At 45.1% G+C, this 272,098-nt stretch overlaps 8 protein-coding genes, 1 long non-coding RNA gene, 1 other non-coding gene and 3 pseudogenes across 58 annotated transcripts; 5 read left to right on the forward strand and 8 right to left on the reverse strand.

Moving 5' to 3' along the window:
• Positions 1-2,641: 2,641 nt before the first annotated feature.
• Positions 2,642-132,426, reverse strand: Nt5c2 (5'-nucleotidase, cytosolic II). 35 transcript variants are annotated; one of them, NR_165074.1, is made up of 20 exons: positions 131,950-132,426; positions 68,098-68,217; positions 41,514-41,587; positions 26,742-26,800; positions 22,227-22,344; positions 21,130-21,225; positions 16,055-16,146; positions 15,874-15,931; positions 15,580-15,773; positions 14,828-14,921; positions 13,760-13,813; positions 11,773-11,856; positions 10,771-10,812; positions 9,757-9,864; positions 9,487-9,553; positions 8,761-8,931; positions 7,498-7,549; positions 7,321-7,381; positions 7,022-7,198; positions 2,642-6,303 (listed from the first exon to the last, which is right to left on the reverse strand). NR_165074.1 is itself a non-coding variant. In XM_030251129.1 (20 exons), the coding sequence occupies exons 9-20, from the start codon at positions 15,750-15,752 to the stop codon at positions 6,070-6,072; spliced, it is 1,290 nt and encodes a 429-aa protein (XP_030106989.1). In that variant the 5' UTR covers positions 15,753-15,773; positions 15,874-15,931; positions 16,055-16,146; positions 21,130-21,225; positions 22,227-22,344; positions 26,742-26,800; positions 41,514-41,587; positions 68,098-68,217; positions 78,840-79,194; the 3' UTR covers positions 2,642-6,069. The 35 variants fall into 35 exon arrangements, 14 of the variants coding, with proteins under 14 accessions (XP_030106989.1, XP_030106995.1, XP_030106990.1 ...); NR_165073.1 differs by lacking the exon at positions 131,950-132,426 and adding an exon at positions 79,524-79,560 and having other exon boundaries at positions 15,607-15,773; NR_165075.1 differs by lacking the exon at positions 131,950-132,426 and adding an exon at positions 79,524-79,560.
• Positions 37,759-38,522, reverse strand: Gm18490 (predicted gene, 18490; annotated as a pseudogene).
• Gm18657 (predicted gene, 18657) lies at positions 113,542-114,448 on the forward strand (annotated as a pseudogene).
• On the forward strand, positions 131,933-142,579 carry Ina (internexin neuronal intermediate filament protein, alpha). Its single transcript, NM_146100.5, has 3 exons — positions 131,933-133,071; positions 139,085-139,209; positions 140,587-142,579. The coding sequence occupies exons 1-3, from the start codon at positions 132,007-132,009 to the stop codon at positions 140,900-140,902; spliced, it is 1,506 nt and encodes a 501-aa protein (NP_666212.3). The 5' UTR covers positions 131,933-132,006; the 3' UTR covers positions 140,903-142,579.
• Positions 142,580-150,868: 8,289 nt separating this feature from the next.
• Pcgf6 (polycomb group ring finger 6) lies at positions 150,869-168,191 on the reverse strand. 12 transcript variants are annotated; one of them, NR_153762.1, is made up of 11 exons: positions 167,703-168,158; positions 166,242-166,341; positions 166,052-166,148; positions 165,360-165,415; positions 165,199-165,281; positions 163,062-163,170; positions 160,018-160,045; positions 159,374-159,391; positions 157,296-157,394; positions 154,490-154,576; positions 150,869-151,937 (listed from the first exon to the last, which is right to left on the reverse strand). NR_153762.1 is itself a non-coding variant. In XM_006527338.4 (11 exons), the coding sequence occupies exons 1-10, from the start codon at positions 168,069-168,071 to the stop codon at positions 154,507-154,509; spliced, it is 1,002 nt and encodes a 333-aa protein (XP_006527401.1). In that variant the 5' UTR covers positions 168,072-168,191; the 3' UTR covers positions 150,869-151,937; positions 154,490-154,506. The 12 variants fall into 12 exon arrangements, 5 of the variants coding, with proteins under 5 accessions (XP_006527401.1, NP_001347561.1, XP_030106935.1 ...); XM_006527338.4 differs by having other exon boundaries at positions 154,490-154,572; positions 165,199-165,258; positions 167,703-168,191; NM_001360632.1 differs by having other exon boundaries at positions 165,199-165,258.
• A 7,222-nt stretch (positions 168,192-175,413) lies between these two features.
• On the forward strand, positions 175,414-175,520 carry Gm23140. Its single transcript, XR_003952957.1, has one exon. It is a non-coding gene; the product is annotated as a U6 spliceosomal RNA (small nuclear RNA).
• Positions 175,521-184,999: 9,479 nt separating this feature from the next.
• Positions 185,000-200,731, forward strand: Taf5 (TATA-box binding protein associated factor 5). Its single transcript, NM_177342.3, has 11 exons — positions 185,000-185,578; positions 188,233-188,470; positions 192,065-192,380; positions 192,988-193,151; positions 193,249-193,384; positions 194,526-194,646; positions 196,020-196,149; positions 197,793-197,957; positions 199,061-199,238; positions 199,396-199,573; positions 199,679-200,731. Exons 1-11 carry the CDS (start codon positions 185,017-185,019, stop codon positions 199,894-199,896), a joined length of 2,406 nt encoding a protein of 801 aa, NP_796316.2. The 5' UTR covers positions 185,000-185,016; the 3' UTR covers positions 199,897-200,731.
• Positions 200,723-207,899, reverse strand: Atp5md (ATP synthase membrane subunit DAPIT). The gene is made up of 4 exons (NM_023211.5): positions 207,825-207,899; positions 203,386-203,481; positions 203,207-203,299; positions 200,723-200,821 (listed from the first exon to the last, which is right to left on the reverse strand). The coding sequence occupies exons 2-3, from the start codon at positions 203,470-203,472 to the stop codon at positions 203,210-203,212; spliced, it is 177 nt and encodes a 58-aa protein (NP_075700.2). The 5' UTR covers positions 203,473-203,481; positions 207,825-207,899; the 3' UTR covers positions 200,723-200,821; positions 203,207-203,209.
• Positions 207,900-207,986: 87 nt separating this feature from the next.
• Positions 207,987-248,398, forward strand: Pdcd11 (programmed cell death 11). Of its 4 annotated transcripts, NM_011053.2 has the most exons (36): positions 208,018-208,119; positions 210,034-210,152; positions 211,003-211,134; positions 212,460-212,627; positions 214,107-214,268; positions 215,373-215,496; positions 215,943-216,124; positions 218,315-218,422; positions 219,819-220,025; positions 221,004-221,128; positions 221,285-221,345; positions 221,908-222,054; positions 223,549-223,800; positions 224,263-224,403; positions 224,806-225,000; positions 225,675-225,845; positions 226,806-227,025; positions 228,213-228,362; positions 229,290-229,405; positions 230,393-230,967; positions 231,807-231,869; positions 234,549-234,654; positions 236,788-236,877; positions 237,045-237,147; positions 237,499-237,676; positions 241,683-241,739; positions 242,297-242,419; positions 243,558-243,680; positions 244,127-244,361; positions 244,503-244,619; positions 245,198-245,344; positions 245,527-245,774; positions 246,394-246,562; positions 246,881-247,034; positions 247,200-247,365; positions 247,891-248,398. In NM_011053.2, exons 2-36 carry the CDS (start codon positions 210,051-210,053, stop codon positions 248,060-248,062), a joined length of 5,589 nt encoding a protein of 1,862 aa, NP_035183.2. In that variant the 5' UTR covers positions 208,018-208,119; positions 210,034-210,050; the 3' UTR covers positions 248,063-248,398. The 4 variants fall into 4 exon arrangements, 1 of the variants encoding a protein (NP_035183.2); XR_003952752.1 differs by lacking the exons at positions 243,558-243,680; positions 244,127-244,361; positions 244,503-244,619; ... (4 more) ...; positions 247,200-247,365; positions 247,891-248,398 and having other exon boundaries at positions 207,987-208,119; positions 230,393-230,974; positions 237,375-237,676; positions 242,297-242,317; XR_877666.2 differs by lacking the exons at positions 243,558-243,680; positions 244,127-244,361; positions 244,503-244,619; ... (4 more) ...; positions 247,200-247,365; positions 247,891-248,398 and having other exon boundaries at positions 207,987-208,119; positions 230,393-230,974; positions 242,297-242,317.
• LOC115489011 lies at positions 222,602-227,758 on the reverse strand. The gene is made up of 2 exons (XR_003952861.1): positions 227,527-227,758; positions 222,602-224,460 (listed from the first exon to the last, which is right to left on the reverse strand). It is a non-coding gene; the product is annotated as an uncharacterized LOC115489011 (long non-coding RNA).
• Positions 248,399-249,483: 1,085 nt separating the features above from the next.
• Positions 249,484-255,546, reverse strand: Calhm2 (calcium homeostasis modulator family member 2). Its single transcript, NM_133746.5, has 3 exons — positions 255,157-255,546; positions 252,601-253,317; positions 249,484-250,425 (listed from the first exon to the last, which is right to left on the reverse strand). The coding sequence occupies exons 2-3, from the start codon at positions 253,153-253,155 to the stop codon at positions 250,009-250,011; spliced, it is 972 nt and encodes a 323-aa protein (NP_598507.3). The 5' UTR covers positions 253,156-253,317; positions 255,157-255,546; the 3' UTR covers positions 249,484-250,008.
• A 2,740-nt stretch (positions 255,547-258,286) lies between these two features.
• Positions 258,287-261,426, reverse strand: Calhm1 (calcium homeostasis modulator 1). Its single transcript, NM_001081271.1, has 2 exons — positions 260,875-261,426; positions 258,287-258,781 (listed from the first exon to the last, which is right to left on the reverse strand). The coding sequence occupies exons 1-2, from the start codon at positions 261,424-261,426 to the stop codon at positions 258,287-258,289; spliced, it is 1,047 nt and encodes a 348-aa protein (NP_001074740.1).
• The window catches only part of Calhm3 (calcium homeostasis modulator 3), a 6,066-nt pseudogene continuing 2,918 nt past the window's right edge, over positions 268,951-272,098 (reverse strand).

A 272,098-nucleotide genomic window follows, 5' to 3' on the forward strand; every position in this document is an offset into this window, starting at 1 on the left:
CACTGTTTGGAAGCCCCTCATCCACTGAGCCTAGGGTTCTGTTGTCCCTTATTGGGTGAGAGGGTGGTGGTATTTTCTGTTTAAAAGGAAAAAAAAAACCATATTGCTGCTCTTACCCCAGCTTCTTTCATTGCCTTACCCCAGTCCATTCCTGCTGGCCAGTATCTGGGAGGTAGATGGGGCAGAACTTCTCACGTCTCCATGAGTTACTGCAGACGAGGTGTTTTGGTAACTGGGTCTCTTCGCTATGGCTGAGACCAGAGCCTCCTTCCTCATCCACACCCAAGCTAGATCAATGGCTTCTACCGCTCACTTGCATTGCAGGATCTATCTGTAGTGGAAGCTGCCCATCTAGGCTCTGACCATGCCTCTTCCTGGTATTAAGGCCCAGTTACCAGCATTGCCTTGGGCCAAACGTAAGCCCTGCTTTGTCTGATTTCCACCCTCCTCAGTCGTACCCACGGTATCATGGCGTACATTTCATGCATTTGAGCAGTGGCATCAAGAGAAAGCTAAACACAGGTCATATGCACAAGCTGTCATAACAGACGCGTTTATAATCCAAATGTTGTAGATTTACAATACCTATTTATTTGTACCAATTTATTTGTAAATCTTGTGATTGTTTTTAAAAGGTTTTGTTTATTTCTATTCTTCTATTTAGATAAATGATTTTCTGTTCACCCTTTTAGCAGCTGTGTGTTCCCTCTTTCCTCTGTGTGACACCAACCATTTTGTTTTCTTCAGCCGTGGTCCCGTACCGGTTTACATGGCTTTCCTTGTGGGAAAGGCAGACCGGTTCACATCAGGGCGTCTCCTCTGGACAGACACTGCAGGTTGAGTACCTGCATGTTACAGCCTGGTACACAGCTGGTTTGGGGGATGCTCTTCTGAGGAATGAGGTGCGCCCCCACCAGCTCTTCCCTAGGAAACGTACAAGTATCCATCTGACTTGCCTAGTGACACACTAGGTTTTCCTTGGCAGTAACAAAGGCTTCTTTGTACAGGCGTCTCAGTTGGCTCTTGAAGATAAAAATGGCTATTTAGCTCCTCTAAACCAGTGAGGAAAGTCAGTTCATGGGTGAGTCACCCTCAAGTGATACAAGGCCACAGGTGTGGAGGCATATTAGATGTTCTTCGGTAATTGAGAATGACCCTCATCTTCTGTTGTCACTTGGTGGATGAGAAGACCCACAACATCTGGATGAGTCTCAAGGTGCTAGGTGAATCCACTAACTGGCTGCCCCTTTCTGAAAGTCTTTATTTTACATCCCAAGCAAGTCCATGCACTAAGAAACAAGCTTCTAGTGGCTCAAGAGTCCCTACTGTATTTGACAATGACATCTCTTTTACTTAACACTTGTCCTGTGGGAACATTTCAGCGGCATATCGACAAGGCTGACTGTAAAACCTGTCTGTCTGTCTGTCTGATCACTGCCTAGGAGGAGAATGACTGCACCTGCATCCTGGTCCAGTGTCCAACTCCCTTTCCCTAGACACAGGGCACAGCTCAGGGCAGGAAGATGGCCACAGCACATGCCCTCTGCGCCAACTGCTGTGCTTGGGTCTTCATCTGGACAGCTCTTGAGATGGCTGAGCATTACAAACTGCCCAAGGAGCATGGAGGTAGTTGTGCTGTGAGGAGCCCTGTGCCACCCGTCACACTCCTGCGCCTGGACATTTCTGAGCTTCGTTGAGCTCAGTGCTTCATAGAAACAGATCCCAAGCAGAAGGAAGACGCTGTGCAGAGTGGCAGACTGAACTCTCCCTAGCCTGGCACTGACTTTTGGCAACTTGTACTTTGCTGGAGATCAAACCCTACACACGCCAGCCAAGTGTCTGACCACTGAGCTACAATGCCCTCCTAGTTCTACAATCTAATGACATATCCCTCACTAAAGTCCAACAAGTTTAGTTAGACTGCTGATGGCCCTTTTGCTGCGATTTCATTTCCCTTCAGAGGGCCTCATGTCTGTGAGGCCTCTGACTTCCAGGTAGAACGTTCCGTAAGTCCTTGGATAAAGGAATTGGTTATATGGCCCTTGTCTTAAGTTGGGCATGGCGTTTTTGTCCTGGCAGACGACCTGACGAGGAATAACTGCTGGGCTGGGCTGTGTGAAGTGCTTCCTGCTGCTGTTAGTGGCTCTGAGGTCCTGAGACTGAGCCCACTTCTACATCAGACTCTAGCAATCACATGCTTAAATTACATATCCTCAAATCCAAGGTTAACTTTGTTAAGAACCTCTCAGAGGTGGGCAGATCTGTGAGTTCAAGGCCAACCTGATCTACAAAGCGAGTCCAGGACAGCCAGGGCTTGGGCTTGTTACATAAAGAAACCTTATCTTTAACCCCCCCCTCTACCTGGAGGCAGGTAGGGCTAGCTCTCAGTAAGGAATGGCCATGGCCATTTAGTAAACTTTTCAATGCTGGGAAGGTCTACTTGTAAACTATCTGGTCTTGAGGCTTGAAGGATAGTCGCTATCTCCATGGAGACAATGTGTGCAGTACACAGGCTCCTGGCCTCGGGGTCTCATCTACAGGTCCCCTGGGAAGAGTTAAGTGTCAAACAGCTCCCTGCTCTTACTCTAGCCACAAGACGGAGTTTGGGCACTATACCCCGTGTAAAGAAACCTCAAGTGGCCAGGCTCAAAACTGGGAATTTTATTTAGTTGGAAAAATTCTGCTTACTTTCCATGTGGTGTCCAAGCCTGAGAGGTGAATCTGGTGCAGTTTCATGTTTTGGCTCTAAAAGGATCTTGGGAGCTGTGCATCATTTCACAGTGGGAATGTGTCATGAGGTGACCTCACGGGAACAGCAGGCATGAGTACTCACAAACCAGACAGCTGCACCTTATGGGGCCACCGTAATATGCATGGTCTGTTGCTGACTGACACATTGGTATGGCACATGGCAACATTTCACTTCTTGCCATTACTGTTTTGCTGGACACCATTACACTGTTGTCTCCATAGGTTGAGAAGCAGGGAAAAGCAATGAGGAGAAAAGTTTCGTGTTTCGTAACTGAATATTCTTTCTAGAGCTGCTTCTTGCTTCTTCTGGACAGCAGTGGGGAGCTTAGGTGCTGGTTCCCTGTTAGTGTGGCAGGCAATGTGGGCTGCAATCAGGCTCTGCTTTTTGACGTCACATGCATGTAGATCCTCTATGCATCTTACTATAGTGCATGCTTTTGTTTCATCTTTGGTAAGGACTCCAGACTTGGGCATCCCAAGTGTATGATTAGAAATCATTCCCTCTGAGGAAAAACTGCAAGAGAAGCTAATTCTAGTCACCAAGAAAGAATGCCATGAGAAACTAAGGATTGAGGGCCTAACTCTCAAACCACATGGGGAAGAAGGCGGCTGGCAGCACAGCAATAGATGGATCTTAGTAACCACTTTCCCACCGTCAGAAAGAGCTTAAATAGTTTCCATAACATGGAATGTGAGCGAAGTTCCTGTCCTAATACAGTCTTAAATATGCAGTTGTTTATCTCAGGCTATTTGTGGTGAATAAGCAGAGGATTTAAAAGTGCCCCAGAAGCCCTGGAAAACTTGCAGGACTTTAAAGTTGTTAAACAAACAAGTCTGATTTATAAATATCTAAACATGGGCAAGCTACTTTTAAATCTGACCTGTAACTGCCCATAGAATGTGACTTACAGATTTGTAGCTCATTTAGTTATTCTATTTCTACTTTAAACAAAATTTAAAGAGCAACTTGAAGGGCGCATAGCTTACTCCATGGATCTCTGCAGATCTATGCTTATGGTAAAGGAGAATCTTGGGTATAAAATAAACATTGAATTTTCTCTGCCCCAGATGTTTCTGAGACACTTGGGTGTTTGTTCTCCTGGCGCACCTCTGTGGCCGTGAGACCCAGTAGGACTGGGAACACCGGACTCCCTAGTGTCACACACTCCAGTCTTGGGAGCTCAGTCTAGCATGAAGAAAGGATTCCTAAATTCTGATGCTCTACAAAGCCTGAAAACTGAGTGTTTTCAGAACTCCTAGGAAAGGTTCTGAAGAGTGACGGAAGGGCGGGCTGCCATTTCTGTCCTCTAAATTATTCAGACTTAGGAAAACGGTGGAGAAGTTTACTGATGACAGACAATCCCTGTTTTCCATTCTGAAATGTCCAGTCACCTGCCCCAGACAGACCTCCCAGCACATCTGGGAACGTGTGGGAAATCACCAGCTGGTCTCTCACAAAGCTCCTTAGCAGCTCCTTCTGGTGACTTAACGTGGAGTTCTTGCAACTGCGTGCTTTTCACAGCCACTTGAAGTGCTTGCTCGCTCGCTAGCTCTCCTGGTGAGTCACCTGGCTGACAGTGTCATCTGGCCAGTAACAAACTGTTGTATCCACACAACACAGTAAAACATAGAAAGCAAACTGAGTGATATCCACCTCTGCTCTAAGGAATGAACTAATGCAAGGTGACTCTGCAGTTGTCACATGCCACGCAGAGGTGATCTGGGCTTGAGAAGGCTTAACACTGTCAAACTAGGCAATGTCCTCAATGACAATTTAAATGAGAATAGTAACTAGGGTGAATACGGTAGTCTCTAAATTTTAAAAACAGAGATGACAACTAATAGGCCACGTACATGTTCCAGAAATTTCAGTCCGAATGCACGTTACTTGAAATGACTTACTGTAAAGTCAGTGAGTGCTGGCAGCTGCAGCCTTGGCTCAGTGGCTGTGCTCCATACCTTCAATGATTACTTTAAAACAAGCCAGGCAAGGTGCTGCACGCCTTTAATCCCAGCACCCGGGAGGCAGAGACAGGCACACCTCTTTGAGTTCAAGGCCAGTCTGCTCTACATACTGAACATGTCCCAGGACAGCCAGGGCTACATAGAGAAAATTTGTCTTTTTAAAAAATGCCTAAAACCTCAGTGAAAAAAAATCCTTATACCCATGAAACACTGTACATATAAGCATGTTTTTAACTAAAAGTGATACAGATATGGTGAGCAATTTTGAAAATGTATTTCCCTTAAAAAGAACACCAACCCTAAAGCCATTTGAAGAGCAATAGCTGTGACGGCTAATAGTTGTACTACACAAGGGCCAATGTTAGCATTAGACATACATTTTACTGAGTTCTAGAATAGCCAGGACCCTAGTGACCAGGGCCAAGAATGGGAGAAAGCAAATCAAAGTTAAAGCAAGAATCTCTGACACTGCTCAAGTGCGGGACAGCTCCCTGCACTGGCAGGGCAGGCACAGCCTTCACGCTCTCCTCAGAACACAAGGTCGTTTCCTGTCACGGGAACTGACTGACTGTGGCGAGGAGGAGGGTGCACCTGCAGGCCACGATGCCGTGGCTGCTGCTCTGGGAACTTGCTCCTCTGTACTCTTCAGGTACATTCCCCAAAAGGATTGTTTTCATAGAATAAAAAGCATTTGTGCTACCAACTTTAAAAAATGTAGTAGGGATGGTAACTTCTGCCTCAAATTCCAATCCCCACAGTCAAGAATCACCTACAGCAAGGAAACTCACAAAGGCACCGAATGACACAGCAGCAGCCTTGCCAGAGCCACCGAGGAAACCCAAAAGCTAACGGAAGGAAACCTGACCTCAACAGACGGCTGACTACACTTGATAATGAAAGCATGTATTTCTCCACTGATTAGCAACACTGTGAAGCACTGGACAAGTGGGGTTTGAAGCAGCGGTACAGCCTGTATACAGCATTTGTGGATCTCCTCTTCCTACCAGTCCCGTGGCTCTGTTCTGAAACCCTTTTTTACTACCTTCGTACATCCAGATGACACGCTGACGATGACAGACACAGAAAATCATTACAAGCCATGTGGTGCGATCTGTGTGCACTCCACCTGCCTTTACCTGTTCTTCCTATACAGTTTCAAACCATCTGCAGAGAACAGATACACAAAACTGAAGTAGCTATGATTAGAATTATTTAAAGCCTTGAGAAACTTTCCAAACTTTCCAGGACTTCTGATGGAGTCCTCCCACCCTCCCTAACAGAATCCAAACAGGCCACCCCTCACCCCGTGAGTCTGACAGACTTGATGGGTGCTCCGGTTTCTAGTCTGCCTTCCTATTCTTCCTCTTCTTCCTCTTCATCATCATCTTCATCATGGCAGTGTGTGATCTCCTGGGGGGCCAGCGGGAAGAGGTTGGGGGGCTTGATCTCACTAATGGACCTTGTAAGCTGGTGTCGCTTATAGTCAGTGTCTTTGAAATCCACTGACGTGCGGTTCCGGGTGGCGAGAGGGGACTCCATCTCATTGATATCCACATGCGTGTGTTCCACCGTTGACTCGTGCGGCATCTAGAGCAAAGCAAACACTCAGGCTGTAGGCAGAGCGAAAGTGAGTACTGTGCTAACCACTCCGCTTCCCAAGCAGGAGTGCCTAAGCTCCGCTCCCTCCCTACAGCATGGAAATCCGTAAGAAACCTTACGGATGCTTTTATACTTCCTTAGCCAGCCCTGCCCTGCAACAGCAGTATCAGGACATACATATAAAAACAGTTATATTGCCAGGTGTGGTGGCGCACGCCTTTAATCCCAGCACTCGGGAGGCAGAGGCAGGCGGATTTCTGAGTTTGAGGCCAGCCTGGTCTACAAAATGAGTTCCAGGAAGCCAGGGCTACACAGAGAAACCCTGTCTCGAAAAACCAAAAAAAATTATTTCAATTAGCACTAACAAGTCTTTTTTGGGGGGTGGGGTAGGGCACCTCTCAATGTAACCCTAAATCAGAGATCAGTACCTCCCAGGCACTAGGATTAAAGGTATGCACCAATACACCCCGCATTTTTTTTTAAGATTTATTTATTTATTTTATGTATGTGAGTACACTGTCGCTGTCTTCAGACACACCAGAAGAGGATATCCAATCCCATTACAGATGGCTGTGAGCTACCATGTGGTTGCTGGGGATTGAACTCATGACCTCTGGAAGAGAAGCCAGTGCTCTTCACCACTGGGCCATCTCTCTAGCATCTCTATGGTCCATCTTAACTGTCAATCAAAAGTAACGGTACTCACCAGGACATGGGCAGCTCTGAAGAGGTAGCTGAATGGGTAGTACAGCAGGTTGATGAACGAGGCCGCATAGAGATCTGCATAGCGCATCACTTGGCTGGCAAAGAGTGTCTGCCGGGAGCCGCTGCGGAACAGGCTTCCCATCATCCCATAGCACATGTCCATGTCATGAGTTACTTTCTAAAAAAAAAAAAAAAAGGTCTCAGCTATGCAACTACATACAAGTCCCTGCATCAAATCAAACATGAAAATGACTCAGACAACTGACTTCCCACGTTTTTTCCCAAATCCCATCTGGATACCTTAATCCGTCTCTGGATGGAACTAATGTCCGGGCGCTCATTGCTACTGCTGTCCAGGTGCCTGGGAACAAGAGGAGAACGTGGTGAAGATCTCTAGGAGAGCACACCTCCCTATGTTAGTCACTCGTGGAGAGGTAGGTGGTCTTTGGCCATAAGTTGTGGAGTTGGGAAACTTACTTGTAGAGTTCAGCCAAGAAAATATCCAAGCTTTGAAGTTCTTCAAAGAGTGCTACAGTTAAAGTTTGGAAAGGAAAAGAAAATGTTTTACACAAATCAAGCAAAAGTACCTTTTAAATGATGTTCAAACTGCTGAAATCTCAGCTATGCGTGGATGTGTATGGGCTTGCACATGCCATGGGGTATGTGAAGTCAGAGGACAGTGTGTGGGCGACAGTTCTCACCATGCGGATTCTGGGGACTGAGCTCAGGTCAAGTTCAGCAGCAAGCACCCTTACTGAGCCTTGACTAAGAATTAGGTGACTTGTCTACCATCACTGTTCAACTTCATAGGTGGGAAGTGTAAAATGTGTGGGCAAGCCGGGCGTGGTGGCGCACGCCTTTAATCCCAGCACTCGGGAGGTAGAGGCAGGTAGATTTCTGAGTTCGAGGCCATCCTGGTCTACAGAGTGAGTTCCAGGACAGCCAGGGCTATACAGAGAAACCCTGTCTCGAAAAACAAAAACAAAAACAAAAAGAAACAAACAAAAAAGTGAACTCCTACCATCTTTACAGTCAAGAAGAGCCGTTCTGACTGTGTCGTCACTGAGAAGAACCACCACCGTTTCCCTTTTCTGTGTTTGTCCACTGCCTATCTCAGTAGAGCCCAGGTTGGAGCAGATACTACTGTTGCTCCCATTTTCATATAAGGGAGAACAGAACAAGGCCCAAGATGCATGCAGACTTTGAGAAGAGAAGCCAGAGTTCCCATCAGCACAGGCCACGCTGGCAGAACTGGTAAGTCTTAGCACAGTGACAGTGGTGCGCCGATATGCAGCCACCTGCAGCCCAGCTGAAGGGCGGGTACCACATAACGCTAGGTGGCTTGGCTTAAGAATGTAACTTGGCTTCTGTCTTCACGAATACCCGGTTATTAGCATTCAGAGCCATTGCTGCCCCAGAATCACAAACAGAGTGTTAGGAAGGAGGCTGCAGGCTATGGTTGGAGAAGTGTGGCCCACAGACCGAAGTGGATGTTGTAGTTCACAAACTGTTACTGTAATTCATCTCAGGGCAGAAACAGTTTACACTACCTCGAAGGACTGTGAAAATCTGCGAAGTACACACACACACACACACACACACACACACACACACGCACACACACATTCCATAGTTGTGTGAAATGACTGAGTAATGGTTTCTGTAAGAGAATCAAGTTCAAGCCGTCACGTAAGGTACAGACGTGAGGCGAAGGCCCGAGCTGAGAGGGACAGTCCTTACAACTCTTGTCCGTCCAGACGTGGAGCTCCTGCGCAAGCTCAGGAATCACCAAGAAAGTCCTCCACCCTTGCCGTTTCTTTGACTTCAGAATGTCTCCAAAAATGTGATCTCCAATATACAAAATGTCTTTGCCCTTAGCTCCCAACAGGTCACAGATTGTATCAGATGAACCTGCAAGGGATAAATGAGAAACGTTTCTCTGTTAAAGAAAGCGTCCAAAGCACCACAGCAACATATATGCTAAAGACATTTATAATTACAGGAAAGGAGCCTTTCTGAAAGACAAAGGTTAAGCTCTATCTCCCGTGTAAGAACCCCAGGAAGGCAGTATCAGAACCCCAGTATCAGTGCTTATGCAGCATGTGAGAGGCCTCGCTCGGGTCTGTCTTCAGAGCCACCAAAGGTACCATGACCAGTTCTCATCACACATTTAACATTAAGTTGGCTCTACTCAACTGCTTCTGACTCTTGACATTAAATGCAGCTACATGGCTTTAAGAAAAGAAAAATCCCAAAATGGTTTCAGAACTGAGACAAACCCTCAACAGAGGACAGAAGGATCTTTTCAGTAAAAGTTAACCCTCCTGGCTTTCCCTGCAGATGACTCGGAAGATGACATTTCTGGTCCTGTTATGTGGTACTCTGCTGAGAATTTTCACAGTGAAGCCAAAGATCACCATGCAGAGGTGCCCAGAACAAAGGGAGACAGACAGACAGTTCACTCACCCCCTGAGTAGACAATGCCGTGCTGCAGGGGGCCCGTGTAGGTGCCAATTTTCAGTTTTCCAGTTTTCTGGGTAGAGAGAATAAAGACTGAAATTTTGTGGCATTTGACCACGCTCTCTCCCAGGCCACCTGACCCAAGCACCCATTCTTCTTAAACTCTATTGGGCTAGGTCAGATCAGATCACACTCCCAACTTCAAGAGAGAAGTTACGGCCATGGAAAGGTGAGCATGAAGGAGCATGTCCTAGAACACACTGCCTTCTCACTTACAGTGTCCACCTGACGCAGCACTGTGCCTTCTCCAAAAAAGAGTGGTTTCCGAGCATCCACCAAAATCAGGTCAAAGTAGGACTGCCACGGCCGGTGGGAGCTCCCGGGCTGGGGACAGAGTCAGCACAGTCACATCACGAACCCCTCAGACTTAAGGAAGTCATCAACGACAAGGAAATTTAGAATAAGGTTTTGGGGAGCTGACAGTGTGAGTAATGATCGGCTTTGATAACTCCACAGTGTGAATTATTTATCTCTGAAGTATAGCAATTTATTTCACAGTGCTTTTAAACATGAAGTATGAGAAAAGCTAGGCAGATGAAAGCTACAATTCAAGGGACAAACTGGGGAGGTTCTATTTGTTCTCAGACCGACTGTTCTAGGTTGCCACTGGCCTCTCAGCTCATCCCAGAGATGGCATCTATGCCGACTAACACTCTTGGCATTCTGAGATGGAACTATGATGCTAACCTTTTCAAGCCAGCCTGAAGGGTACTACACAATGTAATTTTAGTATTTGCTGAAGCTTACTCATGGAAGCCAAGGATTAAAATTCTTAAGTGTATGACTAAGCTGCAGGCTTTGTTCTTTAGTCTAAGTGTGCTCATACCACAGAAAGACTTAAACACCAAAGTTAGCCTCTTTCTCGGTGCAACACTTAACAGTAACTATCTAGAAACTGTCAAGGATGTCCACATGACATCATGTTTCTGTTAAACTAGCATCACCCTCAACCTATGACTCCTCACAACACACACAACTCTGCTCTAAAACTTACTTTAATCCTATTCACTACAGACTACATAAACATTCATTTTATTTCTATCTAGTAAATATTTAGATTACTGGAGATTTTTAATTCTTCTAGTCCTGGATTACTTCTTTCAATGCTGATTAAACACTAGGCCTTCTAAAACTAGGATTTTCTAGGAGGATTAAATGGATTCATTATTAGTTAATACAAGGTATAGTAAATTAGTTTAAAAAATGACATATAATAAATTACTATAATACCTTGGGGCCATGCGGGAAATCAAACAGGTAAGTCATGATTTTCTGGGGAAAGAGAAAGGTGCACATGTGACTTCTGCTCAAGACAGACACAGGCTTTCTACATGTGAGATGGGCGGCATCCTTATCTTCTCCACAGCTCATGAAATCACGGCAGAGGAAGTTAAAAACTAATGCTTCATCAGGCAAAGGCACAGACACGAGTTCCCCACCTTCCCCAGACAGCTCTCCTGAAGTCACGTGTGGAGATAACAAACATGGGGCTCAGAGAAAAGCAATGACTCCCACAAGCTGGCGCACTGCATTTTATTTCAGTGCACGGGGGCAGGGGCAGAACTTTCTGCTAGGATTTTAGCCTACAATTGCATCAGCAAAAGTAAGGTGTTTGAATTTGGACTTTGTGTGGTTTGTTCCCCCCTTCTGTATCCTTTAACCATCATTTTTTTTTAATTTATTTATTTAATGTATATGAGTACACGGTCTCTATCTTCATGCACACCATAAGAGGGCATCAGATCTCATTACAGATGGTTGTGAGCCACCATGTGGTTGCTAGGAATTGAACTCAGGATCTCTGGAAGAGCAGTTGGTGCTTTTAACCACTGAGCCATCTCTCCAGCCCCCTTAGCCATCATTTTTTAAAATTTAAATATTAAGAGGTGGTAAGTTTTGATTTCTAAGATTCAAAAGATTGTTATCATCTTTCATTACAGGATTTCCAACAGCAAGAGGATGTAAAAGAAAGACTGTGATTTCTCAGATATACATAAATAATGCTCTTAAAAGGAAGAGAAGTCATTATATTAGCACAAAGCCTTTAAATAACTTTCCCAAATTAAAACTTTTAAATAGCCACTATAACAGTCAAAAAAAGGATGCTTAGGAAAAACTGCAGTAACTCCGCATGTCTGTGTCCTATGCACTGTTAGCCCTCCTCACTGGCTCCCCAGCCCTCTGGGTCAGCGCCCCGCCCTAGAAAAGCAGACACAGACACTAAGTACTTACATCTGTGTACTTATAGTCACTGTTAGTAGCCAGAAACACTTTCCCTACTTCCTTCATTCGGCTCAGAAGCAACGGCAACTTGCCCTGAAATGGTGAAACAGTGACAGAGGATGTCAGTGTCGGTCATCACAGACTCAAACTCTGACCGCAGAGGAACAGGGGAACAGCCTTTTTAAGGATTAGTTGGTTGATTTCAGAAATCTGCATTTAAAAATCTACATTATTAAGTTTTAAAAGTATTAACATATACAGTATGTACTTTACATAAATAAGTATATGGCCATTAGTACGAGATCTTTACCATCTTCATGTCTGTCTCAGAAAAGAGTTTAAATTACTTTGTGATTTACCTATGGGATTTACCTATACTGAAGTTCAGAACATGATTTTCAAACTGTACTAAAATTCTGTATGAAGATTATTAAATATTCTGCTACTGTACACACTGTGGCTTCATTAAACTTTGCAGAATATAACAATAGGTACAGGTGCTACCTAGAAATATCCACACTCAACTGAAGAAAAATAAGGAAATTCTAACAGCTCATGTGCCTAGAAACAAAAGCACCACTTTTCACAAGAAGGCTCCTTTGCACAAACTGGGTCCAACTGTTCAGTGGTCTTTCTTGAAGCAATAATGGAAAGGGAGTGGGGGTGGCGGGGAAGGCAGGTGGCAGTTTGACAGGAGGGGAAGGGATGGTGGCATAAACCCAGAGACATTATTACTGCATTCGTTTTTACTCTATAGAAAAGTACGTTACTATATCTTAGGATTCCATATGTGGATAAATGTCTTTTCTTATTATTTTTAGTTACCAATCTCTGTGGGGTGTGCACGTGCATGGAGGGGCCAGGTGGAGGTATCAGGTCACCCAGAGCTGGAAGCACACCAGCCCGTGACTTCGTGTTTTAAAAAACATAGCCTTACAGAAAAGTTGAGATTATACACACATATACATGCACATCTATACTTCCTATGTGCTCCACATACACTCCTTTAAAAGTAACATTAATACTGCATCATAACTATAAAAAATTTTTAAATTAGTAAAAAATATCATGAACTCCAGCTATTTAAGATACTCACTAGTCTTTAATGTATCTTAAAGCTGTGCTCATTATTTATTTTTTTGCTAACAGGGTAGAGACACTTAAGTCAGTCAGACCCGTGCACACTTTTTAATGGATCATCTGCAATGCTTAAGATTTGGGTGTGACAGCTGGGCGTGGTGACACACACCTTTAATCCCAGCACTCGGGAGGCAGAGGCAGGCGGATTTCTGAGTTCAAGGCCAGCCTGGTCTACAGAGTGAGTTCCAGGACAGCCAGGGCTACACAGAAAAACCCTGTCTCAAAAAACTAGAAAGAAAGAAAGAAAGAAAGAAAGAAAGAAAGAAAGAAAGAAAGAAAGAAAGAAAGAAAGAAAGGAGAGAAGAGAAGAGAAGAGAAGAGAAGGGAAGGGAAGGGAAGGGAAGGGAAGGGAAGGGAAGGGAAGGGAAGGGAAGGGAAGGGAAGGGAAGGGAAGGGAAGGGAAGGGAAGGGAAGGGAAGGGAAGGGAAGGGAAGGGAAGGGAAGGGAAGGGAAGAGAAGAGAAGAGATAAGATAAGATTTGGGTGTTAGTCTTGGCCAATGACTGACCTTCTAACTGTGTGACCTTCCACATGACATTTAAGCATTTCTTTAAAAAGTAACAGTAGCCTCTACCTCATAGTTGACGACAATTACATAGTATAAGGTATCAATCACTGCGTGGAGCTGTGCACACAGTACCGTCTAGCTGCAATAATTAGAGCTAAAACATTAAATACAAAGTCTTGTTTCTCAGAAAACAGGGAAAACAAGTGAAACTACATGCTGGCAGACATTTTTTGTGACTATGCTGCAAGTGACTTTTCTCATCTACGTCACGATAAACAGGCTTGGCCTTCTTATCTTTATAAGGCAAAAGGAGCCACCATGCAGACCTGTTTCCCTCTTCCATACTTACATCCTTGACGACATACTTCTCAAGATTTTCAACCGTCTTCTCCTTAAGGGAGCCCTGGGAGGAAGAGAAAGAAATAAGAAAAGAATAAAACCAGGGGGGTTGTTTCCTTTTTATTTTTTAAGTTATTGCTCTATAGCCCCAGCTGGCTCATCTTCCTGCCTTTGCCCCCTAAGTACTAAGATTACAGATTTAGGATATCATGTCCATCTCACAAATCAAGATTGATTGTCTGAGACAAAGCTTTACGTTGTAACCCAGGTTAGCCTTGAACCTGGATTGTGGAGTAGACCACCACACTTGACCTGTAAGTCTACTGTTAACTTTTACTAAAAAACTTGTACTGACTATCAAACAAATAAATATTCTGTTTACCAAAATGAAAAATGTTAGACAAAAAAAGATTTCAAATATAAAAGTATTCACATTTTAAATAGAAAATTAAAACTTTTCATAGTTTATTAAAGTTTATAGTAAATATAAATCCAATACTAACTAGTGGGAGTTATTTGAACAAAATTTAAATGGACCAACATACACAAGAGATGTAAGTATAATTTCATATACTAAAATTCTTCTAAATATTTTTCAGAAATGCAAACAATAAAATTTAAAAGCTGAGCCTCAAGGCTGAAGAACACTGTCAGTATGGTCGGACAAGAATAAACATAAGAGGCAAATTTCTCTTAACTCCTTTTAAAGGTGAAAAATAAAAGCATTTAAGAGTCTTTATTTTTCTGTTAATGTGTATGAGAGTAAATGTTTTGCCTGTTTCCATGTCTGTGTACCACATGAATGCCTGGTGCCCAGAGACACCACAAGAGGGCGTCAGAGCCCCTGGCACTGGAGTTTCAGATGGCTGTGAGCTGCTGTAGGGTGCTAGGAACTGAATCAAGGTTCTCTGCAAGAGCAGCCAGTGCTCTTAGTCTCTGAGACATCTCTCCAGGCCCTCTCCACGTTCTTTTTTAAAAGGAGCATTCTGCTCTCTGTGTACATGCCCACTTGCAAAGTTAGTATCAGAGCACAGATGCATGCTGGGGAGAGGAGGGTAAAGCAGCAGGCTCTAAATACCTTGTAATGGACCCAGTCCACTGCGTCTCTTACGTCCTGGAACATGCTACGGTAGGACATGAAGAGGTCCCCATCTTTAAATCCTGTGTCACAACTACAGAAAGATGAAAAGAACATGACAAACGGTGAATGAAATGACCAAGGGACCCAAAGGTTCCCATCACGTGGTACAGGCTGTGGTTAGCTAGGGAATCGCTCCCTAATCAAAATGCATTTGAGCATTAAAATGGCCAGAATATTGATATATGGAATATAATAACTGTGTGCAAACACAATGAGACAGGATAATTTACAGGATGGAATTAAAAGGCCAAGGTCCCATAATACCAAGTTCCTCACTTTAGAAGCAGGCCTCACTGCGCAGACATTTAGAAGCTAGGCTCTCCCTCCCTGACCTTCCTGCATTGTCCCTAGGTACAAAGGCACCGTTCAGTTCTATCTGGATTCCACTTTCCACCAAACTGCCCTCAAGTGGGTAAGGCCTCAGATATGAAGTTAGCAGACTCTAACACAGAGGCTGTTACACATCAAGCAATGGCCACACAGCTCCCCAGAAGGAAAGGCTAACCTGTGAAGACTTAGGCAAATTTTTGCTTTACAGAAAATAAACACTATTTTATTCCTTGGTGAGCTCTTGCTGGGCCTGGGAATGAAGCTACATGAGCATCCCGGGATGGCTCCTGGGCAGCTGCTGTGAAATGAGTCGGGGGTTTCAGTGCAACTCTGCTTGGACAGATAAGCATCACACAAACCTCCCACTCAGTTGTCACAATTAGCACCTCTGCTGGCCGTCTTCAATCCCAGTCACAAGTGGTCCCTTCCAAACATGGCTGCAGCACACTGGCAAGGAGAGGGGCCGTGTGGGAGGTGAGAGCCTGCATGGAGCTGCTGGCGCTGTCCATCTCTCAGGCTGGCAATGTGGCATCTCTCACTAGCACTAAATTCACTTTAGAAAAGCAGAAAAGACCTACAATGGCCAGTTCTCTAAAACCCTGTACATTAATTTAAAAATCAACTGGATGAAGAAAATTGTAATATAAACATACCTGGTGTATCTGGGACAATTAGTAAAAAAATCTACGAGGCAGGCCAACAGGTAGGTCTCTGAAAATGAAGAAAAGGTATGAATAAGCTGTAAGTACCATAATCAAGCTGATTTACTCAGCTTCCTGGAAGACATGGCCCTGGAACAAAGGGGCAGTGTGCAGAGTAAGCAGAGGTGTCTACCTGGGAGATTGAATAGTGTGTTCAGAATGTAAAACCGTTCAGTGTCATCTCGTTGGATAAATTTATTTGGATACTGCTCTCTAGTTTCTGGTCTGTAAGAAAATGTAAAAAAAAATTAATTGATATACAAAAAGTTAACAACTGTAGGAAATCATCACTATTCAATGCTTTATTAAAATATGTTGATGGCTATGTGAAAGACAAGAGTTCATATATTAAATGTGAGCAGCTGTGAACAGGCTCAGGGTGAGCCCTTCAACAGCTCTCTTCATAGACAGCACCCAGGGCTCTCCCTGTGCTAGGGAGGTAACTTAAGAACACACAACCCAACCTCTACAAGAAGGCCGTGGGGAACTCTTAAGACTGAAGGGGAACTACTGAGCTTCAAATGTTTAAGGAGACTAATGCATGAACAGGTGCTCACCCTGGAATCCCAGCGCTGGCAGCCAGGCCAGCCAGGGTGACACAGGGAAGCCTTGTCTCAAAACAAATAAATAAAATTTTAAGATAAAATAAGTCTAAAAGCAGAAGGAAGTGACTGCAAAGAGAGGCAAGGACAACCCAGAAAGGATTCCTGTCGGTGCTGGTGTGCTGGCTCTGCTGCAACACCTAAGTGGACACTTCCTCTCCTGGATGAAGTGTGGAACAAAGAGCAAGCCTTCCTTACCGTCTGAGCTGTGCTTTTCTCTGTTCCTCTTTACTGAAAGCGGGCCAACTTCTGACCTGACCTACTTAATTTGCAAGGCCAGCCCCTATCAGTAAAGTGCTTGCCATGCAGACACGAGGAGGAACTTTTGTTTAGAATCCCAATGCCCATGTAAGTGCCAAGCACTGCAGTGTGTGCCTGTAACCCTAGCCATGGGGAAGGAAGAAAGAAGGGTCGAGTGGAACTCTGCTCACCATTCAAGCAAAAGCAAGGACAGTATCTCAAATAAGCTGGAGAGTGACTGAGAACACACCTGCACATACATCCCCACAAAGACAAAGAAAACAAATATAAAGCTTATACACAGTGTAAGCTGGGTAAATTCCTACTTAAGTTACTTAACTTCAAATGGTATGGACTCTAGTCACGACCATAAAATCATAGTAGTTTCTTGGTTAGTAACCCCTTTCATCACCCTTATGAAACAAAGTTTCTAATCAATTCAAGACTAAGTAGAAAGCCATCTCTCTGGCTTTCTGGCAGAAGGGGGCAACACTAGCATGCCCTCCCTCCAGCCAGTGAGTGAAGGCTGGCTTAGACAATCACGGGTGCAGCTGCTGTGGCAATCACAACTCAGACTGACTGATAACTAGGTTAGTCATCGCATTCCCGGTCAGGGGAAGACAATGCATCATACATATCAGAAGAAAACAGTCTACTTGGAATTGGAAGGAACACTGGCATGTTTTGTGACCTGCAGCCCCAGGCTAACAAGGTGTGACAAAGGTAGATGGACGTTGACCTCCTTTTTAGCTCATTGCCACTGCACCTTAAAAACTGAAATGTCCCACCATGTTCATTCTCTCCCTAATATCTTTTCCTTTTGCACTAAGCGTAAATGAATCTACGTTTACCCACAAATGACTTATTTTTGAAATACTACCAAAAGTATTTCCAAAGAAGGTACACTGAAACTTTATGTATAGCAGGTTGATGTGGACTTAGTATTAGGTCTATCTTATACCATATAATTTACAAAATGATAATAGCTGTGTTCAATTTATATTTTGAGAGTCTTTTTTTTTTTATAATTAAACAGAAAGGGTGAAATGTTGCAGGATATTAGGGCAGTGGCAGGCTTGTGATTGGACAGGAAAAGGGAGGAGGAGCTAAGAGTTGTGGAGACAGAGAGGGAGGAGGGAGAAGAACCAGAATGGTGTTATCGAAAGGTTATAATAATTGAGTTAAAGTTTTATCAGTATCAATTAGCCCTGAAACTATTGTATTGGCATTTTTGTAAATTGTGATCTTTTTGTTATATAAATCTAACTGTATAATTAAGCTTTAAGAGTCATGTTTCTACTGGGGTAACTAGGTGTTGAGATGGCTGATGGTGGGGTGTGTGGGGCACTGTGTGGAAGCAAGATGAACTTGGGAGAGAATAGCTCAGTGGTGAGAACACGGCCGAGCAAGCGAGACCCCACCCAGACATAGTGTTGTGGCCTGCCAGTATCGGTACTACAGCAGGAACACAGGCCGGTGGGGCAGGAGAGATGGAGGGTTGACTTTTTAAATATTTCCTGCAACAGGTTGATAAGACCTTTTTTGTTGTTGTTTGATAAAGTCTCATGTAGTCTAGACTGGCCTATGTAGCCAGCGATGACATGACCTGAACTCCTTATGGACTCCTGCCAGGATTACAGAAGTGGACCACTACCCCTAGCTTAGGCCTGTGCATCTTGTATTCTAAGAGTGGTTATAAAATGAATTTAGTGACTTGCTTCTCATTTTTTCCCCTCTGCCTTCCTTTCAACTCATAGCCAGAACAATGAGATCCCTTCTCAGACACAAACAGAACCCTGGTTCATTTTCACCGGGCTCCTTCCCAGTGACAGTATCTGAACATGATGAGCTTAGGTCGGTGATACTGCATGTCATCATGTTCTGTCTACATCCTGCTTCCTGATACGAAAGCATCCTTTACAGCACCAGAAGGTGCATGTAGCCTTCCTGGCCTGCTCTGAGAGGTCAAGGTGATGTTCACTTTACTTCAACTGTACAACAGACATCCGAGACATCTCTGAGCCTGTGTTATGCAATAAGGCTTGCTCAACAGCACCGTGCAATTGCTTCAGTTCTAAGTGGGACACTGCTATGACCTCAGACTTAAAAGGATGTTCTGACACAATTTCAGTTAGTTTATGTCTCTTACAACAAGTGTTGCCAAAACCACTGTCTTTAATTATTTCAATGTGACTATTATGACTTTAGCAGTTTCCCATCAGGAATAAATAAATCAGGAAAATTACATGAATGCATAATATAAAATGTTTTCATTTCAAGTTGTAGTTATGACCCAAATGTCACATTCTATTTTTTTACTTTTCTTTGTTTTTAGATTACTATGTATGCATTGTTCTGCCTGCATTTATGTGTGTATATGCATCACGTGCATGCTGGGTGCTTGTGAAGGCCAGGAGGGCAGCAGATACCCTGGAGCTGGAGTTACAGATAGTTGTGAGCACCATGTGGGGGGCTAGAAATGGACCCAGGTTCTATGTAAGCACAGCATTTACTCACTGAACCATTTCTCCAACCCCCAAACTGTGTTTTTAAAAAGCAAAATAAAACAAAACAACCCTTAGATGTTTCACCAAAAAAAAGTAGATACTTATATATTTATAACTTATATTTTACTGCTTTCTAAAGAGGAAACTCCCAAATTAGCAAAGACAGTGAAGATATTATAAATGTAAGTTATCTGTTTTAAGACCACTCACTTCCTCTCCTTCCTCCTTACCCCTCCCTCCCTCCTTTCTTCCTTTTACAGTGCTGTAGATCAGACCCAGGCCCCTATATCTGAGTGTCTACTTCAACTGTCTTCTACCACCCCATCTTGCCTTTATCTATCTATCTATTGTCTATCTATCTATCTATCTATCTATCTATCTATCTATCTATCTATCTATCTATCTATTTATTTTGAGGAAGGGTCTCTATGTAGCCTTGGCTATCCTGGAATGAAGAGTAGGCTGGCCTTGAACATGCGGAGATCTGCCCACCTCTGCCTCACAGTGCTGATGTTAAAAGCATACACCACCAAACGAAACCTTTCTCCCCATCTTTTATGATTTCTGAGACGGGTCTCATTATATTACCCAGGCACTGGCACAGAGCTCCTGGATTCAAAGCTCCTCCTCTCAGCTTTCAGAGGAGTTTGGTATTACAGGCAGGAATGACTATGCCTAGCACTACCTTGTATTTAGGGTACATTATACTTTTAACCCTGTGTTTTAAGATGTTTTCATTATGGCCAGACAGTGGTGGTGCACACCTTTAATCCCAGCACTTGGGAGGCAGAGGCAGACAGATTTCTGAGTTCGAGGCTGAGGCCAGCTTGGTCTACAGAGTGAGTTCCAGGACAGCCAGGGCTACACAGAGAAGCCCTGTCTCAAAAAACCAAAACAAACAAAACAAAACAAAAAGATTCATTATACCAATGTCTGAAAATATTTACTCAAAGATCAAAATGTACTAGTTAATAAAAATTTCAATCATTTAAATTGCTATATACTTCAAAAGTTTTCAAATGACATTTATGTGTGTATTTCTTCTGTATTAAAAAGGAAAAATAAACCAGGCATCAGGACTTAATCCTAGCAGTTAGGAGACAGAAGCCTCCTTTGTGAGTTCAAAGCCAGCCTGGTCTACAAAATGAGTTACAGAACAGCCAGAAATCCCCTGAGAAATTGTCTCAGGGAAAACAAACAAACAAGTATCTTAGAACTTGAGTCTAAAACTAAGTCTAAAGTGTAATTTTTTAGCAAGGTTCAAAATTAGCTTTTTGGATGCTATATAACTAGAAGACAAAAACAAAATATAATTACTAATACCTTGGCTATGCTTATATAAAGGGATGACTCAATGATTAAAGGACCTGTGCAGACAGTATTATGTCATTTACCTACTAAGTTATTAGAGGGGCTACAGAGACAGTGACTGGTAAGGTGCTTGCCATATAAGGACCTGAGGCGAGTCTGAGAACCCCCGAGTTAAACCAGGCTATAGAGGCACATGCCTGCAATCCCAGCTCTGGGGAGGTAGAGGCTGCTCAATTCTCAGGCTCACTGACCATCCGGCCTAGCCAAATTGCCCGCATCCCCTGTGTCTCCGGCTCAAAAAACAAGGCAGCAAGGGCCACTGCAGGAATTCACTGTGCAAACCTGATGACTAAAGTCAATCCCTGGAAGGAAAGCACCAACTTCTAAAAACTGACCTGTGACCAGTGCACACTCCACATATATACACACAATAATAATAAAATAAGATGGAGCATTTCCGGGGCACATGAACATGTGCACACATATTCCCCAACCCCCACCCTTACCCCACCCCCACCCCCAAGAGGCTAAGGGTTCTCTGTACTCACCCTCTTATGAAGTTAAATCCATGTGCACACACCAAGAGGTTTCCATAGGCATCGACTTTCAAAAGATTTCCATAGAGCGTGTCAAAGACAAGTCCTCTACATGAAAGAGAGACAGTGACAGTGCACATCATGCAGCAACTGTGTGTGCTCAAACCACCATGCACGAGCTTCACCTAACTCAAGCTCTGTAGCACCTTAGCTGCAGTCCCCAAACAAAAGAACCGTGTACACTAAGTAAGTGTATGCACTGTACAAAATAAATCGCTGGACTGAAGACATAGCTCAGTTGTAGCGCGCCTGCATATTGTGTTTGAATCTCTAGGATCCATCCAGCACTTGTGGAGGCAGATGGAAGGTGGGGCAGGGAGGACTCGCGGTGCAACTAATAATATTTATTCCATGTATGTACTGTTCTAGAGTAATGGCGCCATCAAACAAGCACAGGTCATCCTGACTCTTAAGGAAGCTGCTATCTTTCTACTATAGTCTTTAAATTTCTTCGGACATTGAACTACTTGTATTTTCCAGTATTCAATGTTACATGTGGAGCAAATGTGACAGTATTTCAAACAAACATCTTTCATAATCTTAATTCTTCCCTATCAAATCCAGAAATGCAAAGTGCCAAAAGGCTCTTCCCACCAAGTTAAACATATGTAGCCGCCCTCCAGAAGCCAGGAGGGGCAGGTAAGACATCTGTGCGCATCCTTCAGCCTTAACACCCCTTTCTTGCCCACCAGTGGGTCTTCCTGACTCAGCTACTCAGGAGCACAGAGAGCTAAGCACTAGGTACTTGGGGTCTGATGCAGGAGGAGCAAGCTCCAGTCCAGCCTGGGATACATATACTGCTGAGAGAAGCAGGAGGAGGCTGGGAAAAGAGGAAAAAGGGAAGGGGGTGGGAAGAGGAGGGAGAAGATGGGCAGAGAACGGAGTGGGAACACAAAAGAAACTGGCAGATGACTAAGGAAATGTATGGAAAGTTCTGCTAATTTTACCATCAACACTAGCATTTATTGTTGCAGGGACAGGGATAATTGGAATTCATAATTTGGGGACAGGGAAAGTGGTTTTAATCCAAAAATATCTTGAAATGTTACCTGGTAGGGAATGTAGAATCATATGCAAAGCTGAGCAGCTCCTGAGGATAGCCAATGGAAACTAATCTCTCCACAGTAAGCTCAAAGCCAAGGGATTCATATTCTGGAGACTTGTACACTGCACAAAGAGGAGGCTCATTAGTCAGCAGGAAGAACAGCCCAGGAGAAGTGAGGCCAAATGAATGAGTCTCTCCTTTTCCCCAATCCCTCCTTTCTTCTTTTCCCTCAAACTTTGTATTCTGTATTATACAGCCCGTACTAAGGAAATTCAGTCATTGGCAGAAACAGGTCCTATCTGAACAGTTTTTAGCCTGTTGTCAACACTTTTCCTATATCTACTCTTTGACTTGCACAATTTAGTGTCGGGGGCAGAGGGACAATCTAACTCTATATATATAGCTATGATATTAACAGTGAGACTGAATAAGGAGCAAACTTGGTAAGAGAGGTGTATCTGTTGGAGGCTTTACTGTAACTGAAACAGCAATATTCAGAACAAGCTTGTCCCTCTTGTCTTTATACTTTAATTTTAGCTTTTTCTGGTAGATGCTCTGTGGTCTTCTAATCAGCTATCTGGTCTGTCTGTCAATGTTCTGCCTTGCAAATGCATCTTCTTATCAGCCCAAACAGCTGTTAGGCCTAACACTGTTACAACCTGCAAAATCATTCCTGATGAGTACCACTGCAAACAAACCATAAGAAAACACATCTAAGACAATGAGCAAAATCTATTTTGCAAACCAGAAATTAGGTATTAAAATCTGGCTCACCAGACATGGCCTTCACTATGGTCACATGCAAATGTGTGTGTAAAACTACGTATTTCTCCTAATCTGCTTCATAAACATACTGTTCACTAAAAGCTAAATGGCACAGGTTTCAGCTGTGCAGTTTCTCTTTACTATGTCTAAAATTTGACACAATGAAAGAGTTTAAGTGTTATCACTGCAGCTCAACAATAAAATGTCACTCCTTCAAATACACTTCTTCCAATTGGTACATTTAAAACCTTTCTTGTTTCCAGGAGCAGGAAAGTCAGTCACATTACAAAAATCAATAAAATTTCAGAAACCTGTTATTCCTAAACTCCAGCCTAGACAAAGATATCTGCTCCGTTCTCAGTCTCAACCCTGTTAGGTCATTACAGTTCTCCCATCTACTATTAACATCTTTAGCCCACAGTCGAACTGGACTTTGCCATCTGTCTGCCTATTTAAACTGGTACTGTTAGGTCTCAAATCCAGGACAAACTGCTAACTGTTGTGCTTAACATATCAAATCGACTCTGGGTGCCAGTCTCCCAGAGTCTCTACCTGTTAAGAGTCCTCCTGGCTGGCACACCCTGCCCCTGACCCCGACCTCACCAAGAACCCCTTCCTCCAGCTGCTGGTCTTCCCTAACATTAACTCTGGATATGTTCTTTTCTTTTTTGGTTTTTCAAGACAAGTTTTCTCTGTGTAGCCCTGGCTGTTCTGGAACTCACTCTGAAGACAAGACTGGCCTCAAACTCAAGGACAGCCGCCTGCCTATCCCTCCTGAGTACTGGGATTAAAGAAGTATGTCACCATTCTCAGCTACTCTGGATATTTTCAAAAGCAGCTAGACTTCTCCCCCCCCCCCCCATAACTTCTACTTTAGCCTCTCTACTTATACTATGATCCCTCAAAACAAAAAAATAAACCCTGAAGCCTTCAACACAGAATTCCAAGTCTGTCTGACGTGCCTGTGGCAAAGGTAAAGGTAGCACTGTGTGTTCACGTGTATCAGCAGAGTAAGAGCTGGTGACCAGTAAAGCATGGTACCCTGGTACAAAACTGATCTACACTGAAAAACAAAACCAAAAACTAGCATCCTTCATCTACCTTCCCCAGCCATGATGTCATGCCAATTGTAAAGCCACTATTGACAAAATTTCTAAAAACCCAAATTAACTTCCCCATAATAATCAAAAGTCCTATTTAATTCAAAAGTATACAAGAAAAAAATCCAGTACAGCTAACTTTTTTCTAAGATCTAGCTCATGTAAAATACTTGTCAATTGTTAATATTTCAAAAAGGATAATTTGCTGAATATGCCTTCAAAACAAAGATTAAAAACTAAACGTGGGGCTGGAAAGATGGCTCAGAGGTTAAGAGCACTGGCTGTTCTTCCTGATATCCTGAGTTCAAATCCCAGCAACCACATAGTGGCTCACAACCACCTGTAATGGGATCTGGTTCCCTCTTCTGGTGTGCAAACACGCATGCAGGGAGAACAATGTATACATAATAAATAATCAAATCTTTAAAAAGAAACAAACAAATTAGACCTATTCCCCCACCACTCTTAAACTTATGCCTAAATTGACAATTTTCTGTGGTTAATGAGTTATGATGAATTGGTCATTGAAAACTATGTCCATGAGATAATCTTAACTGAAGGTCTAATTAATTTAGCATTATTTTTCTTAATAAAGCTTTTAAATTATAATATAATAACATAAATTCTCCCTTTCTTGTCCTCCTCCAACCCTCTTGTGTTTTTTCCTACTTCCTCTAAAATTAATGGCCTCTTATTATTGTTGTTGCATATATACACACCAATGAATATATATGTATAAATATATAAATGTGACTGAGTCCAGTCAGTGTGGCTTGTATGAATATGATTTCAAGGCTGACTACTTTGTATTAAATAATCAATTAGGGGGCTATCCCGGGGAGAGGGTAATTCTCTAGCAGTAGTCATTAGTTGCCTGTAGGTCTCTAACTAATGTGGAATCTGTGAGATCTCTCACTTGTACATTAGCATGTCTAGTGATACAGTTACTGTTCACGTCATCCTCAGGCAGCTATGTTACTGAGGTGTTGTGGGTGTAGCTTCCTGGCATACCTAGGAAACAATCTCACCAGTGAAAAAATATACAAAAATAATTCTAAATCCTAAAGAAACAATGGTAAAACCAAAATACCACACCTACACTGTGTTCAGAGGGCAAAACTTCTCAAATATTTAATTATGGTGACTTTCTATAAATTCACCTTGGAAACACTAAGTCTCCTTTCTCTAAGGCAGTTCATGGTACTTCCCAGAAACGTAACGAGTCCTCTGCACTCGCTGGCCTGAGCTGGGGTCTGTAACTGTTGCTATGAACGTCCAGTTATTCAGGCCATCAAAGCTCAAGCTTGAATGCTGAAGCACACTGTACTCTTCTGATTTCTTCCAACTGGACCAGAATAGACTGCCCTGGTCTTGGGTGGGAATGGATTTATCACAGAGAGTCCAAGTACTTCTTTAACAACCCTATCTATTTCACCAAGCTCTATATTAATCAGCAAGATGGACAAGCTATTGACATCTCCTCGTAAGCCTCTCGGATAATCATTTCAGCGGTGCACACTCCCAGGTCACTAAATCATCTGTAGACCTACATCTAATACAGCCGCAGCTGAAGGAGCAGAACTGTCTTTCACAAAACAGGACTTTAGATGTTTCTTCCAAATGCCCCTGGGAAAAAAACAACACTTATTCTGACCCAGTTGCAAAATGTCATGAAGCTTATGCAGTGCTACCTTCTCCACGGATAAAGGTAAAAGAAGTACTCAGGGCAGAGGCAGGCACCCCTCCTTGTTCAAGGACAGCCCTACACAATGAGCTTCGGGCCACACAGGGCTGCTTAATGGCATCCTGTCTCAAAAAAAAAAAAAAAAGTTAAAAAATTAAAAAAAAAAAAAAAAAACAACATCTTTTTATTCCCCCATCAAGTGGGCCCTTTACCCTGGCTACAGACCCCTGCAGGACCAGCCTCTATCTCCTCAGGCTGCAGAGCTCTATGTCTTGCCACAGCTGCAAAAAACTCTAACTTCAGTTCTTCTCACAAAACTGGAAAGCGAATAATCCAAAGCTTCAAGCATTGCTCTCACAACTAACTTCCCAGGGTTCCAACCCTGGACAATGGTTTCTGAGTGCAGCAATCTCACATCAACTGCTTACTTATTCTCGGAGGAAATTCTGAGCCTAGCCCAATTTACCCAAAATCCAAAGACAAAGAAAGAAATTGTTTTAAGGGCCAAAGTCCAAAAGAAATAGGAAAAAAATAAAACAAAACAAAACACCACCCTGCTTTAGCCCCTAGGACAGCACACAGTGTTCTCAGGTTACGTAACAAGACTATAAAGAGAACAGCCAAAGCTTTGAAAGTTGAAGCTACAGAGCGCATTTAAAGATATTCTTTACTCAATAATCTGCAAGGAAAAACAGCTCTTCAAAAATAACTGCATGCTGTGGGGATGGAGCTGTGGGCTCTGCTCTGTGTGGAAGCTGCTCACCCAACCAAAGCAGAGCTGACATTAGCAGAGGGCGCTCCTTTGACTAAGGAAAGTTTCTGCCAGAAGCTTGGAGCGCTTATGCATCTTTACCATTGTCACCAAGACACACTGTGTGAGGAGGAGCTTACAGATTTTAGAAAAATAAAGGGCAAACCTCTACAGAGGTTGCAGCCTAGCAGAGCACTGCTGCCCAAAACGAGAACTCACATGAGGCAGATGCAGGTAGTGTGTGCCACTCCAGTCTTGAAGGAGTTACACTGGCTTTCCTGTTAAAACAAAAAACAAAAAAAACAAAGCAACAAAACAAAACAAAAACAAAAGCTGGTTTTAAACTGTTGTGATGAACTGGAAGGGAGAGACAACATTTGGAGATAGGTTTACAGGAGTTAACACTGCCCTCCAGTCTAGGAGCCTCCAACCATCACTGACACTAGTTCTAGCTGACTATAACAAAATATGAGCATTGAAAATAAGCCCAAGTATTGTGTATTATTTTCTTCTTCTGGCAATCTGGGTTAGGAATAAAAGCCAAGTCTGATAGTCTGATAATAAAATTTTAGGCCAAAAGAGTAAGAGAAGACTAAATTAGTCAGCTCCAGTGGCTTCCAGGGTCCTGCTGAGGACACTGGCTAGTAAATGGTGCTTACACTGTTACAGCTCAGAAGCCTGATTTAAGAAGAAAACAGAATACAAAGCAGCCCCATCTTGCTTTCAAGTATCTACTTATGCTGAACTTCCCTCTACCAGTCTACTATCCCTCAACACCTAGCTGTCATCCTTACATGTACCATATCAACTGTATGCTGCTATAAGCCTAATGAAATGTCTACATCTGTAATGAAAGGAAAGTTTAAAACTTTTCACTTTGTCAGTGGACATTTTTTTCTCAGTAAGAAGAATTAGAATACTAGATTTCATAGTTAAAACAAATATCCCAAAATAATTGAGTTGAATATACATGTGTATTCTTTAAACATATGGATAGTTTTAAGATATACATTATGTCTCACTTTATAGGTGAGGCTCCTTTAAGTCCTAGGTTGTGGCTTTCTGTTTGTTTTTATGTAAAAGGAAGATGGTAATCATAGGAATAGCAGAAATGGTTGGCTGCAGTATATAAAAAAGAAACCATCACTACCAGACAATATGAACAGCAGTGACAACAGTCCACCCACCCAAGAGGTCATTAGCCTTTAGGCTGTATATGAAATCAATATCAATGTTCTTTATATTTAATTATTAGGCTATGTGGTATTAGTCCTCTGTAATTATAACTTGAAAACACATTAATAAGCATTTTTGAAAGAGAAAATACTAATAAAACCTTCTTAGTTCCACATCAACTGTTACCAGGACTTTTTCTACTATAAATAACAGCCCAAAAAGTGTGATCCAGCAACTCACACAGGCAACTTTTCTCTAACCCAAGGGATTACAAATGATCGAAAAGTTTGGAAATCATGGGACACATTTAGTAATATTTTTAAACCCTCCAAGTTACTAAGTACCTAAGTAAAGTAAATGAGAGAGCCTTAAAATACTGCCAATGTTTCCATTCTTGAAAAACAAAATTCAATGGTAACTAAGAAACGTATTTGTTTAACAGTACCAAGGCAGAGCAGGAAAAGTGACCCAGGAGCTAAGAGCCTCCTGTTCATCCAGACAGCGCTAGCTGCGGTGAGGCCCCAGCACCTGTGTTACCTGACACTCTAGCTCCAGCTCCTCCACCTCCTACCTCTCTCCACTGTTACCCACAGACGAGGGGCTTACATTCGCTCAGGTACATGTGTACATGGTTTTTTGAAAAGTAGTAAGGCAGATATGATGCCATACGAATGTCTTCTAGCACTTAAGAAGCCAAAGCAGAACTGTCTTGAGTTCAAAGCCAGCCAAGTCTACACAGCCAAGTCTAGTACAGGCCAGGTAGATACATAATAAAACTCTAATAAACACATAGGCAAGCAAACAAATACAAATGGGAGTTTAAAAGAATGTTTAATATATAAACAACTCAAGAAATTAAACACCAACAACCCAAATAATCCAATTTAAAAGGGGGGTACAGAGCTAAACAGAATTCTCAACAGAGAAATCTTAATGGCCGAGAAGCACTTAAAGAAATGTTCAACCTATCAAGTCATCAGGGAAATGCAAATCAAAATGATTCCATCTTATACCTACCTGTCAGAATGGCTAAAATAAAAACTCAAGTGACAGCACAGGCTGGCGAGTATGTGGAAAAAGAGAAGCATTCCTCCATTGTCAGTGGGAGTGCAAACTTGTACAACCACTATGGAAATCAATTTGGCAGTTTCTCAGAAAACTGGGAATAGTTCTACCTCAGACCCAGCTATATAGCTCTCCACCATCCCACAAAGACGCTTGCTCAACTCTGCTCATATCAGCTTTATCTGTAATAGCCAGAAACTGGAAACAACTCAGATAACTCTCAACCGAAGAATGGATTTAAAAAAAAAAAAAAAAGAAGTGTTACATTTGCATAAAGGAATGCCACCAAGCTATTAAAATAAAAGCAAGGACATCATGAAATTTGCAGGCAAATGGATGGAACTAGAAAATATCCTGAGTGAGGTAACCCAGACCCAGAAAGACGTGTATGGCATGTACTCACTTGTAAGTGGTATTGGCCATAAAGTACAGAATAACCATGATACAATCCCAAAGAAACTAGGTAATAAGGAGGTCCCAAGGGAGGGTGTATGAATCCCACTCAAAGGGCAAATAAAATAGACATCAGAAGTGAATGGAGAGAGGGAACTGGGTGGGAGAGGGAGAGAGGGAGCGGGGAAGGGGATGAGGCAGGGATCGGGTGTGAAGAGAGCAGAGGACGGGGGATGAGAGAGCTGAAAATGAGAAGAGAAATTGGTAGGGGGGACATTTCTGGGACAAGCAAGAGACCTGGGAAGGGGGAGCTCCTGGGAGGATATGAAGCCTGATTTGACTAACATCTGTAGCTTCCAGTGGAGGGGGGGGGGGGGCACCAACCTACCCATAAAACCTTTGATCCAAAATCTGCCCTGCCTACAAGATGTGTAGGCATAAAGGTGGAGCAGAAATTGAGAAAATGGCCAACCAATGACCAACCCAACTTGAGACCCACCCAATGGGAGAGCGCCAACCCCTGACACTATTAATGCTACTCTGCTATGCTTGCAGACAGAAGCCTAGCACAACTGCCAACTGAGAGGCTTCAGCTAGCAGCTGATGGAAACAGATGCAGAGACCCAGAGCCAAACATTAGGTAGAGCTCAGGGACTCTTATGGGAAGAGTTGGTTGGTGGCTGAGGAAGCTGGAGGGGTCAAGGGCACCACAAGACCTAAAGAGCCAAATAACCTGGGCCCATGGGGGTTCATATAGACTGAAACACCAACCAAAGAGCAGTCATGGACTGGACCTAAGCCCCTATACAAATGCAGCATATGTGCAGCTCAGTCTCAATCGGAGCAGGGACTGTCTCTGGCTCGACTCTGTTGTCTGTCTTTGAATCCCTTTGCTGAGCTGGGGTGCCTTGTCTGGCCTCAGTGGAAGAAGATGCTATCATTCCTGATGAGACTTGATGTGCCAGGGCAGGTTGGTACCTGGGGTGGGAGGCCTCCTCTGAGAAGGGGAGAGGGAGAGGGAAGAGGACAGGGATGAGAGGAGAGGAAAAAGAAGGGCTTCGATCAAGATATAAAATGAATAGATAAATAAAAGAATGCTTACTGTAAAATAAAGGGAAAAATAATAACTTAATTGAAAAGTTTCCTCTGAGAATATCTACACACGTATCAGGGCTTTGTATCTTCAGTACTATTTAAGACAAAAACCCAACAAACCAACAAACAATCAAACAAAACCCAACTGAACATCAAAACTGAAACATTTCTGAGATATTTAAAAACCAATGCATTTTTCCAAAAAAACTAATAGCCTTTATCCTGAAGGCACTCACAGCTCATGCTATACCACAAGGACACAAAATTAGGTATTCTTAAGTTTCAGAAGATGACATAAGTTTAAAAGGTATAGATAGACTGGACAGAAAAGATGCCAATTACTTCGATCTAGGAACTGTCTGTCTAAATCTATGTATGCTTTAGTCAGGCTGATGCAGGCAACTGGTTTTGCTAATGCTTCCCAGACAACAGCCCTGGGATTCCGACTCTGTAACATCTCTACACACCTACTGTCATGGTCAGGAAACGTGGACTCAAGCATGTGAAGTTGTTAACGATGGACTTGAGTCTTGCCTGAATGAAAAAGTCACTATTCAACTACAGCTGACTTGCTTGACAGAATAAAGATCAACTATTGACAACCTAGATGTTTTTCTCTAACCTTTCAGTTTTAAAATGAAACCCAATTAATCAAGCATTAAAATATTCTTTGAGCCAGCCGCAGTCTGCCAGCTGAAGGAGGTCCATGCAGTGTACCTATAACTCTAAGCCACAACTTCTAAGCAAGGGTTTTGACTCGTCTGTGATTGAACTGGATGCGGGACTAGAAAACCCTGGCAGTACGTGAGGTTCTGAATGTCCAATGTACAAAAGTCAATTGCAGACCAACCGTGAGGACGCATCGGAAGTACTGTAGGCAGCGGTCATCCACACTGCATGCCAGGGCTTCCTACACACCTGTTATAAACACATGGCACTTTCCACGTGCATGTCACACCACACGACAGGCTTAAACATGAGACTATTATACACGATCTATGAGTTAGTGGTTTTATGGTATATAAAGTTTTCTGTTCTTTTAGAAATATAATGGTTTGATTACACAAATACTTAAAATATATCCATACCATAATTTCTTAGTATGCTCATATCAAATGCTAGATGGATACAGTTAGAATTTTTATTTTAAAAACTACTATTGCTGACTTGGTTCACCTTTAAAATGTTAAATGCAGGGCTGGAGAGATGGCTCAGCAGTTAAGAACACTGGCTGCTCTTCCAGAGGACTGGTGTTTAATTTAACCCAGAACCCACATGGTAGCTCACAACTGTCTATAACTCCAGTTCCATAGGATCCTACACTCTCACACAGACAGAAAGACGTATTTGTAGACAAAACCATCAATGCACATAAAAGCAAATAAATCTTAAAAACAGATATCTAGAGAGAAAGATAAAATGTTAGATGGATTTTGACTTGAGATTAGGAATTTCCAATTTCTGAAATTATCCTAAACATATTTCTGCCACTTTATACTATATATTTATATGAATCAGTGTTCTCAGCATGGATGACTATAAAATCAAACTATCCAATATTACTGTATATTACAGCATTAAATATTTGGCCAAGGCCAGATATGGCATATGCTTTTAACCACAGCAGGCAGATCTCTATGAATTTAAAGGCTAGCCTGGTCTATATAACAGGTTCCAGGCCAGCAAAGACAACAGTATGGGACTCCATAGACATTCTGCCAAGACTTAGTTCCTTTGTACAAAAGTTACAAACAAATATGTATCTCACTAGCTATACAAATTTGCCTGTCTTTAATAAATGTATACCAAAGAAGTATTTTAAACTAATTTTTATTATTTATTATCAGCAAACTATTTGTATTCCTATTTTATAGACCAGTGTAATCAAGACGTGAAAATTTTTTAGGTACAAAGAGGAAAAGTAAAGAGAACAAATACAAGCAGCTCTAGCTTCATAAAGTTACCTTTTTTTTTTTTAAAATGTTCTTATTTACCTCCTTCAAAGAGTCTTAAGTAACTAAAACTCGGGTACATAACAAGTTGGATATAAAGATGGAAGTAAGTTTAGAAACCATGAAATATCCCAGAAGCTTTAAGAAATAAAGAGCCATGGTGCAGTCCCCTGGATGGCATGACAATCATTTCCCCTGAATCTGATTCCTTCGTAAGACTGCCGGCACAAAACACTCTTGAGTGACAGAAAAGAACTTGCATCTCAGCACTGGCTAGAGGCAGGAGAGTCAGAAGGTCAAAGTCATCTGCCCTTGGCCACAGAAGGAGTGTGAGGCTAGCCTGCGGTACAGACCCTGTTTTGTCTCCCCACAACAACAAAGGTTAGAAGTACCAAGTTTTATGAATTAGCACCAGAAAGGGGAGAAAAGTACTGTGACTCGAGATGCATGGCAATTCTGCATAATTCTCCTTTAGATCGTTTGTTTTTTCTCCTCACTTGAAATGCCTCTACTGCAGTGAGTGTGGTGAGGATACACAACTGCTGACAGAAACTCTAGTCCAAGTTAACAAGCCACAAAAAAAAAAAAAAGTTCACCTAAATGTCAAGAAAGTTGGGTCCACTCCAGTAACAATAAAATGAAACCAGAGTGCATCTACTGAGTATTTATCCCAAGCCAATAACCAGAAGTCCTGAGATGCTCCGCTAGCAGCAGGACAGATGCTTCTCTTCATGCTTAGAGAAGTGCTTTAAAGTACTTAGGTTTGAGATAATTGGGCACAGAAACAGACCAGGGCAGTTTAAGTAGCTCAGATGTAGTATCTAGCGGTAGTCGGTAGTCGGTAGTCGAAAGAGAGCAGCCCCACAGGCTTACTTGTGAATGCTTGGTCACCAGGGAGGAGCACTATTAGAAGGGATTAGGAGGCGTGGCCTTGATGGAGGTCGTGTGTCACTGGGGGTGGGCTCAAGTTTCAAAAGCCCTTTCAGGCCCAGGCTCACTCTCTGCCTGTGGATCAGGATGTAGCTCTCAGCTACTGTTCCAGTGCCTGCCTGCGGGTTGCCAGGCTCCCTGTCATGATGATAATGGGCTGAAACTGTAAGCAAGCACTAACACACTATATATACACATACATACATATACATATATATATACACACACACACATATATATACACATATTACACACACATATACATACATACATACATACATACATGTACATATGTATGTATGTAAGTAAGTACACTGTAGCTGTCTTCAGACACTCCAGAAGAGGGTGTCAGATCTCGTCATGCATGGTTGTAAGCCACCATGTGGTTGCTGGGATTTGAATTCAGGACTTTTGGAAGAGCAGTCAGAGCTCTTACCCACTGAGCCATCTCTCCAGCCCCAAGGGTTTTTTAAATAACTTTATTTTTATTTCATGTGCATTAATGTTTTGCCTGAATGTATGTCTCTGTGAGAGTGTTTAATCGTTTGGAACTGGAGTTATAGACAGTCTTGAGCTGCCACGTGGGTACTGGGAATTGAACCCAGGATCTCTGGAAGAGCAACCAGTGCTCTTAACTACCAAGCCATCTCTCCAGCCCCTCCCTAAGATTTTTCTAATAGAGAAAACACACACAATTTAATCTTATAAGCTATATAGTAAGACTTTATTCCTTTACATTATTTCTAAAAATTAAGTTAGACTAAGGAGCCGCCATCCTAGCACACAAGAGTTGGCTAGCCCCTAACCTGAGAAGCTATTGACTGTTAATGGTCTCTAGGATAGAGGCATCAGTTTTTCTTTGGAAATCTAGAAGAGTTAGACATTATAGGGTGGCTATGATCAAAATTCAGAATATAAAATTCTCAAAGAGTGTGTGTGTGTGTGTGTGTGTGTGTGTGTGTGTTAAAGGAAGTTAAACTATTTGGGCTGATAATGTTCCCCACAAGAACCATAGAATAACAAACCCTCAATACCAGTTAGGACAAACTGTCCTTTTGAATTGTTGGTCTGGGTAGTCCCAAGTGATTTTCAAAGCAACAGAAGGTACTGATGCCTTGGCTGCTTCTCAGGGATTGAGGGTAGGTCTCTATTGCTGAAGATACCCACCACCAAGGACACAAGACTCAATGATTCACGTTGGATCTGACCTGAAAACCTTTTTCCACTGGTACCAGAAAAACAAACAGCAGCATGGCTAGGTATCTGTAAAGTCAGTAAGGGTCATTCACATATCAGTGGTAACCAACTGCTGACTAACTGGGCTTAAAGCCCACTCAACAGGAAGAAAAATCATACCTGATATGGAAAACCTAGCCAGCTTCCCAGGGCTAGTGAAGTCACGACATTAGAAAAGAATCTAATACCACCACTTTGATAGACTAGCATAATCCCTTACTATATTCTAAACGTTACCCTTATACCTAGAGATAAGTGTACCTACTCCATCATCAAAGAAGCCTCTCTCTATAACAAAGAAGACCATCAACAGAAAAACTACAACCAGATATAATGTAGAGATCAATGGGTCTCAAGACACCTAGGAGATGGATACATCTACATCACAGGGAACATTAAAGATGAGAGGGCAGAAAAACTCTTAAGTGCTAGAATAAGACAAAGTCTGCAGTCAGTTTTTTCTAGAAAGGTGGCAAAACAAGCCTAAACAGTGGCAATGTCAATGGGGATCTAATTTGCAAGGGGAAGTTGTTGGGGTCCCATCCTAGGCAAAGAACCACAGTGACTGCTAGAATAGCCTTAGTTGTCCAATGCAGAGCACTCAGTCCTGAAACCACAACTCATCAACACAGATTGTGCAGGTTACATTTATGTATTTGTGCATATATAAGTATATACTTCCTAATACAGTAATAAAGAAAAAAGAGGCAATCTACTTGGAAATAAGGGTTACACATGGGAGCAGTTTGGGGAGAGGTACTGGAGGGGGCAAAGTTATATAATTCTATTTTAATTAAAAACATTAAAAACAAAGGTGAACTAGGGTCATAGCTAAGGGGTGGAATGTTTATGCGACAGACACTAATCCCTGGGCTCACTCTCTAGCACTACAAATCTACACATACACCCTTAAGAGAAAGGAAACAACAAACAAACAAACAAACAAACTATAACACTAGCAACATGCTAAACAGAGAGCTACAATTCAAATGGTGAAGAAAAGGTATTTTTGTTTTAAGCAAGATTTTCATTTGGGGGGTTCCAATATCAAAACCCAGAAAACAAGGTTTACGGTTTGGTTGTTGTTGGGTTGTTTTGTTTTGTGTCTTTTTTTTTTTTTAAATTGGCTATTTTATTTATTTACATTTCAAATGTTATCCCCTTTCCCAGTTTCCCCTTTGCAAATCCCCTAGCCCACCCCTCCCTCCTCCTGCCTCTATGAGGGTACTCTCCTACCTACTTCCCCACTCCCCTCACCACCCTAGCACTCCCCTACACTGAGGCATCAAGCCTCCACAGGTTCAAGGGCCTCCCCTCCCACTGATGCCAGATAAATTGATATCTAGAAATTACTGGACAGTTTTTGTTGTCTTAAAAACTCAGATCATATTTTAAAAAAATTGAAACTGATCTAGGCTTAAATTCCATCTGTGAATTTTAAAACTCAGTTGTCAGACAGGTGTGGTGGTACAATCAGGAGGCTGAGGCAGGAGGACATCCAAGAATTCAAGGTTAGTCTGGGCACTACAGTAAGTACCAGGCCAGTAAAGGCTATGTAGCAAGTCTGTCTAAAAAGTTTCCTAAGCCCTGATTTACAAGTGAGCTCCCCGGTGAGGGGGAAGGGATGCCCTTCTCTCTGAAGAAGCAGGAAGGGTCTGAACACATCCTTGCCCAGCACACTTCCCCACCACTGTCGCTACTTTGCCACAAATCCAAGCATAAAAACAAATCCGATATTCATTCCCTTCTGGATTTTCATTTCCTTAGAAGGTCCCAATCACATAAAACAAAATAATGCTTTGTCCTTGCTAACCTGTCTTTTGTTAGATGAGGCCTTGGCCATGAACTTAAATGGGAAGTAAAGATAGTTCCTCTTCCTTTTATTATATATAAAAGTCTTATCTTTTGATTTGGCTTTCTTTGTAAATGTTAGTAGTGACCCCTAGCCCAGTGAGTTACTATGGTTAAAAGGTGCACTGCTCATAAAAGCCTATTTCCTATTTCCTATGGTTTACAAGTGTTAACTCTTGTCTGTGATGGGAAGTGAACACTAGCCACAGTGTCCGTCCGCTCTAATGGTGCAGGTAAGTTATCATTTATGCACACAGCTCAGAACCTAAGCCTAATGAAGCTGGGGATGCAGGTCTTCGGAGAGTGTAACTTCCTGTCAATCACAGAGCCTAAGCCTTAGAAGGTGACACCAAAACAAAACCAAGAAAACCTTCATACTTCCACATTGAAGAAAAAAAGAAAAGAAAATTTTAAAAATCAAGATGGCTTCCAAAATGGATCAAATTAGAAACAATAATTTCCATAGGTTTTGTTGTTGCTTGTCTTTTGGAGACAGGGCCTCACTGTGTAGGCTCTGCTTTCCTGGACCTCATTATATATAACTAAACTTTTAGATAAAATTAATAACTTTGTTTTTTTTCCTTTACTTCCTAATAGAAAATCAAATGTTTATTGATTGGGCAAGGTCATATAGAAAAGTATATTCTAAGTGCCAACAAAATCCAGAAGATGAAATTTTAAAATAATATCTGTGCTGGTATAACATGTCCTTATTCCCAGCACTTAGAAGGCAGAGACAGATAATTTCTATGAGTTTAAGATCAGCTAGGCCTACAGAGAGAGTTCTAGACTCAACAGCAAGGGCTGATACAGTAGTAGACCCTGTCTCAAAACAAAACAAATCAATAACAAAGTATATAAATGATCTACAATATTAAGAAATTTTACAAATTAGAAATATCATTATATCAAAAGTCACAAACCACAGGCTGGAGAGATGACTTAGAGGTTAAGAGCACTGGCCACTCCTGCAGAGTTCCCTGCACCACAACTACCTGTACCTCCAGCTTTAGGGGATCTGACATCCTTTTTTTATTTCTTGTTTAATTGTTATTATCGGGGGCACTTACCACTGCACATGCACATAATAGAGAAGATCTGTTCCCCTATCTCCACCCCAACCCCAAAGAGCTAGAGTTACACCTGATCTTTTAGAGCTGGAGTTACACCTGATCTTTTAGGTGGATCCTGGAGGTTCTATCTCAGGGGTGGGAGGCACTATCAAAGAATATAGTATTTATACTTATGTTGTAAACTACAAGTAGAATAGTAAGGTAAGCCGGGCATGGTGACACACACCTTTGATCCCAGCACTTGGGAGGCAGAGGTAGGTGGATTTCTGAGTTCGAGGCCAGCCTGGTCTACAGAGTGAGTTCCAGGACAGCCAGGACTACACAGAGAAACCCTGTCTCAAAAAACCCAAAAACAAAAACAAAAACAAAAACAAAAACAAAAACAGAATAGTAAGGTAAGATGTACGCATAGAAGCATTAAGGTTTTTAAAACATATCAATGCCAAGCACAAATTTTAATTTCCCAGTTTCAAGATCTTCATATTTCTGTAGGCAACACTCATAACATCTCTTTTCCCTCAACTGAAGTTGGACTGGGCTCTGCCATAGTCAGTGTCGTTCATCTCAATTCTAAGTTTAGCCTGCTTGCTTTGATGCTGGATGGTTTATCTCATCAAATAGACTGGTCTCTGGGTAGATAATTTATAGCAGGATACTGCTCAGTTGAAGGTCAAACAGACTGTAAGACTGGCTCACATCTGCAACTTTTAAAAAAGGATTTCTGAGTCATCCTGTTCTTGCCTTTTGTATTCTAACATCAGATCCTCCCGCCCCATCTCTCAAAAGTACCTGCGTGTGTGTAACACTTACTTACTCAACGTGGCATCTAATGCGTCAATGTGAAGAGTCTCCCTATAAGGCATCTGGTAACTGAAGCCTTACAGGAGCTTCCACAATGGCTAGGGCAAGGCTTCTACAGGCTACGCAGAGTCTACACTTGGTGCAGGAGAAAACTGACCCAATGTTTGTGCACTCTTTCCTTCTCTTTAGTTTGAAATAAGAAACTGGTATTTTTGCTGAGAGATTCACCTCTAACATCCTTTACTTTATGTCTTTTCATAGTTTTTCAGATATGGTGACAAAGGCAATTCTTTTGACTTTTATTTGGATTCTTCTGGCCTGTTATTGGATTCCAGAGATTTCAAAGATGGTCTGTTCTTTTCACTTTTATCCTGGATTCTACCTGGAAGAAGTGTTTTGCTGTGAATCTTCACAGCCTTGAGGTTCATCAAAGATGTTAGACATCTACACACAGGGTGCCACACTTACTTGCCATGAAAATAAGGCTCCAAGGACTACCTGCCAGCAACCTGGAACGTGGAGGGGCTGCATCTGTAGGCTGGCCCTGAGAGAGCAGCATGGTGCTCAAGAACCATCTACCTTGCTCTATATGACAAGATCTCAAATGGCCAGGAGCTATTCAGCAAGGCTGGATGACCAGTGAGCCCCATGGACCCAACAGTTATGTTCCACATTTTTTCGTGGGTCGTGGAGATGGAAGCTCAGGGCCTCAGGCTTGCACTGAACGCACTATACTGACTGAAGCCGTCCTCACAGCACTCTCTGTACTGGGGTGGCTTTCTTGTTGTTTGTGGTTTGATTTTCACTAATTCCTATAGTAACATAAAGGAGTCGACTTACTAGAAAGGTTGCAAAAAAGAACAGTTGAGGATTAAAACAGACTAAAAAGAACAGCGGTTCTCAACCTTCCCAATGCAGTTTAATACAGCTTTTCATGTTGTAGTGACCCCAACCATAGAATTATTTTGTTGCTACTTCATAACTGTAATTTTGCTGCTGTTATGAATCAAAATGTAAATGTGATATGCACGATATCTGACACGCAGCCTCCAAAGGGGTTGTGACCTACAGGTTGAGAACCATTGGACTAGAGGATTCTAACAGACTAGAACACATGCAGCCAAAGCTAATATTTATTTAGCAGCTACCATATAATATATTTTTAAACTAAGCATAGAATATAAATGAGAAAAAGAAAACTCTTGCTCTTGAAACATTGACAAGCCAAAGTAACAGGTTACCCAAAGCTACAAGCTAATGACTTCTCAATGTACTAAGGTGTAGGATATACAGTAAGAAACTGTCTAAAAGCAAACAAATGGCTCAGAGCCGATAGGTAGAGGTTAAGAGCACTTGCTGCTCTTCCAGAGACACCAGGTTGTATTTCTAGGGGCCATGTGGTAGCTCATAACAGTATGCTAACTCTAGTTTCAGGATACCCAACACCTTCTCCTAGCCTCCCTAGACACCAGGCACTCGTGTTGTGTAGAGACATATATGTAGGCAAAATACCCATACACATAAACAAGGAATTTAATGCTCTGAAGGGATTTGCCAGTGTCATAATTGTACAGGGAATGGTTCTTAAAGAATATAAACTCAGACCAAGTATGCCAGCATATACCTGTAACCCCAGCACTGAGAAGGCTGAGGGAAGACAATAAACTCAAGACCAGCCGAGACAGATAGTAAGACTCACCCGGTCTCAAAAATAAATAATAAATATGGACATACATACCAAGAGCATTTCTCCCACACACTCAAATCTTAAAGAAACATGAACACACTCCTCTTTATTTTATCACTGTATGGCAAAGCACATCTTGTAATGAAAAGTCTCCTAACTTCAAAGATGTGAGGTTTTTTTTTGTCTTGCTTTTGTGTGTTTTACAATGTCAAAAGTTACTCAGTTACTTTTCATGACAACCATTCAGGAAGCAACTTTTACATTTTAAAGTTTTGTGTATTTAACTTTTTTTTTAAAGGACCTGGCTATACCTGCCCAGGATGGTCTCAAACCTCTGGACAAACAATCCCTCAGTATCAGCTTCCTGAGTGCTGAGACTACAAGCTCACACTGCCACATGTAGGGAAAGACAACTTTTTAAAAGAATTTATGGAATCTTTTTCCAGAGTATTGTAACTGCAGCTGTATGTGTAACACATGTGCTCACCCTCATCACTCAAACCTACTACTCTTAAGCTACAGACCACCCTGCCAATGCTGCCAATGTTTTCAGTTCTGAAGCAGTGTGCTACAGACTGACACAACTGGCTATTTCAACTCTATCTCAGAGACAGAAGGGAAGAATGAGCACAATGCTGGGCTTTCAAGAAGTCTGTAACAAGGAGCAAAGCTAACACCTCTAGTCTAAAGAAAGCCTTTTGTATAGAAAATGAACACAGGTCCTATCAGTCCTCAAGTAAAGTACCCATGGGCTAGGGAGATAATTGAGCAGGTAAGAGCATGCACTGCTCTTTCAGACGGCCTGAATTCCATTCCCAGTGCCCATGCAGGAGTTTTACCACCATCACTAACTCCAGCTCTGGGGTCGGATGCCCTTTTCTGGTGGCCACCTACATTCATACACCCATACAGATAACACACACACACACACACACACACACACACACACACGTGTACACACAATTAAAAATAAAACAAATCTTCTTTTAGAAAAGAGTAAACCATTATGAAACTGGGGATATAGTTCAGTAGGAAAGCATGTGCCTGGCATGATCAAGGTTCAAGGCTTGACTCCTAGCACCACAAGTGAACAACCATGAAAATGTTTGGGGGTAAAAAAAAAAAAAAAAGTTGCTGAGTGTGGTGGCTGAGTGTGGTGGCTCATGCCTGAACTCCAAGCGCTTACACTCTCCCAGTCCCACAATACTAAACTATTAACTTTATGGCAGAGTGAGAAACCCACAATCTCATCTTTAAGCTGGGTACTGTGACACATGCCTGTTATCCTAGCATTTGGGAAGCAGATGGGAAAGATCCATGCAAGTTCCAGGTCAGCCTGCATGAGTGAGTTCCAGGTCAGCTTAGAGCATAGTGTGACATCTGTCAGAAAAAGTTTTTTTCTATTTTTAAAAAACAGCTTAAAAGAATTAGAGCCAAAATGCCCAAGTATACACATTAATGTATTCATTAATCTATAATTTTAGTAAAAAGGGTTTTTACAAGAATTTTAAAGTAAGTTACGACTTTTTCTAATTATCTGTACAAGCTCAGGAACCAACTCTCAAGAATACTGGGTAACTTCAATGTTCACAATCTCAATGGAAAAACAACCCGATAAGAGCTTCTTGAAGCCAAATCAATGATTCCATGAACAAGTGACCACTGAACTTCCTGTGGACCCACTGTTGCATCAAGCTCAGAAGTTCTTAAGAAGTCAAAAGTCACTACTTACCGGCTAGGGTATAATCCATATCAAAACCAAAACACTTTATTTTTTCCATGGCTAAACTTCGGTTCACAAACACCCTATAAAAGAATAAGAAAATCATATCTTGATCAACATTCAAGTTTAATGAAGCTATTTTACTATTCTTTATACTGTCGTTTATTTTATTTTCCCAACTGACATTATATTATTGTATATATTTACGGTGTTTAACATGATGAATTGATATTACATCACAGTGACTAGGGACCAAGCAACTTAAACATGCCATGCAGGTAAGTCTCCCTCCCTCCCTTGCCTTTCTAATACACCAGCTCATTATTACCTGTGCTCACACTGTACTGTCAAGCCTTGGACAAACAGCTCCTAGATAACTGTAGTTATGTATCTCACACATACAATGAAACTTTTTTTCTTAAGTTTCAAATGCAAGTGATACTATGCAGTATAATCCTGTATTTGATGTATTTACTCAGTACAATGTCATCTAAGTTCATGTAAGTGGTTGCAAATGGTAGAATCTCCCTTTGAAAGCTAAAAAATGTTCCTCTGATATGTTTAGAGAGTTCAAATTTACCCTACATCTATGGATGAATGCTGTGATTAGTAACGATGCAATGAACACTGGAGAGTAGTGGGCAAGGTGGGTGATCTCATTTTCTTTGGGTACTTTTATTACTTTGATTTCTTTGGGAAACTTGGTGCCATTTTCCACTGTGGATATAACAATTTATGCCAAACTTTTGTATATCTAATTGTGATATTAATTTGAACCTCTTAGATTAGATGATCTGTGATTTTAAATACTTTTTCATGTATCTGTTGGCAATTTACATGTCTTCCTAAGACATATAAACTGCCTATTTTTTTTCAATTGGGTTTTCTTTTCTGCTATTTGCTTGCTTGGAGACTACTAACAGCTTGATCCAGTGGTAAGGCAGGCCCATGCTGAAGTAATGAGGAGGCTAGCTAAGGCAGGAGTAGCAAATTCAAAGCCAGGAATTAAAAGCCAAACTTTGTAACATAACAAAAAATAAAGCTAGATGTGACAGCACGTTCCTGTAATCCCAGCAGTGGGGAGTCTAAGGCAGGAGGATCACAAATCACAAGCCAGCCTGGGCTGGCTACATGAGTTCCAGGCCAGCCTGAGCTACACAAATAGACCCTGTCTCAAAAGAAAACAAAAGCCCAAGCAAATAAACAAATAATAAGGGAAGTAAGTCAGGTGTGAAGGAACAGGCTGAGGCAGGCCAACCTCATGCTCAAGCCAGGCTGGGCCATACATGGTGCAGCCCTGTCTAAAACTAAAAAAAAAAAAAAAAAAAAAAAAAAAACAAAAACCTCCAAGGTCTAAGGAGCTTAGCATATACAATGCCCTTGGTTCAGTCTCAAGCATTACATAAAACCAAGCATGGAGCATACACCTATAACCCCAGGTGGAGGCAGGGTGGGCAGAAGTTTAAGGTGATCCTCAACTACATAGTGACCCTGTCTGTGTCTCTGTGTCTGTGTCTGTATCTGTGTCTGTCTCTCTCTCTCTCTCACATACACACACACACACTTTAAAAACTTTATAGACTTCTTTGTGTTACAAATTATAGTAAAATGGACAGTTTTAAAGAATGCATTCCCAAAGAATTGCTTAAAATAATTCAATTGAAGATGAAACACTATCATTTATTTTCTATGAAAACCATTTGCATCTCATGGATTTCACTGCTCCCACACACAGTAAGCTCAGTAAGTCTGTTAGATTCTGAAAGAAGTATTACATAAAATTTTTATACTCCCCTTGAACCTTGAGGAGGTAAGGGGCAGGTGTGGCAAACACCTGTTAACCCAGCAGAGGCAAGCAGACCTCATGTGAACTTGAAGTCACACTGATCTACATAGTCAGTTCCAGGTCAACCAAGCTTACACAGAGAAATTCTGTCTCAGGGTTACTAACCCACAGTCAAAATTTCTGACCCAGAACTGATCCTGTCTAAAAGAACTGCAGGGACAAAAATGGAGAAGAAATTGAAGACAAGAGCCTAGCATGGCTGTCCTCTGAGGCTCTACCCGCAGCTGACTGAGACAAACACAGATACTTACACACAACTATTAGGACCCCTATAGTTGAATTAGGGGACGGCTTGAAGAAGCTGAAGAGGAGGGTGACCCCATAGGAAGACCAGCAGTCTTAAATTAGCCAGCTCCCAGGAAGCTCCCAGACACTGAGCCACCAACCAGGCAGCATACATGGGCACACAGATAGCACAGGAGTGCTTGGTGTGGCCTCTGTGGAAGAAGATGTACCTAACTCTCGTGAGACTTGAGGCCCAAGGGAAGGGAGGCTAGGTGGGAGGGGAGCACCCTCTCAGAGGCAAGGAGGAGGAGGGATGGGATAGGGAACCACGGGGGTTGGGGGGTGAGGGGAGCAACGGCAGGAATGTAAGTAACTTTTTTAAAAAACCTAGTTTTTGGAACATCATTATCTTGACTTAAGCATTGTAAGAGAAAGGAAAGAGAAAATCTTGTCAGCTGAAAAAAAAAAAAAAAAAGAACCTAGAGGAAAAGTGGCGCCTCCCCTAACCTTTCTGTTTTAGTTCTTTGTTTCTAGTAGTTTGAGGTGCTAGAAAAGCAAACATCACAAAGCAACAACTGCTACACACACACACACACACACACAGCTACTTAGCTCCAAATACCACAGTGATCCTCCCCTCAGGTTTTACCCTGCTTTTTCACGGAGAGCAAAATCTACCTGATGACTGACAATCCCCGCCTACATAAATCCTTTTGAAAACAACACAGGAGAAAGACACAAAATAATGGTTCTAACTCTAAAAACCGAAAGCTACTACAGCTGAGGCTTTTCAAGAGACAAGGGGCCAACTGGATGAAGCCCTGCTCAGAGCTGTAACAGCTGATGTGCCTAAAATACCTCAGCTAACACAGGCAGCAAGGGGATGAGGAAGATTGCTCTTCCACGTCACACATCTTAAGAAATAGGTCCAGAACAACGTAATTTTTAAAAAGCAGTTTCAATTTTGATAGAAAACAGATGTTAGCTGGCTTTAGATGCAGCTGAAGTAGCAGGGAAGACACTAACATAAAAGAAATGTCGCAAAGCAAAGCTCTTTTCTTGGTCAGGGGAGGAAAAAAAGGCTGCACCTGCATAGCCACGGAAATCTTTCAAAGTAGACACATTTTGAAAAGACAGCAAGAGCAGGGTACCCTTGCTAATGCTGGGAATAACATATTTCAGGAATAAGAAAATCTATTTTTGCCAAAATAACCATGGCTAAATATCCATCAAGTCACATGTCTCACTCCTCTCTGAGTTGACTAATCACATTATCTACTCCATCAACACATTTACCGATGTGTGCTAGAATACACATCTCATTTTGTGACAAATATCACAGAATATCCTTTGGGAATAGTCAGAGCTACAAAACTTTGTATGTCCTTAAGATTAGAAAATAAGATCTGGCAAGTGGGTAAAAGTTCTTGCTGCCAAGCATGGAGACTTGAGTTCAGTCTTAGGACCATCAAAGAAGAGAACTCACTCGCTCAGTTGTCCTTTGACCTCTCCAAGTGCCTGCGGTGGCATGAGTTCCCACATACAAACATTTGCACGCAAACATGAACACACAATATATTAATAAAACATTTTAATTAGGAAAAATACATTTGAGAAACTTGCATCAAATATCCTTTCCTTTTCATTCAAAGCAAGTACTCTAAATCGTAGAATCACCTCCTAAACTTAAGAGAGCATCACTCCTATGCCCTCACTTCTGTGGTGATCTTTATGTGAAAACCTCACCTATAGTCTCAGCTTTCCTTTTCTTTCCCTAACATAAACTATGAACATAGAAGGAGGTATACAGAAATGAAATCTAATTTGCTGTGTAAGCTAAGCTGTAATAAGCAAAGGAACAACTGTTACAGAGAACTAAGCCAAACACAGTTCCTGCATGTATGTGCTAAGCTTTACAAATACACAAATACCCAAGGCTGAACGAGAAACCTTTGGCACAGGAGAAAATGTAACCCTGACCTCACATATCTCAGGACAGACTTCAACAGACACTTATCTCTCAGCTTGAGACTAATGGCCATTCCCCACCGAGTTTACAAATTAAATGAAGTGTAAGATATTGTGTCAACTACAAGATATTAACGGAAAAGCAAGCTCACTGACCCACATATTTCAAAACAAATAAATTTACATACTTGGGAAAAATCAAATTTCTCTACAAATACCAGGACCTTTCTGCAGATCTGCCCGTGCCAGCTTACTATGGTCTTACTAAACTATTAACTAGCAGAATAATTTCACCTATGTTCAAGAGCATAAACATATCTGTAAAAATTAAAAGCATGCTTTAAAACATGTAATTATCACCCAAAATGTTATGGCTAAACTAGGCATCCAATTATAAATCAGAATCATAAATCCAACTATCATCCAGAATTCCCACAGATAAGAGCTGTGAGCTGACACTCACAATTTCTAGGAGATACATACACAGGAACATTGTAAAACTAAACACAGACTCCAGTAAAAACACCTTTAGCAATATTTACTATCAAATCCCACAGCAGTAAGGCAAAATTCCATTCAGGTACAGATATTAGCTGCAAGAAATAAAACCATTACTACAATGTGCTTTAAGAATAGGGATCTAAGAGTCTAAGATTTAACATAAACATGCAACTTATTATATTTGAAATTCTGTAAACAGCAAACCTCTGGTTTGGATCTGACTATAATTCAAAGCAAAATTACCTCATCTGTCACTGGTTTCCGTTTGGCAAACTGAAACTATCTGGGTAAAGTAGTTTCTGAAGTCACATAACAAGATTCTTCTTAAAATCCCTAAAACAATTTTTGAGTGTGTGTGATGTTAACCTAATTTCTAAAAGACTGTTTAGCCCGAGCCAGGCCCCCTCACACCATGTATCTTCTGAGACAGTGTGGGAGAAAACACCTCTGTGTCTAATTTAACTTGTCATTGGATATCACTGTTGCTCCACACAAATCCATTTGGAATAGAATTTCTCTGGCAATGGTGAACTGCATCTGTAACTCCTCCCTTTGCTTAGGAGTCACAGTTTCCTGGCCAAGTGCCCAACAACAGTTACTGCAACAACAAGTGAGAGGACTGTAAAATGCTCTTGGTCGTCTATTTTCACTGTAAGCAGCTGCGGTGGTGCATTCAAGCTGCTAGCAGGAAACTACTCCAAATGCATCTGAGTACGTAAACTCAAATTATGAACTATAATAAATTAGTGTCATGTCTGCAAATGTCACTTAGGTCGAGGCAAGATAACTGCCTGGGGGCTGGCTCGATGGCTCAGTGGTTAAGAGCACCAACTGCTCTTCCAAAGGTCCTGAGTTCAAATCCCAGCAACCACATGGTGGCTCACAACCATCCGTAATGAGATCTGATGCCCTCTTCTGATGCATCTGAAGACAGCTACAGTGTACTTAGATATAATAATAAATAAATCTTTAAAAAATAAAAAGGTTAACTGTCAGGGCTACAGAATGAGACAAAAACAGGAAAAAAATCATGCTCTAATGTAGATTGATTATTTGTTTGTTTGTTTTTCAAGACATGGTTCTCTGTTTGGCCCTGGCTGTACAGGAACTCACTTTGTGGACCAGGCTGGCCTCAAACTTAGAGATCCTCCTGTCTCTGCCACCCGAGTGCTGGATTCAAAGATGTGAGCTAGCAGCACCGCCAGGGCATAAATGCAGACTTTTTGATATAAACAACCTAGCTGCTTTTCCCCCCAATCTGTTCCTGTTCCTGCCTCTGCATTTTTCCCCACTCAAGCTTAAAGCCGCATCCAATTATCTATGTGCCTTCCTTCACACTTCCAAATGTCTTTAGAATCCATGTCTTTCACCCCATTAACTTCGCAAGGTCATAATTCTCCAGAAAACACTTCCCACTGGTCTGTCCTCATCCGGATGCTGACTGCTCTGAGGCAGGGCTGCTGGAAACGTGATACCCAGACTAATGCTCTCACCACGAACATTTCACTAATCCAGGACACCACCCAGAGACTTCTATTACTTAGAAACTTTTATAGCAATTTGATAGAGAAATAATTTGCTAATATAATAATAAAAAGTCCTATAATCTCAGCACTTTTGAACAAGGGAGGTTAGCCTGAGCTACAAGTGAGAACCTATCTCAAAAAAGGAACAAAATGTTTTCTGTCTCTATGTAATTTGTTTTTACTATAGTTTAGAAATATTATCAATTGAAAATAAATGGGAAATGTTAAAAGCTAGTTACTGTCTTCCTAAATTATCTTTAGTGAGTGCTCAAAACTACTTAACTAATAAATTAGGAGCTCTTGAATCTTCAAGGAGTTGAAAGCCTTTTATTATTTTGCTAAAATATTAAGTATGTATCATCCATACCATGTAGCCTTTCCTGTTATTACCTATTGTTTGCTGGTTATTGCTTTATTAACCAAGCTGTTTACATGCTTGAGGCTTTGTTTATGCTGCTAACTATACACTGTCCACTACTGTTATAGTCAAGTTTCTCTGACACATGGCTCAACAGTTCAGAGCCTGTTTATCCTTCCAGAACCGAGGACCTGAGTTCAGATCCCATTACCCTTATCAGATGCCTTCTAACCATTGTAACTACAGCTCCAGGGAGCCTGTCATGTCCTCTCTGGTCTCTGTGGGCACCCATACATGTGGTAGACACAGACACACACATGCACAAATATTTACAAAAATGGAGTAAATCTTTTTTTAAAGAAAAAATATCCTGAGGTGGGTTGCCTCTGGGTGGTAGAGTGTCTGGATAGCTGGCGGAAGTGAGACAGAGTATCTCACTGTGTCAAAGAGCTATGCAGCAAAACGCGCTTCTGGTGCTCAGATTGCTTTTCTATTGCATGGAAGAGATTTCACCAACAAATAATTCCATAAGTATTTTATCTTACATTGTAAGTATTTTAACTACACATTCTACCATGCACATAAAATACTAAGTAATTCTCTTACCATTTGCTTGATTATAAATTTGAGACCAAAATCTATATATAGCCTTCTCAACACTAAACAGACACAACAGATAACAATAACTGGAATTTAAACTAGAAACTTAGTACCAGAATTTGAAAGCTTGTAGAAAGGACACATTCCTATTAATGGGCACAGGATTTCTTGTGGGGAAAATATATTGTTCTAAACTTAAAGAACTAGAGATACCATTTGGCTGAGTCTAGCAAGCACAAGACCCTGAGTTCATCAATCCCTAGAAAAATAAATGGCAAGAAGGAAAAATGAGAGGCAAAAGAGAGGAGAGAGAAGGGGAGCAGAGGGAGAAAAGAGGAAGGGAGGATGGTAGTTCTACTGGTTGCACAATTCTACATATATTAAAGCTACTGAATTTCACACTCTAAAAAGAAATTAAAATGGTGTATTTACTGAATTCCAAAACAATGCCACTTACCAGCATTCTGTTAAGAACTTACAGATAAGACCTTCCTGGTCCTGGAGAGCAAACCTAAGGTCTGTGCTTGTTGTCCAAACCACCCATCACTGGGCTTCACTCTACCACCTAAATGGATTCTGAAAAATCACCAGCTCTGACTGGGCATGGTGGTGCACGCCTGCAATCCCAGCACTTAAGAGGAGGCGGCAAGTGTATCCCTGTGAGTTCAAGGTCAGTCTGGTCTGGATAGCTGGTTCCAGGCTAACCAGGGCCACACAGTAAGACCCTCTCTACAAAAACAAAACAAAACAAAAAACACAAACAAAAAACCTTTAAGTTCAGATATACACTAGGATTCTCAGGAATCATTATAAAAGCAAAAATCATAGAGTACTACTTTTTACAGTTAGGAGGGGACACATTTGGTCCCAGATCATACCAACAGAACAGCAGCTAGTGCTTTCTGTCTGAATAAAATGCCTTGCATCATTGTTAAGGTGAATTATATTGATTTTATTTACATAGATAATATTTAAAAGTTCAAGAATCTGCCCCCTTAGCACAGGGCACAGTGCTTTGATCTCCTAAAAAAAAAAAAAAAAAAAAAAAAAAAAAAAAACCCACAGGGAAAAACCAACACTGAGACAACTATAGAACGAAATTTAAGATGATTCAGATTGACAATATCACCAATTATAAAACTTACTTATATCACACACAAGTTAAAAGAGGGGGTGGGTGTCCAAGAGCAATTAAGGGAGAGGGCAAGTGAACAAGTCTCATCTAGAGGCTGTGATCTAAAGTCATACTACCAAGATAGTTAATATTGCTCCCAGGTGACTGAAAACAAAAATAAACCGAATCTAGAATTTAACCTGCATTCTATGTAGTATTTTGCCCAATTTCAAAAGAAAAAAAAAGTATGTTAAACGTGGGGGAACGCCTATGAAAACTGCAGATTTATAATGTGCAATGTTATCTTTCCACCAAAGGCATCAGAAGTGCACTTGAAGAAAATTCATTTCAAATGCTGGGCAGGAGGCAGTAAGCTGGCTCAGCGGGTAAGATAAAGGAGCTGGGCGTGATCCCCAGGACTCACAGGGAAGAGTGAATCACCCCCACGTCTTCTGACTCCCACATATACACAAGGGTACAGCTGCATACAAACATATGCACCCCCAAATTAATTACATGTATAAAAACTGTTGGGGTGGCACTGTCTGATCACTGATCTAGCATGTAGAGAATCTCCACTTGCATGGGGATGGGGAGCATTCTCACAGCTTTAAGGGAGAGTTTACCCACTTAAAAATGCTGGGAACAAAGCTGAGCAGGACTGCGTGGGCCAGAAGTCACGGACAGCCTTGGCAATCTCTTTTTAGAAAAGGAAAGAAAGAAAACAAGTAAGACCCAACTGTATTACCTATACAGTTGCTAAGTTTTGACAGCTGCATACAATCCTACAATCCTACCACTATTTCCTTCAACCCAAAAATATCATGGCCTTTCACAATACTTTCCCCAACTCCTGACCCTAAATTGCCACAAAGGTCACTATTTTTTTCCTCCCCATGCCTGAGTAGGTTTGGGGGTGATGGTGCCATGGTATCATCCCTCAGGGCCATCCACCTCTGGGGGTTTGGTTTGGTTGTATGTGACTGTGCTGTGCTCTATGTACAGTTCCTGTGTGCATCTGTGGGGACATGAATGCAAACTGACATTAGATGTCTTCAACTGCTCTCCACTCTGGGGCATCGTCTCTCACTAAGCCGGCTGTACATCAACTTGGCAAGCTGGCTAGCCAGTGAGCTCAAGAGAACCTTGTGCCTCCACCCCCACTTTCATCAGTTGCTGGATGTCCCTTGGCTTTTACATGGAAGCTGGAAATTGAACTAAGGTCTGCATGCACAATGAACACTTTACTGGTTGAGTCATCTCTCTAGCCTCTGCTCTCTGCTTATCATTACAGTATCCATATAAATAGAATCACATATGTGGTTGTAAAGCCCTGGCTGTCCTGGAACTCACTTTGTAGACCAGGCTGGCCTCGAACTCAGAAATTCGTCTGCCTCTGCCTCCTGAGTGCTGGGATTAAAGGCATGCGCCACCACGCCCAGCCCTGAATCTGTCTTCTTTTATTTAGCATAGTACTTCTGACATTTATCCATGTTGCTGCATATATAATTACTTCTTTTATTCTTAAGAATCTATTGTATAGATATTCCACAATTTGTTTATCCATCCAATTTGGGTTGTTTCCAGGTTGGGACTATTCTAAATGCTGTGATGAAGCATCATCTATAAATCTTCAAGGACACGTTTTCATTTTTCTTGGGCAAATATTTAAAAGCGGAATTACTAGGGTATTTTTAACTTACTGACAAACATTGGACTTGCTCTTCCCTTAGCTTGCATGAGGTACCAGCTGTGGTACACTGTGGTTTACTGACTGGTGTTAGGGCTGGAAAGCAGAGCCTCACACATGCTAGCCAAGCACTCTGTCACTTAGCTCCAGCCCTGGGACACACATCCTCCTAGCAGTATTTTTAGCTTTAGCCATTCTAATGTGTGTGCAATGGCATTTCATTGTGGTTCCTGCCCAGAGTCCCTGATGAATAAGCATCTTTGCGCGTGCTTATTTGGCATTTCTTGTCTTTTTTTTTTTTCTTCCCTACTCAAATGTTTTTTCCTCCATTTTTATAATGTGTTGCCTGTCTTATATTAAGTAAGATGTTTTCATATATTTTGGATATAGGTTTATGTGAACACACTACATCATCAGATACAAATATAAGAATATTTTTTCACACTCTGTGGCTTTCTGTTTTGTTTTCCTAGTGATTATCTTTCAAAAAGTTAGGTTTTGTTTGTTTTAAGGAAGTCAAATCTTTTTAGTCTTTTTATATGTTTTAACTAAGAAAATACTTTTCCGTATTTCAGGTGACATACATGTAGTTGGGTCTATAACTCACGTTGCATTTTCCTCTACGTGAGTGTAGTTTGTTTAAAAAGGAACATCTCAAGGCTGAAGGTGTAGCTCCGTCAGTAGGCTGCTTACCTAGCACATGATATCCTGGGTTTGCTCCCCGGCACTGAATAAATGGGGTGCACTGGTCACATGATTGTCAACCCAACCCCACACTTGGGAGGCAGAAGCAGGAGGATCAGAAGTTCAAGGTTATCCTATCTCTCAAGTTTGAAACCAACTTGAAATAACAGACTCTGTCTAAAAACCATCCTTCCCATGGACCCAACGTACTCACGAGGGGCACTTCATACGAGCTCCAGGAGGCTGCTAAAGAATAACACAGTGTTACTACTTCTTACAGCAAACTCATTCTGTGTGTGTTTATGTGTATATTTGTGTGTGCATTTAATTGTGGGAAGCCAGAAGAACAACTTTGACTATAATTAATTTTTTTAAAGATTTATTTATTTATTTATTTATTTATTTATTTATTTATTTATTATATGTAAGTACACTGTAGCTATCTTCAGATACTCCAGAGGAGGGCGTCAGATCCTGTTATGGATGGTTGTGAGCCACCATGTGGTTGCTAGGATTTGAACTCAGGACCTTTGGAAAAGCAGTCAGTGCTCTTAACCGCTGAGCCATCTCTCCAGCCCTGAGTATAATTACTAATTACTCTTTTCTTCTTTTTCTTTTCAAGACAAGGTCTCTCACTACTCTGGAACTCTCTGAGTGAAGTAGGCTGGCTGGCCAGTTAGCCCCACAGATGTACTTGTCTCTGAGCCCAGGGTTGAAGTAACAGGGTTTACTATCACTCCCCTGGGCTGGGGTCCCAGGGAGGACTACCACTCCAGGTTTTTCCACATGGGGTCCACTCAGGCTCTCCACTTCTCCAGCTCTAAGTAGAAAGAGTGTACTCTAAAATAATAATTTATATGTACAATATAATAAATATAATAATAATCCATAAAGCACTAACATCACTATTGATAATCAAGTATTACATGCTATACATATTATATGGACTTTATCTGGCTGGCAGCACAATAGATCTGTTTATTCCAGAATTACCACAGAACACAAGTAATGCATTGTGCATTGACCACTGACCTTACATCACTAGGCAACAGGAAAATTTCACCTCCATCACAATCTTATGAGGTCAGTACCAATATATGGCCTACTTCTGTAAAGCATCATTTTATGGCACATGAAATATTTCAGAGATTCAAAAAGTAATAGACTGATGAATATTAATGATAAAAACAGTGGCTGTAAAGATTCTAAACAAAGTCATACTGGCACACACAATTCCAACACTTGGAAAGTAGAGCAAGAGGCTAGCCTAATGTACAAAATGAGTTACAGTCCAGCCTGGGCTACATGAAAACTTGTTTTAAAAAAAATCATTCCAAAGCACAAAATTTATCCACTGATTTCTAAAAATAGCTACAACTTATAAAGCTAATTGATTTTGTCCCACCAGCCGAGAAAGACAAACCTAAAGGCCATCTTACCCTTTATGGTATCCTTTTGCTCTATACTCTTTCTCTAACATCTGGTTTATCACAAGGGAAAATAAACAATAATTACCTGTCCCAACTTTTAACTTTATCTAAAAATATAGTTCACCCTAAATCTACAAACGCGTTTTCTAAATAACCACATGTACAAACAGATCTGACAACTGTACCAGCATCTGTGAAAATCCCCATCAAAAACTGCTTTATCAGACGCAATCTGTGACAGTGCTGGAAGTAAAACAAACCAAAAGAACTATGAAAGCCTAAAGATTCACGTGATATCATAAAACATCAAAATATAATACCAAATTATTAATACCCCGGTTCTTCTCTTTCTTCAGTAATGAAGTTTTAAAGAGAGCAGTAGTAAAGTGGATCAATTAATTTTACTTTGGCCATAATAAAAAATGATTCAATTTAAATAAACCATGAGTGCAAGACCCTAGAGCCACTTCAGAATTCCTTACAGAGCAAAAGAACCAGCAACGGAACAGCTGCCAAGAAAGGAGAGAAATCAAACAGCCAGCAGTACCTGGCAGTTAACCTGGCACTTAATTAACTCATTACAAAGGTAACAAAAAGGAGACTCAATAACTCAGACTCTCAAACATCTGAGAAAATAATAAAAAAATAAAAATTAACACAGCTATTTTACATTACAAATGGAAGAGGAATAAGAGATTATACTTGAAGTTATTTTTGCCTCTGCTGTCCAGAAATAGAAACTGCTTTTCAATCTTTCACCCCATTTTCTAAAGGTACAATTTATTTTTAAATGTCTTTAAAATCTTAAACTTCACTCAATTCTTTGTAGGCCACCACTGTTTGCTTCTAATCGTTATAAACAAAACCAAAACTGAGTTCTATAGGAGGAAAAGCAGGGCCCTTTGTGCTGTCTCAGCACAGCACAGGACTTTACTATACATTGTACGTTGATACACTCTAAGCTTCGGTGGAATTTTGCTCCCTCTGCCTCCACCTCCACACTCAGAGTAACAGCACTGCTTATTAATCTTCGGCTTACTCGGATACCATGTCTCTATGCAGAGAGAAAGCAGAGGAAGTGGAGAAAGCACACTTACCCTTCCTTGGACATTCTCAAAGCCTCCTTCCTCTGGATAAGAATGCAGGATCAACAAACAAGCCCCACTGGTCTCCTGAGAACTGTAGCGTATTTGTTAACGCTGAGAACGCAGGCCCTGAGAGGCCCAACACATTCAGGCACAAAAACACTAGACTATCTCAGGGACCAGTATCTTCAGCTTTAAAACTTCAAGCCCTACTATGAGGTGGGAAGTAAAGACCAGGGAAAACTACTAATCGCCTGGAATGTTTAACACTGGCCAGTTAAAGATGAAGACAATCCAAATGCAAGGTTCTGTACGAGACAGGAATCACTACTGGCAAACACAGAAAAAAGCAAATTTACCCCCTAAAGAGGCCCTCCAACAGTACACAAACAATGTAAGTTTCATAGAATGGAGCAGCCTTAGTCGGTCAAAATCATTCCCCTTTATTTAGAGCCGGAAAAGAGCAGATAAATAATTAGTTTTAATGAACAGTTCAATTACTTTCCCCTCTTAGAAAATAAACAGTGCAGGCTACCAGAAGGAAGTACCAGAAGGAGCCACACCATATTCCTGGGGAAACTAAAGTAGTTCCACACCGCACTTTCTTCCCCGTGGCTTTATTTACTGTTTCTAAGGAAACACCTGTGTTAAAAATCTATACCACTTGCCCAAAATATTCAGCTCATGTGAAAGGATATTTACAAATCTTTGATATAAAGGATATATTCGGAACACTTAAAAGTTAATGATGAATCTCAGAACAAGCTAAAGTTTGAGAGAAAAATATCTGCAACATTCTGGCCTCCTGACAAATATAGTGTACAGGGTTTCAGCAACAGGGGAAGAAATACATAAATCAGAGCTAGATCTAGTGATCTGGGGCTGTAATGTCAGTTACTGGGGAAGCAGAGATAAAGGTTCCTAAGTTCAAGGCCTGATTGGTTCTTACTGAGTTCAGCGTCAGTCTGGGCAACTTAGTGAAACTTCATCTGAAAATTTAAAGGGGGGGGGGGGGCTGGGGGATGTTACATGGCACACACCTTTACTGCCAGCACTCAAGAGAAAAAGAGCAGGCAGAAAGATCTCTGTAAGTTCTAGGCCAGCAAGGGCTACAAAGTAAGACCTTGTCTCAGAAAGAAAGAAAGAAAGAAAGAAAGAAAGAAAGAAAGAAAGAAAGAAAGGGGGGGGGAGGGGAGAGAGGGGGGGAGGGGGGAGGGAGGGAGGGAGGGAAGGAGGGAGGGCAAATGGAGATGGAAAGTAATTCTTTAATTTAAGGATATATAACACATGTTCTGGGCTGGGAAGAGTCCTTTAGCACACAAAGCCCTGGACTCACTCCCCGGCACTACATATCCAGGCATGCTGGTGTACACTACAGTCTAGCATCCAAGAAGTAAAGACAGGATACAGGAGTTCATGAAACTTGGCTACATGTGACCCAATGAGATGGGTCAGTGACTAAAACTGCCTGCCATGTATGCCTGTGACCTGAGTTCAGTTTCTGGATGCACATATATGTGGAAGGAGCGAACTGACCCCCACATGCACACTGTGACACACACACACACACACACACACACACACACAAATTCAATAACCCTTCATGATAAAAAGAACTCAGTAAGAGAAATAGACAGAAGCTTCCTCAAACAAATAAAGAGCAGTTATGAAAAAAAGCGCTGGGGCAGGAGGTGGCTCTGTGGTTACAGCACTGGATAGTCTCCAGAGGTAGGACCTGGGTTCAATTCTCAGCACCCACACGATGGAGTACAACTGTCCATAATTCTAGTTGCAATGGATCCAACACCCTCCTTTGACCTTCCTGGACACCAGACTCATACATGATGCATAACTGTAGGCAGAATGTTTATATATAAATATAAAATACATCTTATAAAAAAATAAAAATAAAAAACTCAAGAGCTAAAAAGCTATCCGTTCTCACCTCACTTCAGACTATACTACACATTCTAGTCAACACAAGCAAAAAGAAATTATAGTTCTCTGATTAAAAACTAAGAAATTGGGCTGGAGAGATGGATCAGGGGTTAAGAGCACTGACTGCTCTTCTAGAGGTCCTGAGTTCAAATCCCAGCAACCACATGGTGGCTCACAACTCTTCTGGTGTGTCCAAAGACAGCGACAGTGTACTCATATACATAAAATAAATAAAGAAATCCTTTTTTTGGTTTTGTTTTGTATTTGCTTGTTTTTTATTTTCAGAAGTCTTTTATACTAAAGATGAAAGGCCTTTGTCCTGGTAAGGTTTAACAATACATTAATAGTAGGTAAATTCAAAGATAAGAAGCAAATTCTTGTTAGGAGTACTTTGAGGCCTATGTCTTACAAGTCCCACAGTATTAAAATATATTTTTAGCTTGAAAACTTGCTCAGTGAAGTTCATATGAACATGAACATTATATTCATCCACCATTTCCAAGAACCAACTCTGCAGTTTAGAAAAAGAGCCTGCTGTGATTAGCTAGGCACATGGATATCCATATAAATCTTTTAAAAAAAACCAAAAACATAAGAAATCAATCTCTTTCTAAAGATGTCAGATTCTAATATCTGGTAAATGTTAAAACACAACATTATTAGAGCTGATAAACAAGGCTCAGGTAAACTGTACAATGTTTCAAACTCAAAACCAGCTCTAGGGCTGGAGGGAGGGATCAGAGACTAAAACCACTGTTGTTCTTCCAGAGGGTTCGATTCCCAGCATGCACACAGTAGTTCACAACTGTCTGTAGCTCCAGTTCCAGGGAATGTGAAGCCCTCATCTGGCCTCCTTAGGCACCAGGCACACAAGTGGCATACAGACACACATATATACATATATACATCTAAGATAACAATGATAATCATAATTAATGATAATAATAAAACAGTTCTTTTCCATAGAGTATTAATGAAAACCCAAAAACAAAATTTAAAAAGGCACTTTCAAGTTGGAAAGATAGCTCAGCACTTAAGAGAACTAACTGCCCTTCCTGAGTTCAATCCCCAGCAACTACATGGTGGCTCATAACCATCTGTAATGGGATCCAATGCCCTCTTCTGGGGTATCTGAAGACAGTGTACTAGTATACATAAGATAAATAAATCTTTAAAAAAACAAAACAAAAAAAAGGGCACTTTTATGTACTATAGCACCAGAAATAACAAAATACTGGCAAATAAATCTAACAAAAAATGTAAGACTAATATGTTCCATACTATAAAAATATCATTGAGGTTAATTACCTAAAAAAAAAAAAAAGGAAAGATATCATAACCATGGATCAAAATACTTCAATGTCAGTCTAGATAGACGGCTGCTCTCTAGCTGCATATGTAGCAGAGGATGGCCTAGTCAGCCAACATTGGGAGGAGAGGCCCTTGGTCTTGCAAACTTTATATGCCCCAGTACAGGGGAACACCAGGGCCAAGAAGTGGAAGTGGGTAAGTAGGGGAGCAGGGAGGGGGAGGGTATAGGGGACTTTCGGGAAAGCATTTGGAATGTAAACGAAGAAAATACCTAATAAAAAATTGGAAGAAGAAAAAAGCCTCCCATGGATTTGACATCATTCCTTAGAATGGAAGGATCTACACGTGGGAAACGGGGTGAAGAGAAATGGAAGGAAGGAGCTATACATCTCTGTGACAAAGATATGCAAGAGATATTTAGTTAGTGGTCAAGAGTATAAATGTCTAGTAGAAGAAAACTTGTACTTGGTATAAAAAATAAAAATAAAACTTATCTTAAAATGATGTCAGAACCAAAAAAAAAAAAAAAGTACTGACTGCCCTTCCAAAGGTCCTGAGTTCAATTCCCAGCAACCACATGGTTGCTCAAAATCATCTATAATAGGATCTGATGCCTTCTTCTGGTGTGTCCAAAAATAGCTAATGTACTCTCATACACAAAATAAATCTTTTTAAAAAATGTTTTTTAAATAAAAAAAAGACTTCAATGTTGTTAAAAGTAGCAACACTCTTCAAAATGATGTGTACAAGTCGATGAAACACCAACCCTTTTACAAGAATTGACAAGCTTAACCTATATAGATATAAATGTGCACTGCGACAACCAAAACAATCTGAAAAGAGAACACAGTTTAAAACACTGCAAGTTCAAATCTCACTGCAGAACTACTAATCAAGAGTCTGTAGTATCGACACAAGGAGAGATAAATATCAACTGCATCTAGCTGAAAGTACATACATGATTCTTGAGGATATCAAGACTGCTCACCATGAAAATAATCTTTTCAACGGTGGTCGTGAGACAACTAGACAGCCCCATGAAAAGAATTACTCTACACCTGTAACTAAAAATATACCTAAGGTCTAAATGTAAGCTCTACAGTTGTGAAACTCTGTCCATAAAAGGCTTGGCCTGTGAGCCTAAGGGCCTGAGTCTGGTTCCCCAGCATCCAAGGAGAAAGCTCAAAAAGCTACACCTGAAGAATATGCCTGAGTCCCAGTGTGGGGATGCAGGGACCGGAGACCCCTTGGACTTTCTGGCCAGCTAGTTTTGCCAAACTGGTAAACTCCAAGTTCAGTGTAAGGTGCTGTCTCAAAAAAATAAGGCAGAGAAACAAATGAGGAAGACACTTGATGTTGACCTCTGGCCACATATGTACATACACACATATGTGAGTGTAACTAGCACATACTTATACAGACACATCACACTTTTACACACATACAAGCTTACTTTTAAAAATACTAGAGATCTGGCTAGCATTTCTAAAAGGGCTATAAAGAATGGTCAATAGGAGGATGGACACGGAGCTGGAGAGGTGGCTCAGAGTGAAGTCGGCTCTTCCAGAGGACCTGCACTTATATCCTAGCATCCATGCTGGGCAGTTCACAACTACCTGTAATTTCTAGCTCCATAGGACCTAACACCCTCTTCTGGCCTCCAAGTGCACCTGCATTCAGACATACACACACATGTACACACACACACACACACACACACACACACACATGCATACACTTAAAAAATAAATCTTAAAGAAAAAGAAGAAGAACATGATATAAGGCACAGTGGCTCACAACTATAATCAGAACACCTGCAATTTGACGCCAACCTAGGCTACATGTCTGGATCTGGTTTTATGCAAGGTCTCATGTAATTTCAGTTGGCTTTGAACTCACTATGTAGGTAAGGATGAACTTGAACTCCTGATCCTCCCTGCCTCTACTCCCAAGTGTCAAGATTACAGGAATGACCCTCCACATCAGCTGAGAACCTATCTTTAAAAAAAAAAAAAAAAGGAAAAAAAAGGTAACGGTAGATACATACACTAAAATGGCTAGTCCGATCAAAAGGCAACAGCAATTGTGTAATGATGCAGAGAAACTGAAATGCTCATATACTCAAGGCAGGACTGTAAAATGATACATTGGCATGTTCAATTTATCAATAACCTGAGCACAGTTACCATATATCCAAGCAAATTCCACTCCTAGATACATGACTAAAGTTTGTTCATACAAAATTTTACACAAATGTTCCTAAGAGTGTATCTTTCTTTTAAATATTACTTATTTACTTTTATTTATATGAGTACCCTATAGCTGTCTTCAGACACACATAAAAAGAGTGTGTATCCGATCCCATTACAGATGGTTGTGAGCCATCATGTGGTTGCTAGGAATTGAACTCAGGACCCCTGGAAGAGCAGTTGGTGCTCTTAACCGCTGAGCCATCTCTCCAGCCCCCCAAGAGTGAATCTTAATTGTAGGTTTTATTGCTGTGACAAAACAACATCACCAAAAGCAGCTAGGGGAGACAAGTATTTAACTGTCGTCCCAGTCAGCCTCATCACTGAAGCAAGTCAGGGCAGGAATAAAGCAGAGGACATGGAGGGCTGCTTACTGGCTTGCTCAGTTTGGTTTATTCTACATCCTAGAACAAATTGCCATTCCACAGAAATCAATTAAGGCTGCCTCTTCTCAGATGACACCAGATTGTGTGAAGCGACAAATACAGTATATTTATACAATGGAGTATTACTAGGCCAATGAAATAAGTTCTGACATGGATAAACCTTAAAAACATTCTGCCTGCTGGGCACAGTGCTGCATGGCTATAATCCCAGTACTTAGAAGGCAGAAGCAGGACGATCACCACAAGTCCAAGGCTAGCCTCAACCACAGACTATGAGAACCCTGCCTCAAACACACACACAACGGGGGTGTGTGAAAATAATGGAGCTGAAGAGACAGCTCAGTTGGTGGTGCACTTTCCTAGGTTCAATCCAGCACCAATAATCTAGGAGTGGTGGTAGAGACCTGTAATCCCAGCCCTCTGGAGACGGATCCAGGAGAATCAGAAATTCAGGTTCGGGACTGGAGAGATGGCTCACTGGTTAAGAACACTGACTACTTTTCCAAAAGTCCTGATTTAATTCCCAGCAACCACATGGTGGCTCACAACCATCCATAATGAGATTTGAGGCCCTCTTCTGGTGTGTCTAAAGACAAAGATGATGTACTTATAAATAAATCTAAGAAAAGAAAAGAAAAGAAAAGAAAAGAAAAGAAAAGAAAAGGAGGGGAGGGGAGGGGAGGGGAGGGGAGGGGAGGGGAGGGGAGAGGAGGGGAGGGGAGAGAAATTCAAGTTCATCTTTGCTACATAAGCAGTGTGTGGATAGTCTGGGTTATAAGACCCTATCTATTAAAAAAAAAGCTGAATATTACAGGATATTTGATTATACTATGAACCCAAGATTGTGTTTTTTACTGAAAACAAAAACAAAACAAACAAAAAAACCAACCTGCTTCTACTTGTGGTATGGTCAAATCTTAGCACACAACTTTAATCCCTCTGGCTGGAATACAAACACCTTTAATAAACACCTTTAATCCAAAATAATGAAGGTAAAGTTAGTTTGTAGAAGGAAGCAGCCATGTTTGAAAATGACTAGTTGAGGGGCAGACAAACCAGAGAAAGAGATGACAGAATGAATCAGGGGTGGGATATGCCCAAATCTCATGAGAGCAGACAGGAAAAAGAGGCTACTGAAGAAAGCTACACAGAAAAAGAGAGGAGAGGAGAAAAAGGAAGTCTACAGAGACAGTTATAGAGAGATAGGTAGCAGACAGAAGCAGCTAGACTCAGGTAAAGACAGAATGAGCCAAAGGACGGGCAGGAGCTAAGACACTAGAACAGATAGCCAGGGTTAGCATAAGACCAAGCAGAGCAATTCAAGAGAGGAGAGAGAAGCCAAAGTGAATCAGTCAGCGTGGAAAGGAGTGAGTCAGAGCAGCTGCACTGATCAGTCAGTCAGAGCAAAAAAATAAAAGGAAAGGGCGATCTTATTCAGCAGTATGTCTCAAAGGCCGAAAACATTCTAGGTCTAGATAAAATGGTACAGAGCCTAGGAGCTAGGACTAGGTCTAGGTTAGCGGACTGAGGCAGCAAGCTTCCGAGAGGACAATTACATCAGGCAAACAAAAGCTATTACTACAGCTGAAAGAACAGATACGTACTGTATTCTACATTCCTATGAAAAATGTAAAATGTTGATCTCACATTAGAGATAGAATCAAGATTGCTGGACTCATACAAGGTCAGTGGGTAGGGGATATTGAGAGACGGGGTAATTGTTACCCAACTACATCTACTTAGAACTAAGATCTGGTGTTCCATAGCAATAGTAGGGTGACTATGGTTTGAAATAATTTAGGAATTATTATAATCACATGGAGGTAATAAGTCCTATACCTCCCAACACCAAGATAAATGTTTAAAGAGATAAAAATGTGAATTTCTCAGACTTGGTCGTTATGCATTATATGCAGAGTACCAAATAAATACAACCAAACATTTGTCTCAATTTGAAAAAAACAAAAACATTTAATGATATCTTTAAGTGGTTAAGAGAGAAATTAAAATTTATCAGTCAGTCTCCCTTGACAGTTTCTCTTTATAAACCTGATACTTCCCTTGAAGTAAAAAAAAAAAATCATTATAAACATTTCCAAGTCTACAAGTACTAACATGCTAAGACACGTACTAAAGAATTATTTTGCAGTGGTGGCGCACGCCTTTAATCCCAGCACTCGGGAGGCAGAGGCAGGCGGATTTCTGAGTTCGAGGCCAGCCTGGTCTACAGAGTGAGTTCCAGGACAGCCAGGGCTATACAGAGAAACCCTGTCTCGAAAAACTAAAAAAAAAATTATGAATACCAACAAATTCATTTTTATTTCTTAAATTCACTTAAGAAGAAATCATTATTCAATGGGTTTAAATAAAGACTGGTAAGGCTTTGAAGATTTAAATTCAATTTAAGCAGTAATTTCAGGGCATGGCAAAGTGAGCTCAGGGGTTAAGAACACAAATCTCTCTTGCTGAGGACCCAAGTTTTGATTCCCAAACCTATGTAGAACAGCAGTTCACAAACACCTGTACTTCCAGTTTCCAGAGGATCTGATATCTCTGGTCTCTGGCCTCTGAGGACATCTATACACACACACACACACACACACACACACACACACACACACACACACAGCTGGGCAGTTGTGGCACACATCTTTAGTCCTAACAGAGGGAGGCAGAGGCAGGTGAATCTCTGTGAATTTGAAGTCAGCCTGGTCTACGGATCAAGTTCTAGGACAGCCAGGGCTACACATAGAAAACTTGTCTCAAAATTCCAAAAGAGGTGGGCAGGGCAGAGGGGGTGAGGAAAGAAGTAAAGAAAGAAGGGAAAAAGGGAGGGAGGGAAGAAAGAAAATTTCAAGGCCAGACGCCTTTAATACTAGCAGAAACAGAGGCAGGTGAATCTCAGTTGAGTTTGAAGCTAGTTCTACATAGCAATTTCTAGGACAGCCAGAGTTATTATATAGTGAGATTTGTCTCCAAAATAATATTAGTATTATAATTTCAGGTAAATATGTGAATGCTTCTATATATTTTTAAAGACAAAGGAATTGCATATTTTTTCTTTTGAGACAAAAGCTCATTTCTGGAAGCTACAATGGCCTAAAATTCACAATGTAGCCAAGACTAGCCTCAAACTCCTGGCAATTCTTTCTGCCTCAGACTCATGAATGCTCAGATTAAAGGTGCAAGCCCTTACACAAGGCTGCCATGCTTTTTAAAGTAACATAAATGACTGTTTACAAATTCACAAGTTCAATTATCAAATTTCAATACAATATAATAAAAAACTACTAAATTCATTATCTATGTTCACAGAGGAAAAAGTCAGTTCCCTATATTAAAGAAATTTTGCTTTACTATAATGATCAGAGCTTCAAAATGGTAAATCCAAATACCTGATTCCAGCATCACAGGCAGAGTCAACATGAAAAGCTGATGAAAACTCAGATAGTTCCATTGTGGATCTGATAACTATAAATTCTGGTCTGTACTGAACACTACTAGCTCCCAGGTGTAAACCCAGAGATGACTGTCTAACGTGCTTTCAGGGACCATGACGTGTAAACGTACTCGATTACTCTGACTACAGCGTAACACATTCCAATGAAGGGTTTGGCCAGACAATTATCCTCATATCAAAAACTGAGCAATCATAACAAGGAAATGAAGGCACAACAACAGCCACACATCCTGAAGGTCAGCTTCCTAATGATGCATCACCATCATCTCTGCACTGAAATGCACAACACTGGCAGGAAACAAATAACAACATTGATGAAGACGAGACAAGGCAGTAGGTAGGCATGAATTAACTAAAGCCTGTCTCAAAAACAAAATAAACACACACACACACAATGGAAGGAAGGAAGGAAGGAAGGGAGGAAGGAAGGAAGGAAAAGGAAAAGGAAAAGGAAAAGGAAAAGGAAAGGAAAAGAAAGGAAGAAAAATAGTAAAAACTAAATGGTTTTTATTTGTTCTGTGGAACTGTCCTCCAATCTTCTATCTTAGAAGCTTGATAGTGTGCGGGATGTTCTAAAGGCGGGTGAACTATTCAATCCCACAGGAAGCTAACTAGGCTCAGAGAGAAAAGAACTCCAACAGGACCGCTGCTGAGATTTGGTCTGTTGCTATGTATTGTCATGTTAAACTATAATTTATACCCAAAGGTCTGGGGCTATGAGTGGCTTTTTATGTTTACAAACTTTTGTTGTGCAAACCTTGTTTCTTGATTTAAAACTATTAGTTATATAAAACTGGCTACACCAATTACTGGAGGGATTAAAGGTGGGTGGGTCTGGAGTGACCTGGTTAGAGGAGGAGAGACCAGGAGAAAAAGGAAGGACAAGAGAGAAAAGAAAGCCACCATGAGGGGAGTTGGACTGTGAGAGCACATGGCCAGGAGAAACAGCAAGTAGCTAGGGTACACCTGTGGGGAGGTAGCCAGCCCAGCAATTAGAAGAGTAGATTAGGGGTTACCCCCTCCAGTAATTGTCAAAGCCAAATAAAACAACCATAGCCTTGGTCTCATTTATTATGAAGCTAATGGGAAATAAACTTAAATTGCTTATACTACAAACCACTAAGAACAAGTGAAGCTGCTTAAAAACAGGTTCAGACAGTCTGAGCAGCTGAAAGAAGCAGACCACCTCAACTGCCTAGAACACTCTCTAACCAGCCAAGCTGCCTAGGAGAGGCTTAGACCATATCAACAGTCTCAAGTAGACATTTTCCAACCTTTCCACCTGCCTACACACTGTGCAGGGAGCTCCAGCTTTCCAGCTTTCCAAACCCGTCGCCCATGCTGGGGTGGGCTTTTGGAGAGAACTGCCTTTAACTCATTTCTGCTCCTGTAAGGAACCCCAATAAAACTCACTGCTCACCGAGCTGGACACTGACAGTGCCCTTACTTCAGTCTGCTGTCAGTTCCCTAGGTGGGCTGACTAGATGTTTGTTGGTCTCTCCCCAGGAATAATGTCACATATCATCACTAAATACATTTTTTTAAGGTTTTGTATATTTGAGAAGGTCTCATGTAGCCAAAACTGGCATCAAACTGACCTTGGTAAAAATGACCTTAAACTAATCTTTCCGCACAAGTGCCATGATTACAGGTGTGTCCCACCATGCTGGGCCAATTAAATTGAGGGAGAGGCATGATATTTGAAGCAAGGCCTCATGTCTCAAACTTTTCTTTAAATAAACGTGTTTAGAAAATTAGCTTGATATGTATTTCATAACATAATAATAGTTAATAATAAAATATTGTATACTTAAAATTGGTTGAGAAATCTTTGTTGTTTTTATTTTCTTTTAGAGTGGATAATGTTATTTAAGACAGGTTCTCATGTAGCCCAGGCTAGCCTTGACGTGTTTTATTGGGACAGAGTGACATAGCTCAGTATTGAGAGTCCTGGGTTCAAGCCCCAGCAGAGAATTTACCTAGCATCTAAGATCACATCACACTACTCCTGAATCACACAAAAACCAACAACTCAACAAACAAAATTTGAAAATGGATTAAACAAGGGCTTCTGGAGTACACCCAAAACAGCAGCAGTCAGAGTCTAGGACAGGGAGGCTATGAGCATACACTGACTATGACCCACATAGTGAGCCCTAGCTTAAACTGTAAACCTTGAGAGATGTTTTGTTATTATTTCCATTGTTTCATATCACTCCTACCTTATGAAAAATGTAGGGTGTGGAACCCATCTAAATTATTACAAGAAATACCATTCAAAATGAGTCAGAAACGTATTTGAGTTATGGCATGCAATACCAGATGACATTTGCTAGAAATGTTAATGTTTCTCTCTCTTCACTGTGTAACTTAAGCCCTGTTTCCCCTGTTAAAAAATGCTAGTGTATCCAAATGTATCCTCTAGAACTGGAGGCTGTATATCAGGTATTTATGTTACTGTTCAGTAACAAAAGCAAAATTACAGTTACGATATAGCAATAATTTTAGAAATAATTTTATTGTTGTGGGTCACCACATCCTAAGAGGCTATATTAAAGGTTGCAGCATTAGAAAGGTTGAAAATCATTGCTTGAGGGTCTAAAGAGACATAAATATATAGAAAACACCTTCATTCAGCAGAATATTTGTGCTATATTTCCTTTCACTCAAGATGGGATCTCATGTAGCATAAGATGACCTTGAACTTTCGGTGTAGCTCAGGAAGACCTTGAACTTTTTATTCCTCTGTCTTTGCCTTCAGGGTAGTGAGGTTACAAGCATGTGCCACTCTGCTCAGTTTGAACTATGCCAGGGATCAAACCTAGGATTCTGTGTGGCTAGGCAAGCACTCTGCCAACTGAGCCACATCCCCAGCCCTATGTTTCCTTTAGACAGACAGACAGACAGATGGCTCATTGGGTACAAGCCTTGGTGCCCTGAGTTCAATCTCTGGAGAGAATCATCTCCTCACCAGGGTCTTGTGACCTCCATACATGAGCACCCATGCTCTCACACATGCGGATCACATACACTCACAATGATACAATAAGCATTTAAAAGTTTTAAAATTCTGTTCTATGGCATATACCAACACACCACACAGAAAGGAGAATCATCAACTCCCACTATGTAATTTAAAGACTTGACAGAAACCAGAAATGTTTTCACTTTTGCAGGGCTTCAGGAACAATAGCCTAATGCCCAGAAATGCTACATAGTGACCTACGACTAGTGAAGTATCATCAGCTAATAATAAAAACCAACTGACATGTCCACTCTTTGCTGTGTAGAAAGCCAAGGTCAGAAATGTGTAACACTTTTAAAATAAATACTAATATTGTGACAAAATTATTATTCTGTATTTTGTATTATCATCTTTTTGAGACAATGACTCAAATAGCCCAAGCTGGCCCTACCTCCCAAGTGCTGAGATTACAAGTATGTGCTACACACCTGGGTTGAGTAAACAGAATTCTAAATTCTACCTACAAGTTATAATCAGTTTATAGCAAGCAGCAGTTAAGTATTTCATCCTCTAAAAGCAGGTAAAAGCAGTTGCTGGGTAGCCCTGGTAACCTGAGTTAAATCACAGCACACACAGAAGATAGAAAGAAGGGGAGAACAGAAGTCACAGAACTGTCCTCTAATGTCTACACGTGCACTGCGGCATGGCCACATGCAGGCCTGCACGCACACAAACACATCATCATCATCAATAAGCTTTTAAAAAGTAATTTCAGTCTTAGCTAGGCATGGTATTACCAGTTGTCCTGGCTACTTAGAAGGCTGAGACTGAAAAAACACTTTGGCCTGCATATCCAAGGCCAGCCTGAACAACACAGCAGACCTCATCTTTAAAGAAAGAAAGAAACCTAGATGTAGTGGTGCATATCTATAATCACAGCACTTGACAAACTGAAGCAGGAGGGCTATACTAGCATGGTCTATGTGAAACTATCAAGAAGAAAGGTAAAAACAAATTTTAACCCAATTAACTAGGTGCAACTTTCTAGCAAATTAAGACTTTCTTCAGGATTTTTACTAGTAGCTATAACGGTGTGCTACAGTTAAAAGCCTGAATGCCACTTAATTTGAACTACAAGCTAGCTATCTGCTCTGTGATAAATTACCTAACAGCTCTGTATGTTAATTCCATCACCTGAAGAATAAGAGTAGAAAGTATACGCTTCCTAGAAGTGTTCTGAGGATAAAGTTATCTCACCGGTGATAGGCTTCTCGACGGTACTTTTTCAAGGCATGCTTATCCATGTTAGCAGGCACATCTGCTGCATTCTGTAAGCGGTCACTCCAGGAGGTCGTCATCTTATTTGTAGGATGAATTCTAAAAAAGAAAATCAACAATTTAGTAGTCTTATATTGGCACTAGTAAACTAACATGCCATTTAAAAATCCTTTTTAGACGCTGCTGCTGCTGCTGCTAAGATGTACACCTTTCATCACATTAGGAAAACCGTCCGGGATGGAGTAGACAGCTGAGCATCTTTGCATTAAGTACTTTGATACCTAGGCTATTCTAAGATCTCACTTCCCTTGACGTTTTCACTTGTATAACTAAGCAAGCATTCTACAACTGAGTTACATTTTTATTAAACTGCCAGTGTTTGTGAAAACATCTAGAATATAGCATTCTGAGCATGCTAATATCATGACAATAGCCAATTCTAAATAAACCAAATGCGTAATTGCTAAAAACATTCAGGTAATATTCACATAAGAAATTGTGTTGTAGCCGTGTCCTCCAAGTTCAACCTAACAATTGCTTCATGAATCACTGCAGATTCTCTATCTCCCCCCGCCCAAAGACTATCAAGAGATCAGGCCTACTGATATTACTTCATGGAGGGAAGACTTGCGGGCTACATGAAATCCATCACTCCTCACGATCATATACCGATTATGTAAAGGGGTGAGACTCTTCAGTGGCACAGATTTTTTTGTTGAGTAGTCCCTACTGTACACAGAACTTAACAATGGTACAACTGCCTGAAAGTCTCTCTTGAGACTACAGAGGTCATAAGCCCTAGGAGAGAACCAACATGCTATTATTCTGCTAAGTAGACATAGCAAGCCAACTCCTGATGACTTATTGAGATACTCAGATTAGTGCATCTCTTATCACTGCTCATCATTCAGCGTAATTCACAGGGTGGGACCAGAGGCAGCTCCATAGAAAAGCTCCTGCCTGCGTCACTTATGGCCCTGGGTTCAATCCCAACATCACGAAAAATCAATTTTTTTCATTGTAGTTAGGTCATGAGCACCAGCTTTTTGTCCCCACCCCTTTTCTTTTCAGTGCTGGGGTTCAATCTTGGGCCTGGCTATGCAATGTGAAGCCCTCTCCACTTGCTTCCTTCCGTTTGTCTCATTGCTTTATCCACAGATGTTTATAGCATTTGCCCCAAATTGTACAACACATTATCAAAGCCAACACTCAAAATATTTGTTATCTCCAGATGGTGGTGGTGCACACCTTGAATCCCAGCACTTTAATCAGGATTTCTGAGTTCGAGACCAGCCTGGTCTACAAAGTGAGTTCCAGGACAGCCAGGGCTACACAGAGAAACCCTGTCTAAAAAAAAAAAAATTGTTCTCACAGGGTCTGGTGAGATGGCTCAGTGGTTAAGAGTGACTGCTACTCTTCACTACAGTCTCTGTACCCACATCAGCCAGCTCACCACACCACCTGCACTCCACTTTAGGGGATGTGATGCTGTCTTCACCTGCACACATAACACACACACACACAGAAACAGAGACAAACAGATACACACAAACACAGGATGTTTTAAGTATCTGCATACCAAAGAGATGGCTAACAAATTTCAAAGGGGGAGGGCTGGAAATAGTACACATATTTTTGCATATAACATTTCCAAATGCTAAGTATGCATTTGATCAGTAATTCAGTGTCTGTGTCTGTCTGTCTGTCTGTCTCTTTCTCTCTTTCAACTATAAGCCCCATGACACTGAAACTCTATTTTCAGCCCTATCCCAGTCATCATGCACAACAAACAATACACAGACAGATATACATGTACTCTTCCCATATACAGGCATGGTAGTTCATACTTGTAATATCAGCATTTGGGAGGCTGAGGCAGGAAGACTGCCAAAAGTTCAAGGCCAACCTTAGTCTACATAGTGAATTAGAATAGCCTGAGCTAATGTGGAACACCCTGTTTCCAACAGACCTGCCAACTAACACACTCTCTCTCTTTCTCTCTCACACACCCCCCACACATGTAAATATGTGAAATAAATGAAGTACTCACCCTCTATATTTCAAGCTTTTTTTATTCAAAAGCTAATTTGTATACAAGCCTGAAGACCCAAAAATACAGCCCAAGTTCCCTTTAATGCTCTAAGTGAATCTGTAAAAATCTTACCCTTGGTTCACAAATGTGTTCTAATCTTGGCTTGATAAATGTAGTAATATTTTGTTAACCTCTCAACATGAGGCTTTAGAACAAAGGCCCCTTGTTCTCTGGTGGAAGACGACGAAGCTGAGAAGATTCTGTCAAGAGAGAGATGCAGTTCCTGCTGCCTCCACAGTCTGTTTTCCTGATTCAAGCACAGCCTTGTCCTAGCTGTACTCCGAAATTCTAACTGGAAACACAAACTTAGCAGAGCATATTGGCTTGTAATCCAGCACGTTAGAGGTAAAGGTAGGAAGGAGGGAAGTCAAGTCAGCCGCAGCTTCCAAGCAAGTTTGAGGCCAGTCTAGGATACATGAGACTCCATCTTCAAAAAGGGAGATGTGAAAGGTGCTAAAACCAGTGGCTGGCATGCAAACATGCTTAATACTTAAGGCTGCTGCACAAAGCACTTTATGCTTAGAAAAATGTATAGCTAATTTCTACTTTTAGGCCCAAAACTTCACAATTCCCATTACATACCAAAGATTCTCACCATATCATAAAAATGTCCATGTCAATCAATTTAAGTACATTAAATTTAATCTTCTACCCATCGACAGAACTATTTCAAGAATCCACTTATAAAAATCAACCTGCGAAGTAAGCCAGAAGCAGTAAGATGAGAGAGCTCAGGAAAGTGCTTGCCTCCAAGCCATGGGACCTTTCTTCCAGAGCATGAGACCTGAGGTTAAATCCTGGAGCCCACTGGACGGAGGCCAACAAGAGGCCCTGTTTCAAAGGACAAGGATGGCATTTCTGAAAATGACACCCCAAATTGTCTTCTGACCTTCACAAGCTCATAATGTACAAAAATAAATATAAATTTAACAAACACAAAACAAAATTCAAGTAAGACTGGGGTACACACCAGTTAGAATGCCTGTCTAACCAGTAAGAGGCCTGGGCTAGAATCCAGCACCACATAAACTGGCGGTGGTGATACTCGTCGACCATAATCCCAGCACTCAGGGTGGTCGTAAGTCAAGTTGTAAGTCAAGTCCCCAGATGGGTTGCATGAAACTTTGTCACAACAGTAAGTAAATTGTGTATAACTCAGTGTTAGAACACAAACTGGCTCCCATACACAACACGTGAGGTTTAGTCTCTAACACTATAAAAAAAAATAATAATAAAGCTGGGTGTGGTGGTGCACGCCTTTAATCCCAGCACTTAGAAAGCAGAGGCAGGCAGATTTCTGAGTTCGAGGCCAGCCTGGTCTACAGAGTGAGTTCCAGGACAGCCAGGGCTACACAGAGAAACCCTGTCTCAAAAAAAAAAAAAAAAAAAAGCACAATTTATAAAACTTTTCCAAAAATACAAAAATAACAAGAAAAGACAGACCATAGCTGGGTGGTAATGGTGCACACCTTTAATCCCAGCAGTTGGGAGGCAGAAGCAGTCAGATCTCTGTGAGTTCCAGGCCATATGGCCTACAGTGCAAGTTCTAGGACAGCCAAGGCTACACAGAGTAACCTTGACTCTGAAAAAAAACTAAACCAAAAAAGCACATAGTCCATAATTGTATTAACATTTCATTTATTCCAAACACATACATTTAACCTAAATCTAAACATAAAAAAAATTACTGAGCAAATCCAAACTGAAAGATATTCAACAAAAAGAAGCTATACTCAAAATATATCAACATCAAGAAAACAAGCAAAAAGCGAGAGTTGTACCTCAAAAGTAAATAAGGAGGGCTCAGTCAGTGGTAGAGTCTCAAGCCCTATATTCGATCCCCAGCATGCTCGAGTGCACAGACACACACACACCTAACGGGCACTAAGTACAACTAATTACTAAATCCTGGACTAGTAGCCAGAATGGTGACATCACCTGTAGTCCTAAGCAACCGAAGAAGCAAAAGCAGAGCAGAACTGTCAACCTGGGAAACAATACAGGGGGACCGTGATTCAAGACAGAAAACAACAACAGACCACCACCACCCCATGCCAAAAAGCTTCAAACCAGTACTAGAAATGAGAATTAGCCATAAAAGGCATTACTAAGACAAGTACGTTGTGATTTTTGTTTGTTTAGTTTTCTTTGTTGAGGCTCAAAGTCAGGATCTTATGCCTTGCAGGCAAGCACTCTACCCCTGAGGTGCATATACTTCTAGCACCAAGAAATTTTTAGCATTGGCTGAACATTAGGTAATAATGCTACACTCATCTTTAAAATTTTTATTTATGTGTATGGATGTTTTGTCTGCATATATGTCTGTACCATGTGCATAACTGGTACCTGAAGCGATGAGAAGAGGGTATTGGATCCACTCCAAAACTACAGGGATAGTTGGATGCTACCACAGAGGTGCTGGGAACTGAACCTGGGTCCCCTAGAAGAACGACTAGTACAACTAACAACTGAATCATCTCTCCAGTCCAATGTTACACTAATTTTTTTTTTTTTAAAGATTTATTTATTTATTATATGTAAGTACACTGTAGCTGTCTTCAGACACTCCAGAAGAGGGCGCCAGATCTTGTTACGGATGGTTGTGGGCCATCATGTGGTTGCTGGGATTTGAACTCCAGACCTTCGGAAGAGCAGTCAGGTGCTCTTACCCACTGAGCCATCTCACCAGCCCCTTTACACTAATTTTTAAAGTGATAGTAGTATCGTAGTTTTGTAGGGCAGTCTCCTTATGATATTCAAATCAAAATTTTCAAGAGTAAGTTGTCTTTACAACTTATTTTTAAGTGGTTCTAAATTTAAAACAATGTATGTAGAGCCAAGCAGATGGCTAGGAAGTAAAGGCAGGGGATTCGCTGCCAAGCATGACAACCCGAATTTATCCCAATCCCTCATGGTTGGAGGAGAGATCGCTACTCTCACAACCAATAGCACAGATGCACCCTTCACATATACTCAAAAAATATAGATTTTTTAAAAACATATAAATTATATGCAAAAAATATAAAGTAAAATGGCCAGTGTTGTTTACTGGTAAATCCAGGTGAAAGTTATAAAAGAGCTCATTACACCACCATGTAATTTTTTACAAAATTAAAATGTTCAAATGAAAAGTGGGATAAACATGTAAAATTGATACATAAAAAAAAATAATGAAAACCACACAAGCTATTCGCAATACCATAACTGAAAGAAGCCTTAGAAATCAGTTGCAGAGCTGAGTGCAAATCCCCTTTACTTGAGAGACAGAGGAAGGATTGTCTAGGCTAGCCGGGGTTCTATAAGAGCCTGTCTCAGAAACAAAACAAACAACAAAACAAAAATCAATGACAGAAAATGGAGTAAGTTGCCAGGTAGAGAATCAAGAAGAGAATTGTATTTAAAAGGTGGGAGTGGCATGGTGGCACTTCCTAGAACCCCAGCCCTTGGAAGGTAAAAACAGAGGATCTCCTGGAATTGGAGGCCAGCCTAGTCCAGTCAACTACAGGCAGCCACAAGGATCAGTGTGAGGTAAGCTACTTTACATAGTGAATTCCAGGGTAGCCAGGGCTACTGTCGAAAACCCTGTCTCAAAACAAACGAAACCAGACCTTCCAGGTTATTCTGCAGATAGCAGTGCTCACCACCAAGCCTCTGACCCAGCTTCAACCTCTGGGTCCCACATGGGGGAAGGAGAACCATACCCACAAGTTGTCCTCTGTCCTATGTGTACACAAAGACATGTTCCTGTGTGGGCATGCATTTTGGTGTGTGTTTACACACAGTAAGTTAAATGTACTTTAAACAAGCAAAATAGGGCTGGAGAGATAGCTCAGCAGTTAAAAGCACTGCTCTTCCAGAGGTCCTGAGTTCAATTCCCAGCAACCACATGGTGGCTCCCAGCCATCTGTAATGGGATGCCACATCCTCTTCTGGTGTCTGAAGAAAAACTGAATTAGGTAAAGAGGAGGGGGGATGTTTATTATATGTATCTATCTTGGGTCAGGACACCCTTGTGCCACAGGATGCATATGGACATCAGAGGACAACTTGTGGGAGTTAATTCTCTCCTTCCACCATGTGGGGCACAGGGATCAAACTCAGGTTGTCAGGCTTGCAAGGATACTGCCTTTACCCGCTGAGCCATCTCTCTGGCCCAAAGAAAGAAACTTTAAATCGGGTCTAGTAGCAGAAGACTGTTCTGGGAGCCACTCTGGAGACTGAAGGCAGGAAGATTAAGCTCAAGGTTGGCCTGGGCTTCATGGCAATGTCTAGGTCAGCCTAGATAACTTTCGAAAACCCTTATCAAAGTAAAAAGTTTAGAAGTGGGGAAAAAAAGGCTGGGGACGTGTTGTTGTAGAGCGCTTGCCTACACAAGGCCCCTGGTACCACAAAACAACACTATATACTAGATATTCCATGAAACTAAAACAAGGAACTTTAAAAAACACTTATTTACCCCTAAAAGCCAGACTATCAAACAAAAACCCTACTGCTAGGTATAAGCAACTTCCTTTGAAGTTGTTGGTCACAAGTCCAAAAAAAAATAATGGAAGGAATTGCCACCACTGCCCTTGATTGCCCCCCAAAAATCGAAGGTAAGAGCCTATTGCTGAAGATAGCATATACTTCACATACATATACTTCACATACGGGACTTGGAGGAACTGGAATGGAAATGACCTAGAAGTCTCCTACCCAAGGACTAGCTCTCACAGCACCTGAAGGAGTAATGCAAGCTATCACTAAAGATGCAACAGTGACACTTACTAACTGGACTCCGGTGCACTCAACAGGAGGGAATCCATGCTAGGCACTATAATCCTAGCTGTGGAATCCGAGCTGTGGCTGGTGAAGCCATGGAACCCAGAGAACCTACAACGCTGCCACTTATAGACAGTGTAAGTTCTAGCCACATGCTCAGCACCCCTCCTTATTCCCACAGGAAAGTGCAGCTCTCACTTTTTTTTTTTTTTTTCAAGCAGAGATCACTGTAGAAAGCCACAAAAAACTGTTCAAAATGCAGAAAACAACCAACTGTGGGTGCCCAGACCCAACTGATAGGTCTACAGCACAATCTCTACACCCAAGGCTCAAGAACATTTTGGAAAAGGAGGGAATTCTAAGAGCCAAAGGACCGTGATGTCTGCTGTGAGACAGCGTCCTTTGTGTGGCAGGAAAGCTGCATCATGAACACTCAACAACAGCTGCCTAAACAAGACCTGAAAAAAACCACTACCAACTCACATGCCAACATCAGATGGGGAGAAGTCCCAAGGCCCCACCGATATGAAGTGCTATAGGAAATTAATGGTTGGTAATAAAGTCAGAATCAGCCTTCTCTAGAGATGAGCTCCCAGACAGGTTATTCAATTCCAAGTCGTCAGCTGTAAACACACATAGATATGAGTAACAGTAGATGATCTCACCAGGTTATAGTTATAGATGTGTATGTACATATGCTACAGTAACAAGAGACTATGTATGTGAGGATGAGATGTGTGCATGGGAAGAGTTGAGGGGTAAAGGAAGAAGGTTTTACAGTACTCACATATGAAATGTTTCAACAAAAAAGAAACAGATTAAATAAATTATTACACACTTTTTAAAAAAGTACATTCCACTAGTCATATGAATGAAAGCACGCTAACATTTAAAATGTCTGTGTGTTTGAGACAGGGTGTCATGACTCTGAGGCTGGCCTAGAATTCCATTTGTAACCAGCAACCTTAAGCCCCTGATTGTCCTGCTTTCACCACAGCTGGTATCGCTTTTTTTAAGAAAAGCTATTAAGTTTCAGGTGCCAGGTTTTCCAAGTTGATCCTGTCACACAGGGCTCTTTCATTTGGCATTTCTCATAATGGCTCCCAGCCAACAGAGACACGCAAATGGTAGAATAAACAGTTCAACAGTCTCCACATCAACTTCATCTTTTTGATTCTGTAGTCAGCATTAAAAGGGGGAGGATTTTTGCTTTCCTGATACTAGGGGGGTTTCTGTTACTGCTATTGGATTTTTGTTGTTTTATTGCTAGTTATTTTCCACAAACTTTTGCAACCAATCTCTAGAGAATGCAATCAAATTTCAATCAATAAAGTTATATAAAACAAGACGTGTTGGCCCTCACCTATAATCCCAGCCCTAAGAGGCTGAAGCAAGAGAACTGCAAGCTGGAGGCCAGCCTGAACTACTGAGTTCCAAGCCAGTTTAAGATTTAGTGAGACTCCCCATCCTTAGCCCCTTACGACTTGGTATGGCTGAAGAGATAGCTCAGAGATTAAGCACATTGGTTGCTCTTCAGGAGACCGGAGTTCAAGTCCCAGCTCTCACATGGTGGCTCACAACCATCTGTAGCTCCAGTTCCAGGAAATACAATGCCCTCTTTGGATCCTGATAGACACCAGGCACACAAATGGTGTACATACATGCAGGCAAAACACTCAACACATAAAATATGAATGAATATAACATAAAAAATATGTAATGGTCCAATGACAAAATTTTAGTACTCCATGATAATTTGTTATCAACTTCATGTAAGGAAATTAACATCCTCAGGTTTGAACCTAAAAAAAAAAAAACACCTCCCCTCCCACATATTATTTTTAAAGGGGTGGTAGGGGTTCCTTTTATTCATTTTGCTCTAGCTCCAAAGAATCCAAGTCACATTATGTTGTAAAGAGCTTACCAGAACATCTGTTACTAGCTTCGTCTGGTACTACTGCCCTTAAACTGTCCGTAAGCTGTCTCCTGGCTGGAAGTACAGCTTTCACTACTCACTTGTCACTTAGCATATGCCTTGTGATAGTCAGCATCTCATGTTAGTAGATGCTGTCACAAAAGCTAAAAACATCACATCAACAAACACTTCCTGAAAGCATGTGTGCCCGCACTGCCTGCTATCCTGCATAAAGGCCTGGTATAAAGCATCCAAAAATGAAAATAAGATCAAGTCCAGTAGCAGTGTGTACTCAGCAATCATCACTAAGTAAAAACCTACATTTGAGGTCACCCGTAGTGGCTCACTTTGCAATCCAAGCTATGCAGGTCTCTGGGACCAGCCCAGAGCACAAAATGTCTGAGACCTTATCGCAAAAAAGCTAGAAAACAAAAAAGTAAAACATAAGTAAATCTCTTGGTAAGATGTCAGCAGGTTGGTTTTTGTTTTGCTTTTTGGAAAGAGTGAAGCAGTAAAGCACCCCCGCCCACCCCCTTTTTCTCAAGCCCAGGCAAGCATGGTGGCACATGCCTACAATCCCAGCGCTTTGGAGAGCTGAGGTAGGACGATCCCAAATTAGAGCCCCGCCTAAGCTACACGGCCAATTCAAGGTGCGCGGGTGGGTGCTAGGCCCTTGGAAGAGGAACCCAAAATGAGCAGCTTAAAAAGGCTCTTCCTCAAAATAAAAAAGGCCTGAACGTAGTTCAATAGTAGACTGCTTTGCCTAGCCTAAGCTTAGTCCCTAGTTCAGTCCCCAGTAGAGAGATCCTGTACACTTTTTAAAAACTATTTTTTGTTTTTGTTTTGTTTGTTGTTTTGTTTTGAGACAGAGTCTCTAGTAGTTCTGGCTGTCCTGAACTTGCTACCTAGACCAGGCTTGTCACCTGACCCTGCGTCTCCAGTGAACCACCACACCAAACTGAGAACCTACAGTTTATAGACACAGGCCAAGAAATGTGTGCACAGTACTCAGAAAACTGAAGAATTTTTAGGATAACCTGGGATGCATAGTGAAACGCAGTAACATAAACATCAACTTTTTCTAAATACCATGTTTGAGACACCAATTTCCTCATACAGCTGAGTCCCCCATAACCTGGCTCTCTTCAGGAAGACGTATGTCATCTAGTAAGGCCAGCAGGCACTCTGAGTACTCATATTTACCAAACGCTTCTGATGACTGTACTGTTTCATACGACAGAACCTTGAAGGGCATCTTATTTTACAGATTAATGCTGGCTGAGAATAATGCAACAACCAATAGTACTGAATTTGGCTTTTTGTTCATTTTTTTGGTAAGAGTGAAGCTTAAACCAGTTTTTCAAGCTCAGGCATGGTGGAACAAGCCTATTAATATCTGTTAGGGACCTGGAAGAGAAAGATCCCAAGTTCGAGGCCACTAGGGTACAGAGCCTGTTCGAGGCCTACAAACAGGTTCATATTGTAATGGAAATGCTCTTCGGAAGCAAGCCGGGAAGCATCAATCCTTGTATCAACAGCCCAGCATAACCACCTTGCCACTACGAGCACCCGCAACGATTTTATTGCAATTTTTAACCAGCTGGTTTGTTAAACTGAACCTCTAAGCCCTGATGTCTTCTCTTACATTCTTAGCCATTGATGGAAAATGCTAAGGTGACTATGTGAAAGACCTGAAGTCTTTCTGTACTCACTACGTCTACGATAAATGGCACCGTTTTAACATCCTCCCCCTACACATGACGGCCAAAGGAATTTGCATCCCTTAAGAAAAATTATAGGTCTACGGTCATTATGAAACAATGTGCGGGGGGGGGGGGGGCGCAGAGAAGTGGTGGGGAACACGCAACCGTGTTGAGTGACTAGTCATTTCAGAGTGCTCTATTAGAGCACAGCCCTCGACTACCGAGGCTGTGAAACAAATCCGACACAAACCTTCATCTAATGCTTTTAAAGGCTGCGGCCAGGCAAAGCCAACCGCTCAAAACGCTGTTCTTGTAACAGGCCCCACTTCTGCATCTCGCCCTGCAGGGCTTCGGGGGCCCCAGAAAAAAAAAGGCGAGGGACAAACCGCCTCCAAACGTCTTTAGGCGAGACTTGCAATTGATGTGAGCTTTCCAGGAAGTACTGCGCACCACAAAACTGGCTCGTGGGCCATTCCGCGGGCAGATCCAAACCCTGCCAGGCTCGCAGCCCATGAGGGGAGCCCCGCACCCGCCTCACGAGAACTGAGGCCAGGCTGCCAGCCCAGAGAGACCAGGGGAACCGAGAGCGGCGCCTGCCCGCCCACTCCGCGAGAAAGGCGGGGTCCCAGCTAGCGGACGCTGGGAAACAATGGCGCGAGCATGACGTGGGCCGGGGGCGTCGCCGCCGCGCGGGGAAGGGGCTGCGGCGGGCCGGGGGCGCCCGGGCCGGGGGCGTGCGCCACGCCGGGGCGCTGAGGCCGCGGGCGCGCGGGCAGATCTGGGCCGGGGTAGGGAGCCCTGAGGAAAGGGACGCCGGGCGGACGGCGGGGGCCGCTGGGTCGCGCGCTGGGCCGCGCATCCTCCCCAGCCTGCTCGCTCGCCGCCCGCCCGCTCCAAGCCCCCTCCCGCCCGCCGCGGGTGCCGCCGCACTCACCGGCCGCACCGCACGGCAGCAATCCTAGCGCGCAACTGCCGCAGCCGCCTCGGCGCGCGCCCTCCCCGCCCCCGCCGCCCCGGCACCGCCCCCAGCTCGCGCCCGGCCAGGGACCGGCGCTCTGTTCCTTACCCGGGCTCCGCCGCAGAAGCCGGCCGCGGCGATGCTCCCTGGCGGGCGGTCCTGTCTCAGGGCCCCTCACAGGGCTCGGGGAACTTCCCACCACAGAACTCCCAGAGCTGCTAAACTCCGAGGGTGATGCACGTTAACAACCTATCCATTTCCTAGGAATAACCACCTCTTGGCTTTTTGCCTGCTCCCCTCAGCACACTCCTGGCTGCCCCGCCCCTACCTTAGGTGACCACGCCTACTCTGCGAGAGGCTTTCCCTAAGGTGGGAAGAGTGTGTCCCTTACTCCTAGCAGCTTACTCCTAGACAAACGAACCAGAGGGTCTCCCTGGAAGACCTTGAACTCAACTCCATGATAATCATAGGGACCAGCTTTGGGGTTTATCAGAATGAGTTCAAATCCTAGTTTCACTACTTACCCAGGGAACCAACCAAGGAACCTGACTACACACAGTTGATTTATCCGAGATATTATTGATAGAATGAAACAATACAGACTCCAGGCTTAGTTCTGGATCCTAGCAAACAATAAATAGTAGTTGAATACACTGACACCCGTTACCGTACTTCACTACAAGACAGCCCACCCACTATGTCCAGAACACTGCATTCCTTAGTCTGGGCAGCTCTGGAATTCATCGCAAAGACCAAATTCTAGTCCTGGGAGCCTCGGAAAAGCAACTGATCTACTGGTTCTTCGACCTTGGACTTTGCCCAAGATCTTCCCGAGTTGGGGATATTTGATCCCTCCCATTGTTTTTCCTCTGTCCTAATTCTGAGGATCTTTGTCTTTCTCTCAGGCATTTGGCTGATTTGATTTTGATTTCCTTTAGATGGTATCATCCAAGACTAAGCCAAGTTTTGTAGTACCATCATAATCAAGGAGGACTATGGCTTCCACTTTGTAACAGCGCCTTGCATTTGTGCAGTAAAGTTCTCAGTGAACACTAAGTATGGTAGCTTGCCGGGAGTCCTAGCTTCTGGAGATGCTAGGACTAAGGCAAGAGGATTACGTGAGCCCAGAATTTGAAGTTAACCTGAGCAACATAATGAAAGAAAGAAAAAAGGGAGAGGAAGCAATGGTGAGGGGGGGGGGGGGAACAAGGAAGAAAGAGGAGGAAGGAGAAGAAAATGAAAAAGAGAAGAAAGTTCTTGGCAGACATACTACTGACTCATTACACTTGCAGTCAACCTGAACCACAGGGTGTTTTTGAAAACAGGAGGGCTCTGCTAACAGCTTCTACTTACCCTCCTGTGCCTTTCACCCTGCCTAGGTCAGCTGAGGATAAGCCCCTATTAGGCTTTTCACCTATTAGGCTTTTCAACATGGGAAAAATGGCATGTAAGCCAGTTTGCAGTTAGCTTAATACCACCTTTAAGCCAAGTATGTTTCTAGAAAGCCTGGTTTTGTAGGTAGGCCTGGAGTGGTTAAAGCTTACCTTGAATTCCTCTCAGGAGGCAGAGGCAGGTGGATCTCTGAATTCAGGGCCAGCCTGATCTACAGAGCAAGTTCTGGGCCAGCCAGGGCTACCAAATAAGACCCTGTCTCAAAATAAGTAAATAAATGCCCAGTTCTGTGACTAAAGACTGGTACGGGGCCGGGCGTGGTGGCGCACGCCTTTAATCCCAGCACTTGGGAAGCAGAGGCAGGCGGATTTCTGAGTTCCAGGCCAGCCTGGTCTACAGAGTGAATGCCAGAACAGCCAGGGCTACACAGAGAAACCCTGTCTGGGGGGGGGGGGCGGGGGACTGGTAGGGGGCTGTGTACATTTGACAGGAAAAAAGGAGAGTGCACACAGAGACTACAGAGAAGTAACAACAGGGTATGTTAATAATGGGTTTGCTTTCAGTGACAAGAGTTAGGTATCTTTTTATTCTTATTTTTCCTTTTCCTGTTTGAGTCTCTGTAGAACAGGTTAGCTTCAAACTCATGAGAATCCTCCTGTCTCAACTACAATTATAAGCATGAGCCACCACGTCTGGCTTTTCTTTATACTTCTTCACAAATTTTCCTACATTGTGTTACTTTTATAATTGAGAAATCTGAGAGGCCGAGGCACCGGGTCTGAGTTCCACTCTCTGGCATCCACACGAAGCCAGCATGGCTCTATGCAGCCTATCATCCCAAGACCAAGAGGTGAGAACAGGACCCCTGGGCTCCTGCCAGCCAGGCTAGCCAATCAGTTAGCCCCGTTCAGCGAGAGACCCCTATCTCAAAACGTTTGCTACGAGGGGCTACACAGATGGCTCAGCAGTTAAGAGCACTGACTGATCTCCCAGCTGACTGACTTTACCTTCAGTTTCAGGGGATGTGACCCTCCCTCTCATGCATGTAGGCAAAACACGAATACACACTTAAGAAAAAACTTTATTTTAGTTGATAGAAGGTGGAGGGATGGCTCAGCAGTTAGGAGCACTTGCTGCTCTTCTAGTGGACTGAGATCTGGTTCTCAGCATCTACACGGGAGCTCACAGCTGTCTGCAACTCCAGTTCCAGGGAATCTGGCATTCTTCTGGCCTCCCTGGGCACCCAACATTCATAAACACACACACACACAGATTTTCAACACCCACACACTTACATAAGCACACACGTGTACAGACAGGTGTGCACACTCACACAGGTCTGCACACCTACACATTTATATGCACACAGAGGGTTACAAACCCATACACTTAAATACACATATGAAGTTGGATGTATAACCATTTAAATACAGTACTATATAATTTTTTGAGACAGGGTTTCTCTGTGTAACCCTGACTATCCTAGAACACGCTCTGTAGACCAGGCTGGCCTCGAATTCATAGATTCACCTGCCTCTGCCTCCCAAGTACTTAAAAGCATTTGCCACCACCATCCAACTGAAGTATATTTTATATTAAAAAGTATATAAAATATAGTGCCTGGAAAGATGGCTCAGTGGTCAAGAGCACTGGATGCTCTTCCAGAGGACCCAGGTTTGAATCCCAGCACCAACATGGCTAGTCACAACCATCTTTAGTTCCAGAAGATCCAGTGTCCTCTTTTCTTACAACAACAAGCACATATGCAATGCACAGACATAAATGCAGGCAAGATATCCACACACAAAATGATCTTGATCTATATGTACTAACATAAATCACATATATGTACAGTATATACACACACACATATGTCAGTCCATATATATATGCACATACACATATACACATAGAGACACACATACATGTCTTTTGAGAGAAAATATCACATAACTCAGACTGGCCTTAAATTCCTATGTGGTCAACCTTGAACTCCTGCCAAGCTAAGCTGATTCTATCAGAGGACTAATGAAGCTAAGGAATCATGAGGGGCTTATTCAGTATCTCTACTCTGATATTACTTGAAGAATTTAGGCACTGTTTGGTCTAAAAAGCCACTCCACTGTGGCCTTAGATGGTCTAGCACCAAACTTCTTGCTGAAATACTCACATGGCTGTCCTATCTCTCCCTCTCTCTTAGTTGGGGTTTCTATTACTGTGAAGAGACACCATGATCATGGCAACTCTTATAAAGGACAACATTTCATTGGAACTGGCTTACAGGTCAGAGGTTTGGTCCATGATCACCGTGGCAGGAAGCATGGTGACAAACATGGCAGGCAAACATGGTTGCTGGAGAAAGAGCCGAGAATTCTACATCTAGACCACAGGCAGCAGACAGGAAGAAAAAGTGACACTGGGCCTGGTTTGAGCATTTGAAAACACCAAAGCCCACTCCCTGTGACACACTTCCTCCAACAAGGCCGCACAAACTCTGACAAGGCCACACCTCCCAATCCTTCCCAAGTAATGTCACTTCCTAGGAGTCCGTGGGAGCATTTTCATTTAAATCATCATTGTATCTAATTAATACTTTAAAAATACAAGTGCTATAAGCCTTGATTCTTCCAGACTGTGAGCTGATTCACAGCTCAGTTGGCAATTTTTCTGCTTCTTGACAGAAACTTCCTTCCCAAATGTGTGTTATGTACCGACCTGGTATCTAACACCGCCCAACGCCCAACACAAATGTGAGAGTCTGCCTTCATGGAATGTGCTGACAATCTGGAAGATGAACTTGAAATAAGTAAACGGGGCTGAAGATACAGCTCAGCTGGTAAAGTGCTTGGCCAGCGTGCACAAATCCTGGCACAATATAAGACTGGGCAGGGCCAGCTTGCTGCCAAGCCTAACAACCTGAGTTCAACTCCTGGGACTCAACTTGTGGAAACAGAGAACCAGCCCCACACAGTTGTCCTCAGACCTCCATGTGCGTGTAGATAAGTAGCTGTTACATGTTAAGGGCTGTGCTTGGTGGCACAACCCTGTGATCCCAGCACTCAGGAGAGAGACCAAGAACTCAAACAACTACAAAATCTAGTATGTGCAAGGCCCTAGAGTCAATCATCTGTACTACAATACAACAAAAGGATGGGGGAGTCTCAGAAGGAGCCAAAGCTCTGCCCCATGGATGACACTGACGCACCCAGCCTTCAGTGCAATGGAAAAGAGCACACAGGATAAAACAGGAACTGTAGGAGTCAGACCCACAGTTTAAATGTTACCCACCAGCCAATAACCTCAGAGTTACAAAAAGTGACTCACTGGAATCAGGTAAAAACCCATTGGAAACGTCTACTGGAGATTTACACCATGAGAGATGATCTACAACTGTTAGCAAAATCTTTTTTTTCTTAAAGATTTATTTATTTTATTTACATGAAAACACTCTAGCTGTCTTCAGGCACACCAGAAGCGGGCATCAGATCCTATTACAGGTGGTTGTGAGCCACCATGTGGTTGCTGGGAACTGAACTCAGGACCCCTGGAAGAATAGTCAGTGCTCTTAACTGCTAAGCCATCTCTCCAGCCCCTACGAACACCCTTTCTAGTCATCTTCCCTAAATACCCTTTTATATAAGTGTATTAATTATACACTGGGTTAACCTTAATTGTCCCAAGTTAGTTTTAATTATCAACACAGCATAACCTACTATCATATAAAGTCTCAGCTGGGGACGACAGTGCAAGCCCAACATTGTGTGTGTGTGTGTGTGTGTGTGTGTGTGTGTGTGTGTGTGTGTGGTGTCTAGGTATTGAACCTGGGGTAATGTGCATGCTAGGCAAATGCACTGAACTACACTACTAGGTCAGGGGTCAACATTCTGCTGTACTCTGAAGCTGAAGCTGTAAACAGTGTGAGCTTCCTGACCTGGGTGCTGGAAACTGGACTCAGGTTCTATGGAAGAGCAGTGAGTGCTCTTCTCTGCTGAGCCTCTCTCCAGTCCATTCTTATATTCCTGCCTCTACGCTGTGACTTCATCAGCCCTTGCTTGGAAATCTGAGAGGACAGTACAATTTGTTTTTAGTAAGAACTGACATATCACCAACCTTCCTCCCTTGGTGCCCATTTAATGTCAGTGTTAATTGTCAACTTGGTATAGCATAGTGCCATATAAGGGCAGTGGTGGTGCACATCTTTAATCCCAGCACTTGGGAGGCAGAGGCAAGTGGACCTCTGTGAGTTGAGGCCAGCCTAGGAGTGGCCAACAATTGAGCCAATTGAGCGACTGCCTGGATCAGAATGACCTGCTGGGAGCTGTCTGGATTGTCAATTGATGTGGGAGGTCCCAGGCTATAGTGGACGGCACCATCCCCCGGGAAGGTAGTCCTGGACAGTGTAAGAAAGCTGGCTAAGCTTGACCCTAGGAGGAAACTGGCAAGCAGTCTATGGCTTCTGCTGTAAGTTCCTGCTTGAGTTTCTTGTTGGGGGATGGATTTGTGCACTGTGAATTCAGATGCTGATTACGGTCCCCAGAGATCTAATTGCAGTTCAGATATTGGCACTGTCAAACATCTCCTGTCTCGGTGTTGTGTAAAAATTGTTTTTCATCACCTCTGATTGGTTAAGAAAAACCTGGGGGCCGGTGAGATGGCTCAGCGGGTAAGAGCACTGACTGCTCTTCCTGAGGTCCTGAGTTCAAACCCAGAAACCACATGGTGGCTCACAACTACCTATAATGAGATCTGACGCCCTCTTCTGGTGTGTCTGAAGACAGCTATAGTGTACTTATGTATAATAATAAATAAATATTTAAAAAAAAAGAAAGAAAGAAAAACCTGATCAGCTGACCAGGAGAGAATAAAGCAGGACTTCTGATCCCAGGGGAGGGGGCCTCTGATGGGGACCAGAGCGGGGCAGAGAATTCAGTAGGAGAAATCACCAAGAGGAGATTGCCAAGAGAGAGTGGGCAGGAGAGGGTGGTTGGAGCAGGAGGATCCAGAGCAAGACTAAGATGGCAGGTAACACTGAGGGGCTGGAGAGGGGCTGGGAAGTAGGCCTGGCCAACATGGTCGCCAGGCCAGCATGGTCGAGTTAGAAGAGATGAAAACCCTGGCCAGCCATTGTGCAAGGAAGCTTCCTCATGAATACACCAGGTCTCCATGTCATTATTTCAGAGCTAGCGCAGGAGGAGAGAAGCCATGAACTTTTATAGTTCCTGCCACGCCTTCTTTCAGTGATGGACAGTGGCCCGTAGGCTGAGATAAACTCAGTCCTCTCTGGATGCTTCTGAGCAGAGTGTTTCATCTCAGTGACAGAAACTCCTGAGGACTAGGAGCTACACAGATCCCTGGCACAGAAAGATAGGGAAAGAGGCCACAAGCAGACTGCAGATGGCAAACTTCCTGCTTCTTCCTCACCACTGTGACCTGAGACAAAGACCTTGAGTAGAGGGCATTTTCTCCCTGCTGCGCAGTCCAGGCTGGACGGGGATGAACATGGCTACTCCTGAACATGTTTACTCAAAGCTATGACATACCAGCTCGCCTTCCTTTGTCACATTAGGGAAGGGGTTTTTTCTGCCTTATCCCATCATAAACACATATTTATCCGAAGCTGTGGGCCTTTCAAATCTCGTTTGTTTGTTTGTTGTTTGTTTGTTTGTTTGTTTAAGCTGACCAACCCAAAATTGGGGAAAGGGAACCCATCCCAGGCCACCAAAAACACTACCTGGTGCTCTTCGAGGTCAGAAGACAGCAGCGGATGGCCCGGAATCGGAGCTGCATACTGTTATGAGCTGCTGTGTGTAGGCGGTGAGAACCAAACCTGGGTCCTTTAAAGAGCTAGCATCCTTTGGAAGAACAGCAAATGTTCTTAACTGCCGAGCCCTCCCTCCAGCCCTGTCTTTTAATTCTTTAATTGGTAGAGAAAACAAACCAATCAAGAGCCCTAGTTAGTAGCAAAGCTAAAACAATAAGTGACAAGTTGCTGGATTTTCGGAACCCGTGGACCTCCTGCAAAGCGCTTCGGTCGGCCTGGGCACTGAACTTGACCAGTTAATCAGTACCCACGTGGGAAGCAAAGTGTGCCGCACTCGAGAGGGAGAGAGCACTTACCCGTGTATTAGGAAGCCAATCTGATGACAAATATGGGTAATTTTAGACTTTCTATTATTAGTCAACGAAAGCGTTCCCTCAATGATTTCACTCCCAACGTGGCGTTCCACTTCAGCAACAGTAAACGATCTTCTGGCTGACTACCAGGAAGCTACACAAAAATAATTATTTTGGGGCCAAGAAATACAAATAAACGATTTTAACAAATTTGTTTTCTGGACACAGACGTCTGTGGGAAGTGAAAGGTGTAACAAGGGGGGGTGGAGGGCTTGCTCATCGCAGCTTTCCTTTAAACAAGCTTTACCACAGCCGCCATCCTCTCTCTCATCCCTCCGGCCAGAGCCTTCTCTTTGCTTTTAACTTTGTACAGTTTACACGTAAATTACATAACCCAGGGAGTACAAGGGAAACTCATGACCATAGGTGTTAGGAAAGTTGATCATACATAACCGGAAACACACTTAAGACAGGCTTACACACACACACACACACACACACACACACGGAGGGATGGCAGCCCAAGTTCCACCCCTCCCTCTAAAAGCCTAACGGGCACACAGCACCCCATCCTAAAACAAACAACACACATCAGGCCTTTGTAAGGAAGGAAGCTGCTCTAGTTCAAAGAGCTGAGAGGCATCTGTAACGGAGCCGTTGGTGACTTCAGCCGTTGATGACTTGGTGACGCTGTTTTCTTTAATGGGTCTAACTTTCTGTGTGTATGCTGCCTGGCTGACTTTTTTCCTGGTTTGTGTCAGGTCTCATGAAATCCGGGTGGCCTCAGACTCACCACTTGGCTAGAGTGTTAGAACTACAGGCGCGGGGCGCCACACCTTGTAGAAGAATTTTAATCCAGCCACATGGCTGCTCTAGGTCTGGGTGATCTACTGGACACACTGTGACACACTGTGACACACTGTGACACACTACAGCTTCCTCAAAGATTTGTCTTCTCTGTTGTGGGGGAGGTTACGGGGGTGGAGGGTAGGAACAAGGGGAGGGGGAGATGAGTAGGATCGAGGGGCATGATGTGAAATTCACAAAGAACCAATTAAAAAGTTTAAAACCCTCTGGCCTGAGTCCTAGGATTCCAAGGTTTAAACCACAGTGGCAACCAGAAGTTCAAAGCCAGACTGGAGTCAATCTGGGGCTCAAAGATAGCCTGGGCTACATGAGACTCTAAGGTTTCTGTTAAAAAAACAAAAAACAAAAAACAAACAAAAAAAAAAAAAAAACAGAAGATTCAAACAAATTCCCAGGTGATTCTGAGGCAGGTGGTCCATCCACATGTTCTCTGACAACATTAACTATTTACCTAATGCCTGCTTGTGACTGAAATCAATGTTACCATGGTAGCAGCCAATCTGAAACTATTCTGGGCTGCCTGCTGCCCAGGCAACAGCTGACTCTGTGGGCTTCTTTGTTTGCTAGCTGAAGGGGACATTTTGAACAATAATCTCCTGAGTATTTATTGCAAAAAAATACAGAATGGATCCAAGGCAACTGACAATGGCCAGGCCGCAGGAAGAGGGATCACAAATCCGTTCACAGCCACCTCCAGAGCACCTGTCTCTAACCAACTGCCCAGCCATTTAACAGGAATGGGATGCAGTCCCCAGTTTATATGCACCATGGCACTCCTGCTGTAACGCAGGGCCTCCTAGCAGGGCAAGGAATGCACTCAAGGGAGTGGGTGTGGGTGGCACCGAGGCAGAATAATCACCACGTCGTGTTCAAGGCTAGCCTGAGCTGCTTAGAAAGCTCAAAGCCAGCCTGCTCTATAAACTGAGACCCTGTCTAGAGAAACAAAAACAAAACAAACAACTATACGCACAACAAAACCAAACAAGTCTCCGCTGTCATCAGGCAAGAACTAGAACCCACTGATGCCCTTGGGCCACCTGGGGCCACCCTCAAAGACAGGAGGCCTCTGGGAAGGGCTCAAGCTCGGTTTCTGACCGGTCGAGGCAGAGAAGGATTCCAGAGGGAGTCAAAGTGGAACAAGGTTGGAGAACTCATTACGGCACAAGCCACGCTTAAAGAGAGTACAGTGGAGGCGGCAGAAGCTGACAGCGGCTGACGTACATGCACAGTAGTAGCTATTAAGTATGTGATGGTGGGGGGGGTGAAGCTACTTAGTCAGCAATTGGGTTTAGATATTTGGCAAAATGTGTGCCTTTTTTCTTATCCACAGGATTCTGTCCTGGAAGAGGAGACGTTTGATAGGTCCACTATGCAGGCCTGCAGCTGGAGGAGGAAGTGCCTGTTGTATTAGAATGGCAGCTGTATCTAGACAGATCACACCAGGCCAGCAGTTCCACAGGAGAGGTTTATGGGGGGAGAGGGGAGGAAGGGAAGAGGATGAAGGGGGGAAATGGAGAAGGAGGAGGAAGAGGTAGATGAGGAGGAAAGAGAGCGAAGGTTAGTGTCTCTGTCTTTTATTTGAACCATAATGTAATCACACGCACCACTGTGCACAGGTAAGGGCAGGCAGGTGAATGCTGGGAATATATGGTGGTTGCCATGGCAACAGACTGGCCAGGTCCTTGTCACCTATGGGTGACATCATCACTGGATTGGGAGGCTATAGGCTAGCAGAGAGAAAGCATGGATCACATGGAACTTTGTGACACATGTAGAGCATAAGAAATCATGTTTAAGGCCTAATCATTAGACTGTGTGTGTGTGTGTGTGTGTGTGTGTGTGTGTGTCTGTGTTACATATGTGTACGCACATGAGTGTTCATGCATGGAGACCAGGGATCAATGTCTCGTGTTTTCCTCAGTCACTCTCCACTTTACTTTTTGAATGAGATCTCTCGCTGAACCTGGAACTTATCAGTTTGGCTAGACTAACTGGCAGCACACTCCAGGGATCCTCCTGGCTGTCCCCACCCACAGCACGGGGCTGACAGGTGCACACCATCACACCTGACTGTGAATGCCGGGGTTGAACCTGGGTCTTCTCGCTTGCACAGCGAGCCTGAGCCATAGGTCTCAGTCATTTATTAAAACAGAGTATTTTTATTAATTCTTTGAGAGTGTCATGCACACATACAATGTATTTTGATCATATTCCCTCCCCAACTTACCCCTCTACTCCCTCCTGTCTTGATGTCCTGCCATCCACCACAGAGCGGTCAATCCACCAGGGTCACTCACTAAAAGAGCCTGAAATCACCCTCCTCCCTGTACCAATCGCCTGTCAGTAGCTCCTCACCTAGAGGGAGGGGCTGTTGAGCCCACCCACCCTTTGTGTCCTCAGTCATTTTTAATGATCTCCTTGGAGAAGTTTCCCAAATGTAGGACAACAAACAGTTTTTTGTGCAGGTGGTTCACTTTTCAAAACTCCTGGCTGTCAGCCAGTGAGAGACAGGAATCAGAGCTGTGAGGGCGTGGAGGGTGGGGAGAACCTTGGGGCACAGGCTACATCTCATGGGCCTTCTATGTCCTAACTATCTTGCGTGACTCCTAGGCTAAAGGCAAGTCAATGTGAGAGCTGGAGAGACAGCGCAGTGCTTAACAACACTTACTGCTGCTCTTTCAGAGGCCCTAAGTTCACAGCTCCCACCTAGAACCTTCAAGGTCACTTACAACTGGCTGTAACTCCAGTTCCAGGGGATCTAATGTCATCTTCCGACTCTTACAGGCTTCACACACATGGTGCACAAACATACACTCAGGCACAAACATGTACACATAAAATAAAGATACTCAAAAGGTAAATAAGTCTGATTTCAAAATAGTGGCCAATAGTTGAGGGGTTTTTGTTGTTGTTTTGGTTTTTGGTTTTTTTTTTTTTTTGTTTTTTGGGTTTTTTTGTTTTTTTGTTTTTTTGTTTTTTTTGTTTTTTTTTGTTTTTTTTTTTTTGAGTCAGGGTTTTTCTGTGTAGCCCTGGCTGTCCTGGAACTCACTCTGTAGACCAGGCTGGCCTTGAACTCAGAAATCTGCCTGCCTCTGCCTCCCAAGTGCTGGGATTAAAAGCGTGCGCCACCACACCCGACGACGGAGGTTTTGTTTTTGTTTTTGTTTTTGTTTTTTAAGGCTTATTTTACTTTTAATTATGTGTATATGTATATGTATCTGAGTAAGGGTGCATGCAGGTATTCATGGGGGCCACAAGTATTGGCTCCCTAGAGCTCCCATTACAGGCCATTGTTAGTCATCTGGCATGGGTGCTGGCCACCTCGGGTCCTCTGTAAATGCAGCCTGTGCTAGATCTAGGCCCAGTAATTGAGGTTACTACTCTTACTTTCACCAAACCCAAAATATTTCTTTCAAATTAATTCTTTAGTTTAGATATTAGCCAGCTAAAAGAAATCCATGCTAAGAGGATAGGCTAAGTGTGCTGGAGAGATGACTCAGCAGTTAAGAGCACTGACTGCTCTTCCAGAGGTTCTGAGTTCAATTCCCAGCAACCACAGCGTAGCTCACAACCATCTGTAATGAGATCTGATGATCTCTTCTGGTGTCTCTGAAGACTGGGACAGTACTCACATACATAAAAATAAAAATAAATGAATAAATCTTTAAAATAAATAAATAGGTCAGGCTAAGTGCTGTTTTGACAGAAATAAGTCAGCTCCTAGGACGTGGGACTACTTAGTTCCAGAGCACTTGGGCATGATGGTCCTGCGATCGCAGCACTCTGGAGGAGACGCATGAAGATCACAAACCTGAGGGAAGCCTGGGAAGATCTGGAGTCAAAAGCCTAGCAAGGGAGAAGTCGGCAGCAGATGAAACTGACTGATCTGTGTGTACCTATATACACATATATGTTACAAATTCATATTGTGTAAATAATTAAACTTGGATCTGGGTTTGGAAAAAAAACTTGGTTTTAAAAATTGTTTGTTTGTTTGTTTTTTGGTGGAGCCTGTGAGATAGCTCAGCAATCAAGAGTGTTTGTTAGAGCCTGGTATGGTGGCTTACTCCTTTAATCCCAGCACTCAGGAAGCAGGGGCAGATGGATCTCTGAGTTTGAGGCCAACCTGGTCTACAGAGTGAGTCCCTGGGTAGCCTAGGCTACACAGAAAAATGATGTCTCAAAAAGAAAAAAAAGAAAGAAAGAAAGAAAGAAAGGAAAAGAAAAGAGAAAAGGAAAGAAACAAAAGAAACAAAGAAACAAACAAAAGAGTGTTTGCTGCTCTGGTAGAAGACTGGAGTTTGGTCCCTAGCACCCAAGTCAAATGACCTATAACTGCATATAACCCGAGCCCCAGGAGATCTGATGTCCTCTTCTGAACTCTGCAGGCATCTGTACACCTGGCATTCACCCACAGACACACTCACGAAAACATATAAAAATAAAAATAAATCGTTAAAAAAACTTTAGGGCTCAAGTCAAGCCAGCTGCTGGATGTATCAGAAAATGTTACGATGTTGCAGGAGTCAACAGACTGAGGTTAGCAGAGAGACTGGGGTGCTGAAATCATCAGAAGGCTGCTGGAGAACCCCACGATGACAGGATAATTCCGATTAAGAGACCCTGGAACCTCACCAGGAGGCATCAACTCCTGCCTATGGAACAATGGATGAAATATGAGGAGATAAAGCATGCCTCGATCCAGGCCTGAAGTGGGTATTCAAAGGAAAGCAGGAGAAGAGCGGTATAGGCTGGTCTTGTAGTTGAGGTCCGGGGACGTGTGGGACGTGTGTTTATGAAGTTGCTTCAGCCTGAATCACAATTTAAGAATGATTTGTTCAGCAGAGGTCTCATCCCAAATAAATTTCTAATGCAATCATTAAAAAAAAAAAAAGTTTTTTTTTTCTTTTGGAACTACTAGCCCAGGCTGTAACTTCTCAGTCTACAGTCCAAGGGCACATTAGCCTCAGGCCAAGTTCACTGCTTTGGCAGCTGTTGGTTTTTAGGACTCTGCCAAAGGGGTGGCCATCTGCCCTGACTTCCCTGGAGTGATGTGGAGACACCTCAAAAGGGGATCACTGACAGCAGCCCAGCGAGATCAGGCAGCTTGCCCCACAGGCTCTGTCTGACGATGGGATCAGAGGCTAAAGATAGGTCATTACATGCCAGCAAAGTCTAAGTTGCTTTTTAACCGGGCATACTGATATGGGGATTAAGAGCATGGATTCCGAAGCCAACCCCTCTTGGCTTCAACTCCTGGCTCTGTTGCTAACTAGCTGTGACCTTGGGCAAGTTTCTTGATGTCCTCATGCCTTTGTTTTTGCATCATTAAAATGAAAATAACAAATAAAAACAAATTATTGTTCGTTTGAGATAGTCTTTGTTTTATTGCTTAGGCTGGTCTTGAACTCTTGGACTCAAACCATCTTCCTGCCTCAGCCTCCCAAGTAGCTGGGACAGCTGGAACACAGCTGGAACACATCGCTGTGCTGGACGGTTAGCTTGTGAGGTGTGTGTGTGTGTGTGTGTGTGTGTGTGTGTGTGTGTTGGTGCTGACTCCACATGAACTAATGGGTAGCAAAGTCCTGGGTTTTCCACTGTTGTACCGACTATCAGTGCCGTCGAGAGCCTCTGTGGCCGCCCTCTCTGAGATCTGAGATCACCCTAGCATTGTTACTTCTCACACACCAAGCTGATGAGTGGTTAACAAACGTGGGGTTTCTTGGATCTGTAACACTTATGGGGAATTTCTGTTGTTTTTAAGACGGGATCTTATTATGTAGCCTCAGCTGCCCTGAAGATCTCTATGTAGACCAGGCTGGCCTCACAGAGCTCCCCCTGCTTCTGCACCACTTGTTTGTTCCAAGTTAGGGTTCGGTAGCTCATTCTGGTTTGTAACTCCCTAGTAGCCGAGGCTGACCTTCAGTTTAGTGATCCTTTCGCCACTATCTCCCAAGTGCTGAGATTATGGGCACACACACTGTCGCTCCAAGTGAGTTAGAAACAGTTAAAAAGCTAAAGTGGGCTGGGGAGCCTGGGGTGGGAAGGGGGGTGGAGGGGGGGCGCACATCTTTACATCCAGCACTTGAGAGGCAGACGCAGGTGGATCTGTGAGTTAAGAGGCCAGCCTGTTCTACAGAGTTCCAGTACAGCCAAGACCACACAGAGAAACACTGTCTAAAAATTAGAGGAGGCAGGGGAGGAGGAGGAAGAAGAAAAGAAGAAAAAAAAAAAGAAGGAGGGAGGAAGGGAGGAAGAAGAAAGTTAGCTCTTCTTCTCCACCACGTGGGTTCCAGGAATGGAACTCAAGCAGTCAGGCAAGCAACTTTACCCCACTGATCCTTTTTTTTTTTTTTTTCCTGAGACAGGGTTTTTCAGTCCATTCTTAGCTGTCCCAGGACTCACTTTGTAGACTGTAGGCTTAAAATCTTCCAACCCTATCTTTAATGATGGTTCTTAAATGCTTTTAACCTCCCTTCTAGCCCACCACCCACCAGAGGTAGTGGAAAAGAAATATTAGGATACGAGAGAAGTGGACCTGGGGGTGCACACCTTTAATCCCAGCACTTGGGAGGCAGAGGCAAGCAGATTTCTGAGTTCGAGGCCAGCCTGGTCTACAGAGTAAGTTCCAGGACAGCCAGGGCTACACAGAGAAACCCTGTTTCAAAAAAAAGAAAAAACAAAAAAACAAAAAACAAAAAAACTAAACTAAACTAAAATAAACTAAACTAAAATAAAAAGTGTTCTTTGGAGCAAGTTCCATCTGCATTGTCAGGAAGTCAGTAGTTCAGTTAACAGGATTCAGCAAGCTTTGGCTCCTGTCAGCAGGAGCAATCAGGACCAAGCAGCAGGGACATCAGGAGAAGTTCTCTGCTGTTCGTTTCTCATCAAAGCAAAGATCAATGAAGACAAGAGACCAAGAAGCATTGCAAAGGCAGTCATGCAAGGGCCGCTTTCATGGTTCATTGGGATTCATTTATTCTCCCTCCAAACATCACATGTCCTCCACTGCCTCCCCACGTGTCTGCCTCAGCATGCGAATCTGTCTCAGCTGACATCATCCTGCCAATCAGCCCGAGTCTGCAGAAGCAGCGAGAAGCTGCCAGAAGTCTTTTTTGTTTTATGGGTTTTCTGTTTTTTGTCCATTTCTCTCTATGGAGTCACAACAAATAGAGCTCAGCTACACAAAGTACCAATACCTACATATCGTTAGTGAAGAATCCTTCATCAGGTGTCCTTTCATGTGTCTGCCCCGCAAAACACCATCCAACACAACTGACTTTCCACTTCAGTAGACTACACTGGCCTTGAACTCACAGAGATCTGCCTGCCCCTGCCTCTTGAGTGCTGGGTTTAATGGCATAGGCCACCACCTACACCCCCCCCACCCACACACACTTTTTAAAAATTTATTTATTTATTTTATGTATATGAGTACACTGTAGCTATCTTCAGATACATCAGAATTGGGCACCCTATCCCATCACAGATGGTTGTGAGCCATCATGTGGTTGCTGGGAACTGAACTCAGGACCTCTGGAAGAGCAGTCAATGCTCTTAACCACCAAGCCATCTCTCCAGCCCCTCCCCCACCCCACTCTTATCCATCTTTAGTTCTTGTTCATTTTTGACATACCATCTCATGTTCTGTCATTCAGGCTGGCTCCATATTTGACAGGTAGCCGACGAAGGCCTTGAATTCATGACCCTCTTGCCTTCACTTCCAAAGTAGTGGTATAGATATGAACCACCATGCCTAGTTTTTTTTTTGGGGGGGGGCGGACTCTGCTAATTAAGGTTGAAGTCCACCACGACCAGATAGCCTCTGGGCTCGGTGCAGTATGGGAGACTCCCTTTTGTTAGCAGCGTTTCTCCTTCTCTAAACTTGTCCAGGGAATTCAAAGCCCCTATATCTGCCTCTGCTTAAGGGATGTGCCCCAAAACTTCATAAGCCTTCAACCACCCTAGGTAAACTTGATTTTCCTATTGAGTGCAGTCCTGGTGTGGTTCATGATTCGCCTACTGAGTGCAGTCCTGGTGTGGTTCATTCACTGCACGTACTCACAGGGTTTCCAGACCCCATGTTTGACATTTCTGCTCCCACTGCCCTCATAGAGGATTGCGTCGAACAACAATCTATGAGCTTTAACTAATGAATCGTTAACTTAATGAATATCGGAGCTCAAAGCTGGGCAATATAACTCACTGTAAGGGCATTTGCCTGGTATGTGCAAAGTGCCAGCTTTGACCCTTGGCACAACACTACATAAGCAGATAATGGGTTTAGTATGGCTAAAAAAGGATGGCAATGCACATTCAACCCTAGTATTCAGGAAACAGCAACAAGCAGAACTTTAAAAGGAAGACTAGGGCAAGGGAGATAACTCAGGGCGGGAGCTGTGTACTATGAAGCCTGATGACGTGAGTTCCGTCGCCGGGACTCGGGAAAGGGAGAACTGACTCATGCATGTTGCCCTGTGACCTCCACACATCTCATGTGTGCACTCAACACACCAAGACAGGAAATCATAGCCCCAAGTGAAGTGGCAACTGTAAGCAAGCAAAGACAAGAAGGGCTGGAGGAACCAGTCAGAAGTTAGAGCACTGGCTGCTCTTGCAAAGGATCCAGGTCTGATTCCCAGGAGCCACAGGGCAGCTCACAGCTGTCTGCAACTCTAGTTCCAAGGACCCGGTGACCTCTCCAGGCTTCCCTGGGCACTAGGCATGAACATGACTCACACACAATCACGGAGGCAGAAGCCAACCCGGGTGGACCAGTGGCCACCCAGCTGCCCAGAAGTCAGACTCACAGCATTGGCACAGGGAGGCTCTGCTCAGGAAGATGGCGACATCTAGAGCAAAGTGCTGCACACGTCACAGCTTCTTGTCTGTCCCGGAAAAGACATATTCAAGCACTTCCCTGGGCTGTGTATGACGACTCAAGCTCTCTCCACAGATGAGATGGCCGTCTCTGCTCACGGCCACTCTGCCTGGGAGTGACCCGCTGTTCTCTGCAGCCAACTCCCACCCTTTCCATTCTCTTTTGCCTTCATTACAGAACCAGTCCAAGCCTGAGTTTAGCCTGCAAAAGACAGAGGGTCAACCCCGCTGTGACGTCACTATTCTTCACTGTTTCCCCACTCTACACTGACAGAAGCCACCGGCCAAGTCCTGTCTGTGACACAGCATTCAGTCAAGTGTTCTACAGTTGACTCAAGACTGGGCAGTAGGGCAGAGGACACTGAGGAGACATGGGAGACAGAAGAACCCTTTGCCCCAGAGTCCAGTTAAAGCTGGCTGCCAGCTGAAAGGGAACAATGTCCACATAACCAACATGATTTCTATGAAGGTTGCCGACAGAGACAATGTTCTTTTGATATAGCAGGACTTTTTTTTTTTTTAAGATTTATTTTAGTCATGAGTGCCTTGCCTGCAGGTATGTCTATGCACTGCATGCACGCCTGGTGCCTGAGGAGGTAGTGAGCCTCCCTGTGGGTACTCTGAATCAACCCTGGGTCCTTCAGAAGAACAAGAAGTACCCTTAGCCACTGACCCAACTCTGCAGCCCGACACACCAGCATTTTAAATCCGGCCGCTGGGGCAGCAGTACGCCATGCTTCAGCCCTGAGAGCAAAGAACCTTTGAGTTTAAGCTTGCTCTTTTCCTAGCTGTAAGCCTGGAATTTTCTGAGAAACCTCACAAGCAAAATTATAAATTTTCTTTCCAGTCAATACGTGTCTTAACTTTTTTTTATATAAGAATATTTCTATTTTATGTGTATGAGTGTTTTGACTGTACACTTGAATGTTTGCATGTGTACCGCACACACACCTGTGGAGGTCAGAAACGGGTATCAGATCTCCTGGAACTCGAGTTACACATGGGTTAGGATGACATGTGTGTGCTGGAACTGAACCTGGGGCCTCTGCAGGAGCAGCTATGATCTTACTGTGGAGCCGTCTCTCTCCAGCCCGTCTGAACTTTCTTGGGACCTGGCATAGTACAGATTCTTTGGCACCTGTGTCCTGTTATTTTATTAGTCTATAACCCTAAACGATGCATCTACGATCTCATCTGTGGGGAGAGTAGGGTCCTTAGAAGCTCTTTAAAGATCCAGGTGTGGCCGGGCATGTGGCACACGCCTTTAATCCCAGCACTCGGGAGGCAGGGGCAGGTGGATTTCTGAGTTCGAGGCCAGCCTGGTCTACAGAGTGAGTTCCAGGACAGCCAGGGCTATACAGAGAAACCCTGTCTTGAAAAACCAAGGGAAAAGAAAAAAAAGAAAAAAAAAAAAAAGATCCAGATGTGGAGGCTCACATCTATAATCCCAGCACTTGGGGAGCAGAAGGACTTCTGCAGAGTCTGAGGGCAACCTGGGCAACACTGTTGCCACAGAGTCTGAGGGCATCCTGGACAACAACACTGTTGCCACAGAGTCTGAGGGCAACCTGGGCAACACTGTTGCCACAGAGTCTGAGGGCATCCTGGACAACAACATTGTTGCCACAGAATCTGAAGGCATCCTGGGCAACAACATTTTCTTGTAGCAGGTAATTTTGGCAGAGCAGAAGGCGCACACCCACCCAGGAACTATCTCAAATCCACAGATGAAAGTCACACACATATGAGCTCATTTTTAAACTGCCTTATTAGCTCTGTGGCTGGGCTCTTCTAAGCCTTCCTTGGCTTGCAAGCCCTTACCTTTACTCCTAGCTCAACACCTCTAACTCTGTCCTCAACTTAGCTGCCGGGTTACCTTCCCTGAAGCTCACCGGTCTTGCGGCCTAAGACACTTTTGGGCTGCCCTTCCAAGGGCCACTTTCCTTTTCTGCTTACATTTTGGATCTCCCCTACAGCTCTGAGTCTATTCTCTCTCCCCCAAGTATCTCGAACTACCCCCTCCCCTCCCCTAACCAGGAGGAACCTGGAAATCCCACCTCTCTCTTTCCTCCCATCCATTGGCCGTTGCTATCTTTATTGATTGATCAAGAGCCAATTGGGGACAAGAACCTTCCGGGTCAGTACTTGAGGACTCCTGATTAAATCAAAGCATCAGATCCGCCCCTTTATACCGTCTCTAGAAAACACCACTAAAATCATCTGTGCTGGGACTAAAGGCGTGCATCCCCACCCCTGGCTCAATTGGAGCTATTTTGCTGCCCCCAGCCTTCTTTGTTTGATTGGTTTTAGAGGGTGTGTGTGTGTGTGTGTGTGTGTGTGTGTGTGTGTGTGTGTGTGTTTGAAACAAGATCTCCCAATGTAGCTCAGGCTATTCCCAGCCTCAGTGCAAAGGCAGCTAGCACATACCACCACACCCAGAAAAACCTCTCATTAGTACACTCCAGTCTCACTTCATACTGGTTAGTCCTGAAGTTCTTCTCTGTGGCATGGTCACGCATCCCAGCGTCACCTGAGTAGAGGTCTATGCAGAAGCTCTTCAGGCTGCTCCAGGGAGCAGTAAAGGCTGCATCTCCTAGCCTTGCCGATGCTACCACAGAGGCTCAGAGTGTTCCCGGACAGCGAGGGTTTTCACTAACTCTGATTGCAAAATGGAAGATGCTTGCTAAGCATCCCAGGGAGTGAGAGCTACAGTGCTCAGAGGTGGGTGGACCACATAGGGTTGAGAGACATATTTTGATTTCTCCCGACAGCGTCTGAAAGAACTATTTTAGAACTCTGACGCCAAGTCCAAGGAAGACCGTCTGCAACCTGGCTGCACAGAATTTCCATTCTGTTACTGGAACTCGGTGTCCAGACTGGACATTTCTAGCCTCTGGGTAACATAATCAAGGAATTAAGATAAAGGTTCACACTGCTTGCAAAGTAACAAGGAAACTTTACTCAGACGGATCAGGTATGCTGTCAGGAGGGATGATGGGCGGATGACTGCTCCAGGCTGGGCCACTGAGGTGAGTCAGAAGATAAAACTGCTAGTTAATCAAGCCCTGCAGTGTGAATTCGATCCCCTGAACCTACGTAAAGGTCAAAGGGTAAAACAAGCTCACGAAAGTCGTCTCTGGCCGACACTCCCTGAACTCCAACCCATGTGCATCACAATACACACGGTAACAGTAATTATTAATTTAAAAAAACAAAACTTGAAAACAGTACTGAAGGGCTCTAGTTATGGGTTTAAGAGGAGAAGGGGCTTGTTGCTAAGGGGGATAACTGGAAAGGTTCTATTTTGATTGACAGGTTTGGGTTATATGACTCTTTTTCTACTGCAAATGTTCCTTCCCATGCTACATCTGTTCATCCAATTACGCATAGGTATAAGGTTATAGAGGTTTTTAACTAAAAGCTCCTTCCGAGGAAAGTCTACCTTACTGAGCATGCAGCCCAGAGAAGTCAGATCAGCCCCTTCATTCCCATGCCTTGATAGGGAAGTTGTCCCATGGTTGTTTTGTTTTGTTTTGTTTCAGAATGAACATTGTTACAAGTGTACATACAGCACAAACCAAGTGGAGTTCCAGGTTGCTAAATTATTCCCTAAGCTTACCTGCTTACGGATTCAACTACTAACACACTATAATTTTTGTTAAGATTCGTAGTAATTGGGAGACTTGATTCTATTCATGTATTTGTTGTTGTTGTTTTAAAACATGCACACACATTTTATTATGTCTGGCTGGAGAGGGTATGTGTGTGAAAATCAGAGGACGACTTTCAGGAGTCACTTCTTTCCTTCCACCACGTAGGCCCAGGGCTTACATCAGACTATTTGACTTGGCAGGGAGTGCCCTGACCCAGTGACCCTCCACCCCCACCCCCGCACTGGCCCCCTTTCCTTCTACCTGACTGGAACTGTGGTTTAAAACTCCAGTACACCTGGATTCAAAGCTCAAACAGCAGTGTTGGGGAGGGCCCAGGTCTCTCGTACTTGAAGTCAGCTGCTAGATTGAACCGTTCAGAAACCCACGCGTACTCTGGGAACTCCAGCTCAGTGAGCCTGTTCAGCCCTGCTTCCAGCTAAAGCAGCAGCAGCAGGTGAGGGCATTGTCTGGAGACATTCCACTCCCCAGCCTCCAGGGAGTTCCGGCAGCTCCAGTTTCTCCCATCCATCTCGGATCAGGAAGAAATGTTAGATCAGTGGTTTTCAGTTATGACCACGCAATGGAATTTCCGAGGTAGCTTTTAAGAAACACCTATGCCAGGCTCTGCCTCGCTCACGGAAATGACGGTCTTTGGATTGATATTTAGGTGTCGTGCTGTTTGCTGCAGTCTAGAATGGAACCTCAGGCCCCATGCACCTTAAGAACAGTCACACTCTATCACTGAACAAGCCACACCCCCATGCCCTGCACACCAGTACTGGTGGGGAGGGAGTCCTGTTTGTTTTATGGTACCTTTTTGTTTGTCTTAAAGACACAGTTTCATACAGTCTCGGCTGACCTCAACCTTAAAATGTACCAAGAACGACCTCAGAGAGACCAAGCCGATGTCTTGCCTCTGCCTCTGCAGGGGTGAGATAACACACACTTCTGCTGGAAATGGATATGTTCTGTGTCAGGGGAGAAACCCACAGACGAGGGGACGGTAACCTGGCATGGCATACGCCGAGAAGCAAGCACACTGGGGCTGGAGCTTACTTAGTTCAATCTAATGACATCTGTGGCTGTGTCTCGGGCACCGGTGGGAGCTTCGTTATGCAGTTTGTTAAGCATTCACCATGGTAAAGGCTGGGATAGAGAAGGTGTAGCGTTCAGTAGTAAAAGTGCTTCCCTACCATGCCTCGGGCTCTTGGTTCTATTGCATCGCTACCATGCCTCGGGCTCTTGGTTCAATGCCTCGTGACACGGGGGGGGGGGGGGGGGGGGGGGGGGGGATGGGGACACAGGAAGTGGGGGGGGGAGGGAAGGAAGGGAGAAGGGAGAGGGAGAAAGAGAGAGAGAGACAGACAGACAGACACATACACACACACAAATACAGACACATGCATGCATACACACAGTAAACACCACAATAAACACGCTTGGATAAAACAGAGTGTTGTTCTGTGGTTGCTCTGGCCTGTTACACTCTGTACGGGAGTAAACTTCCCTACTGTGCTCGGGCAGGTGAATTCTCTCAATGCCTGTCAATCCCTGGCCACCTTTTGGTGTTCTGTACCGGGCATAAGACCCCCACCTCTTCACTTCCAATGTTTTCAATCTCAAGACCTTTGGTGAGCTGTACAGACACAGACGTGGCTGAAGGTTGGTGGCCAGGGCATCTGCACTATGGCGGAAAGTCTCCATGTTGTAGTGTGTGCTCAGCCCCGCCCTCGGAGGACCCAGTCTCCGAGACTTCCTTCTCCCTCAGCAGCCTCACAGGACTCTCTCAAGGATGGGGGATAGTAACTTCTGGACAGAACCACTCTCCAGTACAATCCACAGTTCTCCCTGTCCCTGTGAACAGGTCCTGGAGTTTTAGGGGTGAGGGTCTCTTCCCACAGACCTCTCTGTGGAAAAAGGCCTCCGACACTGGGAACTGAGGCTCCTGGGTGAGGCGACTCAGGCTTGAGATGGTATGGCCCAAGAATTACTGTAGAAGGGAGAAAGTTACATTTCTTTCTCTTGTGTCCACTCACGGTCCCCATACAGAACAAGCAACAAGTGGCTCCTGGACAAGGCTGCGGCTATGGCAGGGGCGGCTCTAAGCTCCACAGTTCCTCTTCCCCTGGTCTTCCTGCCAGCCCTCTCGATGACTCCATTCTTCTGAGGTCTTCTGAGGACTGCCCTGTGGCACCAGTTCTACCTCCCGAAGGTACTTAAGCAAGGCTGTCACCTCTACCACAAAAGGTCCATTTCCTGGGCAGGGCCTGGTGACTCATAAACCTAGCACTTGGGAAGTGGTAGCAGAAGAAAATTCAAGATTAGCTTCAGTTTTATAGTGAGACAGGCTAGCCTAGGCTACTGAGGCTAGCCTGGGCTGCATGAGAGCCTGTCCCAAACAAACAAACAAACAAACAATAAAGAAGCCTCATTTCCCTTAATCCCTTTGGGATCCCCTGCCCAGGCCCGAGTCACCCCTGTCCAGTTTAAAGAAGGTACTGGAAGAAAACCTCTGACTTCCCAAGACTGGGTCTGCTGCTCTGCGGGGTTAGGGGTATGTGTGGTGGTAAAGAGATGGCTGTGACAGAGGACCAGGAAGGAATGCAGTGTCTCCAAACCAAGAAGCATCCCTGATGACACGACAGAAGAAAACAGTGGGTCCTCTCCAGTCAGACCTCAAGCAGGGGACACGTGCCTGCCCCTGACCAGTACCCAAAGGACTCCAGATTTGACCGCGGAGATGCTCGCTTGCTCGCTCGTCCATGTTCACTGCTGTTCTACTCTCCATGGCTAGGAAATGGACTTGGATAATGAAAAGGCAGTACACACGCACGCACACACAACACATACATATATGCACACAATACACACACATACACACAGGCATACACACATAAACATACAACACATACATACATACATACATACACACACACACACACAGACATACACACATAAACACACAACACATACATACATGCACACACATACGCATACACACACACACAGAGGCATACACACATAGACACACAACACATACATACATGCACACACACACACAGGCATACACACATAAACACACAACACACACACACACACACAGAGGCATACACACATAAACACACAACACATACATACATGCACACACACACACAGGCATACACACATAAACACACAACACACACACACACACACACAGAGGCATACACACATAAACACACAACACATACATACACGCACCCACAGATTTTATTCAGCTGTTAAAAAAAGAAATTATAATATTTCTAGGAAAATGAAGAAAACTTTAAAATTGTATACTAACTGAGGTAACCCAAGGTCAGAAAGACAAATGTTGCATGTTCTCCTCATATGCAGATCCCAGCTTTGAATTTTTAGTTTTTTGCATTTCATACCTGCAGAAGCCAGAAAACCAGAAGAAAGCCGTGGGGGGGAGGGGGGGATGGCCGAAGAGGGGGAGGGAAGTAGAAAGGTAGAGATGCTTCAGGAGGGAAAGGGTGGGGGATGGGGACGCAAGGGGGTTAGGAGGTTAGCCAGACTGAAGGAGATATGAAAAAAAAAAAAAACCCATAAGGGAACCTAATATCCAATAACCCCATTTAAAATGCAATTTTAATTTCAGCCGGCCGTGTTGGCACACGCCTTTAATCCCAGCACTAGGGAGGCAGAGGCAGGCGGATTTCTGAGTTCGAGGCCAGCCTGGTCTACAAAGTGAGTGCCAGGACAGCCAGGGCTATACAGAGAAACCCTGTCTCGAAAAAAAAAACGAAAAAAAAAAAAAAAAAAGATGTAATTTCAGTGTTGGAGAGATGGCTCAGCAGTTAAGAGAACCTGCTGCTCCTCCACAGGATGTGAGTTCGGATCCTAGCAGCCATGTCAGGCAGCTCACGACTGCCTTAGGAGTTACTGCACTGGAGGGCAAAGGAACAGGGCCAGGCTGAGCGAGCAGGGGCACCGCCTTCTCTTCCAATGTGCGAGACACTTACAGCATCAGCTCATGGCTACCAGAAGAGGCCTTGCTGGGATGAGTTTTTGAGTAGTCAGAAAGAAGTCAGGAAGGACAAAGGCAAGAGGAAGGGAAGGGAGATATAATGATGGGGGTGGGGTGGGGGTGGTACTAAGGTCCCCAACCCAGGGTGTGTACTCAGATGAGAAGTGGTAAAAGAAGAAAGGGAGCCATTACTGCCTTTAAAAAACCATGCATGTGTGTGTGTGTGTGTGTGTGTGTGTGTGTGTGCGCGCGCGCGCGCACACACACATGTAGCAGCTGGAAGACAATCTCGGGTTTCATCATCAGGCCATCTGCCTCCTTGGAGACTGAGCCTTTTCCTGACTAGACAGCCCCAGGGATCCTCCTGTCTCTGCCACTCCAACGATGGGATTACAAGGGCACACCATCACACCCAAAAATCTTTACATAGGTTCTGGGGATTGAACTCAGATCCTGTGCAAGCATTTTACCAACCGAGCCATCTCCGAAGCCCAAGGCCATTTATTTTCAAAGAGAGATGCAGGCAGGCAGGCAGGCAGGCAGGCAGGCAGTTGGGAGCAGGCTTGGGTATTGGGGAAGTAAGCAGGCTAAAGACAGGACGTTCTGGCCAGAAACCAGAAGGCTGGCATTGCTGAGCCCCAGTGTCATGACAAGATCCGGGGTGTGCCTGACTGAAGTGGCAGTCATGTCGTCACAGGTCGGGAATGGTGAAGTGATTCAAGTCTGGTAGTTCAACATAGTCTCTACATGCAAGGAGCTGAAGCAGGGGGATTGGTGTGAGTTTGAGGTCATGGGTGGGATATGCAGGCAATTACAGATCAGGACAGATTGTAAAATGACATCCTGCTTTTAAAAATATATAATAACCAAGAATCTGAAATAAATGATCCTCAGGAATCAGAAAATAAGTGTCTGGTAAGTTCTGTCTTCGGAGGGTTGAAGAAAAGGCCCAAGTAGGGAAAGTGGCTACAACTCAACCGCTCAGGTCAGGAAATGCTGTGGTCTTGCTTGAACAAACGGTCCTTACGCTACAGCCTCCACGAGAGTCAGTACAACTATCCAAACACAGATTCGCGGGGCCAACAGTGGCTGTGCTCTGGGGCTAAGGAGCTACATTCTAAATTCAGCTGCTCTGGGGTCCAGAAATCATGTCGTTAATGACTCTGAAGATGGTGGTTCACGGCGCTGAGAAGCCGTGCTCACAGAGAGGAAGAACAATGAGTTGGCAGAAATTCTGGTCAGCTCTATATCGCGCTGAGGAATAAGGAGCTCAATTTACAAGTCCCCTCTGGGAAAGAAAACACTAACAAAATGCGTTTTAGAAAGACAAGGCAGTTTTAATGAAAAGGGGTGCCACGCCCTGAAGAGACCCAGGGGTCTCCCCCTCCCCCCCAGGGAAAGTCATTGTGCAGAAAGATAAAACTGTTCTGTACCCATTACCCAGCCGCACCCTCCTGCACTCCTAGGAGACTGCTCTGCTGAGCAGATAAGTAGTGTGGTCTCTAACAACCACACAAAAGACCTGCACAGAGCCAGGTGGGGGCACTGCCTGCTGTAAAGGTCTGCCTGAGTCACCCCTGACAGGAACCAGCTTCTCCTAGCCCTGGAGTTTTCTTCACTATCTGTGATTGGGCTCCCCTAGTCTCTGGGCAAAAGAAAGAAAGAATAAATATTAACTAAAGGTGCAGCTGTGGCAGGGTGCCCAGGCACTCCCCTCCCTTCAGCCTCCTTGCCCCCTGACCCAGAGGCTGGAACCAACCGCTGGGCTCTCAGGTTCATGATCTGCTTGGCTGCTCCTGCAGAAAGAGGGGAGAGGCGAGCATTTCTCTGCATAGCCCTGGATGGCAACCAGCCATTCATTGGCGGGAGGGGCCTTTACAGGTGGCTAAAGTGATGTATAGTCACTGCTGGGGCCTCCTGGACTCAAGTAGCTGACCCATATGATCTCCAAGTCAGCCAAAGCCAAGGCCCACATTCCTTCCATGTGTTACACTTCACCAGTTGTTACATTGTGTTATATTGTGTTACATTATGTTACATTAACCAGTAGCCAGCTAAGCAGATTGTATTCGTCACTGGGTGGTAGGGTGGGATAATTAGAGACCCAGTGATAAATTATTTGTTCAATGAGAATAATAATGCCTGCCTCACTCCTTGGCTATTGAATTAAAGAGATGTTAAAGAAATGAAAACTAAAGAAATAAATTCGTAAGTATTTTTTTTTTAAAAACATCTTTCAGGATGGGGAGATGGCCTTGTGGGTAGATACCCAGAAGCCATTGCAGTAGTGTGCATTGCTGAACTGCGTCCTGCCTTGCCGCTGGGATGCCTGGGCACAGCTGGCATGCAGCTCGGGGGAGGCAGAACGAAGTCCCCAGAATGGTGGTCTGCTGCGGGGTCTGGGACCTATGCCGTGGTTCCCAGTCTCCTATGTACCTGGGCGCCACTGGCATACAGCTGGGAGTCGGGGCACAGGGTCCATGGTCCATGCTTCCCCTTGGGGCATCCATGCACTGGACAGGAAGGGGAAGACAGAGTCCAGGAAGGGCGGGACCAGTCTGATTACAAGTGAGCTCTGGAAGAAGAGAGAGAAGGACTTCTTCGGGAGTTTAGGCGAGGCTCTTTAAGATGAAGGCCTTCCCCGCAGCTTGCTTGGTCATATTGGTTTATTTGATGGTGGATATTAATTGCATACACTTCACTCAGGGTGAACCGGGGATCAAATACCTTTTGCGGGAAGGAGTGCACAGGAAGGGAAGCTAATTGGCTGAACCCTCAGGGGCTTATCTAGGTACCTCATTAGTGTGGAGTACTTGAGGTTTTTTATGCCACATGACTGATCACCACGGTCCTCAGTGGGGTGTTGTGGTTTCTGTTCCAGGGCAGGTAGAGGCGGCAGGGAACGGCTCCGCTCCTGCCGGTCTCAATCCCGAGATCCCTGGGACTTGCGCTCACTCAGCCTGACCACTTCTCATGCCTGCCTGGTAACAAGCTCCCATATGCCCTACAGTGCATCATCCTAGCATTTCTACAGCAACACAGACAGAAGAATTCCCAGACGCTTGTGGGCCACTTACCCTAGGGTTGCACCAGAGAACAAGAGACCCTATTTCAAACAAGATGGGATGCAAAGACCAACATCCAAAGTTGTTTCTGATCTCTACATGTGAGCCAGGGCAGGTGTGGTGCCCACACTCACAGACATGAAAACACACGTGCATGCACACACAAACACACAGACACACCAGACAGATACATGCAAACATATCAATAGTTTTAAAAGAAAGTGGGGGGTGGCAGGGAATGGCTCAGTGGGTAAGAGCACCTGACTGCTCTTCCGAAGGTCCGAAGTTCAAATCCCAGCAACCACATGGTGGCTTACAACCATCCATAAAGAGATCTGACTCCTTCTTCTGGAGTGTCTGAAGACAGCTACAGTGTACTTACATATAATAAAAATAAATAAATCTTTAAAAGAAAGAAAGAGAGAGAGAGAGAGAGAAAGGAAGGAAGGAAGGAAGGAAGGAAGGAAGGAAGGAGGAAGGAAGGAAGGAAGGAGGAAGGAAGGAAGGAAGGAAGGGGAGTGTGGTGTCTCGTGCCTTTAATCCCAGCACTCAAGACACAGAAGCAGACAGATCTCTCTGTGAGCTCAGTGCCATCTGGTCACCGTGGCAAGTTGTAGGTCAATCAAGTGCTACATAGTGAGATCGCAAAAATTAAAAAACAAATAACTAGCCGGGCGTGGTGGCACACGCCTTTAATCCCAGCACTTGGGAGGCAGAGGCAGGCGGATTTCTGAGTTCGAGACCAGCCTGGTCTACAAAGTGAGTTCCAGGACAGCCAGGGCTATACAGAGAAACCCTGTCTCGAAAAACCAAAAAAAAAAAAAAAAAAAAAACCCAAACAAAACCAAACCAAACCAAACCAAAACCAAAACAAAAAAAAACCAAAAACAAATAAATAGATTTCTTAAAACCTTGAGTAATACATTTCAACTCCTGACCTTTAGGTCCTGACACTCACCACGCAGGCTCTGCTTGCAATGATCAGCACTGCGACCTCTATTCAAAGTGTTCCACTAACCAAGACCTTGGCTCAAATCCTAAGTTGGGCAAGGGACAAGCTGTTGGTCAACACTGCCCCCTAGTGGTAAATTTACCAACTGCACAGAGACCGGCCACCAGTCTTTCTCTGGGCTCACTGGGTAACTCCTGGAAAAACCTTAAACTCCTTGCCCCCGAAACAGCCTTAGGCTCAATCCCAGCCAAGAGCCAGTCTGCTCTCTGTGTGGCTTATGTCTTTGTACTTCATAAGTGGTACTCATCCGTACTTTAAATCTTTAGCAAAATCCTGTTCAGATCCTGACTCGTCCAAAAGAACCCTGACCCTAATCAGCCCAAATCTCCCCAAACTTTCTTCAATGTCTCCTTTATTGGGTTAGTTGCCTGTATGAGTTATTTCTAAACTATAGAGGTGTATATATATATATATATATACATATATATATACACATATATATATACACATACACATATATATGTGTATATATATATATATGTATATATAATTCCCGTTTTACAAAACTGTTCGAACAGTTTTCAGAGCCTGAGCTAACTACATATATTCTTTTTTTTTTAAGATTTTTTTTTAATATGATGTGCACACTTCAGACACACCAGAAGAGGGCATTGATACCCATTACAGATGAGCCACTGTGTGGTTGCTGGGAATTGAACTCAGGACCTCTGGAAGAGCAGTCAGTGCTCTTAACTACTGAGCCATCTCTCCAGTCCGACTATGTATATTTTTAAAGAATCATACTTTTGAGTGCTTAATGAGGGCCAGAACCAGAGCTGGGTACTTGCCCATACACGCTCTCAATTATGTTTTGTTGTGATAATTATTATTCTGGGGTTGCTACACCCCCTTGTTGTCTTTGAATATTAAGGGGTTTCTACTCCACTTCAGACCATATTGTTCCCAGATAAAAGACACAGAAATCTTCAGATTTACAATGAGCTTAAGGGCACTAGAGCTGGCTGGGCGTGGTGGCGCACGCCTTTAATCCCAGCACTCAGGAGGCAGAGGCAGGCGGATTTCTGAGTTCAAGGCAAGCCTGGTCTACGAAGTGAGTTTCAGGACAGCCAGGGCTATACAGAGAAACCCTGTCTCAGAAAGAAAAAACAAAAAAAAAACAAAAAAACACTAGAGCTGGGCTGGTGAGATGGCTCAGTGGGTAAGAGCACTGACTGCTCTTCCAAAGGTCCCAGCAACCACATGGTGGCTCATAACCACCCATAATGAGATCTGACGCCCTCTTCTGGTGCATCTGAAGACAGCCACAGTGTACTTGTTTATAATAATAAATAAATCTTTGAGGGGAAAAAAAAAAGAGCACTAGAGCTGGGCAGACACCAATCCTCTGTGCTGTTTTGTCTGCTTCCCTGGTGCTGTTCCCGGGGATATCACTGGCCGTGCTCCACCTGGGCCATGCCTACTCCATCAGGCCAGCCCTCATGGCCACCTACACAGTGGTGTCTTCTTTCCTTCTCCTCCTCCTCATGGTCCTACCTCAGACCCCAAGTCCGGGGATCTTTGCTGTGTCCCCTACCCTCTGCCCAGCCCAGGCTATAGGTATCCTTATTATAATCAGTGATAACTTGGGGGGGGAGGGCACAAGGTTTGCACAACAAAAGCTGGTGTATGTGAGATTCACTCATCTTGGAGTAACCAGGTCTTGGGATACAGTATTTAGCCTTTGAATACATAGTAGCACCAGACCAACCCCCTATAACTTTCCATGGCCACTTTAATGCAATTCTACTGCAAATTTGCTACTGTCTCAATTTATAGCTGGAAAAAGGAAACCTCAGTGACTTAATGTAGACCACACAGCCAGGGAGAAGTGTAGGTCTAAAACCATACGCTAACAACGGCGGGTACAGAGAACAAGTCAAATCTCCTGAGTCAACTCTCGCGCCTGCAACTGAGAAAGAATTCAAAACCCCCTGAGTTTGGAGAGTGATGTACTAGGCCGTTCTTAATGAAGACACTGAAAGGTGAGCCTTTGAATCCGGTCCAGATTTCCAGGAAATCCGGCCCACATTTCCAGGAGATGCTTTAAAAGCTCCAAGCCATTAACCACCACCTCCTAGAGAAGGAATAAGCATTCTAATTAATTTCTTTAAAATAAATTTAAGTGGGACAGAGAGATGGCTTGGAGGTTACAAGGACTTGTTGCTTTTACAGAGGACCACACATGGCTCACAACCATCCTTAACTCAGATTTCAGGGGATCCGAACCCCTCTTCTAGCCTTCTCCAGCATCAGGCGCTCACATGCTGGCGCATACACATATACCGAGACAAAAACTGCTCATACATATAAAATAAGTATGTAAGTATTTTAAAAATCAAATAAACGTCTGTGTTCTTTAGACAGGTGGTACACGCCTGTAACCTCTGCAATCAGAAGGTGGGGACAGGGAGATCAAGAGTTCAATACCAGCTCAGGCTCTACAAAACCCTGTCTCCAAAGTGAAAAAAGAGAAAGCATGCATGTGTGAGCAACACTATAAAACACTGAGCATTTTGTAGCCACCAATAATTTGTGAGAAGCAGCAACAAGGAATGGAGTGGGGGGGTCTCAAGTTGGAACAAACCCCCACCATGGTGTTTAGGGAGGGATACAGTTCTGTTTGAAAGAAAACTCAGGGAACAGCGTGGTGAAGGATGAGCCCGGCTGTTCGATTCTGGGTCCTTGTTTCCTCTATCCTAGGCCTGGGCTCCAAAAACCTGGAGAAGGAATCCTGAGGGAAAAGATGGGGCAGAGTTTGGTTCTCAGGAGCAGTTTCAATTTATTCAACCAGCATGACCCTAACTGACCTGCAAGCAGCCTGGGACCCAGGCAAGGTCACTCACAATACAACCAACTTTACCACACGTTGTGGAAGCCTCGCAGACTGTGGTACCGCTTTCTCTTCGCCTCGAGTTGTCCAGCATGCCTGGTTCCTCACACCAAAGGGGCAAGTTTGCCTTCCAAGTGCTTCAAGGACAGAGAGTAAACACATTTCTGTTCACATGTTTGTGGGTCTATGTGCCTGGTGAGAGGCACATGGAACTGACCATGTCTCCCAAGCCGCGTGTGCAGCTGCTGAAGACCCCCCTGAATGGGATGTGGTGGAGACTGGAAGCCCAACGCTGGAGGAGGAGGCTACAGCTCAAGGCCAGACTCTACTCTGTTATGAGTTTGAGACCAGCCCGCCTAAGACCCTGTGTGTGTGTGTTGGGGGGCGGGGGTGGGGGAGTTGGGTTGACGGAGAGAAGGAGGAAGAATAATAAACAAATTAAGGAAGGAAAGAAGGAGATAAAGATAGAGAAAGACCCCCTCACAATATAACCCTGTCCCTGCCCAGGGGCCTTCCTGCCCTGGCTTCCTGCAATGCTCTGTGCTGGAGCCCACAGACACCCTCACAGGCTCAGCCGCTGCTCTTGGGTTGGACGGCTGACTGAGAGGTTTTTCAGCTACAACTCTACCTGACACTCCATCCCTTCACCTCACCACTCACCGGGCGGGCATTAATGCCTCCTCCCAGCCAAGGGCTTTCTTTGCCCATCTCCTGCCAGTTATATTATTCAGGAAACAAAGGCTCTCGAATGAGAGGCGAGGAATGGCTGTCACGTCTCTACGGAGATTCCATGACATTTATTTGTCCTGCATTTCCCCACCCTTTACCCTACTGCACCACCCCAGGTTGCAGAGGGATCCCACCTCACAACCCCGGCCTGAAGCAATGCGCTCTTCCTCGACTCATACTCCAGTATGAGGCAGTCAGGGGTAAACACTATACTCGGAAAATCTCTTCCACTTGGACTTGCCTTGCCTCCAGTTACAGAAGTGACAGAAAAGCAACCTTTCTTTTATTGATAGGGTCTTATATAGCCCAGGCTGGCCTCAAGCTATGTAGCTGAGGCTGGACTTGAACTCCTGATCAACCTTGCCTTTACCTTCCAAGTGGCTCCATGAAGGTGTGAACTCGGATTTTTTCTGGCTTATACCAGACTATACACCTCCCCCCTTATTGGAAATGGGTGCTCTTCTTATCCACTGTATCCTGATTACAGTTTCCCTTCCCTCTTCTCCCATCCTGACCCACTCCTTCTCTGTCTCCCATTAGAAACCTCTAGGAGATAACAATAAAATATAACAAAATTTTACAAAAAAAAAAATCCTATTAAAATTGGACAAGACAAACCAACAAAAGGGCAAGAGCCCCAAGAGCAGGCACAGGAATCAGAGATTCCCCCCCCTTGTTCACCCACTCAGGATCCCGGAAACACTAAACTGAAGGCTGTAATATACACGCAGAGGACCTACTGCAGCCCCGTGTGGGCCCCGTGCTTGCGGCTCCAGTCTCTGTGATTCATATGAGCATTGCTTGGTTAGTTTAGAAGGCCTTGTTGTGGTGTCATTTGTAGAATTGATAGATTCTACAAATGCTTAAAGGAAAATCAACAGTATTTTAAGACTCTTGGAGAGACCATGTTCTTACCCATTACATGAGGGTAGTCTTCAATATCATCAGTTCGAGAAATCCAAAAAACAACTGCAGACTGACACCCACTCTGCATACAGATGCAGACGCCTTCAATACTAGCGAGCGAAATCCAGCAGCCCACTAGGAGAACTTGGTATGCAGTGACCAAATGAGATTTAGCCTGTTAACGGTGCATCAACCAGTGTGAAACACCGTATTAATAAAGGACACAGAGCATGCGTGACCACATCAGCAGACAGAGAAGACAGTTTTACAGAATCTAGTGATTTTTCATAATGAAAACACTGGGGTGAGCACTTCTTTGATTCGTAAAGGACATTTACAAAAGAAAAAGAAAATGCGATATCCATAAAGTCACAGGGATCCTGCACGTTGCCTGGTTCCGAGGCACCGTGGGAAGCTCTGCAGGAAAGGGAAAGGAGCGCAGAAGGCAGGGGGGATCTGGTTAGTGCCAGATACGCTTGGCTCCTATATCTGGCACTGCAGTATGGGATACGTCATTACCTACAGCACAGCCCTGCCGTGGCAGCTGCCTCCCTTTCCATCCCTGCAAGTTCACAGCACTAGGTCACAGCCAAGACAACCTCAGGGCTTCCCCAGGAAGTTCATGTCCCTCCTATAACCTTAGTGGGAAGTGACTTTCCATAGACTGGGACACGGCCATCAAGCTAGTGATGGGACTTGGACTCACTGCCCACATCTCCTTCATGTTGGCCAACCTTGTGGTTGTAGCGGAAACCTTCATCAAACCACAGTGTCTATTTTCTGTTTATGATCTAATGGCCAGGCTGGCTGCTGCTACCTAATGTTCAACATAAGACTCAGAACTTAGAGACTGACAATTGTTCCACAACCCTCCATTCGGGCTTCATTGACACCATCCTGCAGGTGACTGCGACCAACTTACTGGCTATTTTATTTTTAAAGACAATAGTCTCACTATGTGCTAACTGCCCGGAATGTATCACGTACTGCAGCCTGACTTTGAACTTAGAGATCTACTTGTCTCTGCCTTCCAAGTGCTGAGATGGAAGATGTGCCTCACCGTGCCTTGCCATCTTATTGGCTGATGAAATCGAGAGACACATTCTGGTTTTCTGTACGTAGCTCTACACACAGATGAGCAACTGACAAGTGTTTGTGGTGACTGTGGCCATCTGGACAGTGGCCATTGTCGTAGAGGCCGTACAGCACAGCATCACAGCGCACAGTGACTGTGTGCCATCTGGGCCATTTGCACCTTGATGATCCTTGTGGCGATGTGGCTCTCTTAGCTCGCACCTCTGACTGTGAGGACTGAGAACGGAACAGCCCTGGACCTAGGTGGACCTGGGATTCCACGGCGAGTTTCTGGAAACCAGTCATTGTGCTTGGTTATGATCTGCTGAAATCTGTGACTCGTCTATCATTGCAAGATGTGTGCTTCCCCTTGTTTAAGGATTTGCTGCCTTCTGAGTCAAAACAGCCTGGGACCTCGCTACAGTCCGTGGTTTAGAAAGGAAGCTACAACAGGAAGGCGGTTGCCTTCCAAAGAGTTCGATGAGCAACATCCATGATGAATTTCATCCTGATCCACACTCATTTTGAAAGTAGGAGTGCAGTTCTTGCAGTGGAATTCAGAATGGTTCCCAGAGTATCTGTCTAGACGGTGTGACCTAGACTTAGTGCCACTCTGTAAGATGGAGCTCAGACCTAACACTGCTTGGGTGACCAAGAACCAGAAACTAGATAGCCTAGAGACCTAGGGTAAAACCAAATACTACTGGTCATAAAAAGAAAAAAAAAGTTGTGATAAAATGGCTCCTGGTGACATTCTGCTATACTCATAGATCAGTGCCTGCTCTGCCATCGTCAGAGAAGCGTCCTCCTGCAGCAATGGCAACAAACACAGAGACCCACAGCCAGACAGTACACACAGGTAGGTAGGCAGGTAGGTGGGTAGATACATACATGGATACACAGACAGAGAAACATGGATACATACATGGATACATAGATACATACATGGATACATAGATACATACATGGATACATAGATACATACATGGATACATAGATACATACATGGATACATAGATACATACATGGATACATAGATACATACATGGATACACAGATAGAGAAACAGAGAGGGAGAGGGATGTAGACTTTGAAACACATGGCTCTTATTTTTTGGTTTGGTTTTTCTGAGACAGAGTTTCTCTGTGTAGCCCTGGCTGTCCTGGAACTCACTTTGTAGACCAAGCTGGCCTTGAACTCAGAAATCCGCCTGCCTCTGCTTCCTGAGTGCTGGGATTAAAGGCGTGCGCCACCACCGTGGCACAATGGATAGTGCACTGGACTTCTAGTGATGAGAAACACACAGCTCTTAATGGGATGTTTCCATCAAATCCCTTCCCATGGAAGAGAAGAGGGTGTAAGAGCCAGAGGGGATGGAAGACACCCCACTCAGGTGTATACTTGTGTGTACAAGTGCATAGGCCTGTTTGAATTCGACTTGCTAATGCCTTAGTGTACCCTGTGCTCTGAATGTCTTCCTGTTACTGCAGATTTGGCAAGAGAACTGAAAACAGACGTTCAGACTTAGAGAAACAATCCTATCCCGAAACTCAGCAGGCAGCTAGATATAAGCTGAGCATATTCCAAGTAACTTCAAACTAGGCATGACCATATGGCAATAATTTGTATAATCTAAAAATAAATGTAGAAATACCTCTGGAAGACATACTAAAAAATAAATGTAGACATACCTCTGTAAGACATATCAGCTCAGAGTTGATGGCTCTGCCCCCCAATTTTAAAGCCTTAGAAGCAGGTAAGGCTAAAGAACAACCCTCAGCCTGATGGTGGCACAGGGCAGCTGGTACACAGGATGACGTCAGTCACCATCTTCTGTCTGCACACTGCCTGATGCACGGGTGACGTCAGTCACCGTCTACTGTCCACACACTGCTTGCTATGAGCTTTCCTCAAAGTGGCAGGCAGGTCTTCACCATGAGTGGCCATGCTTAGCAGCATAAGACTTCCCAGGCAGAAGAGCCAAGGGCCAGCTAATTGACACATAAATTTTGCGGGGTAAGTGACATTAAATGACTGGATATTAACAAGGGTCAGTCAGAAAATAGAACCAGCCAGGTGTGGTGGCACTCACCTTTAATCCCAGCACTCGGGAGGCAGAGGCAGGCAGATTTCTGAGTTCGAGGTCAGCCTGGTCTACAGAGTGAGTTCCAGGACAGCGAGAGCTATACAGAGAAACCCTGTCTCAAAAACAACAACAACAACAAAAAAGAACCAAAATCTTTTGCAGGCTGTTGACTGGCACAAAGAAATAAAGACAGCCTATCTTATGACAGAAACAAAGACTTAGCAGGAGTCTGGAGTTGCTGATAAGGCATGAAGCTGCTGGCATAAGCACCAGGCGACCACCAAGCACAAAGTCCCTATGCTGACATGATGACAACAACCTATGATCATTAGGAGGTATTCTGAAATATGAAATATTTCTGTTCCCCGCCTCTTGCTATATGGCTGTCAGTGAACTTCAAGGCATGAAATTTCTCCACTTGGAAAGATTGCTTATAATAATTCCCATCACGGGGTGGGTTGGTGAGCAGGGGGAGGGGGAAGGGATAGGGGGCTTTCAGAGGGGAAACTAGGAAAGGGGATAACATTTGAAATGTAAATAAAGAAAATATCTAATAAAAAAAGAAAAAATAATTCCCATCACTTCTGGTGACTTGAATGAATCTCTTTCATTTGTAATTACAAGACCCTATTAGGTCCCATAGAGAAAGAGATGGATGGCTCCTGAGGTTGTTTAATGAGATCGGCCCCAGTAGGCTCATGTCATGAATGCCTGGTCTCCAGTTGGTGGAATGGTTGGGAAGGACTAGCAGGTGTGTCGCTGGGGTAGGTTTTGAAGTTTCAAGAGACTTACCCCATTCCCAGTGTGCTCTCCCCTGCCCTTAACACATACACACACACACACACACACACACACACACACACACACACACACGACTGTAGAAGAGGCACTCAGACTATTCTAACGCAGGGCTAGCCAGGGAGCAGAAACAGACTGCAGAGCACTGCTTGGTGAGCTAAGGGTTTCTGTTTGCAGTGACAAAGAGACTTTAGAAGCAAGGAGTGGTGTTATCTATCCACATAGCACTGGGGGTGTGACCAATGCCACTGACTGGCAGTTACAACGGCTAATCTGTAAACTTTAACACTCACGAGAAAAAGTTCCTACTAAGGACATAGTGTTTAGAAAGAAGCCCTGCTTTGGGATTAGAGAAATGTAATTTAAGACTCAGATCCAGGGCTGGAGAGATGGCTCAACGGTAAAGAGCACTACTGCTCTTCCAAAGGTCCCGAGTTCAAATCCCAGCAACCACATGGTGGCTCACAACCATCCGTAATGAGATCTGACGCCTTCTTCTGGAGTGTCTAAAGACAGCTACAGTGCACTTACATATAATAAATAAATAAATCTTTAAAAAAAAAAAGACTCAGATCCAGATCCACCATTTTCTAGCTGGGCCATATTGGACATGACAACAAACTTCTCAGTTTATTAACTGGAAAATGGAGAACAAAAAAACTCTTGTGATAGAAGCAAATATTAAACATTTCATAAGTTATTTCTTGAAAACATGTTTTCTGGCTTCTGAATAAGAAGATAGGCTCTCCATGTGAGCCAAGAAACGAGAAAAAAAATCCTATATTCAGGGAAAGCACGAGCCCTCACTGGCCTCTAACCCAGTTGTGGGTTTCATGGAGTGAGAATTACTACAGCAGGCAGGTCAGAGGTGGAAATAAGACCCATTTGTCACACTATGCTACTTAGAGGGCCAGGCACCTTCTTTTTTTTTTTTTTTTTTTTTAAAGATTTATTTATTTATTCTATGTAAGTACACTGTAGCTGTCTTCAGACACTCCAGAAGAGGGAGTCAGATCTCGTTAGGGATGGTTGTGAGCCACCATGTGGTTGCTGGGATTTGAACTCCTGGCCTTCGGAAGAGCAGTCGGGTGCTCTTACCCACTGAGCCATCTCACCAGCCCGGAACCTTCTTGAAATAGAACATATTCTTAAGTTGAGCACAGAAAGAAATCATCTATCAGAAGCAACAGTATGACCTGGACCACTCCAACACCACCTACGTTCTTTTTTTTTTTTTTTTTTTTTTGGTTTTTTGAGACAGGGTTTCCCTGTATAGCCCTGGCTGTCCTGGAACTCACTTTGGAGACCAGGCTGGCCTCGAACTCAAGAGATCCACCTGCCTCTGCCTCCCGAGTGCTGGGATTAAAGGCGTGCGCCACCAAGCCCGGCTACCACCTACGTTCTTAAGACTTTGGTGTTTGCTTCCCCCGCCCCTTTTGCTCTTTAATATAATGCTAAAGTGTTGTTTTTACTTTAAAAATGTCTGGTTGTGCCGGGCGGTGGTGGCGCACGCCTTTAATCCCAGCACTTGGGAGGCAGAGGCAGGCGGATTTCTGAGTTCCAGGACAGCCAGGGCCACACAGAGAAACCCTGTCTTAAAACAAACAAACAAAAAAGCTATTATTATCATTATTGTGATAATAACAACAATAATAATAGTTACTACTAGCAGGACACCCAAGCACCATGCATGCACGCAGAGGTCAGAGGTCACCCTGATGAAGCTGGTGCCTCCTCCTACCTTCACATGGGCTCTAGGGACCAAGCTCAGGTCATCAGGATCACACACCAAGCACATTACCTGAGCCATCTTCCCACTCCAGTCTCTATGCTTTTATTATTAAACATTGTTTATTATTTGTTGGCTTTCTTCTTTAACTTTTCTCACTTGTTTGTTTGTTTATATGGAAGGGAGGATTAAAAGTATTTTTTACATGTCTTTACTGGGGGGATATGTGTGCTTGTGTGTGTGTGTGTGTGTGTGTGTGTGTGTGTGTGTGTGTGTGTGTAGGTCAGAGGACAACTTGCTGCGGTAGATTCTCTTTCTACCGCATGTGAGGACTCAAACGCAGACTGACAGGCCCAGCAACAGACAGCTATCTCCGAAAGCTCTTTTTCTTTTCTTTTTTCTTGAAGCAGTCTCTCACAGCTCAGGCTGACTTTGAACTCACACTGTACCTAACCTCATCCTCCTGCCTCTCCTTTCCAAAGATTATGAGATTCCAGATGTGCACCACCATCTGGTTGTTCTGTTTTGTTTGAGACACTCTCCCTGTGCAGCCCTGGAGGGTCTGGAACTTGCGTTCTGGGATCAAAAGAATGCCCTACCACCCCTGGCTTGTTTGCATTTTAAAATGCCCGCCTGTATTTATATTTTACTCTTAAATTTATCTAATTCTGGTTTTGAACTTTTTCATTATTGATAATTTTAGTTTTGGGGTTTTTTTTTCTTCTTTTCTTCATTTTTCTAATCTCTTACCTTTTTTTCCTCCATAATATCCCTCTTCAGCCCTTTTCTTGTTGGTGTTTTGGTTTGGTTTGGTTTGGTTTCTCTGTATAGCCCTGGCTGTCCTGGAACTCACTTTGTAGACCAGGCTGGCCTCGAACTCAGAAATCCGCCTGCCTCTGCCTCCCGAGTGCTGGGATTAAAGGCGCCTCTTCTTGTTTTTCCTTTCTTAAAAAAATATGTATGAAGCAGGAGAAATGGCTCAGCAGTTAAAGCACTGCTGCTGTGCAGAGGGCCGGAGTTTGGTTCCTGGAACCATGTTAGGCAGCTCACACCACCTGCAACTCCAGCTTTAGGGATCCGAGTCTCTCTTCCGGACTCTGAAGCCATCCAAATACATGGGGCACACATGCACACACACACACACACACACACACACACACACACACGCGCGCGCACGCACGCACGCACGCACACATACACACATAAATAAAAGCAACTCTTTTATAAAAAAACTAAAATTATTATTATTAGTGTATGTATGTGTGTCTAATGCATGTAAATGTGTGCCATGGTACACACTCACAGGTCAAAGGGCAGCTTTCAGGAGTTGGCTCTCTTCCACCACTCCTGAGGCTCAGCTTCAGGCTACTGTGTCTGTGAAGCACTGGCTTTTCCCTTCCAAGCCGTCTTGCAGGCCCTTACGCGTGCTTTATCTCACCTTGCTTTTCCTCTGGGCTTTCCCCGAGGGTTAGTTACAGAAGTAGGGACAGAGGGCTTGTTAAGGAAGGAAAAGCATCCCCTTGAATGGAAGCAAGCAGGCAGACTGAGAAGAGCCCCACAGGACCAGCGGTGTGGTGCTCGGTCCCTCACCCACAGGACCAGCGGTGTGGTGCTCGGTCCCTCACCCACAGGACCAGCGGTGTGGTGCTCGGTCCCTCACCCACAGGACCAGCGGTGTGGTGCTCGGTCCCTCACCCACAGGACCAGCGGTGTGGTGCTCAGTCCCTCACAGGACCTTTACAGCCCCCCTCGCTCCTTTGCCCTTCCTGGCCTTATGTGTATGTGTGTACATGCTTTGCTTGTCAGATGAAGGCTAGGTGAGGAGCAGCTTCCAGACTTCCTCTGCAAACTGACTTCTTCCATAAAATAATCTTTAAAAAAAAAAAAAAACTACTTATTTTTGAGGCACAAGTAAGCAGATCTCTGTGAGTTCAAGGCCAGCCTGGTCCACACAGCAAGTACCATAATAGCCAGGGTTACAGTGAAACTCTGTCTCAAAACATAATAATCGCTTTTAACCACGTGTGTGTCAGTCTGTGGGGAGTCCAGACAAGGTCACTGGATGTCCTGGAGCTGCAGTCACAGTGGTGACTGGGAGCCACCTGACATGGGTGCTGGGCATCAGATTCCCGACCTCTAGGAGAACAGGAAGTACTCTTATCTGCTGAGGCATCCCTCCAGTCTCCTCCATGTCAATCCTGATACTTTGTCTCAGCCCCCGTTCTACCACCGGACACTATACTGCCTCACTCTACCACTGTGTTCTGAAGTCAGATCAGCACAGAGCTGCGCAGCCATGGGCACTGCTACTATTCATCCCAGCCAGGAAGTGGGACCAACCGAGATGCTCACTAACAGATGAACGCATGAAGAAAATGTGCTATGTGTCCACAACAGAACTTGAATCATCTATAAAGAAAAGTCACATTGTGACATAGGCAGGACAATGGGTGGAACCGCCTGGGTATGATTATGAGCACAGTAAACCAGACTCAGAAAGAACATTTCCCCTTTCCATCTCCCCTTTCAGGGCTGGAGAGGGGATGGCTCAGTAGTTAAGAACATGTATTGCTCTTGCAGAGGACCCAAGTTCAATTCCCAGCACCCACATCAGGCAGCTTACAACTGCTTGAACCACAGCTCCAGGGAAAGCCTGTAACCTCAGGCATGTACATATTCAGACATACACATGTGTAGATGTGAGGAAAGGCAGAAAGGAATGAGGGAGGGAGGGGAGGGCGGATGAACCACCTTTACTCATATGCAGAACCTAACTTTAAAATTAATATGTGTGTGTCATAAAACTAGAAAGGGAACTGAAAAGAGGAAGAGATTTTAGGAGGATAAAATGAGATAATGGAATGTATGTGACAAGAAAGCAGAAGGAAGATTGACAAGGAAGGGAACCAGTGTGGGGGGCATGGGACATGGGGGAAGGCAATAGGGTGGGAACCAGTGGGGGGGGCATGGGACACGGGGGAAGGCAATAGGGTGGGAACCAGTGGGGGGCATGGGACACGGGGAAGGCAATGGGGTGGGAACCAGTAGGGGGCATGGGACACAGGGGAAGGCAATAGGGAAGGGAAACAAACAAACGAAAACAGAGTAGTGACACATATGTAGAAAATTATCTTAACAAAACCCATTACTTTGTATGCTAACAAATAATTTAAAACAGAGAAAGGAAAGAAAGGGCCCCGTGAGATGGCTTAGGGAAAAGGGGGCTTGCCACAAAATCTGACAACCTGAGTTCAAACACCATGGACCTCCATGGTGGAAAGAGAAACTCAATGGCCTCAAGCTGGTCTCTGAGTCTACAATGCGCCATGGCACATGCACTCGCGTGGACACACACACACACATACTTTTGTAAGAAAGAAAGAAAGGAAGGAAGGAAGGAAGGAAGGAAGGAAGGAAGGAAGGAAACCAAAGGCAGTCAGAACTCACCCAACCTGTTTTCATCACATCCACAATCAGAAAGCAGAGCGCGCTGAGGGCATGTCCTCTCCCCCTCTACTCACACAGTCCAAGGAAGATGGGACCTACTGCCTGGTGTATTCGCACCTCGATTAAGGAAATCAAGACAATCCCCAACAAGCATGTCGTCCCCCAAGTGACTCTAGAGTGACCACTGACCAGCTGTCACAGTTCTCGTGCCTCTTGCTCTGCCTCTGAGCACGAGGAAGCAGTAGATTTCTTGTGTCAGGGAAGCACAAGGTACTGTCAAGTGTGTTGCACATGTCTGTAATTCCAGCATTTGGAAGGAGAAGGTGAACTGCTATGAGACCAAGGCCTGAGTGGGTAATACAGTGAGCACCAGGCCAGCGGGGGCTACACAGTGGGATCTTGTCTCAAAAAAAGAAGGAGAAAGAAAGAAAGAAAGAAAGAAAGAGAGAGAGAGAGAGAGAGAGAGAGAGAGAAAGAGAAGAGAAGAGAAGGCACAGGATTGTAATTTCACCACTTGGTAGGCAGCTTGCTGTGAATTTTAGGCCAGCCTGACCTACATACAACTAGTCATGTAAATAATAACTTAAAAGTGTTAGGTGTCAGGGGAGGAGGGTGGGATAGGGGGCTTCCGAAGGGGAGACCTGGAAAGGGGAAAACATTTGAAATGGAAATAAAGAAAATATCCCCCCCCCAAAAAAAATGCCAGGGACTGGAGAGATGGCTCAGCAGTCAAGAGCACTGATTGCTCTTCCAAAGGTCCTGAGTTCAAACACACAACCATCTGTAATGAGATGCCCTCTTCTGGTGAGTCTGAAGACAGCTACAGTGTACTTATATTAACTATAATAAGTAAATCTTTTTTTAAAATGTCAGAAAAAAAGTGTTAGGTGTATCCATTAACTGTGTGTTCAGAGAACTCTGGCATGAATGTGTAAAACTCCTCAATCTGCCTCCAAAGCTCCGCCCCACCCCACCCCACCCCCCGCCATCCATGCTGCCAGTCCTTTCCAGCCTTGTGGTGACCCTCATGTACTAATGCTCTGTCCTGCTGTATTACATATATGCTACTAATAGAGAACTGTTTTCTGTTCAAACGACAATCCTTTTTTTACATTTGTCTACTTTGTGAAGGGCAAGATGCATATATGCACCAGAGAACACATGTGGCGGTCAGAGAACACTTTCAGGAGTCTATTCTCCCCTTCCACCACGTGGCTCCCTCAGCCAGCTTGGTGACTGGCATCTTTTCTGTCTGGGCCACCTCACCATTCTCCTCGGGTCGGGATTCTTTTTCACCTCTCAGACTATCTGTATTCATCCTGAAAGATTTTTCTCTTCTAGCAACAACAAATTTGTAAGTGCTGGAAACTCTGAGCATAGATGGGTCCTTGGATCCTTTTTTCCTTCCCCAATCCTGAACCACCACAACGGGGAATCTGCCACTAAGAATCAGCAAAGATCATTCCAATTCATTCTGATCCAACTCTGTGACATCTAAAAACCAGGCACCCACCACAGGGCTGACCATCAAATGTACAAATCCATCAGGAGAGGAAGGAGGGGGAGGAGGAGAAAAGGGAGATGGGAGAGAATACAGGAAAGGGGAAACCGGCTTCCAGAGAGGCCTGGAGCTGTCCGAGGTACTGACGAGAGGCTGACCACGCATGCATCCTCCTCATCCTGGGGCTCAGACACTCTGGTGCAGCCTAGCTTAGAAGTAGATAAATAAAGAGAAAATCCTAAAGATGAGGGAAAGGAAGAGAGGAGAGAGAGAGAGAGAGAGAGAGAGAGAGAGAGAGAGAGAGAGAGAGAGAGGGAGGGAGGGAGGGAGGGAGGGAGGGAGGGAGGGAGGGAGGGAGGCAGGCAGGGAGGGAGGCAGGGAGGGAGGGAGGGAGGGAGGGAGGGAGAGAGAGAGAGAGAGAGAGAGAGAGAGAGAGAGAGAGAGAGAGAGAGAGAGCGCGAGCATGTGAATGCAGATAGGCTTAAGCACCAAGAAACTGCCTGTGCTGGCTAGTTTTATGTCACCTGGACACAGGCTAGAGGTATTTTAGATGGAGGACCCTCAATTGAGAAAATTTCCCAACAGACTGGTCTGCAGGAAAGTCTGTAGGGCATTTTCTTGGCTAGTGATTGATGTGGGAGGGCCCATATCACTGTGGATGGTGCTAAGAAGCAGCAAGCCAGTAGGCAGCACCCTTCCATGGCCGTCTACATCAGCTCCTACCTCCAGGTTCCTGTCCTGTTTGAGTTCCTGCCCTGACTTCCCTCAGTGGTGGACCGAAGTTGCTTTTGATCATGTATTTTATCATAGCAACAGAATCCAGAATTAAGATACTGTTGAAGTATAAACACAAACACTTATATTTCAGTTTACTTTAAATAATAAGGGCTTGGAGAGATGGCTTAGTGGTTAAGAGCACTGACTGCTCTTCCAGAGGACCCAGGCTCAATTCCCAGCAGCCACATGGCAGCTCACAACTGTCCATAACTCCAATTCCAGAGGATCCAATGCCCTCTTCTGGCCTCCATGGGCACTAGGCAAGCATGCAGGTTAAATACACATAAATATTTTTTATCTCAAAAAATAATAATGGTTAACAAGAAATTAAAAAAGCATGAAGTAATTATGTATGTGAAAAAGCTACACATCAAACAACACAACTGTAGAAACACAAATTTGTGAGCAAAACTGATGCACTATTACCATCAAGTGAGTTATCCAAAAGACTCCCAACTAGAGTGTTCTTAACAGGAAAAAGCAAAACTAAAACAGAAGAACCTAGAGATGCCACTGAAGACCAACAAGAGAATCAACAAATGAAAGCATATATATGGAACTTTAACTTTTTTCAAATCTGATTTTTAATGATGGTTCTTAAATGCTTTAACCTCCCTTCTAGCCCACCACTCACCAGAGGTAGTGAGAAAGAAAAAGTACAGGGGAAGTGGACCTGTTTAGAAAGGTTCTTTGGAGAAACTCCTGTCTGTGTTGTCTGGAAATCTGCAGCTCAGTTCACAGGTTAGCAGCAGCAGCTCGATCCACTCGCAAATACTTCATAGATACACCAGCAGTCCAGTTTGGAAGAGTTGCATTAGCAAAAGCGGTAACAAAGCCTAGCAGAGCCAGTCAGGCCTCAGCCTCAGCTGGAATCATCAGGAGAGATGGAAGAGGAAATGAAGATCAGCGAAGACATGAGAGCCACAAGTGTTGCACAGCTAGCTGTACCAGCAAGCCAAGCTCAGCCTCCATCACTGTCCATCAGAGTCCTATTTATACTCTCCAAACATCACATGTCTTCCACTTACATCCAATTAGCACGTGCATCCAATTAGCCGGAGTCTTTGGAATCGGCAACAAACCGCAGCACACCACCAGAAGGTTCTGGTGCGTCTCTATGGAATCCCAACACATGCAGCTCAACTACGCAGTGTAAGGCGGACCAATACATGTATGTTGTTAGCAAAGACTCTTTCATCACGTGTCCTCTCGCGTGCTTGCTTTAGCAGAACATCCTCTCTCCTGTGTCAGCTTCAGCGAAATGTTCTTTTACAAGTCTGCCTCAGCCTTTCCTGCCTCAGCCTTTCCTACCTGTGTCCACTTTATCAAAACGTTCCTTCATGTGTTTGCCCCAGCAAAACACCATCCAAATGACTTTCCAAAGAACCCTCAAGTTTCCACTTCATACATCTATATGTATATGTATATGTATATGTATATGTATATGTATATGTGTGTGTGTATAAATAATCCAACAATTTATACAGTAAGTAAAAAGATTTATGTCCCAAGAAAATGTCTATACTTCACAAAATGAAGAAAAACGTATAAGGCTGGCATGGTGGTGCATGAATCTAATCCCAGCATTTGGGAGGCTGAATCATGATCTCCTTAACTTTGACATGAGTCGTGTGTGTGTGTGTGTGTGTACAGTATAATAAATAGTACGTTACAAGGCAATATTTATTTTGTAAATTAAACTACTCCCAAGAACAACAGCGCCAGAGCTCAGTACCTACACCAGATGACTCCAAATGCATCAAGACACACAACGTCTCTGTAAGCTGGTCTAATGCTACTGTGAGCTCCCATCTTGCTGTTATTCCAGAATAGGCAGGCTTTCCTATTGTTGGGTAGACAGCAGTGGCAGAGGAGCTTACAATTACCCCATGACCAGACGCGGTCACACTGAAACTTGCTGGATCAATCCCAGGTTTGGATGGTACTTGCCTTTTGTCTACTTTATCCCCTTGCCTATCTATGTATATATTAACCAATTTTCTGAACTTACCTTGAAAAACAAATTAAATCCTGAGAAGAGTTAGCTTTTTCACAATAAACATATGTGCACCCCTGCACTAAATACACCAACCACTAACTGTATGTTACTTCTCTTCCTCCTCTACGGGCTTCTGTACATGCACATGTGTATGCATATATGCATGTGTGTGTATGTGTGTGTGTGTGTGTGTGTGTGTGTGTGTGTCTGTGTGTGTGTGTGTGTCTGTGTACTATTTTTGCCAAACATCTGAAAGTGACAAAAGTTCCATGACTCAAACCCTCAATACTCCAACACGTACCTTATAAGAACATTTCCCTACATTTATATACGTCTTACTTTGAAATAGTTTAAGGCTTACAAGAGGTTTCGAAAATAGCACAGGAAGTTGCCACGGACTGATTGCCAGGCTCCCCATGAAAACTTACATAACACACTACACCATCAAATGCAGGAAGACGGGAGTATTCTAACTCAGCTACAGACCTTATTTGGAAAGCTCGCGCTCTCTCTCCCCTCCCCTCTCTCATTTCCATGTATAATCTTCTAAGTAACAGAACTATCATCACATATAGAAACACTCCCTCACATCACCTAACAGTACAACCCTGCTGAGCCCTAACCCTGTCAATTATTAACTTAACACTTCCAGACTATAATGGAAATGGAATATCAACATCTATACTATTTTGAGGCTTGTTTTTTTTTTTTTTTTTTTTTTTTTTTTCACTCAACAAAATGTCCTTGTAATTCACTCAAGTCTCTGTCAGGTTGTTTCGGAAACAGAGTCACAATCTACAGCCCACGGAAACCTGGGACTTGCCTTTTAGCCAGATTGGCCTTGAACTCAAGACCTTTTTCAGTCTCCTGCCTGGTGGTATCACTGGCAGGTGCCTGACTCACCCAGGCTGTAAAGTACATTCTTGTCAATCCTAGGTAATACATACGGCTGTACTGAAATCTGTGTTTCCAGTCATATCTGGAAACTTTGTATCACAGGCTGTTTCCTGTGTTAGCCTATTATAAATACAGCTGTTATGAACATCTGTTGACATTTGGATGTGAAGGAGGTTCATTTTTCTAGGCTAACCACCAAGGCGTCCCTCTGGAGTAGCGGTACCATCTTGGGGTCCCACCTGTTCTGAGTGTTCTATCCTCTGTGGTAGGTATGGAACGTTACATCACTCCTGGTTTACTTTGCATTTTCCTATGAGCTCGCAGTGGAGAACCTATTTCCGTGTGCCCACTGGCCACTAGTATATTCCCTTTGGTAAGAATATCTGTTCAAGCCGGGCAGTGGCGGCGCACACCTTTAATCCCAGTGCTTGGGAGGCAGAGGCAGAGGCAGGCGGATTTCTGAGTTCGAGGCCAGCCTACAGGTCTACAGAGTGAGTTTCAGGACAGCCAGGGCTACACAGAGAAACCCTGTCTCAGGAAAAAAAAAAAATCGGTTCAGGACTTGTTTCTACTTTGTATTTGGAACATGTTTTCTTCCTGCTATGTTTGAAGAGCGCTTCATAAATCCTAGATACATAGCCCTTCCTGTGACTTGTAAATATTTCCTCCCAGTCTACAGCTTGTCTTTTCAGTTTTCTAACACAGGCTTTTATAGAGAGCAAAAGGCTTTTAATTTTGATGAAATCAAATTTATTGATTTTTTTTCTTTCTGCATCGCATTCTTGGTGTCAGGCCAAAAGCTTTCACAAGCAGTTCTACTTTTTTTTTCATTACACAATTTGACAGTGTGATACATTCAGGGGGTTGGGGGGAAGGTAGACGTAGAATGGGCGTAAGGAGCCCTTAATCAGCGTTAGAATAATCACAGCAGATGAAACGTAATTCTGAGTCAAGTTAGCACTGCAAAGGCTGTACAGATGGAGAAGGGGAAGAGGAGAGTTCATGGGCGGGACAGAACATTTTAAATTGTACATACCAAGGAAGGCTTCATGGAGGTAACAACATCTGAGTCTTAACAGTACCAACAACTGGATGAATAAGATCTACATATAATGACATATATGTGTTAAAGTGTCCCGAGGAAAGGCCACGGAGATGGCTTAGTTGGTAAAGTGGTTAGCCTTGCAAGTCTAAAACCCAGCTTCAATCCCTGGAACCACACTAAAAACTGGATGCAGCTGGGCTAGGTGTGTCACACACCTGTAATCCCAGCGCTCTGAGCCAGAAACGAGATCTCTGTGAGTTTGAGGGCTGCCTGATCTACATAGTGAATTCTGGGCTAACCAGGATAGCATGATAAGACTTTGTCTCAAACACACACACCCCCCCCACACTCACACACACATACCCCACCCTCACACACACACTCTCACACACCCCACACTCACACACACACACACACATACACCCCACACTCACACACACACACACCCCACACTCACACACACACATACACCCCACACTCACACACACACACACACCCCACACTCACACACACACACATATACACCCCACACTCACACACGCTGACACACACATTAACATACACACACACACTCAGACACATACACACCTGTAATTCCACCACTCTTACAGGAGTTGGGAGACAGGAGAATTACTCTGAAGTTTGTGGACTAGCAGCCTGACTTAAGCAATAGGAAGAGAGAGATCCTGCCTTAGCAAGGGGCAGGAGACACCAGCTTCTCAAAGTTGTCCTCCAACCTTCATGGATGTGCCATGGTACATGCATACACACATGTATATACACATACACACCCAAATACATAGAAATTAAAAAGAAAATTAGAGGCTGAGGCAGAAGGAATACAGAGAGCTCAAGGCTAGTCTAGGATACATAGCAACACACTATCTAAAAGAATTAGTGTGGGGTGGAGGAAACACCATAATGAACCCCGTTACTTGTATGTTATGTTTAAAATTTTCTTTAAAGAGGCTGGGAGTGTATCTGTGTTGGTAGAATGTCTGTTCAGCCTGCTTGAGGCCTCGGGTGCCCCAGCTGTATAAACTGGGGATGGAGGCATACCCCCGTGACTCCAGCACTTTCCAGGAAGCAGGAGGATCAGTAGTTCAAAGGCCAAAACGGCTCAGTAGGTAAGAGCACCCGACTGCTCTTCCGAAGTTCCTGAGTTCAAATCCCAGCAACCACATGGTGGCTCACAACCCCATCCGTAAGGAGATCCGACTCCCTCTTCTGGAGTGTCTGAAGACAGCTACGGTGTACTTACATATAATAAATACATAGATCTTCACACTGGGCATGGTGGCACACACCTTTAATCCCAGCACTCAGGAGGCAGAGGCAGGCAGATTTCTTAGTTCGAGGCCAGCCTGGTCTACAGAGTGAGTTCCATCCAGGACAGCCAGGGCTCCACAGAGAAACCCTGCCTCAAAAACAAAAAAAAAAACAAAAAAAAATTGTATTTCAGCCAGGTATGGTTTCACACTCCTTTAACCCCAGCACTTGGGAGGCAAATGTGTATGAGTTCCAGAGATGGCAGAGATATCCTTATCCAGAAGCAGAATGAACAGCACAATCAGGTGCGCCATCTCGGCCTTCCGCCACCACGAGAGGCGCTGTGGTGCTGTCACTCTTACACGGTAAGCAAGGGAGGGTCGAGATGCACACCCATCACCTCTCAGTTCAATGATCTTCAAATATAACCCCGGTCATCTGCTATTGACCAAAATTCTCTGAAGCCTACTGAGCCCTATTCTGGCTACAAAAGATGACAAGAGTCTCGTGAAACTAAGAGAAATTCCGTGTTGGAAAGAATGTATGCCGTTGCTTCCTGGTGGCCTTGGGCCAGGAATGACAGCCATCTTGAAAACCGGCCAGAAGAAAGACAAAACCACACTCAAGCACTCCACCATGACTGCCAGGCAGTAATTCCTCACCACCACTGGTGTCTTCCAGCATCCGAGTCTTACAGAGCCCGAAAAAAACCAGCATGGTTTTTAGCTCGGGTTTTTGGTAAATGGTAAGGAGACAGGGCAGCTGTGACACAAAGCCAGGGGATATGTTCCATAAAATGACTTTTCTCTTACTTTCAGAGTCCTGTCCAAGTAATACATCCCTTCATGAAGTGAAACAAAACTTGTTCTAGAACCCCAAGATCATAAAAGGTGATAAGGGCCAGCTATGGTGGGCCACACTGGTGACTGCTGCATGTGGGAGGCAGAGGCAGGAGGATTGCCAGGAGCTCAAGGCCAGCTTAGACTGAGAGCAAAACCAACTTAGCTACTAGGGGCACAGAATGGGAGCCTTGTTTCAAAACAAACAAATGTAAGTTTGGAATTCGGAACTAGAAAGCAAAGGGCTTCACATTTCCTGGAGTTGTGCCACAGGATAGAAGGTAAACTAGATCCATCTATCGTTCAGGCTCCCACTCCATCCTAACCGGGTGTGGCGAGGACGGCCAATTCTGTCAGCCCTGCTCCTCTGCCTCACTCCTGGAAATGAGTCTTTGGTCCAAAGACTAATCCCCACAGAAAATGGTGCTCCCGTCCAATTCAGAATGGATTGTCAAACGCTTGCAGGGCCAGACAGATAAAAACAAAAACAAAAAAACAAAAACCGGGGTAAGAGGGGTGACTCTGAAGTGCTGGGAGCCCTGAGGAACAACGCACTTAAACAAAGGCACTCGCCCACCGCAGTCATCCTAAACCTTCTGCTTTCAAGAGTAGCAGGGGCTGGGCATTAAAAGATCAAAATCAATCCAGTTTCTGTTTAGATGAAACCTCCTGACTAGAAATCCAGTTTTGAAACGTTTTAAAATCTAATGTGTTTTGTTGTTGGTTTGGGGCTTTTTGTTTGTTTAAACCAAAGCCTGCAGCCTTTCTAGCAGCCTGCGGTCCTGGCACGCACGGTGACTGGAGGTCTAGAGGTGAATCCTGCTAATTCTCAACGCTTTGTCCTTTCCAGGACAGACCGCTTTCCTCCCGGTAACCCTTTGCACCCTTGGGGAAAAAAAAAATCAGCCTCTTGTTCGTCACCAATGTCCCCGAGAATCTCACTCTTTCTGCGAATCCTATCTCCTGTGGTGGCGGAACTGAGGGATGCTCTCTGAAGTGGTCCCACTTTCTCCGAAGAGAACCAGGAGCCGCCTAAGCCAGGAGATAAAGAGGGGGTTGCCCGCTCCCCCTGTAAAGAGTGGAGAGGAACAGGGCCTTACCCTTGGGAACTCTGGGATGCGGATGAGAATAGAGGACACCTTTCAGAAAAACCTCCTCTCCGTGGGGGATAAGAGCAGAAAAAAAAGGACAGGCTCTAACGCCATCAAAGAGCTGAGAGCGCTCGGCCGGGAAGCCAAGGTTGTTTGGGCACTCCCTCCCCTCCGGTCATTCCCAAGGCAGATTCTTGGGGTACAGGCGCAGCGGACAGGGACGGCCCAGGACGGTGGCGCGCAGCTGCGGTGGCACTGCGCTCCCCCGCCCCCGCAGGCCCCCCTTCCTCTCCCCGCTCGATCTGAAGATGAAGCTCCACCCCTAGCGCGTCGCCCCAACCCCGCGCCTTAAAAGCCCCGCACACCGCCCCGCCGCACCCAGCCTTGCCGCACCTTCGCGTCCTCGCCAGGTCCCGCCGCAGCCGCGCACCCGGCCCCGACCCCGGCACCATGAGCTTCGGATCGGAGCACTATTTGTGCTCCGCCTCCTCCTACCGCAAGGTGTTCGGGGACAGCTCGCGCCTCTCCGCGCGCCTGTCCGGGCCGGGAGGCTCGGGCAGCTTCCGCTCGCAGTCGCTGTCCCGCAGCAATGTGGCCTCCACGGCCGCCTGCTCCTCGGCCTCGTCCCTCGGCCTGGGCCTGGCCTACCGCCGCCTGCCGGCCTCCGACGGGCTGGACCTGAGCCAGGCGGCGGCGCGCACCAACGAGTACAAGATCATCCGCACTAACGAGAAGGAGCAGCTGCAGGGCCTCAACGACCGCTTCGCCGTGTTCATCGAGAAGGTGCACCAGCTGGAGACGCAGAACCGTGCGCTCGAGGCCGAGCTGGCCGCGCTGCGCCAGCGCCACGCCGAGCCGTCGCGCGTCGGCGAGCTCTTCCAGCGCGAGCTGCGCGAGCTGCGCGCGCAGCTGGAGGAGGCGAGCTCGGCGCGCGCGCAGGCCCTGCTGGAGCGCGATGGGCTGGCCGAGGAGGTGCAGCGACTGCGGGCGCGCTGCGAGGAGGAGAGCCGCGGGCGCGAAGGCGCCGAGCGCGCCCTGAAGGCGCAGCAGCGCGACGTGGACGGCGCCACCCTGGCCCGCCTGGATCTGGAGAAGAAGGTGGAGTCGCTGCTGGACGAGCTGGCTTTCGTGCGCCAGGTCCACGACGAGGAGGTGGCCGAGCTCCTGGCCACGTTGCAGGCGTCTTCGCAAGCCGCCGCCGAGGTGGACGTGGCCGTGGCTAAACCAGACCTGACTTCGGCGCTGAGGGAGATCCGCGCGCAGTATGAGTCCCTGGCCGCTAAGAACCTGCAGTCCGCCGAGGAGTGGTACAAGTCCAAGTTCGCCAACCTAAACGAGCAGGCTGCGCGCAGCACCGAAGCCATCCGAGCCAGCCGAGAGGAGATCCACGAGTACCGGCGCCAGCTCCAGGCACGTACCATTGAGATAGAGGGTCTGCGCGGAGCCAATGAGTCCCTGGAGAGGCAGATCTTGGAACTGGAGGAGCGGCACAGCGCTGAGGTGGCCGGCTACCAGGTAAGGGCTGGGATGCTGCATAGGAAAGAGTGCCCTGTCCTTTTCCGTACAGAGATAGCTTCACTCCCTGTAAACTGGTGCCCTAGGAAACCACGGGAGGGAAAGGGGAGAGAGGGGAGCGTTGACTAGAGGCGTCAGTCAACAAACAAACAAACAAATTAAAAAAAAAACCACGAAGTCTCACGCATGCAGCCGCAAATGTGGACTGTATGTGCCTGGAAGCTAGCTCTTCAAGCCCTTGATGTCTTCGCCCTCTATTTTGGAGGGTGGGGGAGTTTGAGGCACAGAGCCCAAGTCTTCATGCATATACTAGGCATATGCAGTAACACGGAGCCACAACCCCACCCCCAGTCGCTTGTCTGAACTCTTCTAACAAAGGAGTCTTTAATCTTTCTAGGAGTCAAAAAAAAAAAAAAAAGTAACCATGCCTTCCTGTCACCAAGAGTACAGACACACTAACAGAACAGTGCCGACCCAAAGTGTCCCCAGAGGGCGCAGGTCATGGCTTCTGTGGGCGGGTACTTAAGAATCTGGTTTGTTTAGTTGACTTTGAGAAGTCTTTTCTGAGTCTTACTGAGAATTGATATTTACAGAGTATCGTCCGCTTTAGGATTGGGAAGAAGGCTCACTTTCTTGAGTTTTGCTCTAAAAAAGGAGTGGGATGTAGCATATTTAAGCTAATGACAACTGCCTTGCCCCACCCTTGCGCGCGCGGGCGCACACACACACACACACACACACACACACACACACACACACACACACACACACACACGAAACCCGCGAGACACACGCGCAGTTTCCTTGTCCATCTACTAAACAAGCTTTGAGCCCGTTCAGCTTGAGACCGGTCAGGGCGCTGTCCGAGGTGCTGATCTCCTGTTCCTCCCAACGCAGAAATGTCTCCTGCTTCATTATGTTTCCAAATTGTCCCAGTTAGGAAGTCTAGGCCTCAATGCAATTAACTGCTTCTTTTTTTTTTTTTTTTTTTTTTTTTTTTTTTTTTTTGATGTAACACAATCAATCTTGGCTAAATGAACTCAAAGCTCATCTTGTAGATAGCTTCAATTTTTGCCTCCAAGGATAGCTTTGCAGTTAACAAAAACCTTTTAATCGGCTCGAAGGCTGTGAGGTCTCACTTGAAAACCTCTGTTACCTTGACATCTTTTTCAGCTTATGGGCACATGGCGAGTTACAGAGATGGTTTCTTTGTTATAGGTGACTTTTGTGTTTCACCTTTCCCTGCCCTGTAAGCTCTGTGAAGGTAATGATTGGCTCTTTCGTCACAACAAAGGCCACTGTGTCCTCAGTTTCACTACATTGAACATGCTAGCTTGTGAATACAAAAGGCTCAGAGACAGAAGACAGGACAAATGAAAAATGTAGAAAAAAACACACACACACACAAAATTAGGTGGTTTAAGTACAATGAACAATAAAAGCTCTTTGGGATATAATAATTCAGAAATAATTTATTCTAGCTAGGGTTGAATTTTACATTTGATGAAATCAATGTGTTTAAGGAACATTAATAAGAATAGAACCTAGAAATGGCATATTTCAAAGTACCGTTTTGTCAGAAGCAAGAGAATTTATTGATGTGCAGGTATTTACTGTCCATTATGAATGGCTCCCTTTCATAAAGGGAAAAGTCTTATTTGAGATGTCTCTCGTTAGTCTGATATTACAGTCTTATTCAAATAAATATTCCAGTTTTGCTACAAAATCTGTACGTTGAGCTTTTCAGTATGTGTCCTAGGCCCTGGATGATCTGAATTAATCACACTTAGTGCAAATGTTGAATTAGGTATTCCTCAGGACTAGTATTTCTGCAAAACGTGTAACTAACCCACCCCAAACAGCTGAATTGGGCTTTGCTGCACTCTCCTGTGGCTCTCTTACACTCTGGCTTATTTGCTCTAAAATACAAGCTTTCGGTGCTAGGAAATAGTAGGGGTGTCTAGACACAGTCTGCAGGAAACAAGAGGCAGGAGTAACTGCAGGCTCTGCAGCTCCATGTTCCCCATCAGCCTTGGAAGCCTCAGAGGGCCTGCTGAGGGAGTGGAGGAGGAGGCCAGACAGCACAAAGCTATTTCCTACCCCTAGGGACCGCTGCTGGGGTGGGGCTCACACTTAGACCTGCAAACACTAAGGCCTGCCTCTCCTGGTTGTTTCCTAGCAATCTTAACACTAGAGGTGAAAAGCCTTCTCACTGTGAAGCCATTGTCTTCTTGCCTTGTTACCCAGCCCCCCCTTCCACTGCAGTAGTAATGGGAGGTGTTCCTTCCTAATGGTTCAGAGGCTCGAAGTGGGCACATCTTTCTTTTACAATCATTCAGTCCTCTCAAAGACAAAGAAAGTGCCCGTCAAAGTCATTTTCCCTGCCCCAGGGAGCTAATAGCCTATTTGAAGACAGAACACTTGGTATACTTTCAAAAGGACAAAGACTAATTCAAGGTAACACAGTAAGCACACAATAGGAAGGACTAGGGTTGTTGTGTCCGGCCAAAGGCAGGCACTTTGCATGGAAAAACAAGGCTTTCCTTTCTGGCAAAGGACACTCTCTGGTCCCTACATAGCTGGGACACTGGGTTAGAATTTCAGTTGTTACTAAAGCCGTGCAGAGACAGACTCAGAGAGAACTGGCTTTCAGACCTGTGTTGTGGGCGTCTTAGAAAGCCAGAGCTTTCCATGAAAGACCTTGCTGAACAGTCAAGATCACTGCTGGATAATGTTCTCCAGGGAGGTAAAAGCCAAGTCTGCCCTCTTCTCCAATATGAGATTGGAGCCCAGCCTAATTAAATAGCAGGAAGGGTCTGGCCCATGGGAGATGGCAGTGGCTACATATAAATCTATAGCTTGATAGATCCATTTCTGAAATTAGGGTGGCAAGGGAGGAAAAGACAATCTCATTTTTTTAAAAGCTTTTCCATCTGGTCCCTACCCCACCCCTCCCCCATCCTATCTTACCCTATTATTGTCACCTGGGCCATTACAATAGCTTCTTTACAGGAATAAATTTAAACCACTGATCTAAATTCCATGGCATACCAAGACCAAAGGAGCAGCTTTTTAAAAAGAGAGATTTTTTTTCCCCTGAAGAAATGGATTCAGTATTTCTTAGGTAGGACCAGGAATATGCTTTTCATTCTATTTTGTGAGACAGGGTTTCCCTGTGGAGCCTGATCTGGGATTGAATTTGGAACGCCCCTGTCTTGGCCCTTCAAGTCTGCTCTATAGGCTTGCCCCACCACACCTGCCAGGAATGTGCATTTTTGTGAAAGTGCTCCACCATTTGTTCTCAGACTGGCCGTGGGGTGTACTGACCTAGACCGCATTTTCTAGGGGAGTACGATTTTAGAGGGTGATTTTAGAGGGTCAAGGATAAAGCAAACATAGGACTGAAAACAAGGACATGTGGCTCTTGTGGGTGACCATCCAGTAAAACCTCTCTCCAGTCTAGCTGATTATACATAGCAGTAGTTCTGTGTGGCCCGCGCTCCTGCTTGTCTGGCTGAGGGCTGAGGACTCCCCCTGACTCCCCTGCAGTAAGGAACGGGCACACTGTTTTTCCTTCTCTTCACTGCAGATGCTGGTGCAGCCCTGCTCTTCTGTCTTCCCAGCCTGCCTCCTTCTGCCCTGGGCCAGATGCTCCAGGACAGACCCCAGCTGGAGCAGGGAGTGCCTCCTCGCTCCAGGTCTCCAGGCTCCGCTAGCAGCAGCTGCATGGTTGGGGGAGGGGGCAGGCAGGCTGCCGGGCTCTGCTCACATTTCCCACTGGAGGAGGCCATCTTTGTCAGGCCTTGTGAAGGGCAGCAAGACAGGGAGGAGTGGAGCGTACAGACAAAGAGACCAGAGCATAGTAGGCCATCGGTGGTCAGCAGTTGAGTCAGCTCCTTCTGGAAGGGGCCGGGTTACACTTTTTTCCCAACTGTGATCCGTAAAGGAGCCACGTGAAATGCGTAACTTAGGGGCGCAAGAAACTCGCCCATCTAAAGCTAGAGTCCCCAGCGGCCTCACGATCTGCAAGCAGCTGTGAAATAAAAGTAGTTTCTAATAAATGATCAAATTAACCTGCTGAGACGAAATGGCTACCTCTAAACTACACACTGGGAAACTGACCCCGCGGACACCCTCAGCCTGAGCATTCTTAACATGATTCTCAAGAAATGGTTTTTTAATTGGGTTTCCAGCCTGCAGAGCCATGAGGAGAGGGTGAGGAGGGGAGGCTGCCTCAGTGAGGTGGTGGCAGGGCCACTTTTCAGGACCAAGAGAAGCAATAAACTACAACAGGAAGACAAACACTGCTCTTCAGAGCCATTTAGGGTAGAAAGAGACACCTGAATATATCTAAAAGATGACAGACATGAAATTAGAGAAGAACAACATCGTTTTCATGACCCTTGATTGCTGAGAAAGACTGTGTTTTGTTTAATGTCCAATGATAAGTGGTATTTGCCGCTTTAAAAGGCTTTATTCAAAATTATCACTTTGAGGGATGTTTGAAAGATCGCTCAATGTCACTCACCGCCAACCGGGACAACCTGGGCCGATACCAAACCATACACCACACGTATCCCCAGAACTCACCTCTGGCTTCCGCATGTCTCTTCTGACACACTCATGCCCACACACATAAACAAACAAACAAATAAATAAATATAAGACATTCCAGGTGGTCAATTTTTTTAAATCTTGTGTTTTGAGGATTATGCAATCTCCTATCCAACATTGACTTTTTATTGTATATAGGGTAGCAGAGATGGCTCAGTAGTTAAGTCCGTGCCGCTCTCATGGAGGACCCACATCAGGTGGCTCGTACTGCCTGGGGCTCCAGCCCCAGAGTATCCCTTCCTTCTGGGTACCTATTCTCACACACAGAGACATATAAACACGTGTGTACTACATCATTTTAAAAATATTTTTGTTTTCTCTATTTTTAAGAACTTTATCTTATGTGCATTGGTGTTTTGTCTACATGTATGTTTGAGTAAGGGTGTTGGGTCTCCTGAAACCGAGCTCACTAACAGCTGTGAGCTGCCATGTGGGTGCTGGGAATTGAACCAGATCCTCTGGGAAAGCAGCCAGTGAGTGTTCTTAACTGCTGAGCCATCTCTCCAGCCCCAACCTATATATAATTTAAAACTATATCATTTTAAAGTTTTTGTTATGCACTAATAATGGATATGATATTCATTGGCCTAAGGAGCTATTGGTGGAGTCGCATATGTTATTCACAGTAATAAAAGCTCTTCACATTTATTGGGTCCTTCCTATGTGCCACGATGTTCAACTAACTTATTTAGCACATTTTAGAACTCATTATCTCTTAACAGGCTTTGAAACACTGGAATGGCAGCACATAACCTTTAATCCCAGCAGTTGGGAGGCAGAGGCAGGCAGATGTCTGTGAGCTCAAGGGCAGCCTGGTCTACATATTAAGTTCTAGGCTGTCCAGGGCTACAGAGAGAAATGCTACCTCAAAAACCAACAAAATAGGCAAGAAAGAGGTGATAAATAAGCATTGTTTAAAACTTGGGTCTGGAGAGATGACTCAGTGGCTCAGAGCCCTGGTTGCTCTTCCAGAGGACCTGAGATTGATTCCCAGCATCCACATGGTAGCTCACAACCATCTGTAACCACAGCTCCAAGAGAGCAGACATCCTCTTGTGGACTTGGAGAGTCCCTGATCCATACACACATACATAATTAAAAATACTTAAAAAAAAAAAAGCAAAGAAGGAGGTATCCATGAACCCATGTGTCCCTTGGTAGGAGTTCCCAACCCTCAGCATCTACGTTTCCCATGAGTCTTTAAGAGTAAAAATGTAATTGCCAACGAGTCTCTACCCCAGAGTGAACGAACCAGAACCCAGGCTGGACACAGATTGTAAGTACTCTATCCGTTCTTACGTGGTTTGAGTGTGTAATCGGGGTTGAAATCCCTGCTTTGTACAGATGTCAATGAGTGTCTGCTACTTTGGCCTAAGTGTTTTGAATACGTACTTTCCAGGACAGCATTGGGCAGCTGGAAAGTGACCTGAGGAACACAAAAAGCGAGATGGCACGCCACCTTCGGGAATACCAGGACTTGCTCAATGTCAAAATGGCCCTTGACATTGAGATCGCAGCTTACAGGTACACAAGGGCGCGTGTTTACCCTAGCAAATCACGTATCACCTGGGGACAGAGGTCTATGTCAGTGATTCCAGGTGGTCCGTTTCTGACCAGTGAGGGAGGATACTGTCCTGATATGTAGTTGATTAATTAATTAATTAAGAAACAAACTAATTAAATACAGGTGAGAAAGTAGCAGCCCTCCCTCCGACTCACCCTCAGGTGAGTGTGGACATCTTAATAGGGAAGACTTCAGGAACGGGCACGCCATCCTTATGCCGGCCCTTGCTACTTCTCTCTATCAGTCCAGTGTTTGCTTATGTGCTGCAGGAGCCAACACACTTTTCCCCTCTTTCTCACTCTCACTCTGTATACCACCTACTTCAAAAGAAGACCCCCACAGTATTTAATAGTATTTTAAGTTAGCTTTTACTTAAAATGATGATTAAGAGGCTGGAGAGATGACTCAGTGGTTAAGAGCACCGACTGCTCTCTTCCAGAGGTCCTGAGTTCAATTCCCAGCAACCACATGGTGGCTCACAACCATCTGTAATGGGATCCGATGCCCTCTTCTGGTGTGTCTGAAGAGAGCAACGGTGTACTCATATACATAAAATAAACAAAATGAATCTTAAATAAAAAAATAAAAGAATGATTTAAAACTATTAGAGTTATGAGCCAGACATGGTGGTGCATACCTATAATTCCAAGTGGAGGTAAGACAGTGATGAGTTAAAGGCCAGCCTCAGCTACATACGAAGGCCAGCCTGGGCTATGTGCGGTCCTATCTCCAAAAATCAAAGAACAAAGCAACAAGCAACAACAAAAACCCTACCAGAGTTAATACGAGAGACGAGATTAGGGGGCCACTCTGCTCTGGTGCTGTCTGATTTAGGCTGAGTGGAGTGTCTGAGGTGGTATCCCTTAACGGGTTTGTCACCATATCTAAGAAAGGCACAGATCTCAACTGTGGGCTGCACCAGGTGGCTGCTCTCTCTCTCCTCTGTGTCTTCTCACCTCACTTCCTTCCCCTTTACAGTTAAGGTGTTAATTAGGGAAATTACTTCTCTCCAGAGCTTTGTAGATTCTAATTGCCAAAGATGGGTGTGTAATGTGGCCAAGGGAGGGTTGTATGTTTTCCTGCAGGAAATCAGTCTGTGAATGGGGTAGGCTTCCTTTGACAACACTTTGAACAACACTGATGTGAGGAGAGTGAGAGAACCCCTCCATGTGCACACTAATCTCCAGCGCAGTGCAGCATTACTGGTCTCAGTCTCGTGAGGAAATTGCAGTGTCCTTTGGAGTCTCTAAAATGAAAGAGAGAGGACTCAAGGGTTAAGTCCTTGGAACAAAACCTGGAACCAGATTTCTGAGAGCTTCTCTCTGTTGAATTTGCAGGAAGCTCCTGGAAGGTGAAGAGACGCGGTTTAGCACCGGCGGGTTAAGCATCTCGGGGCTGAATCCACTGCCCAATCCCAGTTATTTGCTCCCTCCCAGAATCCTTAGCTCTACAGCCTCCAAAGTCTCCTCTGCCGGGCTGTCCCTGAAAAAGGAGGAAGAAGAGGAGGAGGAAGAGGCCTCTAAGGAAGTCAGTAAGAAAACATCCAAGGTAGGGGAAGGTTTCGAAGAGACACTGGGGGAAGCGGTAATATCTACGAAGAAAACTGGAAAGTCGGCTACAGAAGAAAGTACCAGTTCAAGCCAAAAAATGTAATGCCGCTGCTTGAGAAAAAGTCGATGCCTGGGAGGGAATGCACTTGGCTCATTCACGGCACACTCCTGAACCACACCCACCACCGCTATAGAATGTCTGCAAGGCTTCAGCGTCATTGTACCGACCCCTTACGTTCTCCAGTAGGAAGGCCACTGTAGACGGGCGCAAGCTGCAGTCCTGGAGCAGAGGAGGAGTTCTCCAAGAACACAGCTTTCTCACCCACAGTTCAGGCTTCCTGGTGACAGGTGACTCAGGTGCAGAGGAAGTGCAAATGAAGGTGCTAAATCTGCTCATCCCTCACTGGGAGCTGAAACGGAAACCTATGTTTATCCACTGGACCCCGCCAGGCCCCAGCCATAGAACCTTACTGTAGATGCCTAAAAGCATACAATCACTGCAGAGGACAAGCTAGTGCTCCAGACACCGCTCCCCAGCCCCCTCCGATAGAGCCGAGTCACCACACACGTCTCTCATGGGCACATGCCTTCCACTCTTCAATCCCATAATTCCTTTCTCGCACCCAAGAGGAAGGAACAGAGTTTAGTGTAGCATCCCCTTCTAGCCACGCATAGAACGTATGCCCTTTAGCTAGCTCTTCTTCACTCTGTGGGTAAAATTAGCTGCATGCTGGCCATCCCTGTGATTTGTGTAACTCACCCCTGCCCATTTCATGTCCTTTCACATCTGTAGCTTTAAAAAAAAAAAAAAGAAAAAGATTAATGATAACGGCAGTGATTAGTTTTAAGGATTTTCCTAAAAATAAATAAATAAATAAACATAAAAGGGATCTCTAGGCTTTAGGCTTTCAGGTTGTCCAGATCCACTTAATTAGAGGGGAAAAAATACCTTAAATGATGTAGCATTTCACTTTAACTGTAGAAGCACGGTGATAATTACCCTGCGCTGTGCTTTAGCGCTGACCTTAGACCTCGTAGTGTAAATAGAGGAAGAGTACTCTCTGAAGGGGAAGAACAAGGTCTCCTCTGTGTTGGGTTCCATGTAGTGGCGTAGAATTCGCTTTCTCGTACCCTTGCCCTAGAATCTACATAGTCCCCTTCCCATTAGGATAGGTCCTCAAGAGGCCTTGCTTTTTTAAGTATGCTATGTATAGGACATTTTATCACCAGACACAATGCTACCACCCAAAAGTGAAAAAACACACAAAAAAAAGCCACATCTGGTCAATCAACACCACCAGCAGATATTAAAGAAAGAAAGAAAAAAGAAACAAACTTTTCTTCAGAGTCTTTCCCCAACAGGGTTACATTGCTTCAGTTGGTGGGTGTCCCTCCCCCAAAGGAAAGGCAGAAACATTCAGGATCCAGGAGGGGTATACACACTTCTCCCACCTCACGGAGGCAGGCTGGAAAGTCAGCTCTTTCTGCACCCAACTGCGGCATCCACACGACCAGTCTGCCTCATGTGCCAAATCAGGCTTTGCCCTGTCTCTGCTCACTTCCACCAGAGCTCTGGAACTGTCTGTCCTGTCCCCGCCCACTCCATCGCAAGCTCTGTGCTGCCAAGGACATGACGCATCTGTTGAACTCACATTCTAGCACGTGCTTCAATAGCTCAAGGAACCGAAAAGACACTTTGCTTTTCCTGACCCATCCCTCTCTCCCTCTACCCTTACTGTAAGACATTAGTAATCTAAGAAATTAAAAGTCATTAATCCTACGTGACTCGTGCTCTGTGGTCTCTATCAGCTCCCTGGGGAAAGTGGCCATTTTGTTTGTCAGGTTGCGTGGCCCTGATTACTTTTTTTACTTTTTGTTTTTGATGAGTTGTCACCAATCACCTGGACCCAGAAAGGATGTCGCCTGCATCTTACACGTTGTGCACAGTGGGAAATGCCTGTAATTCCACTGCTCAGGAAGCTGACGGAAAATTGTAGATTTGAGGCCAGCCGAGGCTGCATGCTGATACACTATCTCAAAAACAAGAGAAGACAGCTGGGAGAGAGCATGGTTGGTCAAAGGATTTCCCTTGCAAGCATGAGGACTGGAGTTTGACCCCAGAATCCTAGATTTAAAATAAGAAGCTGGGCATTGATGGCACACGCCTTTAGTGCCAGCATTCCAGAGGCAGAGGCGGGTGCATTTCTGAGATTGAGGCCAGCCTGGTCTATAAAGTGAGTTCCAGGACAGCCAGGGATAAAAACAGAAACCCTGTTTCATGAGGAGAAGCCCTGGATGACTGAGAAGCTGGTAAATGGTATCAGGGAATTGCAACCATTTTTTAACTGCCCAGACTATGCAATGTACACTTGTGACCCCTGGACTTGGGGGACTGAGTCTGGTATGAATCTCTGGGGAACCACTAGCTAGCCAACCTAACTACTTAGTGAGCTACAAACCATTGGGAGATGCTGCCTCCAACAAAAAGGTGGATATTGATAGATAACACCCAGTGTTGCCTTTTGGACATGCACACAAACACACACACACACACACACACAAATTTGTCTCTAAGAGTGCTTGTGTGGTATGCACAAACACACACACACACACACACACAAATTTGTCTCTAAGAGTGCTTGTGTGGTATGCCGGGCGCCTTTCATCCCAGCACTCGGGAGGCAGACGCAGGCGGATTTCTGAGTTCGAGGCCAGCCTGGTCTACAAAGTGAGTTCCAGGACAGCCAGGGCTACACAGAGAAACCCTGTCTCGAAAAACAAAAAACAAACAAACAAAGAGTGCTTGCATGGAATACAAGAGGCATTGTGTTAAATCAGTGTAAACCAGGGATAATGGAGCATGCCTATAATCCCACCTAGGAATAGTGAAGCACACCATAATCCCAGCATGTGGGAGGTGATGGCAGGAAGATCCAAAGGTCCAAAATAATCCTCAGCTATGAGGCAGGTTCAAAGCTAGCCTGTCTTACATGAAACGCTGTCTTGAAAACAACAAAAACAGAGGATCTTATAGAAATTAGATCAATGATTAATTGGAGCAAGAGTGGGGCTGGAGAAATGGCTCAGCAGTTAAAAGCACTGCCTGGTCCCAAGTTCAATTCCCAGCAACCACATGGTGGCTAACAACCATCTGTAATGGGATCCGGTGCCCTCTTCTGGCACACAGGTGTACATGCAGATAGAGTACATAAATAAATCTTAAAAAAAAAAAAAAGAAAAATCAGAGCAAGAGGTAACATGGACAACGTTCAGAAACATAAGCAGAGAAGAGACAGGAGCAAGAGACAGCAACCTGCTAACAACAGGGCAAAACATGAGTTCACGTGATGGAGGGAAAGCCTGCTGGCAGAGAGAGTAGTGATCCCCAGGACACCAGAGGCCCTTACATCCTCAGATGCATGCAGCATGTGTGCATTCATGTGTGGAGGCCAGAGGTCCATGACACGTTTTCCCCTAGTCTTCCCTCTTGATTCTTTTTTTATGCAGCTACATTAGCCAGCCAGCGAGCTCCCTGCCGATACATAATACATACCTGGCTTCTCTCCCCTGCACCCCCCATGGGTGTTCAGGATCCAAATTTGGGTCCTCCTACTTGTGTAGAAAGCACTTTGCCCACTGAGCCAATTCTTCCAGCTCTCGAGCTGCATCTTAAGACATTTATCTGTTTGGTCTTTTCTTTTCTCTTCTTTTCTTTTTTTTTCCTTTTTTTTTTTGTTTTTTTTGTTTTTTTGTTTTTTTGTTTTTTTTTTGAGACAAGGTTTCTCTGTCTAGCCCTGGCTGTCCTGGAACTCATTCTGTAGGCTGGTCTCGAACTCAGAAATCTGCCTGCCTCTGCCTCCCAAGTGCTGGGATTAAAGGCGTGCGCCACCACTGCCCGGCTTGAGGAGAAATCTTTTTAAATCCCTTGTTCCTCTTTACCAGGGCTCGCAAAAGCTCTGCACTGAATCCAAGGCAGTACCAAGTCCCACAGGCAATCTGCTACATGTGCAGACTTCCTCAGCTTCTGCCTTCCTGCATGGCAAGGAAGCAGTTGAAACCCAAAACTGGTCTCTGAGTCCAGTGTGCTGGCACATGCCTGTAGTTCCAACAGCTGAACAGTAAAGGAGGGAGGACCAAGAATTCAAGACCATCACTGGCTACTGTCTCAGTCGGTATTCTATTGCTTCAAAGAGCCACCATGACCAAGGCAGCTCTCATTTAAAAAAAAAGAAAAAGAAAATAAAGGCTTTAATTGAGGGCTGCCTTACAGTTTCAGAGGGTCAGTCCATTATCATCATGCCGGGAAGCATGACAGTACACAGGCAGAAATGGTGCTGCAGAAGTTGCTGAGAGCTACGTCCTGATCCAACAGCCGAGAGAGACACTCTGGGCTTGGCATGGACTTTTGAAACCTCATAGCACATCCCCAGTGATATGCTTTCTCCAATAAGGCCACACCTCCTAATCCTTTCTAATAGTGACACTCTCTGGTGACCAAGCATTCCAATCTATAGGGGCCATACTCATTCAAGTCACCATAGCTACAGCTACATAGTAAGTTTGAGGCCAGCCTGGGCTACATGAGACTCCATCTCAAGAACCTCAACAACAAACAAACAAACAAACAACCTGGACTCTGATACAGGTATACTTACAATCCCAGCATTTGGGAGGCTGAGGCAGGAAGATTTCAAGATCAAGGTTAGCCTGAGGTACACAAACAAACCTTGTTTCAAAATTTTAAAAATTAACCAAAGCTGGGGGGAGGGGTGTGCACGCCTTTAATCCCAGCACTCAGGAGGCAGAGGCAGGCAGATATCTGAGTTCGAGGCCAGCCTGGTCTACAGAGTGAGTTCCAGGACAGCCAGGGCTGGCTACACAGAGAAACCCTGTCTCGAAAAACAAAAACAAAACAAAACAAAAAGAAATTAACCAAAAAAAAAAAAAAAAAAAAAAAAAAGCAATAGTGAAACCATGAGAACAGCCCAGGGTTCTGGACCTATTCAACCATGAATTACTTATTTTCCTACTAAAATGCTAGACAGCTATGGGTGCTATTTCCCCAGTAAAGGAGAACAAACAGCACTTCTTACAGCTTTGCAGAAGGACATAGCTTTCCATCAAAGGGTCTGGGAGAAAAGGATTACAGAAGAGATGGGTCTTCAAGAAACAATAAATCTAGACTGCTTAAAATCCATTGTTCTGGGACTGGAGACGTGGCTCGGTGGGTAAGAGAACTGACTGCTCTTCCAGAGGTCCTGAGTTCAATTCCCAGCAACCACATGGTGGCTCACAACCATCTGTAATAGGATCCGAAGCCTTCTTCCAATGTGTCTGAAGACCATGACCGTGTACTCACATATATAAAATAGATAAATAAATCTTTTTTTTAATCATTGTTCTGCACTGACCAAAGAGGAATATGAATTAAGCAATTATCTCAAGGGTAGAGTCCAAATTAGCTTCAGGATTAACCATTCAAAAATAGTCACATTGTGATGAAGGTCTAGATTTTACCTGAGAGCTCAAACAGAAGGCAAGAACCACTGCCCTTGGCTTTAAAGGCAAACACAAAACAGTTTTTGTTTTGTTTTGTTTTTCGAGACAGGGTTTCTCTGTATAGCCCTGACTGTCCTGGAACTCACTTTGTAGACCAGGCTGGCCTCGAACTCAAGAGATCCACCTGCCTCTGCCTCCCGAGTGCTGGGATTAAAGGCGTGTGCCACCACTCCCGGCTAGAAGCAATCATTTTAAGAGAACAGAAAGCAAACCCAGTAGAGTACTGACTTTAAAGGAAAGCCAGGGGGGAAAAGCCAGAACTGGCCTGGGTGCAATAGAAGAAAATACACGAAGCTTCCTGCTGAGCACCCAACACTGCTTTTGAGTTTTATTCTCATTATAATGTCATCAGACATCTCCAAGGTCCTGAAAAACACCTAAATGCAAGATTACACATTTTTTTTCCTTCTAACCAAATAAGCCCATACACCTGAAAGCAAATCCAGTCATTTAAAATGAAAACAACTGACAGATGCCCCTCATAAGCTCTTAAAACATCGCATCTGTACAATATTTTCCTTCACAGAACCTACGATACTGCCCTTACAACACTTCCCAGCTTGGTATGGATCATGCATTTTTCAATTTCCAAACATCTCACATGGATTTGCCATTAAACGGGGGAAAGGTTCCTGAACCCAGCTCAACAAAGGACTGTTTATTCCGTTACCATGCTCTGCTGCATCACCGAGAAGACAAAGGAATGATGGCTACGCAGATCAAAGGCCTTCTCGCCTCCTGTATCGATCTCCTGGAAGATAATTTGATTGCCCCTGCATTTTATGCTCTTATCTTACAAGCTGGAGGCTGGGATGGAGATCGGCTAAGATTTATAAAGACTTTCTCACCAAACACAGACAAAGACACACACAGAGCGGGATTATATTAAAACAGCGAGTCATGCTGCAGATTTTTGAAGCCTTATGCTTCTGTTGGGCCTCAGGGACTCCTCCTAGCTCTGGATACAAAGAAAAAGTGAAGATCGATCACAGAGGACTATGCCGACTGTCTTCCGCATGAATTCATTCCTGGAGCTACCAGCTGGCTACTTTCTTCCCTGAAGAGGCAGGTGGCCTCTGGTCAATTTTTGTAACCTGTCATTCCAGCTTTCTAATGGGCTCTCCAGGGTGTTAGAGTACCCAACCTAGTGTAACCAGGAGCTTGGAATAAAGGCTAGAAACGAGGAAGATGGCCAGTAGCTCTAGTCTGCTGCTGCTAACTGCACAGGGCAAACCTCAGAGGCGTGTTTTACTGCTGTTGTTGGCTTGTTTAAGAACCTACATCTGAGCCGGGCAGTGGTGGCACACGCCTTTAATCCCAGCACTTGGGAGGCAGAGACAGGCAGATTTCTGAGTTCGAGGCCAGCCTGGTCTACAAAGTGAGTTCCAGGACAGCCAGGGCTACAGAGAAACCCTGTCTCGAAAACACACACACACACACACACACACACACACACACACACACACCACCCTACATCTGGGGGCTGAAGACATGGCTCAGCAGTTACAAGCACTTGCTTTTCTTGCAGAGGACACAAACTCAGTTCCCAGAACTGACCAAAAAGGAAGGTAGGAAGGAAGGAAGGAAGGAAGGAAGGAAGGTAGGAAGGAAGGAAGGAAAGAAGGGGCCAGCTCCAGGGCAAGCTTCAGGTCTCTAGGCACCTCACATTCACATGCTTAAACCCTCACGCTGATACATATGTACACGATTACAAAATAAACCTTTTCTCAAAAGACCCTACATCTGACTTTCCTCCTCTTTCCATATAGGACCCCATAGCCCAAACTGGCCTGGCACTTGTTGTCTAGCCCAGGTTAGCCTCAAACTCTTAGCCTCACCTCCCCCATGTTAGAATTATAGAACTATGCCACCACATCAGGTTTAGGCCTATTTTGCCCAGGCTGGCCCTCAACTTGTGAGTTCTTGTGATTCTTCTGCTTCAAGTGCCCAAGTAACTGGGATCACAGGCTGAGCCACCAGTAGTGCAGATTAAAACAAATTTACCAGGCTTGGAGAGATGGCCCAGCGGTTAAGAGCACCAACTGCTTTTCCAGAGGTCCTGAGTTCAAATCCCAGCAACTACATGGTGGCTCACAACCATCTGTAATGAGATCTGACTCCCTCTTCTGGTGTGTCTGAAGACAATGTGTGTGTGTGTGTGTATATATATATATATATATATATATATATATATATATATATATGTACATAGATAGATAGATAGATATAGATATAAAATAAATCTTAGAAAAAAACCAAATTTACCTCTGCTATGTAAATCAAGGAAGAGGTGGGCTGCCCATCTTTTGACTTCTGGACAAAAGGACTCATACACGATATAAGGAATTCCTGCCAGATGTGCTGGTGCAGTTTTAATCCCAGCATTCAGCAGACAGAGGTGGGTAGATCTCTTTGTTAGAGGCCAGCATGGATACACAGCAAGTTCCAGGCCAGTCAGAACCTAGAAAGACCGTCTCAAAATAAATAACCAACCCCCTTCAGGGCTCATCGATCTTTTTAGCCCAATAAAATGAGCATCTCTAGCACCTGAAACTGTGCATGGGACTCTAGTCCGAGCATAAGGTTAGAATTCACATGAAAGCAGAATGCAGGAGGTCCAGCCTCAGACCCAGAGCTGTTCATCACCAAGCTGTATTCTCACCCCTCATACTGTTAATGGATATATCCCCGTATTTATTAGGAAGGAAGAGACTCACCAGGCATTGTGGTACAAACCTGTCATCTTAGCACTTGGTGCACTCGGGAAGGGCTGCGGGTTTGTGCTACAAGGCTGCGAGAGCCTTCTACAAAAGCTCAAGGAGGAGGACTGCCATGTAAGCGCTTGGCAGACTTTCAGGGGATCAATATGGCATTTCATCTGTAAAAGTCTATCAAATCTCTGTAGGAAATTAACTCAGATTTCCGCAGTTTAGTTTTGAAGGGAAGCCAACAGTCATATTCATTTGTACACTACCACATTCAAAAGATAGTCTTATTCTTTTTAGAAACAGGGTATCATATATCCTGGGCTGATGTCTAACCCTGGCTCAAACTTTGGCAGAGCGAGATGGCTCTGTGGTTAGAAATGGCTGCTGCGCAATCCTGAGCACCCACGTTTGTATCTCAGCACTTTTGCAACAATCCAAACCATGTCTGTAACTTCAGCTCTGAAGAGTGCAGCACCCTGGCTTCACATACACAGAGACACAGCACTAATACTTCTGGGGTTTGTCATTTTGCTTTGTTTTTTAAGATAGGATCTATGTAGTCCTGGCTGTCCTGGAACTCAAAATGTAGGCCAGGTTCCTTCTGTCTCTGCCACCCAAGACTATAGGCACGTACCACCTGCCTGGCTTTTACCTCTATTTTAATAAAATATGGATCCCAGAGCTTAGGGTGATGAGTCAGCAAAGTGCTAGTCATATAAGCACGGGAATCTATCCCAGCACCCACACAAACCTAGTATGTGCTTGGTAGACAGAGAAAGAAGGCTCTCTGGGGTCTGCTGGCCAGCCAACCTGTCCAAATCAATGAGTCCCAGTTGACAGAAACCAGGTGACTTCTGACATAAACCCCCATTCCCAAGTCAGATTTTTTTTTCTTTGTGAGTTAAACATGGCAAACAAGTGGAGGCCAGGAATATTTGTAGGAGTTGGCTCTCACCTTCTACCATGTGGTTCCAGTATCAAACTCAAGTCATCAGGCTAGGCAGCAGGTGACACTACCCACTAAGCAATCTCTCTCTGGCCCACACATTTCTTGTACGAGCTATAACCCAATAAAGGGTTAATTCATCAGACTTTGATTATCTGTGTACACCTGAGATTTGGGGCCGCCTCATAAAGCTTGTGCTAACAATGTAACTTACTTGTAGGCAGATTCTGGGGTGTGAATAGTTAACCACAATGCACTGTGTGCCTACACCTCCCAACAAGACAGCGAATGCTAACTACAGTGACCTTGTCGCCAAAACATCCTTACAGCAATATTTATGACTGTCCCTGCATGACAACTGGAATAAGACAACCAGAAACTTATGTCTGGTTCTCTTCAATGCCTGCTCCCTCTGCTGAGCTTTCATTGGCATCCTCTGGCTTTGACAACTCTAGTTGTAACTCTGAGTCCTGCAGGCCCTGCTCGTCACTCCCTGAACCTCAGTGGATGCTGGAGTTAGTTATCATCAGTGAAAGAGAAGCTGATGGCGAACTCTGCGGTTACCCACTGTCGGCAACAGCCGCAGAGCAGAGCAGAGCATCAGTGAGTGTGACAACACCGGATAAATGCCTATTCACGGCAGTGTAACTTTACTTCAGACACCCTGTCAATTGCTTTGTTTTTTAAAAGCCAATCATGGCTCAGTGGGTACAGGTATCTGCCACCAAGCTGCCTGAGCTTGAACCCAGGACCCGCATGGTGGAAGGAAGAACTGACTTCTACTTGCCTCCCATAACACTATGGCACACACATACGCACAATAAGAAACCAAAGAATATGTCAACACACCTCAAAATTGGCTAAAATAAATTTTTATTAAATGTCAGAAGAGATTTATGTACAGTTCATAAATTCTTTACAAAAACAATCGCCAATTTAAGTCTAATTTTTTAAATTTCTGTACAGATTTGGAAATTTTGCTATGAAGTCTATAAAATATGTATTTTAGAAAGCATCAGGATGCTAATTTTAGGCAAAGTAATGTTTACAATGAAGTCTCTGTGAAAGCAAGGTTCTCAAAGACTCTCATTCTTTATCCAAATGGCAAGAAAACAGAAACATTAACATGGAACCAGATCATTTAAGTGACTGAGGAACAATAAGGGTTCTGTAAACTTCTGGTCATTCACCTGAAATTTGTTGCTACTGTTAGAAGCAGTGCCATCATTCACAGCCACACTGAGGGAATTTTGTGACACCTGACCCAGTGTCCCATCAGAAAGAAGCACCTCATATTTGTTTAAGGGATGTTAGTTAAGAAGAGCCATTTCTAACAGGAGACAGTCTCAGCCTCAGAGCTGAGGAACAGGGCTTTAGTGGTATCAGTGGAATTTTGTTTGAAGTTCAGAATAGGACAGGAACTTGTAAGTGGCCAGTAGTTTCGGTGCGGAGCGCACCCGAGGTTTAACAGACTGGCTCTGAACTCAAAGCAAAGCTGTTCTGAAGGAAACCACCCAGCCCATGCAGCTGGAGGGCAGAGTCCCAGCTCTGGGAAACTGACCCACCCACCTCAAAGATGGGAAGCAACCAGCAACTTCCTCATATTTGGAATCACAAGGAATTTTAAAATTCAGTGTTTTCAGTTTTTTCCCCTGAGTTATGAGTGCTGTTTCCATAGTCTTTAGTGTAGCAAATACATTCTATTGTTTCAAGTTGTACACACACAATGCTAGGGTTCTGGTGACAACAGAAGCCAGCTCTTAACAGCGGAAAGTAGTCGTAGTTACGTGCTTTGTGAGAATCTTTGGTGCAATGCAGATATGCAGATGCCTCCGACTGGGTTTCTCTCCTCATATACCTTTGCATCTTCAAGTTATTTTCAAAGGAGAAACCACAAGACCATAATGAAGAACAAGCAGACCGTCCTGAAGAGGGGAGAAGGATATTTTATAGTTCTTTGAAAATTAGTTATGTATAATATATAATCAAACCAAAACTGGCTTAATTTTCATAATCTAACAATAATGAGAAATTCTTTAATGTAAAAATTAGAAGATACATATAACTTCTTTTTATTGACATCACCAAAAACTCCTTATTGATGCATTTTCCCCCTTTCCCTTCTTTTTGTCCTGACAGCAGCACTGCTGCCTCCTCCCCACTCTCTTTCATTAAGACAGAATCTTCCTGTAAGGCCCAGGCTGGCCTTGTACCCACACAGCTGTGAGATCACAGCCCTGCAGCGCCATGCCTCCCATCTCCATTTTTCTTAAAACTTGGAAGAGAAGGTGTAAACCACCCCCGGCCCGAGCTGGAGAGCTGCAGGAAATTATGAGCTGCCTAGCATGGGTGCTATAACACAAACTCTCTACAAGGGCAGTACATGCTTCTAAGCGCTGAGTCATCTCTGCAGATTCTTAGTTCCTTTTAAGTGGTCAAGAACTTCTGAACTGAAACAATTCTTTTGCCCCAGCCTCTCCTGAACAGCTCAATCACAGGTGACCCACCTCAAACAGGTCAGTGTGTTGACTCTCAAATAAGCATAGGTAACTAGGGGCATGCATTTATAACCAAAAGCAACTGAGAAAAGACTTTTCTTTGTCCACAGACTATTTAACAAACTGACTGAAAACTAAGTCTACCTAAAAAAAGACTCAGTTTCTATAGGTCATAACAGATCTGTTCAAGAAAAAAAATGCTGGGATGGGAGTGGTGGCACACCCTTTGATCCAGCGCTTGGGAACTTGCTAAAGCAGACAGACAGATCTCTGTGAGTTTGAGGCCAACCTGGTCTACACAGAGTTTTCTAGGATAGTCAGAGCTACATAGTAAGACTATCTCAAAACATCAAACAGAAAATGGGCACACAACTTTTATTTCAGCACTTGGGAGGCAGAGGCATACAGATCACTGTGAGTTCAAGACCAGCCTGGTCTACAGAGCAAGTACCAGGATAGCCAGGGATATACAGAGAAACCCTGCATTGAAGAGGGGGGAGAGGGAGAAGGGAGAGAGACAGAGAAAATAGGAAATGTTTATTCCACATATGCAGCTTACTATTGCAATAAAACTTTGCAACTTTCACCTATTTGATGAAAATACATTTTATATTATTTTGCTTCCTCCTTGCAGACTGCTAGCAAACCTTACACACATGTGAGACAGACAGTAAGAAATGACAAAGATTGAAGGTAAGCCAAAAAGCAGATGCCTAGCTGCAGGAAATTAAACATCTAAGATAGAGGGCAAATGGCAGACCATGCTGGTCCATGAACCATCATCACGTCTGCTCTAATCAGCATGGAAAAGTGAATGTCTATATAACACAGATACAAAGATTCCATTATCACAGTTATACGCATACAAATCACATTTTTGTATTTCCCTGCCATAGTTCAGAAATGAAATGTAGACTATATTAATATTCATATACAAAACTCAATGTGAGTAGCCGGGCATGGTGGTGCATGCCTTCAATCCCAGCACTTGGGAGGCAGAGGCAGGCGGATTTCTGAGTTCGAGGCCAGCCTAGTCTACAGAGTGAGTTCCAGGACAGCCAGGGCTACACAGAGAAACCCTGTCTCGAAAAACCAAAATGAAAAAGAAAAAGAAAAAGAAAAAGAAAAAAAACAAAAAACAAAAAACAAAAAAAACCTCAAAGTGTGGCTTATAAGCTTTTTCAAGATCTCGAAATTACTCCAGTGCACACATAAGAACATAGTTTAGAAAACAACTCCTTGTAATGTAGATGTAATTTAGATGACTATATTTGTATATTCTATAAATAGATGTGTAAGTATCACTTAAATTTGTTTCCTATTCATATCTCTATTATAGGCCTATATGATGGTTAGCCAGGGTTTGTCCTTCACAGGTTCAAATGCTCAAAGCTTAATTCCTAGTATAGAGAACTAAAGATATGGGGCATAGTGGAAGGTAATTAGATGAAGGATCTCTACTCCATAAATGAATCAATTCTTCTCAAGGGAACAGGTCTTTTGAGACTGTATTAAATCTGAGACTCTGAGTGTGGGTTGGCGCCTTTTTTTTTTTTTTTTTTTTTTTTTTTTTTTTTTTTTGAGACAGTGTCTCAAATAGCTCAGTACTCTTGGACTAGCTTTACCGTCAAGGATGGCCTTCTACTCTGGATCCTCCTGCCTTCACCTCCTGTGTGATGGATGGTATGTGTGATCCGCCACACCAAGCAGAAACAGCTGTTATAAAGCAAGAGCAGCCGTTTCCACTAGCCCTCTTGAGTAATAAATACAAACGTTTTTGCTTGTTTATGAATCTTTGTTTTTGTTTGACACACTCAGCCTAAAACCTAGGTCCTGTGCATGAGCAGGCAGCACTCCTATAGGTTCTCTGTGCGAACAGGCAGCACTCCTAATACCTGAGCCATATCTTCAGCTCTCCCGATACAGAACTTTATAATTCATTAGTCTATGTGTTCAGCATAGGCCTGATAAGGACCTACCTGCATTGCTGTATCACCTATTGCACGTCGGATTTCCCGTAGAGTTTGGTACCGCTCCAGTAAGTGATCCCCACAGATGATATCTACCTACGGAAAGCAAGCAGTTATCAGACCACTTTCCTGCTTCAAAACATATGAATCAGCTGGGCAGCGGTGGCACGCGCCTTTAATCCCAGCACTTGGGAGGCAGAGGCAGGCAGATTTCTGAGTTTTCTGAGTTCGAGGCCAGCCTGGTCTACAAAGTGAGTGCCAGGACAGCCAGGGTTCCCCAGAGACACCCTGTCTCAAAAAACCAAAAAAAAAAAAAAAAAAAGAAACAAACAAACAAACTTGGGCAATTTTGCAAAATTCTCTTAATATAAAAATTTGAGGGACTAGAAGATGACTCAGAGATTAAGAGCACTTGCTGCTCTTACAAAGTACCTAGACTTTTTTAATTGGTTGTTTGGTGTTGGTTTTGGTTTTTCAAGATAGGCTGTCCTGGAACTCTGTAGACTAGACTGGCCTTAAATTGCCTGTCTCTGCTTCCTGAGTGCTGGGATTAAAGGGATATGTGATGGCCAGCCAGAGTACCTGGGTTTAATTCCAGCACTCACACCATGGCCTGCACCGACCCCTAACTCCAGTTTCAAGGGAGCCAATGCCCTCTGCTGACCTCCACAGACAATATGGACAGAATGCATATGCATAGAACACATACATACACGTGGACAAAACATAAAAATATTAAGTATCTAAATTTTTTAAATAAATGAAAATAAACTTTGAAAACACCTGGGAGACAGACATTATGGCACACACCAGTCTAAGCTGCATACTGAGACCTTAACTAACAGCCAGCCAGCCTTAGTGGCACAGGCTTTACTCTCAGCACTTGGGGAGGGCAGAAGTAGGTGGCTCTCTCTGTTACAGTGGAGAGACAGCTCAGCAGTTAAGGGCAGTAACTGTTCTTCCAGAGGGCCCAGGTTCACATGGTAGCTTATAACTATCTGTAAGTGTCCTCTTCTAACCTCCCTGGGTACTGTGTGCAGGCAGTGCACTACCGCTATATGAAGGCAAAACACCCAGACACACATAAAAGTTTTTAAAAATTAAACTTAAAACAAGAAAGAAGGCTGCAGATGAGCTCAATAGCATTGCCTAGCAAATATGAAGCCCGATTCTGCAAAAGGAAACAACTGAATTGTTTACTCTTGACCATCTCTAGGATCTGGAACGCTTAAACAAAGACACAGGTACATAAGTCTACATATTTGGTAATCTTTACCATTATTCCAGTATTTTGAGAAAAATGATGTTATAAATATTACAAAGTATGTACTAGCAGTAAGGACTATTTACCTCAAACTTTGCATAATAGCTAAATCTGATGAATGAAAAAGCAAAGCTATGAGAGCTATGAGCTGGAGAGATGGCTCAGCGTTTTTGAGCACTGACTGCTCTTCCAGAGGTCTTGAGTTCAATTCTCAGCAACCACATGGTGGCTCACAACCATCTGTAATCGGATCTGATGCCCTCTTCTGGTGTGTCTGAAGAGAGCAATGGTGTATTTATATATATAAAATAAATGATTCAAAAAAAAAAAAGAAAGAAAGAAAAGCTATATAAAGATACATTTTCTTTTTTTTTTCTTTTGTTTTTTTTCAGACAGGGTCTCTCTATGTAGCCCTGGTTGTCCTGAACTCATTCTGTAGTCCAAGATAGCCTCGAACTCAGAAATCAGCCTGCTTCTCTCTCCCAAGTGCTGGGATTAAAGGTGTGTGCCACCACCGCCTGGCAAGATACATTTTCGGTTGACCCATAACTAGAATTTTGAGTACATTTTATTTTTATTTTTTGGCTTTTCGAGACAGGGTTTCTCTGTGTAGCCCTGGCTGTCCTGGAACTCCCTCTGTAGACCAGGCTGGCCTCTAACTCAGAGATCCACCTGCTTCTGCCTCCTAACTGCTGGGAATAAAGGCGTGTGCCACCACCAAGATTTATTTTGATTTTCAATAACATGCAAGGTCTGACGTTTTCTAATTTACAAACAATCTCTAGTTCTACTACCAACTGCAAAAGAACTGGAATGTAGGCCTAGAAACCTGTTAGCATTTCTCACATCTCTACTTTTCCCTAAAATCAAGACATGGTTATCAGTGCAATAAGAAATGGAGGCTATGATTGATGGCTAATCTTAGCTGTTAACTACACTATATCTGGAATCAACGAAAACCAGGCAGTTGGGCATACATGTGAAGAATTTTCTTAATTGGATCACTGAGGTCAGAAAATCCACCCTAAAAATGGGTCACAGCTTCCGGTGGCTGGCAGCCTATCTCACTGGCAAGTACACCTGTCCTGCTGCCGAGGCATCACTGCACTGGTCTCAGTACACAGACTGAAGCCCAGCTGTCTTAGCCCTGAGGGCTGAACATACACCAGATTCTCGGCCTTCTTATTAGGAGACAGACAGAGTTGAGACCAATTGGACCACAGCCTGTAAAGCCTTCTAATAAACCTCTCTTGTATATATTATATGCATATTTAATTCATATGTTGTATATGTATGTATGTATATATACACATATATATATATATATATTCATGACATCAGCTTTGTTCCTCTGAAGAACTGGCTAATATAATGGGTAACCCAGATGTGATCAGAGTTGGAGGTGGGACTCACAATGTGTCAACACTGAATTAACAGTCTCAGTCATCTACATCATAAAAAAGCCGCTCCCACACTCCAGAGAGCACTCTTTCTCCATCTGTCAAAGGTCATCCTGCAACCTCACCTTCCTTTTACACACATGTACTGTACCTGACAAGCTGGATCAAGACCCATTTTTCTTCTAAGAAATTTTTCTACATGCCCGATAGTTGCTTCTCCTGAAACACGCACAAACTTCTTTTCCAATGGCTGCAGAAACAGAGAAGACTTTTCAGATTATGTAAATGTATACATACATAAAACGTACAAGCTATTTTATAGAGCAGATTTTAAAGCAAAGATGATTTTATGATTTTGAGTCAATTTGTAGTCTAAAAAAAGTAGAAATTCTGGAAATCTTTTAGATACATACCAACAAACTTTGTAATAGAAAGGCGTGTTAGTTAACTTTAAAGCTCATGTAAAACAAAACACCCGATACAATGGGACATGCCTGACATCCTAACCCTTGACAGGGGGAGGCAGGAAGACTGTAAATTCACGATCAGCCTAAGCTGACGGTTGGCATCCTGTCCAAGCCACTGCAGTGCCTGCTTGTCGTTCCAACTACTTGGGAAGGCAACACAGGAGGATCTCTTGAGTACTAACTCCACAGCAAGGTAAGACATGTCTGCAGTTTCGGCTAGAGAGACTGAGGCAGGGGGTTTTTACTTAAGTCTAAGAGCTGAGACAGTCTGGACACTTGCTTTTTAAGCAAGGCATGGTAGCTCACACCTGTGATCCCAGTATTCCAGGGGCTGAGAGAGGAAAACTGCTATGAGCTAAGGACAGCCTAAGCCACAAGCCTATCTCCAAAGAGTAAAAAGGAAAAGAGAGGAGGAGAGGAGGGAGAAGGAGGGAGAGGGAGAGAAGTTTTTCTTTTTAAATTTTAAAATGAGAATAAATCTAGTCACAGGTGGCTTGAGTTACAGAGTGTGGTGCTGGCAAGAATGCTCTGGGTTCTGCCTGCTGAGCACCTCCCCTGCTCCTGCTGCCATCTTATAATAACTGTTCTAGGATCCTCAGAGGCATTGGAAGGTCTCCAGTAAAAGGGCAGTCGCCTTAGATTTCTAGACACAGCAGAGCCTCAGAAGATCACCCCACTGTGAGGACATCTCCAGCCAGAGAGTATCAATCATCTCAGGAACTGAACTGTCTGTCTCCGCAGACATTAAAACTGCTCTGAACCACCTTCAAGAGCCAGAACTAAGATAATGACCCATCAGGTCACAGTTTGGTCAAAATTTGATCATTGTACATTCCTGCTGCCTCCTGCCCCAGCAGCTCTTCTATTTAAATCTAAAGTTGCCAGGCACGGTGACTCACACATAGAACATTGGCACTCAGAGACAGAGACTGAGGCAGGCAGACTGCCATGGATCCAAGGCCAGATGAGGATACATGAATTCCAGGTTAGCCTAGGTTACAGAATCAGAACCTGTTTGAAAAACACAATTAACCTTCACCACTACAAAAAACTATGCCAGTGACCTAAAGACAAACTTGAGTCATGGAACCTCTTTATCTGCTCCTCTTCCTGCTGTGGCAATACTGATTAAACCTCTTTCTAATGTTTTCCATCAATATATCTTTTTCAGAGTCTCCTGTAATCCACGATGACTTTGAACTTGACGTGTATCTCACAAGTGCTGGACTCATAGAATATGCAACACACTCCATTTATGAACCTAGGGCTTCACGCACGCTAGGCAAGTTAAGTATTGCATCAACCATTCATCTCTCTAAATGTCACACTAGGGTGGGCAGCTGAGCCTTGTGTGTTGGGACTTCTACAGCCATGGGTTTTCCCTTAAAACTCTCGAAAAAGCCAGTGGTGGTGGCCAACACCTTTAATCCCAGCACTTGGGAGGCAGAAAGAGGCAGATTTCTGAGTTCAAGGCCAGCCTGGTCTACAGAGTGAGTTCCAGGACAGCCAGGGCTACACAGAGAAACCCCATCTCAAAACAAAACAAAACAAAAAACAAAAAAAACCCAACAACAACAACAAAAAAAAAACACCAAAAAACAAACAAAAAACTCTTCAAATAGATGCCACAAACGAAACAACCCTGACCTTTCCTTAATAAAAGTAATCAGAGTCTGTATCACAGAGATTTTACTTTCGTAGGTGTCTCTAGCTTGCTATTTATCTCAACAACTGACAAAGTATAATACAAAGTAGTTCTTACCTCAAATCTCAGTGAATGCTTGAAGTGACAAGTTAAGGCAGGTTAACTTCAGCCAAAAATGTTAAATATACAAGTTTAAATTCATGTTAAACTCTAAGCACCAACTACACAAAAGCACTTTGAATTTTTTTTTTTTTTTTTGAGACTGGTCTCACTACAATAGCCCAGGCTGGCCTTGAATTTTTGATCCTCTTTTTCAGCCTCTAGAGTAGTTATACCACATCTGACTCTTAGAATTTTTTTAAATTACCACATTAAAATCAGGCCTAGTGGGACATGCTTGTAGCTATAGCACTTAGAAGGTAGAGGCAGGAGGATGAAGAATTCCAAGTAATCCATGGCTAATAAGTTCAAGGCCAGAAGGAACCTGTCTCCAAAAACTAAAATATAAAAAAAAAATTACCAATCAATGGGGCATGTGGCTTTGTAAATTACTTATTTTCCTTACTTCACTTCTTTGAATCAGTAACAAGTCCCTAGTCAATGTTTCTTACTCTGAGAAACTACTATAGTATTACTGTTGAATTTCAGTAACTTGTCAAACATTTATATTTTAATTGAAGATAATTTCTACTTGGTTGCTAATCTGATTCAGAATTTATACCTACAGAATCCTCTTATAAAGTAAACAAAAAATGAAATACCTTAAAATGTCCGGTGTCTTCATTAGCACTAAAAAGAAAGGAAAAGTTAATCAAAACAATATTTTAAATTACATGCTTAATCATAAAACAAAAGAAAAATAACATGAACATTTCATATGCAGCAATTCATTTTACTCAGAAAAAAAATTGTTTGGTTGGTTAGTTGGTTGGTTGGTTTGTGTGTGTATGTGTGTTTTGGAGACAAGTTTTCTCTACATCCTGGAATCCACTCTGTAGACCAGGCTGGCCTCGAAGTCAGATTTGAACTCAGCTTTGCATCCCAAGCTCTGTGATTAGAGCCGTGTGCCTCCTTGGAGGGCTATAAACTTTACATCTATTTATTTACAATGGCGGTCACGCTGCTGCTTGCGTGCGTGGTCAGGAGACAACGTGCAGGAGTCACTTCTCTCCTTCCATCCTAAGTTCCTGGGACCCAACTCAGGCAGGCAAGCTGGGCAGCACGTACACAGATTTGAAATGAAGTTTAAGATAGCAAAGAAAAAAAAAAGACGGGCGGTGGTGGCGCATGCCTTTCATCTCAGCACTTGGGAGGAAGAGGCAGGCGGATTTCTGAGTCGGGGCCATCCTAGTCTACAAAGTGAGTTCCAGGACAGCCAGGGCTACACAGAGAAACCCTGTCTTGAGAAAAAAAAAAAAAAATATATATATATATAGGCGCTCATGTTTCTCAGGCTTGTTTGGAACTCATTAAATAGTCGAGGCTAATTTTGAATCCTGATTCTCCTGCTTCCACCTCTTGAATGCTGGGTTTTTACAGCTGTGCTACCACACCAGCATGCTATTCTTTTCTTTTCTTGTGTTTTGAAGGTGTGGATTGAGACAGTCTCTGGAGTAGTCTGGCTGTTCTGGAACTTCACAGTGGTTGTGAAACCTGGTGGCCTCAAACTCAGAGATCTGCCTGCCTCCGCCTCCGCCTCCCAAAAGCTAGGCACACACTATTATACCTGGCCATGTTTTACTTTAAAACATGGTTACCCAAGTCTTTGGGAAGAAATATAATTGTCACTTCTGCCACCTAGTGGTAAAACAAAACCAGTTTAATCCAGTATTTTAACCTCTCCATACTTCATTTCCTGGGGGGTGAGGGAGTGTATTTGTTTATGAGACTGGGTCTCACTATGTAGCCCTAGCTGGCTTGGAACTAAAAAAAAGCGCCACCATGCCCAGTCTAATTTTAAAACTACAAAAGGGAAGAGAAAAAAGGCCTGCCTTGCAACTAATCACGAACTTCTGACCCTTCAGTAACCAAATGAAAAACTGCAAAGGAATCTTTGGGGAGTGACTACTAAAGCTGAGGGAGAGGAAGCCATCATAGATATACTCAAGGCTTCTGCTGCATTAATAGTGGTTTTGTTTCTCGGTTAGTTTTGTTCTATTAGGAATGGCTTTGGTCAGATTTTCCTTTTGGGCAATGGGAGAGCAAAAGCAGGCAGGGCCTTGATATTCAGCTGAGGCTAGCTGTCTTAGTCAGGGTTTCTATTCCTGTACAAACATCATGACCAAGGAGCAGTTGGGGAGGAAAGGGTTTATTCAGCTTACACTTCCACACTGCTGTTCATCACTGAAAGAAATCAGGACTGGAACTCAAGCAGGTCAGGGAGCAGGAGCTGATGCGGAGGCCATGGAGGGATGTTCTTTACTGGCTTGCTTCCCCTGGCTTGCTCAGCCTGCTTTCAGATGGTCCCACCCACAAGGGGCCTTTCCCCCTTGATCACTAATTGAGAAAATGCCTTACAGCTGGATCTCATGGAGGCACTTCCCCAACTGAAGCTCCTTTCTCTGTGATAACTCCAGCTGTGTCAAGTTGACACACAAAACTAGCCAGTACACTAGCCTTGAACACAGTGATGCTCCTCCATGCTGGGACTGTGTGTGCTACTGTAGGATACGGATCCCAGCGGTTACTATGTTAATCTAACATTTTTCTCAATCTTAAGTATTCTATAATTTATTTATTTCAGAACTGTTGGACTTACTTTGTTTATGGAGGCCTGGTAGCACAAGCTGCATTCTGGGACACTCTTGGGCATGAGGATCTAGAATTAAGATGAGCTAGCCACAAAGAAATTGAAAGCCTGGCTGTGGTGGCACATAACTTTAATCTTAGGTAGGCTAGCCTGGTCTACAGAGTAAGTTTCAGGACAGCCAGGGCTACACATGCACAAAAATATCCTGTCTTGAAAAAAACCAATCAGGGCATGGTGGCACATGCCTTTAATCCCAGCACTAAGGAGGCAGAGGCAGGCAGATTTCTGAGTTCGAGGCCAGCCTGATCTACAAAGTGAGTTTCAGGACAGCCAGGACTATACAGAGAACCCTGTCTCGGAAAAAAAGAAAAAAAAAAAAAAAAAAAAAAGACAAAACCAAAAATTCCAGGCAACTATGGACTAAAGAACTGCCTTGAGAAGAAAAGTCACGACTTTAAAGCTAAAAAACAATTTTCTTTCTTTAAAGAAAAACAAATAATTCAGCAGTTAAAAGTACTTGTTGCTCTTACAGAGGACCTGGGTTCCCAGCACCCACCAAGCAGCTAACAGCTGTCTGTAAGGACAGTTACAAGGCATCCAACACCCTTCTCCCAACTCCTTCAACATCAGGCATTTACATCGTACACGCTTATAACATACATGCAAACAAAACATTCATAACACAAAAAAATAAACCTAAAAATAAAATGTATTTACTTAATGTGTGTGTCCTGAGTGTATGCATCCTGTACAAGATGTTGCCAGACCCTCTGACACTGGACTTACAGACAGTTGTGAGTCGTGAGCTGTATGACATGACTGGGAACTAAACCACCATGTCCTGTGCAAGAACAGCAAATGTTTCTAACCACTGGGCCATCTCGATAGCCCCAAAAGGTAGTAAGAGGCCAGCCCAGCATAGCATGGTGGTTTACCAAGTGCATATCAAACACAAGAGAACGAATGTGTCGAGTTCAAGGCTAGCCTAGGCTAAATGTAAAATCTTACTTTGAAATTCCAAAAATAAGCAAATGGTAAATTTTTCAGGTCACTCACCCAATGAACTCAAGTAATAAAGACATATCAAGTTCAGGTGGAATACGAAACACTGACTCTAGGACCTTCTTGGTTTTTCCTTTGCTTGAAGGGACTGGCTGTGGAGCAGCTATTTGAGATGAAAACAAAGAACCTGATGTAGGATTAAAATTTTCACAAACTTGAGATCTTTAAGGAATGAATCACACAAGTATTACAACTGTTGACCAAAATATCAAGTCCTGATCAAGTCTCCTTTTCCTTAAAATTACCAATTAATCTGTCAAATCAGTAATCTTAAAGTGGGGGAAAAAGGTTCAGTTGGTAACGGTGCTTGTTACCAAGTGAGTCTCTCTCCTAGGCCACACGTGGCAAGGAGAGGGAGTCCTGCCAAGTGGATACCTGTGTAAGAAAATACAAACACGAGCCGGGCATGGTGGCGCACACCTTTAATACCAGCACTCGGAAAGCAGAGGCAGGTGGATTTCTGAGTTCGAGACCAGCCTGGTCTACAGAGTAAGTTCCAGGACAGCCAGGGCTAGACAGAGAAGCCCTGTCGAGAACCCCCCCACACACACACACACAAAAGAAAATACAAACACATGTGTAGATACATATACATGCATACTCTCTCTAAATATGTTAAAAAAATAAATATACAATAGGGCTGAAAGTTGGCTCAAAGGCACTGCTCTTCCACAGGTCCTGACTTCAATTCCCAGCTCAAAACCATCTATTAAGAGATCTGGTGCCCTCTTTTGGCATGCAGGTGTACATGCAGGTAGAATGCTGTATACATAATAAATCTTAAAAAAAGAGAGAGACAGACACACACAATAGGGACCACTCCCCAGTGGAAGGCAGACATGACTCATTTATCAGGGTCACAGAGAGTTCATTAAAACAGTACAGCACTTATAGATAACACTTTACAAATACCATGTACAATTACTGAGGTTAGCATGCTACATATACTCTCATTTAATCCTTGTAAAGTGTATTACATCTGCACTTTAAAAAAAAACTGATAAAGAAACTGAACCCTAGTGGATGAAACAATCTGCTTAAGGTCACAAAGTAACAGAAGAAGCAGGATTTCAGCCCTAATCTACCTGAGCTCCATGTGGCTATTACACATAAGTTACTTTGTGCCCAGCGTTAGTAAAAGTGCTGGTATCAGCAGGGCAGTGGTAGCACATGCACTTAACCCTAGCACAGGGGAGGCAGAGGCAGGTGGACATCAATGAGTTCGAGGCCAGCCTGGTCTACAGAGTGAGTTCCAGGACAGCCAAGGCTACACAGAGAAACCACGTCTCAAAGAAATGTGTTTAATAATGTCATATTCATCTTTATTTTAGACATGTTTGTTAAAGTCACCTAACCTAATAAAGTGGCAGCGCTAGGAACAAACTCACAAAATCTAGCGCCTGAGTCTGTTCATCTCTCTCTCACTCACACTTTCCTTTTTTTTTAGGTTTTTCGAGACAGGGTTTCTCTGTGTAGCCCTGGCTGTCCTGGAACTCACTCTGTAGACCAGGTCCGCCTGCTTCTGCCTCCCAAGTGCTAGGATTAAAGGCGTGCGCCACCACGCCCGGCTTACACTTTCCTTTTTTAAATGAAGTGTTTCATCATGTTGCCCGAGCTGGCCTTGAACTCACGGCAATCCTCCAGACTCAGGTTCCTGAGTGCTGAGCTCACAGGCTTGAACTACTACACCCAGTCAGTCCTCTTAGTTCTTACAAAATGTTACTTGGGTTACCCTGCAGCATTACCTTCAAAGCACCCGTGATGGTTGTTTTCATTTTCATTCCAATTGACTTAACCAAGAATCACCAGGGAAGGGTCTTAAGGAGGGACGAGAGCAAGCCTGGGAGGACCCACCCCAAAAGTGGGCGGTGGCATCCCCTGGGTTTGAGTCTTAGACTGTATGAGAGAGACAACTGTATGAGCAGGCAGCAAGTGCCGTCTCTTGGTACTGGTTCTCCCTCACTCCCCGGCTTTCCCTGTAGGGTGATGTAACCTGAGCTGTGAGCTAACTAAACCTCTTCTAGCCCGAGTGGCCTCCACTAGGTCTACTTGTGACAGGACAGGAATGAGGACAGCACCTCAACAACAGTTTGTTCTTTAATCTGTGAATGCAGAACACATCCAAACTTACCAGGCTTGGGGACTTCTAGACCTCTTTCTTTATAGAAGTCATGCATTTGCTTTTTTTCTCCTAAAAAAATGATAAAACACAGACTAAATTACTACACTTACGATGTAACTAACAGAGACAGAGACTTTGGGATTCACAACTATGAAATAAAAGAAACTTACTTTCCTCTAGATTGATCACTAATTTGTATACTATGTCTTGTAACTGCCGGTCCAACCTAATAAAAAGAAGAATGGAGAATATCTCAGAATCCAAAAAAGAATTTAGGTACAAAATGAATTCACTATTTTCTCTTAGGAGCATTGCTCCTTGGTCTTGCATGCTTGGTAAGAACGTGAACTTGATGCCGGACTGCATTTTAATTGCTGCGTTCCATCTCAGCTGCAGAGACGGAGACGAGCATTGGCTGCTCTTCCAGAAGACCATCTGTGACTCTCAGTTCCAGAGAATCCAACCATCTCCTGTGACTCCAAAAGCCCCAAGTACACATGTGGTACACATGCACACATAAAAGTTAAAACAAACAGACTGCTGAAGCTAGGTGCTGTGCTGCACACGCCTTTAATCCCAGACTCGGGACGCAGAGGCATGTGGATCTGAGGTTAAAGCCAGCATGGTCTACACACTGAGTTTTGCTTTTAAAGTCTCCAGCAGATCTAGCCGTCTGTGCCTGATACACAGTAAGTGCTCCACACACACTTCTTGTGCAGTTCCCTTCCTTCTCGTTTTGATAGCATTCAAAGGATTTACCCCCAACTGCACAATGTCAAGATTTCAGAAAAAAAAAAAAAACAAAAAACACTGGCAACAATGATTTTAAATGTGGATACATTTTAAGTGTGTATATTCTTACCTTATATTATAAAGAGGCTGAGTCTGGTGGACAACTATGTTGCATTTTGGGCATCTGTTACTATAGTAAAAATGTCTCACAATGCAGCTTTTACAAACTAGTGAAAGAGAAAAAATGTTTAATTTAGGATGGTTTACAGACATCTTCACATTTTTAAAACACCATTCGGAAATGCGAACTATGTGCTTACAGGTATGAAGACACTCTGTAATGGTGGTTGCATCTATCAGGTAACCTTTGCAAATCGAACACAGGATGTAGGGGGTCAGCTCGACAAGGTTTATCAGGCGCTGTAAGTGCAACAGTAACCATTTTAGGATACAAGCCTTTCCCTTCTCAAATTCAGAAGCTAGCTGCAAGTAGGAAGTCTAATGCCTATATTCCAACTTACACAAGTCAGCTGTGACATCTGAGCCCAAGAGTGTTGGTAGGGTCTGGACTCCACCCCCACAGTTACTTGGCAACAGCCAGGTATGCTCCTCCCCACAGTTACCTGGCAACAGCTAGGTAGGTTTGGCCCACTATAAAAGGGACTGCTTGCCCCCTCCTCTTACTCCTGCTTCTCTCCCTTGCCTCTTCCCTCCCTTGCTCCATCTCTCTCCCCATTCCCTTCCCGCCCTCTCTACACGTGGTCATGGCCCTCCTCCACTTCTCTACTCTGTCTCTCTCTCTCTGCCTCTACTACCCTCTTAACTTCCCTCCCCATGCCCTGAATAAACTCTATTCTATACTATATCGTCGTGTGGCTGGTCCCTCAGGGGTAAGGGATGCCTTGGCATGGGCCCGCTGGGGCACCCCCTTCCCCCACACCTCGCCACACCCCCATAGAACATATATTAATACCCCTTTATCTTTTTAAAATCACAACATCAAACCCAGTCCAAAGCCAACACTACAAGGTCTCATTTCAAAACAAGTTAAGCCATGATCCCAAGATTTCATTATAAGCAGTGTAACTTAATTGCACTCCAACCCTTCAAAATATCCAATCTAAAGAAAACACTGTATCTAAGCGGTCCCAGTTCTCTGACATATAGGAAACTAACAGTGAAAGGCACCTGTTCTTTTGTTGGTTTACAAAAAGCCCTTAAACCTGCCTGGTCTCCCCACATTACCAAGGATGACTTTGAACTTGCTGCCTCTGCCTCACGAATGTTGGTAGTAACAAGTGTCTACTACCACATCCAGTGTAGACAGTGCTGTGACTCGAACTCCGAGCGTCCTGCAGGGCAGAGATACACTGTATCAACTGGCCTACACCCTATCCCCGGGATGCCTTTCTTCACACATTTGTTATTTATTTTTAATGGGGGAGGGGTCCCAAACCCTCTCAACATCCTGCAGAAAAAAAAGAGTACACCTGCCAGTAGCCTTAGACATCTAACTCCCTCCACGTTACGCAAAGACTTTTACAGAATGTAAAAAAAACAAAAACAAAAACAAACAAAAAAACGGGACCCAGAGTGCCCTAAATGATCTGCAAGGACTCCACAAAATAAATGAAGCCGGAGAGAGGCCACGCCTGGGTGGGCGGGGATGGAGCGCTACACAAGCGCCGCGAGCTCCAGCGACAACGGCAACCACAGGTCTGCGCCCCGCTGGGTCCCAGAGGCCGCTCGAGCGCAGCCAGGTCTGGCAGGGTCGTCGATACCTCCTCCTCGTCCTCGGAGTCTGCCCGTCCGGACTCCAGACGCAGAGAGAAGTGGCTCATCTCTTCCTCCTCCTCTTCTTCCTCCTCCATCTCCTCCTCCTCTTCCAACTCTTCATCGTAGTCCTCGAAGCGGCCTCTCAAGCGGCCCAGGCTGCGCTCGGGCTCCAACGCCGGGGGCCGAGAGCGAGAGCAGCCGGCAGCGCCCGCCTGGCCCAGGGACGCCGGGCCCTCCTCGCCGGCCGCGGGTGCCGGGATGAGGGCGGGCGGAGAGATGGGAGGCGGAGGCGGTGGCGGTGGCGGCATGGCTGAGGCTCGCTTGGCCTCAGAGGCGCGCTTGTTTTCCGTGGCGTCCGTCTCAGCCTCGTCCATGGCGGGGATCAGAAATCTGGCGAGTTGAGAGCGAGGCAAGGCGAGTCGGACGGCTAGCGCGCGAGTTGAGCACGAGCCCCCTTTCGTACCAGTGCGCAGGCGCCGGCGCTCCGCAGAGGCCGCTGGGAAGTGTGGTTCACCTAGGCTACCTAGGTGAGGCGGAGCTGCTCAGGTTGGGGCGGGGCGTGTGGGCCACGCCTTGAAGGAAGCTCACCGGTTTTCGCGGTCGAAGCCTGCAGTGTGCTGTTCAGGAGAGTCTAAAATGCTACAGTTTCAGTATTTTACTTGCACCAGTTTATTCATGGAACATTGAACTCTAGATGCCATGTGTTCTTGAATTAGGAGTGATGGTTTCATTTTGAGGACTAATTGTGGTTTTCCGTCCATGGTTAATGGCATCTATCTACTTAGTAAGACCTTGTCTCACCAAACAAACAAACAAAAACCCTAAGCTGGCTCAGCAGGTAAAAAATTTGCCTCCAAGTGTGACGACCTGAGTTCAATACCCATGTTAGAGGGAGAGAACTGATTCGCGAAATGATTTCTGAGAAATGAGGGGGAAAAGTTAGAGGACAGCTTTGATAAGAATAACCACATAAGCCAAGTATGGTTACCTACTTATTAATTTCAGCCTTGAGTAGGCAGAATGTTAGAGCCAAGGAATTTGAGACCCACCTGGGCAGCACTCCAACACCCCTGTCTCCAAAAGGAAGAGAAAAGTTCCAGACCTTACCCACTGAAGGGTGTCTTTGGACTTTTGAACACTATTGAGACAGTTAAACGTGGAGGTGTCTTGAGCTGGAAAGATGGCTCCAGCTGTTAAGAGCACTTCGATGCTCGTGCAGAGAGGCCCTTTAAGAAGAACCCCTCTTCCAAGCACCCAAATGGCTGTTCACAACCATCTAGTTCCAGATGCTGTCTTTTGTCCTCTCTGGGCACCAGGGATGCAAATGGTGAACATACATATATGCAAGCAAAACATGCTACACATAAAAATGAAAAATAAATAAAATATAGTTTTCAATTGGAGCCAAGTGGTAAAGGAACCTTTAATCCCAGCACTGAGGCAGAAACGGGCAAATCTCTTGAGTCCTAGGCCAGTCTACAGAGTGAGTTCCAGGATAGCCAGAGCATAACAGAGAAACACTGTCTAAAACAAACAAACAAACAAACAAACCCAGGGCTGGCTGGAAAGATGGCTCAGCAGTTAAGAGCACTGACTGCTCTTCCAGAGGGCATGAGTTCAAATCCTAGCAACCACATGGTGGTTCACAACCATCTGTAATGGGATCCTAAGCCCTCTTCGGGTGTGTCTGAAGACAGCTACTGTGTATATAAAGTAAATAAATCTTTAAAAAAGGCCGGGCGTGGTGACACATGCCTTTAATCCCAGCACTCAGGAGGCATAGGCAGGCTGATTTCTGAATTCAAGGCCAACCTGGTCTACAGAGTGAGTTCCAGGACAGCCAGGGCTACACAGAGAAACCCTGTCTTGAAAAACAAAAACAAAACAAAACAAAAATCTTTAAAAAATAAAACAGGGGCTGGAGAGATGGCTCAGCGGTTAAGAGCACTGACTGCTCTTCCAGAGGTCCTGAGTTCAAATCCCAGGAACCACATGGTGGCTCACAACCATCCTTAATGAGATCTGAAGACAACTACAGTGTACTTACATATAATAAATAAATAAATAAAATCTTTAAAAATAAACAAGTAAAAATAAAACAAACAAGAAAAGATGTAGAGGCTCCCGAAAGTTGGACTAAACACATTTTTCCATTATGAGATAACCCAGGAACCTATGGGGACTGAGAGGAACATGCTATGGTTTGAATATGGATGTCCCTCCACAGGTTTGTGTTTGAACACGTGGTCCCCAACTGGTGGTCCTGTTTGGGAGTTATGAAACCTCTGGCTTGTGTGACCTAGCCAGAAGTGGTGATAACTACAGGCAGGTTTGAAAGATATCCACTTCTGGTCCTGGACTGAGCTCTCTGCTGCTTCACTCAAATGACACATGAAGACTTACGGCTCAAACTCCTGGCACTACAGAGACGCCCCGACATACACTACAGGAATCTTCTGAGGGCATCAGCCTCTCGAGTGCCGGGATCACAGGCACAAACTGCCTTCCCACTCTTGTCTCTAACACGCCAAATGACAAAAGAAAATACAGACTGGATAAAATCAGGATAAAAGAGCTAAATAAAAAAAAAAAACATAGCTCTTGGGCTGGAGAGATGACTCAGCAGTTAAGAGCACCGACAGCTCTTTCAGAGGTCCTGAGTTCAATTCCCAGCAACCACGTGGTGGCTCACAGCCATCTGTAATGGGGTCTGATGCCCTCTTCTGGTGCATCTGAAGAGATCAATGGTAGTGTACTCATATGCATAAAATAAATAAATCTTTAAAAAATATATAGTTCTTTTATACTGATAAACATCATAAAGAAGAAATGATATTGATGTGTACCCTCCATTGATCATTGAACATTCCATAAAACTTTCTACCTGGTATCTGTATACCCCATTGTTTGAGTAAACCTGAAACAGGAGAGAAAAGCCAGAGAGTGTATATGAAGCCTGAGTCCTGGTACGAGTGGTATCTCAAAGCACTAAAGCCAGCATGGGCTTTTCAGAAAACACACTGAGGTGGAATGGTTAGGCATCTAGGGAGAAAAGTTAAAACAGTAGAAGAAGTTGCTCGTTCTCTTCTATCTTCAAGGAAATCTAGAACTATGATTGAACCTTGGTCAACCCCTGGAACTGTGGTCATTAGTATTTATTTTCTGTCAATGATTGATGGTGGTTTCCATGTGTGTACCTGGGGCAATGAACCAAGCTGTGCCAGTTTGTCACATGGCTTTGTACAAATGACAGGATTTATGATGTGTGCGTGCGTGTGTGTGTGTGTGTGTGTGTGTGTGTGTGTGTGTGTCTGTGTGTCTGTGTGTTTGTGTGGTTTCACTGTTGGAGAACTGACTTTCGAGACAAGAGTTGTGGCTGGCTATATAGCAAGAGAGGAAGAGAGGCACTCTTTGTTTTTGGTGTTTGTTTGCTGGGTTATTTGTTGTTATTTGTTTGTGTGTGTGTGTGTGTGTGTGTGCTTGGTTTGGGGTTTCTTTTGTTTTGTTTTTGAGACTGGGACTTGCTGGTCCAGAATTGACGATGTAGACTAGGCTGGCCTCAGACTCAAGAGATTTCATCTGAGTTTCGTCTGATGCCTCTCTAGTGAAGGTATTAAAGGAGTTCACCACAGCTGGCCCCGGCCTGCTACTGAATCTCAGATGTAGTTTCAGAGGACTACCAGGCTTTCAAAGCAGGGGCTGGCGTAGGGGTGGGGTGCTTCCGGAATACTCCCTTTCAGCAGCAGCAGCACCACCACCACCATCTTCATCATCATATTTGTGTTTGTGTGCGCACGTGTGCAATATGTGTATGTGGGAAAGTGCATTTACCACAGAGCATGTAGAAATGAGAAGACAATCTTGTAGAGTTGTAGTTCTCTTCTTCCTCCTCCATGTGGATACCAAGGCCCAAACTCATACCATCAGGTTTGTATCTGGTGGCAAAGTACCTTTACCTACTGAGCCATCTTGCTGGGCCCTTTAAATTCTTTAAACAAACAAACAAACAAACAAACAAACACAGACTTAATTCACTTTATTTTTCTAGTATAAAAACCCTTATGTGGTAGCCATAACTGGAACCTAGGTACACTGAACAGAGCCTCTGGTGTGAGTTTTCACAAGATGGCCAGCGAATTCCTGACAAGGAGACTTGATGAACACAAGTCTCTTTCCAGAGGCGGGGGTGTCAGGTAGCTGTGGGTCTTGGAGATAGGATCAAAGGTGGCCTTGGTAAAGTTGTCCAGGGTGGCAGTGCAGCCCTGGCTGCTGTGTAGCAGTCCTCAATGCCAGCCATCAGCAGTAGCTTCTTGGGCACAGGGGCAGAGATGGATGGCAGTGTCTCTTGGGGCAGGGATGAAGCACACCAACACAGAGCAATGGGGGCCTGTCACCTTACAAGGAACAGTGTGGGGCTTGCCAATCTTGTTTCCCCAGGTAGACTCTCCCAACAGGAACAGGGATGATGGAAAGCTTGACCAAAATGGTGGTCCCTCAGATGGCAGAGGTCAGGTCCTTGGAGCACTTAGCACCAAGAGCAAAGTGACCATTGTAGTCTCCAGTAGTAACAAGAGCCTTGAACCTGGTCTGCATGCCAACCCGGGTCTACTTTGTACTGGCCTGGTCTTTAGAACTCATCCTTTAGGGATGTGCCCAGGAAAAAGTCTGTAATCTCAGAGTCCCTAATGGGCAGGAGAGCGTGGAGATCTCCTCCAGGGGCTTAGTCTTCACGTACCTGACCAGGCAGCCCGGTGGCCACTCCTCGTCTTCAGCTTTACCTCCATGAACCCTGCAGCCTCAACCACAGGCCTCTACCAGGACTTCATCCCCTAAGACACTTCCCTCCCCCGTTTGGTGATTTCCCAAAGAAGAAGAAGCCCTTTAAATAATTCTTATTAGATTCCCCCCTCCCCTGGCAATACTGACAATACTGGAAATTGAACACCAGGCCTTGCAAATGCTAAGTGATTGGTCTACCACTGAGCCACATCCCCAAATCCTGAAAAACTTATGCGGAAGACATTTAGATGCATAGCTTATACCATATACAAGATTAAATCTAAACTGACTGGTGAACTAAAGAAAAAAGAAGCCAGACTGTAGAAGAAAACAGGGATCGGATCCTCTTAACAACATAGGAGAGAAAGGCATATTACCTACGATTCTAAAACCAGATGCAGTAAAATATTGTTAAGTTTGACTTACTGTAAAAACACCCATGAAAACAAGTGTAGCATCCGTCTCAAGTAAAAAAAAAAAAAAGCTAGTTCTGTATGTTATTTAGGAGGACGTGTTTTGTTTGGTTTCATTTTGTTTTTGTGAGATATGGTTTGTATGTGTCACAGCCCTGGCTGTCTGTCCCCAAGTAAGCATGGAACTTGCTGTGTAGACATATGAGGACCAGAACTCACAGAGATCTGCTTGCCTCTGCTTCCAGAGTGCTGGGATTAAAGGCATGCACCACCATGCCTGGCCTGTAACAGTATGCTTTATTTCTTTTATAATTGATTTCCTTATGTGTTATTTCTTGAGTCAGGGATCCACTGTGTAGCCCAAGCTGGGCTCAAACTTGCAGTAGTCCTCCTTCCTCTGCCTCCCAAGTGCTAAAATTACAGGTGTGTGACACCTCATTGGCTTCATGTACTTCTTATAAAACAGATTATAATTTGTTAGTGTATAAGATAGGTTTTTTAGTATAGGATATAGGTAGTTTACAGCCAAGCAGAGCACACTCTAACCCTAGAGATCCTGGTTAGAATTTTATTTCATTTTATTTTACTTTACTTTATTTATTTTTGGTCACCTTGACACAAACCAGGGTCATCTGGGAAGAGGAAACTTCAACTGAGAAAATGGCTCTGTTAGATTGACTTGCAAGAAGTCTGTGTGTGTGTGTGTGGGGGGGGGGGGTTCTTAATGACTGACTGACGTGGGAGGACCTAACCCACTATGGCCAGTGCCACTCTTGGTTCTGAGTTTTATAAGGAAGCAGACTGAGGACTGGAGAAATGGATCAGTGGTTAAGAGCAGTGACTGCTCTTCCAGAGGTCTGCAGTTCAATTCCCAGCAACCACAGGGTGGCTCACAACCATCTGTAGTGGGATTCAATGCCCACTTCTGGTGTGTCTGAAGACAGTGAAGGTGTACTCACATACATAAAATAAATAAGTCAACAAAAAAGAAGGAGGAGGAGGAGGAGGAGAAGGAGGAGAAGGAGAAAAAGGAGAAGAAGGAGGAGGAGGAGAACAAGAAGGAGGAGGAGGAAAGAGAGGAAGAAAGAAAGGAAGAAAGAAAGAAAGAAAGAAAGAGAGGAAGAAAGAGAGGAAGAAAGAAAGAAAGAAAGAGAGGAAGAAAGAGAGGAAGAAAGAGAGGAAGAAAGAAAGAAAGAAAGAAAGAAAGAAAGAAAGAAAGAAAGAAAGAAAATGGCCAGGTGGTGGTGACGCATGCCTTTAATCCCAGCACTTGGGAGGCAGAGGCAGGCAGATTTCTGAGTTCGAGGCCAGCCTTGTCTACAAAGTGAGTGCCAGGACAGCCAGGGCTACACAGAGAAACCCTCTCTCGAAAAAAACCAAAAAAAAAAAAAAGAAAGAAAGAGAGAAAAAGAAAAAAAAAAAGAAAGAGAAAGAAAGAAAGAAAGAAAGAAAGAAAGAAAGAAAGAAAGAAAGAAAGAAAGAAAGAAAGAAAAGCTGAACCCAGGGGGTGGTGTCACACACCTTTAATTCCCAGCATGGCCTCTACTTCACCTTCCAATCCCAGGTTCTGGCTTTGAGTTCCTGCCCTGACTTCCCCCCACGATGGATTATAAAGTATACACTGAAATAAGGCTTTCCCTCCCCAAGTTTCTTTTGGTCATGTGTTTTATCACTGAACTAGACAGAAGTACAAGGAGTGGGGATGGACAATGGCCACAGGAGCCATTGCACAGGAACCATCATAGTGTAGACATAAATGTCAAAGAGGCTTAATACTATCTCTTTTTTTAGACAATTTATTGTTTTATTTTAAATTATGTGTATGTGCGTGTATCTGCATGTGGTATGTGCATGTGATCACAGGTACTCTAGAAAGCTAGAAGCCTTGCATCTCCTAGAGCTATAGTTACAGGCAGTTGTGAGCTGCCCAACATTGGTTCTGGGAACCAAACTTAGGTCTTCTGGAAGAACAGTTAATGTCCTCAATTGATGAGCCATCTCTCTAGCTCCTGGGGACCTTTTTGTTGTTGTGTTGTGTTTTGCTTTGTTTTTTTAATCCAGGTGATTGACAGGCCATTTGGATTGAGTCTTACAGGAGCAGACAGGGCCACTTTGTTTGTTTCTTTGTTTGTAGTGTTAGAGATCAACTCAGATTTTCGTGTACATTTGAAGATCCTTGTACCACTGAGCTATACTCATTACTACATTGTAGCTTGTCTCTGCTACTTTGTGGGTTCCTCTTTCTTCTATCCTGTCAAACCCCTCACACTAGATAAGAGAGGGGGAAAATGATAGAGAAGAAAGGAAAGAGACCTCTGGAAAAAATCAGGGCTTGGTAAGGGGCAACATTGTTGTTAGACTACTTCCTACTGATTAAGGACATCAAATTTCTTGGGGCAAGTTTGTTCTTCACTATCAGGCTATCTAATTTCTTCTTGTTATTTCTTCTTTGCACACTACTTAACAAACCTTGACCAACAGCAACCAACAACAATCAACAACAACCAACAATAACCAGCCAACAGTGCTCGCTTCGGCAGCACATATACTAAAATTGGAACGATACAGAGAAGATTAGCATGGTCCCTGCGCAAGGGTGACACGCAAATTCGTGAAGCGTTCCATATTTTTGATGCCCCTCAACAGAGGAATGGATACAAAAAAGTGGTACATTACACAATGGAATACTACTCAGCTATTAAAAAGAATGAATTTATGAAATTCCTAGGCAAATGGTTGGACCTGGAAGGCATCATTCTGAGTGAGGTAACTCAATCACAAAAGAACTCAAATGATATGTTCTCACTGATAAGTGGATATTAGCCCAGAAACTTAGAATACCCAAGATATAAGATACAATTTGCGAAACACATGTAACTCAAGAAGAACGAAGACCAAAGTGTGGACACTTTGCCCCTTCTTAGAATTGGGAATGAAAGAAAGATGAAATTTCAAGACCTGTAAGTCATATAAAGTACTCAGAAATTGCTGGTTGTTTGTGAGCCTAGAGGCTGCCTGGGGCTGAGAAAAGAGAAAAACAAACCTGGGTATGCCTCATAGTTAAAACATTCCTGGAAACATCTTGACCCTAAGATAAAGGGGAATGTGAAGAAATAACAGGGCTATCTGAACTGAGTCAACAACTCACAGAACTCTGACACCCTGCACGTACATGTAATTTTTCTGTTAATGTTTGAATAAGCCAATAGTGTGTCGCTGTGCTGAATTCCACACCCCTAAGCCCCTTACCCCATAAAAAACCCTAGCTTTCGAGCCTCGTGGCCAACATCCTTTATCTCCTGTGTGGGATGCATGTCGGTCCGGATCTCCGTAATTAAATGTCCTCATGTAATTACAACAAGATGGGTCCTCGTATTTCTTTGGGTGCTCTCACACTCCCAAGACTAGAGTGGGGGTCCCTGAAAGGGGGTCTTACAGGAACAAAACACCCATGGAAGGAGTTACAGAGACAAAGTTTGGAGATGAGACAAAAGGATGGACCATCTAGAGACTGCCATATCCAGGGATCCATCCCATAAACAGCCTCCAAACGCTGACACCATTGCATACACTAGCAAGATTTTGCTGAAAGGACCCTGATATAGCTGTCTCTTGTGAGACTATGCCGGGGCCTAACAAACACAGAAGTGGATGCTCACAGTCAGCTATTGGATGGATCACAGGGCTCCCAATGGAGGAGCTAGAGAAAGTACCCAAGGAGCTAAAGGGAACTGCAACCCTATAGGTGGAACAACAATATGAGCTAACCAGTACCCTGGAGCTCTTGTCTCTAACTGCATATGTATCAAAAGATGGCCTAGAGAGGCCCATTGGTCATGCAAACTTTATATGCCCCAGTACAGGGGAACGCCAGGGTCAAAAAGTGGGAATGGGTGGGTAGGGGAGTGGGGGGGGAGGGTATGGGGGACTTTTGGGATAGCATTGGAAATGTAAATGAGGAAAATACCTAATAAAATATTTAAAAAGAAAAAAAAAAACAACCAACAACCCACCACCTACAACCCCTAACACACCATCTCTCATGGCCTAGCATTTCTATACTCTCTAAAAAGGCCCTGGAGTTCCAAATGTCACACAGTTGCAGAAACTATCTGCAGCTGGCAAAATCACACCCCTGCTAGAGCACCAGGCAAATCATAGTCACCTGCTGTGGACAATCCAAAGTAGCCCCATATCCCACTTAAAATAAAAACATATTCTTATTATTTTTGTGTTATTTAAAGAACCCAAAATTCCAAAATTCTCACTACAGTATATCACTCAGAACTTAGAGGTAAAGAATAATATGAAATGGATCTCTCCAAAAATAATTAAAGGATGCTCATATTCTCTAATTACGAGAAAGATGTAAGTTAAAATCGATAGGGAGTGGCTGATGTAATGGCTTACCCAGTGAAGAAAGATGATGCATGCTGTTAATCCTTAAAATCTCAAGTTTGATCCCCAGAACCCACATAGTAGGAGGAGAGAACTGGTGTCCCCAAATTGTCCTCTAATCTTCAGATAAGTGCTGTAGCACCTATGTATTTACACATACACACACACACACACACACACACACACACACACACAAACAAATGTAATTTAAAGTTAAATAAAAAGACACGGAGACTGAGTTGTGGTCAAAATAGTAAAACATCTCATCTGTTTCTACAGTGGAGTCAGATCAAAACTCTAGAACCATAAAGACTTCTGAGGTCTCTAGGATGTAAATAGTAACAACCAGCAGACAAAGGACACTAGACCTCAGACTGTTTTGCTGCTTGGGGTTTTGTTCTATTTTACTTTTTTTTTTTTAAAAAGATTTATTTATTCTATGTACACTGTAGTTGTCTTCAGACACACCAGAAGAGGGCATCAGATCACATTGCAGATGGTTGTGAGCCACCATGTGGTTGCTAGGAATTGAACTCAGGACCTTTGGAAGAGCAGTCAGTGCTCTTAACTACTGAGCCATCTCTCCAGCCCCTCTGTTTTACTTTTGAGACAGCATTTCACCATGTAGCCCTGGTTGTCCTGGAACTTGCTCAGTAGAGCAAGGCTAGCCTCAAACTCATGGAGATCCATCTGCTTGCAGAGTGCTGAGATGAAAAGTGTGCGTCACCAACCTAGTTAGAAGTCATAGTTTGTTTGTTTGTCTTATTGTAATTGTTTGAGTCAGGGTCTCAAATAGCCCGGCATGGCCTCTGGTTTTTTTTTTTTTTTTTTGAGACAGGGTTTCTCTGTGTAGCCCTGGCTGTCCTGGAACTCACTCTGTAGACCAGGCTGGCCTCGAACTCAGAAATCTGCCTACCTCTGCCTCCTGAGTGCGTGCGCCACCACGCCCAGCCTGGCATGGCCTCTGACTCCTTATAGAGCCCAGGATAAATCTTGAGCTTCTTTCTCCACTTTGCTGAGATTTCAGGAATGTGCCACCATGCCAACTAAGGAGCTCAGAGTCTGAATTATTTAAGCATTATTGAGTTTCCCCTCTGGTAACCCTGGGCCTGGACTCAAAACAAGCCAAGGCCTAGACCGTGTGCCATGGTAGACAACAGGAACTCTGGGAAATCAGAGGGGCACTTGCTGCTCTTCCTTAGGATCTGTTTGGTTCCCAGACTCCACATCGACAGGCTCCTAACTCCAGGTTCAGGGGACGCAACGCTCAAGTTTGGGCTCCAAAGGCATCAGACATATGTTCAAGTAAAACACTTAAATCCCCCAGTAACCATGAACTTTCAACTGCATACAAGTCCTCAGGGAAGTGGGGATAATGATCCTGCACCCCCATATACCTCCCATGAGTACTCATAGTTGCTGTGAGTTCAAGAGTGGAGAACGAGGCAGAGGCAAGCGGATTTCTGAGTTGGAGGCCAGCCTGGTCTACCAAGTGAGTACCAGGACAGCCAGGGCTAGACAGAGAAACCATGTCTCAAAACAAAACAAAACAAAACAACAAACAAAAAAACCATTAAAACAAACAAACAAACAAAAAAAGTGGCGAATCAATGTCCCGCCTAGCAATCTGCATAGCCCCTTCTTGAGGGAAGAACTAATGATCGGGGTGGAAGCTTCCACAGCAGTTACAGCTTGATAACCCAATGTCCTGCAACTAAGGCATGTGGAGTCTTCAGCAATAGGATTTTACCTTGAGTTCTGGTGGGCAATCAACTGGAGTAACAATTGCCAGGGCTTTTTTGTTTTGTTTTTTTAAAAACTCTTCCTGGATCTTTTCTGGCTTCTCTCAGCCTTCGCATCCAGGTCTCCAGTTTTTACCAGCTAGCAAGGTAAAGGTGGTTTTAAATGGAATATGTGCTCAGCAAAAGTTACAATGGAACTGGAAACAAATATCATAGTCACCATGTGTGGGGACTGCCTGCGCCACACTCAGATCTTTAGCGGGTACAGAAATGGGCAGTGTTGTAAAAACAGCAACATCGTGTGTGTTCATGTGTGTGTGTGTGTGTGTGTGTGTGTGTGTGTGTGAGACAGCTGCTCAAAGTGACAGAGCTGTGGCTCCATGGTGGCCCTGTAGTGCTGGAGGAAAGCCTTTCCTGCCTCTCCCATTTGCTTCTGGGAAGACGTCTAGAGATGAACGTTTCAGGAAGGTTTTCTGAATCGTACAATATCTTCATTTATGTACAGGCTCCGGTGAGTGTATGCTTGTGTGTGCATGGGCAGCTGGCACTTGAGGTCATGGGACCCAAGAAGGAACACCAGAGAATTATCCAAAGAAACTGAAAATTCATGGAGAAATAAAATGAAAAATGTATAGAAGTTCAACTCCAACTGAACTAGATGCTGAGGCCCAACCGTTGACTACTTTATGGGTTCTTTTTTTTTCTCTATGCTTCTCCACCCTTTTTCTTCCACCCTTTCAACCTCAACACTAGATAGGAGAGAGAAAAGGATGTTGGGGGTGGGGGAGGGGGCGTCATTATCCTCAGACTTCCTGATAATTAGGTACTTCAAAATTCTTGGGTCAAGTTTGATCTTCGCTGTCAGGATATCTAATTTCTTTCTTCTTTATGCACGACTACACAACAAACCACAAACAACAACAACCAGCAATCACCAACCCACAAACAGCAACATCACCTCTCCAGGCCCTAGCTTTTATATATCCTCTGAAGAGTTCCCAGAATTCCAAACATCACACAATCACAGAAACTATCTGCAGCTGGCAAAATCGCACGCCTGCTACAGCACGAGGCAAATCATAGTCAGCTGCTGTGGACAGTCTGAAGCAGCCCCATATCCCATACCAAAATGAAAACACATTCTCATAATATTTCTGTATTTTTAAAGAAACAAAATTTATTATTACCACAAGATGCATCAGAATAAATTTATCAGATAGAAAAATAATTTAATAGGATAACCTGTCACAAGCCCCCAGTCCTTACTTAGCACAACTGACTCCATGATGGAAGTACCATTCAGATCATGAAACTCACCTCATAGACAGTACTACCTGCCAAAATGAAAACAAAGACCTAACCCATCAAAATCTAAAGTTCTGGGAACGTCTAAATGTACAACCTTGTACTTTGGCTTCAAGTAGTTCCACTTCTGGCTAACTGTTCTTGGTAATTGAGATATATCAACCCAAGATACATGTTTTCTCTCTGTTTCTGTCTCTGTGTGTGTATGCTTAAGTTCATTCTGAGAAAGAATTCGTGCTACGCTGGGATCCCAGCCTAGTTGTAAGCCAGCTGATAGATTTTGTATTGGCTTAAAACCATGTCCAAGCAGCCTTCTCTGGTGGACACCTTACAACAAACCCTTATTTTATGTGCATTGGTGTTTTGCCTGCATGTGTGTCTGCTGGATCCCCTGGAACTGGAGTGACCACCAGTTGTGAGCTATCTTGTGGGTTCTGGAAACTGAATCCAGGGCCTCTGAAAGGGCAGTTGAGTCATTTCTCCGGGCCCCAAAACATGCTCTTTTGTTTGTTTGTTGTTTATTGTTGTTTCTCTAGTCCTAGTCATTCGGCAACTCATTCTTAGACCAGGCTTGGTTGGATCAAGCTCAGAGATTCACCAGCCTGTGCCTCCCAAGTGCCAAACCTTATTTAACCTTTACATGTTTTATTTTTTTGTGAATTTCACATCAAGCATCCCAGTCCTACTCATCTCCTGTTTATCTACCCTCTGCCCTTGCAACTGCCCCTCCCCAAAGGAAAAAAAAAAACCCAGAAAACAAAATCTCATCGTTGAAGCTGTAGTGTGTCATAATGCATCACACAGTCCACACATCGTTACTTGCAATGTTCATTGCAATGACACTGGTCCAGTTTGAGACTTCTGCTACACTATCAATATTGGATCCTCACTGGGACTCTTCTTGGATGTTGTTGCCCTGTGTCATGGAGATACTGCGGCTTTGGATCTGCAGGACCAGCCCTTTCATATATTCCAGAAGTTCATAGATGGGATAGATGTTGGGGTGGGCTGACACAAAGCCGTGGTGGCTGCGGAGTTGATCAGTCCAACAGCTTTCCTGCACCCTCAGCACCACGGCAAGCTCTCTAGCATTGCCCTGACTAGCTCACCCAGTGCCACAGCTGGCAAGAGGTGGAGCCAGCTCTCCCACTTGCCACAGGTGGTGATGGGTGAAGGGTAAGTGTGTGTGTGCGTGTAAAAGTCATCTCTCCTGCATCTGCCTCACAGCAGAGTGTTGGGGCCAACTCTCTTGCATTCATGCTCTTGTGCTGGATCATCTGTATCTCCCCTCCACCCCTTCCCCTTGGCCAGCTCTACTGTACTACTCAGGCATGGTGCAGGGAGGAACAGGGGCCGCTCTCAGTGCCGCTGTCAGTGAGCGCTCTACACAGCCCTTGGACGTCAACAGGGTCTCAAGCAGCAGCCCAGACCAAAAGACATCTGCATGGCCTTTGGTAGTAATATGACCCACAGACATCCACAGACACCTCCCCTCCCCACTAAGTCATGGCCATGGATGGATCCAGATGTGGCCGTCAGTGGCAGCATGGGGCAAAGCTTCACCATGCCTCAGGCTACTCTCACATCAGGCTATTCTTCCCCAGTTCCTCCTCTCTTCATAGCGACTCCACTCCTCTTTCTCTCTCATCTCTCTTCCATTATCCTTCTCTCCTGATGGGGGTGGACCACACATGGTAGCAGTGGGCTCCAAACCTATATTTATTTAGTTTAAGATATTTTATGTGTATCAGTATTTTGCCTCTATGTACATCTCTGAGGGTGTCATATCTCCTCAAACAGACAGTTCTGAGCTGTCATGTGGGTGCTGGGAATTGAACCTGGGTCCACTGTAAGAGTCACTAGTGTTCTTAACCACTGAGCCATTTCTCTAGGCCCCCAAACCCATATTAGAGAACAGTTCATATTGGCTAAGAGTGGCAGCTTAGGGGCTGGTGAGATGGCTCAGTGGGTAAGAGCACCTGACTGTTCTTCCGAAGGTCCAGAGTTCAAATCCCAGCAACCACATGGTGGCTCACAACCATCTGTAACAAGATCTGACGCCCTCTTCTGGAGTGTGTGAAGACAGCTACAGTGTACTTACATATAATAAATAAGTAAATCTTTTAACAAAAAAAAAAAAAAAAAAAAAAAAGAGTGGCAGCTTATAGCTGTAATAGTTCTAAGCGCTAGTGAGGTGAGGTAGGAAGATGGTGAATCACAGACCAGTTTAGGCTACACAGTGAGAGTCTGCCAAAGAAAGAAAAGAAAAGAAAAGAAAAGAAAAGAAAAGAAAAGAGAAGAAAGACCCTACAAAACTAAACACCCAAACTATTTGTTCATAAAGTTACATCAGGGTAGTGTTGCTGCCTTGGCAACACTAACATTCTGGATTGAATAATTTTAGGCTATGAAAAGAAACAGCTTGTTTTTTGAGGAAATATTGTCCTGTTCATTTTAGTAAGTCTAACAGCATTTCTGAATTTTAGACGCCAAAAGCATCCTTGAGAAATATTGCACACACTATCAAATATCTACAGAGAATAAAATCCTCTAGTTGGGTTTCAGGAAAAATAGCAACAAAGAATAGAATCAAAATACTATGAAAAATACAACAGTTGAAGAAAATAAACTAAATAAATGTAGCGGTATAGCTGTAGGCTAAAAATGTATTATTGTACTGAAAAAAAAAAAACAGGTAGAGAGGGAAAAGGATGGTAGAGGAACTCTCTGCCAACTGACCTCGAAGACAAAACTGTACACTGGCACTTTCCTACAAGGGGGAGCAGGACAAAGAAGAAACATTTGTAAACATGCTTACTAAGTATGAAGAACTACAGAAAAAAAAATGTCAGAATGAGGACTGCAGAGATGGCTCAGAGGTTAGGAGCATTGGCTGCTGTTGCAGAGGTCCCGAGTTCAATCTCCAGCAACCACATGATGGCTCACAACCATCTATAATGAGGTCTGGTGCCCCCTTCTGGTGTGCAGGCATACATGCAGGCAGAACATTGTATACATGATAAATAAATCTTAAAAAAAAAATGTCAGAATGAAACAGTAACCTGTGAAATGAAAGGAAATCAGAAGGGCAAGAGCTGGAGAGAAGGAGTGGGCGCCCTTCAAAGACCCAGACTGACGCAGAATCTGAATGATTAAGGACCCTGGGAGCAGGGAGCAGAAAGGAAGAAGACAGAAACAAGATAACAAAAGGGTCTCCTAGGCACCCAGTGACTTTATTTCTTCTGGTGAAACAGGAAACACTGTACTTGAAGTCATTAGCCTCAGCTAAAGCACAACGTGGACGCTGGACTCTCAGAGACCCGCGTAGAGAGGACAAAGGTGGCCATACTTCCCCAAGTCAGACACCTTCTTCCCATCTCCTTCCAAGTAAGGGCTGCTGTTGTAGCCCAGCAGCAGAACACTGCCTAGGATTCAAGAGGCAGGGTGAGGTTCACTTCCTAGTACTGCCCCAAACAACAACAAAATAGTAACAATGGGTAATTAATACACAGTAGAAACATTTTAGTCATAAAAACGTCTATATAAAAACTTTTTAGCTGGACCCCTACACTTGGAAGGTGAAGGCAGGAGGACCAGAAATTCAAGGTCCCCCTTAACTTCACAGCAGGTTCAAGGCCAGCCTGCGTGCATAAGACCCTGCCTTAATCTTTTCTTTAAAAAGGAAAAAAAATTTTTTCCTTAGGACAGAAATGGTTTATTTGGTAACAAGGAATGAGAAGAAATTAACTTTTTTTTCTCTTTAACTTTATAGTTGATTTTGTTGTTGGTTTTGGTTTTGTTGTTCTTGTTCTTGTTGGAGACAAGGTCTCCGGAGACAGTGTAGCCCTGACTGATCTAGAACTTGCTGAGGCGATCCTGTGACCTCTATCTTCGGCTTAAATTTATTTTTAGAAACTACATCCAGCTTAAAGGCTTTTTTAAAAAAAATAAACGATATAACATATACTGTAAAGTTCACAAAGCTAGATTTTTACAGGAATAAAAAGTGAAAAAGAGCCGGGCGTGGTGGCGCACGCCTTTAATCGCAGCACTCAGCGGATTTCTGAGTTCGAGGCCAGCCTGGTCTACAAAGTGAGTTCCAGAACAGCCAGGGCTCTATAGAGAAACCCTGTCTCGAAAAAACAAACCAAACCAAAAAAAAAAAAAAAAAAAGAAAGAAAGAAAAACTGAAAAAGTAACCACTGCTCAGCCCACAGCATCAGAGAGCCTTTCCAGTAACTAGGAGGCCTCTTTCTGATAAATGCTATGTGCTTTTGAATTAAATACCTGGGCGTGAATCGTTTTCTTCGCGTGTGATTTTAGCATGGTATTTAACCTCTTTGGATTCTGGTTAAGCCGTCTGTAAAGACTCCAGGGATTAGCACCTTTAAACTTGTTGAATTAAAAGAGCTCGTATAATATAAAACGGCTATCTCATCGCCTGAATGCAATAAACGGTAATTAGCAGGCAAATGCAATAGAGACTGACGGTAAGCAACTCCCACTTCCTGCCTGCCTTTCGCTCGGTTTTGAAAGTAGCTCTTTCTCGTGCCTTTTCTCCTCGCTAGCTCCTCCCACTGCCGTAAATGGCCTGCCCCGGCTGTCGTGAAACGCCCTACCCCCGCCCTCCATGTGGCGAAAACGCAGTCACGCTTGACGGCGCGAGGTGGCTCAGCCGCAAGATGGCGGCGCTGGCGGAGGAGCAGACGGAGGTGGCGGTCAAGCTAGAGCCTGAGGGACCGCCGACGCTGCTACCTCCGCAGGCTGGCGACGGCGCAGGCGAGGGGAGCGGCGGCACTCCCAACAACGGCCCCAACGGCGGCGGCGGCGGGAATGTGGCAGTGGCAGCGGCGGCCGGCGGGGACGGCGGGACCCCCAAGCCTGGGGTGGCTGTCTCCGCCGCTGCCCCGGCGGGGGCGGCCCCGGTGCCCGCCGCTCCGGCGGAGGCCGGCGCTCCCCACGACCGACAGACCCTCCTGGCCGTGCTGCAATTCCTCCGGCAGAGCAACCTCCGCGAGGCCGAAGAGGCGCTGCGCCGGGAGGCCCGGCTGCTGGAGGAGGCGGTGGCGGGCTCCGGAGCTCCGGGAGAGTTGGACGGGGCCGGCGCGGAGGCGGCCAGCGCGCTTCTCAGCCGGGTCACCGCTTCAGTTCCCGGCTCTGCGGCCCCCGAGCCTCCGGGGACGGGCGCCTCGGTGACCTCGGTGTTCTCGGGTTCAGCCTCAGGTCCTGCGGCTCCGGGAAAGGGTGAGTCTCGGGCTCCCGGGCTGAGGAGCGCCGGCTGGAAGGGGAGCTAGCCGGGAAGGCGAGGGCTGGCGGGCCTGCACCTCTGCGGGCTTGTTTTGAATTTCCTGGGCCCGCCTCTAGGGCCACACGCCCGCCCCTTTCGCTCCTGCGCCGGCTGCGCAGTCAAACCCTCTTCTGAGCTGTCAGTTCCAGCCAGAGGCTGAGCAGCAGGGCTGTGGAGTCGAGGGAGGCGCCAGGGACCGGGGATTGACAGAAGAGGGGAACCTTAGGGGTTTCGGGGTTTCTGCTCTTACTTAGACTTAGGAACCTAGGATTGGGTTCGCGTGAACACGAGTATCGTACTGTCACATTCCCATACTACTATTGTACAGCAGGTACTTTCCGTGTCTTGATTTTTCACAACTGTATAGTTCTCATCTCTCCTTTTGAGACGAGACAACGGACTTTTTGAGCAAAGCCGGAAGGGCTTGCTTTGGATAACACCTCCAGAGTGGAGGTTGTAAGTGTTTCTTAGAATGTGGGCTGAGAACCGCTGGTGTTAAGTGTTTTAGAGGATTTCTGAGCATCACTTAAGGCTTATTAAACTCTGTAAGGGCAGAGTCTGGGAATCTGCCTTGCAGAGCTTTTGAAAACTCTTAAGTCTACGGGCAGGAGTGGGGCAGACCTTTTTGTCTCTGTTGCTTTTTCTTGTGTGATGTCAGTTAAAGGTTTTTTTTTGGGGGGGTTATTTTATTTTATTTTGCCTTTTTACTAAGTAAGTTATTACGAGTCTAAGATGTAATGAGTAATGTGCCTAGTTCTGAAAGTTTAGTTCCTGACTCCAGTTACTGACAACCCATGTCCACGTTTCTCCCAGAAACTTGTCACAAATCCATATCGTAAAACACTTTCGGATGAAGACGCTTGCTGCCATGTATGATCCCCTGAGTTGGGTCCTCAGAACCGACACGGTGGAAGGAGAGTCCCAGCTACCTGAAACTTGTCTTTAATATACACCAAACTTAAAAATTTTAAACTCGGGGCTGGAGAGATGGCTCAGTGGTTAAGAGCACCGACTGCTCTTCCGAAGGTCCTGAGTTCAAATCCCAGCAACCACATGGTGGCTCACAACCATCTGTAATGAGATCTGATTCCCTCTTCTGGTGTCTGAAGACAGCTATGGAGTACTTATGTATAATAATAAATAAATCTTTAAAAAAATTAAACTCAGGAGATCAGTAACTATTGAATTAAGTTATCCAGGTTAGTGGTTCTAGACATGTTAATCTGTTTCAGTGAGAGCATTGCCAGACAGGGAGTTTGAACACATGACACTGTGATCCATAAATAGAACTGTGTCTTGTTTATAATGCCAGCACTTGGGATGCTGAGGCAGGAAGGAGAATTACTGTGAGAAAGCCATCCCCAGCTAAATATAGTAATGGGGGAAGGGGGTGATAAGTAAAAATATGTGGAAAATGTAACTGAGGAGGGTCTTTTCTATATGCTAAATTTTGTGACTGTATAGTAACAATTTATATTATTATACTATTTTTCTAATATCTCTCATCTGTCAAGAAACTTGACTTATTCTTTTAGATCATACTCAAGAAACCAAGGAGAAAAAGAGACCATGAGAATGACTACAAAATTATAACCTTAATTATAATTTTCTCAATAAAGAGTAGTATAATCACTTTTTAAAGAACATAACAGGATATAACACTATAACTGTAGTTTGCCAAAATTTTCAACATCCAAACTCTAATTTGATTTTTAAAAAAGCATTATTGTTTTGTATTGCTATACTGCAAACAAATACTCAGGCTTTCTACCTTGCAGTGATTGGTTATAGAACTTGCTTTCAGTACATGCAGTTGAGTTGTAGCCTTTTATATTCCAGAGCTATAACAAATGTTCCCCTTTCCCCTGAGATGCTGATATTTTATATAAGGTGATTGATGTTGAACATGAGGGTATCACAGGACTGATGGTACAGGATTTATATACAAGGCACTGGAGTGTGATGTATGCTGTTTGCACTGAGCCTTAAGAGAAGATTAACATAACTGGTACCTTTGCACATCCATTTATTTATTTATTTGGTGGTGTTGGGAGTTCAACCTCGGGCCTGTGCATGCTAGACAAGTCTTTTGCACATTCCCAATCCTGTATGCACATTTTGTCTTTAGAATAACACAATTCCAGGAAAAAATGTTGACTGTTCTTGTTATTGATTTAAAAATGTAAGATAAAGTCAAACTGAACGAGTTTTGACTTGGGCTACTCAAAAACATTCTGAGTCGTATTAAAAGGTTTTGTGACTGTGAGCTTGCAGGTAAAGGTACTTGCCACCAAGCTTGACAAACTGAGATAGGTCCTGGAAACCTCCATCATGGAAGGAGAGAACTGTCTACTGACTGTGTCCTCTGCCCTCCATATAACTATTATGGCTTGTCTGCCTGCTAGCCTCATCACAGCCACACATATACACAAAATAAGCAAATGTAATACAAAACTAAAAAAGGAAAAGATGCGTGGTTGTGTTGCGGAAGAGAAGTAGAGAGGACAGGGACAATTCTGAGAAACAGTCGTCCCTGGGGCCTTAGCAAAACCTCATCTGCTTGGTGCAATTAGATCATTTTCTTAAAAGTTGTCATTCATTTTTTAAACAGTTGCAAGTGTAGCTGTGGAAGACCAGCCAGACGTCAGTGCTGTCTTGTCGGCCTACAACCAACAAGGAGACCCTACAATGTATGAAGAATACTACAGTGGACTGAAACACTTCATTGAATGTTCTCTGGACTGCCATCGAGCAGAGTTATCCCAACTCTTTTATCCTCTGTTTGTACATATGTACTTGGAGCTAGTTTATAATCAACATGAAAATGAAGCAAAATCATTCTTTGAGAAGTATGTGAATCTTAACGTCTTTATCTATCTATGTATGTATAAGCACACACATCTGTAACCACACAAATGTAAATCAGAAGGACAGGTGCCTTGGGCAGCATGAACCTGACACACAGGCAGGATTGATCCTCCAGAGGAAACAGTCCTGAAACGAGAACTGAGGAAGGGCTGCTAGGAATTAGCCAGTGGAGGAGAAGAGCATACCTGTAACTACAGAGACGGAAAGAAGCCCATAGCAGCTGAGGCCAGTAATGTGCAGGGCTGTGGTACAGCGTTCAGTTGGGAGCAGCAGGCAGGTTCTTGCACTGCGTTGAGGATCTGTGTCATAGGAATAATAGGGACTTACACTGGATAAGACTAGATTTGATTGAGAGTCACTGAAAAACTCAATGATTATGAATAAAAACTGGATTCTGAGAGCAGTAGGAACTGTGTTAGGATTAGATTAGAAGATGACTAACAACGCAAACAAGAGGCTTAAGTAAAACGTCAGTTTTAGGGCTGATAGCTAAGTCCTCAGTCATCGGCCAGTGTTCTTGTCAGGAGCTTCTCTTCCAGGCACAAGCTGGTCCTCTGTTGGACAGCAGTCCAAACGCTGTTCTAGTCAGCAAGAAAGGCACACGTTCCTGGGAGATGCTCACACTTCTTTTTCTAACTTTTTATCAGTGACCATCCCTAGCGACAAATGTAGGAAATGCCATCTTTCCTGCGATCTTCCCCGAGATGTCTGTCCCCAGCTAATAGTCAGGTGTTTTGTTACGGAGGAAGGGAGTTAAAATGAGCATTTGGGCACAGTGAGGCATCTCTGCTATAGATGTCATTAGAGGATCATTCATTAATTGCAGTCTTTTTTGTCCTTTTCCCTCCCCCCCCCCCCCCCCCCAAGAGCTGAGGACCAAACCCAGGGCCTTGTGCTTGCTAGGCAAGCACTCTACCACTGAGCTAAATCCCCAACCCCTTTTGTCCTTTTCCTAAAACAGGATCTTAGTGTGTAGTCCTGCCTAGCCTGGAACTTACTGTGTAGACCAGGCTGACCTCAAACTTGCAGAGATCTGTTGGTTTCTCCCTTCTGAGTGCTAGGGTTATAGGCATGGTCTCTACCTCCCCGCCCCCCGCCCACCCCAGAGTATGCGTTTTAAAAGGCTTTTTTTTTGCAGAGGCAAACACACGGTGAGGGACAGGACTATTGGATGACTAGAGTGAAGTGCTTCTTAATGGTGGTGGCAGTCCTCTTTCCCATAGACACCTAGAAATATGTTGAGGCATGTTTGTTTGTCATAAATACCTGTTGGGGAGGAGGGAAGAATAGTAACTATTCTGGGATGTATAGATAGTCCTACTTAGCAGAGAATTGTCTTGCCCAATATATCAGTAATACCGCTGTTGAGAAACAGTCTGCTGGTGAAGTGAAAGGCAGACTGACCCCACAGTGCAGGGATGGACATTGAGGTGAGACACCATTGCCAATGCAGATTTCTGGGGTGTCCTCTGGAGAAGGACGACTTCCTGACAGAAATCCCCGGAGGAGGATGTGATGTGTCAAGTAGAGGTACTAGTCTGTAGTTCCAGTTCAAGTGAACTTTTAAGTAATTTAAGAATCCACTAAGAACCACTAAGCGCATGTAGCATGGTGGTGCACAACTCTGATCCCGGCACTTAGGAGGCAGAGGCAGGTGGGTCTCTGAGTGAGGTCAGCCTGGTCTACAGCTTGAGTTCCACAGAGAGAAACCTTGTCTTCAAAACAAAACAAAAACAAACGAACAAACAAACAAACCTCAACCTCAAACCAAAAAAAAGAAAAAAAAAAGGTAAAAACCCCCAAAAATCCCCAGTACTTCCAAGACAGGTCTGCCAACAGTCCAGTCTAATGTAATCCCGTTCCCCTATATAACAGCTGAGAGGAGAGGAGCACCTAGAGCCATACATTGGCTTGAAGAGCTCCAACATTAACAAGTATAGGATACAGAAAAGGAAAAGGTGGAGAAACATGGAGAAGTCCCGGAAAGCATTGTTACAGATGCCAAGGGGGCAGGGTTGGGCTGACTGAAGGCAGCGCTTCAGTGCAAGCTACAGAGCTTGAGGTCAGGACTTGTGGATAACAACTCCTGAAAGCTATTATCCACTCTTTATACTCAGATTCCTAATTGAAGGTACTGAAAGCAAACTGTCACTCCCTCCCCTTTCTTTGTCTGATAATAACATTTCTACACTAGAAGCCTTTATTTTAATATATATATGTATTAATTAAAGAGACAGGGTTTTTCTGCATAATAGTCCTGGCTGTACTGGAACTTTCTCTGTAGACCAGGCTGGTCTTGAACTCACTCTGCCTCTTGAGTGCTGGAACTAAAAGCATGTGCCACCACCACCCAGCTTAGAAACTAATTTCTTTTTTTAAGATTTATTTATTTATTTATTTATTATATGTAAGTATACTGTAGCTGTCCTCAGACACTCCAGAAGAGGGAGTCAGATCTCGTTACGGATGGTTGTGAGCCACCATATGGTTGCTGGGATTTGAACTCCTGACCTTCAGAAGAGCAGTCAGGTGCTCTTACCCACTGAGCCATCTCACCAGCCCAACTAATTTCTTTTGTAGTACTGTCATCAGTCTTGCTCCTTCAGTCTCCTGGGATAGCCACCTTTCCATGTAGGAAGATGGGCTGTCATAAAAGGCTCTCTGTTCCCATTACAGACAGTCTGCTAGGACCCCATGCCCAAATGAGGGCAAAACAAGCCAAGACATAAAAACAAAAGTATATTTAAACTATAAGTTATAACCAAGACTGAAGGCTTTATTTAATTGCCTTGGTAGTAGTGAAAATATGAAAGTGCTCATTGTTTAGTACCAGTATTTGTTCTTTAGTTTATCATTATTAAAATATTGATATTTAATATGTCTTAACATAAGTAATTAAAATGTATAGGCTTATAAGAATATATGTTCTGATTATCATTGAGTCTGTGATAAGTACACTGAAGGCATACTATTTTCTATTCCTATGTTTGAAATGTTTTTAATAAAAAAGTTTTAAAGAGGTCTTGAGAAAGTGCAAAATTCAGTAAAGCAAGGATTCTGACATTTTTCTGTATTACCAAAGAATTTTTAATTTCTTTTTCGAGATAAGGTTTCTCTGTGTAGCCCTGGTTGTCCTGTAACTCACTTTGTAGACCAGCTGGCTTCAAACTCAGAGATCCAGGCTCTGGCTCTGCCTCCTGAGTGTTGGGATTAAAGAAAGACGTGCACCACCATGGGTCAAAGATGGTTTTCAAAAGAAATACATACTGGTAGTGAGTCTTAGGTCTGCTCAGAAGCCCCATTCACTGCATAATTCCAGAAGGTTCTCCTGAAGTGCTTATCATACGTTTCAGTAGAGAAATGGGTGGCTTTAGAAACTGAGTTATAATCATTTTGAAATATATTACTATTGATCCTACAGCCTAGTCAGGGTTATTTATATAGTTCCATTATTACAAATATATAATTATATGCTAGCTACCGATGATTCTGGGATGGTTTATAAATGTATGAGGGAGAAGCTGATTACCTTAATGACACATTGAAAAATGACTCTTTAAAAATCACTAAAACAGGTTCCATGGAGATCAGGAATGTTACTACCAGGATGACCTACGAGTGTTATCTAGTCTTACCAAAAAGGAGCACATGAAAGGGAACGAGACCATGCTGGACTTTCGGACGAGTAAATTCGTTCTCCGCATTTCCCGGGACTCGTACCAGCTCTTGAAGCGGCATCTCCAGGAGAAGCAGAACAATCAGATCTGGAACATCGTGCAGGAGCACCTCTACATCGACATCTTCGACGGGATGCCTCGCAGTAAGCAACAGATCGACGCCATGGTGGGCAGCCTGGCAGGAGAGGCGAAACGAGAGGCGAACAAATCGAAGGTACGGGAGCTAACCTAGAATGATGTAATGTGCAGGAGCAAACTGACAACAATGTCATGTGAGTTTCCATTATATAATGGAAATTATGTATACATTCTTATAACTACCTTGGGAGGAATCCAGTACTGCATTTAAAATGTGTTGTTCTGAAGATTTGTGGTATATGTGAGGATTTGGGAATGGTTTCGAGTAACAGAGCCTTAACTGCAGAGGCTAAGACGAGCAAGGTTTGTTTGTTTTTTTTTTTTTTTTTTTTGCTTTTGCTTTTGCTTCTGAGACCCGCATAATAATTCCAAAGTGCAGTCTATACCTCTTGGCTTGTGGCTCCTGGCCAACTGTCTTTAGAGTATGGTGCATGTGTGTGCACGCACTTACATGGCTCTCACGGGAATGCAGCTGGATCCAGGGAAAAGTAGGGAACACAACAAAAGGCGTGCTGAGTCTCTAAAACCAGGACAGCAGGCAGGCGTAAGCGGGGCGCTGCTGCATGTATCTGTGGGTTAAAATGATGTGGTCGTTTGTAGCTGCAAGAGAGCCTGAAAAGAGAAATGACCTAACCAAACATGTTGAACAAAAGTTAAAAACTGTTGATTCTTGTGACTTGTAGGTATTTTTTGGTTTACTAAAAGAACCAGAAATTGAGGTGCCTTTGGATGATGAGGACGAAGAAGGAGAAAATGAAGAAGGAAAACCTAAAAAGAAGAAGCCTAAGAAGGATAGTATTGGCTCTAAAAGCAAAAAACAAGATCCCAATGCCCCGCCTCAAAACAGGTGGGGATGAAACGTACATAAAGGTGGAAGCTATGTCACAGAGGGTTGGAGTTTATTAATAATCAAAGAGTGATTCTTAGTCTGTTTCCTCTTACAGAATTCCTCTTCCTGAGTTAAAAGATTCAGACAAACTGGACAAAATAATGAATATGAAAGAAACTACCAAACGAGTGCGCCTCGGGCCAGACTGTTTACCCTCCATTTGTTTCTATACATTCCTTAATGCTTACCAGGTCAGTAAAACAACTGGACAGTTTCTCCCAGAAGAGTCAGATGAAATGGTGACTTACCACTGAGAAAACATACCTCAGATAGAATTTTCTTGTTTAAGCTCTCTGCATTATCTAACTTAAAAGCAAAGGGCAGCAGTGTGGTGGTGCACATCTTTAATACCAGCAGTCTGGGCAGAGGCAGGCAGGTCTGAGCTTGAGGGCAGCCTGATCTACAGAGTGAGTTCCAGGACAGCTAGGGCTACAAAATGGTGGGGAACAGAGAGAGAGGGAGGGAGGGAGAGAGGGAGGGCGGGCGGGCAGGCATACACTGGTCAGAATAGATAGATGTTTGAATTTAAAAGCCTTTTAGCAACTTTTAGTAAGAGTAAGACTCTTGCTCATACTTGACCCTCATTAGTTGATTGGAGTTGTGTTCCTCTAACTCTGAGAACGGTCAACGCTCATCTGGTTCATCTCTTAAGCTTGGTTTAAGTAATAATATAAATTTGGTATTTTTAATTTAAATCTTAATTATCTTCATTGATTTCTTACAATAGAATACTAAGATGTATCTTCTAGTAAAGTTCAAACATGATTAACAATTACTTTCTATTACGCACTCCAAATACAGAGGGCGGAAAAGCAAGTGATAAGGCGCTCACTGCCTGTGCCTCTGACAGTGCATTTCACCTGACAGTGTAACCCAGATCTCATCTTGGCTGTACTTACTTTTTTTGAGAACTTCATACATGAGCACTACATGAAAATTACCCCTGCCTCTCCTCAACTCTCCTTGTGTCCCCACATTATGATCTCTTAATTATTGTTATATGTAGTTACATATATAGGTGTACATTTAATTTTGCTCATGTGTTCAGAGTTGTCAAATGATCTTTCATATGGGAAAAATATCCATTACAATTTTTATTTTCTTTTTGAGACAGGGTTTCTCTTGTGTAGCCCTGGATGTCCTGGAACTCACTCTGTAGACCAGGTTGGCCTCAAACTCAGAAATCCGCCTGCCTCTGCCTCCTAAGTGCTGGGATTAAAGGTGTGTGCCACCATTGTCTAGCATTATACATTTTTTAGATATGATTGGATTTTTTTCCCTACCACAATGTTATCTAATCCCTCTAACATATGTATTTTTTAATACTCTCAGGGCCTCACTGCAGTGGATGTCACTGATGACTCTAGTCTGATTGCTGGAGGTTTTGCTGATTCAACTGTCAGAGTGTGGTCTGTGACCCCTAAAAAGCTTCGTAGTGTCAAACAAGCATCAGGTAACTGAGATGACCTATGATATAAACTTGAAATTAGTCTACATCAGTTTGATTTTATAGAATTTAGATAGGAAATTGTGATCTTTGCAGAAGTGATTTCTCTTGAATTCCGGGGTTACAGCCTGGTGGTTTAGGCCTGTGATAACAAACACCTTAGGAGGATGAGACAGGAGGATGAGAATTCAAGGACTGGGCAGGTGAGATGATGGCTCATTGCTGCCAGGCCTGATGCCCTGACTTCAATTCCGTGGAACCCACACGTGGGAGAGAACCGCCTCCTAAAAGTTGTCCTCTGACCTCCCTACATGTGCTAGGCATGTGTACGTCTACGTATGCACAGACACTAAACAGTGTTTAAAAGGAGTGAGTTTAAGGGCTTGCCTAGACTGCAGAGTGAATTCAAGGCCAGCCGCAAACCTTAAATGAACTGTCTCAAACCAAGATAACATTTCCAATAAGTAAAAGAGCCTTTGAGGGTGGCAATGATGATTCCATTGGCCCCCAGTTCTCTCACGGATAAAATGAAGCTTTAAAGTTAAAACTGATATTAGATGACTATTTGCCTATACATTTTATGAAAACCTTAGTGAGACTTGGCAGGGCCTTACTAAACCTTAGTAACTCAGCAAATAAGGCAAATGATTGCCACCAGACCTGCAAACTTGAGTTCAATGTCTACAACCTGCGTGGTTGAAGAGAACCGACCCTACAGGTTGTTCTCTGACATCTACCTGTGTGTGATGGCACGCATGCTCAGATTCACGTTCATACAAGGGCTGAGGCAGAAGGATCACTGTAAGTTCAAAGTATCCTAAGCTACACAGTGAAGACTCTCAAAACTCACAACAAGGGGCTGAATACATGACTCTGGTTGCGAGCACTGACCATTTTGCAGAGGACCTGGGTAAGATTTCCACCACCAGCCATCACTCTAGTTCCGGGGCACCAACACATGCATGTGGTACATGCATATGCATGCACGTAAAACATTGGTACATATAAAATTAACAAAAGGCAAACCAAAAAGACCAAACTTGTAATAAGGTCAGGACTTTAAATGCTTTTTGATAGCTATTTTTCCTAAACAGTATGTTTACATTGTTTTAGGATTTGTATAGTTTCTTTTTTATAAAATGTAGCATAGTGGACAGACTAAAGAATTAGTCCTGGTTTTCACACTGAGTAACTGTGTGGTCTAGCAGATTATTAACTTTTTAAGACTCATTTTCTTCTATACAAGGGACTTATTTCACTTATTTTAGCTGTAGTATAGTGTTGTTGCTACAGAGGAAGAAACGTTGAAATGTTAGTTCTGAACTATGACGCATTGCCTTAAATAATATAACTAAAATAATATTTCTGGACCTTTTTAGATCTTAGTCTTATAGACAAAGAATCAGATGATGTCTTAGAGAGAATCATGGATGAGAAAACTGCAAGTGAGTTGAAGATTTTGTATGGTCACAGTGGGCCTGTCTATGGAGCCAGCTTCAGTCCGGATAGGTAAAATCCAAACACAATTAAATGCTGATAAACAGAACTGAGAGCTTAAAGTTAAATGCAAATGCTAAACATGGTTGCCTGGAGTTCGGTGTCTTTTAGAATTAGCTTACCATTTGCTAATTTATTTTGGGGTACTGGGATATAAAATAGCAACTAAGTGTATACTGAATTTACAAAATGAAGATACACATTCAGGGCTTCACTGGTTTCAAAATTGAGCTTTGTCTTTAATAGCCTCTGATAGAGATTGAATTGCTTGAGTTTGTGGATTATTCTTATGGCACTTCATAAAATTTAAGAGAAATTCCTCATACTAATGGCATTAGAAGCATTTGGGTTTCTGTAATGGGAAGACGGAAGAAAGCTGAGTGTCGTGGTAGGTGCCTGCCTGCTATCCCAGCTCCTCTGGAGGCTAAGGCAGGAGAACTGTGGTTCTAGGTTCTCTGGGCATCAGAGCCAGACGGTGTTTTGAAATAATAGTGCCATACGCGTTTAGGTTATTCTTGTTTTTCATTTCTAACTTTCTGTGAAAATGCCTGGGAAAGGGTGCTTTCACCCATAATATCTTTGCACTTGTGAGATCTTAAGAATTAAAAAACAAACAAACAAACAAACAAAAAACCAAACAAACCAGTACTTAATAGGTTTAGCCAAATGATCCATTTTACTTGAGAGCAGCTGATTCCAGTGACAAGGCAGAGATTAGGATCTGCGGAGGAATGGAGTCCTGGCTGAATACAGGGCCTGGAGCACATCCTGGGCATGCACTCTGCTACTGAGCTATACCTGACTCCTTCTCTATTTTAGATATAACCCATGCAGATAGCAAATAACATATCCAAAATTGATACACCTCATTTCTAGACTGTTTAGGTAACAATACTGCTTATCATCTTCAATATTATTTCTTGGTGTTTTGAAAATAGGGTCTCAAAACAGTAGTCCAGACTAGCCTTGAATTTGCAGCAAGCTTTCTGCCTCAATTGCCCAAATTCTGATAATACATGAGTCATCACATTTTTTTTTTCTTTTCTAAAGTACTGTGACCCCTCCCCATAGTCTTGACAGCTTTGTTTTGTTTGTTTCATAATTAGCTTTCTACAGTAGGTATTCAAGATACAAGATTTCATTTAACATCAGTTTAATACTTTTAGCTCTTGTTACCTACTGTGAATTCTAAGAATAAAGAGGTGGGAGTAAGATGGCTCAGTGAGTAAAGTGCTCATCATGCAAGAGTGAAAAGCAGGTTTAGGATCTCCAGCACCCACATAAATGCTGGCCTGGCCTGGCAGCCCTCCTTTAGTCCCAGTATCCTGGACTTGGAGCTGGGGTCTCTGGAGAAAGCTGACAAGCTCTGGGTACATCTGGGAGATTGATCCAAGGAAGATGCCTAAATATGCCCATGCATACTGCATTCCACACACACAAGTGAGGGAGCTAAGGATGTGTAGCTCAGTGGTAGAGTGCCTGCCTGCCATGTGCTAGGCCCTAGGCTGAGGCCTCAGCACCATGTGCCCACTCCCACGAGCATGTGCATGCACACACACTGATGTGACATAGGCGCATGTCATTTGTTAAGATGTGAGATTGGAAGATAGGTAACTAGATTGTACTGAGAATCAAACATCACCTCTTCTCCTCAGGAACTACCTACTCTCCTCTTCAGAGGATGGAACTGTTAGACTCTGGAGCCTTCAGACTTTCACTTGCTTGGTTGGGTATAAAGGACACAACTACCCAGTATGGGACACACAGTTTTCTCCATACGGATATTATTTCGTGTCAGGAGGCCATGACCGAGTAGCTCGGTAAGAACATTATGATCTAATGAAGTTTACTCACTGAATATAATCATTTCTTGTCGAGAATACAAAGTCCAGCAAACTTGATTTTCATGCTATTCAGGATTAACTTTTTGAGAAGATAATTCACAGTTGTAGTTTGAAAATGTGAGACGGGAGTATTATCTCCCTCTATTGTCTACACCAAGGGCCCTGCTTCTACTATGAATACCTTTGTCTTCTGTTATTCTAAAGTCCCCTTTGATGTAATTTTTGCTAGAAATCATGTGGTTGCCAAAACTATAGGAAAATGGTTTTCTGTTCATTAGGAGTGGGAAGGTGGGTATAAAAGAACTTATACAAGAGTTTACATGCCGGTGGAGAAAAGGCTCAGCAGTTGAGTCCTGACTGATTTCCCAGAGGACCCAGGTTCAATTCCTAGCACATAAGTGGCAGCTCACAACTGACTGTAACTCTAGTTCCTGAGGATCCGACACCCTTACACAGACACGCGCCTAGGCAAAACACTAATGCATATAAAATTAAAATAAATCATTTAAGCCAGGCAGTTGTCAGTACACTCCTTTAATCCCAGTACTTGAGAGGCAGAATCAGGTAGCTCTCTGAATTTTGAGGCCATTTTGTTCTACAGAGTAAGTTCCAGGATATCTAGGGCTACACCCATGTCTCAAAACACACACACACACACCCCAAAAACCAAAAGAAAGCTAATCTCTATGTCTGTAATCCCAGCATTTGGGAACTGGGCATGGTGGCACATGCCTTTAGTTCTAGCACTTGGAAGGCTAAGGTAGAGGGATCTCAAGGCTAGCCAGATCTAACAGTTAATTCCAGGACAGCTACAAAGTGAGACTCTGTCTTAAACAAAATAATCACAAAAAAACCAAACCCAAATGTACCAGTACTCTGGGATATGGAGACAGGATAGTGAGTTCAAAGCTAGCTTGGGCTACATGAGACATCATCTCAGGAAAAAAAAAAAAGTTAGTCCCAGTTATCTTTCCTTCAGTTAGATAGCAATTTCAGTTAGAGGAACCATTTGGAATTGATCTTCACCTGGAAATACCTCTCTTTTGGGTTAAATTTTATTAAATTATTTTTATTTTCAGGCTTTGGGCTACCGATCACTATCAGCCTTTGAGGATATTTGCTGGCCATCTTGCTGATGTGAATTGCACTAGATTTCATCCAAATTCGAACTATGTTGCTACGGGCTCTGCAGACAGAACTGTGCGGCTCTGGGATGTCCTCAATGGTAACTGTGTAAGAATCTTCACTGGGCACAAGGTATGTCACACCTTCATTATTCCAGCACACAGATGCTTCCAAAGTTGAAATACTTAACCAGGAGCATAAACAGTTTAAAAATAATGGTCATGCTATTAAACTACAATTCTACCTCAGTCTTATCAGATAGATTTAACCCTACTTTGCTCGTTTCTAGGGACCAATTCATTCCTTGACATTTTCTCCCAATGGGAGATTCCTGGCTACAGGAGCAACAGATGGCAGAGTACTTCTTTGGGATATTGGACACGGCTTGATGGTTGGAGAATTAAAAGGCCACACTGATACAGTGTGTTCACTTAGGTTTAGTAGAGATGGTGAAATTTTGGCATCAGGTAAGTTATTTCATGGCTGTGGGGTAAAGAAACCACAGTAAACACAAGTATCCATGGGGAGTTGTGACAGCGGCACACTGATGGCTTCCTTTGGCTTCCTTTTAGGTTCAATGGATAATACAGTCCGGTTATGGGACGCCGTCAAAGCGTTTGAAGACTTAGAGACTGATGACTTTACTACAGCCACCGGGCATATAAACCTACCTGAGAATTCCCAGGAGTTGTTATTGGGTACATATATGACCAAATCAACACCAGTTGTACACCTACATTTTACAAGAAGAAACTTGGTTCTAGCTGCAGGAGCTTACAGTCCGCAATAAGCCAACGGTATTAGAGACCTTTTGGAAGCTACTGTTTGGAAAAGGGAGACTAAAAGCAAATACCTCAGTGATTAGTATTTAAGCTACAAAGAATGTTTTTGTCTACATGGATCTGGAAGTATGCTGCTTGGAAAATCTGAACAAGACAGTTCCACGTTTCTATAGCAACCACATTTAACTAATTTCCGTTAGTTGAATAAGAGGTATTATGTTCGTGGAGGGGACATTTATGGTGCTTTGGATTGTGTGGAAACTATGCATTTTTTTTTTGTTGTTCAAATGCTATTTTAATTTATTGTGTTTAGAAAAAAATCAATTTGATTTAAACAATTCATTCTGCTTCAAGATTCAAGTTAAGAAATATAGTACCACCTTGAGTAGCTGAAGAGTTCTATGAACGTGTGTGTGCTGTAATGAGGTTATTGTACGGCACTCAAGCAGCGTGTTCAGTGACCCACTAACATGCTTCCCTTCACCCACCATTAGTGGACTGTATGGAACTGAGTAGGGACCACACTTCCTAAGTCTACATGTACAGCCATCCACCAACATCTCAGTTCCTACCATGTAAGTTTGGCGTGCAATCAAACACTTACAAAGCAGGTGAGGAGATTTAGATTCCACACTCTACTTCAGCTAACATGGCTACATATGACCTAGTACACTTGAAGTCAGACAGACATTTCAGTTGCTTACCTCCAATACTGAGCCTTGCTTTGGAAAACTAAGAGATTCAGACCAAGTCACTGCCAGTTTTTGCCTTTGTTGCATTTTGTACAGTTTTATATTTTTGATATCTTGTAAATAAAGACAACCAGCTTTTCCAGGTTCATAATTTATTGTACAAATTGAGTATTACATGATGAGTTCACATCAGCTTCTTCAGGCATGGGACTTAACAGGTGAGGTCAGACATTTCAAAATCCTATAAACAAAGCAAAAACAGTTTGATTTAAATGTGTTCTACTGACAATCAGTAATCACCACAAATTCCCCAAAGTAAAATGTACATTCACTAGGTTCTCAAAAGTCAGTAGGACATATGTAACAATATATGTGTGTGTGTGTGTGTGTGTGTATACACAGCTCCTTCAGGTTGCCATAGTTTAACGTTCCAGCTTTAACAATTGAAGTAGCTGTTGAAACTGCCAATAGTTCAGTATAGCCTTAAAAGCAAAACTACTGGAAAAACCTAAGTATACAAAGTAACACTTAAAATGTTTGTTAATTTTATGTGTGAGAGTTCTGCCTGCACGTGTGTGCATGTACCACCTGTGTGACATCAGAAGAAGGTTAGCAGATCCACTAGAACGGTTGTGAACCAACATGGGTGCTGGGAATCGAATCCTAGTCTTATATAAGAGCAGAAGGTGCTCTCAACTCCTGAGCTAGCTATCTAGTTGTAAGGTAACATTTTTAAATAGGTAAGACATGTCTGCTACTTAGTTTTCAAGATACAATTTTTATGGGGATACTACTACCCTCCCAAAATTAAGAGCACCTTTATGTATAACATTGGGCAAAATACTGCTTGTTTACCAGGAACAAGGCATGGACTGGACTTCACAGTCCCCTAAGTTAAACGGATTCAAGATGGTGAAGCTTTTAAGAGCAGAACAAAAATAAGTGAGAAAAGCATCAGTCCTCAAGCCTTCTGCACAGCGGCTGCCACCGCCATTTACTGACTTCTGGACAGAGAAGAGGGCTTGAAGGGGACTGTAAGAAAGTCTTAAAGGAAGCCAGCATTCTATGAAAGTGTAGAGCTCTCAAAAGCCCAGCATATATTACAACTTTATATATTAAAGGTTGGTTAGGGTTGGGGCTGAGCAGGATGGTCTAGCATCTGCCAAGGCCCTAGGTTTGACCCCTAGTACCACAACATCAGCTCATAATTCCATTTTTCTTTTTAAAAGACTTTATTTTTAATTGTGTGTGTTTATGTGTGAGAGTCCAGAAAAGGATGTTAGTTTGCCTGGAGCTGAGGTTACAGTTGTAAGACCCTGGCCTGGGAGTGGGGTCTGAACTCAGGTCCTCTGTCTTACAGTGTCTGCAGTACTTGATCGTAACCTCTGAGACGTTTCTCCAGGCTCTAGCATCCCTACCCCTACCCAGGCATGGTGGCACTTGCCTGTAATTCCAAAACTCAGCAGGTTGAGAAAGAGGAATTGCCAAAACTGTGAGGCCAGTTGGGTTATAAGCAAGACTCAAAACAACCTAAACAAAACCAACCAAAACTAAATTACATAATTTAGTTTACATAATTTTAGATGGGCTGGAGTTTGGTCTCAAGAATTTATGGGGGTTGGGGGGCGACACAGTGACACATCTATTCCCAGCACTCTTATGTAGAGATAGATGTCCAGAGACAGAAAAGCCAGCCTGTAAATGTGCATGCCAGCTAGGGAGAAGTGAAAGGCCCTGTCCCTGGAGGTGAAAACCTGCTCCTTACAGTTGTCCCCACCCTTCCACATCAGTGTCCTGGCATGCGAGTGTGCAAGGACGTGAGCTCCCAACAATAAAACATTAAGTCACTTCACTGAAGTCATCTAATTGTTACACACACAAGAATAGTGTTAAGAAAAATACAAATGAGCCGGGCGGTGGTGGCGCATGCCTTTAATCCCAGCACTCGGGAGGCAGAGGCAGGTGGATTTCTGAGTTTGAGGCCAGCCTGGTCTACAAAGTGAGTTCCAGGACAGCCAGGGCTACACAGAGAAACCCTGTCTCGAAAAACAAAAAACAAAAAAAGAAAAATACAAATGGTAAGAGAAAAAAGTACTTCAACAACAAAACCCAAGAGAATTTTTAACACACTAATTTATCAAAAATCAGTCTACTCTGGCTGAGGTAAAAGATATATACCCTCTTACAAAGCAAGGTATCCCATAATCCTTTGGGAAAGCACTTAACCCCAAGAAAACACTCCCAAGTGCAAAACCATTCTGATGTCATACCTTTCTTGGGTTTTGTTTTGCTTGAGTCAGAGCAGACTCACAATCACTGTGATCCTCCTGCTTCACCCTCCCCAGTGGTGCTGGAGTACAGTAGAAGACTCTGCACCCAGATCCTTGGCCACTCTCTCTCTGCACTGTTTTGAGACTAAGTCTTGCTACGTAGCATAAGCTGGTCTTGAACTTGTAATCCTTCTGCCTGTCCCCTCACTACTAGGCTTTCAGGTGTACATTATACCCAATGTTTTCTTTCGTGTATACAATGAATTTTAAAGAGTGCCAACAGTTTATTTTTTAAGGTAAGAAAGAGCCCTGCTGTCAGAATGACTAAGAACACATTTGAAGTGGCAGCTCCTCACCATTTATGTTGCTTTCACAGCTGGAGTTTTCTTAGGCCTTAACTTGAAGTATAAGACCAGCAAAGCAATGCCTCCATATGTGGCCAGGACACACTGAGAACAAAAGAGAGATGTAAATGAAAGCTGTCATATCTCTATGATTCTAAGATATAACTGTTTAAAATGAAGTTGATACTTACATTCATTCTACCTGTGAGGGTATAAGAGTTGAAATATTTTTTAATACCAGTGAACTGGAATTGGCCATCACTTTCTGCACCAGCCATGACGTCAATCTAAAAACAAAACAATAAAATTGATTTGGGTGCAGTTTATAAGAAAATAAAATTCTTTCAGTTTCCAAATCTCTCCTCTGTGGTTCAGCTGCCACTGCAATAGTGGAGCCGTGGGGAAAGCTGGTAAGGACTGGTAGGACCTTCTCCCATTGCTCACTCTTCCTAGACCCCAGAATAATCAAGCACTCAGCATAGGAAGAGAAAAGAGTTGACGTTAACTCTCCTTTGACTCAGTACAGTTAAATGTTTTCATTCAGGGCTCTATCAATACTGTGCTATTAAAATTAAATCACTTTTAAGGCCAGCTAAAGTTGGAGCCTGTAATGTTTTTCAAACGTAACCACCAACTGAACAGAGTAACACACACTGTCGGTTTTTCTTCCTATAAATCACCCAGGGTTCCATGGGAGACAGAACGTCTACTGATGATAATATTGACACTGTCACGATGGTCTCTGAAGCTGGAACCTTACTCCTTATACCCAACAGATAAAGGACTTTGAGTGTAAGCCAAGAACTGGCAAGTATTTTCCTTGTCTTTGGAAAGGGAAATATAAAGGAAAGTATATGAGTCAACTCCACAAAGAAACATGATGTCAGCCTGGTGTGACACAGGCCTTGAATCCCAGCACTGGGGAGGCTGAGGCAGGCTGTTTTCTATGAGTTTCAGGTCAGCCTGGTACATGGGAAGTTCCAGGCCAGCTGGGCAAAAGAGGCGACCCTGACTCTCAAAAGAAGAAATGTAAAACCAAACCAATATTTAACTATCATACTAGCATAGCTAAATTACAACTGGCAGTGTTAACTGGCTATAATACACTGTGTGGTGTAAACTGGGATGACAGCAAACATTTAGAATATCTATCATATCATATAATAGATAGACCCTTCTATCTAGCTGAGATGTTTGTATCTTCTCCAGGAATTTACCTTGACAGAAATTATCACAAGGCAGAAATATATGGACTAGGAATCATCACCGAACACTGTTCACAAAAGCAGAAAGACCTGAAACCCAACATGGGACGAATAAATGACAATTGCTGTTGAAGGACAATTATATAGACCAGTGTACCACATGGAAGAAGGTCCCAAGTGATGTTAAATACCAAAAATCAATTCTATTTCTGGGTATTACAGGGCATATCACTGTTCACAAAGTCAGGTCGCTAGAGCAGCAGCAGGAAACCCAGAGGAACTGTTAGAAGTGCACACCCCCAGGCTCCTCCACAGACACTGGGTTAGAAACCCTGTCCGCTTACTTGTCTTAAAAGGCCTGGAAGGAATTTTAACACATACGCACATCAAACAAAACTAATGCTCAATAATTATATGGGGGAAACCCTTGGAGAACATTTTTTTTTTTTTTAATTTTTTGAGACAGGGTTTCTCTGGGTTCTGGAACTTACTCTGTAGACCAGGCTGTCCTGGAACTGCAGCGATCCGACTGCCTCTGTCTAAGTCCTGGGATTAAAGGTGAGTGCCACTACCTGGCTTTATTCCTTCTATGTAAGAAACTGCTTTAAAAGGAAGCGACAACATCCTGGGGAGATGTAGGGAAAAGTGAAATCATTACTGCTGCTAGGAGTGGGAACTGGGGCAGCCACTATGGAAGTCTGTGTGGAGGAGTCTCAGAAAATTAAAAACAGAACTGCCATACAACCCAGTTATTCCACTTGGGGTTTACTTGAAAGACTAAGCCACTGACCACAAGGCTATCTGCACGTCCATGTTTACTGCTCCCCTATTCACAGTGGCTAAAATACTGACCGTGTCTAGATGCCTCTCAGCAGAGTAGATAAAGAATGTGTGGTACACATTTACAGTGGGACCTTATTCAGTCAGAAGGAAAATGAATTGTCAGCAAGCAGGGGAACAGATGCAACAGAAAATCATTACGTTAATGACATAAGCCAGACTCAGAACAAATAACCAGAGTTTCCTGGTAAACAGAGCCCAGGTTTAAATGTACATGCATCTATGTATGCCTGTGTTAAGTCACAAAAGTAGAACGAATCCTGACGATTTGGCTGGGAGTAGGGAGCCATAAGGAGTGGGGTGGAGTGGAATGAAAGCTGCAGTAGTGACATCGTACTTGCTAACACTCAGCAAGTCACAGCAGATTCAAAACCATTCAGTTTTCTAAGTATGATGGCCTATCTACCACAGCTGAGCCACAGATTCCAGGAGCAACTTGAACTAGCTGGTCAAGGTCCAGGCAAGATTGGCAGACTGGTTAGCTTCTAAATGGGAGTAGGAGAAAACATAAGGGTATTGTTGCTATGGAAGCCAGCACACCCTTCTATTAACTATTCAAAGGTTTCAGATGCATTCATGCAACAAAATTTGAGACCTTAATTTTGAATACTTTCATAATGGTTACTGGAACAATGAAGAAAATCTAAATTTCCCTGGGTCTCTTTCACAGATCTTGGCCAATCTAGCCAAAGCAGGAAAATCACTATTAACAACCAAACCCTTCATAGTTCCAGCTCCCCTTCACTACACTCCCAAAGCATTCTTCTCCATTTACTTCATGATACATTCTTTAAAGTTATGAAGTAGGTTCTCATGAGAAACCCTCCGGAAAACTAAGACTCCTTGTCGTTGCCAGCTCATCAACCTTCTCAACTCTTTAAGTGATTGATACCTTTCACCGTTAGGAGGAGATTTGGTCATAATTGGTTAATATTGAGATGCTTAAATTTCATTCTATAGAATACTGCAAGAAGGATGATGTATTCCAAAGACAACTCATTCTGACTGCAGAACAAAGGGAAGGTACGGGAACTGGGGTTTTAAAGGAAGCTTAGATTTCCATCTAAGTGGTGTCGATGGTGATGTCTTTGCCGTCACTGTCATGGAGAGACAGGATTAATTCACTCTGTAGACCTAAGCTGGCCTTGCGTTCTGGGAGTAAATGTGTGTGGCACCACCACATGGCAAGCAAAGGTGATATTAAGGCTTAAAGCACCTTCCAACAAACTGCATATTGTTTTAGGACAATGACCTTTTTTAACAGTTAATATTGTTAACAATGCCCTGTATGGAATTTTTATTTTATTTTATTTATCTCAGTCTGTAGCCCCAGATGCCTGTACTCACTACATAGATTAGGCTGGCCTTGAAATTACAGAGATCTGCCCAACAGTGTTGGGACTAGAGGGACAAGCCATTCACACCTGGCAATAGGAACAAATAAAACTAAAATGTCCTGTCCTTGCAGTCATGTGCAAGCTTAGAGCCATTTGGTAGTGGAAAAAAATCACCAAAGACTAATAATTGTGAGCCTGTGAGTTAGTATTTTTTAAAAAAATGTACTACTGTTGAACAGCAGCCTGCTACAAAGTCTAAGCTGACAGGTTTTGCTTCTGTTTCTAAATAATCCAATAACTACTATTAAATACCACCAGCCTTTCCATGTGAAATGGGCATTTCATTAAAGTCTTGGGGTGAGCAGCTGCCCTTGCTTTGTAACAGGCTCCTGGATACAGCTATTCCCGTCTTATGGGCACCTATCTGGAGTAGTGCCATCACCAGGTATAAGGAAGATGAAAGTCAAAGGACCACAAGCAGCAAACAGCCTCTGTGGAAACCCTTGCACTGATCAAACACGGCAGTGACTCTCAACCTTCCTAATGCTGCGACCTTCCTTCTGTTGTGGTGAAACCTCTCTTCCCCCTCCCCCAATAAAATTATTCCGTTGCTCCTTCACAGCTGTAATTTTGCTACGGCTAGGAGTCTCGTAATGTAAATAAATATTTTTGGAGATAGAGGCTTGTCAAAGCGATCATGATCCACAGGTTCAGAACCGCTGGGATACAAAATCTAATCCGTTTTTAGAGCCCAGGCCTGGAGAACCGCAGGGCCATTCCACGTTTACTCTGGTTTTGACAAAGGCCACGGCGCAGGTAAAGGAGACCTGGTTTCCCGATCGCAGCTCGGAGGAAACAAATCGCTATGGCCATAGAGGCCAAGACACACGAACTCTGCCAGAGATGGGGTCAAAATCCAGAGTCCTCTCTCAACATCCACTGGATGGATGACCTTGGGGAGCTCCCCTCTCGACCGGCCTCACTCCCAATCCACACTGGGAAGTGGGGCATAAGGCTCTCCGCTAACCGTGCGAGCCCTGGGGCGCTCGTCACTCGCGGTGCTGAGGCTTCCTAGATCCGCCATGGGGCCCTGACCCTCATTTTCTCCAGCGCCTTTCCCATTCCCCAGCGTCTCCCCGCAAAAAGAAAACCTCGCGCTGTTCCGGGGCTGGAAAAACGGCCAGACTCTAGTCGGCCCTACAAAGCTCAATCACCGGACCGAGCAGCCAAGAGCGCTTTCTCACCCACCTTCGTCCGAACCCCAAACTCGGCGGCCGATGTCCTTCAACAAACCTAGCGACGAGCTCGGCCCGACCGGAAGACGCCCCCTCCCCGCACGCGACCGACAGGCCGCGACGACTCGGCCCTCGGCGTGGATTGGCTATAAACGCCAAGTCCCGCCCTTCTACTTCCCGTTTCAGCCGGCGTCAGACCCGACGTCAGAACGGAAGTAGCCCTGGTCTTACCTACGCTCGTGGACGAGTCGCGTGGAGCTGTCGGCTCCCTGTTCTGCGCGTGCGATTGCGTTGAGACGCTCCGTGAGGTATGCGGCGGTGGGAGCCTTGGGGCTGATGACACGGGAGCTTCGGCGTGGAGGGAGGAGACTTCATGCCTGTCACCTCGGCTTCCTGGCCTGGGTCTCCGGGTTTCGTGCTAAGCACAGTTGGCTTGGGATGGGAGGTCTTATTCCCTCAATCCCCTCGGAGCTAGCAGTTCATGCAAGCCATGCTGTCCTCTGCAGGTACCTTAAGTGCCTTCTCTACGTGATCGCCAGACTGTTTGGTGCCTCGGTCTCATCGGGTCTATAATGGGAACTATAGAGTCCCAGCGAAGTAGACCTTGTGAGCTATACTGTTTCTACGAAGCATGCACCCATAACAGAACAAACCTTACATTTTTCGTTCGTCGTCCCTTTCACAGTCTCACTCGGCTACTAAAGTTTTCTTCCTAGGTATCCCAGAACCAACCAGGCTGCCCTGCGTCTTCATTTATACCTCGTCTTGGTTCTCATGGTTTCCCTGATGTGCATCGTTTAAATCCTTACACTGGCTTTCACTTCTGTCCAATCTGTAGACTGAGGAATATTCTCCATTATTTTGTCACGTTCCCCATGGCTCTGAAGTACCAAGTAAACGCAAACTATTAATTTTTTAAGTATCTTTCACCAAAGAGCCAAATTATTTTCTAAAATATAAGTTGTTACCATGCTTTATTTTCCCTGTAGCTTAATTGAATAATTCAGCTTTTTAGAAAGCCTTTGAAGAGTTGTTTGACAGGCAACTGGTTGGTGTATTTTGAGAAATAAACTTTTTCTTTCTTTCTTTCTTTCTTTTTTTTTTTTTTTTTTTGAGACATAGTTTCTCTGTATAGCTCTGGCTGTCCTGGAACTCACTTTGTAGACCAGGCTGGCCTCGAACTCAGAAATCCGCCTGCCTCTGCCTCCCAAAGTGCTGGGATTAAAGGCATGTGTCATCACGCCTGGCAAACTTTTTCTTGTTTCTCTGTTGTTGTTGTTGTTGTTGTTGTTTTTAGCATTGTCTACCATCATATTTCTATTTACTATTATTATAGTTATTTTTGAGACAGGGTCTCATTATGGAGTCCTGTCTTGTCTGAAACTCACAGAGATAGGCCTTCCTCTGCCTCCCAAGTGCTGGAGTTAAAGGCATGGACCACCAGACCCGGTTCTTTATTTATTTAATGTACAGCTCAAAAGCATCATTCTTATGAAGTGTTCATCTTTACAGAATCCTGCCACTTCTCTTTTGTTTATGCATTATAATCTGACTTGTATCTTAAATTACTTTTTTCCCCCCTGAGACAGGGTTTCTCTGTATAGCCCTGGCTGTCCTGGAACTCACTCTGTAGACCAGGCTGGCCTTGAACTCAAAATCCGCCTGCCTCTGCCTCCCAAGTGCTGGGATTAAAGGCGTGCGCCACCACTGCCCGGCTTACCTTAATTTACCTACATTTTGTTTTCTAAATAATGTATGTTTGGCGGTATGGAATTATATATATATACACACACCTCACATAATTACAATGATTAACACTAAATGAACATTTGCTACATAGAATGCATTTCCTGGAAGATCGTGCACAGTGTATAGTTTGTGGTTTTGAGGTAGACAATATTGGAAAGATGAAAAAAATGGGAGCCTGACATGCCTTTTTTTTTTTTTTTTTTTTTTTTGGTGTTTCGAGACAGGGTTTCTCTCTAATGCATCCCTAGCTGTCTTGGAACTTACTCTATAGACCAGGCTGGCCTCGAACTCAGACCTTTTGGCCTGTCACCGTAGTGCTGGGATTAAAGGTGTGTACCACCACACAGCAGCATATGGACTATTTAATCATACTCTTGGATCTTGTTCATTGCTAGAAGGTTCTCTTGCCTGCTGATCATGTGCTCTATGAAGCCAGCCATCAGTGCTAGAGCTCACCATTGTCTTCCCATCAGCTGCAGAAGACCCCAACATGGCAAACCTGGAGGAAAGCTTCCCCCGAGGGGGGACACGGAAACTCCACAAATCAGAGAAGTCTTCCCAGCAGGTGGTTGAACAAGACAACTTATTTGATGTAAGTGGTGTGCTGTTTGGCATCTTTGGGAAGACTGAGCCTCATTGGCACCAGTTATTTTCCAGTTTGTTTCTCTTTGACTTCACTTCTAGAAATTGAACTTGTTAAAGAGGCTCTACCACCTCAGGCTTCTTTTGACGCGCACGGCGTTAAGTATTTGACGTTGAAGTGCTATTGTAATTTGTCCTTAGGGAGTCTGTGCCACTTGAAAAGGATGGGAAAAAAGGGTACTGGATAGTGAATTTTGCTTTGTTGTTGGTGCTGGGGATTGAAGTTGGGCAAGTACTTTATTCCTGAGCTCTGTTGCTGCAGTCCTAGTAAAGAGTCTGCGTTGAAATACATTCTCAGATCAGATTGCTTTCTAGGTGCTAGAGAGACAGAAACTGCCACCTGAGTGGGTGGCCTTAGTTTTACAGAATCTCTCCATGTGTATTTTAGAGTAGAAGTCACGACTTGATGCGGAGGAACTAAGGTTCAGGGAAGTAACAGATTTAGTTAAAACCACCAGGCTTGTTGTGGAAAAGCTTTGGCATTTGACATGAGCGTCTGTGTACCTATGTACACCTATGGCTTCCCAACTGGGGAACCCTGGTGTCCACCCTGCTCAACAAACAAGGACATAAGACATAAGAGGCGTTGGGAAGATGAAGGAGGCTCCTCAGATCATGGGCAGAGGGAACATTGGTGCCTGGATGCTAGGCTTGGGAGTGCAGCAGACATGAAAAGAACGGGGAGTGGCTTGGGAGAGTTTAGGATAACAGGAAAAGATAAGGACCCTATATGTGTGGGAATGGCTAAGGTTTCGGCTTCTCATGCTTTTGCATCTTTATGACTCTTTTTCTCCCTTTAGGTTTCCACAGAAGAAGGTCCCATTAAAAGGAAAAAGAGCCAGAAAGGGCCAGCAAAAACAAAAAAATTGAAAATTGAAAAGAGAAAATCCATCAAATCTATAAAAGAGAAGTTTGAAATTCTTAGTCTTGAGGTTCGTTAACATTTGCTTTCTCTTAACATATTCCTTAAGTTTGTGTGTGTTCTTCCCTCTTTTCTTCCTGCTTTGCCAGTATACACACACACAATTACATGGTTTTTGTGTATGTCTGTGGAGATTCGTGCAAATACTGAGAAATGAGCTTTGTTTCCTTTGATTGCTTACCAATGCCAATGCCTGGTGTCTTTTTTTCTGTTTGGGTTTTTTTGAGGTAAGATCCTAGGCTCTCTATGTAGTGAAGGCCCTCCACTTTCAAAGTATAGGGGTTACAGGCGTGTGCTGCTGTGTGTAGCCATCCTGGCTCTTTCCCCCCCCTACTCCAACCCTCTGTCTGCCCAAGTTTGAGCCTCAGCTTCACATAAACCGGAAGTGGTAGTGCGTGCCCGCAGTCCACTTAGGAGCTGGCCTTAGCAGGGTCAGAAGCTTAAGGTCTCCCATGAGTGCCAGCCTAGTCTGAGATACATAAGACTGTCGCAGTAAACAAAGCGGATCATGGGAATGCTTGAAGATGTGTGTGGTTTTGCTTGTGTTTTAGTAGAAATTAGGACTGACAGTAACTTTAGCAGTAATTCTAATCCTACTCATTTATTTATTTTTTGATTGTTTTTGGAGATAGGGTCTTACTTAGTATGTAGCCCTTGGCTAGTCTGGAATTCACTGTGTAGACCAGACTGGCCTTGAACTAAAAGATCTTCCTGTTTCTGCCTCTTGAGTACTGGTATTAAAGGTATGCCCACCATACCTGGCTTCTACTCATTCATTTTGTAGATATGAAATGATCTCAGATAACTGGTGTGGTTTTTATGATTCTTAAATTTTTATATTTGTTATCGCCCCTAACCCCAGCATATGTCCATTTTAAAATGGGAAAATAGCCAAATTATTCTGACAATAAAGATTGATTTGCCTGCAGAAGTATTTTCTCTTCTAATATGATATTTTTAATAATTTGTTTGACTTGGTGGCACATTAGAAAACTGGAGATTTCATGTACAAACGTGAGATCAAAGTACTGACAACAGAAAGCCCATTTGCCACTTGGTTGCGATCTCAGGGAGCTGTGTGGTCCAGGTGTTTAAATGAGGGTTGCTAGGATACAGTGGGCTAGACCTTCTCAAGCAGCCCAGCCTCTCATGCTGTTTCTCATCAAGATCTTTGATGGCATCTGCTAGGTGGCTTAAATGCCTGGATGGGAGGGAGATGGGATAGGTACATGTGCATAAGGGTTCCTTTCCTTTATAAAATCCCTTTACCATCCGTGTTGGGACCAGGAAGCCAGAGCCCTCTCTCTACCTTGCTGTGTATGTTCTCCTTCCTAGTCCCTATGTGAGGGGATGCGGATTTTGGGCTGTGTGAAGGAGGTGAGTGAGCTGGAGCTGGTGGTCAGCCTTCCCAACGGCCTCCAAGGGTTTGTGCAAGTGACCGAAGTCTGTGACGCCTACACTCAGAAGCTGAATGAGCAGGTGGCACAAGAAGAACCTCTGGAGGTGAGGGCTGTCGGGATGCAGCTAGCACTGGGGTTAGAGTAGACCCAAATGGATGTAGACTCGACACTTTGCCAGATGCTAAGAACGGAAAATACGTGTGCCTGAGGACATTGCTTTTTCAGTCTTTCCCATGTGTGGGCGTGCACATGCCATAGCATCCATGCGGAGCTCGTGTGGACATGTGGACACCTTGTGAAACTCAGATCTCTTTACCATGTGGACTCCTGGGGCCAACACAGATCCTCAGGCCTGGTTCAGCAAGCATCTTTACCTGCTGAACCATTGTGCTGGCCCAAGGGGTATATATATATATTTAAACAATACAGGCATTTTAAACAATACAGGGAACCTAGAACACCTCCATAAGGAAGGACTGTTGCAGCTGAGATCTGCGGGATGAGCAGCTCCCAATACAGACGGGAGGGAGATGAAGCACGCCAGGCTGTGGCAGAGAAGGCAGCGTTGCTAGCTTAGGAAGAGCAAGAGGAGAGCAAGGAAGGAGGAAGCTGTGTGGAAGCCGGGTTGTACGCAGCTTTAGATGCTGTATGGAAGGCTCACGGGAGTGGGTGACATAGACAGCAAAGCAAGTAATCTAAATGGCATGAGCCTGGATCACTTAGGAGGCTGCTGCTGTTAACCCAGGCACTGAGATCATGGCCACTTCCGACCAGGATTTAGCAGGCATTGAGGAGGTAAAGCCATTGCCTGATGGATGGTGTGACATGGGTAGTGAGGTACTGGAGACCAGTTGTCAGGTTTCTACTGTTTATGGTTTGATGGGAGAGATGGTTATTCTTTGGCTGATATGTTGAATTTGAGGTACACTTGAGTTATCCAGGGACAGGTGATTTCTGAGTCCGAGGAAGCCTTGGTTGGGAATGAGTTGAGTGGCGCTTGAAGAAGTTGTATGCAGAGATCAATTTAGAATGGAAAGAACCTGAAAGACTGAGTCTATAGTAAATGCTGAATTGCAGAGTCGGTGTCAGAGTCAGCAGGAGGGGCCAGCGGGATAGACAGGAAAACCGTTAACTTCACATGGGTGAGCTAGGGCCTAGCTCAGGGTTATGGGATGTGTTTATATAGCATGTGTGAGGCCTTGGATTCAGTCCACAGTACCATAAGGAAGAGTCATAAGAGGACTGCAGAATGGAGGTAGTGTCATATATAGCAGATAAAGGAGATTGAGAGGAGGAAGAAGAATTTCATAGGATGCCAATGAGGAGATGAAATAGACACAATAAATACAGATAACACTTGATCAACCATTGACGTCTACCTGTTTTATGGAATAATTTTAAGGCATATGCCTAAACTCAGGATTTTGGCTGAACTGTAGACATTTCCTCTCGAATAAGCTTACCCCATCTACCCTTGAGTTCTTTGGAGGTTTGAGCCTGAGAAGTTACTGAGTTGAGCAGTGGATTCTTGGTTTAGAGGAAGTATGTGTGTGCATCAGGTCTCTCTCGTTACGGTTATCAGGACCTGCTCCGCCTGCCTGAGCTCTTCTCCCCTGGAATGTTGGTGAGGTGTGTGGTGAGCAGCCTGGATGTCACAGAGAGTGGCAAGAAGAGCGTCAAGCTTTCTGTGAACCCCAAACGTGTCAACAAAGTGCTGAGTGCTGATGCCCTGAGGCCTGGCATGGTAAGTATCTGGAGTCTGCCCAGAAGAGGAGCATGTTGCGCCCTGCCCTGTGTGCTGTGGGCGTGGGGTGAGCCACCTTTTTCACTCTACTTAATAGCAGTTTAGGAGGTGCGTCTTTGTGGAGCAGCAGTCTGTTGGGTACTTAGTGGACACTGAGTGTGGAAGGAGGAAGGAAAAGTCTGTTTCCTTGGTAGCACAGTCAGGTGTCTGCAGGGAGCATCCATGGGCCTGGGAGATGGTGAGAGCTCCTCCTGCCCGTCCCTCACCAGTCCTTACAGAGTAAGCCTTTCCAGAACCCTGCCGTGTGAAACGGCGGCAATGCAGGGAAAGGGCAGCCAGAGCACTCAGCTGCCTTAATGCCCAGCTCTGGAGACTGCAGTGGACTTACTCCACTGAGACTCCAGATCTGCTAGGTATGACAGGAGCTGCGCTCAAGGGTTGGGGATTGACAGTCAGATGGGTTTTGAGGTTTGTGCTTAGAAGCACTGGGGCTCGGGAAGGCCTGGAAGTTTGATAGGATTTAGTTGGCTACAGGGAGAGTAAAGTTTAGTTGGCTACAGGGAGAGTAAAGGAAAGCATGCTGAAGCAAGTGGACGAGTGTGGGGAGCTTGCTCCGTGACAGTGCAGTGTCACTGTGTCTGTGCAGGTCTCACAGCAAACGTGGAGGCGGTAGACAGCCTCCCTTCTCCATTGGAGATCTCAGTGACCTCGCAGAGAGCGGCTGACATCAGAGCTGCATTGCTTGTCTTGTAGTGGACAAGAATGGCGGCTAAGAGGACCGTTCTGATTCTCCTGGTAGTCCTGGCTCAGGGCTTGACTCTGTGGAGCCAGGGAACCCATTGCTCTTTGTATAATATAAAGTATCTACGTGTCACTTCATACTTGAGCTGTATATAGTACCTCTCCTCTCTGGAAACAAACCCTTTAATCTGTGAGAGAGCTGATGTCTTCTCTTTCCTCCGGTCGGGAGCTGTGGTTACAGGATTGAGTGTCATGGTTAGTGAGCAGTATAGTTGTAACATTCCCATTTGTATGGTAGTGACATTTGTGGGTGTTCTGTTTACCTCTGACCTGAAACTTCTGGGAATGGTTTCCCTTCCCCAGCTGCTGACAGGCACAGTGTCAAGCCTGGAAGACCATGGCTACCTAGTGGACATTGGCGTTGGTGGGACCAGAGCTTTTCTGTCACTTAAGAAGGCACAAGAGTACATCCGGCAGAAGAACAAAGGTGAGGTGGTGTGTGGACGTGAGCTCCAGCATACAGAATTATATGTAAATGTTTACATTCCAGTGCCACTTGGATAAGTAGCAAGACAGCCTGGGGCCCTGAGGGCCGTTTGGCGTTGGCGAAGTCAGTGATAATACAGCTGATAGGAAAGAAGATGTGTGAAGGGACAGAGAGGGACAGAGTTTCTGTGTGGCCTGGCTTCAGTTTCCATCTCAGAGATCTGACTGAACTTGGATTCCCGGAACCTGTGACTGGCACTGCCGGCTAACTTGCTCATATTTTTTGAGATAGTTGAATTCTAGATCAGTTAGGTTAACATTCTCCTGGCATATGAGTATCAGATGCTCATTGGGTGGGTGGGCTATGGTTCTGTCCGGGTTTGCTTGGTTAAGGACCCTTCTCATAAAAGTATAATTTCCTCTTGGGTTGCTGGGCTGGGCTTGCAGGTGCTAAGTTCAAAGTCGGCCAGTACCTGACCTGTGTGGTTGAAGAGGTGAAAAGCAACGGAGGAGTTGTGAGTCTCTCTGTAGAGCACTCCGAGGTTTCCTCTGCCTTCGCAACTGAGGAGCAAAGCTGGAACCTGAATAACTTACTACCAGGGCTGCTGGTCAAAGCCCAGGTGCAGAAGGTAAGCCGCTCATTCTTACTGTTTTATAAGGGAGAGAGGGAGGAAGAGAGGGAGGGAAGGAGGGAGAGAGAGAGAGAGAGAGAGAGAGAGAGAGAGAGAGAGAGAGAGAGAGAGAGAAAGAGGATTTATTTGACTTGTGGAGCACACCTTTATTTGACATGTGGAGCACACCTTTAATCCCAGTACTCAGGAGGCAGCGGCAGGCAGATCTCTGAGTTGGAGGCCAGCCTGGTCTACAGAGTGAATTCCAGGACAGCCAGGGCTACACAGAGAAACCCTGTCTCTAAAAAAAACAAACAAAGCAATTTATTTTACTTGCAGTTACATGTTTGGGTGTGAGTATACATACGTGTGTTCCAGCAGTGCTTGTAGAGACCAGAGCCACTGGGTTTTCCTAGAGCTCAAGTTACAGGTGGTTGAGAGCCGCCTGATGTGGGTTCTGGAAACTACCGTCTGGTCCTTGGAAGACTGGTGCACACTATTGACCTATGTAATCACCTGTAAAATGTAATTTTTAACAACATAGTAATATGCCTACTAATAAAGCTACTATCATAGAGGTACCCAGTAGATCTTTCTGGTCATTGAGCACTTGGAATGTAGCCATGTTGATATGACAGTACTTTGGACAAAGTTATTTTATTTGTTTGTTTGTTTGTTTTAGATCACATAGTTCTGGCAGGCCGGGAACTTACTATTTAGACACCAGGCTGGCCTCCATCTCAGATCTTTCTGCCTTTCTCTTCCAAGTGCTGAGATAAAAAAGAGTATGCCACTATGCCCTACATAAACTGCTATTATATCAAATTTCTCTTTTTTTAAAAATACAATTAAATTTAAAAAAAAATTATACTTACGGAGCTAGAGAGAGAGCTCAGGCGTCAAGAATGCTTGTTGCTATTGCAGATGACCTGGGTTCAGTTCCTAGCACCCATATGATGCCTTATAGCTAGCCGTAACTCCACTTCGGGGATCTCACCCCCTTTCCTGATCTCCACAGGCACCAGACACGTGCATACACTGCAGTCAAAGCACTCAGACACATAAACTAAGTTCATCTAAAATAAAATTTCTTTTTAAAATTCCACTGATCAACCAACCAGACCCCCTAGAGTTCCCAGGGACTAAACCACCGACCAAAGAGTACACATGGAGGGACCCATGGCTTCATCCACATATGTAGCAGAGGATGGCTTTATCTGGCATCAGTGGAAGGGGAGACCCTTGGTACTGTGAAGGCTTGATGCCTCAGTGTAGGGGAATGTGAGGGCTGCGGGGTGGGAGTGGGTGGGTGGATGGGGGAACACCCTCATGAAATTGGGGGTTGGGGGAGGGGATAAAATTTGAAATGTAAATAAAGAAAATATCTAATTAAAAGAATTGCATTGAGAGAAAGTGTGTGTAAGCACACATATCCTGGTGCCCACGTGGAAGTTGGAGGCCAACTTGTGGGATTCAGTTTTCTTCAGTCATGCAGTTTCCAAAGGTCAGACTGAGGTTGTCAGGCATGGTAGCAAGCAGACTTTTAGGAAAGCTAAGGTTACCAATATGCTTATATATACTAATATTATATACGAGCACATACGTTGTTATTTGTTTGTAATTTGTATGTTTGATATAGGATCTCACTATTTAGATCAAGCGAGCCTCAAAGTCTTGGTCCTCTTGTCTTAGTGCCCCTGAAATTGGCTTTATAGTCATGGTCTGTCTTTTCTTCTTTTTCTTGCTTTAGTTTTTTTGAGGTAGGGTCTCCTTGTGTAGTCTTGACTGTCCTAGTACTCACTATGTAGAACCCCCTGGCCTTGAACTCCAGGATCTACCTGCCTCAGCCTTCAGAATGCTGAAATTAAGCCTGGCTTAATTCTCAAGCCTGGCCCTGGTCATGGTTGGTCTTTCTTTCTCTCATTTGGGTGTTGGGGATGCACTGTTTATCGTCTTGGGAAGCATCCTAGTGGATGTGAGTGGCATCTCATGGTGAGTTTGATTAGCGGTTTCCCAACAGTAAGTGATTCATTCTCTCCCATCTTCCCATTAGGTACTTCTCGCTGTCTGTTTGTGTAACTTCTTTGGAGAAATGTCTTCAAAGACTCTTTGCTTTTTAATAAAATTAAGTGATTCATACTGATAAAGCTATCGCATTATAGCCTCTCCATAGAATTCTTTTAGATAACTTGTTATGTTTACTTCTAGGTAACTCAGTTTGGACTCCAGCTAAATTTCCTTACGTTCTTCAAGGGCCTGGTTGACTTCATGCATCTGGAGCCCAAGAAAATGGGATCTTATTCTTCAAATCAAACGGTAAGAAACCTTCCAGCTAGCTTTTCTTGGTTCCTAGCTGTGTCTCGGGCAGCTGTTGGTGTCTAAGTCAGGGGAGGTCAGAGGACTGCATGTGTACAGTTCACAGTGAGATAAGGGGATGCTGAAAGGTGCAAGATATGGCCAGTGGCTGGACCGAGGTGAGAGAAGAACAGCCACAGAAGGCAGCTTTTGGCTTTTACTTTAAAGGATGAATGTTTACAGGAGAACACAGCTTTTTCAAGTAGAAAAATGTGGTTTAAAACAGTTTATGAGGCCAGACACAGGGCCTTATCCTGTGTCGCAGCACTCAGGAGACTGGCAGGACAATCAGCTCAGGTTAGAGGTCTCAGCCTGGTCAAGTTCAGGACAGTCTGAGCACGCACCCACACACACTTACACACACACACACACACACACACACACACACACACACACACACACCCCTACCCCTCACCTCATCCACTCTTCATCCCTGACCCCGAGAGGAAAGGCCCATGAAGGCTGCGTATAACTCATGGTAGAGTACTTACCTAGCATGGTTGAGTACTTACCTAGCATAGTTGAGTACTTACCTAGCATGGTAGAGTACTTACCTAGCATGGTAGAGTACTTACCTAGCATGGTTGAAGCCCTTGTTTTGGTTTTCCAGCACTCACCACCTCAGTATTCCATTTTAAAAAACGATTTGTTTTTAATTATGTGTGTGGCTTGGATTGCCTAAAGCCGGAGTTACAGGCGCTTATGAGCTAGGAACTGATCTTGGGTCCTTTGCAAACACAGAACATGTTCTTACCAGATGAACCAGTCTCCAGACCTCCCCCTCTCCCTTTTTTCCCTCTGTGATTCTGTAAGTAGTACGGTTTTGTTTTGTTTTGTTTTTGGTTTTTTGAGACAGGGTTTCTCTGTATAGCCCTGGCTGTCCTGGAACTCACTTTGTAGAGCAGGCTGGCCTTGAACTCAGAAATCCGCCTGCCTCTGCCACATACATACATACACACATACTTATAGAGAAAATAAATGTTCCTCCTGCTCTGGGCCAATATTGTTAATGTCATAGTGAACTTTCTAGTGCTGTTTTATGGCAGTTATATTTGTGTGAAGAGTTGACACAGTCTGCATGTTTTAACCTTGTTGGCCAGATGGATATTCAAGGTGTTTTGACGAATACTTAGTCAGACAGTCAGTCCCTCTGGGAACATTCGTTTGACTTTTCCTCACAGTTTGATTACAAGGCTGACATTGATGGTTCCTGAATATTTTAGTACTAGCCAGGTTAGCATGGGCGTTTGACCCTTAGAGGGTCTGCTCTCTGTTGTATTTTATGGATGCCTCCTGCTCTCTGTTGTGTTCTGTGGACGTCTCCTGCTCATCTGCTGGTTTTGCTTTTTTTGTCCAGGTAAAAGCCTGCATCCTCTGCGTCCATCCTCGCACCAGAGTTGTGCGACTGAGCCTGCGCCCCATCTTCCTGCATCCTGGGCGTCCACTCACCCGCATCTCTTACCAGCAGCTAGGGGCTGTGCTAGATGATGTCCCTGTTCAGGGTTTTTTTAAGAATGCGGGGGCCATCTTCAGGCTGAAGGATGGGGTACTGGCCTACGCCCGGGTAAGGAGGCTTCTTTGGTCAAGGGTCTCATCACTGGAAGGACTTTAGGGAAGATGGGTTCTTTTCTACTCTCTCTTGATAATAATTTCTTATTCTTAGCCTCCAGTGTAAAAGGCTGTCCACAAAGTCAGAACAATGTTTGTTTGTTGTTTCAGAATACGTAGCAGCTGTGTGCATGTGTGATACCTGGCCAGTGAGAAGAAAGGCTGGGAATGAAATAGGATCCAGACTAAGGCTCAGCAAAGCCTTTTGGTTGTTATTAAGATTTACATTTTTTAAATTATTGTATAAATGTGGTTTGTACGTTTGAGTACAGTGCCCATGGAGACTAGAGCAGGATGTCCTATCCTCTGCACCTGAAGTTACAGGAGGTTGCATGACACCCATGTTGGGTGCTGGGAACTGAACCCAGGTCTGGCGCAAGAGCAGCACACGCTTTCCTAGTCAGCATCCCTCCAGTACGAGCAAAGCTTCTGTTGAAGGGCTGGATGGAGAGTATGTTAGGTGATGTAGCCTATGCCAGCAACTCAGCCCTGCTGTATGAAAGCAGCCACAGCAGCATAAAGCAGCCGCAAGCAGCATGCACCTGTAGAGGCGTAATTACTGTCCAGTAAGGCTTGTTTATAAACGTAGGCACTGGCATGTGAATGTAGCTTATTGACTCACGCTCTGGGCTTCTTTGTGGGATTCTGTGTTAGCAAATGTAAGAGTTTTTAAATTTTTTAATGTGTGGGTATTTTGCTTACATGTCCATCTGTGGACCTACTGAGATTAGAGTTAGAGAAGGCCATGAGTCACCATGTGGTGCTAGGAATTAAATCTGGGTTGTCTAAAAGTGCAGCCAGTGCTTCTAACCACTGATCCACCTCTCCATCTCACAGGGTGCTATTTCTATAGTAGATGATGGATGATCAGCTCAGTGTGCTTTGAACTCTGTGCAGAGCCATGTTTTGACTTCACTTATTTGGTATTCTGTAGGTCAGCCATCTCTCTGATTCTAAGAAAGCATTCAACGCTGAGGCCTTCAAACCGGGGAGCACTCACAAGTGTAGAATCATTGACTACAGCCAGATGGATGAGCTGGCCTTGCTCTCTCTGCGGAAGTGAGTGCCATTAGCACACACGTGCATATGCATTTCTCCTGTCCCCTGACCTGCGGGGTGAGGTTATGCTTTCTTGATGGCATGATTGTGGAGGTCCTAAATTTCAGGCAACCCCTTCCGTAGACTTTGTAGTCATATATTTTTCTTTTGTTCCAGATCAATTATTGCAGCTCCATTCCTTAGATATCATGACATCAAAATAGGGACAGTAGTAAAGGTAAGAACTGCAGCAGCCCATGGAGCCTCCCCCACCCTCAGGGATCCTTAGTTAAACACGTTAGCTGTCAGCTCACTAGTTCTCTTGTTAGCTCATGTGAAGCCCCAAAACTGAAATCTCTGCTCTTCCCTTGGGTGACTTAAGTTAATTTCAAAGTCAAGTCTTACAAGCCCCACCCAAAAAAGGTAGTGGGGTCACAAGTCCTGGGGTTCGGGATCTGGTGGCAGCTGTTAGAGCAAATTGAAAGTTAGTTGTTTGATGTTAGTCAGAGTCAGGTCAGTTTCCGCTCCTCCCGCATGGGCAGTAGCTGAGCAGTTCCTTTTTAGGTGGAGTTCCTGCCTTGAGAGTGACAGTCCCTTCTAGAGAGTTCCTTCACAGAGGATGGGGGCATGCTTAGGCAGGAAGCATGAAAGGCTTCACACATAGCCAGGCTACGTCTGGGTTGGTGGCACGGAGTGGCTTTCCCACATGAGATCATGGGCACGGAAACAGGCAGGACAACTCTAGTAAGAGAAAGTATTGTTCCTGCTGTATCGTGACGTCTTTTCTTTGGACTCCATAGGGCACAGTGCTGGCCATAAAGCCATTTGGGATCCTGGTGAAGGTGGGTGAGCAGATAAAAGGCCTGGTGCCCTCCATGCACCTGGCTGACATCATGATGAAGAACCCAGAGAAGAAGTACAGCCCAGGGGATGAGGTCAAGTGCAGGGTGAGGCCCTGGCGCGGTCCTTGTGGGGGTGCTGGGGAGAGGGGTTCTCGGCTGGAGTGCCTGCCTTTTCCTGTGAAATTCATGTGTACCCTCTGCACAGTATTCAGTACTTCACCTAGCAGTGGGAAGAGAAGAGTGAGGCCTCGCTTGTGTGGGAGAGTTGTAAGTTAAAATACCCATGTAGGAAAAATGAGCAGGCTAGGTATGTGACCTTTTGTCACATGGTTCCTTCGGTACAGGCTCAGAGCTCAAAGGGGAAGGGTGGAGCTCAGTTACAGAACTGTATTATCAGTAGCCACTACCATGCACTGTATGTTCTGTGTCGTAAAACCTCTCTACGGAGTAACTACATTGTCCCTATTTCCCAGGGTAAGAAAAAGCCGAAGAGCCCCTCAGCTAGTAAACAGCAGAGCCAGCTCTCCGGGTTAGCCCCCTGTGCTGATAACACCTTCTGGACCAGAGTGTACCTTAAACTAGAAACGATAGATAAGGTTGGGAAGGTTGTGGAAGAGTGGGAGGTATGTCAGACTCAGAAATAGCCATGAACTGTCATAGTAAAACTCATTGTTGTGTATAAAACATATACCAATCAAAGTCTTATTTAAAAAGTGTCCCAGACACTGGGAAGTAGCTCAGTGGGTAAAGGTGCTTGCTGCAGCCCGAGTCAAGTTCCCTGGTCCCTCATAGTGAAGGAAGAGAACCTTGCTCTGAGCTGTGCACACATACATCATGCCACCTGCATACCTCCCCCACCCCAATCATACATGCACCATGGCGTGTCCATGCCTCCCACTCTCCTACATACAAACACAAACACCATGGCGCTTATATGCCCTTGGACACACACAACAAATTAACTTCATTTAAAAAACAAGGACAATAGCCCAGATTATGCTGCAAAACCATGAGAGGTTTCCAACAAATAATTGAATCCCTTGAGAATCTCGTTATAAGAGTGATGCTATGTATACAAAGGGCCCTGCATAGGACCTGGAGTGATGAGGCAGTGGGCATGCGTTCCTGGTTCTGCTTGGTCCTGGTACTGATAGTTGGCTTCAGTGCCTCCTGTGTGCTAAATATGATGTTTCATTTAAATATACCACTGGCTAGAACTGGGTTTTCTTACGTTTACTGTACTTCATTATTAGTGATTCATAAAGGCCCATAGTTGCACATTGGTGCAGATTTTTGTGTAGTGAGGTTGAGGGATTAAAAACAGGTAATCAGATTGTTCAGCCTAAGATCATAACTGATAAATAGCACTAACAAGGTTACAAGGTGACTCAGCAGGCCTGAGGCGTGGTGCCTTTGGAGAGACTGAGAGATTTCTGTGCTTTAGATAGCTATATTGCAGGAAAAAAAAAGATTTGCAGCTGCAATTATTAGAGATAAAAGGTCTTTGGAGTGACCTATGGCCTTCGGGTTCCTGAGGTGGCACACCAGTGGCTGTCTTGCTAACAGATGACTTGTTGATAGCCTTTGTCTTTCCCGTAGGTTTTGCTCTGTGACCCTGAAGCCAAGAAGCTAATTATGACCCTGAAAAAAACCCTTGTCACATCCAAACTGTCTCTCATCACCTGCTATGAGGGTGCCAAGCCTGGCCTGCAGACGCACGGTGTTATCATACGGGTCAAGGACTATGGCTGCATTGTGAAGTTCTACAACGATGTGCAGGGGCTAGTGCCTAAGCATGAGCTTAGCACCCAGCACATCCCGGACCCAGAGACGGTCTTTTACACTGGCCAGGTAACCCTTCCTGCACAGGCCTCCCGCCCTTAGTGACTGTGAACGCAGGTTTAAAGGAGCAGTACACATAGAGTTGCTTTTAAGAGGAAGAGGAGGGAGCACAAATAAAGTGGGCCCTAGCCAGTAAAAGGAGGGTGAGTGATAGATAACCCAGAAGTACTCACTGGAATCCAGTGGATGGAGGCCCACACCAGAGAAGTAGTGCTGGTCTAGTGAGGTTGTGTTTGTTTCTCTTAAAAAGCTTCTTAAAACTTTAGGCTTATAACCAGAAGTTAGTTATGTCCTCATTGTAGAAGGTTGGCTTGAGGGGCTTTTAATATAGTCTCTGTATCCATCATCTCTTCTCTGCCTTTGGATCTGACCTAAGGTCTTGATGGATCTCCCGGGTCCCTGCAGAGCTCATGGAGGGTTCTGAAGGCCTGCTGCTGCAGGAGGTGACAGACACGTGTGATTTCCCACCAGGTGGTAAAGGTGGCAGTGCTGAGCTGTGAGCCTTCCAAGGAGAGGATGCTCCTGTCCTTCAGACTGTTGAGTGACTCGCGGCCAAAGGATCCGGGTGTTGAGAGCAGTCAGAAGAAAACAGGAGCTGTGCGCATCGGGCAGGTACCTGGGCAGTGACCTTGTCTTACAGTGACAGTGTTCCTGGAGAGGAACTGGAACCTGTGGGAGGAAAGAGGGGTGCACCGCTCTGAGATTCTGGGCCTCTTTCCTGCCTGCCTTAGCAAACAGAAGCTAGCGTGAGAGAGAAGTGTCACGGCATGGCCTTGCCAGTCTCTTCTCTTACTGCTAAGGCCAGCCTGCACTTGCTTTTTTCCTCCAGAAATCAGCAGAGGAACTGGCAAGGGGAACTCCAGAGGAGTCCCGGTGTGGGGTGTGGATGGAGATGTGGGGTCTAGAGGAAAGTGCCTTTGCTGTTAGCCTCCTGCTGGCCAGGATGCTGGGATGTGGTACCTCTGAGCTCTGCCTAGGAGGGGTGTTAGTTTTTACCTTTCTGATTCCGAGCAGTTGGTGGATGTGAAGGTCCTGGAGAAGACCAAAACCGGGCTGGAGGTGGCCATCCTGCCCCATAACACCCCTGCTTTCCTCCCCACGCCACACCTGTCCGACCACGCTGCCAATGGCCCACTGTTGCACCACTGGCTCCAGACAGGTGACACCCTTCACCGAGTTCTGTGTTTGAGCCAGAGTGAGAGACACATTGTATCCTTGACTGGTATCTGGGGATGGGGGAGGCCTTGGCACTTGGATGGGAAATTCTAAGACTAGAACTAGGAGGGGAAAAAAAATCTGTTTGAGCTTAAAAAGTGCTTTCATAAGACCATGTTGATGGTCTGGCCCTGGGAAGCCCATGGAAAGCACAAGCAGGCCCAAGGAGTGCTGCCAGGGACAGGGTGACAGTTGCCTGAAAGGCTCAGAACTGTTCCCTTGTGCTGTCTGTAGATGTTTGTCAGGACCGCACTGCCTTTCCTTACTGACCTTAAGATGAAAACCCTTACTTAGGGCAGCAGGGTAGACTGGGGTTCACGGGTGACAAGGCAGGGTCAGTGGAGGGCTGCATTGGCTAACCCTGCTGTTGGATGTGGACTGGCACTGGTCCTGTTAGCAGACCTCTAGGGATCTGGGGAAGAATTATTAGGAAGGAGTAAAACTGTCTGGCATTGCTTCCTTCTGGAAGGAGGCCCCACTGGAGCTGCACCCTCAGTACTGAGTTAATGCCTGAGAACATGGCCTCTCCAGCCTCTAGTGTGTTGGTCCTGCTGTGGTTCTCTGTCTGGAGAGACCCATGGTAATCACCAAGTCAGTGGAACAGAAATAAGAACTGGAGCAGTAGACGTTTCGTTTCTTTGGGACATTCCTTAATAAGGTTCCTCTAGCTTCTTTGCAGGAAACCAGCTTTGGTCTCCACAGTAGAAGGTGGCCAGGACCCCAAGAGCCTCTCAGAAATCCAGCCCGGAATGTTGCTCATTGGTTTTGTGAAGTGCATCAAGGAGTATGGCGTGTTCGTCCAGTTCCCCTCAGGTCTCAGTGGACTGTCCCCCAAAACTGTAAGTTCAGTTCTATGCCCAGGGCCTTTGAGGCAAGATCTCAGGCTCCTGGACCTACGGAGCTGAGAAGCAGCAGGAGACTTTAATGCTGTAAGGAGGTCAAGGGGAACCACTTAACCATGAAGGCCACTAGGGAGCAGTGGGTTGGCCCATGAGTTGGTCCTCCCACCTGCTCTGTATCTTGGAGAAGGGGCCTCTGCCCCTCACACAGCAGAGTTGGGTGACAGTGGCTTTGATTGATGACTGTTTCCATTGTAAAAAGGACTGAACTTGTGTGTTCAGGGTAAATTTTTCTGAATAGCCCAGTGTAGGTTTTAGAGCCTCCTATGGTTTTTAAGGTGTGCAGATGCCAGTATATCCCTGGGATTTTCTCCTCTTTGCCACTGAATTACAAACTTTTCCGATGGGAAAAGATGCAGACATACTTTAGTGGATCCTCTCATGCCTGCTGAGTAAACTGAGCCCCGGAGGACATGGACATGCATGCCACCACTGAGCGAGCAGCACAGGGCTGACTCCTGCCGTCTCACAGACTGCTCAGGACCATTCCCTGGCAGCCAGGAGTGCTGGAGCACTCCTAACCTCAGCTCTTAGGAGGCCAGCCTGCTTTACCTACTGAGACTTGTCTCAAGAAGCAGACAAAGTCTCACTGGCCTGGGTTTCTAAACTTTTGGAAGGGAGGGTCTCATTGCATCCCCTGCCAGAAAAAGGGAAGGATAAAGTGTTGCCCCTGGGTTGAGACAAGAACATGTTCTACCCCTTTGGCTTGCCAATAATGTGCCTTCTAAATGGGTGTCATCTCTAAACACTAGATTGCACAGCCAGTCCCTCTCATTTTTTGTGGAAGGGGAATACAATTGTGCTTAGAGCTGGGGAAACTACGCAGGCCCCCTTTGTCTGTAGCCCTGCCTGTCTTAACAATGACTCCCCCCCCCCCCCCACTTTCTACCTACTGTTCAGATCATGAGTGACAAGTTCGTAACCACTCCAAGTGAACACTTTGTGGAGGGTCAGACAGTCGTTGCTAAGGTGACCAATGTGGATGAATCGAAGCAGAGGATGCTGCTGTCTCTGCGGCTGTCAGACTGCAGTCTGGGGGATTCGGCCAGCACCAGCTTCCTCCTCCTGTGCCAGTGCCTGGAAGAGCTGCAGGGCATTCGCAGCCTCATGAGCAACCAAGGTGGGGCATGTTTAGTGGAGGCAGGGAGCAGAGGATGAGGTCTTTAGTACACCACCAGTGCTTTTATTGTACCTTTGGTTAGGGTGAGTGGGGCTATCTGTAATCTATGGTTTGAGGGATGAAGTCTTTGTACCAACCTGGACCATCAAGGGTGCTAGGTAGGCGCTCTCCTACATCCCCTTGTATGCCCCAATGAGGCTTTCTCAAAGAGAGATGTTCATGAAGTGAGTGCTACGTGTTTATGAAGTGAATACCCGTGCACTACTGAGATTAAGGTGCGGGTCTGCCTGAGTGCCTGACTAGCAGCTGCAGAGCCTTGGGTGGCACCCCAGTACTGCATAACCAGACAGGTGGCACGCCCCTGTAATGCCAGTGCTTGGGGGGAAGGGAAGACAGAGGGTCAGGAGTTCAAAGCTATCCTTGGCTATGTAGCAAGTTTGAGGTCATCCTGGGCTGCATGAGACCCTCCAAAATAAAAAGGTAGTGTGCTAGACTACTTACCTAACGTGCACCACCTAAGCTGGGTGTAGTGGTCCTCACTTGTAATCCTAAAACGTAAGAGGTGGAGACAGGAAGATCAGGGATTCAAGATCATCCACAGATGCAGCAAGTTCTAATGCAGTCAAGGCTATGGGAGACCCTAGTTTTTGTTTCTTAAAGTCATTGTAAGTAAGCAGCTGCAAACTCCCCCTCGCCACCACAGTTATTCTAAAATCAGAATCTCTCGGCATTCTGCGGCATTGGCTTTACACCGTGAATTTACCAGCCGGTTCATTCTCTTCTTTAAATGTTGTTTATTTGTGTGTGCATGCAAGAGGCCTGTGTAGGTCAGAGAACAGGGTATGGGAACCGGTTATTTCCTTCCACCACGTGATCCCAGGAATTGAACTCAGGTCATCTCACTAGCCTGACACTAAATGATTTTGGTTTTGTGTTGAGTTTGATTTATCTTGTTGAGCCTCTGGCTGGAACTCACTGTGCATAGACCAGGCTGACCTCAAGCTGTGTGTGACTCAGTACATGAACCACCACGCCTGGCCCGCCACTGGGCAGTTTATATGCAGTGAGCCACTCCTTCAGTGTCAGTGATTTGAGTGTTCTCTGCTCTGTGATGCCGCCACATTTCCAGAAGAAACGACTGCTGAGTGTGTCTCACTAATTCCCTGCTGTCTTTGGGTCTTTGGTAGACTCTGTATTGATCCAGACACTTGCTGACATGACCCCGGGGATGGTCCTTGATGCCGTGGTCCATGAGGTGTTAGAAGATGGTTCAGTGGTGTTCAGTAGTGATCCTGTGCCTGACCTGGTCCTGAGAGCCAGCAGATACCACCGGGCAGGTGAGTTGACTCATCACGGATGGCTGGTGAGACCCTGTGCTTCTCCTCCTCTGCTGGATACAGAATTTCCAAGATTGGGTAGCAGATGAGTCGGTTCATTTGAGGCATACTTACCTTGTATGGATGAAAATCAAGACCATTGACGGCAGGATAGATGTTTGTGTGTGGACCTTGTGATGGGTAGTGTCAGTGCTCAGCTGAACAGGACCTAGAATTACCTGGGCCGGCCTCTGGGCACGCCTAGGGAGTGGGGGCATCTTGGCTTGTTAATTTCAGTGGGACGGCGTGGACTGTGCTGCTGGGCTGTGTGAGTAGAGAAAGGGAGCCGGATGCATCCTCTGCGTTCTGCTTCTTGCCTAGGCGAGGTTTGATCAGTGTTTCCCATCCCTGCTGACTTGACTCCCCCACCATGATGGACTGAACCTTTCTCTCAGGAGCTGCTGTTGTCAGAGTATTTTATCACAGCATCAAGAAACTAAGATAGACAGGCTGGAGAGATGGCTCCGCTGTTAAGAGCACCAACTGCTCGTCCAGAGGTCCTGAGTTCAGTTCCCAGCAACCACATGGTTTGCTCACAACCATCTGTAATGGGATCTGATGCCCTCTTCTGGTGTCTCTGAAGAGAGCAATGGTGTACTCATATATTAAATAAACAAACAAACAAACAAATACATAAATAAAAACTAAGGTAGAAGAGCCTTTATTGTAGTTGAGTGAAGTTGGGATTTTATGTTATTCGATTGTATAACTTGAGGCCCAGCCCAGCCTTAGCTATGTGTGGTAGACCACCTTGGTTTCCCTATCTCTGGGCCATGTAGATGTGGCAGATGTTCTATCTTTGTCTTTTGGACTGAGGGGGCCCAGAGAGCTGCCTTCCCTTCCCCTTTGTCCAAGGCTGATCGTGCTGTGCTTGGCTCTGCACTGTAGGGCAGGAGGTGGAGCCTGGACAGAAGAAGAAGGTCGTGGTTCTACACGTGGACATGTTGAAGTTGGAGGTCCACGTCTCCCTTCACCAGGACTTGGTGAACAGGAAAACGAGAAAGGTAAGCTCTCGTCCACGTCCTATCTCCACTCTACACTGCTCTCACTGCTCAGAGAACCGTGAGACCGAGTGACTGCGCCTCGCTCTGACTAGCGCTTCTGTTTTACTCTTGCCTTGGATAGCCAATAGGGCAGATTTTCGTGCTGGTTCGGGTGACAGACACATCTTATGATCCAGCTGTCCGTAGGGCCAGTCAGCTACTGTGATGAGTGAAGAGAACATAGGTTGGGAGGGTTAGAGCTTAACCAGACTGCCTGGCAAATAGTGCCTGGCTCACGTGGCACAGACTGTTTGACTGTCTGGGTCTAGTGTTGGTAAATGTATGATGTCATCCACCCCACACCAACCCCGACCTAACTCTTTGGTTTTTTGAGACAAACTGGCTTTGAACTCAGTCCTGCCTTGGCCTCTCAAGTACTTTTTTTTTTTTTTTTTTAAATAGGAGAAGACAGAATTTAGATTTTTATTAGAAATAAATGTTGAAAATGTTGTAAGCTAATTTTAAAAACAAATCGGAAATAGTCAGTATGTCTGGGCATCCCAATTTCCAGGCAGCGTGGCCACAGTCTGTCCTGACACCTCTGTAAGAGTTGGGCATGGTGATGTAGTTCTTTAATCTACATAGGCAAGCAGATCTCTTGACTGTCCTGGTCCTCAGAGCTACACACAGAAACCCTGTCTTAAAAAGGATAAGTTTAGCCTGGCGTGGTGGCGCACGCCTTTAATCCCAGCACTTGGGAGGCAGAGGCAGGTGGATTTCTGAGTTCCAGGACAGCCAGGGCTACACAGAGAAACCCTGTCTCGAAAAACCAAAAAAAAAAAAGGATAGGTGTAGGGAAAAGCTCGAAATCTGTAGAAGTATTCTTTGGGTAAGGTGTACAGGCTGGGTATTGCTTATTCAAATGAAACGCATGGGATGAGAAGTGTTGCAAATTTTTCAGGTTTTTAAAAAATTTTTTGTTGTTGTTGTTTTTGAACCCTTTTCCAGCTGAGAAAAAGCAGTAGACACCAGGGAATCGTACAGCATCTGGAAGAGTCCTTTGCCGTGGCATCCTTGGTGGAGACTGGCCACCTTGTGGCTTTCTCTCTGATCTCTCACCTCAATGATACCTTCCACTTTGACTCTGAGAAGCTGCGTGTGGGGCAGGGTGTCTGCCTTACCCTCAAGACCACAGAACCGGGAGTGACCGGTCTGATTTTGGCTGTGGAAGGGCCAGCTTCTAAGAGGACCAGGATGCCAGTTCAGAGGGATTCAGAGACAGTTGATGACAAAGGAGAGGAGAAAGAGGAGGAGGAGGAGGAGGAGGAGAAGGAAGAAGAGAACTTGACTGTGAAGTCTAAGAAAAGGCATAGCCTGGCTATTGGGGACAAAGTCACTGGGACCATTAAGGCTGTGAAGGCCACACATGTTGTTGTAACCCTAGCTGATGGCTTTGTTGGCTGTATCCATGCCTCCCGCATCTTAGATGATGTCCCAGTGGGCACCTCGCCTACGACCACACTGAAAGCCGGGAAGAAAGTCACTGCGAGAGTGATCGGTGGGCGAGATGTGAAGACATCTAAGTATGAGGTTTGGGGAGATGGGACTGGCTTTGAGGGGACTGTGGCAATTATGGGAAGAATGGGAACATAGGCAGAGATTGCATGTAAATAATATTTTCTCTTAGTTAACTAAAAGGCAATCAGTCAGGATCCTTTAGCATATATATATTTTTAAAAATACTATATAGCAATTAAAGGGTGGATTTACACTTCGACCTGGCTCTGAATTTCAGATTACCTGCCGAGTCATTTCTGTAATTTGTAAAGTGAGAATAATGGCGTAGTCTACCTTGGAAGGCCATTGGGGAAACCGATGAAGTGCATGCGTGTGCTGCCTGCATACAGTATATATCAGCAGTTCTCATAGGGCCTCCTTCATAGCACTTCTTTTATTTGTATTACTTGTGTGTGAGCGCTCACATGCATTCACAGGCACACACATACTCGGTCTGGCCCATGCATGGCAGTTATGGCAGGCAGTTAGAAGACAGCTTTTCTCTCCTGCCACCTTGTGTGATCTGAGGAGTGACCTTAGGTGGGTAGCCTGCACACAAGCCATCTTAATGGCCCCTTACTCTAAATTGTATCATATTAGATTTCTTGCTATAACAAGAAGAGTTCAAAATCTGGCCTATGGATAGCATATTAATTTCAAGCATTAAGCATAGGATCTCTAGTAAGTCAAGTCTTTTCAGTACCTGGTATGATTGATAGTCCTTAAAGACCCTCCATGGACCTTTGTCAGCCTAGTCTGGTGTGAGGTGGGTGGTAATCAACTTGAGTTAAGGTGGAGCAGAAAGAGGTTGTTATCTGGGATCATCGGTTAACACTAAGAAGTGATTTGATTTCTTTCTCTTTAGGTTTCTCCCAATAAGTCACCCCAGATTTGTTCTGACCATCCTGGAGCTGAGTGTTCGGCCAAGGTGAGGGGAAACCTAGCAATGGGCCTTTCATACCTAGAGGTATGAAAGTTGAAGTCGGCATAGGGCAGTGGTTCTCAGCCTCTGGGTCATGACACTTTGGGGCGGGCGGGCGGGCGGGGGGGGGGGGGCGGTCAAATAACTCTTTCACAGGGGTCATCTAGGACCATTATGAGCATTATGAGGTAGCAATGAAAATAATTTTAGGATTCCACAGCATGAGGAACTATATTAAAGGGTTGAAAATCATAGAGGCTCATACCCGAAATCCTAGCACTTGAGAGGCTAAGGCAGGAAGATTGCCGTAAATTGAACCCCAGGCCAGGCTGTAGAATAGAATGTCAACACTGTTTGCAGGTGTGCTAGTGTTTAACAAAAGGAACCTTTCTGTCTCAGCCCAGTTTTCTAGAACTCAGTAATTCCTGAAATAAGTAGGTATCCAAGAATACATATGCTTTCAGCGTGTGTAGCTTGAATGCATGGTGACAGCTGAGGTGACAGCTGAGGCAGAACTGTAGGTTATCTGGTGAGTTCTGCAGAGTAACACTGTAAGAGACTGACTGGTCCCCACAGTGAGTTCTCCTGTTCTCATATGGTAACCATTTTGACCCTGCTCCTTTCTGTTTCCTCCACAAAAGACTCCAACGTTTCGGGGTTTAGGGTCATCATCAGTAAACCATGCTGACACGTGACTATAAGAATGCCATGTAGGGGCAGCCTGAGGTCTGGCAGGTTGGCATTCTCATAGCAGGAGATGTCACGGAAAGACTTGGAATAACTTTGCAGCAGTGTCTGGTCGGCAGCCTAAGGGATCCGTTTCTGGGGAGGCTTGTGCCTGCCATGGGGCTATTTCTATTTCTGGGATGTTGAGTTCTAGTTGCTAGCCGAGTTTTGTTTTTTGTTTTTAAGATTTATTTATTGTTATATGTAAGTACACTGTAGCTGTCTTCAGACACACCAGAAGAGGGCATCAGATTCTATTATGGATGGTTTTGAGCCACCATGTGGGTGCTGGGAATTGAACTTAGGACCTTCAGAAGAGCAATCAGTGCCCTTAACCACTGAGCCATCCCTCCAGCCCAGCTAGCCGTGTTTTTGAAACTTCAGATTCAGCACATTAATTTTAGATTATTAGTATATTTGGTACATAGACCATATATCATTTTTTTCTTTACTGTACTTTCCTTAGTTTTACAGGTTGTTGGGGGTTTTTTTTGTTTGTTTGTTTTTTGCTTTTTAAATATTTATGTAGTCTACATTCTTGGTGAAAATGAAGCCCATGCCTGTGACTCTAGTGCAGTGTCTTTCCCTTTGCACTGGAAGGTCGTATCTTTTAGTTAGCAACCTTTTTTTATTTTTCTTCCCCTCCTTCAGTATTTTGAGATAGGGTTTCTCTGTGTAGCCTTAGCTGGTCTAGAACTCACACTGTAGACCAGACTGTCCTTGAATAAAGAACTCAGAGATCTAGCTGCTACTGCCTCCCAAGTGCCAGGATTAAAGGTACTGTGCCTGCCACTGCCTGGCTTAATATATTTTTCTGTTTTCTTTCGTTTTAAGTCTGGCTTTTATTAATGTTTTCTCTGCTTTTGCCCTCTGTGAGCTTTCTGTGTGTGGCAGGACTGGGGTAAAGTTTGTTGCATTTAAAAATATGTTTCGAATGGATGGTTGTTGCACAGTGGCAGACTTCTTATCTAGGGCATGCAAGAGCACCGCTGAAAAGAAATTTGGAAGGATATCTGCGTCAGTTTAAATAGTAGCCATTTAATCCTCTCATTCTCCAAGAGTGGTTTACATTTGGGCTTGCTTCTGATCTTCATAAAAATCGCAGAAAACGTCTTACGGTGCCACAGCAAACAACATTGAACTCACTCCCCTGTGCTCGCGTGTGGAATTTCTCTTGTGTGGAATTTCTGAGTCAGAATAGTTTCTCCAGTCACTAGCACATACAGCCATATTTTGCATTTTTAACAGCACCACTGTACCAGTGTGTGGATGAGTCTTGTTTTAGAAACCATCTGAGTGAGTAAGTTGGGCTAGCAAGTCTTCCTTTCTTACAATTTTTTTTATTTAGTCATTTGTGGATTGACAACTTTCAGACCACATGTTCTTGCATGTCTGAAAATAAGTAGATAATGGCAGTTTAGCAGAGGCTTTGAGTTAAGCTCTGACTTCAGCTCCTGCCTCGGTAGCAGACAGTCAAGTTACTATCTACGCTTAATTCACACATGAGGTTGTTTGTAAGAACATTTCTGCAAACCAAAGCAATAGCTAAAGTAAAGAATGAAAACAATTTGTTTGTTTGCTTGCTTGTTTGTTTTTGAGACAAGGTTTCTCTGTGCCCTGGCTGTCCTCAAATGAACTTACTCTGTTGGCCAGGCTGGCCTTGAACTCCCGTAGATCCACCTGTCTGTGCCTCTCGAGTACTGGCATTAAAGGCATGCACCACCACATCCAGCCCAAACTATGTGTGTGAAACATGAAGCAGTTTGCCCTTAGTTTAGTCACAGATTAATGACTCAGAAGAGATGATTGGTCCCAGATTGATCATTGAGAAGATTCTCCTTTAACGAGTGAGATTGTCCATGAGAGTAAAAATAGCTGAGTCCCTCATGGCCACTTGAGGGAGGTCTTTGAAGTTAGAGTGTCCCAGTGGTTGGCTTACTCTGTTGTGATTTTTTTCAGTGAGTTGAAGGGTAGCTACAGTGCTCTTAATACTCACTCTGAGAGCCCCGTGGAGAAGATCAGGCAGTACCAGGCTGGGCAGACTGTGACCTGCTTCTTCAAGAAGGTGAGTAGTTACTGCCCTCACTGTAGGCTTGACCCTCCTTCAGAGCTCTCAGAGCAAGCTGGGCAAAACTGGAGTCAGAGCCTCTGCACTGGGCATTCGGAGTCTGTCCTTACTGCCATGTAGGGCTGTGGGTGGTGATACCTGGCCTCTGCCCTGAAAAACCTGTCTCTAGGTGAGCTGAAAATAAGGGAGTGGTGGCGGGGAGCAGACATGTGTGCCTCCACTAGTCTCCCTTCTATGCCTTCTTGCCTCTGGTCACTGACTCCAACGAGCTATCTTTCCAACCTTTGAGGATATATCTGTTCATCTGAAAGTCTGAACTGAGTAAACACCAAAAATGTAATACAGAGTTGGAGGCATGGCTTGGCAGTTAAGAGCATTTGCTTTTCCAGAGGACCCAGGTTCAGTTCCCAGCTCCCACCTGATTGCTTACAACTGTCTGTTAACTCCAGTTCTGGATGTCCATTCAGCATCCTTTTCTAACCTCCCCGAGCACCAGGCATGCACATGCTACACATACATACATGCAGGCAAAACACTCACACAGAAAATAAAAAATAAACAAATCTTTAAAACTATGTAATATAGAAGAAAAGGTTTAAAGGACCAAAAATATCAAAGACCATTAGAAAGGCAGCATGGAAGTTTCGGGATAAGTACAGACAATGCAATGTCTCAACCAGCAATGCATTGGTTGAGACTGAGTAGACAGGTTGGTATGGTGGCCGCCAGAGCCCAAACTCTGACAATAGGCAAAGTGACCATGTTGATGGCCTGAGTGGTTAAGTCAGAAGATGCAATATTAACCTAGGGGTCTCTGCGTTTATGGATGGACAAATTAAAGCACCATTTGAGACAGTAGATGGCTGACTGCAGCTGTCTAGTGGGAGATGTGGTGAGCAGCAGCGGACCTGTCCTCAGCATAGAGCTGCTGCAGGGCCAGACTGCTCCCTGGGCACAGGCATGGCCGTGGCTGAGCAGGATGAGCTGTCTCAGGGCTGACTTACCCTCCACGGTTTCCCTTTGACATGCATGCTGTGTGCTGCACAGTGACTGCTTCCTAGCCCTCTCCAGATGCATTAGGAAAAGCCAGTCTTTCTCTCCTGTTTGGGATTTTTGGTCTGGTTTGGTTTTGGTTTTATTTTGTTTTTTTGAGACAGGGTTCTACACCTTGGCTGGTCTATAACTCACTATATAGACCAGGCTGGCCTTGAACTCAGAGATACCCCTGCTTGCCTCCCAAGTGCAAGTATTAAAATCATACCTGGCATGAAATCTTTCACTGTCAGAGTCTCTTCCATAATCTTCCTGGCATGCCAGTGATGTTTATCCTTTTAGTCGCCTGGGACATTTATAATCTCAGAAATTTAACACAGCATACGAGGTTGTTCATGATCTGTTTGCACATTTCATATTCCAGTCACCATGACAACCATCTTTGGTTTTCCTCCTATCTGTATCATGCTGATTCCTGTGCCTGGTTTGTCTGTTTTCCTTCTGCCTAGTGCCCTTTTAAGAGTCAGCATCTAGGGGCTAGAGAAATGGCTCAGCAGTTAGAAGCACCATCTGCTCATCAGAGGTCCTAAGTTCAGTTCCCAGCAACCACATGGTGGCTCACAACCATCTATACTGGGAGCTGATGCTATCCTTTGGCATGCAAATGTACGTGCAGATTGAGCACTCATATACATTAAATAAATAAACAAACAAACAAATCTTTTTTTTATAAAAAGTCCCAGCACTTGGGAGGCAGAGGCAGGCGAATTTCTGAGATTGAGGCTAGCCTGGTCTACAGAGTAAGTTCCAGGACAGCCAGGGCTACACAGAGAAACCCTGTCTCAAAAAACCAAAAAAAAAAAAAAAGTCAGCATCTGCCCTCTCATGTGCTTGTTGGTAGCCAGTATATCCCTGCAGCATGCAGCACTTCTGTATGCTGTGCGACACTATTTAATTATGTATGAATTGATTGAAGCTATGAGATGTGGAGGTGGGCGGCGCCTCAGGATGGATTCCTGTCCCTTGGAGAAATGAGGGGTTTTGACCTTTTCATCCGTGTTTTCAGTGTTCCCAAGAGAGTGCATTTTAGTTCTGGGCCAGCCAAGGGTGCTCTTACATCTGCCCTGTCCCCCACAGTACAACGTGATGAAGAAGTGGCTTGAAGTGGACATCGGACCGGACATCCGAGGGAGAATTCCCTTGTTGCTCACTTCCCTCAGCTTCAAGGTCAGTGTCTGGAGAAAAGATTCAAGAGTTTACATGGGCTATATGGGGTACCTGAGTAAGTACGGGGTCTGATGGGTTAGGAGGCAGAGACTTAAATGTTTTATTTTTGGATAAATGACAAACCTTTATGGGAACATTAGAACTTTTTTTTTTTTAAATCCTTTCAGGTTCTGAAACACCCAGACAAGAAGTTCCAGGTTGGGCAGGCCATCGAGGCCACCGTTGTTGACCCAGACGTCCCCAGGGCTTTCTTATGTCTGTCACTCATAGGTGTGGAAAGACACGGTACCTGGTCAGAGAGAGGCTGGGGTGGGAGGCTTCAGTTACCACCAGGATTAGAGACCTTCAGTGTCAGGAAGCCAGGACAGAGCGTTCTGGGAGACAGTGTATTTGTTTGGTTTTGGTTTGCTCTTGGGCTTTGTTCTCTGGCTTGTGTGACTCTATCGCTCTCTTAGGTCTCCTTTTTCTAAACTTGGTTTTCTCCGGTCCTTTGGAAGGGATTATCTGTCTCATGGTCGTGGGTTCAAGCTGTGATGAGCCTACTCAAGTCTGGGTGCACCTCTGGGTTGGCAGGCCATAGTCGGCCAGACTGCCAGGAGCTCTGTCTCCACTTCCCACCAGGACCTTACAGACTTGAAGAAGGTGAAGTGGCCATGGGCCGAGTGATGAAGGTTGTACCCAACAGGGGACTGACCGTCTCCTTCCCTTTTGGGAAGATAGGGAAAGTCAGTATGTTTCACCTGAGCGACTCGTACTCCGAGGCACCCCTGGAGGACTTCTGCCCCCAGAAGATTGTCAGGTGAGCCAGAGAGTTCTTCTTTGCCTAAGTATGAAATTGGTGGGATTTTCTTTTAACTGAATGTGATATGGGTGTGTGTGTGTGTGTGTGTGTGTGTGTGTGTGTGTATGTGTGTGTGTGTGTGTGTGTGTGTGTGTGTGTGTGTGTGTGTGTGTGTGTGTGTGATTTTAGTCTTCCCCCCAACCCTGAAAAACTTAACAGTTTACATAGTTAAAATTGCTACTAAGTTGAACTGCCAAAGCCTTTTCACTGGAACGTCCTGTGTGTGTTAATTTCACCACAGATGGAAATGGAAAAGCTCTAATCCCTGATCTCTGTGCCTGTGCTCCTGCCATCGCATACTTAGGTGCCTTCTCACTCCATAGGGGAAAATATCACTAGCTTTAGAACTACTGATGGCAGGAAGAGAGAGGAAAACAACATGGAAGATGCGTGCTTCTGTGCATCACAGGATGTGTGTGTAGGTCAGAGGACGTGTGTGGGAACTGGTCTCTACTTCCGTCTTGTGGTCTTGGGGCCTGACTTCTTCCACCTGTACCCTTCAGACCACTGAGTCACCTCTCTGGCCCCCAGAGCTGATTCTCAAGCATATTCTTCATGCATGCAAAATGCTGGCTAGGTATCTTTTGACATGAATATTGATAGTTGTGTGTGGATAGTGTCCAAGGTGATGTCTTGCAGAAAGCCAGTCAGATAGGCCTAACTTGCTTCCTCTGAATAAAGATGTTATTTACTTGGTCTACTGTCACATAGTGTATCCATTGTTTCTGTGACGATGCACTTTCTTCACTCTGCCGATAGAGGGTGCACTCTTGCAAGCATCTGTAGTGGCTAGTTTCTCCTGTGTGTGAATTTGTCAGCTTTACAGGAACCAAGGCATAGAGTCCTCTGTACTTTCCCGTTTTCTCCTTGAGCTGGAGCCCAAGAGCCAGGGGTGGGAGAGCAGCCGGGGCACAGCTTCTTCTGAGAACATGTCTAGTTTAGATTTTTGTTAGCATACAAAATAATGGATATCATTATGGCATTTTCACAGATCAAATCATTGTACCTTGCTGATACAGCCATCCTCCCATTACCGTCTCCATCTCTCCTCCATGGCTGCCCTGAGACAATTCCTCCCCACCCCATAGTCTCCCTTCTGCTTCCCTGTTATGGGGTCAGTTAAATCTAGATTCTGCATATAAGAAATGTGTAGCCCCCTGTCCGTCCACCCAACTCCAATTACTGCCTTTTGTTCTTCCATCTGTCCTTTTATGCTTTACTTTATCTTATCATGCATATGGGTGTTGTCCCTGAATGTGTCTCTGTGAACCACATGGGTGCCCGGTACTACAGAAGCCAAATGAGGACATTGGATCCCCTAGAACTGGAGTTACGGGTACGTGTGAGCTTGTACGTGGTGCTGGGTACTCAGAGCCAGTGCTTATAGTCGCTGAGCTAGGTTATCATTTTTCTCTTCTTCCCCTACAGTCCCTTCCCCTCTCATGTCCTGTGTGTGTGTGTCTGTGGGTGTGTATGTCTGTGTGTGTGTGCCCACGCACATACATGGAGGAAATGTGACCCTGTCTTTCTGAGTCTGGTTTATCATGATGAACCCCAGGTTCACCAATCTTCCTATAAATGATGTAATTTTATTCCTTATAATTAAGATTACACTCTGTGTGTATATGTCATTTTTCTTTATCCATTCACCTGTTGATACACATCTTAAGTTTAAACCTGTTTTGTGGCTTTTTGTTTTGTTTTTTACTGGAAGGGAAACCTCAAATATATAAATAAGTTTCTGTTTCTTCTCCTGCCTGCTTTTGCCATATATACTTCGACCTCTAATCTTTCCAGACTTAAACACATATGTGGGTATAATTTCATTTCCTCTAGTATTAGAACTTCACTTTATATATTATTTGCAACTTGCTTTTCTCTCAAACCAGTATATCATGAATTTCTCCTTCATGCTAGTATCTTGTTCTTTCACCTTATTTTTAGTATTTATTTGTACTACAGCATTTTTATCTAACCTTATTTGATCAGTTCTCACGGATAGACAGTAAAATTGAAATGCCTGTCTTTTGTGCATGTTTGGATTATTGTACAAGTTTGAAATACATTTATAGAAGTAAATTTAATGGACCAATTGATGTTAAATATTTTGCAAAATTGTCTTTCACTTATAGTCCCCTAACAGTGGTGACCAACTTCCCTCTTCTTCCTTGTTAGGACTGTAAGACTGGATTGGTTTGTTTTGGCTTGTTTTATATGTATGAGGCCTGTGTGTATGTGCGTGTACCATTTGGGTGCCTGGTGCCCTCAGTAGCCACAAGAGGACATTGGATTCCTGGAACCGGAGTTCCACCTTGTGAATACTAGGAATCAAACCCAAAAATCTCTGAAAGAGTCGCCAATAATCTTAACTGCTGAGCTTTTCTCCAGCCCAGACTGGATAAGCTTAATTTTTATTTTAGTCATGGAATAGGCAAAGATTGATCTTTCATTTTAATTTACATTTTTAGTTAGACCTTTAAAAATATTTATTTTCTATGTATGTCAGTGTGCATGCAGTGCCTGTGGAGGCCAGAAGAGGGCGCTGGAATTGGAACTGGAGCTATACAGTTGCTCTATAGGTGCTCAGAACCACACTGGGGTGCCCTGCAAGAACAGACAGTACTCTTACTGCTGAGCCACCTCTGGTCTCTTAGTTTGCATCTCTTATATTGTCTCTTTATGTTTTTTTCCTGTGCTCTTGTTTTCCAAGCCAATTGCTTGTATTTATTTGAAACATTTATATTTTTAATTAAAAAGTATCTGTACATGTTTTTTTTAAAGGATAGCAACCTTGGGGGTGCAGACTTTATAAACAGTTTCAGGCGCCCACTAACAAACCTGGGCCCAAATTATCTGTGATTGGTTGGTTTTGAGCTGAGTTTTATATGGGCTGGCCTCAGACTTGTGATCCTCCTTAGAGGATCTAGGAGTTCTAGGTTCTAGGAGTACAACTTACACCACAAGCCCCACTCTTAGTTCTAAGACCATTTTTGTAGCCTGAGAAAAGTGGCTTTGCAGAACCAGATCTCAAGATGTGTATCCTACTACCAGCCAAGGCCACGTAGAATGCACTCCTCCCAGAGTCAGACTAGAAAGCAGTCTTGGCCCAAACTCCATCTCGAATGTCCCAGCCTCTGACTTCCACCTAAGTTGTCAAGTATTTATCCAAACCAAATAGCATAGAGATACCCAGAGTCTGGTGGAAGACAGATTCTCAGTGAATCTCTGAGACACACGGGAAGCTTATAAAATGAGGGTGTGGCTTTGAGCAACATAGTCATTTGGAATACTTTTATGACAGCCAGACCTGTGGGTAGTATGCAATCAAAATTCCCGTCTTCTGTCAGATGTGGGTAGAAAATGGTTTGCCTCAAGGTAGCACCTGAAGCCTGCTTCCGCAGCAGGGCTCTGGTGCCTGTGAGAATCACATCCCTGTTGTGGGAATGTTTCACGTTGACTTGTGGTCCCTGTAATCCTCTCTGAGTCTACTTAGTGATAAAGGACTATGAATTACAGTTTTACCCGAGCTACTTTGGAAACTAGTGAGAGTCAATCCCACTTTCCCTCTTCAAAGTCTGTCGCTGCTCTGTCTGGCTCCTCTCCAGTCAGTTGTCCCTGGGTCGTGTTTTCTGTGGTTTTTCTGTCTCTATGGAGGTTACAGTTAAGAGTTACTGTAGGGACAACTCCTGGTAAACTCATAATTGAAGGTAGCAGAAGCTGAGGATGCCCTGAGTGCCTGTAACCTAGCCAGCCCTTTAGGAGCACAGTGCAGGGTAGAGCCCCAATCTGTCACCTCCCGGCCATGCGACTGACTGGAGCTCAGCTTGCTGCCCCATATGGTGAGAGTGCCCTATTGCAGCATATCACCTACTCGACTAAAGATCTGTCTCACTTTTAATTTCATGCGTGTGAGTGTCCAGAAGTATTGATGGTTGAGTGTGTCTTCCTCTTTTGCCTGTTTCAGATGTTACATCCTGTCCACAGCACACCGTGTGCTGGCTTTGTCACTCCGGTCATCCAGGTGAGTGTTGTTGGTGTGAGAAAGGAGAAAGAACAACTCAGAAGACCTAGGCTATATATAGTGCATTTGCCTGGGGTAGAACTCTGAGTTCCACCCTCCTCTGCCTGTCTGTACACTGAACCTATTTTTATTTAAGTGTGCATGATGGGTTGGGGGTTGCGGGAGGCATTTGAGTTTCTGGAAGAATCCAGACTCTTGTCTTGAAGGGAATAGTTTACTTACCTAAATGTGAGTATTCAAGGAAACATGATGATACTGGTGAGGGCAGGTGTCTGGCTCCAGGGTTCATGATCCATCCGGGTGAGTGTGGGATAGAAGGGTTGACCAGCATTCTACTGGCTAAGGTCAGGCTTTAAACGCAGCCTTTCTCGGCCTTGTTTCTGCATAGCTAGCTGTCAGACACAGAGCCCTGGCCTGGCAGGACTACGGGAGTGAGCAGGCTGGACTCTGTAGGTTACAGTCTTCTAGGTGCAGAGACAGAGTCTTACAGGGGTCCTGGGCGGAGGGGGGGCAGCCATGGTTAACTGCATGTATATGTAAGCCTTGTATTCCTTTAGGACAAACAGAGAGACAAAAAACAGAATAGAAGATCCAGAAATCAACTCCATTGAGGACGTGAAGGAAGGGCAGCTCCTGCGGGGCTATGTGAAATGTGTCCTGCCAAGCAGTGTGATCATAGGGTAGGTAACGGAGCCAGGCACAGCCTTCGGGGCTTAGCTCCGGAGAGCCAGGCTTCCCGAGCTGCCTTCTCGGCCCTGGGCTTGCTGCCTCCTTCCCAGTCAACTTTGAGAAGAGGAGAGGAGAGCTTATGCATTACCAGTTTTAAATAGTTACTTTATCCTTTGAGTGTTTTGTGGGCATGTGTGTATGTGTGTGTATGTGCACCATGTGTGTGCCTGGTGCTCTGGTGTGTGCAGAGGTCAGAAGAGGGCACTGGATCACATGGAATTGGAGATGCAGATGGCTGCGAGCCACCAAATGGTGCTGAGAGGCACACCTGGGTCCTGGAGAGCAGCACATGCTCTGACCATGGAGCCGCCATGCCAGCCTTAGAGGCTTTTCTTGAATTGTTTCTTGTTTGGTGTTTTGGAAAAGGAATGACATTTTCAATTTTAAATTCAGGATCTCTTCTGATCTTAGTGTGAGATCATGATTCCTTGTTGTTTACTTACTTATCTGACTGTTATTTACTTTGAAGGCAGGGTCTTATTCTGTAGCTCTGGCTGTATCTTAGTAAATAGATCAGGCTGGCCTCGAACTCACTGTTTCACCTGTCATGTGACCTGAGTGTTTTGATTAAGGGTGTATGCCACCTCGCCTAGCTTCCTGAGTCTTAATGTGGTCACTTCATGTTCCTAAGCCCTGGCAGTGTAATTCCATCCCCTCTTCCCCCCTCCTCTTTTCCCACTCCTCCCCTCCTCCCCCCTCCTCCTTTCCCCACCCCTCCCCTCCCTGTGTCTGTTTAGTTTGTGATTTGGACATCATGGTGCTAGAGTGCATACAAGATAACTGGGGAGCTGGGTATGGTAGCTTTAATCCCGGCAGAGGCAGAGGTGGGAGGTCTCGGAGCTCCAGGCCAGCCAGAGTTCACTGATGGGCCCTTGCCTAGTTTGCCTGGGTTGGATTTTCAGTACTTCAAATAAAATCCAAACTCATACCTTCATTTATATGATAATTTGTTTCCAGTTTCCAAAACCAACTTTATCCTCCTGGATGCCACGATCCATTGTCTCATAACCTATCAAAGTTTGAGGCACTGGGGGTATGGAGGGATTGTGTTGTATTTGTACTACAGAGTTCTTGTCTGTCTCTTTTCAGCCTTGGACCTTCAGTTCTGGGTTTGGCCAAGTATTCACATGTCTCTGAGTGTGTCCCACCAGAGAAAGAGCTTTATAACGGATGCCTCCCTGAGGGAAAGCTGGTCACTGCCAAGGTCCTGCGGTAGGTGTCTTCTCTCCCTGCCCTCTTGGTCCCTCTTCCTTTGTGTGAATCAGACCCCTTTCGCTGAGAGCCCTGCCCTGGGAGGAGGGTTTGAGGTAAACTCAGAACATAAAGGCATGGGGAGATGATGCAAGTAGTGTTCAGATGGGTGACAAACCTTCGATTGAAGCCTTTGACCTCAGTTCCAGCCTTAGTCCAGGAGTAGACATGGCTTCTGTTATTGTTGATCAAGCATGTCCATCCTAGATGCTCCCTGGCTTTTTCCACTGAGCAGGGGACATGTGTAAACTGTCCCTGAGAATACTGAGCATCTAAGGCAGGTGGGCCGGGGCCCAGCCCTGACTGACAAGGAAAGATGGCCTAAGTGCTGACGAGGCAAGGTCTGCTCGCCTGTGGTGCCCAGACACCTCTGCCCTTACTCTCTGCCTCTTCTCCTCCTACCTCAGCGTGAACCCCATGAAGAACCTGATAGAGCTGTCGCTCCTTCCCAGCGACACTGGGAGGCCAGACGTGTTCTCTCCTGCTCCAGAACCAAAACAAGAGGAGAGGAGCGGAGGGGCTGAGGAGGGCCAGAAAAGGAAAGAGAAGAACCAGAAGAGACGGGAGGAGAAGGAAGAGCCCCAGAAGTCACAGAGGGGTGGGCGAGGCAAGCGGGAGCGCCAGGAGTCTGAGAGCGAGCAGGTGAGTCCCCCTCCCCGGGCAGCATCCTGCCTCATCTCACCCATCAGTGTTTGAGAAGTGAGCTGCAGCTGCCCAGCCTTCTCTGAGGAGGCACTGTGAGGGCGAGGAGAAACTTCCCATCCCACACCCCCACCATTTCAGGAACTAGTGAACAAGAGGCCAAAGAAGTCTGGAGCCGCAGAAGAAGACGACAGTGGTGTGGAAGTGTACTACCGGGAAGGAGAGGATGAGGTGGGGGAGCCGAAGCTGCCACCCAGGGTAAGGCGCGCCGCCAGCCGAGTGGGGGAAAGGCTTTGGGGAAGAGCTCCTTGTCTTCCCAGGGCTGAGCTGTTCAGCCCATCCTGTTCTCTATAAAAGAGTGGGTGATGGATGGGGCGTGGTTACCTCACAGTCTACCTCCTTGAGGACTGGGTCTGTTAACGCTAATAACATGTTTATCAAGAACTGAATGAAGGAGGTGGGCAGATAAAGAGAGGGCACAACCTGGATGAGCCCACGCTCCTCACAAGTGCAAGCAGTGGAGAGGACTCGGGAATCTCAGCCAGGGCCAGCGCTTCCTCTTTTGCCAATCCCTGCCACCTCTGTAGCTCTGTTCAATACCTCCTACTGTGTGTGTGTGTGTGTGTGTGTGTGTGTGTGTGTGTGTGTGTGTGTGTGTGCGCGCGCGCGCGCGCGCGTGCTTACACTTTATATAAAGACGTTGTCTAAGTGACTTAGAGTATTTTCAAGTCACTGCTGTTCCCTCAGCAGACCAAGGAGGCAGGCCTTTGGTGTGGGGGCTGGTGGGGTCAGGGAACAACCTGACTTGTGCTTCCTTGAATTTTCTGACCCTGCAGGGGAAGCAGACAAAATCCACAGAGGTGCCCCGGCTGCATCTCTCTTCAGGCTTCCTTTGGGATGTGGGGCTTGACTCTCTGACTCCAGCCTTGCCACTCCGAGAAGAGAGCTCAGACAGCGAGGATGAGCAGCCGCACCAAGCTAAGGTGCTGTGTTTCCAGGACACTGCAACTCTTGCAGAAACTCCAATTCCCAACTCTGACGCCCTCTGTGGCTTAGGTGTCTCCCTGGGGAGGGTCCGTGGACTGTCCTGTGGACCCATGGCTTCTACCTCAGCTCCCTCTGCACTTGAAGGAGCAGTGACTCACTTCTCTTCCTTCCGCCACAGAAGAAGAAGGGCAAGAAGGAGAGGGAGCTGGAGAAGCAGAAGGCAGAGAAGGAGCTGTCGCGCATTGAGGAGGCACTCATGGACCCTGGGCGACAGCCAGAGTCTGCGGATGACTTTGACCGGCTGGTGCTAAGCTCTCCCAACAGCTCCATCCTTTGGCTGCAGTACATGGCTTTCCACCTACAGGCCACGGAGATCGAGAAGGCCCGGGCTGTGGCTGAGAGGGCCCTGAAGACCATCTCATTCAGGTCTGGGCTTGGGCTTTCCCATGTTGTCCTGGCTTACAGAGTTTGTCATCATGGCTCATTTCTTCCTGGTCAGGCCAGTAGCAGCCCATGGTCTTTCAGGCTCAGTCTTATTAAGTGTAGCCACTTAAAACAGATCACTCACTAATCTTTTAATGGTCCTCTTCAATGAAATTGCTATGGTGACATATAGTAGTCTCTGTGTGCCAGCAAGATTCCCAGTAACACAAGCAGAGTGGGGAGAACTCGGCATCTTTCGGGGCTACCTGTTCTCGGCGGGGCTGAGGTAGCTTCCTGAAGCCTAGTGTAGAGGGGTGACTGTCCTATGCTTTGCTCTCTTCATTGCGGGGTGGAAATCAGACCCAGATTCTGTTCCAGCTTGAGCTTGAGCGTGTAAGCTGGAGGTTCATTCCCAGGAATGGAGGGAGCAATCAGGGGAGCCCCAGACTTGGCAGTGGGAGACAGGGGAACACAGGTTCCCCTTCTGGGAAGCCGCAGGGGACACTCTCAGTCTCTGTACTTACAAGTGGCCGTGAGGATACAGTTGTTGCCTGGGAGAAAGAAATAGTTCTCGGGCATCCAGCGCAGAGCTGATGAACTCGTGTTCTACCCACCCCCTCAGAGAGGAGCAGGAGAAGCTGAACGTGTGGGTGGCCCTGCTGAACCTGGAAAACATGTACGGCTCTCAGGAGTCCCTGACTAAGGTCTTCGAGCGAGCTGTGCAGTACAACGAGCCTCTCAAGGTTTTCCTGCATCTGGCTGACATCTACACCAAGTCCGAGAAATACAAGGTAGGGTGTTAAGTTCCACGCCCACATGCCCCAGATGCTAGACTCTTGAGCAGGTCAGGGCCGATTCTGTGAGAACCCTACCTTTCTGGGTTCCCCATGCTATCACATCTCAGCCTCAGGCCCTTCCCCTTCCCCAGAGGTGAGAATGCACGGAGGGATCACTAGGGAAGCTCCCAGGACTACACCGTGCTCCCCTGATGAGCTTCCCAGTCTCCTCAGGCCCCTAGAATCAGTGAGCCAAGTCTGCCTTCCATGAACACAGCCTGTCTGTTGTCCCTCTGAAGTGCTACACTCCGTAGCTTACTGTGTCTCCCACAGGAAGCTGGTGAGCTGTACAACCGGATGCTGAAACGGTTCCGGCAGGAGAAGGCTGTCTGGATCAAATATGGTGCCTTTGTTTTGGGGAGGAGTCAGGCTGGGGCCAGTCACCGAGTGCTGCAGCGAGCCCTGGAGTGCCTGCCCGCCAAGGAACGTGAGTGCTTTTCCTGACTCCTGATCACACTCGGGACTGATAGATACTTAAAGGGGCAGTTGGCAGCTTGTAACAGGTGGAGTGGCTTCTGTCTTAGCAAAGCCGATGGCTGTGCTGTGGTGAGGTCCTTGGGTTGTCTTGGCTCTGACTTGTCCTTTCCCACAGATGTGGATGTGATCGTCAAGTTTGCCCAGCTGGAGTTCCAGCTCGGGGACGTGGAGCGCGCTAAAGCCATTTTTGAAAACACACTGAGCACCTACCCCAAACGCACAGACGTCTGGTCAGTCTACATCGACATGACCATCAAGCACGGCAGCCAGACAGCAGTCAGGTGAGGGCGACAGCAGGGCTCATTCCTGTTGGAGTGTGGGCTGGGAAGGGGCTTTGGCCGTGTTGATGATGATGGGCCGCTCTTGGCAGCTCCCAGTTGTCTGACGTGACACTGACAAACAGCTCTGACATGGTTCCCTGGTCCACTTGATTTCACCTTTCCACCAGTGGTCTGTACCGGGAACCAGGAGACTTGGTCCCACATGGCTCACACTATGCCGGCCTCTTGTGGATGGAACCTTCATAGGCACGCTCTCACTTTTGTCCCCTACAATCCCTACAGGCCATGAGTTTAAGTGTGCTTCTGTCCTCGTGTGTCCCCATCCCAGGAGTTTGTCCTCTTTTTCCTTGTAACTTAAGGCAGGCTAAGTCTCTGTCTCTGTCAGGAGTTCATACTGATGATAAAAATAAGAAATGGATGCTGGATATCAGAGGGACCTGGTACCTGAGAGTAAGCTGGGGAGTGCCAGCCAGGAGTCCCATGGTAGGGCCCCTAAGGAAACTGCTTCCCTGTTCTTCCTCATAGGGACATCTTTGAGCGGGTCATTCACCTGAGCCTGGCGCCTAAGAGGATGAAGTTCTTTTTCAAGCGCTACCTGGACTATGAGAAGCAGCACGGCACGGAGAAGGACGTGCAGGCGGTCAAGGCCAAGGCCTTGGAGTATGTGGAGGCCAAGAGCTCGGCGCTGGAGGACTAGGAGCACAGGCTCCGCCGGACGGACAGACAGCGGAGGCAGCAGGCAGCCTAACCCATAGCCGGGCGGGTGCTGGGGCTGTCCCAGGACTGCTTTAGTTGCTGTTGTTTCTGCAGCATGCCTGTGGGCTGTGGTGCTCACAGAAGGCAGACTTGGCTCACTAAGGCTGAGTTCCTCATCTTGTCAGAGTAAAAAAAAACTGTCAAAAGATTGTTTTAAAATCTTTTGAGACAGGGTTTGTATTATGGTCTTGGCTGGCCTGGAACCTGCTATGTAGACTCAGCCAGCCTTGAACTTAGAAGGGATTAAAGGCACATACGATCACTTTTTACTTTTAAATGTGTGTGTGTGTGTAAAATTCTTTTTTAAAATTTAGAGTGCCACGGATGGAGCCAAGGCCTTATACATGATAAGAAGTATTCTTCCACTAAACTACACCCTAGCCCATGAGGTTTAACACTCTTGTTCTGTTCCTGGGGCTTAGTGTTGTTGTTAGACAGCAGGCTTTTAAGCTTCTAGGGAAAAAAAAACAACAGCAAACCCAAAACAACAAAAACAAGCATTTCTCTTTGAAGAGAGTTTGCTGCACTCTAAGGACAGATGGGCAAACGCCAGTGGATTTCGTGGTCAGGTCCCCACTTTGTCCTTTGGCAAACTCGCAGTCTACACTCCAGAGGTGGGTAGCCGGAAAGACCGCAGACCGTGTGGGCTTGGGGGTCCAAGCATTGTCTCAGCCCAGCCTGTGCCGTCTGCCCTGGTTTGGAGGCTGGGGACTGAGACAAGAGGACACAGGAAGAATCCAGAAAAACATGGGAACCCGAAGCTACTAAGGATAGCATTGGTTAAACCGCCTGTCTCACCCAGACTCACTTCATCTCTAGCACAACCCAACTTCCTGGGATCTAGCACAGACCCTTCTAGTTAGTTGTTAGTAGGGTTTTTGTTTCTTTCGTTTCATTTCTTTTGTCTTTTGTTGTTGTTGTTGTTGTTTTGTTTTGTTTTGTTTTGTTTTTTTGGCTTGAGCCCAAGGGAAATTAAAAGTTTTCTCTGACAGAACCTAAAATGTTCTCTTTAAGTTTTCTATGGGAAATGGCTGTGTCGGATGCCGGGAATCAAGACAGACAGGAAGAAGGTGAGGTTTGAGAGAGTGGAGCTAGTCGATGCAGGGCTGAGAAGGGAGAAGAGCTGAAGCCCACTAACTAGCTCTTGGAGTTTAATGTTAGGTCTGTGTGCAGACAGATGTCAGGTTAAACTGAGCTAACCCCTGCAAAAGGCCAGGCTGCCTCTCCTCAGGTTAAATCAGGTAACTCAGTGAGATTGTCAAGAGACTCAGCCCTTGGGCATCACCTTTGTGGTCTCCTTTAGTGCCATCTCCCCTCACGTTGGGCTGTATGCCCTAGTCAATTGCACAAATACCCTGTCTAGGCATTTAAAGTAAGAAAAGCTTTATCAAAAAGTTTAAATATATAAAATCTGGCCAGAGATATACAATCAGGGCAGCTTCCTAGCAGTACACTGGGAGCTGGGGTGCTCCTATGCAATTAGACACAAATTAACTGCACAAAGTGTACTATACAATGAAGGCTTCCCAGTGGGTTGTCAACAGGCTTCACCAGCTGATGATTCTCAACTCTGAGGCCCACCTAAGATCGGCCCTGTCATACTAAAGACCAGCTCTAGGAAAGTACTTTCTGATAGCTGTGAGCAGAGTGTGCTAGTGGCCACGGGAGAAATGACTTCGGTAGGCCAGTCCCTACCCCCTCCCTACCCTCACCCCACCTCAATTTCTGTGAACCTTGTGGTCCACAGGATCTTTACAAACTACTGGTTGTTTTATGTCTATGCCCAAGACACTGTAGATAGCAGAAAAGTCACCTGATGCTGAAATGAGCACGCCATGAGGAGTTAGTCTGTGACTAGTTCCGCTTACAGAGCATAGAAGCAGGCTCTTAAGCAGTGAGCAGGGCCATCTCCACATTGTCAGGGGCTGTGCCATTACCTGTCAGACCCTGGGCCCACTTGTGTAGGCGGCTGTAGAGTGGGAGGCCCTGGTTCTCTCGGTACAGATAGACCCCAGTGATAGCGTTCCACTGTGGCCGTGGCTGTGTGCCTTCCACTGGGAACTTGGCGACCAGCTCTTCGTCATCCTTGTTGAGAGCCACAAAGCCAAAGAAACGGCGCACGTTGTTGGCGGCCAGCACCCTCGAATGCACCTCTGCTGTGCGCTGGAACAACTGGTCCTCGTTGGTACGGTACTGAGCCCAGTAGGCCTCCTGACGGTAGCTGAGTGGCGAGCAGTAATGTTTGAGGCACTTGGTCAGGAACACCAGGATGGCCACCACACCGATGAGCAGCCATCCGAAGAGCTGGTCAGAGAAGAAAGGCGAGGCTCAGGGTGGGGGCCCTGAGAGCTGCCTGGGCCCTGCCTACCCTACCCATGGGGACAGGAGAAAAAGAACAGCTTCTGCTCTGTGGGCAAGCACACTTCCTCTTTTCTATTCTTACCCTTGATAGCCCACACACTCTCCCATGCTTAGACTGCCTTCTGCGGTTTTTTTGTTGTTTAGCCCTGCGGGTGCGGTATCACTGGACTCCACCAAGCTCAGCTCAGGAGCCTGGCATGGAGCTCAGAGACAGGGCCTCAACCCCACACAGCATCACACCTGCCTGCCTCTGGATCGCCTGTGGACTTGTTTCACACTGGGACGACTGAAGTCTGTTGAGGGCAAGGGCCTTTGAGGCCCTCTCTGCCTACTGCTTGTACATAGACCCATGTATGGATTCAGCCCGTTTCTCTGCTTTCCCTTGCCTCGACCCAAGAAAGGGTCTCATGTAGCCCAGGTTGGCCTTAAACATCCTGTAGTGCTGAAGATGGTCTTGAGTTTCTGATCCTCTAGTCTCCACCTCCTGAGTGCTGGGGTTACAGCATGAGCCACACCTAGTTCATGAGGCACTAGGGATCAAACACCGATTCTGATTTGTGCTAAGCAAACATTCTACTGAGTTACATCTTGGCCTCATTCTTCCCTCTACGTTGTTGCTGTTTAAAGAATTTAGATTTCCTGTTTTGGGGGACATTTATATGTGTTTGGGGTATGTGCACATGTGTTGGGGGGCTGTACATGCGTTGGGGGTATGTACACGGGGGATGCGGTGGGGCAGTAAATGTATCTGTGAGCACAGAGTCCAAAAGAGGGCATCAGACTCCTGGAGCTGGAGTGAACAAGTAGCTGTGAGCCGCCTGGCGGTGCTGGGAATTGAACTCAGATCCTCTCTGTAAGAGCAATACTCTCTCAGTCTTAACTACTACTGTTCACTGAGACAATGGTCTTTAGTGTCCTGTGTAGCTAAAAATGACCCTGAACTCCAGGCCTTCCCACTTACTTCCCTAATGCTGGATTACAGGCAAGATGCAGTGCAGGCAGCTAGCTTAGGTTTGATCTCTCTTTTCTTCTCTCTCCCTTCTCTTCTTCCCTCCCTACTTCCTTCCTTCCTTTCTTTTTCTTCCTTTCCTTCCTTCCCTTTCTTTTTCTTCCTTTCCTTCTTTCTTTCCTTCCTTCTTTCTTTCTTTCTTTCTTTCTTTCTTTCTTTCTTTCTTTCTTTCTCTCTCTCTCTCTCTCTCTTTCTCTCTCTCTCTCTCTCTCTCTCTCTTTCTTTCTTTCTTTCTTTCTCCCTCCCTCCCTCCCTCCCTCCTTTCCTTTCTTCCTTCGTTAACGTATATGAGTGTTTTGCCTGCACCTATGTCTGTACACTATGTGTGTGCATGGTGCCCACTCGGAACTGGAATTACAGATGGTTGTGTGCTACCATGTGAGTGCTGAGAACTGAACTTAGGAGTCTTCTCTCCAGCCTCTAGCTTTAGTTGTCTCGTGTTTTCAAGTCCCTTTAGAGAATCTTGGGCTCCCTCCTGCCTCCCTCATCCTCAGTTCAGATTGCTGCTTCTAACCATTCTTTTGACCCTTGACCCACCACCAAACATGGTTGCAGGGGAGGCTACAGCTAGGCCCAACAGCAGTAGCCTGTCCCTCCCTGGCCTGTTCCAAAGAGTGACGCTGACTCAGTTACTGGGACAGAGATGCCTTCATCCCTGGGGTCAGCCAGCTCTGCTATCAACTCAAAAGCCCACAGCAGGTATTTGTGAGGTGGCCTACAGGGACCATGCTCAGTCAAGCTAGGGTAAAGATGACCTCACTAGGTAGATTGGGAATGGTCCTGGGTATTATGGGATATGGGATGTTCTCTCTGCGATTCTAGGTGGTGTTTCCTTAATGCTCAAAACCATCTCTAAGGGATGAAAGTGGAGCTTAGCGGCAGCTCATGCTTGACATTCATGTGGTCTAGGATTCAATCCCCAGCACCTAAAGACACATCAGAGACACACTTGTGATGAGCTGACCCTTGCCCCCCGTAACTCTAAGCCACAGGTCAATCTGCTGATGCCTGACACGGGTGAGTCTGTGCTTCCTCGGACAGGTGCTCATTCTCAAACGCTGTACCATCCTATCGAGTACCACCCCATCAGTGGCCACACAGCTCCTTACCTGAGACTCATACTTGAGCCTGCGGCTGACCTCCTCTCGGAAGCTCGATAGGTTGGCGGGGCCCTCTCCACAAGGGAACCTGGCTAGGACCTCCGTAGCATGGGCTGGGGGGAAGCCTTTATCCCCAGCTGTGAGCGAGGAGGGGTCCACAAACTCACTGAGAGCACAGACATAGGCCTCCCCTCGGAGCAGGGAGATGACAGACCAGGTGACTGGAGCCACAGCTGCACGGCCCAGGATTGAGCTTAGGAGGAGGAAGTTGGGGGCCGCGGAGCAGTTCTTGGCCCTCCGGTACTGGCACTCGGCGACTAGGTTCCAAGTGTGGTTGTTGAGAATGACTCCGATAAGGAAGAGGGCCAGCGCAGGCACGCCAATTGCTGTCAGTCCATACAGGTAGTTCCGGGCGGGTGAGCAGGGACAGTGGAAGGCCACCACTGAGAACAGCTCCTGACTGCCCACCGTGCCCAGGGCCACCAGCCCATTGAAAATCATCACATCCTTGCTCTTGAAGAAGAGAGACAGGAAGCGGAAGTTCTCTGCAATCAAGGCCGCCATGGTGACTGGCGGGCCGGGGATGGGATGCGCAGGAGGAGGCAGAAGAGGGCAGAACTGAGGGCTTCTGGTGAGACTAGTAAGGCGCGCAGCAGGCCGGAGGACAGCTGACAGCAGAGCATGATCATGCCATTTTAGCTCCTGCAGTGGCTGAACTGGTGCTTCCTGTGAAACACAGATGAGCGATAAATGCTTGCCTCTGAACACAGGCTGTGAACACAGTGCTGCTGTGGCCAAGCAGGCAGAGAAGGAGGGGGCGTGCATGGGCCTCTACAGCAATGGTGATAGCCATGGTTGCCTAAGTTCTTGCCGGGTACCAGGTGCTCTCAGTGGATGTTGCCCATCCTCAACGAATCTTTGCATGCTTTCCTTGGTATCCCCCTGGCATCCTTGTGCAACCCCCACCTCAAGCACAGTGAAGGATGTGGCTTCCTGAGCGTAAGCCCCTGGCCAGGGCCATGTATAAATAAATGACAGACCTCAGATTCAAGACCAGGTCTGCCTGCTTTGAATACTTTACAGTCCTTTTGCCACTACCCTCTTCTCCCCGGGGAGGATTAATAATGACCGGTGGTGTTAGGCCAGATGGGATGGATCCCTTTGGGATTTGGAACAATTTGGAGAGTATGGTACAAGTATCAAAGCTACAGGGGCTGTCCTAGTGGACAAAGGATAGACCGGGTCTGGTGGAGACCAGACCCCTGGACCAGTGACAAGCCTGAAACAAGATGCCAACACCCTTGGGTGCACAAAACCCCTTTATTTTGGAGACCTCAGAGTCTCAACACACTTCATGTGTTTTCCCCAGACAAGGATACGGATAAATCATTGTGATCCTAATCTCTTCCTAGGAATGTTAGGGACCACAAATGATGTCACAGAGTAGGCAGTTCAACATCTGAAACTCTTATGCCACCAGTTCTACCGAGGATGCTTCTCCTGATGCCAAAGACGGGAAAATCAAGGGGACAGGGTGTCTTGCCTGAGGCCAGACAAATCCAGAGGAGCCAGCTGAGATTTTGACCATGACTTGAGAATACTTAGAAAGTGGACACAATGTGTCAGAGCTAAACTAGCTCCCTCTGTTCATGGCCTCCAGACCTTGCTCTCCTTATTGCTTTCTCCATGCAGCAGCCTGCAGAATCTCTGCCCCAAGGAGCCACAGGTAGCTTCAGCGGGGTTTCAGGCTCGCTGTACTTATCTGCCCTCTTCTGCTTCATGACCTCAGCAGAGATGGCTCTGTGCCAGAAGAGGCCATGGCCTCAGGCTCTTTGGAAGTTTAGCCCCAATTCCCTTCCCAGACTCCACCCATACAGCCAGAGAGACAGTCAGGGTGTGGCCCCATGTCCACCCCCATCAGGAGAACAGGCACTGGGTGGGGTGGGGTGCGGTGGGGGGGACACCAAAAGAAACAGCTCTCCAAGCCAGATGAAGCCTGTGAGTGGAGAGAGGTCAGGCTGTGGAGAGAGATAGGGGAAGCCTGTGCTAAGTCTTTCTGGGTTATATTCACTTCTCTTTTCCTGTTGCCGCCTCTGCCGAGGATGCCATCTGGCACAGGCAGAGCCATGTGGGCTCTGGGAGGAGGGAGGACTGTCTGACTCCCCGGTTCAGAGCCCAGAGCTTCTAAATAATCCCACAAGGAAAGAACTTTGTCCTGTTGCTGGCCATAAACAGGCTAACAGGCAACTCCATCTTCTCCCTCCCTCCCTTCTTGGCTGCTAGGCACCCATTTGCTCCTTGGGGTGGTCTTGGGATCCTAAACCCACCCTCACATGGGGAACACAGTGCCTGACAGATAGCATAGGGATGGAGCAGAGCTGGGACCCGGCCATCCTCTGAGATTATCATGGGGGGGGGGGGGGCTCTTCCCAAGGACAGGAGACAGACAGCTGGGGGTGGGGGAAGCATCATTTCCGTGTTCTTCCCGGAGTTCCCTCCAGATAGTCTCTAGAGGCTGCCGGCTCCTTTAACAGCTGCACACTCCAGGAAAGGGCCCCTCCTTACCTAGGGCTGGTTGCAGGCCCCCGTGGCCTTGGATTCCTGATGGATTGACAGCAGTGTGGGCTCCCGCAGACACTGGGAAGGTGCTCCTGACCGCGAGGCAAAGTGGCCTCACGGGGTTCACTGCCGGCTTTGCTTTTGCACCCAGGTCCGCGTAGGATCCGGGCCCAGCGTTTGAACGCAACGCAACGGAGCTTTGGGCCCAGTTACAAACAAACTTAACTGGAGGCGTCTACAGATGAAGTGCAGGCATCTGCAGACAAATTTAACTCCAGAAAAGAGAGAGAAAGAAACAGTGGCGTGGAACTTTCTAGCCAGAGAATGGAAAAACAGCCTCCTGGCGCCAGGCAGAAGAGGGAGGGCTGCTGAGGGCGGCGCGAGGCAGAAACAGAGGAAGTGGAGAAGCGGTCTCCGATGCTGCGTCCTGTCCCAGCCCGCCTCTGGGCCCGCTGTGGCTGGCCCTACTGGCCCTGCCTTGACTCTACCCTGAGCACCCCTCGGGGGCCATCTGGGAAGGTCTAGGCAGTTGCCAGGCAGGGCCCTCAAGGAGATCTTGCCTAGGCTTGCCCTCCAGGCCAGTTAGAAGAACATCCCCCGTACTTGACACCCACCTGGCAGAAGCTGCGGGAGGAGTTCCCTGCAGAGTCAGGGGAGAGGTGGGTGTTCAGGATTGATGGTGATGCTCCAGATTGCAAACTCCTGGTCAAGACCCTGGTCCCCTCCTCCCCTCCTCTCTCTGCGCATCCTGCCTTTGCCTGTACCTGCCATCCCCAGAAGAGGACCTTCCCATCATAGTCCATCTAACTCCTAGGTACTGTCCCCATCTGGGTATCTAGAACTCCTAAGGCAGAGGCTGGTCTTAGGTAGAAATTAAAGGGAGACAGGATCTCTTAAACTGCACCGCCTGCCCCTAGAGTCGTCTCTGGGAGCTCACAAGTCATGAGTCAAGTCCACTGACAGGGAGAGTGTCAAGATGGCCTCAGTGGCTCCTAAGATTGGGAGAGATAGCCTTCACGGCCATCAGCTCTCCAGGGCTGGGACAGTGGGATTCACACTGAGCAGGGACAAGCCACACCCTCCTGAGTCTGGCTTGTCTGTGTAGCAGGGATAAATGGAGAGCAATCGGTACCCGTGCCTTTCCAAGAAGCACTTTACAGGGTGGGGGACTTGCCTGAGCTCCCACCACTCTGGAGTTAGGTCTCACCAAAGCTTCCCTCACGTCTGTTCCTCTGAGCACTTTCTGGCACCTTATCCCCTGTGGGTGCCCCACCCCACCCTGCAAGTGCACGCGTGCACACACACACACACACACACACACACACACACACACACACACACTTGGTCTGTATTCATTTGGTCCCTTTATTCGGATCTGGGGTTAAGTTCAACTTCCTGTTCCCTGTGGCACCTGGGTCCCAGCTGAGAGTGGAGGTGGGCTCTGAGATAGGCAGGCCAAGGGGCTGGAAGATGGGGCCAGGAAACAAGAAACTGTCTGCACTTCTACTTTCTTTTCTTGGACAAGACAGCAGCTAAGTATTCCTGTCCTGTCCCATCCCTTGGTCGGGTTCAGGGGAGAGGAGAGCAAGCAGTCATGAGTTCCGAAAGGAATGAGCACCTTAACCACACAGCTCCAAGTGTCTGCTGCGTGCCACACGCTTTTACGCATGGTGTGTGAGACCCCGACTTAGAATGTTTCTCCCTGGAAGGTAAAGCCCCTGGCTGTTCCCCAAGCTTGTTTTCCCTGATCTCTAAAAATACAGCCAGAAAGAAGCTCTTTGTTCTCTATAGCCAGCAAAAAGCCTTTTTGTTTCTGAGCCTTACAGCCAGAGATGCGATACTTGTAATTTTACCAAGGACATCGGCAGAGAAGAACTCTCCTCCCAACTCCTCCCAATTCCTTGGCTAGCTGTTAAAAGCCCCCTACTGTTACTTCCCTGCCCTGCATTGCTCGAGGAGTTCGTCCTCAGCTAGCTGATAATAAAACCTCTTGCAGTTTGCATCAGGTGTGGGTGGGATGCTGGCCAGCTCATCCCGGGACTTGAGCGGAGGCCCAGCTTCGGGGGTCTTACAGGTGAACCTGTGAGGTAGATGGCCTTCTCCCTGTTCCATGAATGAGGAAGCTGAGACTCCCTCCCAAAAAAGAGGCACTTGGCCCAGGGACACACTTTGCAAACGGTAGAGTCAGCCTTTCACCCAACCTTAACCCAGTCTTTGATCTTAGCTACTTCCCTTCTTAGGCAACGCCTCCATCTTCATCACACCTCAGGGCACACTTCCCAGGGAGCCTTGGAGAAAACGGGAGTTCATTGGTTCCCATTTCTAGCTCTCAAACCTCACAGATGGTCTGTTTTCCTGTAATGTGTGTGAAGAGGATTGGTGTGAAGGAAACCCGGAGGCCGTCTGGCTCAACAGTTGTCTAACAGCCCCAGGACACACACCTTGGCCTCTCTCATGTAGTCTTGTCATCTTATCATGGGTCACTGAGGTGTGTCACACAAGCTGAATCCCAGTCCCTTTTACCTAAGAAACTGGCAAAGACCATGAGAGGGTTGCTTGCCCTCAGTTTCTTTCTTTTGTTTTGTTTTGTTTGTTTTGTTTCGAGACAGGGTTTCTCTGTGTAGCCCTGGCTGTCCTAGAACTCACTCTGTAGACTAGGCTGGCCTCGAACTCAGAAATCCGCCTGCCTCTGCCTCCCAAGGGCTGGACTTAAAGGCGTGCACCACCACCGCCTGGCTGCCCTCAGTTTCTTGAGCCTGAGTGTAGTAAGAGAAGTCTAGAGCAAGAGGGAACTCTGGGTGTGGGCTTTGGGAGCCTAAGCCCCAATGAGCCAGGGATGGAACGAACAGTATCAGGATGAGGCCTGGGAAGAGACTTGGGTACCAGCCATGCATCCTGCTCTCATTAGCCAGATCTGAACACTTATAATACTGAAGCTGCAGGAGATGAAGCATAGGATAGCATTGCTTCCAGGCCACCCAGGGCAGCTAAGCAAGCAAGGCCCGTCTGCTCGGAATTTCCTTTTTCACGCCAGCAGGTGAATGGCTGGATTTGTGGCTATGCCTCAGAATTATTGTTCTTCTTTGAAGTGCTATGGGTTCAGATCTCCACTCCTACCTCTGCAGCCAGCTACAGCTCACACTTTGCTGAAGTAGGTGGCCACTTCCTTGCGTGGAGGCCGGGGCTCGCCCCCAGCCCAGCCGTTGCTCATCAGTGGTGCCTCCTGGCCCAGCCTCAGTGGTGGTTTGCATTTGTGCCAGCTTGTGAGTAGCCTATTCATGGTGCCTTGGTCAGTGATGCCACGCAACTTCTCCCTCTCTTCTTCTGTCCTGTCCGAGGGACTTTGGACAGCCTCTGTGGCTGTGGCTGTGGCTGTGGCCGTGGCCAGTACTCCGTGGGTATGACCCAGTTCCAGGTCATGGTTCATGGCTTCAAAGAACTGCTGGATACATACCTTAGCAAAGGCTTTGGCATGCTCTGTGCATGTCTCATCGAAGAGCTTGCGCTCAATGTCAATGTAGTGGGACCAGTACTTGCTCTTGAGAAAGGCGACCTGCGTGAAGCAGGGACGCACAGAGCGTACCACGAACGCTAGTAATGTGGTCAGCAGCACGAAGGACCAACCCAGTGCCTGTGGGGAGAGAAGGACGTCAGCAGATCTACCTGTCCAGACCCTTCAAAGACTTCCCCAAGGGAAGCCAGCCATGGATCTAGTCATGCAACCTCGTGGTCTCTATTTCCCCATTATGTAAAATAACCATATACTCCACCTCACAGGAGACAGATCCTGGGAACATAGAATGTGCAGCTTTGGCAAGGCACTCAGTGGGCAGGAGTTAACACAACATCCCATCATGAGGCTTTCTTCACTTGATCTTTCTGTGTCTGTTTCTCTACCTCCAGGGTGGAGCTACTAGCCATAGCGCTCCCCCCACCCCCGCCACACACACACAGGGGTTTTATGAGAACTAAACAGACAGTGGCTATAAGACAGCTTGTGGGGCTGGAGAGATGGTTAAGAGCACTGACTGCTCTTCTGAAGGTCCTGAGTTCAAATCCCAGCAACCACATGGTGGCTCACAACCATCTGTAATGAGATCTGATACCCTCTTCTGATGTATCTGAAGACAGCTACAGTGTATTTAGATATAATAATAAATAAATCTTTAAAAAAAAAAAGACAGCTTGCATATAGCACTCTCTGCTAGACTCTGGTAATGGTACCACTAGGGGCCATGCCTCTTCCTTCAGAAGGCTTTCCGGATCTCCCCAGGCCTACTGGCCTTCTTCTTCCAAGCTCCGGGCCTTTCCTTCAGTTTCTGGAACTGACATCAGCATTTCTTTCTTCTTCTTTTTTTTTTTTTTTTTTTTTTTTTTTTGTCTTGTTTTGTTTGTTTTTGTTTTTGTTTTTTTGTTTTTTTGTTTTTTTGTTTTTTTTGAGACAAGCTTTCTCTATGTAGCCCTGGCTGTCCTGGAACTCACTCTGTAGACCAGGCTGGCCTCGAAGTCTGCCTGCCTCTGCCTCCTGAGTGCTGGGATTAAAGGTGAGCACTTCTTTCATTGGGTTAAGATGGACTCTTAAGGAGTTCCAGAGGTACCCTGGATAGTCCTCAGACTCGAACACGCACCATGGGGCACAGAGCGGGACACCCCTGCATGTCTGCAGGTCAGACCCCTTTCTGCACAGAGAAGAGGGTGTGTGTGGGGGAGGGGTGTGTTAATGGTGGCCAATGGCTGCCGTGGGGATGGGTGGGAAAATACAGAGCAAATGACTCAGTCAGGGGCCTCCCTCCCGTGTTGCTCACTAAGCAGTTGTGGTTACAGAGGACTTGGGTTGTCTCATGTTCCAAGTGAAGCTGGAAATCTGATTTTTTTTTTCTCTTTGACAATTTTTGATTTCCAGATAAAGTCAATTAATTCTAAAGTGAGTTCGGAATTCAGTGTCTACAAGTCACAGGAGACTTGTCTGCAAATCAGGCTGCCTGTGGCTTCTTGGAGAGGGGACTTCCAGCTCATACAGTGTGACAGCGTAAAGGTCAAGTGGAGTGACAGGTCCTCCTGGGTCTGAGGCCTAGGATGATGGGACAGGGGTCCCCAGATGAGGAGGTAAAGAGAGTGGCTTAGACACTCATGGTGGGAGATCCTCTAGGCTACCTGAGTGGTGACAGAGGCCATGCAGAAGTCCCTTTCTCAAGAAGGGAGCCAGGGTCTGTACCAGCCAGAGCCGAGTGTGCCTGTTTCTCCAGCCCCACTGGAGCAGACACTGCCTCCTGCCCATCTCCCAACACCACACAGTTCCCTGCTCCAGAGCAGGATGCCCAGATGTCTGGTCCTTTAAATCTCATCCCAAGCACCCATCTCTCTCACCCATCCTGTTCAAGATACCCAGACCCTCAGTTCCCACTCCTGAAGCAGGCAGGCACCAGCTGGGAGTATTTGCCAGGGAAATGTACCCAAATGGCTTAGCCACCCACTGGCCTCACTCCCGCCTGTGCCTGAGATAGGAAATGGATGCAAATCTCTCAGCCTCTCAGATCTGAGCTCAGGATGGAGGAGGTGAGCCATCCACTCTCTCCAGGTGACCCTGTTTGACAGAAGACATGGGCTCTGCTCTGAGTCTTAGCTGGGAATGCATGCCCCCACCCACGGCCCTCTGAGGGGGAAACCCCACTCTGAGAAGGAACTTTCCCACAGGGACCCTGTGAAGAGACCCAGCCCCCTCACCTGAGAGATGCAGCGCAAATACCGCACGGCCACCTCTCGGGCTAGCAGCCAGTTCCCATCATAGATCTCAGGGCAGGGTACCCGAGCCAGTAGGCGAGCAAGTTCTGGAGCAGGCAGGCCCGGCACCAGGCTGCCATTGCCTAGTGTGGCCACGGGCACAGCTGTGCAGAAGGCACAGAGAAAGCACTTGCCATCCAGCAGTGTGACAGCCACCCAGACGACAGGGGCGATGAGAGCTCTCTGGGCCATGGAACAGAACATGTAGCGTAGAACAGCTGGGTCCTTGGCCCGGCGACCTGCGGGGCGCTTCCACTCTTCAGCTAGCATGGATATGTTGTTGTTCATGACCAGACCAAGCAGGAAGAGCACCAGGGGAGGCGTCAGCAGTATGCCCAGGCTGTAGACCACGTTGTAGCCGGGTAAGCAGGGGCAGTTGAAGTCAAAGGCAGAATACATCTGCGCACTGGCCAGCGCCATGATGCCACAGATGCCATTCATGAAGGACTCTTGGTTGGATTGCAAGAACTGGAAGATCATCCGAAACTTATCCATTGTGTTCCGTGGGGATCCTCAGCCTCGTCGCCTCTCACTGTGGCCTCCCACACAGCTCCAGTAGGTCACCCTGCCCACTAGGCATCCACCTCATGACTGGGCTGTCCTGGCTGGACTAGCAAAGCTCAGGGTACTTGATGAGGTCACACTTTCAGGAGCCTTCTAAACAGGTGCTGGCAGAGAGGGCGCAGCGTGACCAATCCTGTGGGTACAGCCAGGACTGTGTCCCTCCTTCTAGCCTCCCTCCCCTTCTCTCCAGCTGCCTGCAGCCTAGAGAGCTACAGAGCTGCACCTGATGAGGACCAGTTTTCTTTGGGTGTGGGAGGGAGGAAGAGGTGCAGACAAGCTGGAATTTGAGAGGCCACTGGGCTCTGGGGAAGCCTGTCTTCTCTTTGTATCCATCTCCACACCGCCAGGACCCCAGGGAGCAACCCCATCAGTTGAGACAATGATAGTAAGATGACCTGGAAATGATGGCGGTGCTAAGGGCTGCACCAGGCAGTGGTGATTGGATGTTACTCATAGAAGGGATGGCAGAGGGGCAGGCATTACAATGTGACAGTGTTATATAGAGATGATGAGGTGTTACAATGTGTTATGTAGAGATGATGTTACAATGTAAGTGTGGTCTACAGTAAAACAACCTGGACTTGGGGGACTCTCTTTTCTTTCTCTTTTGGAAACAAGGTCTCCAACTCACTATGTAGCCAAGAAGGAGCCAGAACTCCTGATGGTCTTGTCTGAGACTCCTAAGTGCTAAGGTTTTTGTCATCATAATTGAAGCTGGAGTTGGATGGGATGGGTTGCCCAAGTTAGGGTTTCAGTCTGTTTCATGTTTGTGTCTCTGTGGCTGTGGCTGTATTTGTGAGTTATGGGTGGCAAACTCTTGCCAGGCTTCTTCTTCTATCTCTCCACCCCCGGCCCGCAGGTGATGGGTTGAGCCGCAAGGGGAAGCCCCCCACCCTTTGATCCTGCAGCCTCCAGACAGGCATGTCAGATCTAGATCCAACAGGGTGATTCTCTGTCAGGCTGAGGCAGAACATCAGAAAGAACATCTCCTTGTGTTTCTGACTGGCCATGGATGCCCTTGGATGGCTTTTGTCTGGTTACAGAAATGTGCATGTAACCACATTACGTTAGGTACCTGCGGTAGCCATCTGCCTGCATTCACAAGAACTATCATGACCTCTCAGCTTAGCTCAGTGTCTCTGTGTCTCTGTTTCCATCTCCTTTTCTTTATCTCTGTCTATCTGTGCCTGCTTCTGTCCACCCTCTACTGCCCCCGCTGTGTGTGTGTGTGTGTGCGCGTGTGTGTGTGTGTATGAGAGAGAGAGAGAGAGAGAGAGAGAGAGAGAGAGAGAGAGAGAGAGAGAGAATGACTGTACCCTGGCATGAGCATGCAGAGGTAGCATGCAGAGGTAGAGGTCAGAGCAGGATGCTGCTGGGCACCTTCCTTTGTCATTCTTACTGCCTAGAAACAGATTCTCTTCCTGACCCAAAGCTCACCCTCTAAGCTAGTCTTTCTGGCCAATGATCTCTCAGCATCTACCTGGCTCTGCCTTCCTTGGTTCCTGGTATGCATAACCAAGTAGGACTTCTTACGTGGGTGCTGGAGATTTGAACTCAGGTCCTCAAGCTTGCCCAGCAAGTTCTCTGACCCCTCGAGCTATCTCTTCAGCCCCCTTACTTCAAACTTAGCTATGCTGAGAGGATGTTTATTTAATATCTGGGGCTCAGGTCCATACAAGTCTGCATTCATTTTGTTTACTATTCTTTTTTTTAAACATTTTATTTTATGTGTATGAGAATTTTGTCTGCATGTATATATGTGCATCTCACCAGTGCCTGGTGCCCTCAGGAGAGGGCAGTGGGCTCCTTGGAACTGGAGTTACAGACTACAAACAGTTATGAGCTATCATGTGGGTTCCTGTTACTTAATAGCTGTTCATTTAATAGGTGTCGAGTGAATACCCAAATGTAGATCAAAGGAAAGGACGAGTTTGAGGGAGATAAGAACTCAGACTCAATCAGGAGACTTCCCTTCAGAGTGAGTCTGTGAGCAGAAGAGGGCTCAGGGCCTGGTGAGTGTGCAGAGCTCACTGCCCAGGCAGCTGCTACTGGCAGGCAGCCCAGTGTCACCTCTGTTCTGCCATTGCCTGTCACTCCTGGCCATTTACCACTGGTTTCCCCTAGACCTTCTGGGACAGGATTCCCCCAACCCCTACCCTCACCTCCCCCAACAGAGATCACAACTCAAGGAAGGAGAGGGGTTGGGTGCAGCTGGAGACACAGCAGAGAGCCTTCCTTTTCTAAGAGCCTCTCCGAAGTGGGAGTGTTTCCTGTGGTTATGAACCCTCTGCTTCCCATGTGGTCCTCAGTCCCAGACTCTTTCCCCTCACAGGGATGCGCATGGTGGTCCCTGTATCAGGACCACCAACTGGAACAGGATTGAAGCCTCTAGGCTTCTTTTACAATTCTGGAAGGGACAGTTGCCCAGGGATCCACATGAGTCCTACAGAATCCCCCTTGAGACCTCCTTACTTTGCTGGCCTCTCTGCATGCTCTGCCTCTTGGTTGTTGCTCCTTTCTCTCTTTGGCTGATTCCTTTCCTTTCTCTAATGCTCCAACCTCCCCCACTCAACAGCCTTCTCCATTCCTGTAGCCTTCAGCATCCTCTCACCTAAACGAATCCCAGAGAGCATCTCCTGCTTGTCCTTGCCAGTAGCCACGTGCTTACTCCTTCAGTCCCCTGTACATAGTACAGAGTATTAAATGATCCGTGGAAATTCCCACGGTTTCTCCTCCTGGGAGCAAATGAGGGGGGCAGTGCCCAGGCTGCATAAGACAAAGGCGCATACAGAACATACCTTCCTTGCTCAGTTGGAATGTTGCATCTCCCTTGGGTATAGGACAGAGTCAGGGGGCTGAACCCAGGAGTGGCTGAGATTTGAGCAATGTGCCTGGGTCCCCAAGATAGCTTAGCTATTCTCTTTGAAAGGAAGGGCCTTTAAGAGTGAGAGGAGCCCAGCAGATGGCTCGGCAGGTAAGAGCACCCGACTGCTCTTCCAAAGGTCCTGAGTTCAAATCCCAGCAACCACATGGTGGTTCACAACCATCTGTAATGAGGTCTGACGCCCTCTTCTGGTGTGTCTAAAGACAGCTACAGTGTACTTACATTTATAATAAATAAATCTTTAAAAAAAAAAAGAGTGAGAGGAGCCTGTGACCTGTGTCCCTCACTCTTAGTTGGGGTGCCACCCGTAGCTGGCGGCATCTCACACTTGCAATGATGTGGGCAAAAGGTAGTGTAGGTTATGCCGGCAGAGAGGTTTGAGGGTGTGCAGCTATACAGACTGGGGCCTTAAGAGAGGCGAAGCCGGGCGTGGTGGCACACGCCTTTAATCCCAGCCCTTGGGAGGCAGAGGCAGGTGGATTTCTGAGTTTGAGGTCAGCCTGGTCTACGAAGTGAGTTCCAGGACAGCCAGGGCTACACAGAGAAACCCTGTCTCAGAGAGGCGAGATGGCTCATGGTGAGGCTGGAGGCTTCAGAGAAGGTGTTATCGGGCTCAGGGGCCATCACTAGGCAAACTTCTCAGGCTCTGGCCAACGTCCTTTCCTTGTGTGAGGTTACATGTGCACAGCTCCATTTTGTTGTGACCTCACTCATTCTGTCCCTACCTCTCACTTTTGCACTTCCACTCTGGACCCCAGCACCTCATGAGTATCTGCTTCACGAGCAAATGCAGCAGGCCCTTTCTGGACTCCATGCTTGTGTGTCTTTTCTGTTTCCTCTTTGTTCTGCTTTCCAAATGACCCGTCCTTTAAGACCCAGTCACATGATACCGTCACTATCCTTCAGTCTAGAGCTTCATTGTCTATCCCCAAAACTTCCCAGTACTTGACCTACCTCTATTATGTCGCATTGTTTGCTTTAAATCATCAACATTTCTATACCCATCTCTGTCCCTTTAAGCAGCAATCTCTTTGATATCACCTATGAAGTGTCTCTTCCATATTTCCTGTTACAGTGGTGTATGCAGGAGGTGTCTATAAATGCTCGATGTAAGGAGGAAGGAGTGACATTTACCGTTGGTGGCTCGCTGCCATCCCCCTGCCTCCTGTCCCAGGGTAGTCACTCACCCACGGAGGCTGGCCCATCATCATGCTCTCTCTCCACTCTCTGCCACTCTCTCTAACCATTTACCTAAATCATGTCCTGTGTCCCATGCTACTGCAGACATTTGCATGGCTTGACCACAGTCAGGAAGTTGGGGGGAGCTGAGCTGCAGTGATTTTGATTTTCTGGTTTTTCCAGGCCCCTTAGCAAGAACCCAGGGTGTAGAAATGGCTTAGTGGCATGATCCAGGTCCCAGGAGGGTCATCCAGGGGCATCTTCACTGCTCAGGGCCCAGAGGAAGCAGAAGAGACTGCAGTAAACTCAGATCTGCATTTGGGCACAAATGAGTCATGAGGGTTCAGAGAAACCCACGGGCTTGATCTTTCCCCGACTCTCCCTGTTTGTGCTGTCAGAGACTAAGTAGTGACTTTTTTAGCAGACCTGTGTTTCACAGGTTTTGTCCCCAGGCTAGACCCTGCCAGGTTCTGGAGACATCCTTACCAAGCTGGGGGTGCAGCTAGGATTCTCGCTGGAAGAGGCCACCTAAGAAGGGGATGCTGCTGACTGGAGATTCGGGCAGCAGGCAGCAAAGATGGTGGTAGAAAGGCTAGAGAGGCATCCCTGTCAGCTTGAGGGCAGACAGCTGGCTTAAAAGAGCCCAGACCAGGCTTAGCTTTGGGGAGCTACAAACAGAACTGCTGGAAACTGGTACACCACAGGAAAATGTTAGCTGTTTTTAAGCACTTTTCTTTTCTCATTTATTTTTAAGAACTTTTTAAACAGTTATTTACTGTGTGTTGTGTGACTGCCCGGGATGTGTGTGGAAGTCAGTGGACAACTTGCGAGAGTAGCTTCTCCACTATCACATGGGTTCTGGGGACTGAAGTCGGGTCTGCAGGGTTGGCAACTGTCGCCTTTACTCCCAGAGCTATCTCATCGGCCCTACCTGTTTATTTTATTTTTTATAAAGAGAGGAAGAAATCATGAATATATTTAAATGATTTCATATTTAGTGGAAATCTCTTTCTCTCTCTCTTTTTTTTTTTAAAGATTTATGTATTCATTATATGTAAGTACACTGTAGCTGTCTTCAGACACTCCAGAAGAGGGCATCAGATCTCGTTACAGATGGTTGTGAGCCACCATGTGGTTGCTGGGATTTGAACTCCAGACCTTCGGAAGAGCAGTCGGGTGCTCTTACCCACTGAGCCATCTCACCAGCCCCCTGTTTATTTTTAAGATATGGTCTTATGTAGTCCAGGCTGGCTTTGACAACCTCAAACATCTGGTGCTCCTGCCTCCACATCCTGAGTGCTGGAAACAAGTGTGCACACCATGTCCAGTTTATACAATGACCCTCAGTCATGCTGGGCACACATTCCACCAGCTGAGCTATACCTCCAGTCTGGAAAGTGGAAACTATCTGGAGTGGCCATTAGGAGTTAGTACCCGAGGCTTTCATGGGGAATTTACCAAGCAGAGCTTGCTAGAACCTATTATGAGGACCCTGGTAGAAGCAGCAAGAAACCCAACAAGGGCACTGAAGGGCAATAAAACAATCTAGAGAGTAAACTGGTGTCATAGCTCAGAGCAGAACCCAGAGCCAGGGAACCTGGCACTCAGTGCCAGCCCCTATGCAGGTGACCTTGGGCAATGTCACCCTCTTGGTTTGCTTTTTTTTTTTTTCCCTCTCAAACAATTGTGTAATAATGTAGCTTAGGTGACAAAGTGCCTGCTTAGTGTGTGCTTTGTTCCACCCCAGCATTGCATAAACTAGGCACAGCTGGGGCACATCTGTAATTCCGGAACTCAGGAAGTGCAGGCAGGGAGGTCGGAAGCTCAAGGTTACCTTCAGCTAGCCGGAAAGTTGGAGGCCAACTAAGTTTCATGGGATCATATTTCACACACACACACACACACACACACACACACACACACACACACACACACACACGAGAGAGAGAAAGAGAGAGAGAGAGAGAGACAGACAGACAGACAGACAGACAGAGACAGAGAGACAGACAGAGACAGAGAGACAGAGAGACAGAAAGACAGAGACAGAGAGAGTGTCTAGGGTGTGCTGGCATACCTGTAACCCCAGGACTCACAAAGCTGAATCAGAAAGATCACTACAAGCTCCAGGTCAGCTAAGGCTCCAGAGTAAGGCTTTCAGATGGGGTGAGTGGGGTTGGAGAGATGGCTCAGTGGTTGAGAGTCCATACGGTTCTTGCAAAGCACCCAAGCTTGGTTCCCAGCTCCCATGTCAAGCAGCTCACAACTGCCTGTAACTCCAGCTCCAGGAGATCCACCATCTCTGGTCTCTGTGGCCAGTCATGTGCCTATGCCCACTGCCTCCCCGTGCACACAGGATAAAATAAATCCTAAACAAACGAGAAAGGGCGGCGAGATGGCTCAGCAGGTAACAGTACTTGTTGCCAAGCCTGATGGCCGGAGTTTGATCTCTGATACAGACATGGCAGAATGAGAGAGATGACTCCTACAAGTTGTCCTTTGATCTCTACACATGCACCAAGCCATATGTGTGTGCAAGTACACACACACACAATACACACACACAATACATACATACATACATACATAATGTAATTTAAATCTAAAGCAGGACGCTAATAATCATGACTTCACTAGACTACAAGAAGACCGACTGAATAAATATCTGGCACGTGACATTATTATGATAATTTTTTTGTTTTTAAGTTTTGAGTCAATGTCTATGATCCAGATCCACAACAGATCTATTCAGACTATGGCTACTCAAAGTTTGATCCAATGACTAGAAGAACCAGTATTGTGTGGGGGCTTGTTAGAGATGAAATTCTGGAAATTGGGGGGGTGGCAGCTCATACCTCTAATCCTAACACTAAGGGAGCCTGAGGCAGGAGGCTAGCCATGTATCCCAGGCCTGGAGTTCAAGGTCATCTTCAGCTAGACGGCTGAAGTGTGACTCTTCCTCAAAAGAGATGGGGGGCGGGGTGAGGAGAGAAGGAAAAGATAAGGAAGAAAGGGAGGAAAGGAGAGAGGAAGGAAGAAAGGGCAGGAGGGAGAAAGAAGAGAGGGAGGAAAAAGGGAGGGAAGGAAAGGACAGATTTAGGGACTCAGTCTAAATGCACTGAATAGGAATCTGAACTTAATCAGGGTCCAGAGGGAACGGGATCCACAGAGGAGGACATACCCAGAAACTAGGTAGCTACTGGGCTATCTGGGAAGGATGCCAACATGGGAGGCTGGCTTCCAGACCTGTGCCAACATGGGAATTTGACACGGAAAACTGCTGCTGTTGGAGCCTTGTAAGATCCCTATACATTGAGCTGGTGGCATAGCTTGGTGCCTGGAGCAGCTATAGGGGCGCGGTGATTGAGGCCAGGCCCCCAGCGCCTGGGAGATGCTGCGAGGTCAAGCGGCGGCTTGCTGGAGTACCAGGTACTGAGGAGTTGATCCACCTGCTCCCGGCTGGAGATCGCGCGCAGATGGGCCTTCCCGTTTCCACTATCCCGGTCCTCCCGGAGCTCCGGGGGCTCCGAGGACTCCTGTGATTCTGGGATGCCACCAGCTGGGTCCCGACGTAACCCCAGGGCACGTAGCTCGCTCTGCATGTTTGCGAAGAAGTGCAGCACGCAACGGTGTGCGAAGTCCCGCGCATGCTCACAGCACGTCTCATCAAAGAGCTTCTGTTCCAGGTCCATATAGTTGCTCCAGTATCTGCGCTGTAGGAAGACGGTCTGGTCGAAGCAGGGTCTCAGACAGCGGGCTAGGAAGGCCACCACTATCACCAGCAAGGTTATACTCCAGCCGATGGCCTGGAGGACGAGAAGGCTTTAGTGAGATGTGGTAGCGCTCTGGTATTGCACACGGTGTGTGTGTGCCCTTTGTTTTCTCTCCATCCTTTATCACATCCATACGTTTCACATTCGGTCACCATCCTGCCACGCGTCCTCCAGATTCATCCGTCTACCCACATCTCCCCCCGCCCCCATTCATCCAGTCGTCCCTCCTCTCACTGTCCCACCTGGCCATTCTTTCAGTTTTCCTTCCTTTTAACCGCCCACCTATCCTCCTATCCATTCGTGTCTCCAGACGTTGGGGATTGGTTCTAATGCTTTGAATTAATCCGGTCCCCAAAATCAGAAATCTGTGTGTCCAAACGCTAAAGGTCCTTGTATCCAGTTGGTTTTTTATCAATCAATAAAGAGCCAACGGCCAATGGCTGGGCAGGTAGACTGAGGCAGGGCTTGGAAATTTGCCAGGTCTAGGAACTGGCAGAGAGGAAGAAAGGAAGAGAGCACTATGTCTCGGAGGGAAATGGATCCGATTTAGAGCTGTAGAAGAAAATTCATCCAAAATGTAGGTGGAAAAGGGATAGTGACCCTATGGGAGGGGCTGCCCAGAAGATTATAGGACAACAAAGATAAGACATAGATTTAAATTGTGTTGGCCCAGGGGGAAATGTATGCTAGCCAGGCAGAGGATTAGACCTGTCCAGCCTTTGAGCCAGTCAAGACACAGTAAAATTAACTGGTGTGTGTGTGTGTGTGTGTGTGTGTGTGAGAGAGAGAGAGAGAGAGAGGAGAGAGAGAGAGAGAGGGGGAGGGAGAGAGAGAGAGAGAGATTTCATTCACAAGTCCAGACTGGTTGTGCGCACGTGCAACCCGCCAGGAGCCAAAGCAGTTAGCTAAACTCACCATAGCATCCATACTCTTCTTCAGTCTGTTTATGGCCTACTCACCTATACACACCAACCATTTCATCTCTTTAACCGGTGTGATGGTTTGTATATGCTTGGCCCAGGCGGTGACACTATTAGGAGGTGTGGCCTTGTGGGAATAGGTGTGTCACTGTGGGTGTAGGGCTTTAAGACCCTCATCCTAGCTGCCTAGAAGTCAGTCTTCCACTAGCAGCCTTCAGATGAAGATGTAGAACTCTCGGCTCTTCCTCCACCATGCCTGCCTGGATGCTGCCATGCTCCCCCCATGATAACAGACGGAATCTCTGAACCTGTAAGCCAGCCCCAACTAAATGTTGTTTTTATAACAGTTGCCTTGGTCATGGTGTCTGTTTACAGCAGTAAAAACCTAAGACACCCAGCCTTGTGTATATTTTCTTGCAATGATGCTATATTTTGTGAGCTATTAAGCTGGGTGTAGGGACAAAAGGGAAGTGTTAGGCCCTCCGTGGGGGAAACTAGAAGACATTCTCTCATGCTGGAGCCTGTGTTTGCCCAACCCTCCTCCTGTCTGTTTCCAAAGATGCAGGTTCCCCACCCCACCCACCCAGATCCACAAACATGAAAATCCTCATCACTTGTAGACGAGATTCCCACCATTTACAGTTGTCTTTTTCAGTCACACCCAGGCTCCCCATCCAAGCAAGTTGAATATAGTGTTTCCCTGAGGCCCTCTGTTTTTTTCACACCTGAGTCTAGGGCCCCCTGGAGTCCAGGAGCTTCTCTGTTTGTAATGGGCTCATAAATGCTCTGTGATGGACACGGGCTGGCTCAGGCGTTGTTGGTGGTGGTGGTGGTGGAATTGGGAGCCTGGGTGGAGGTGGAGCCATGGATGCTTCCGTATAGTAGAAAGGATACCCAGTAAGAATCCAAGCATCCAATGAGCATCTTCCTTATAAGGATGTAGTTAGAAAGACCAATGGCGGGTACCCAGAGCTTGCCTTGCCTGTTACTGGTTATGTGACTTTGGCCTTGTGAACTAAAACTCTCAGACCCTCATTACCTCATCTGAAACATAGGTTGTTAAGAACTGCTTGCTGGGCGTGGTGGCGCATGCCTTTAATTCCAGCACTTGGGAGGCAGAGGCAGGTGGATTTCTGAGTTCGAGGCCAGCCTCCTGGTCTACAGAGTGAGTTCCAGGACAGCCAGGAACAGAGAAACCCTGTCTCAAAAAACAAACAAACAAACAAACAAAAAACAAAAACAAAAACAAAAAAACCCAAAGAACTGCCTGCATCTCAAAGAGTTCTTCTGAGAGTTAAACAAACAGATGCACAGAGAATGCATAACACAGTCCCTGGTGTGGAAGTACTTAGTGAGCGGCATCATATGATTTTCAAGAAGGTTCGTGTCTGCAGTGGGAGGCACGTGTTGCAGAACATTACCAGCTCCACTCTTCTGCCATCCAGCTCCTGGGACTTTCAGGAGGCCAGGTGCCTGGGACCTGTTCTGGGTCAATTGGTATCAATGGCCTAGGGCTCTCACCTCTCAAGGATAGTGGTTCCAATCCCTCGACACCGTCTGCTCTTGGTTATGGCCCCCGAAGTGAGGAGCATCCCCAGGAAGTCACATGGACCCCTCTCAGCACCAACTCCAAAGCCACACAGGATATCTACCTCAGTCAGGGTTACCATTGCTATGATGAAACACCATGGATAAAGCAACATGGGGGAGGAAAGGGCGTATTTGGCTTACACTTCTCCATCGTAATCCTTCATTGAAGGAAGCCAGGACAGGAACGCAAACAGGGCAGGAGCCTGGAGGCAGGAGCTGATGCAGAGGCCATGGAAGGGTGCTGCTTATTGGCTTGCTTC

Source organism: Mus musculus, chromosome 19, assembly GCF_000001635.26.
Source record: "Mus musculus strain C57BL/6J chromosome 19, GRCm38.p6 C57BL/6J".
NCBI classification, from domain to species: Eukaryota; Metazoa; Chordata; class Mammalia; order Rodentia; family Muridae; genus Mus; species Mus musculus.

Coding starts and splice junctions, on each gene's coding strand:
- Ina (NM_146100.5), top strand. CDS start 132,007: ATGAGCTTCGGATCGGAGCACTATTTGTGCTCCGCCTCCTCCTACCGC. Junction 133,072..139,084: donor CTGAGGTGGCCGGCTACCAG/GTAAGGGCTGGG, acceptor CGTACTTTCCAG/GACAGCATTGGGCAGCTGGA. Junction 139,210..140,586: donor ATTGAGATCGCAGCTTACAG/GTACACAAGGGC, acceptor TTGAATTTGCAG/GAAGCTCCTGGAAGGTGAAG.
- Nt5c2 (NM_001164363.2), bottom strand. CDS start 132,008: ATGGTGCCGGGGTCGGGGCCGGGTGCGCGGCTGCGGCGGGACCTGGCG. Junction 14,922..15,873: donor AATTGTCCCAGATACACCAG/GTATGTTTATAT, acceptor ATCTTTCTGTAG/TTGTGACACAGGATTTAAAG. Junction 13,814..14,827: donor TGGACTGGGTCCATTACAAG/GTATTTAGAGCC, acceptor TCTTCCTCCCAG/GGCTCCCTTAAGGAGAAGAC.
- Pcgf6 (NM_001360632.1), bottom strand. CDS start 168,071: ATGGACGAGGCTGAGACGGACGCCACGGAAAACAAGCGCGCCTCTGAG. Junction 154,577..157,295: donor GTCTTGATCCAGCTTGTCAG/GTACAGTACATG, acceptor TGCTTTCCGTAG/GTAGATATCATCTGTGGGGA. Junction 151,938..154,489: donor TAGGTGATACAGCAATGCAG/GTAGGTCCTTAT, acceptor TCCCCTCTTCAG/GACGGTCTGCTTGTTCTTCA.
- Taf5 (NM_177342.3), top strand. CDS start 185,017: ATGGCGGCGCTGGCGGAGGAGCAGACGGAGGTGGCGGTCAAGCTAGAG. Junction 196,150..197,792: donor GCCAGCTTCAGTCCGGATAG/GTAAAATCCAAA, acceptor TCTTCTCCTCAG/GAACTACCTACTCTCCTCTT. Junction 197,958..199,060: donor GGCCATGACCGAGTAGCTCG/GTAAGAACATTA, acceptor TTTTATTTTCAG/GCTTTGGGCTACCGATCACT.
- Atp5md (NM_023211.5), bottom strand. CDS start 203,472: ATGGCTGGTGCAGAAAGTGATGGCCAATTCCAGTTCACTGGTATTAAA. Junction 203,300..203,385: donor CCCTCACAGGTAGAATGAAT/GTAAGTATCAAC, acceptor TTTTGTTCTCAG/TGTGTCCTGGCCACATATGG.
- Pdcd11 (NM_011053.2), top strand. CDS start 210,051: ATGGCAAACCTGGAGGAAAGCTTCCCCCGAGGGGGGACACGGAAACTC. Junction 228,363..229,289: donor CAGCAGATACCACCGGGCAG/GTGAGTTGACTC, acceptor TCTGCACTGTAG/GGCAGGAGGTGGAGCCTGGA. Junction 234,655..236,787: donor TGACCTGCTTCTTCAAGAAG/GTGAGTAGTTAC, acceptor TGTCCCCCACAG/TACAACGTGATGAAGAAGTG.
- Calhm2 (NM_133746.5), bottom strand. CDS start 253,155: ATGGCGGCCTTGATTGCAGAGAACTTCCGCTTCCTGTCTCTCTTCTTC. Junction 250,426..252,600: donor GGCTCAAGTATGAGTCTCAG/GTAAGGAGCTGT, acceptor TTCTCTGACCAG/CTCTTCGGATGGCTGCTCAT.
- Calhm1 (NM_001081271.1), bottom strand. CDS start 261,426: ATGGATAAGTTTCGGATGATCTTCCAGTTCTTGCAATCCAACCAAGAG. Junction 258,782..260,874: donor ATTTGCGCTGCATCTCTCAG/GTGAGGGGGCTG, acceptor CTCTCCCCACAG/GCACTGGGTTGGTCCTTCGT.